The sequence below is a fragment of the Argopecten irradians genome, chromosome 7 (assembly GCF_041381155.1).
Source record: "Argopecten irradians isolate NY chromosome 7, Ai_NY, whole genome shotgun sequence".
Classification (NCBI taxonomy): Eukaryota; Metazoa; Mollusca; class Bivalvia; order Pectinida; family Pectinidae; genus Argopecten; species Argopecten irradians.
The window spans coordinates 43231725-43520082 of NC_091140.1; the positions used below are offsets into that span (position 1 = coordinate 43231725).

At 34.2% G+C, this 288358-nt stretch overlaps 11 protein-coding genes across 12 annotated transcripts in view; 3 read left to right on the forward strand and 8 right to left on the reverse strand.

Annotated features, from left to right (window-relative positions):
• Nucleotides 1-14873: 14873 nt before the first annotated feature.
• LOC138327246 (STAGA complex 65 subunit gamma-like) lies at nt 14874-30130 on the reverse strand. The gene is made up of 11 exons (XM_069273223.1): nt 29877-30130; nt 26457-26624; nt 25810-25930; nt 22014-22219; nt 21546-21655; nt 20801-20922; nt 19826-20010; nt 19248-19339; nt 18773-18884; nt 18312-18482; nt 14874-17930 (listed from the first exon to the last, which is right to left on the reverse strand). The coding sequence occupies exons 1-11, from the start codon at nt 29879-29881 to the stop codon at nt 17921-17923; spliced, it is 1302 nt and encodes a 433-aa protein (XP_069129324.1). The 5' UTR covers nt 29882-30130; the 3' UTR covers nt 14874-17920.
• A 103-nt stretch (nt 30131-30233) lies between these two features.
• On the forward strand, nt 30234-39032 carry LOC138328525 (tetratricopeptide repeat protein 29-like). Its single transcript, XM_069275368.1, has 10 exons — nt 30234-30365; nt 31318-31552; nt 31901-32124; nt 33208-33396; nt 34014-34229; nt 34769-34854; nt 35373-35464; nt 35985-36108; nt 36461-36695; nt 37051-39032. The coding sequence occupies exons 2-10, from the start codon at nt 31329-31331 to the stop codon at nt 37167-37169; spliced, it is 1509 nt and encodes a 502-aa protein (XP_069131469.1). The 5' UTR covers nt 30234-30365; nt 31318-31328; the 3' UTR covers nt 37170-39032.
• A 2245-nt stretch (nt 39033-41277) lies between these two features.
• On the reverse strand, nt 41278-45083 carry LOC138328526 (uncharacterized). Its single transcript, XM_069275369.1, has 3 exons — nt 44718-45083; nt 42601-42762; nt 41278-41812 (listed from the first exon to the last, which is right to left on the reverse strand). Exons 1-3 carry the CDS (start codon nt 45034-45036, stop codon nt 41592-41594), a joined length of 702 nt encoding a protein of 233 aa, XP_069131470.1. The 5' UTR covers nt 45037-45083; the 3' UTR covers nt 41278-41591.
• Nucleotides 45084-47767: 2684 nt separating this feature from the next.
• Nucleotides 47768-54946, reverse strand: LOC138326953 (asialoglycoprotein receptor 2-like). The gene is made up of 3 exons (XM_069272921.1): nt 54324-54946; nt 48690-48851; nt 47768-48423 (listed from the first exon to the last, which is right to left on the reverse strand). The coding sequence occupies exons 1-3, from the start codon at nt 54694-54696 to the stop codon at nt 48203-48205; spliced, it is 756 nt and encodes a 251-aa protein (XP_069129022.1). The 5' UTR covers nt 54697-54946; the 3' UTR covers nt 47768-48202.
• A 2513-nt stretch (nt 54947-57459) lies between these two features.
• On the reverse strand, nt 57460-105220 carry LOC138328527 (delta-like protein A). The gene is made up of 11 exons (XM_069275370.1): nt 104898-105220; nt 96531-96584; nt 85714-85767; nt 73069-73362; nt 66092-66152; nt 64747-65001; nt 62935-62995; nt 62030-62160; nt 61266-61429; nt 60556-60769; nt 57460-59938 (listed from the first exon to the last, which is right to left on the reverse strand). Exons 3-11 carry the CDS (start codon nt 85765-85767, stop codon nt 59361-59363), a joined length of 1812 nt encoding a protein of 603 aa, XP_069131471.1. The 5' UTR covers nt 96531-96584; nt 104898-105220; the 3' UTR covers nt 57460-59360.
• Nucleotides 105221-111732: 6512 nt separating this feature from the next.
• On the reverse strand, nt 111733-120435 carry LOC138328528 (uncharacterized). The gene is made up of 4 exons (XM_069275371.1): nt 120187-120435; nt 117197-117363; nt 115334-115557; nt 111733-114895 (listed from the first exon to the last, which is right to left on the reverse strand). Exons 1-4 carry the CDS (start codon nt 120356-120358, stop codon nt 114814-114816), a joined length of 645 nt encoding a protein of 214 aa, XP_069131472.1. The 5' UTR covers nt 120359-120435; the 3' UTR covers nt 111733-114813.
• A 5042-nt stretch (nt 120436-125477) lies between these two features.
• Nucleotides 125478-127533, forward strand: LOC138326954 (uncharacterized). The gene is made up of 3 exons (XM_069272923.1): nt 125478-126500; nt 126616-126863; nt 127085-127533. Exons 1-2 carry the CDS (start codon nt 125577-125579, stop codon nt 126829-126831), a joined length of 1140 nt encoding a protein of 379 aa, XP_069129024.1. The 5' UTR covers nt 125478-125576; the 3' UTR covers nt 126832-126863; nt 127085-127533.
• Nucleotides 127534-171503: 43970 nt separating this feature from the next.
• On the forward strand, nt 171504-222835 carry LOC138328530 (cyclic nucleotide-gated channel alpha-3-like). Its single transcript, XM_069275372.1, has 5 exons — nt 171504-172496; nt 181019-181263; nt 213408-213553; nt 216790-217001; nt 219885-222835. The coding sequence occupies exons 2-5, from the start codon at nt 181045-181047 to the stop codon at nt 221267-221269; spliced, it is 1962 nt and encodes a 653-aa protein (XP_069131473.1). The 5' UTR covers nt 171504-172496; nt 181019-181044; the 3' UTR covers nt 221270-222835.
• A 9583-nt stretch (nt 222836-232418) lies between these two features.
• LOC138326955 (uncharacterized) lies at nt 232419-241478 on the reverse strand. Its single transcript, XM_069272924.1, has 10 exons — nt 241298-241478; nt 240934-241061; nt 237686-237827; nt 237298-237403; nt 236810-237001; nt 235862-235971; nt 235364-235478; nt 234846-235086; nt 233645-233734; nt 232419-233119 (listed from the first exon to the last, which is right to left on the reverse strand). Exons 1-10 carry the CDS (start codon nt 241351-241353, stop codon nt 233001-233003), a joined length of 1299 nt encoding a protein of 432 aa, XP_069129025.1. The 5' UTR covers nt 241354-241478; the 3' UTR covers nt 232419-233000.
• A 6041-nt stretch (nt 241479-247519) lies between these two features.
• LOC138328531 (motile sperm domain-containing protein 2-like) lies at nt 247520-269014 on the reverse strand. 2 transcript variants are annotated; one of them, XM_069275373.1, is made up of 17 exons: nt 268927-269014; nt 268784-268838; nt 265915-266079; nt 265566-265652; nt 265024-265178; nt 264370-264430; nt 264003-264041; nt 263508-263632; nt 262785-262853; nt 261413-261433; nt 256673-256750; nt 255657-255745; nt 251202-251301; nt 250811-250907; nt 249799-249922; nt 248998-249091; nt 247520-248505 (listed from the first exon to the last, which is right to left on the reverse strand). In XM_069275373.1, the coding sequence occupies exons 1-17, from the start codon at nt 268957-268959 to the stop codon at nt 248344-248346; spliced, it is 1554 nt and encodes a 517-aa protein (XP_069131474.1). In that variant the 5' UTR covers nt 268960-269014; the 3' UTR covers nt 247520-248343. The 2 variants fall into 2 exon arrangements, with proteins under 2 accessions (XP_069131474.1, XP_069131475.1); XM_069275374.1 differs by lacking the exon at nt 261413-261433.
• Nucleotides 269015-278119: 9105 nt separating this feature from the next.
• LOC138328532 (fatty acid hydroxylase domain-containing protein 2-like) overlaps nt 278120-288358 on the reverse strand; it is a 15359-nt gene continuing 5120 nt past the window's right edge. Inside the window, exons 3-7 of the mRNA XM_069275376.1 lie at nt 282878-282981; nt 281710-281831; nt 280518-280723; nt 279707-279979; nt 278120-279207 (exon numbers count right to left, since the gene is read on the reverse strand). Of these exons, the coding sequence (XP_069131477.1) occupies nt 279048-279207; nt 279707-279979; nt 280518-280723; nt 281710-281831; nt 282878-282981 (865 nt within the window). The 3' untranslated portion in view covers nt 278120-279047. The remainder of the gene's footprint in view (nt 279208-279706; nt 279980-280517; nt 280724-281709; nt 281832-282877; nt 282982-288358) is intronic.

Consider the following 288358-nt stretch of genomic DNA (forward strand, 5'->3'; position numbering starts at 1 on the left):
GTTTAGTTTGTAAAGATAACTGACAGATTTTACTGATACATTTGACATATAGATCAGAGTTTGGCCAGATCACCTTTCGGCAGTCAAAGAAAATGCTAGCAGGACAAAGATATATTACATCTCAAATTCCATACCTATTTAAAAAGAACTGCAACTGTTATTTTATTTATCTAATTAAGGCAGAGGGAAATTTGATACTTGATTAAGGCCAAAATAGGTTTGAATCAAACTAAAATTGATACAATATGCATGTAACCTGAATAATTATTTCAAACATTGAAATGTCAATATAATATGTAAATATTCATTATGTCTATGATCCATGTCTATGATTTTTTTTATTATATTAATTTCAGATTATTTACATAATACTTTATTTGATCTAACTAGGGCGCTTTATACAAAATGTATACCCCTATAAGAACGTCTCTGCCTTTTACCACGAAAATTTCTAGGTTAAGATTTTGTGACATAAATTGGACCAGAAATAGTACACAAATTACCTGGTAATCAAGCTGTCCAACATGAGATATTGTACATGCAGACATATAAGCAATAATTTTTTTCTAATTCTAATTGTACAATGTACATGTACATACATATACCTAAATGTTTTCCAGACACAATCTCCTTTTTTTGTCAGTTTATGTCCTATTTAAGCAGTCAAGCAGGGTCAATCAAGATATTCCAGTTTTAAGAGGGTTAGGTGGAGAAAAGCCGCAGTACTCAAAAACCAGGGACCTACGGTCAATATAAGTTACCTGTTATACGTTGGATTCAAATTTTAAATCCATATAAGTGGATGGCTTGTGGTATATTTTTTGTGTATAATATTAGGCACCTTAACCACTCATCCACCACAGCCCCCAGGAACTTTTGTACTTTAATGGTAAAAAGTAATATTATAATCATTATACAGTACATTTACATCACTTACGACACTAACACATTTTTCAGCTAATTTGGTTTAATTGACTCTACACGATTAACCTCGTGATAACACCTTACATGTCGATGTTCACACAGTATCTTTGTCATATTGAACAGGCTAATTCTTTGTGATTTTCATTCCTTACAAACCAATCTGATAATTATTTCTTTCAAACTAAATCATCCGTAAATGAAAGATATTCAAATATCTTAAATACAGTGAAAGGAGTCGTCTTACATCCAGTTAAATTTCTGCAATCATGTAGAAATACACTTATCTAATATTCAGTATTTAAAAGGAAGGATTTCATACATGCTATTGCCCAATATTGAAACAATTGAACTTATCCCAGTAGAATTTTGTTGTGGGGTTAAATGGCTTATTAAACTTAACCACTGATGCACATACTCGAAATTTTGAACTTATATTACACCATTCAGGAGGCAAGCCTACTATACATGTAGAAACAGATTCAATAAATGTTTCAGAATTTTAAATCATGTTTTTTTTCTTCCTGTTTTACTAGCATATTTTAAAATTCAAATCTGAAGGTGATAACGTGTGGCTGTTTGATACCATAAGTATATTTTTGTTTCTGTTTATTTATAGATAGCCTTGTAGGGGTCCCAGTGAGCTGTGTAATTAAGGTTCCTTAAGAGTTCAATATTCCATCTCTAATACTCCATATCTTAGTTGCATGTTTGTCTTAAAACTCATACAGGACATTTGGGCTACATGTTAAATACTGAGTGTCATCTGAGCTGGGTTCTTTTTCTCGTGAAACTGTATATTGGGAAGATCAATAAAATTTCACATAAAACACTAATTTAACATATCGTATTTCACCCAATACGTAACCCCTGTCCCTATAAGAGCCACTCCCACTTCCCGAGGCCACAATTTCACTCGCCTATGAAATCTGTGTATGTTTCTCTATTTGATTTCTTTTGCAAATTGATTAATGGCTTAATTTAAGCAATAATTTTGTGAAAGGTTAGTCGAATCTTGGTCCTATTAAGCACCCTATCATTTCTCATTTTCAATTTTGAAGTAACTTGGGTGATTATTGGGACGAATACTGTATGGTCAATTTACAAAAGCATCCTCTTCCCCAGGTATTTGTATAAATGAACAACTGAAAATTTGATAAATGTATTGAGAAAACATCTGACAAGCAGAGTATCTCAATCTTTTGGCATTTGTCAATTTTATAGTCAATCTGTTTGTGTGAATGTTTTTTTGGCTCCCTGTAATATATGATAACTTAAAGGTAATTCAGGGGCCGCTTTTTAAACCAAGTGGTTTAGAGCTAGATGTCCCAACATGATTACTACAAGCCCTTAATTCACCTAGGTCGAAATTCAAATCCCATATGGGGCAGTTGCCAGACACCGAAAGAAGTTTGGTTATATTTTCTCCTGGAACTCCAACTTTACTCTCCTAAACCCGGTTTAAATGACCCTGACTTTGAATAGAATTTTAAACCAATTGACATATTATAAAAGGTAAATATGTACACCATTGTTGAACCTTACATCTCCTATAAACATTTTGGATGAAAAATTCTTAGTATGTAATAAAGATATTATCATGTCATTTCTAACTTAAATTGAATTAGATATCAAATGCTTTTCACCCAAAAAGATTGCCAGAAGTCATCAATAGCTTTTCAATACTAAACATTACTAGAAACTCACTCATTATTAATTTATGTAACCGTTGAATTGCAAATATTTGTGATTAAACGTTGATAAATTATACCTTTATTAGTTCCATGGAATTAGATGGCAGACACTTCGATGATTTATGTGAATTGTATTATACTACTGGGACAGATATCTGCTGTTGACCGTTGTAGGGGATATTGTGCAATAATCTAGAGCTATTTCTCGAAATGTAAATATTGATCGAGGTTTAAGAGCCTGACTTTGAACAGAAATGTCAAGTGTCTGACACTTAACTGCATGATACAATACGTCTGGGAATAAAAGTAAATGATTTAAAATTCTGATTCGTGATTTTACATAAGTCTGACAGGTCATAAATTATGCTTATCTCTCATTTATTTTGTGTGTACATTTAATCTTGTCTAAAAGGAATACCTTTGTAAAACAACACCTGTATGAAAGAGACACATGTAAATGACTTTACAAAAGGACCGAAAATGTCACCTGTATAAATCGAATATTCATGTGAATATAAAATTAACTTGTGTAAAGGGAGACACCTTCATCAACTAGAACTGTAAGCCAATGGCTAGCTTAAATACCCCCATCCAATTGCCTCTTAAATTATTTCAGACCAATTAGGCACCAAAATGATCCTCCATATTGTTTCCATTGTAACCGTTATTGAAGCAGATGATGTATCAAATTATAGACATTTCATGTGTTTTGTCATTTGACCAAGTTCAAAAACAAAATTGATCCAAATGCTATAAACTTGTTGCCCATTTTACAAAACCTGTGTACAATGATCTGGTTTAACAATGCATGGCAAACCAAAAATTTTGCATTGCAAAAACCGAACTGCATACACATCTACATATACATGTATATATATTCCTAAACATTACTTCCAAGTTTCACTGAATTTGTTTCAATAGTTAAGGAGGAGTTATCCAGGCATTTTTTAACAGACAGAAAGGCAGACAACTAGACAAACAGAAAAGTTCTGATTCCAGCTTAACCCCCCTCCTCCCAAACTTTTTCAGTGAAATGGTGAAGAAATACATATGACATCATAAACCATGATTGCAACTTAAAATCAACAGGTTACTTCTATGTTTTACTGTATTACAAACAGACAGAAAAATCATCAATTTAAATTACCATGAGTTCTGTTTAAATTTTATCATGACTACTTATACTAAACAAACAATAAGAGATATGCAGTACCATTGCAGTTAAAAAACTAAATTTAAATTTTATGCAAATGTATCAGTTACATATATTCTCACATATCAAACAGTTGGATTTTAAATCACGGTGATCTCTCCAATTTAAATTCAGAAAGGATTCAAACACGAACGATTGATACTCTATTTTACAATTAAACCAAATACAAACAGTTCAAGTGTGTGCCCTGGCCTTAAATCATTGTCTTAATTACCTCTTTGTAAAAGAAATGCAAACCAAGTTCTGCGGTTTCATAAAATAGGCTTTAGGATTTTGGCAGAAAACCCTAACAGGACACTCACAATTGTTGTTTAGATTTAAGTTATTTAGTTGATATTGGCATTAGTTATGTACAGACACAGTAAAGATATCCGACCAGTGCATTGTTTGTGTTTTTGTCCTATCGACATTTATACAATTATTTAAGGATGTGCCAAGTCTAGGTAGTGGAAAAAAGCCAGTTACCATAAAATAAAAAACTTAAGCTATGGCAAGTACAAAAGTACCTTCTAATTTATGCATGTTAGCTGTAAACTGAAGTAATCTAGAGGATATCTCAGACACATTAAACACTTAGCTCATAACTGACTGAACATGTTAGACACCTTAACCACTACGCTCATAACTGACTGGACATGTCAGACACCTTAACCACTTAGCTCATAACTGACTGGACATGTCAGACACCTTAACCACTTAGCTCATAACTGACTAGACATGTCAGACACCTTAACCACTTAGCTCATCACTGACTAGACGTGTCAGACACCTTAACCACTTAGCTCATAACTGACTGGACATGTCAGACACCTTAACCACTTAGCTCATAACTGACTGGACATGTCAGACACCTTAACCACTTAGCTCATAACTGACTGGACATGTCAGACACCTTAACCACTTAGCTCATAACTGACTAGACATGTCAGACACCTTAACCACTTAGCTCATAACTGACTGGACATGTCAGACACCTTAACCACTTAGCTCATAACTGACTAGACATGTCAGACACCTTAACCACTTAGCTCATAACTGACTAGACATGTCAGACACCTTAACCACTTAGCTCATAACTGACTGGACATGTCAGACACCTTAACCACTTAGCTTATTACAGACTAGACGTGTCAGACACCTTAACTACTTAGCTCATAACTGACTAGACATGTCAGACACCTTAACCACTTAGCTCATAACTGACTAGACATGTCAGACACCTTAACCACTTAGCTCATAACTGACTAGACATGTCAGACACCTTAACCACTTAGCTCATAACTGACTGGACATGTCAGACACCTTAACCACTTAGCTCATAACTGACTAGACATGTCAGACACCTTAACCACTTAGCTCATAACTGACTAGACGTGTCAGACACCTTAACCACTTAGCTCATAACTGACTGGACATGTCAGACATCTTAACCACTTAACTCATAACTGACTAGTCATGTCAGACACCTTAACCACTTAGCTCATTACTGACTAGACGTGTCAGACACCTTAACCACTTAGGTCATAACTGACTGGACATGTCAGACATCTTAACCACTTAGCTTATTACAGACTAGATGTGTCAGACACCTTAACCACTTAGCTCATAACTGACTGGACATGTCAGACACCTTAACCACTTAGGTCATAACTGACTGGACATGTCAGACACCTTAACCACTTAGCTTATTACAGACTAGACATGTCAGACATCTTAACCACTTAAACTCATAACTGACTGGACATGTCAGACACCTTAACCACTTAGCTCATAACTGATTAGACATGTCAGACACCTAATAACCACTTAGCTCATAACTGACTGGACATGTCAGACACCTTAACCACTTAGCTCATTACTGACAAGACATGTCAGACACCTTAACCACTTAGCTCATAACTGACTAGACATGTCAGACACCTTAACCACTTAGCTCATAACTGACTGGACATGTCAGACACCTTAACCACTTAGCTCATCACTGAATAGACATGTCAGACACCTTAACCACTAAGCTCATGGTCTAAATGAGGAGAAACATGTTAAGAAACATGTCAGACACCTCAACCACGTAGCTCATAGCTGACTAGACATGTCAGACACCTAATAACCACTTAGCTCATAACTGACTAGACGTGTCAGACACCTTAACCACTTAGCTCATAACTGACTAGACGTGTCAGACACCTTAACCACTTAGCTCATAACTGACTGGACATGTCAGACACCTTAACCACTTAGCTCATAACTGACTAGACATGTCAGACACCTTAACCACTTAGCTCATAACTGACTGGACATGTCAGACACCTTAACCATTTAGCTCATAACTGACTGGACATGTCAGACACCTTAACCACTTAGCTCATAACTGACTGGACATGTCAGACACCTTAACCACTTAGCTCATAACTGACTGGACATGTCAGACACCTTAACCACTTAGCTCATAACTGACTAGACGTGTCAGACACCTTAACCACTTAGCTCATAACTGACTAGACATGTCAGACACCTTAACCACTAAGCTCATAACTGACTGGACATGTCAGACACCTTAACCACTTAGCTCATAACTGACTAGACATGTCAGACACCTTAACCACTTAGCTCATAACTGACTATACATGTCAGACACTTTAACCACTAAGCTCATGGTCTAAATGTGAGGGGCTAGAGGATATGTCAGACACCTTAACCACTAAGCTCGTGGTCTAAATGAGGAGAAACATGTCAAGAAACATGTCAGACACCTTAACCACTTAGCCTATTATAGACTAGACGTGTCAGACATCTTAACCACTTAGCTCATAACTGACTGGACATGTCAGACACCTTAACCACTTAGCTCATAACTGACTGGACATGTCAGACACCTTAACCACTTAACTTATTACAGACTAGACGTGTCAGAAATCTTAACCACTTAGCTCATAACTGACTGGACATGTCAGACACCTTAACCACTTAGCCTATTATAGACTAGACGTGTCAGACATCTTAACCACTTAGCTCATAACTGACTGGACATGTCAGACACCTAATAACCACTTAGCTCATAACTGACTGGACATGTCAGACACCTTAACCACTTAGCTCATAACTGACTAGACATGTCAGACACCTTAACCACTAAGCTCATAACTGACTGGACATGTCAGACACCTTTTAGAACCACTTAGCTCATAACTGACTATACATGTCAGACACTTTAACCACTAAGCTCATGGTCTAAATGTGTGGGGCTAGAGGATATGTCAGACACCTTAACCACTAAGCTTGTGGTCTAAATGAGGAGAAACATGTCAAGAAACATGTCAGACACCTCAAGCACTTAGCCATCAGAGACCTTGTATCACAAGAGAGAGAAGCCCTTCAAACCTTAAAATAGAATTTCAAAATACCGGTAAAAGCTTACCCCAGTACATATGTCAGAGGGGTGAATTTTTCCTTTACAATTTGATTATCTTTGATATAATGAACTATAACCAAGGCCTTATATATATGCGTACATTAATCCCCGCCCCCAGTGCGAGTATATAGTATATATTGACCCAGGTACCCTAGGGAGATTTAGGTTATGTAAACATAGGAATATTCTTTGAAAAATAGAATTCATTAAATTTTGAGGATTTGGCATTTATTGAATGATGAATGACAAATTATCCAGAAAATATGATTAGTGTTTTTATTGTTAAATGGGGAAGCTAAAACATTTTTTTTCTCGTATTTTTATGCTTTTATTAGAATTTTTTTTTTTAATAAGGAAGCTAGCACTCCATAATAACTGTCTACATAAATGTACAGAAAATCAATTTCATGTATCATTTTAAATCATTGTTCGGAATATACTATTCAAATATTGAAACAAGGACAGATTGAACAAAATGGTTTAAAGTGTATGGTTTTTATTCTCCCGGTAAACATATTGAAATGTGTATGATGCATTATAGCTAGACTATTATAGACTGTGAAATACTTCATCCTTTTAAATGTTAATTTGTATTGTTAAAATGCATTTAAAGCTTCGGAATATCGATGTCTGGTGCCAGACAAAACGACAACATTATGCCTGGTATTGACGGAATGGTGTGACTGGCAGCATGCCCATCTCATGGACCTATATCTCTATTCTTTATTTACCAGTACCTATTGTATAAACAACTGGTATGTAAAAGTCCTGAAGATGGGGTTAAATAAAACACATCTATAAGTCCAGTACTAGCAGCAGAGAACTGAATGCCCAGGACTGAATCAATTAAAAATTATTGATTATCAAACTGTCCGTACAGAGCAGAACGCAAAATCAGAATATATCATTTATCATGGTTTTCATGCTTTTTTTGACATATATATGTATATCATATGATATGTTCATTTAAACTAGTGGGGGGGTGGTGTCCGAGTGGTTAAGATGTCCTGACATATTACCATAAGTCCTCCAAGGATGCAGGTTTGAATTTCATGTGGGGCAGTTGCCAGGTACTGACCACCATACTGACTGTTGGTCAGTTGTTTTGCTCCAGATACTCTGACTTTCCTCCATCCTCTGATCCTGGCTGTTAATAGGTTGTTAATCTTATATCAAACAAATACTGTAATGTCGGAGCTGCCATTTAGAAAGTTTTTTAACTCAACACACATATACAGCTGATTCTACTATACATTAATTTAATCAAACAAACAAGCAAACAAGATTCAACTGGAACAAACAAATTAAGCCAAAAAAATAACTATACACATGTAGTTCAAAGATACTACATATGATACCTTCAGCCTGTTGTGTTTAAGACAATTTAGTCACTACAGCCCATTTTAAAACCCTCATTTGAATCTGAGCTAATGTTAAAACAAACCTAGCTTTATAATCATCTGGTCACTGCTGTACGTACAGTTACATCGTTCCACATGTCTATATCAACTTATCTCACAAGCAATGAATATATGATACAATATTCTGATTCAAGCATTACAAATCTTAATAAATTAAGTTTAAGATCAAAATACCTTACTCTAGCCCATTAAAACCCCATAAATCCAACATTTAACCAGAACTTTCAGAAATGTTAATGAACCATTTTTATTGAATTGACTATATCCATATCAATAACCTGGTTATGAAAATAAATTAAAGAAAACATTCTGATCTCAAAATTTATCAAAACTCTACATTCCAATGATTATATGAACTAAAGAGTGATTTGAATAAAAAAATTCTTACTTTAGTTGGGAATTTATATGGTGACAACCATTTATTATTTACCATAAACATGTAAACATGTTTTTTAAAAACAGATAGCAACAAGAAACTATAAACCTTACCTGTGTCACTGTGTGGTCTTCTTGACTTGTCCTTCGAGACTTCATTCTGATCATTCAACTATTTTTTTTAAAGTTCTCTCACAAACATCTAAAAATAGAACACAATTAAAAGCTTTCAGATTTGACAACAAAGATTATAAACACATTTGATTCGCATGTAACATAGGATAAGTTAGGTGTGATTAAATGTACCTGTTCAGATAAGACGAGAAAATCAGAAAAGGAAACAAAATTACAATACAGAAGGACCAACTAATATCATGTCTAAATAGTTACATGGTATGTATATATCCTGGGTACATATAGCTAGATCAAGTATCATTAAAATTTAAAGCTAACTGATTCTTCTGACACCTGGTTGAGAATTTATATGTAATCATTGATATTTACTGAGGTCTGATTTGAATATATATGACCAATGACTCTTGACCGCCAGTTCATAAACTGGGATGAGGCTGCAGTAAGGTACTGACCACAGGTCAGTTTTTTATTCTTTAGGATCTTCAGCCTTTGACCACCAAAAACCCAGTACATGTACATTAAATAGTTTTTCTATACAAATAAAGATCTTAATCACCAAAAGGATTTATAAAACACCATTATTGTACACAAGATTTTTTCAAACTTAAATCTCTGGTTCTCCTTATGAATGATCCATCAGCAAAATGTGATAGTTAATTATAAATGTCCTTAAATTGTTACTGCTTAATGCATATGTTTGTCAGTATATTTTTTCTGAAACTCTGGCTTTCCTACAAAGCAACACCAAACCCTGCAGTAGTTCATTTCATTAACTTATTTCTCACAGCTTGTTGGGTGGTAGTTTTTTTCCCTGAAACTCTGGCTTTCCTATAACTCACTACCAAAAATTGGTAGTTCATTTTCTTAATCATTTTTACCTGATACATGGACAGATATTAATTGATAGCTGTAAGTCAGTGTTTTTTCCCTGGAACTCTGGCTTTTCCTACAATCCACCATTGGCAATTTTGAAAAAAAGGTCCAAAAATCATAATTACCTGTAGATTGCATACAACCCAGCACATGGGAAATTTAGTAGTTTTTTTTCTCTCCTGAATCAGGCTCTCCTCCTACAGTCCACTATCAAATCCAAGTTGTCCTAAAATGACCAATAACTGCCAATAGAACTCAAAGCACATACAGACTAAACGCAGATCTACCTCCGAGTCGATAAATACAATTATAACCTGTAACTATTGTACTCAAACTACAAAGACGTCGAAAAAATCAAATGTGATGGTAATGGCCGGCATCCTGTAATTTTCAACTGGTCCACATTGATTTCTCTTTGGTACCTACCTGTAAATGACGAAAAGGTTCTGTATTTGTGAAGGCGTTACGTATATATAGAATCTAGTTCCCTGATGAACAGGCTCTGTATTTGTCAGGCGTTATGAACAATCCAGTCCTCTGATGAAGGGTTTCTGTATTTGTGAAGTGTTACGTACACAGAGTCCATTTTTCTACATGTGATAGCTATTGTCTTCTACTTGTGGTGTTCAGCCAACATGAAAATCAACATAATGCACAGGACTGGTAAAAAATAAACAAAATGTTTATTGATAAGATGCCAGCTCTGTTAAGGAACCGATTGTTCCAAAATTTACGAAAAAATACTATGCGTAAATCCCTCGAGGAATTAATTTCACATTTCTGACGAAAAATGCTCTTAAAACAACATTTATCAGTGTCACCAGTTACATTAAGGTACAAGTTGGTTCCATCAAACTTGTATTTTAAATCCTTTGATTTTAAAGGTACACAATTGCTAAGTAATTGTGCCGAAATTTGCTTACAATGGAAAACCTCAGGAATTAATCCATCTCCGGTGAAAAATGGTCACAATTTTTCAGTGTCATAACTAAAATCCTGGCACGATTTGATACCATTAAAACACAAAGAATCATTTAATCCTTTGATTTTTGGTTCATCTGCTGATGCTGAGAAAACATTGAACGAAGTTAATGTCTCCTCATGGTTTGAAGGGAATAATGTTCAATTTATCAGAAATTCAGCCGTTACAGAACAAATTTAAAACATGTACATTCTCTATAGCACAAATCACATTTAAATCAATTCTTGAATGATTTTCAAATTTACATCCTGCCTGTCATTAAAATGCACAGGTATGTATTCCACACCTGATAATTAATAGGTAAACATAGGTCTGAACCTGCTCTTATGCATTAAAGGTAAAACGCTTGTGTCACCTCACCCTAGCTAAATATTTCTAAGTGATCACATTGCACGTTGATGAGATCGTAACTCAGTATATTAAACTCAGAAAATGTATATTAAAATAGAATTCTCACCTTTGACACCTGTAACGAGGGAATTGACAGGTAATGCGTTTACACAGGTGAGAGTCCTTGACAGTACTGCGTAGTTACTGTGATCTTCTGACATTAGATCATTGATGATTCAAAGATTCCAGACTTTTATAGGTACATTTTGTGAGAACACTGAATGATAGTACGTGTACTTTGATTTAAATACTCAAATCACGAACTCTCAGAAGCTTTCTTCAAACAGCTTATTATGTAGAAATTCTGCTGAATTGCACAATTTAATTATCAGTTTCTCATATATTTCTTTACAAGCTGCATGACAAACTGATCTGTTGAAACTAAAAGAAGAAACAATTATAAAGTACGTTTAGATTTTTTGAAACAGTACTTAAGCTAACCATACTTCAGTTATCTTCGGACTTTACAGAAAAGTTTATATTACTTTTCAAAGACTTTTTAGCTTATCAAAATACAATTTCACTATTCTTATTTCAATATAATTGGCATTTCTTTGTAAAATTAATTTCAAAATAATAAATGAAATATACATATATCTGAGTATATTTGATTTTCACTAAAATCAATTATTTCCACAAGAAAAGATAGAAATGTCTATCTAAAAAATTCACAGTTTTTACCCGTTAAGCTGACAAATACCGTGTGTATTGAATATAGTTTGTTTATAGATCAGTTGCCTATAGAACTTCTACCCCCAACATAGTTTGATCAATGGGGTATTTAAACTCCCCGACCACAGAAGCAGGAAGGCAGAATTTAAAGAGACCCAGACTGTGACAAGCATAAAAGGCCGTTATATTCCGAACAATATCAATATAATTATATCCATTCAAAGTAGTGCAACATAATTGAGTTCCTTATGTTAAACACTATCATGTGTATTTTCAACACTTTGATACCAATAAACCTAACCTGAATTGGATCCATTCATAGAAGAAATGTTCATGAAAAGACATCCCTTATTTAACTTACGGATGTAATGCTGTATTTTTTTTTAAATCAGTAATTAAATTGTCTCAAGTTTTAACCAAAATGGTGCTACAAAAATAGAATACAGTACATTTTTTTATTTCTTATTGGCATGCAATGACAACAAATAAAATTATGATTATAAAAACAATTTTAAAAGGAACCTTTTAGTTTGTTAAAATCAGTTAATCAACAAACTAACTTAGTAAAGTTTATTGATTGGAAAATCTACACATGCCCACAGTATAATCACATAGGAAGCTAAAAAATAACAAACCACAGTCCACAAATATAAAGTAATTTAAGTTTGAAGTTATCATTAGAAAGTATGAAATTAAGTCCAAATAGATTTACCATCAACCTGTAAGTTTTTAGAAATTGATGCTTAACACAAATTATTGTCAAACTAGAACTGGTAAACTAAAACAATAACCCCCTGCCCCACCCCAATTGTTTCCTCTTATTTTAGACCATGCCAACCAAATGTTCCTATAATATGACTAAGTTTGAATAAAATTGATCAAAAGGCTAATAAATTATTGTCCGTTTCACAACACCTGTGTATAGTGACCAGGTCACCATAGCAACCAAAAATATCATATTGAAAATAATGATTTGATAACAACTTCAATTTTCCAGTCTTCCTTACTGAAAATACAATAAAACAAGTGATAGTTTGTTCATGCTTTATTTGTAGAGAGTACATGTTCTATTTTGCACCATATGTCATTAAGACTTATTTCCCTTCACAAGATTCTGGCACTTATAAATCAAATAAAAGTTTCTGTGGACTCATTAACATGAACTATGGAGGCATGTATTATACTTTTTGGAATACAATAATAGTATCACAATTCATATTCCTGTGTGACTCTTTATTAGCTTTTGAAACAAATGTTTACTTGCCTCAATGGACATAATGGATATAACCAACCTAGAGAGTGAATACAATAGGACTTATGATTCATGTATTTGTATCAAGTGATATTCCCCCAAAACGTTTGTGTGGGTCTAGTATCTGAAGTGGTGATAGAACACAAGTCTTTGTAATCTTCCCACTGAAATGGCTTTAGCAATATCATCATTTGACGTCATTCCATCACCAATAGAAACAATAGTCCCACACAAACGTTACCAGATATCACATGTTATTTGAATTAGTCCCATTTTGCACATGATGTTTGTGGGTAAAGAAGCAGATTAGGGGTATAGGGGGCAGTTCCATCAATATCAGCATCAATTTTTTTTAATTTCAGTTTTTAAACTTCAGATCATCTATACTTGAAACGTAAGTTAAGGTAGACCGTCCCTTCTGGTTTCTTCTCAAGGATTTCGTTCATTTTTTGATATTTTAATTTAGGTATACCCTGATCACAAAAACTGCATAAATTTTTCTTAAGATACAATTATAATAATAACGGTCATTCATTTGTTACTACTGACAATTGAAGTTTTTCATTTTGGGTCCCCGTAAATCCATGTGTATTCCATCCGATTGTTTAGTGACTACATGTATGATGATTCTTGGATTTTACTTCATGCATGAATCTTCAAAATTATACTATATATACCAATTGTCACACCTTTAGATTGATACACTTCAAGTAAACACCCGGAAATGTTCCAGACGAAATACTTGCTTGAATGATGATATCAGAAGCCAGTTATACTAGATGGGTACGGAGAAATAAAATACATTTGCCGGGATCTGGTTAGCAATGTTACAAACGTATGACCTCACAGAAGGGACGGTCTACGTTAACTATTTTAGGATACTTAAACTTTTCAAATTTTGTGTGGTTTGTAGACAATTTGGTATATGCATGAAGTTTGTGCTAGCATAAAATCATAGATTGAATTTAAATACATACATTAGGTGGCTTTTGACATGAATACAACCATTCCTAATATCCTGCTATCCTCCAACCTTGTACATGTTTGTGAGAAAAGTAGATACTAGGTAATCCATAATTGTGCATCCTAGCTGAAGTCATGCTATCTGGTCTTTTACGCATTTGGTAATTAACCATGCTAGGATAAAGGGAGGTAATCCACAATTGTGCGACCTGGTCGAAGTCCTGTGCCGTTTTCATTTATTAGGAACAACCGGTTCGACCATTTGTTAAAGTCATTATTTCAAGTATAAATCGGCAGTTTTTTTATACAGGCCTGCCAGGGCTTTGTCAAAGCTCATCTGAAAACCCTATCAAATCACCAGGTCCGTCTTTAATTCATAAAACCGTATAATCGAAAACAGCCCTGTTATCTGGTTTTGTACACATTCCTTAATTATCCATTCTAGGATAAAGGGAGGTAATCCACTCTTCCATGTCCTGAATGAAGTCCTACCATCATTGACACAATTGCCAAATGCATTCGTTCTGAAAAGCGACTACTGGCGTACGCCGATCATGTGACCGGGCGGACGACCGGTCGATCTGGCAAAACAAATATAATCGGCGTATTCCATCATGGCGGACATTTCTTCAGAGCTTTAGGGACATTTTGCTTTTTTGCATCAAACATAATCAAAGACTGAATTTAAGTTGATCTAATAGATAACATGATATTCTAATTTGGTTAATATCATGTTATGGTAAACATTATTTACGCTAAACTTACCCTTAGCACGAGTAAGAAAAATACTTCTACGTATACGTTTACAACTTTTATATTAGACAAATTAAAAGCGATTAAATAGTCGACGCATGTGCGTGGTTGTCTCTGTTTCATAATAAATGAGTGATTGTTCTTCAGATAGTAATGGTAGCATAATGTGTATTTGGAAAAAAGCGATGTTGCCAATAAAAAATTAGCTTTCAAATATTCGTATTTTTCGATTCCGGGCCAAGAACTTTTAGAAATTCATAAATCATTAGAGTTTAATATTAATAAGATACCGTGACTGGATAATGTCATATGTTGTTTCGCCTTTTGGAAAATGAACAACCCCTCCATTCTCATTTTTTCTTCATCGTGCATGCTACTCTGTATAATATACACGTGTATGCTGATTTATTCCAAAAGAACAAATATAAGAAATTGCATCATACTGCATTAATCTCTTGTGTTGAAGTTTCTTATGAAATAGAAAACATATATATGGTGGCCTATTTCGGCCATGTCGCATTGTCGTTCCTCACAAAATCGCTCCGCGCGTTCCTGTTATAATGCACATTTGATATAATTTTTGTCGCTCCAAACACTGTCGCTCCATGCATTGTTGCAATGGGCCACACGCCAATCATTATTTGTTCTTACTAAAATTCAACAGATCGCTGAAGCACCGATTAGTAAAGCATGAGTTATCTTAATAAACTGGGTTTAAATTGATACCTTGGTGTGGCATTGTTGTAACTTTACTATTTTATTAATTTATTTCTTACTACATGTCACCAGTAGAATTTTTTTTCTCGTGACTTGACATAGGAATTAACAATGCCCGTACAATCATATTCTCAATTTGAACATTCTTTCTGAATTGTGTATTTACAATGTACATGTAGGTATAATACTACACACATATAAATCTATTTTCTTATGTTACACTCTGAATTACATGTGTTTGACGAAAACGATTCATTAGAACTTTAAAATGTGTTGTTTTCGAAATTGTAAAATCTCAGAATAAACCTTAAAAATCTGTTTTTATTGTTATTGATACACAGTCCAAGAGAAGTCCTTGAAATTTTATGTACTTTGAATAAAACATTCCATTTTTATATACATTAAATTTACAAATTTTATTATAATCAGGCAAGAATGTACATGCACAAGCATTTGGTTCTATAAAATCCATGATACCGTACGTATTACACTATGTAGAGAAAAAATATGTATAGAGCAAAACCTGGGCTATATATATATATCTAAGTCTATACATCACTGCACATTTCGATGCATTCGCTTCATAAATAGAGAATACATGGTTAGTATCTTACAATACAAGGTTTATTTTGGTGCGAGACTTAGGAAAGCCGAGATGACGAGGCTTTGCCGAGTCATCTCGGCTTTCCGTGTCGAGCACCAAAATAAAACTTGTATTGTAAGATACTAACCGTGTATTCTGTTTATCCTGCAACCATTATGGCATTCAAACCGAAAGCAAATTGACAGTTATTTACTTGGTTTTGCCCGAAGCGAGAAGCTTCCAGTAGATCTTTGATGCGGAGGTAAAGATTCATTCACTATGTACCGAATGAGAGTGTACTCCTGTTTACTGCCGTGGGAAATAAATAAGCGCATTCACAAATAGTATCCGTAATTTTATTCAGTATGATACATCGCTCAAACAAAATAAAAATACTCAAAAAAACCCAATAAATACCTATTAAAGAATTATTTTGCAATACATACCTTTGCCATGAGCCAAGAAAAAGACGACACCGCCATACGAGATTTTCGATAGCGTAAAAATGACGTCATTCCGGTGAATGTGACGTCACGTTTTAGCGGGACTGAATGACGTTCCATTCACCGGAAGGTTCTAGTTCTGGGTCAAGTTAGAAAAAGTTCCGTCAGATATGGAACAAATTCACGTGATCGTATTGACGGATAAAGCATTCGTATTGACGGATAAAGCACAAGTTTATCCGGCAGTAGTTATCGGTCAGTATGTGGGACAGTTGCAGGATAAATGTTTATCTACATACCTGTTTGTATCAAAAGAGGTTCCAATTCCTGACCGTTAATGAATACAACAAGAAAATCATGATGTTTGGAGAATTTATGTCTGAACGGAATGAGTTTTGCTTAACGAGAATTTCGTCAACAAATATCTAACATTTATTCCGCCATCTTGCGCCGGTATTAGCCGGTGATTCAAAACCGGCTGATCCGGCGTACGCCGGTCGCGCAACCGGCGCATTTTTTCTTTGAATCGAGTGACTTAGCCGCCGCCGGGTCGCCGGCGGGCGCCCGCTCTTGACGAATCGAGCAGGGGTATAGACACAATTGCCAAATGCAACCAATCTTAAAATGAAGGGAGGTAATCCACAGTCTTTTCCTTTTACACAACTTTTGTACACCAAATTTCTGTAGTTTGGCCTTGTACACAATGCGTAATACATCTCTTCATAGTTAAAATTCTCTAACACACCATATTGCACACAACAGATCTTCATTCTTCACATTGTAGTATAGAAGCCTTATACACAAGAGTCCTTCCTTCACTTTCTTTCTAATCTCTCGGCTTGTACAGATAAAGAATACATCTGCAATCTCCAGAAAGTGTCACATATACAAGTCTCCCGTTGATCCAGCAGCCTGAGAGTATACACTAAATGTTCACTTCCAAAGAAATCATACTTTCATGTCAGTCTTGTTTCCCTTCATGTATACCATTTACCAGTATACAGAAAAATATAAAGCTCAAAATAGTTTATATTAAATGTCTGCTCTGAGTCATTATGAACTTTGACCTGTGGATTGTCTGAATCCATATCATACTGTACTGTGTTTCCTTTAAACATCTGTTATTTCTTCCTGTTGTTGAAATCAAAATCACAAATAATTATAAACATTCCCTCTTGTTTGTGACTATAAATACAGAATTTCTACAGGGGCAGAGCTAGTGCTTTAATCAATACAAAAACACACAAAATAAAAATATTTTTGGTACTTACATTTATACACAAAGTTACATTAATAATATTCTTCAAAAATTTTGTTGAAAGTCAGAGCAATATTCAGTTGTTTTTTTTTTCTTTTTTTCTTTTTTCTTTTTGCTTTCTATTTTATAATTCTGATTTCCATCAATATGTCCTATGGACTGCAGTAAACTAACTTAAAATCAAATCACATACTAGCAGGTGTTAATTAGATAACAAAAATAGAAGTTGCTTAATCTACCATAAAGTTTCTCACCTTTTCTTAGGTTTACTTGGCCGTGAGGTGATCGATGGGGGAGACATGATATCAGAGCCAGGGATAGAGGCAGGGTCTGTTATACTGTCTCCCCCCTCACTAAGCTGTGCCGGTGTCCGAGGGGGCTTTACACTCCCAGGCTCATCAAACACATCAAAACTGAGACGTGAGCTGAAACAAGACAAGCATGAAATATTAGTAGGTAACAATAAATAAAATACTTCATTCGAAACAAACAACCAACCAATTTCTCAGACGGTAGAAACACACAGCCAATCAAAGATCTCAGCAGAACTATATATATCAATCAATTATATATATTATCTAAAAATTGCAACCAATCAGAGACCTAAGAAAAAACAGAACACCAATCAAAGACCTCAGGAGAGCAAATAACCAATTAAATGTTATCTAAAACTTTCAACCAATCAAAGATTTTAGCAGAAAGAAACAATACCTACCTGGTGCCACCTTCAGCCGTTTCTGATTTCACACTCTGCCATTTTGAATCCATCTCTGTTGTTAGTCCTCCTGTAGATTCATGCTCCACTGTTATCTCAAATCCACTCAGACCTAAAAAATAATACAGGTTTTAATTCAATAATTTAAATCCAAAAAAAATAACATGTTATAGGCGTTACGTTAAGATTCATAAAAGTCCAAATCACTAATGGTACAAATTCAGTTTAATGGTCTTTCAGACTATTCCACTCAAACATTTTTAGTCAATATTTCCGGGAAGAAAAGTAGTGTATTAAATATGAACAGTCTTTTAAGTATGAATGAGAGAAAACCTCTTTCTTAGAAGATTTACATGATTTCGTTTGGAAATGGACTCATTATCAACTTTTTTTTTCTTTTTTTTTTCAGTTTGTGATCTCCACTGAATCAATATGACACCGTTGAAACAAATGACCAATCATTACAGGCTCTCACCTTCCAGCTGCAGCAGCTGTTCCGCATCATTGATCTCGTCGTTCTCATCAAGGACAGGAAACTGAATCTCAGAGCACGGCTCTTCTTTTATCCTTTTGGGGAAAAGATGGTGAACAAAAAATTTTGAAGTAATTTTAAGAATTTGACTTGTGTTTTGAAAAACTGTCTCAATATTTCAGGAAATATCTTCTTTAATTTGACAGCATATTGGCAGTATGCTAGCAGCATGAAAATGCAGCATTCTTGCAGCATACCTGCAGGATGTGCTGCATTTTCATGCTGCTAGCAATCTGCCAATATGCTGTCAACATGCTTCTTGTCCATAAGGGATGATAATTATATGGTATGTAGCATGGTGGCAGCATGTTTTAAGTGTTTAAATTATGCTGCCAAGATGCTGCAGACTCATCCAGTATGCCAGGGGCATGGCAATTGATTCCTCTTATCTTATCTGTCAAAGACACCTACCAGCACACCCCGCCCAGTCACATTATACTGAAAATGGCCAGACCTGTCGTCCGACATTCTTAATACCAAACATTAAGAAGATGTGCAGATGACTTTTGATCATTTTTTACCTGATGACGGGAACAGTTTCCATCTTGATCATCGATGGTAGTTTCATCTTTTCGTACTCGGCGACAAGTTGTTGGCATGTCTGTTCCATGTTTTTCTGGTAGTTGATGATATGATTTTGATAGAAGCTGTGGAGAGTTGTCACACTGCCTATCCCTACCTGATGAAACACCTCCTCTACGACATCCTAAAATTGGAATAAGAAGAATCAAATATATACAACACCTTCTTCATACAACATATAGGAACACATCCTACAAAAGTCTAATGTAAATGATATTCAAGAAAAACAGTAGTGTATAGTAATTTAATCTGTATTTGCATAATAACAATCTGCACTGTCGGGTAGGTATTGATTGTAATGTCACCTGTTTGAGAGCGTAACATCATACGTTTTAGATAAACCGTGAATTGTGCTCACAAAATAATGACGTAACAATAGATATCTACCCGCAAGGGAGCTTACTCTGTAATATGCAAAGATGGAATTTCTGCTAATGCAATTTTGGTATCTTCATTAAATTTAGCATGTTTACAAATTTGCCAGAAATTTAGAAATTCAAGAGCAAGCACTCTTACTGACAACCATGCATTCATATACAAATTATTTATACAGTTTTTTATTAGTTTTATGAGTTTTTGTATTTTAAACAATAGTCAGTATTTGAATTCGCGAGTGAGTTCTCACGTGATATCCCTGAAAATTTGAATCTCATGAAAATAAAGTGGATAACCCTCTTCTGTTTACTAGCACAAATTAAACTATTACAAGAAACAAGAACTTATGTGTCTTGACATTCTACCAATAGTCGTAAGGGTTGTGTCAAGGCCTTTATGGAGCAGCTAGCTGCATACTGATATTGGCTTTAAGTCACTCATTTTCACAAGGAACTATAAACTTTCCTTCACTCCATCACCAAAATGAAGCACATCTAACTAAAGAAGATGTATAAACCATATGATAAAGTATTACTTACTGGGAATCCATTATATCCATGTAAAAGTCGGTTGTCCACTGCTGTACGCAGGTGTGTGGTCAACTGTTGGAAATATTCGTGCGTGATATCAGTCAGCGTCTCTAGGATTGACTCATTTGTACCTTAGATTAAAGAGAATTAATATTAGTCATCAAATTAAGTGCTGTGACATCCTTAAGTCAATAACCCCTGAAATTTCATAATGGAATGCCTAGTTTGTTATCTAGACGAGTCCAAAAGTGTTTTCAGGGATGAATGAGTTAAATCAAAGCTTTACCAAATTTGCACATATCAAAGCAATAAAATGAACTTCACAAGCTATCTTCAAATATATATATACATTGTTAGTGGGAAATGACAATTCAATTTCTGATTTTATGAAAAGATAACTCTGCTCTTCTATCTGAGTAAAGAAAATATATAATTCACATGCATTTAGAAATAACATACAGCATGCCCATGGTACCTGTTGTCAATCATTCCATCAATTCCGGCACATTACTCAACAGACTTGTGATGAAGGAAAGGAATAATATTTTTGTACACAACTGAATTTCCTTCTTTTTATTCATAATTATCAAACCTAGCTATAGAAAGAGCAGATTGAGATATCGCAACCCTCAAAAAAACATTTTGTTCGGTCAGCCAAAATCTTTCATACAGGTTGAGATCTCCCTTATATTTACGTTACCTGACAGACCAAAGTGGGCATTGTGGACACACAAAGAACATTCTACACACTTACTGTCATAGCCCGTGTGAGCACAAACAGCTGATACCGATCTCCTCAGCAGTTTTCTACATGCCAGATCATCAATATCTGGGGGTGGTTCACCTATACCCTTTACAAAGTCACTGAAATGTAAACAATACACACTAGCTCAAAGGTCAATCAAAACACAAAAGGCCAAAGATCAAACAATATTACAATTCAAAAGGTCAAAGATCAAACAATATTACACAAAAGATCAAGGTTCAATTAATACACAAAAGGTCAAGGTCAAACAATATACAAAAGGTCAAGGATCAAACAATACACAAAAGTTCAAGGGTCAATCAATACATAACCGTAGTCAATCAATATACAAAAAGTCAGGGCTAACACAATACACAAAAGGTCAAGGGTAAATCAATACATATAAGGTCTAGGTCAACCAATATACAAAAGGTCAGGGGTCAAATGATACACCAAAGGTCAAGGATCAAACAATACACAAAAGAGTCAAGAGCAAAGCTCCCATTTTTGGACCTCCGCAGCGTACTTTCCCTGGTCTTAGATCGGTCCTTCATAAAATATGGATTGTCCTCACATAAGTTTCCCCCATCTGAATCAGTTAAAACCCCTATAGACCAATTTTCATTGAAAATCGGGAGCCCGAGAGATCCTGAAAACAGGAAGTAGTGGGCCAGTGGTCCATTCTTGGAATACCAAATATTTATGAAAATGTTTTCATGTTGTTCGCGCATCAATTCAAAACCCCTATAGACGTCACCTCATCTTCATTGAGATCGGAGGTTGAAACCTTACAACAGGATTGTGGGGCCAGCGGCCATCTTGGGATACAAATAATCTTTTCAAAAATGTTGTTATGTTGTTCGGACATCAATTAACCCCTATAAAATCATTGAGATCGGAGACCGAAAACCTGAAAACAGGAATTGGGCCAGCTAAAATTAAGGAAAATTTGCCCTTTTGGGGCCCAACCCTCAGCCCCTAGGGGTCAAACCAGACTCATTTATATAAAATATGATTGTCCTTCCCCAATGATGTTTCACACCAAATATGGATGAAATTCACATCCAAGGATGAAGGAGGAGTAAGATTTTAAAGCTAAAATTAAGAAAATTTGCCCTTTTAAGGCCCTAACCCTCAGCCCCTAGGGGTCGAACCAGGCTCATTTATATAATATATGATTGTCCATGCCATAATGATGTTTCACACCAAATATGGATGAAATCCATCCAAGGAATGAAGGAGGAGTAGGATTTTAAAACTAAAATTAAGAAATTTGCACTTTTGGGGCCCACACCTCTCAGCCCCTAGGGGTCGGACCAGGCTCATTTATATAAAATATGATTGCCCATCCCAAATGATGTTTCACACTAAATATGGATGAAATCCATCCAAGGATGAGGAAAGAGTAGGATTTTAAATCTAAAATTAAAGAAAATTTGCCCTTTTGGGGCCCCACCCCTCAGCCCCTAGGGGTCGGACCAAGCTCATTTATATAAAATATGATTGTCCTTCCCCAATGATGTTTCACACCAAATATAGATGAAATCCATCCAAGGATGAGGAAAGAGTAGGGATTTAAAGCTAAAATTAAGAAAATTTGCCCTTTTGGGGCCCCGCCCCTCAGCCCCTAGGGGTCAGACCAGGCTCATTTATATAAAATATGATTGTCGGTCCCCAATGATGTTTCCACACTAAATATGGATGAAATCCATCCAAGGATGAAGGAGGAGTAGGATTTAAAAGCTTAAATTAAGAAAATTTGCCTTTTTGGAGCCCCCGCCCCTCTGCCCCTAGGGGTCGGACTTATCTCATTTACATAAAATATGATTGTCCTTCCCCGAATGATGTTTCACACTAAATATGGATGAAATCCATACCAAGGATGAGGAAAGAGTAGGATTTTAAAGCTAAAACTTAAGAAAATTTGCCCTTTTGGGGCCCACCCCTCAGCCCCTAGGGGTCAGGACCAAGCTCATTTATATAAAATATGATTGTCCTTCCCAATGATGTTTCACACCAAATATATAGATGAAATCCATCAAGGATGAAGGAGGAGTAGGATTTTTAAGCTAAAATTAAGAAAATTTGCCCTTTTGGGGCCCCACACCTCAGCCCCTAGGGGTCGGACTAGGCTCATTTATATAAAAATATGATTGTAGGGTCCCCAATGACGTTTCACACTAAATATGGATGAATTCCATCCAAGGATGATGGAGGAGTAGGATTTAAAAGCTTAAATTAAGAAAATATTTGCCCTTTTGGGGCCCCCCCACCCCCCTCTGCCCCTAGGGGTCGGACTTATCTCTCATTTATATAAAATTTGATTGTCCTTACCCCAAGGATGTTTCCACACCAAATATGGATGTAATTCACTCAAGGGTTTAGGAGGGAGTATGGCTTTTTGTATAAATAAGTTTTACGCACGACGCACGGCGGACGGTCGGAGGACGGCGCTCGGCGCACGGGCGCACGTACGACGGACGAAACACGATGACAATTAGGTCATCCCCACCAATTGACCTTCGGTCAGATGACCTAAAAAGTCAGGGCTAACACAATACACAAAAGGTCAAGGGTAAATCAATACATATAAGGTCTAGGTCAACCAATAGACAATTAGGTCAGGGGTAACATAATACACCAAAGGTCAAGATCAAAACAAATACACAAAAGAGTCAATCAAGGGCAGCTGTCAAAGCATTAATTTACAGTTTCAGCTCTGAATTAATTCTTCATTTAAATACTTATTAGCTAGATTTTTTTGAGAATTTTCCTATCACTTTGTTTGTTCTATTGCATTTGGCCTTTACATAAATGTAAAAACAAGCATATATACTCAATATGACCTTGCTAATTGAAATACTTTTTTGACAAAAATAAAACAACATATTTTTCTTTTTTTAATCTTCATGAATGTATTTACACCACATCTTACACCTGATTGACCTTACTCTATGTGTCATTTGGCATAAATGGTAATGGTCAATGTACCTTGGTGTTTCGCAAGTGTACATGTAATTTTGTTCATGGGCGGTGTGTGGTGGGTTTGCCCCCCAAATTTTCTTCACTCTCTACGTTTTTCTAAGAAACAATTAACGGATATCAAAAATCAAAGTAATTACATTACTGATGAGTAAGTATATTACAATCATACCGTTCTTACTGTTATTTTCCTTTTGTTATTATGATTATAACGGATGGCAGGAAGTTTATTGCACATTAGTGAAAACACAAATTGCTGATTAGTTAGTGTAAATTTAGAAATTATGGAAACTATATTCACAGTATTTTTATAAACATGGAACTATTCCCAGTTATTTTATCAACATAAAGTATAAAATAGGAACCAAGTAGAACTTAAGGCAGAATTGCAGAATAACTTGTATGTCAATTCAATTATCTTATACTAAAGGCAACTATATCTTGCAGTTATCTCCCTTTCACAACAAACTCTAAATCACGCAGTTATACTCCCTTATCAATAAACTCTACAGATCAGGTATAGTAGTATATATAGATCATCAACAAATAATCCAAAATGATAACGATGACAATAAGAAGAGATAGAATTTTAAACATTCTTAAACAATGGAAAAGAACATTCTATCACTTGGATGTTAGCTGTGGTATTAAAATGGGTTTGTCATGGTAATATATATGAAAAGGCCAAATAACAAGAAAAACTTTCTAGAGCAAACAAAAAAACAAAAAAACAACTATTATACATACAAAACTGCTTTCCTGTTGTTTGCTGGGACACTGGAAATAAGTTGTCGGATTTGAAATAATGGAACTATATCCAGTATATCTATAAATAGTTTATTTTAAAGTGTTCGATGCTGGAGTTGGAAAAAAAAAAGTTTATATCACAGTAGTTATATAATATATAAATAGAGCCATAAAAAATAAAATAAATTCAAAAGTAGACTTAAGGCAAAATTGCAGAAAACTTGTATGTCAATTTAATTACCTTATACTTTGTGATATATCTTGCAGTTATCTCCCTTTCAACAAACTCTATATCACGCAGTTATCTCCCTTACAATAAACTCTACTGATCAGTATAGTATTATAGATCATCAACAATAATCCAAAATGATAACGATGACAACAAGAGAGCTAGAATTTTACCATTCTTAAACAATGGAAGAACATTCTATCACTTGGATGATAGCTGTGGTATGGAATGGGTGTCATGATAATATATATGAAAAGGCCAAAATAAAAGAAATACTTTCTAGAGCAAAAAAAAAAAAAAAAATATTATACATACAACTGCTTCCTGTTGTTGCTGGACACTGGAAATAAGTTGTCGGAGTTTCTTGGCATGTTGGACCAGTCGGATGGTATGTAAAACGATGGGATCCATCTCAAACTTTTCACTTGGTAAGGGGCTGAAGCAATTAATAAGGTATTTAATCAAGTATCTATAAATAGTTTATTTTAAAGTGTTCGAGCTGGAGTTGGAAAAAAAAGATGCTTGGCAAAGTATAGGATAAGATGACAGTCGTTTGTAAAAAGTCAAAAATAGTTATGGAATTATATAATATATAATTATTTATAATTTAAAAGGAAATTGGAATAGGACCTACATATTGTATAGCCTTTTTATATACCAGTAGTTGTCATAATCATTACATAAGCTTACCAGGTATTGATAGATATGCAGATATAATAATAATACACAGGTACTTTCTACTCATTTACAGGACTGGCCTACTTTACCTATAGATAAGTCCTGTTTTCATGATTTTCCTGAGGGGGATGCCAAAATTTTGAGAGCTATAATTGCAATCCATCAAAATTAGAAAATTACTGTTCTGGATTCATGTACATTCTACACAACTTGCTGCTGCCATTTATAAAGCTGGAGTCATGCTAAGTAGATATTTGGTAATTAAAAATTAATGAAGTTCATACTCATTAGTGGGAGGGTGGTGCCTGCTGGACGGCTGGTGAAGTCTTGGACCTTCTACATCCATAGGACGAGGTTTTGTCATTTGTTCCCTCTCAATGGCCGCGATCCCAGAGTCTGTATCAGGAACACTGGGCAGCTCGCCCCAATATGTTGTGGATGTCATGTTGGCACTAAAAGAAAAAAATACTGAAGCTACAAATGTACATACAGTATATAATAAAATAAACTCTGATAATTATATCAAAGTCATTTCAGTTTTTTACATGAAACTAATATGAAGACAATTTACAAAAATAAAAATTAAAAACACTTCTGTGTTAAAGGGTGCTAACGCCGGAAACACATATATTATTTTATTTGGCTTAAGGATCATAATAAGACCTAAGATGGTTACTCCGTTTATTCATTTGATTGCTCTCCTCTGGACACTTTCGCTCACAATTTTATCCTGAAGTACTATTGAGTTCAAAATCTAAGATGCTTATTCCTTATTTGGATCAAGGATAACGCATTGAAAGGACATGACTCATGACAACTGCATTATAAGGGCGCAGCCATTCGTGCCCGAATGACTCGAAGTGCTAAGCACTTCTAAGATAACACATACATGAAAATATAAGAAAAAACACAATCTTCAAAATTCAATCCTACACTGACAGCTTCAGTTTGCAGCTGCCATTTTTCCCCACTTTAAAAAATCCCATCAGCGTGAATGCGATGCTTTGAAGTCAGCTCATTATATAATCAAGCGGTTCAAACGCTTTCATGATATGACGAACTAATCTTCATACGGCAGAAGCTCAGTGCTATTGCTCTTTATTTGCAAGCATTAAAGTGATAGCCACCTTCCAATATAATAAGCTGATTAAACAGTAATAGCTAAAAATTTTCTTCTCAAATGGGAGCTTTTATGGAGAAGGATAGAGTGTGAATATATGAAAAAAAATAAACAAAACAGATAATTCGGCTCCGCTATTTCTATCAATTGAACTTTTTAACATTGCATAATTAATGGTTACTAAAACATCTGGCTTTGCCCTTTAAAGGCCCACTACCTTTCCGAAACGGCTTTAATTTTTAAAATGGGAATGTAAAACAAGATCGATAATTTTGTAGAGTCGCAAAATTTATTAACTTACCATTAATACTACATTTATCATCACCTTCTGAACGATTTGATTAAAATAAATAAAATGTTTATTTTCATAACGCGGGTCGTATTATGTTTCCCGCTGTTGTCCTAAATACCGCGAGGTAGTTGACTATCACTGCGCCAGACAGCAAAACAGCTAATTAACTCTCCACTGTTTTCATATATTACGCAGGAAATCTTGCATATGTTTGGTGTCGTAACCTTATTTTAGGTCATCGGTATGTATTTTCTGATGTTATTAATGTTTTTTAAGAAACCTTTATATTTTGTTCCGGAAAGGTAATGGGCCTTTAAGGCCTTGCCTTCAGTCAGATTATATTACATCATGTATATAGTAATGCCTTTTGTGCTAATTCAACATTTACAAACTTGAAATCATGTACATGTATTTTACAAATACAAAAATGGTGCAAATATTTCAAATATTTTCTTATGTAAGCAAAGCATACCGCATAATACTTCATGAAGTAAAGAATTCCAACATACGAAACAGTACTTGGTACATTTGATTATTTCACAGGCGTCTGCATCTGGTTTTGGAAAAATAAAATATGTTCATATAGTAGGGCAAGGATTTATAAGTGAGAAGGATTCGTGACTGTCTCTTTACATAACAAATCACCACACGAGACGCCTATGAACCGGGAATAAAAACCATTTTTTCTCAACAAATACTTGTCTTATCGAGTCAAACGAAACACCAATGTAAAGTTTGATGTAGCTAAATAATTTCTTAGGGTTATATCGGTTGTTTGTTGTTGGGGTTGTTTGCTCGTCTAAAGGGAGATCTTTAAGAACGGTATGCATTCCGTATCTGTTTTTTGTACCTCTGCTTTCAGTGTTTTACTAAAATATCTTTGTGTTAGTTGGTTATTTGAGACCGACATTTGGTGTGAAGTTGTATGAATTTGTTGCGGAGTCTACGTAGAGAGTTTGTTATCTTTGGAAGTCTATGTTTGTATGTCAAGTGTTTTTGGGGTATGTTCTTTTCCACTGATTTGTGTAGTGTAGATTTGAATTTGTTCAATAATGAGTCTGCAGTTTCATTTGCTTGTTGCTCTTTAGTGATTCATGCATTTCATTTAAATCTTGTCTAATTTGTTCCCAGTTGGCTTTGTTGTAAATGTATATGTTTCTGGGTTCTTTTCTTGATCTATTGAGTCTGACATCAGCTTCTGTGTATACTATGTCATGATCGGCCTTGTCTATATGGGCGGTGTTGTTTCTGTTTTGTTTATAATTGACGGTGTTTGTAAATGTGAGATCAAGTAGGTGGTCACCTCTAGTGGTTTTGTTTGTAAAATTGTGTGAAAGAGCTGTCTGTCATAATGTCTAGTAAGTATTGGTGTTGTGCTTGATCTGCTTTGCCTGTGATTGTTTGGTTGTTCTGCCAGTTGATGTGGAGAAGGTTTAAGTCTGCACTGATAAATGCTATTGTATTGTTAATTTGGCCTAATCTGTTCATGGATATCTGTAGCTGTTGTAGTGATTGTCCTTTATCTGATGGTGGTCTGTAATATGCTCCAACTATAAAGTTGTGTGCATTAGCCATTGTGATGTTTGCCCAAACTGATCATTGTCGACCCAAAAGAAACATCAAAGCTAAGAATTACGAAAATCACATCATCACAAATATTATTGAAAAAAACGGCACACAACTGTGAGCAGTACAGTAATTCCTTCTTTGTGCGAACAGTCATTGACTGGAACCACTTAGTGGACAAGGTAGTATGTGCCCAAACATTGGAGGCTTTTAAACATGCCCTGTAAGATCCTCTCTCTACTGTTGTGTTAAAACCGGAAACGGGTTCTACAACGTATCATATATAGATATAGATTGTCTGTCTGTAGTTCCAGGAGTTGCTGTGATATATATTTGTTTATAATTGCTAAAAGTACCCCTCCGTGACTTTGTCCTTTCCTGTTTTGTTTCCTATCTTTTCTGTATACTCTGTACTCTGAAAATATATGATGTAGTGTTGCTATGCCATGTTTCTGTACCTATTACTATGTCTGGTTTTAGTGTGTGTAGGAGCTCGTCTAAGTCAGGTTTTTTATTTGAAATTGACTGGAAGTTGATGGTTGCTATTCTGATTGGTTTTATCAAACCAGAAGCAGACGCCTGTGATTATTTTGAATATTAAAATAATATTATAGAAGAGAGGTTTAAACATTCCATTCAGTGATACATCTGCATTCATCTCGTGTCCACTTTACCACATTTGATGTTGCACATGACATTAACATTCACTGTATGTGTTACCCGCACCTCATTCAAAAGTCTGCCAGGACTCACTACTGTACTGTAACGTTAACAATGTTATGTCAACTTATGTCAGGAACAGTTCCATTATTAAATATACACCTTCTTGGTTATGATCTCACAACTAATCAGCAATCAATCTTGAAATACAGGAATTTCTGAACATGAGACAACACTACACAAATTAAATCAGCCGCCTGCCCATGCTGTCAATCTGCAGTTATTTAACCGGAAGTTTACAGTGAAGTGCCCCTAGTCTCGGAGAAATAATATACAAAACCTACTAATTAAGCAAAGAAAATTTAACACTTTATTTTAAATATATGTAGTTAAGATAATATTTTGGGTGTTATTTGTGTATATATTATATTTCTACAAACTAATTTTGTTTAATTTGTTTACGTTTATTCACTGCGAGTCTGACGTTGGCCTAGCAACGAAAAACTTATGGCAGCCGTTGACTTGCCTTGTATATCGTCGACTCTTGTTTAGGAGGTAAAATGAACCTTATTTATGGATCAAATTTAGTAAATAAGAAATATATTTATATATACCGACATTTGCTTTCATTTATCTAGAGGTCTACATTAGATTTAGCACGGTTCTTGATAATGTGATCGAAATGAAATGGCATGATGTGGTCCAAAACATCAATGTGTTAACATATCAGATCATTCATGTGTGATTGTGATTCTGAAATGCAAGACTGCAAAATCTTAATAATGTTGAATTTTCATATTAATCAATGACATTGTTTGAAGGGATATTTCAGATTGTCATATAATCTATGCTCAATTGACAATTACAGCATGTACATGTATATATCCTAGACAAATCGGCCTCCATTTGCTTGTTTAGAAGTAGGCCTATTTTTAAGTGTTTTTTAGTGCATGTAGCGAACAGTAGGCCCGTTCTCCAGATCATATTTTAGAGTTTAACATCAATTTTATTATATGTTTAAACTGTAATGTATATATATGTGCACGCATAAGTCAGTCATAACATTGTTGTAATTTGATGTAGATATTAATAGGAGAAAAGTATACTTAGACTTACCTACTAATGGGACTAATTCTCGTACCACGTGATACCGGATAATGTGTTTGCAGAACTAGTATCTGCAGTGGTGATACGGAATGTAACTACATTTTTGTATTTGTAATCTTCCTGCTGAAATGACATTAGCACAGGGATATCATCTTTTCACATTATTTCAGATACAAAAGTCCCGCACAAAAGTTATCAGGCATCACATGGAACATATATTATTCCCATTGATCATGAACCACGTTGCCCCCTCCCAAGTATTTATACTTACAATGAGATCACAAATCGGTGAAAGATGGTCAATGTTGATCACCCCAGTCTAGCCACACAACAGTTATATATTTACCTAGAGATACAAAGATTGTTAAAATGTTTATTGAATGTTATTTCTCTATTTCAGTGAGGGCCACAATGGCGGCCACTCTGCCGCCGATCAACGGGTCTGCAGGGAGCAGAAAGGGGCAGAATGTACAACACCAACACTTTGTTCCTGCCCCACCTAAAGGCCCACCAAGTGGGAAAAAACTTAAACCTCTACGTAAAGTTCCTGGTTCACCTACAGACAGAGATTTATTTGTTAAACATGATATACTCCGACAACAACAGCCAGACCTGTCAAAAAGGCAAACAGCCAGGTAGGTTCAGAAATGCTATGGGATTGTAAATGTTGATTTACTGACATTCAATTTCTTAAAAAATACCTTCAGGTATTTGATTAAAGATGCAATATACAGGGATTTTTTAACAATAGTTACTCCTGTCTATTTGTATGCTGTGAATAAAAATCAATGTTGAATTTAGTTAAAGAATGAAAACTGCATATGGAGAACTAGTTTAGTTGTCATATATGTTTGATAAGGAAATCAAAAATTTGAAAAATGATAAAGAATGTTTACTTTCAATCATTGATAACCATTTATGTATTGTTAGAATATATGATCCTATCTAACAAAGTTTATGTATTCTTTTTTTTCTCATTTCAGTTACAGGAATTCATACAAGCATAATTTGTGTTTGGATATGCTTCAAGAAGGCTACCATAAGTCATTTAGTGAACTTTTTGCATTAATTAAAAAACAAGAGGAAGAACGCCTTGAAAGAGGCCCAGAATCCATTATGTGGTCAATGGCTATGTTAAAAGATCAACATTCAAAATTGGATATGTTAAAAACACATCTAACGAAAGCGGAAGATGCACACAGGAAAGGTAAACTTATATAAAAGATGGAATGAATATTACCGATATTTTCAATTTATTTCTTTGTTTTTCAAAGTTTCTCTTTTTTTCACATATACGTAGATATGCTTTATATTTGATTGATTTCCCTAGTGTAAACATTTCCTGTATGGAAAAAAGACCAATTGATACCCTCTTATATACTTTTAGGACAGACATTGGTTGTGGCCAAGTGGTCAAGGTGTAACAAATTATGCTATCAGCCTTCAACTCTGAGAAAAAATTAGGTTAATTTCAGAAAGACTAGATATTTGAAAACTATTCCAATTTTGGTGTGGTTTAAATTCATGAATATTACTTATCAAAACAAGACCATTATACCATAACAGTGATTTTTTTAAGGTACATTTGGCGCTGAATAAAGGCCCCTTCCCCAAAAGAGAAATTTTGCTGTTTTTTCCCAATTTTGTGTAAATATTTTCCCAAATAAAGTAAAACTCTCTATATTAAATATACATATTTCAAGATAAGTACTATGTTTGTAAATTTTCCCAATTGAAAAGGTACAGGCCCCTGAAATTATTGAGTATGAAAATCACTGCATAAAAATAAACACATAAATGACTCTGCAAGCTCTTTCCTATCCTAATCTCCAACCCATATACTTATTATACAGGTCTACGATCAACAGATGATATACATGCAGGTATATCTGCATATCTTGAGCTAATCATTACTGGCACACATACTTTTACTTCTCAATGTACATCAAAAGAAATAAATATTCATATATAGAGATGAGTTTTGATTATTATAGAGTTTATTGGCAAGGTTTGTGAGTAACATTAGTTTCTCATAAGGTACTTGTAATCCTGGTATCTTTTGTCTGAACTATGCAAATTTTATTCTCTCTCCTCTCTCTCTTTTATGTATTAACTCATTCCCCCCTAAAATTTCACAATGGACTGTTCTAGTCATTGAATTGGAACGGCCTAAACGCGTCTTTAGGGGTGAATGAGATAAAGACGATATAAAAGTACTGTTATTGTTGCCACAAATAATCTATGAAGCTTTCATGAAGACATATTGTTACTTATAAAACATGTATTACAGGTGACTTCGCGGAAGTTTACAGAAACAGATATGAATTAGCCCGCTACTTCCAATCAATGAGGGATGATAAATGGCTGGCAGATCATTTCTTCACAACATGTTTACAAACGAGTATGGAAGTCAAAGGTGACAGTGGGAAAATGCAAGCACAAGGTCACTACAATGTGGGAGTGGCACTAGAAGAAAATGGTAGGTGGCATATATCCATTTGTTTAATATCCACTCATGGACTAGTTATTTCATAATAATACTGAGAGTAGTTCAGGAGAAAACAAAACAGACTAGGGGTCAAATAAAATATCACCAAAAGGACAACTTGTTTGAATTATGGTTTTAAGGCACTCTTTTGTATCCAAAGAGTAGTGTCTAAATGGCAGCTCCGACTGTTTCAGCCTCCCGATAGCAATGAGAGATTGGCTTAATGTTAAAGGTCCAATAACCAGAGAGGATAATATACCGTACTATGAACCACTTGGAGTTTGGCTGCAGTATCAAAGTTGAATATAAAAGTGGATATACAGTGTATATATTTGTTCCTAGAAATTGTTTTGGGGAGAAAAATTACATATATCCACCAAATGTATTATTTTATTTTATCTTAATTTAGAACTTCTAAATTAAAACAAAAATCAATTATATTCAAATGTTGTATTTCTTTATCTATATTGATTCTTGAAGGTTGTCAAAAAATTTCTATAATTAGCCCTAAAGCAATAAAATATTTTATGCTTCGGTAGGGAAGATCAATATTCTATATTAAAATTGCTGTCAATAAACAGGTTCATGAATCTGTTATGTTCTTATAGGTGACAGTTACGAGGCAGTGGATCATTTCGAAGCGTACTATAAATTAGCTGTGGACCACAAAGAGTGGATTACAGCTGATGACGTTACGTTCCACACGGACGCTTGTTTCAATCTATGGAGAATATACACTGCCATTGGTCAGATCCTCGAACGCCAGGAAGAGTTAGAGAAGGCTTTGGATTTTCTTTCCAAGGCTCTCAAGATGTCCAAAGAAAGTGAGTATTACCAATGTCTTGTGGTGATGTACTGATCCTTAATTTGGTCTCCAACGTCCATGATATGAAGTATTTTGCATGTTTGTTGTAAAACCTGCCTTAAATTACCACCTCTGTATAATGACCCACTTGTTTTTAATTTATTATGACCTTGCTCTTGGGGTTATAAATGACAATTTCAGCACAATTAGACCTCATGTGTAGTAGAACACAGGGACCTGGCTTGTTTTTAACCAAAGAAATTACATCATGTAAAAAAAAATTTAAACGAGCCAGGTATATGTGTAGTAGACCATGCGAATATATAATTTTTTGTTTGTTCGTTGGGTGGTCATTATGATTAAACTAGCTGGTTTGACTTAAAATTAAAATTTTCTTTAAGTATACAGTGAAGATTTGATAGAAACATTATAAAATTCACACTCATACCATTACATATTGGATAAGTAGCTTAGAGTGTCATAATAAATAAAAGAAGTTGATTGTATTATTATAACAATTACAACAAATTGCATTTCTTGAAATCTTTCTGGTCACAGGTAATGACAAGACATTAGAAGGCCAAGCATCCTACACATTGGGGCTGACACATGAGAAATGTGGAGATGGAAAATCAGCACTTGTGGTAAGCTAAATTGTTCATGCAGTTATTTTGACAGAGAAATCTTCATCGAATGAGGTGATCTATTATTAGTTAATTATTTGTCTTATTCTTGGTTAATTAATTGTCTCTTTTAGACACCTAATTGATCACCCATAAGGCTGAAGATAGCAGTTATACATTCAGTTGTACTCATTATTGTGGGCGATTTTTTTGTAGTATGAATTATTAATTTGCAAAATATATTCATTCAAATTGCTTCAATTTAAATACATTGCAATGTCTATGTGACATGAATGAGTTGAAGCTGTAGCATCATCTAATCAAATTCATTGTCCCTTGTCATATTGTTGTAAAAATGTAAACCAAATGATCAAATCTCATTGATGAAGAGAAAAACGGAAAAAACACATTCCATATGCATATTGCATTGTTATTACATGTACCAGATAACTTCTTTGTAGTGATATCCAATAAATTATGTAATGTTGTGATATAACAAAATGAAATGATTAACAATAAATGTGAAATATTCGTCGCAGCACCTGAACAATTTCCTCGACATATGCAATCAGTCCGGTAACAGCGAGGGAATAGGAAAGGCATGCGATGCTATCTCAAAGGCGTACGCAAGGTATGTCGGATAGAATATAATCGTGATTTAAAGAAAAATCCTGTGGAAAAAATTTCAGATTTGCTGTCATTGAAAAAAAATTTCATACTCTAAGCAGAAAACTGATTTTTGAAGTAGATACCTTTAGCTTTAAAAAATCATGGCTGCATGAAAAATAATTAGCAATTTTTGTCCTATGAATATTTCTGATCATAAAGAAAAATTCTTTGGCTTTTATTTTGGGTTTGGTGCTTTGTCACTAAAATTTTTGTCCTATGAATATTTCTGATCATAATTATTTTTTCTGTGGCTTTTATTTTGGGTTTGGTGCTTTGTCACTAAAATTTTTGTCCTATGAATAATTCTGATCATAGTTTTTTTTTCTGTGGCTTTTATTTTGGGTTTGGTGCTTTGTCACCGCCAACCAGTTGGAATTTAAATTTTTTTTGGAAATGTGCCCACTAAAATATATATGATTATAGTATACCAGGTTCTACTGTGAAGTATTGATATTTTGCTGATTGGTATTTTATGTTTTTAGTCAGGGTAAACTAGAGGAGAGTATTGAATACCTAAGGAAGTTTGTGGAGGTGACAGAACAAAGCGGGGAGGAGATTGCCTACAGTCGGGCTTGTCATAACCTCGGAAATATCCTTAACTCACTGGTAAGTAATTATATGAACAAATGATTCTATGATTATGAATACATTATTTCATCAACTCATTCAACCCTAAAATTCTATAATGGACTGGTCTAGTCTTTGATCAAGAAGAGCCTAAATGTGTCATTGGGGTTGAATGAGTTAAAAAAGTAATTAAAAAATTGAATAATTTTAATTATTATAGTAAACCTAACACAATTTTTGTTTATGTCATTTAGGCTTCAACAAGGACAATTCTACTAAAATAAAGCCTGTGTATTGTGACACTTGCATAATTTAGCCACCCAATATATATCAGATTAGATAATTGATAAAAAGTTTTGAGGTATATACATATGTAAATATTTTGTTTCAGGGGCGCTATGACGAAGCTACAGATTATTTCAGCAAAGCTTACAATATCTCCCGTACATTGTCTGACAAAGAAGCCATCAGCACCAACCGTGTCCAGTTTGGTATCGCCATGGCCCATCGGATGTTGGGTGGTTTTAATGGTCACGTGGTACTGGAACACAGACCAGCCCTAGAGCGAATGATTGAATGGAAAAGTGCGAGAACGGATGACTTTGAAAAACCTTTCCCCGAACCAAGTAGGTCAACTCATAAAATGTTTTATATGCTTAATTGAAAATAATTCTCAAATGTAAATAGTGAGTATCCAGTATGTTTCCTGCATTTTAAATCAAGGGACCCCTGGGCTTTGATATATAGTGAATACCCAGTAACTTTCAAGCATTGTATAAAGCAAGGGGCCCTGTGCTTTATAATCACCCAAGTTATGAAATATTTCCATCAAAATATTTAGTTACATTTATTCAGCCACCTGTAATGCTAATAGGCCAGCCATTGCCCACTTGTTCTTGCTTTCAAACTCCTCCTCCCCCAGTCCCCATAGTGATTCTAATCAATTCCTCTCTAATGTCCTATATTGATTTCTTTGTACAGAAGAAGAGCCCCCAAAGGCTCCCACTCCAGCCCCTTCTGCACCTGTAGAGGAGGCCGAGTCAGCACCGGAAGAGAAAGAAAATACCATGACCGAGGATACAACCACTGTTGACAGTTGAATAAGTTTACCTACAACATTTACTCATTCACCCCTGAAGACACATTTAGAATCTTCTAAATCAAAGAATAGACCAGTCCATTAAGAAATCTCATGGGTGAATAAGTTAATCTAAATACCAGGGGTCTACTGGTCATGGAAGGTAGCTAAGAAAGAATGAAGGCATAGAAATACATTGATTACAGGGACTTAATTAATCTTGAATTCTCTCTGCATGCAATATATATGAATTACAGGAAATTCATGAAATTAATGACAAATGAATTTATTTTAAGGTGAGACAAAGTGGATTGTAAGAATTGGCAAGGAATGTGTATCAAATATGAAGAAGATTTTACTGAATACAGTAGAATCTTCAGTAGATTTAAGTTTAATAATTTGGAATTATCTCCCTTGTCTGGTTTCAAATATGTTCAAAGTTTTGAAGCTTATGGAGAATGCTATTCTCCAAATGTTTAATTAAATTAATTATTTGTTTTTAAGGATGTTTTCTAAGCTACCACATCTTTTATAGAGTTGCATGTAGGTCATGCAAATTACAAAATTCATGTATTTAATGTAAAGCACTTCTTGAAATATGAAATGCAGAAATCAGAAAATCATACTTGCTTGTTGAAAGTGTCAAATAATTGTTTTCTCATCTGTGATGAGAGAGAACTATTACAATGTCTGTTTTGTTTCAATAGTTAGATATATCATTTTAAATAAAACTGCTGTTAGAGATGATGCTGCTGAAACCTCAGTTTATATATATTTTCAGGAATAAGTATAGGTTTTTATGTGATTTTATCTATATTTTTATTGTGTGCATAAAATCTATGACCATTGGTAAAACCTATGAAATTTCAGTCATATGATCCATCATATTAATGTAAATGAATTATAAATATATATGAATATTAGTAAATTTTACAAGTGTACATTTTTATGAAAAAAATCATTTGAAGTGTTTTCAATTTTTGATTCATGAAATCAATTTTTCACAAAAACCTGTTGTTCGAACTTCATTAAACATAATGAGATTTTGTCTCTGATGGTTTTTTTATGTATTTATTTGAAGTCATGCCAAAGTTAGTTATTTTTCTTCCGTGAGCATGACAAACCTTATAACTGAAATCTGTATCTGACATTTCGGGTATGTGTAGCAAATTTTGTTATTTCCCCTAGTGCTGTTGTGTATCGCCTTAGTAATTCAAGTGCCTGTTCTTCAGTTAAAACCAGATATAGGTCTTGTATTTCTCAATGAATTAATAAAAATAAATAAATCAAAATGGAAATATTAAAAATTGACATAAACCAGTTTGAGAAAATAAATAACCCATATAAAAAAAAAAAAGAAAAAGAAAAAAATTAAGCCAAATTCTAAAAAGGTAAAAGAAAATATATTTGGATATCAAACAGTATTAAAAAAATAACAATCGTAATTTAGTGACATAAAAAAAAATAAGTTGTATTATTTATAAAAAAAAAAATTCGAATTTACAATATTAACCAAAACAATTAGTATAATCATTAATATATAACTTTTCAATCAACTAAATTAGGAAACTTTGATATGCATATTAAATTTCTTGATATTTCTCTATTTTCATTTATTCATTTGAGAATTGAGGGCCATCAATGTCAGTATTTAAGCTACCATAACTGTTAAAAACCCTGAAGCATTAAACATGTTTTTGTCATTTTTTATTTTCTGCAGTTTTATTTAAGGGGATATAAAGTCATTAAGCATCATTGTGATATTTCAATAATTATTTAAGAATACATACATTTTGTAAAATAAATGCTATGTATATTATAAAATCTTTTAAAATGTACATAAAATTATAAACGAAATAAAGGTACATATTGTACATAGAAAGTTTGCCTTGTCTATTTTTATTCCCAAATATGGGTCCAATCGCTATCTAACACTTACCTGGACCTAGCACTGTCACGTGTTTTGCCCCTGCCTGAACATGGTGAACACAAAATTGGTGAATGTCAGTCCCTCAACGGATCTCAACAAATACGCTTTTGTTTGATAACAAAGAAATACAATTTTGTAGCTACAATTCATATCAATTTAGACCCACCAGAGTATCCATTAAGCGTTTTTAGAAAGTCTTAAGGGTCTGGATAAAAAAAAAAGAAAAAAAAATCATAATCTACATAGTTACATTGTAATATCAATTACGAAGGTTTTTGGATTCTAGATCAAAGATCTATAAAAATGTTATTCCACATATATGGTATATATTTCGAGAATTTGACCTCTAAAACCGGTCTGTGGGCACTCTTGTGGGTCCAAATTAAAATAAACTAATTGATGGTGAATGTGTATGGTTACCTAAGTTGCCCAGGCTAAGGATAAGGAACTTGTTTGAAAACACTTCACTAGCGTTGTGGAGGGTTTAAAGTGAAAAGTTATGTCTTTTATAAAAGATTGTTCAGAAGAGTTATGTTTTGAAATATGCAGAAGCCAGATTACCGAAAAAATCTTGTGGAAGTTACGTCAGAACAGCACTAGAAAAGTTGAGTTTTCAAGGATACTTGAGGGAAGTGCATATATGCAACCCAACCGAATAGCTAGAAAGTGAGACCAAATGAAAATATTAAGATTACCAGTAAAGACGCCGCCGTCTAATTTGGACAAAAGAAAATACCAGTCATCTGTCCAGTTGTTCCACTAATGACAAATGAGGCAGCATTGTGTCTGAGAATCTGTATTTCCACAGAAGCAGAGGTTTATACCAATATTTCTCATCCAATTTATTGTTACGCCCCATTAACGAAGGTGCTGTATTAGGCAGACCACACCACTTATATGCCACCACAAATAAAACACCAAAAGTCTGTCGGAATACAATGAGCAATGGAACACACAATAGAAATTGAGAACGACTGTGGGAATATATCGAGTCGGCGAAAAAATGTAGATTCTTTGAGATCTTCACAGAATTTTATAATTCTTCCATCGTTACAAAAACAATTCCAATTACGAAGTTACATAATCATAACTGTTTCCGGACGACAAAACAGAAACCAAATTGGCCACATCACCAGGTAAAGAGGTGAATGGGAGTCCACATGACATCCGAAGGAAGAAAGTATATAGATTTGTGAAATACGAAGACCACGACCTAGTTGATATACTCGAGATCTAAATGAAGGCCCGTCAAGAGACTGGGGTATCTCTAGAATGCATTTTCCGTCACACTTTTTTCCATCGACTGGGCTCCTACACTAACAGCGACCGATCAAAGAGAGTAGAGACATATGACTCAATATACTAACCTGTCGCTATTACATCTGACACGACAGCTGGTCCCAATGGCAAACCACATCAAGATGAAATAAAGACCATGGAAATGATTATCTACTTCGTCTGACAAAGATCAGGTTACAAGAGGAAGCGTAAGCGAGAAAGGAGAGAAAATCTCTCACCCTGCAACATTATACCAATATTCGTCTCATTGGAACTAAGAGCTCATCTTATTCTGCAGTTCGCCCTTGGCGATAACATGTAATGAAGAGATGGATCCTCCCTAGTCCACTAAACCTGCCTATATTATTAGGCTTTTTTTTTTTTTCCTAATATATATTTCTAATATATAAAGATCTCCCCGTGCTTAGTTTTCGTCAACTTCCATCAGACGTTTGGTAACAACAAAAGAAAAGTTTTCTGAAAACTGATGCATTTATTACTACAGGCTGTAAGTAAAATAATAACCATCATTTGAAAAGACCGTTGTTGTATGAGCTTAATTATTTAGGTATTCACCGAGCTGTTCATTATTCCAGCTAGATTGCACTAAGCTTGGATATTCTTCATTGAATAGTCTTGGTCGTTGTTGATTGGATTCTACCATAGCATAGCAAAGCACTTGAGTATGTGACATCAGTTGTCACTAAAGGCAAAGGTGACAGGAGGACGAAGCAAAAAATAGGCTTACGATTTTACCTAAACGATATCGAGAGAGCCAACAACTTTGTTACACATCGAGAATATCCAGTGTATTTGTTTAACATCTACCTCACATCGTTTATGCATAACATCATGAATACACAATATCAAAAGGTTAGTGATTTTGTTCTTTAAGACTATCTTCGCCGTGGATTTTTATCAAATTGAACCTGAGTTGAACCTCATTATCTGGAAGTGAGATCAACAGGTTCCAGCAAAACGTCATCGAGATACCACTAGTATTTCCGAGTAATAAAAATTACATACTCTTAGTGCGTGTTTATACATGACACAAACATTGGGGTTACTTATGATTTTCTATAATAAATCGAGTTCGATATAAAGTTACTTGAATAAACATGCATATAGAACTACTAAAACAAATACCAGTTTACAAACGTCTCCATACTGAACAATTTTTGTAGTACACTGTGTCATTTATGCAAGATATAAAATACTGCACTGCATAGAGCATTGCTATGGAGAGAACACACTGATCTCACATAGGTACTCGTGTAAGGCACTATTACAATCCACAGCGTCCCATTGCCACGTCCCGGACGCGTCGACCGTCAAACACAGACCCGGACTCATGGACGCTACCATATTGATGTAATCGTCGGATATAAGAGCACCTGTTGTCCAAATCCATGTCCCTGATTGTTCGTAACCGCCGATGTGGTAAACATTACCGGTATCTGAAAGACAAAGAAAACATATCGATCTATCATTTAGTATTTAAAGGGGAAGCAAGTATAGTACTTTATGTGATTGTAGTACTTATTAATATTATGTATTTCTTTCGCTGGAAGAAAGCTTACATTAGCATGTTAATATTAAAAATACTACCAACTCTCAAATTGGAAGGCGACTGTATTTGGAATTCCACCAATGCTGATGGTTATTCATAAGCCCCTTGTAGCGTCGATAAAATTGAGTCATACTGAGAAGTCGAAAGTTGGGTATTATACCTTTGTTGTCATTTTAGATAGAAATGCATAACCCTCTGTTGAATCAATTAAAATTCTGTGTTTTGGATTAGATTTAGCAATACAGTAAACACTTATAAATGGGACCTTTTTATGAAAGACACCTATCTTTGAAGGACGGGCTCATCAACCCCATATGGTGCAAATTAATAATACCTAATTGACCTCTATATATTGGACACCTGTCAGTAATGGACAGATTTATCAACTTCATTTGGTTCATTTAACTATCTAATTTACACATTTTTAAAGGACACCTGTTTATAAAGGACAAACTCATCAACCTTATTTGGTGCAATTTAATACAAAATTGACCTCTATATAAAGGACACCTGTTTATAAAAGACAAACTTATCAAGTTCATTTGGTACAATTTACTTTATATAATTGACTTCCATATAAAGAACACCAATGTAAATTGCTTTGTCACTGTGGCATCCTTTATAGACAGATTTGACTGTATTGTGTTTGTTAAGTGTTGACATAAATACACTCACTCATTATTGACTTGTAGTAGTTGTGTCTGTCCAATGTCGAGGTGTGGAAGAGAAGACCGCCATCTTTCTGACACTGTTCATGAGCCGCCATCCAGCTAGCTGGGGTATTGTACATCTTTATACAATAGCTAAGGTAATATATGTAGTTACTGGGACACGTAACTGTAAAATAAGAGAACAAAAACTTATCATTTGCTAATTATACAACTCATGATTAAGTTGCAAACTTTATGTCTTCAATGAAATGTAAAGAAATAAATGTATTTTCAATACGATATTTTGCTTTCGAAATTTAAAATCATTAAAGAGAAAACCGATTCGAAATAAATTAAACCCCCCCCCCCCCAAAAAAAAAAAAAAAATAATAATAATATATATATATATCTTAGAGATATAAATACAGGGATATGCGACTCGAGAGCTCCAGAGGATTAAGCGTTCTCTAGTATATTTTACGCCAACCGCAATGCTAAATAGTTTTACTTTTAATGAAAATGTCATTCTTGAAAAAAAACATAATATAAATATATTGAATTACATGGTATAACGTCTTTTCAAATCTTTCTGGCTGATTTTTAGTTTAAAGTTATTCTAGTGATTTCGAAGAAATCCTCTTATGCTACTTGATATAATACTAAAGAAAAAAAGACAAAGTTGACAAGGGAAGCGAATAATTATTCGGTGTTTCCTGTCGATAATGAATGCCTTTTGGCCTTTCTGCTGGCCTAGTATCACCAGTGATCAATACAAAGGCCAATTTGTTATTAGGAAATGATGAAGCAATTCGATAATGCTTAACATAATGAAAATCTTACTGACCTTTCTGTTTGAAGGTTGTGTTTATAATTACTATCTTAACCACGCATGGTTGATTATCAGGACATGAATGATTTTTATAAGTTATTCCCATTTAATTAGAGTACATGGCCTTCGTAACACCCGTAAATACACAGTTATAATGATATTGTCCATCCGTTCTCCGTAGAGACGTCCTTGAACGGATCTGGATTCCTTCTCGGACAGCTCGGTAGTCAAGATAATTGAACTGTGATAATTTGTTGGTAAGTACACGCACCGATGGTCAGAATAACAAAAAATGGCAACGGCACACGTGATTATCACATGATTGTGACATCCCTTTGATGAACTATGTATTTGTTTTGAATTTTGAGTGAATTGAATTAGGAAAAATGGTTACCTTCACTCGATCACCAAATTGGCATACCAGTATGTATTTAACAAAGACACATCTTCTTCAATATTTAATTTAAAAAAAAATCGTGATAAATTATCATTGATATTAACCCAACTATAAAACAGTACTTTAGACAATTCTGCATTTTCACGATAATTTTCGTTAAGCAACGATAAATACCAATTTACTGCAGATGCCATAGCGCAATTCTAACCAGTTAACAGGTTTGTAATGATTTTCAGAGAAAGAAATATATTGCGATAAGATATTCAAGCAATGCAGTTGTAGAAACCACATGTTTGTGAAGATTGTATTAGATCTATAGTCATAATGCAATACAAAAAACATGACTAGTTATAATTTTAGCACGTGCGATGCATGTTTTCTGTTCTCGGCAGTAAAGATAAATGAATTAGAAGATAACAGAAGCAACAACGCAATGACACTCAAAAACGTTCATTTTGTAAAAAAAAAAAATTAAAAAAATAACACCAACATTAACATCATCTGCAATACGATTGTATTCAGAAATTGTTCTTTAACTTTCCAAAATAAGGAAAACAAAAGCGCTTAAGGTGATGTTAAAATGCCAAAATGGTTGTTTAAAGGTTGCAATAGTTATTTTCTAAAGGTCGCTTTTGATTATCAATAATTTATTTGTCTAAAAAATTATGAGGGATTGTAATTTATGCAAACTAGATGTTATATTTTATAGATTGTAGACAAAGCAAAAAAAAATATCTAACTCGCTAATTGAATTGATATTTATTGTTTTCGCAAAGAAAGAGTACAAAATATTGCTACCGATGTCACATGGTCGGTACCAACATCTCTGAAAACAAACTTTAGTCTTGACTGATAACGAAACGAGTGTAAACTATTTTACAATACATGCAATTACAACACATGGAATCGTACTTACAAAATGTTTTCTCGAAGTTTATTGCTCCTGGCTGAGGGGTGGGAGACTCCTGTCGCCATAACATGCGGTCAAATATTTGACATGTGCCTGTCGTGTTGTCAGTAATAAAAGACAAACATGTTCCCCTGCTGACACAGATACCTCCACACCATGTGTGTGATACTATATCAGTAAATGTCGCAATCAAACCATTGTTTGTGGAACTTTCTAAATTTCCGGACGTGGAAACTTTGGAGTGGAAAAACATAGACACATCTCCAGAATCACACAAGTTAAATGCACTGCTAAAGAAGAGTACAATATTCATCAACATCTCCATGTTGACAGACTTCGGTTTACAGGACTGAGCTTCTAAAGCACAAAGTAGATTTGCGAAGTTTTGACGAAACTCTTTATTTGTAGGCTTCCCTTTAAGCGGGTAGCATAGTCAGCAAGTTTCTGAGTGAAGGGTAAAGGTTGTTGCTGTTGTCGTCGTAATGATTATGCTAATTAAGTTATTCAGATGTAGCTAATTACAAGTGCAGGTAAATCAATTGATCACATTTCATCTGGATGAGATTTAATCACGTGAAGATTAATCTCATCACAATAAATATTATCGTTATTCAAAGCATGGCATTAGTTTGATTGATCAACAGAGACCTTTTATACTTATAAACATTTTATAGCTTTTAAATTAAAAACAAATTCCTATTTCATATAGCTAAACTATAATCCTGCCCTTTAAGCACTTCATGAATACGCAATATTCGAAATAGAAACGATCATATGGTTTGGCGATCAATTGCTACTTTATTTATGTGTTTTTCTAAAGTCAATCTAAGTCCTCTCAACATTTTATTTTAATTAAAATTACAAATAATAACAAATATAAAAAAAATCTCCATCGGTTGAAATTCGTGAAATATGTCATTTTTCAAAAAGAAACAGTTTAAAAAATAAGCATCGCCAAAGATACCATAATACATGCGGAGATATCATGGACTTTGAAATATGTTTTAAAATGATTTCATGAAGAGGAGAAGCAACATTATTGTTAAATATAGAATAGTACGGGTGTAATACTGGTTTCTACCACAATAGGCGGTGTTATTCAACTCTCAGGACATTGAATAAATACTGCAGCTTTTGATTAACAATTTGTTTATACAACACGTGGTATAAACTCTGTACGCATTCTGTTTGGCTGATACGGTGAACTTTGACCGAACTACCTATTTCTCAGTGGCACGTCATCATTGTCAACGTCATCAATAATCAAATGACGTCATTCTATGTTGTGATCGCCGCTTGACGTCCAAAACAGCTGTTGGAAAGCGTATGCGTCGTGGTCGTTGTATCAAAATACATGACGTTTTCATACATGTTAAATTGATCTTAAGTACTAATAATACATCTTGATGGACAATAATTTTGCTAATGAGTTACGTAAATTTAACGTGTATGAAACGAACTTGGTCTTGATTGTAATCATCTGGCGGGAAATAGACGATGCCGTGTCGTGCAAATGCTTTTAAATGTATACATGAAGTCCGACATTGAGTTTTATTTTCTGAAGCAACAATGAAGATTTGAACTCAATAAGACATTAAATGAGTATTATTTAGCCCTACAGATATTCCTATTTAGAAGAATTTGATATCGTTGGATTCTTTGTCAAACGATAACTTTTGAATACTAATTAGTGTCTTTTTGGAGGTTTTGCTGTTGAAAATATTACTACACCTTATTTGCATATTTCGGTAAATACACTTTATCGTATCCCTGTCGTATTTATAACGGCTAAAAATGAATATGATTGAGGTAAAAACAGGTCACACTACTCGTGGTTGTTGAATATTGAATTTATTCCACACTCGTAAGTAATTTTTTAAAAGTTACATGGCTACCCATGCAATACAGCCTCGTGACGTCATGGCGTCAACAAAAAATTTGCATGTATGGAGAATTGGTTTGCAGTCGCGGTTTTTTTTTTCGAACTGTTTTCAATATTGTGGGGTATTATAGTTGTTAAATTTATATAAAACGTTGAGGTATGAAAGAAAATACCCTTTCATATGAAGGTAGGATATCCTTCCCTCGGGATCACAGAATGTTGTAAAACGGTCGGCAAGCCTCCTCATGTTTCACATTTTGAAATCATCAGGTAGAACATCCCTATCGTTTATAACCACATAAGAAATGGTATTATATAATAGTATTGCAATGGAAATGATATATAGTATTGCAATAGAAATGATAACATAGTACAAAAAAAGAAACAGAAAGTAATATTTTTCGTTTTGTTGTTTATTCACTTAATTTTAAAGATCAACAATTACAACATTCAGCTAATAGAAAGAAATTACAATTTTTTCCATGTTTGAGAAATTTCACCGGTATTTTAAGCGAAAGCACAGTGGTATATACATGACATGGAAAGGAAAAGTTGATATATTTAACATACGTGTGATTTATACTTTGTGATAGGACAAATAAGTATAATATGCACAGGTATAGATTCTTAAGTAGAGAAAACAATTTATTAAGATACTATGCATTTTCTATCTGATAGTTATTTTTATGTTATTCAGTTCATGTAAATAAAGTTTATTAAGCAAGCACAAATTTTATCACATTAACCAGGGAGGCCTGAAGTTAGGTTCCGAGTTCCGAGTTCCATTTAAGCTAAACTCGGAAAAGATCGAAACAAAATTAAAGTGGATTTACCAATATTAATCCATTAAAAAGCCAACATGCAATATTTCTCATATATCTTAGGCATATAGAATGATTTTATCTATAATTATAGAAAATTTCCTTAAACGGAACTCGGAACTGGTTCCGAGTTCCGTTTTACATAAACAAAAATAGATGTTCTTTGGAATTACAAAAAAAAATGAAAAAGAAAAAATGACAAAACCCAAGAGAGAACATTTGTAATATGCTCAAATTGCATAAACTGAATTTTTTAAATTTTGTTTTAAAAAACAAAATTCTTAAACGGAAAATCCGTTTAGCTTAAACGGAACTCGGAACTCGAAACTCGGAACCAACTTCAGCCTCCCCATTAACCATGCATATATAGCCAGTACGATGATAAAGTATTTGTCAATACAACATGAAATACATTATGCGAGCTTTTTATGGATTTTTTTTTTAAATTAGTATCTCGCTAATCTAACATCACTGTATCCTATATTATTGTACGGTTACTAATTGTAATTGAAAGCTACATTGTGAATTAAATGTGTAAGAATTTTCAAAAATCTTTTCATAAAAAAAAACTGTAAAGACGTTGCACTTACCATTGAAAAATGATTTGAATAGAAAAAACACTAGCTAGTGGTGCAACTATATTTGGTTCATATACCTTGAAAAGTGAAATAATATTGCTAAGCTCACCGGTAGTGTCGTGAAAAAAACCACCTTCAAACTCTGAAGAATATAATATATAAAACATAAAATACAGAATCAATAGAAAATATCTCCTCAAGAATTAAGAGTTAGTTATTGGTTACTGTTATTTCACATACAGATCTTAAGAGATCTACATTACAGTCTATATCAGACCAAAGGAAGGCTCCACCAGTTTGTACTTTGAGACAGCCCCCTGTCGTTGGAGACGACCCCCAATTTGTGTATCCGCCTGACATTAAAGATCCATCAGGCCATATCCAATTTCCGTTTTCAAGGAATCCCCCAAGATGATAATCATAGTTTATATCTGAAATCAACACAATTAAAATCTGTTGAAAGTTACTTAAAAGTAGACAAAAACGACACCACCTACGACGTTTTTACCTGAACGACATCTACAGGTGGTCTGAGTACTTACGAAAATATTCTCAGGAAAATGTCATATTTGAATTTCAACAGATTATTTTGCAAAAAGCAAATGAACTTGGTATCAGGCAAACTCTATTTAATCCATCTCTAAAATATCTAATAGTCAATTATATAATTGGTTAAAAAAAGTCGTATATTCCTTACCAAATGCACCTTGCACAAATGTTTGTCTATCTGCGGTGGAAACATTGAAGAGGAATCCTCCTTCCTGTTGGCATGACGTCATCGCCTGTATCCACGTCATAGGTGTTGAGTATTCTTTGAAGCACATCCCGTTGTAGTCATAAAAACTAGAGGGACAGGATGCTGAAACGATTCATAAAATATATCTATTATGTACTAAAGCGAGCAAGACAACACACAGCGAAAACATTTGTAATATTTACCCATGATAAAGCTCGCGTTGGGTTGTGTTGTGTGTAGACAGCCAATGTACTATGAAAAATTACAGACAAATGACCAGTGCCTTGCGAATAAACCTTGTCAGTCTAGAATTAGCGACTTAAATTTGGAGGAATGTTGGTTGGAAATATTGACATCTTAAAGCTAATAGGGCAAGCTTAAGAAGTTGGGTTTTATAATTGCAGTATCAGAATATTGCAGTCGTTGGATTGCATAGTATTTTTTTGTTTACGAGTTGCTAAGATCAAGTACCAAATGTAGGAATATACTCAGGCAGATCAAAACAAGAATGTCTGTACTTCCTTGGGATGTAATAATTGGGAAATGTATCGATGCTTGAAATATGGTACTACATATTTTCTGATGCGACAGTTGACAGTTTATATCCCCAATCTGCCGTACGCACACGTTCTGGATAAAACCGTAGTGAGAAAAATACAGAATCAAGTCTTTAAAGTACGGCTTAAGGTTGGATTGATTGCCACTGAAAACGCTAACCGGATACGGGACGTGTCAACTCCATATCTATACCGTCTTTTTAATACCGTCTCATCAATAACATAATTATTTATAAAAAGATAATTTCTGATCAAGAATAATGATAGCGTATTTATATCTAAAAGATTTTCGATGTATCTACCGCAGTGATATTGTTTATGCTCAGCATGGGGTCTGTTTTTATTTATTTCTGTATTCCAAACACTAAGGAAAGATATATCTCTATTGATATTTACTTAAATCGTACACGGTTAATGGAATAAGCATTCCCACAGATATTAATGCATTATACGATCTAGGTCTTGGCGATTATTTCAGTAAGGTGTAATTGATCTCGTGAGGATTACCGTTGTAATTGTAGAGTCGGCCTTACAATATTTCCGGATAGAGAACCATATAAATGTGCGATTTACAGCTATCTCATTAATGGATTAAAATTGATGATATGAATAGTTATTACCCAATAATAAATGATCAGAAAAAATGTTTCCCATGTGCAACAAGTTCAACAAGGTTACCATAGAAATAATATGAAGCTATATTCTGATGCGACAGTTGACAGTTTATATCCCCAATCTGCCGTACGCGCAATCACTTTCTGGATAAAACCGTAGTGAGAAAAGCTTTAAAGTACGGCTTAAGGTTGGATTGATTGCCACTGAAAACGCTAACCGGATACGGGACGTGTCAACTCCATATATATACCGTCTTTTTAATACCGTCTCATCAATAACATAATTATTTATAAAAAGATAATTTCTGATCAAGAATAATGATAGCGTATTTATATCTAAAAGATTTTCGATGTATCTACCGCAGTGATATTGTTTATGCTCAGCATGGGGTCTGTTTTTATTTATTTCTGTATTCCAAACACTAAGGAAAGATATATCTCTATTGATATTTACTTAAATCGTACACGGTTAATGGAATAAGCATTCCCACAGATATTAATGCATTATACGATCTAGGTCTTGGCGATTATTTCAGTAAGATGTAATTGATCTAGTGAGGATTACCGTTGTAATTGTAGAGTCGGCCTAACAATATTTCCGGATAGAGAACCATATAAATGTGCGATTTACAGCTATCTCATTAATGGATTAAAATTGACGATATGAATAGTTATTACCCAATAATAAATGATCAGAAAAAAATGTTTCCCATGTGCAACAAGTTCAACAAGGTTACCATAGAAATAATATGAAGCTATATATTGTAGATTAGTTTTAAACGACATCAATTTATCAATTATTTTTCGTCAATTTAAAATTGGTATTTTGTGTGACTTGGATAAATTGAAGATTTGAATTACATGTATCACTATTGAAGAATAAATATATTACAACAACGATTTCTTAATAAGAAACATTTGACGTCAAAGTTATTGATATTTAATACTATCATTGTATAGTTATACAAGTGTTTAAAAATCTCATTAATTCAGTATGGAAATATGAAATCTCTTTGGTATTTTACTTTTTACTCTAAAGATTAATGGATTTTTTGTGATCGGTTGAAAAAGATAAAAAAAAAAAAATATGTCTATGTGTCCTTGTTTATCATGAGTTCAGTTTTGTAATTTAATATTTTTCAAACTTTCAAAATCTTATTGTATACGGATCTCGATACTTAAATACCTTCAGATATTGGAGTCATTCAAGGCGTCCAATAATTCGTTCGATAAAATAAACTTAAAGCTTAATAAAACATTATAGCAATTTAATCAATGATATGTAATCAAACATTATATTAGGAGAAACATATATTCAAACAGCATCTGTGTCAGAGTAAGTACAAGTGTCCGTATAAATGCTGTTTAAACCATATTTTAAAATTTAGAACGCATAATTCTGTTGTCAGTCAGTCGCGATCTCAGTTAATCCGCAGACCTAACTTACACAATTGTTTTTTCTCGATTGAAGACCCTGGATGGCCGATTGAAAATGTATTCCAACATTATTCTATCCTAAGCCCTCCTACTTGAGTTGCGAATTCACAATCACCTGCGGCAGTCGGAAACGCCAAATACTGGGTGGTAGTTATTTAAATGTACTGAAACTCTGGTTTTATCTACCTCCAAAAAATGTTCATGAAATGAGTCATTATTACTAATTTTACGAGCCTTGGCGACCAAAAATCAAAACTTCCTTCCAGACTTGTTTTATAAAATCTCCTTGAAATGGACATGAATGAACATAAAATGATACTTCTTATCACATAACTACTAGAACCTATATTTCGAAGAATTTCTACGTCAAAATGTCGCAGATATCTAGAAGAGGTCGCCGTTTTGTCACGAGGTCTTCAAGTCCTGACGTTTTGTCTTTTTTACTGAAGTTACAATCAAAGATTGATTTACACTGGTGACATATGCAAACATATTAAATGTTCTAAGTCACTGGATATTAAGCGGATTATATGCGTAAATAAAAAATATAAACCAAATGTTCTAAACTAATTGCATTTCTGTAAACTAATCCAGTCCCCATTAATTCCACAGTCATACTTTACGAACTACTGCACTATGCAGATGCAGTAATGCATACATGTAACTATGACGTTGTTTATCCTATCAATATCCAAATCGATTTTGTTTACGCATTAACGTTACAAGTTTTACGTTTCACTGCATCCATATTCTGAGATGAAGGATGTGTAATTTCAAGCCGGGACAGTTTTAAATTACAAATTAATTAGGAATATTTCCCGGTAATGGGTACGTCATTGATTTCAATAGACAGGTATTTAATTTGTACTGGAATAGCGTTGTCTGTTTTGCAGTTGATTGAGTTAGAACGATGCATTAAAAATGTATTATCTTAAAAGTTTAATGATAAATATCCGAACTATTAAATGGGCCGTTTCAAGTGAACTGGCCTAACCTCTCGAATTTTGTGCACTGGCTTATTCTAAAATATACTGAAATATTCTAGATGATTCATTATTTCAACATCTTTACTGTAATAAACGTATAATGAAATCGATGTGTGATGAGTACAGTTGTTTTATTATCAATAATTACATTTCTATTTACATGAATAGTCGTGACGTAGCACGTGAGTCTGACTCCACTTTTGGTGGACATATGATGACTCGATTCCAATCAGCTGTTCAATCAAATTCGTTGACGATGACGGGAGAGAAAAAAATATGGGTATTTTAGTAAAAAAAAATATGCAACTGCCGCGGGGAAAAAATAATATTCATTTACTTGAAAAACTGTAAATATAAGGAATAGATGTTTATTTTTGTTGAGGTTATGAGGGTATAATGATAATGGAGCACGTGTAAGCCGGGGTTGCATAATTTACACGTGCTCCATTATCATTATACCCTCATAACCTCAACAAAATAAACATCTATTCCTTAAATGAATGTACTTCATTATTCTTCCTACTCTTTTCTACATATTATTATATACATATGTATGTCTATTGAATAAGTGAATATGGGGATATATTTTACTTTTTGCGGGATGATTATAGGAAGATGTGGATGCAGCCATCTTTTTTTAATCGCAACAATAGTGTGCATTTGCCAATATTTGGTATGGGACATCTATGGAAAAATCAGATGTTTTACTTATTCTTCCTGGGCCAGGATCACTGTCTGCCGATCCAACAACTAAATTGAGTTTAGGCAAACTTCATTAATGCTTTTAGTTATTAATGTTGATTTTGGGCTCAAACTTGTCACAAGGAGTGGTCCAGGTTTGATTTGAACAATTGTTGTCAGAAATGTATCATCCCTTGACAGCTGAAACGTTCAGTATTCTACTGTACTTAGTTTCGCATTTTAATGTCCCAAAGCAACTTTCTTTCGCGTATAATTTTGCGATTTGAACTAATACGGTTTTGATGTACAGTGTATATATATATTTATATCATTTTTGCGGTGATTTATTTTCGCAATTTATGTTGTTTACAGTATTTTAAGCAGGTAATTTCGTCAATATAACTGGGCATGCTATACAATGTTAAATGTTTCTTGTCGCGAAATAACACTTAGGTATATTAGCATCGAATATTTTCAAGAATTTGAGAAATCGCTCTTATGTACTTTGGTTGCATAGTGAACTTTATAAAAATATTAATTATTTGTTACTGATGTATCAAAGATGTTGATAATGTATGAAAATTAAAAAAAGAAATCAAAATACCAGTAAATTATATCTAACGCGAATTGCGAAGGGGGTAAAGGTGAATGATTGAAGGATATTAAAGAATTCTTTGCATAAATACGAATTGTATAAAAACAAAAATGGCAAAATATCTATGAAAATAATGTAGTAATGATTATTGAAAGGAACAAAATAAACATATAAACTTTATAGATTAGTAAAAGCTAAAAACATAATGTAACAGGAAAAACATAATTAAACAGAAAAGACAGAAAAGCAATTGTCTTCAAATCAATCATTGATTGTGTTAAAACAATGCAGACTGGAATAATAAAACGTACGGAAAAAAAAGTGAGGGGAAGAAAAACGCAGTTTTAGCAAAATCGACACTATTGCTCTTTTTATAGTTTCATCTCACTGCATGTGATATCACTCGGGATATTGTCAGAGACAAAAACAAACGCACAGCATCCGGTCACATTTGATCTCAAAAACTTGTAAATCAACACAAAGATGAGTAAAAAAAATAATGCAAAGATATTCATAAACGTTCAGGAAAATAATACACCAATGACTTAAGAAGCAAGCGAAACAAAGGCAGAGGAACAAAGACCAAAGACCAGAAAACAAAATGCCAGGCAGAGGTAACAAAAAAAAAACCCAAACAAACACAACCAGCAAGCATGGAAATTCATAAACCCGATTGAAAAAAATAATTGTGTAAGATCTAGATGTCCTTATTTAACAGAACGTACCAATGTCCTTGCGGTAGTAGAGTGCAGAACTAGTTGGTTGTGGTGTGTGGAGTTTCCTCAGAATTCTGTCGAAAATCTGGCAGTTGATGGTGGGCGTTGTACCACTCACAATAAATCCCCAGCACCCAGGAGTGGTGAAGCACCTGATACTGCATTCAAGCTTGGATCTGGTTGTATGGTCTGCCAAGAGGCCAGAATTAGTACTGGAACCTTCAATTTCTTGGGTCACCTGGCTGTTTAACGTGAAGAAGTTTTGCAAACTCACTGCATTTGTTTTCCCAACCAAAACTATCCAGTATAAAGTAATGATCCATGATAATACCATTCCTCTTGTCTTGGGTTGTAAAATTGCACATGGTAACATCTTTGGCATGTTTCAAATTGCTGTTTGATTTCAAATTTTTCAAGTTTGGAACTATTGCAATATCTTGGCTAGATAAAACTGCCAAATGACATTCACTTAAGCTGCACTACCTGCAAAGATGCTGAAGGTCGTGTGCTTTTCTTAATTCTGAATTTACTCATGAATTTACCGAACTAATCTGAATTCATATCTTTCTTCAAACCTATCAGTAATACATGTCCATAATGAAGTTTAAACACCTGCAAATCATACCGAATGTCCGTTCTAGACTAAAATCTTTGGTGAGTGGATCAACTAGTTAGATAGGATATTTATGTTCAAAATGTAATAATTTCTATAGACTCAACAGGTTCCTTTCGAGGCGTTATCAATTACAGTATTAATTCAACGGAAAGTACTTTAGATCGAGCTATGGAAACCTTTTCAGTTCTAGTGTATTGGGGTATTCATATTATAAGTCTATTATGGTTCGTGATTGATCGCCACTCTACTATGCGATTGAATAAAAATTACCACTTCCGGTAAGAGATTGACTGAAATTGCTACTTCCGGCGATTACCGTATACAACACCTAAAACATTGAGTATGATATCGGACCAATAACAGGAATTGTGTGATAAGAATCAGAACTTTATTGTGGCGTAGAAAAGACTGGTTATCGTCTTAAAAGCTGACAAAACTAATTACCTGTTTCCAACTCAACGATGTAGAAACCTATCTTTAGTCAGTGCAAGGTTTTGCTTGCTTCTGTGACGTGTTTTCCTGTCACGGCGTCAGATTAAGGCGCCCGGACGATTGTAATAGACGTATGACGCATGATTCATATAAAAACAATTACAAAATTATCGTATTTAAGACAAAATTTATAACTTGATAAACTTCAATTTTGACTGTTTATTTTGTCTTCTTGTTTTAATTCACGTAAGCGACGGATGTGAGTGCATTACACTTAATACTGTAAATTGTTTCCAATTTAAATCACATGTATCTTCATTTTTGAAACTGAATCTCCGGAAGTAAATGACTGATGCCAAGTAATTTGTGTCTCGATTTACTGCCGTCACTGCATTGGTTTTCGTTGTGTCCTGTATCAGTATCGTGTCATTTATTTCTGAAGACAAATGTGTTTCACGTGATGTGCATGCATGCGTGTTTATTTTGGTTATATAATGCAGATGCAGTGTGCAAAGTTCTGTATGTGCATATTACGGATATATCTGCCATTGTAGGTATGTAATGATTTTGACGTTATGTTTTCATGGTTACGTCACATATTTTGAGAAAAAAGATGTGAGCTTCGCGCTCAAAATAATGACATCACAATGCACACCTACCCACAAGGGAGGAAACTCAGTAGTATGCAGAGACGGAGTAGACACAAGTGTTGTTGTTGTCTTTGTGCAATAGCAGGCTGTGAAAATGGATGTTTTGATATTTTCGAGTTTTTGTTTTCGCTAAGTAAGATATCCCATCCTCAATAAGTAGTCCGAGACTCGTTATTTGTTAGCACAGTCAGAATTGTCTATGAAAACCACTCAGTGGATGAGGTGAAAATTGCCAAGTGGTCTACGGGTCAAATTGTGTAATATATGATCATTTATGATAAAAAAGTGGTCATTATACTACACTAAATCATGGCGAAATCTATTAAATGCAATAAGACACTGACTTCCGGTATCGCGTGCGTAGTTGGAATCTGCGCATAGTGGATGTACACAGACTCTACACCCGACAAGGAAAATAATAGTCCGAGTACACTCGCACTAAAAATCAAGTAATTGATATATTTGTAATAAAGAATAAATTCACGGACAACATTAAAGACAGATTTTTGTACAGTGATGTTGCGGATGAACTTGGACTGCCTTAAGTGACTCCCTGTCTTATGTGACTTTTTTGTGATGGTCCCTTGGAAAGTCACATATGACAGTCTTGACTGTAGTCTAAGCAACAGAGGTGGTCGCTTAGTCAGGTATCACTGTATATTAAAGACAGAAAGTACCAATCTGCATGTCTGTGCTCTTACATGAACAAGTTATCAAAGGATATGTGTGTGGTTCTGTGGAGTATCGAGGTGGAACGGAAGTACTGGATTCATCATATAAAATATTCTTTAGAACTAATAACAAAAATCATCAGCATCAGTATCAAAAGTAACGATAAATTCATAATTCAATCTTGCTTGTAAGGAGCATTTTGATTGGCTCAAAAAGTTTGTTATTATCTCATATATAATGTCGTCGCTGTTTGTAACGCCGCCTCTGATTGGATTAAACAACGGCGTAATGATTTCATAGAAAGCGTCCATCAAGAAAACAAGATTTTTTAGGATGACATTGAATGATAGGATTAATGTTTACTCGTTTTTTTTACGTTATTGAGCTATAACACAAAATCAGAGTGTATTATTAGAATACTTGTTTGTTTGTTTAATTAAGAAAGTTCCTATTAATAGTCATGTAAGGACGGCCTCCCAAGTATAGTAGAACTCTTGTCTTTTTTATATTGATATATCTCTGAAGCAAGCTGCCGAAGACACCAAGCAACACACCGGTCACATTATACTGATAACGGGCAAACCAGTCGTTCTACTCCCTGTATGCTGAGTTTAATCGACTATGAAACATAAAACCCAAAAGTGAGGTGGTGTCAAGGGAGACATTAGAAAGAAGAAAGCGAGGTAGAGAGAAAGAAAATATAATATCTTTAATTAAGTCGCCTTTTACGATCATGCTATAGGGTAGCGGGTTAAATTCTAACGCCCTACCTGCAGGGCAGTATTTGGAATTCACTATGATTTAAGTGTTAAAGCTAAAATCAATCCTTCATTAAAGCAACAACCAACACAATTACACAATAAAACCAACAATTTTATGTACAAATATAAAAAAACAACAATTTGTTAACATTATAAATAAAACAATCATAATATTACGTCATAACATAACATTATGTATACTTAACACCTCGCTTTATTATCATGGTAAAAATTAGTAGCATTTTGTCAATATTAGCAATTTTACTATCATCTGGGCCTGGTTGTTCGAAAGGTGATTAGCTGATTCACGTGTTAAGCGAATTTCTAATATTAATTTTCTGCAAAATATGTAAAAATGAACAAGAAGGTAAAAAATTAAATACATGTACATCAGAATTTCATTTAAAAAATCGATTTTGTTTTACAAGAAATTATTTGGTCTTAATTTGAAAATTTTCGTTAAACTGCAATGGATTTAAGCATCATTTGAATAACTTGGTCCATAACTAACCTACCTTATTTTTGCATCGGACAGATTTTCGTGCATTTAGCGGGAGATGGCATTCCCCCACAAGCCTGAATCATAGATACATTGCCAGTAACTGCTGTTGTTGTTTTTGAAACTAAAATAAATAACATTGCTTTGAAAAGGTCGTAGCTGATGGAAACTAAGACTAAAATCTCGCAAAAATAGCTGTTTCACACTAAATTATGCTCGACATATGTTAGAAATGTTAATAATGGTACACATATAAGAGCTTCAGATATGTCTTAAATCGTTTAAATGACTGTAGAATAATAAAATCTCGGCAAGCATCGGGTTGACCCGCCAAAATCTTTCACTCGGGTGGAGATTAATAGAGTCTTACATGGGTCTGTAAAGTGGACGGGGATATCTCAACCCGAGTGAAAGATTTTGGCTGTTCAACCCGAAGCTTGCCGAGGATTGGCGGCCAAAATCTTTCACGAGGGTTGAGGTATCCTTGTCCACTTGACATACCCATGTATGTTTACTTTCTCCAATATTAAGAATTAATAAAATTAGGAATTATTTTTCAGTGCTGACAAGGTTTTGGAGAATATTATTGAGGAGTCATTTACTGTGCCAATGATAGCCCATTCATTCACCTTTGAACACTTTTATCGGCACTGGAATATGTAATTACTATATACGTACGTGTTACGCATTTCACGTAAATTCATCATTGCGCTTACATGTTCCAGGTCATTTTTGCGAACCAATACGTTTAGATTATAATTGATATGGATTTTTCATTTTATTTATGATCTGTAGTTATGCCACGTCACCAGATATTCGACACTATATCAAGCCTATCAAAGCGTTGTAAATAAAAATCAAATTGTCCCTAAGTATTCATCTCCAAAGACTTTTCCAACGTCACAGAAACATCTTGTCAGTACAATACAGGTATAATGTTTGTGCTAGGACACGGAATATTTTTGTCATATGTACTATCCTACTCTTCAAGATAAATCTGACCAGTGTCCCGACAGATTTACCGCGTCTGTGCCTCGTAACAAAATTACTCAAAATTTACGGTCTTGATAATGGTTACTAAATATAGATTCCTTCAGTGTATGACGCTCTAAGTTGAAATTTCCCTGCCTTATCTATGAATAAGTTTGAAAGATTTACATCATTAGTAATTTATATTCGCATAAGTATATAAATTATTTCATAATTGAATGTTATACTGTTGACATTTGTTATATGAAATATTTTATCGAAAACTCGGAATAGGTTATTCTTTCGTTCACATTATCATTCGTGACGCGTCAAATTATTTAATTCATATGATAAATGACATATTCCACAACCACTTATCACTTACATAGGATCGTCTTTGTCATGAATGAAGCATTGGTTATTAATTGTCATAAAATTAAAGTAGATTCACAGTATTTCCGACAGACAAAAATATATTACTATAAACGTAAGTGTCCGAAAAACAGAGTGATGATGCGTCACGCTGCTGTTTACTTGGCTCATATCTCGGTCTCTATCCCATAACGTTGGGTGTGTGGCCGACTGATCCGACTGAAGCAGAGGGACCTCACATAATTTCCCCTCGTAATGGGGGTCACATATACACTTGGTTGAATTCTCGAAATTTTTACAAACTCCTCCATTTTTACACACAATATTTTCACATAAATCCCGTTTTTGTTCACAATGTAATCCGGAATATCCTTCAATACAATCACATTTAAAGTCTGATGACGTTTCTTTACAAGATCCGCCATTTTGACAAAGATGATCGTCACATAGGTTAATGTTGTTCCGACAATCTGGGCCAGAATAATGGTCGCCGCACGCACATACCGGAAGTTTACTTGTACTTTCAAGAAAGCACGTGCCTCCGTTATAACATATGAAGTCATCGCACAGATCGACAATCTTATCACAGTTATCTCCCTTGTACCCTTCTTCACACACACAACTATAAGAAGCACTACTATTTACACATCTCCCTGAAAACAAAATCGATAAATTTAAAATCATGTCAAGATATATGATACAAGAACAATAAGTGATACCAGTGATAGCAGAAAACGAAATCTTCAATGCACTTTTAAATGAAGCTCATTATTTTTAAACTCGTGTATTAAATTGAATTAAGAATTAAGTCTTGTCAAGATATATGATACAAGAACAATAAGTGATACCAGTGATAGCAGAAAACGAAATCTTCAATGCTCTTTTTAAGCTCATTATTTTTAAACTCATGTATTAAATTGAATTAAGAATTAAGTCGAATTACCAGACAATAACATATTTTGTGTCAGAATGGACAAGAAAATGAATTACTGAATGCATGAATGAATGAAGCAACGAATGAATGAAGCAATCAATAAATCAATGTAACAATTAAACAATAATTGTTAATTTTTTATGGATTTTTTTCTTTTTTTTTTAAATGGGTAAATTGCTTTCATTGTTTTCTAAAATACAAGGTTCGTTAACTTACACAGATACGTGCAACTTCAATATGACTATTGCAATATTTTTTTGAAATTTTTAACACCACAACGTAGGACTTATTTCTATGGCAATATAGCTTATTGATAAGTTCACAAATTAAACTCACCGTTTTTACACGGAAAACTATCACATGGATTTATATATGTTTCACATCTTTTCCCTTTAAAAGACGCTACACAGTTGCATATCGCGATGGATTCTTTCATTATGCACGTGCCATTATTTTTGCACGTGACCTCCTCGCACGTGCTGACAGGAATTTCACATTTCTCTCCGTGGAATTCAGGTGGGCACGTGCATATCGGTCCATCATCACTGTTCTGTAAATTAAAATATCGAAGAAATTATGACATCGAATATGAAACATTTGAAGAAACATTTATAAGAGTAATTAAAAAAATAAACAAATAATAACAAAAAATATACAAAGAAGAAATCAAAATATAAAATAAAATCTTTACAAAAGTACGAGAATAACTTCATGTGCATCGAAGGAGAATGGAATCTTTTTCTCAAAGACACAATACAGATTGAATGTCAGCTATATTTAACATCTATTGATCAAATTCTTTACCTGAGGAATTATTTTGTAATTCTAATACCTTAAAACAAAATGATAAATGAAACATCAACAACATAACGTCAATGGCCTTACTCAATTGAATTCCAGTAGGATTATTCATGAAATTATCTTTGGACGTCCATAAAACTATCCCATGGTGTTCCAGCGTTACATGTATCAAAATGGTCATCAATAACCCTACAAACGCGTTATGCAATAAATTAATGATTAAGTAGGCAAAGTAATTAACCTACCTGGCAGTGTCCGCCGTGCGCACAGAAACCCTCATGACATAGAACACTTTCACAGTGATAGCCTGTAAAGTTATGCGGGCAACTACATGTGTAATTGTGAGCTAAGTCAAAGAGACATGTTCCTCCATTGAAACAAGGCTGAGTCTTCATGCAGTAGTTTGTATCTGAAATATACATAAACATCATCATAAAATGTTTATACATCATAACTTGTATAGTAACTTGCAGTGCTAGAAATGAACAATTAACTTTCTATTCTGTAGAAATAAACTTCTATATACCTTTGAAAACGTATACTGCGTTATTAGAAATTTGATAATTACACAAATCTCGTAACTTATACAACTCAGGAAAAAAAATGAAACATTTTGCGGAAAAAACATAACGCAAATATCAAGGCACCGATCCGTAAACCGACTCAATTTTGTGTTTTCTTTTCTAAATACTTAATTTTCCGCGCGATTTGATTTTACAATATTTAAGAGTCATAAGGTTCTACAGAACCTATATCTGATGTTTTTTCGCGTCATTCAATTTCGCGATTCAGAATAATACCTTTTACAATTTTGAAAATTAAATTTTTTACAAAACCTTTGTTTGACTTCATTTTGCCTTTTCTTTTCTGACACTTTTTCGCACTGTTTTACTTTTCGCGATTTTTATTCGCTAACGAAATTCGCCAAATTTAATCACAAGAGAACAGTAGTGTGTTTATAATATTTGAAGATGAATTAATGTGAAAAAGTAAAATGATTTGTACTTACCGATATTACAATATTCTCCCCGCCATCCGCTATGACAAATGCACTGAGACGGCTGTAAGCAATATCCATTGGCACATTTAGGATGGGTTAAACACTGGTCACATGACTCGCCAGTCCATCCCATGATGCATCTGTTTAAAACCACGAAAATATAAAAAAATAAAGTTTTAAATTGATCTGTGCCAGGGGTATCCCTTGTGTAAGGTTTTCATTGCTACAGGCAAACACCAACACATAAATCTGAGACTTTTCTGCTCTCTTACATAAAAGGGTTCCATATCAGAATTGAATACTCTTGACAAAGCTCTTTTGTCGTAAAATCGAAGTTCCAAGACAGTTTTCTCTAGTCTTATTTCACAGAGAGTGGCGAGTGACTTATCAGCTTTCGTAAAGCATACACCCTTTTTATCCAAAAATATCGTAATACACAGTTATCGTACAATTCGATAGGGATGAACAAGTCACAAGTGGTTCCACAGCAGCTGAACGTAACGGTTACGTATACGTTTACATTATATGGATCAAACAACAATCATGTTCAAAACAGAAGACTATAAAGTGATGATAGCATATATTTTACTAAACAGTGGATTAAATAATGGTATTTTTAATGCTGCAGACATGATTTTGTATCAAGAAAAAAAATATAATAGAACGTTTGAGGTGAATTGCTGAAGTCTCCTAAATTTAATAACTGAATTAAGAAATTTCAGACTTTACATGACTCTTACATTTCTAAAAGGCAATATATATATATGCAACTGATTTGAGCTGAATAACTGGAAACATCATTTCTCATTTTGAAGTTTTCATCTGGAATTGTACCTATCGAACTCTGAAGTTTATCACCAACATCATGATAATTATCAAGATCATCAGAAAATATCCCCGTATCTCTCGCTTACCTGCATGTAAAAGGTTCCTCGCATATCCCGTTTGTCCTATTACAAGAGTCTAGACACACGGCTGCAAATAAAACACGTATATTTTCATTTATTTTATGAGTACACAATTATCTACAGTTCAAATGGGATGCAAATGCGACATACAGTCAGCAAATGTCTTGATGTAGTGACGGAAAGAAGACAACTTCGACTTAGCAATAAATCAACGAGCCAAAAAATGTACGTTTTGTATGATGCCATAACACACATTTGATAACAAGCAAAATAAGACGAAATCGAAATTTAATTTTTCACTTTGATTAAAATTCAAATATGTATAAATCAGTATGACCACCAAAACACGCATATTGTGACTCAACGATCAGCAATGTTCCTAACATGCGTCAGAGGCAGTAGGATTTAGTTTTAGCGATTATTTTATTATAATTCATTTAACATCTTTGAATGGATTATTTAGGGAAATCATAAAATGATTTTTGAATTAGCTGAATTATGTGCAAAACTTGTTTACCTTGATGCAAACAATAATAGGACTAAACTATTGCAGCGGTACACTTCAAACTACGTATGTTCCCAAAGTAATAAGCTATTGCAGCAATAGTGTACAAACCATGGGTGTCTACATTTACAAGGAGATGGACATTTATTGCAGTCAAACAAATCGCAAAAACTGATGAACAGCGCACTCAACTACCAGCTTAGTCCAGCCAATCCCTTTATACACAGAGAGGTATATACGGTGTGGGCCGTCGACAACGCTACTATGTGTAGTGTTCTCAAGCCCATACAAATTAAAGGAAATTCCACGCCAGACACTCATTGTTTGGTCTACACAGTCGACTTGTTCGTGCAAACTTGACCCAACACATTGCTTCAAACAAATCTCAACCCTATCGCTCAATATCTAAACACAAGCGTACGTGCCGAGGCCACTGTCGCCACCACAAGGATGCATGATGTTGATATCGCTCATTAATTTAACAAAGGCATTAACATCGAGTACTTTTTGACCTTGTTAGGAAACTGACGGCTGTAGATTGTAACATGCAAATATTGCATATATCGGACGTCCCAATTGATATCAATAATTACAAACAAACGTATAGTACAGAAGTTAGCCCGACATCTACCTATGTGTTGGACGGGCAAAGTGGAGAACACTTTGATAGTGTATATTTAGTCCTTTTAAGACGGTACTACTGAACTCAGTGGTGAAAGGTAACACATTATACTTAAACAGGTGTCGATTGTATGAGCAATGAGTCCCGTAACACACATTTTTACCGACAATTTATTATCAACCCCAAATACATGTATTATTTCTTCCTAAATTTTTTTGGGGAGCAAAATGTGATTTTGTGTATGATTATATGTTTATTGAAATATACAAGTCCTCCATCTATTAATTGAGCTTGCCGAACATCAAAGTTGTTTTGTTGTCTTCGGAAGCTCATTTTGCTATTCAAAAAGTCAAAAAGTCCACAAATGATCTAAGATGTCCATTGGACGTACTGACACACACAAACTAGGTCAAAAACATCAGAAAAACCAAAAGTGAGACGTAAATTGATTTTGTACAATCTGTTTTCTCTCTATGGCAACCTTTGGGATATAGCGTCACTGACAATACTGGCTATAATGCATTGTATTAACGTGTCCCTTTTCAGTCTCCACAGATTACGCGGGAGTGCATACGTTCATACATTAGATTTTACAAATACAAACATACCTCATGCATGTTTGCATCTTGCATAAAAGGAAAGGTCACTTCCTGATCCCAAATCTTGATTATGCAAGCTTTCAATATCTTACCGCGTTGACATTGTTCACCCTCCCATCCTGGTAAACAGATTTTAGTGCCGTTTTCGTCACAGAGGTAATGGCCAAGATTGTCATTCCTAGGCCTACAAAGGGTGTTACATTCGGGTCCATAATAGTTCTCGTCACACAGGACCCGGAAGTTATAAAATAGGTCAACTGATTCGGAGACTTCCGTTTCCTTCCTCCAGAGGGTTGGAGGATGAGCTGTATCGATGACAACGGACCGTAAAATTCTTTGGGATGGATCTGTGGGATTTCAAATAAAAACATATTAGTGTTAAACATTGTATTTATTTTGTTCGTTTCAAAATGAAAAAAAGATACATTTATATTTAGGAGATAATATTCAGTTTTACCTCACTCTTGAAATAGTAAACTCAATTTGATATGTAGCAGAAAGTGTACTATATTCGTCTTTGCATATAACAGGGTTATCTGCCCTAGCGCGAAGAAATTTAATATTAACATAATGTGCTTGCGAGCGCGATGTCATATCTTTCAGTTAAAAGGCGTCAGCTTTGCTCAGAAATCAATGACGTCAAAACCGATATATTCCCGCAAGGGAGATAACACTGTCATATGCAAAGACGAAACATACCGATGATTATCATGAAATATGAACTCATCCCTATAGTAAGTTTCTTCACACCTTTCGTGTATACTTTGCAAGCCTTATCCAGCATCAAAGATTGCAGGATACTTTCCCAATTACATGTACATGTATTATGAAATCGATTTGGTTATGGAAGGCGTGTAAAATGCTTCAATAAAATAATAAAATTAATTTTATATGTATAAACGAATCACTACTATGATCATATACTTCTTCATTATATACTCTATATATTTTATTTTAAGGAGATACTTATTTTCGCATAATTTCACGGGATATCTTAAACGCGAATTCTAATGTTACGCATATAATTGTATACAACGTATATAAATGTATAAATACAAGATAGTTAATAAAAATATTTTTCGCGAATTTATCAATTGGCGAATATGCTGAAGAAACCAAGACATCGAAACAAGGTGGGTTACAGTACTTGTCTTTCACGTGCTGATGTGATGTACAATACTGCATAGTTGCTAATACTCGCGGAATTTAAATTTCGCTAAATTCGCCGATAATCCAAATTTGCGAAATTCAATATCTCGCGAAATTGATCATAGTTTTATATATCACTGCCTGTCGTGGGGATGCTAATTTAAAAGGTTTCAAAGATAGTTCGCAAAAAAAAAAAAAAAAAGCAAATCAGTTTCAAATCGCGATAATTTATACCTGTGGGGTTGAACAACTACACAATGCAGAACTAAAGGTGGATGAAAACAGTACCTGACAGTGTCCTGTTGTGGAAAGCGTCATGTAAAACATCTATCACCAAAGTAAAGGTTCCCTGAAATTCACGAAAGGACATTGTATAAATATATAGGGTCAATACAAGGTTAAATAAAGTTGTATTTCTTGTAATTTTCACCATCACAAACTCTCATAAAACATACAATGTGTGAATATGGATGCTTATATATGATGGTTCAGATCCATGAAAGCACCGATATACTATTGACATAGCGGTAAATGTCGCATGAAATATCACACGTTTTGAAAGAACCGCCACAGTCAACGCCATGTTTCAAACTTTCTGCGATACTCTTATAGATCGGAATCACGTGGTCAGTATAAGCAATACCCATATAGATCGGAATCGATCGGAACATTTTCGAGATATTTTAAATTTAAACGTGTACACGTTAAAAATCAATATTATAATTTAATTGTTTGATAACTTTGCGAATACGAACTTTACGAAATTCGGTAAATATCGAAAGTTTAAAACTAAGAGAGGCGGAGAAAAATATCTAGAACACTGTATAATACTTTTTCTATGCTAAAAACACAACAAGTCAAAACTTCAGGAAAATATACTCTCTTTAAATCTAGCTACTTGTATGGCAGGGTTGCGTAACTTTATTTTGCTAAAACATATTTTTATGTTTTGTTTTTTTAAATTACAATGGATAATATGTATCTGAAAACATGTTTTTAGGTATAAAATATGTGCCTGCTGTTTAATATAAAGTAAACCAGTCCAAACTAACTATAAAATTAATGACCTTCACAGTACATATGCAAAACAATGTCTGTCTGCACTTAATTAGGTCATCTAGACTGGCTAGTACATCATATCTTATCCTGATGTAGATAAAACTTCTAACATGTACGTATACGACATTACCACACGTGCGAGTGAGGGAATTCCCCTTGTCCAGATGTTGTGACACAGGCAATCTCGCCGGCCGGTATGTGATTGAGTAGATGTTAACTAAGATATGCCTAAGAACCTCAGCAATGCGACAATGGGCGGGTTATCAAAACTACGTCAATAGACGGCAGCCATTTCATTGATGAAAGGAACGAATGCATTCATCATTTTGTGGAAAAAAATACGAAAAAACTAATGACGTGAAAAAGAGATTTCATTGCTATGGTGTAGAGTGTGTGATTGCTTAACAAGAAATGAATGAATGGTTTGTAGATTTCTTGCCAATCAAACAGCTAACCAGATGCCCGGCATGCTCTCCAATGTTCTCCCATTCATATGTAATAGTCATTATACAAAGCGTTCTCCAGACTTTCTTACTCTGACATGTACTTGATATATGGAAAGTGAAAGTAGCCAGACAGTAAAGCATAACTTAGTGACATTTTAGCACATCAAAACAAACGGCTTATCTTCAACACTCGCACGGCCTGTCGAAAAGCCATGTTCGTATGTCGACAGAGTCTGCACGTGCAAAGCTCGTCCATACGTTTCTTTTATTATATATTACTCCCTGCTCCGTGTTTCCTTCAGAGACGTGCCAATAAAATGTTCTGTTTTACAGCCAAACCCGATGACCCGTTTAATGTCATTCATGCCTATCCGACTTGTCAGAATTAGAGGTGCATTTTGGTGCAAGTTGATCAGCGATAAGGCTTTTTGTGACACGTTGGTTGCACCTAAAAAAATTATCATATTTTAGAATGATACACAAAGTTTTATCAATGATAGCTAAGAAACATTTAAGTGTTCTGAAGGTTTATTTCTTTCAGAATTACACAGTGATATCAACTGAGAATTACATAAACAGAACAAGAACAGTTGACAATTTCATAAAACTTTTTGCGAAAATGTCTTTGCTCCAAGATAAATTATCACAACTAGTTAACAGTGATCTTCTAAAAGAATCTCAAAAGCAAAAATGTTAATAGAATAAATAATGATTAAAATATTATCTGTTAACACTTTATTACATAAAAAGTACTGTATTCGTCAAGTTTTTGTACATATATTTAACAGGAACTTAAAGCCCACCCAGTTTTTGAGATGGAGTGAAGTCTGGGTTTCCCTAGATACCCATCATCAGTAGGTATCTGTCTCATATGGAATAAACATTTAGAATATGAAACATATTGACGAATACTGCAAACCAAAATTTTTTCGCAAGCGATTTATTTTCGCGAATTTCGCATTTAGGGGGAATTAACGAAAATGAATTACTGCAAATTCAATCGCACAAACAAGCAATTTGATTTGTATAAGTTTTATAACTTGTTTCGCAATCGATGTAAAATATATAAAGTTGATATCAAGGGGACAATTCGGTCTAAGAGTACATTAAACCTTGCACATATTTCGGAAACAAACCAGTTCATTGGAACTTAGATTGGTTGTTTTTACTGTGATATGCCAGAAAAGTCCACGGTAGTCAAATGTACATGTGAAATGTTCAATCGCCATTACACATAGCCTTGTATGCCGAACCCTGACCCTTGCATGTGTAATAAAGATTTTTTTGTCTAGAACTACTCAAAACGCTCTTACAGTTGTGTTAACATTATTAGATGCATGTTCTTGTCTAAAAATAATTTCATCAACTCCTCAGTGGTTATATATTGCATTTGTTTAAGGTGTGTGACTTTGACTCGGGTAAGGTTACAACGTACATGTTGTACCTGCTTAATCGTATTGATCAACGATTTGGAATTTCAATGGTATTAATCAAAATACATGACAATGTTGTGGAATTTGTCACTACTTCTTGTCATATGCTTCATAAGGAATGAAGAACAATGCATTTATGTCATATTTTGCTTTGTGGTTATGTAACGAATTAGTCTCACTGAATTGTCCATTTAAACAAACAATTAATTTTCAAGTCAGACCTCTCGAAATTAAATCATCGCGAATTTGTGACTCATACCGAAAGCGCGAAATTTACTTAAAGCAATGAAAAGGCTAACAGTATGAGTCGGCAGTCTCTGACCATCATCCGATGTCACCTTACGTAAGTATTCAAAACGCGACTGCAATAATCTCCAGGACCAAAAATTGATTAAATATGTTATTAGAGTGATTTAGTGTTACTACATTAGTATTTTGTTCTAGATAATGTTGTTAAAGATGAGTGATGGGTTTCATATACATGCATGATTTATATTAGTATATATTAGAGTAACTATGATAGTTAAAAATTTCAATATGATTGATTTAATTAAGATGAGTACAAGCCATTGATACAATGTTTTGCGTAATTTCACGAGAAAGCTCTATTGCGAATCAAATGTATCGTAAAATAACCCGTGAAAATAACCAATATACATCATGTGTAAAATGCAGTATTTTTGGAAAAATTAATAATATTGATAAATAAAAAAGCATCAGTTTCGTTCAGCGCCTAAAACTTTCCATAACATACAATTCGAGTACAGGGGAATCCGTCATTATAAATTATCACGTCCAAATCATGTATTTAAATATATATAACAGACACTTGTTCAGTGTGGTTTTGTAGGTTACCAGCAGTGGGTCAGGGTTGTCGTCTGAGAAGCAAGTGCTGTCTGTTAAGAGAATAGACTTGTTCTAGTAGTTCTGTTATTTCATTACTTTTTCCTCTCTATCTCAGTTTTGATTTGACGATAGCTGGGGATTACGCAACGCTTCCTAGCGGTGTGTTTAGGCTACATAGTGAAAAACGCAATAAAATTTGAATTAGAAACATTTTAAAATTGAAGAAAAACCTAGAAACACAAGTTTAATCATAACAATGAAATTATATTACCAGATCTGTGTGTCATGTCTGCAATTTAAATGATTAGTCTATATGGCAGTGAAGCAGTGTGAAACATCAATCTCTCTTGTCATTCGGTTTTTGTGCGAAATAATTGCATTTCCACTGTTCATATATACAATTTAACAAAAATCGCAAAGGTGGTGAACTTTTTTGCCCTTTTACTATTACGTAAACGACAGTAAACTCGTTTTAATCAATTTAAAGATAAACCCAGCTTGTAGTGAATCTCTCTTAACCGTAGGTGGCCCGATATCCGTCTGATAACAATCTTTGTGGGTCTACTAATCAGATGTCTCGAGTCGCCATCATGTGCGGTTTACCTTGAATAGCTTTGCCACTGACTTAAATGATTATGAGTATCCCTTTTTATGACAAATCTACAGCTATTCAAGTGCCCTAGTATGCACAAGTTTTGCATAGGCGATGATCTGAAGTGGCATTAGGTCCCGACAATAAAATCTAGATATAAGTGAAGTAATTTGCACCATACCGACTTCTTCAGTAGTGGTTGAAACAACTGATTGGTAGACGAGATTTATAACTAGAGTTAAGGCAGTGCTTTAATATAGGGGATATGATTAGAACAATATGCTATTAAAGACATTAGGGACAAGGACAATATATATGATATAGGGATTATAGGTTAGGTTACTGTATAGCTGCTAATATTCGTGAGGGTTTTTATACGTGGATTAATCCAATTTTATGAAAATTAATCTATCAAGATTTTTCATAAATGTGGTTTTAGATATCAGAGCCTGCCATGTGAATGACGATAGCAAAAGGCTGTCAATATAATTCACGAAAATAAGCCCCCGCGAAAAAGTCCAAACAGTAAATTTTACACTCGCGAAACTTCACAACTACACAGTTATATGTTGATAAACAGATAAGGGGCTATGATCATAGTTACATGTACGTATGTCATATAGGGACTAGGTGTTAGATAAATATACTAAAAAGGGATCAGTGGCAATAGTACTAGTATCATCTGTGATATTGGGGATAGGTGTTACAGTACGGTAATATGCTAATGTAGGAATAAGGGAGTTAGAACCATCCGTTAAAAGAAAGGTTAGGGGTAAGGTTAATCACTTAATAGAAGGAGTAGGGGGTTGGGGCAATCCGTTAATAGAATGAGTAGGGGGTTAGGGCAATCCGTTAATAGAATGAGTAGGGGTTAGGACAATTCGTTAATAGAAAGATTAGGGGTTAGGATAATTCGTTAATAGGAGGGTTAGAGTTAGGGCAATTCGTTAATAGAAAAAATAGGGGTTTGGGCAATTCGTTAATAGAAAGACAAGGGGGTTAGTTCAATCCGTTAATAGGAGGATTAGGGGTTAGGGCTATTCGTTAATAGAAAGATTAGGGGTTAGGTCAATCCGTTTATAGAAGGATTATGGGTCAGGTTAGAAAGAGCGGAAGTTTTAACTTTACAGGTTGCGGGCGGATATCGTATAATCCACTCATGCAGAGAACTACATGAGAACAGTGGGTCTCTATCAAAACCGATAAAGTATTACGCGAGAGCACCTCCCTCAAATCAGGAAGCCATGGTGAACGTTTTAAAGTTTAATGAGAACGATGTTTTTTTCTAAAGTTGTTTAAAGTTCATAAAGGTAAGCAAAATCATAGTTCACATCATATCATAAAAATATTAGATTGGATGGCACTGAAAGACATATATGGCATTTAAATTAATTGTTTTTATTATCCTAACAAAATAAGTATATCTCCATCGGATGATTATCGTGAAAAATATACTCTTATTGTACTGTAGTATCTGTAACAAACGTTTCAACTAAAGAAAAACAATGAAATGTATCACGTTTCAACTAAAGAAATATGACACTTTTCTTATGATTGCAGAGTGTAATCGCAATGGTTATGCTTTACTCACATGAAAAAGAATAATTCATTATATAGGTTTTAATAGTTTTTATGAAAATATTGACTATATTGTTACCAGAAAGTGTAAATAACATGCGGACGATATAGTACGACGAAGTAGAGAATAGAAAGCGATGACTTTTGGTTAAAACTTTTGGTATTCATTATTGGTAATGGAAGGGGAAACACTATTACAAATGATAAAATTCCACTACGTAGTCTTAACAGCCCTAGAAACCATAACATCTTTTTGATAAAAATTTCAATTTGTATTTTCAGCAACAAGACTTGATTGAAATGTGGTTCAGGTGTTGATTACAAACCTCATTACAGATTTATTTACATTGGACAACCCTGCGGAAATAAAGTTATACACATTCAATTTCGAAACTTAATAAGAATCTAAATTACAACTGTATACAAACCCGAGAAACTGATATGTGTGGAATTATTCACACCATCCCAGATTGTGTATTACGATTCGGTTTACAGGCATTCCGGTATTACGGAATCTCCTAAAATAGATTCTGTTTTGTGTTTGATGAATACATGCGATGGGTATGTACGTTATCATCCTAACCAGGCCAGATGCCCACACATTAGGAACAGAACAGAAACGTACCTCAAATTGTTTATTTTTATATTAAACATTTTGTCCACTATCGATGGTAACAGTCAAACATATACTTCTACTGGACCATTTGTCAGTCATCAAAATTTGGTACATGTACCTATACAGTACAGACCAGTAACATTTGATAATAAATCAGGAATAATCATTTACCATTTATCAAGTCAGTGTAACACCATCTTAACCGAATCACAAGTCCATCAATATGATTTTGTTAAATGGAAAACTGAATTCGTTCCTAATCTGAAGAAATTTTGAATTCTCAATGCACTTTTCTCAAGATTATAACTTTTCTTCACAACTTAACATAACTGTCGAGATAAGTATGATGGGTATGGATTTGAGTGTAAGATTACAATGTCACATGTAGCAATAACATGCTGTTGTTTATATGAAACTCATAGTGTATCTTATGTTGTAGACAAATGGGCAATCTAATCTGGACGACAGATAGCGGAACAGCATGGTAGTATGTATATAGCGTTTATAGTATTGTAATTGATAAATGTTTCTAGTTATCAACTTGGAATAATGTTTTGATTTGTTGCTGGTTTTAAATTGTCTGAGAATGACTTCAAAATGACAAAACTAATATTTGGGTTCTTTTATTTTACATTATTGATTTTTATTTCTTTCCGAAAAAAAAAATAGAATGAAAATAAAACTTTTTGACTTACCGGCCAGCCGTAAGAAAACTGTATCTTTAGAGGGAAGTAATTTAGCACTGCCAGAGCTGTTTCATTTATAGTGTTACCACCAAGGACCGGTGTAAAGGTGTGTCCGAACGGACAGGAAGGGGTATCCGGAACATCTGTGATGTAATGAAGAAGACAAATGGAGAAGAACGTGCGACATTCCATTGTGCATGGAGGGCGTTCCTGGTAACCATCGCAACAGCGGCCATCTTCTTTCTGTCCTCGATAATTGTATATAGCCATGATTGACACTTGGAATATCCCCATACTAAGAGCCTGCAGGAAACAAAACATGAAAGTTGACGGTTTTTATACTAAACGTTTTAAAACGAAGTTGATGGTATCAAAGGATATTGTGTAATTACCGCGGGCCTAAAATAGAACATCAATGAATAATGTATACATGAAACATAATGGAACTGATAGAGACAAAGCTATGCTTCGAAATTCCTTGGTTAAAATGGCATTAAAGAAACTTCAAAGATAAAAATAAATTATTACATGCAGGTGTAAAATTTCGAAATCGCAAAGGGTTTGCTTCAGTATACAACAACGTAATATTATTACAATTTTGTAAATTCCTATTCAAAGTTATGGTCATTTGAAAGCGTTTTAAATTTCACAGGAAAAATCCATTGAATCAAAAAAGGAATTTACACGAGACATAATGGAACTAATTTCGACAAAGCATAAGATGGAATACCTGGGCTAAAATAGCATGTAAAGAAACATCAAAGATGATAATTAATTAGCTATTAGAAGCAGGGTTTTAAAATTTTTAAATATGTAAATAAGTTACATCTATATATATGTTCCCAGTCAATGTGATTGCAACATTTCTTGAATATTTTCATAGATTAAAGTGCTATTCGCAGTTATGATCATTTGAAGCCCCGCCAGATTTTTTTTAATGTATGAGAACATGGACATTCAGGAGAAATATATTGATACATGTCAGAATCGGACATGATTTTGATCCAGAGAAGGAAGTTAATCAGTACAATATTCTGGATCTAGCAGCTTGACGCACGTTTCATTTATGACATGCTAGGGACTTATTATGTCCATATGTCGGTTAAAGCCATCCGTTTGGAATGTTATGTTCAGACATAAGTCACCACAACATTTATCTTCCCGTTGGTGGATCAGAAAATTGTGCCGATATAATACAGACATTATCAAACCAATGATCCCCTTCCTTCCAACGAGTATAAACCAATGACCTATCATGTAACAGATTTAATCAATTACTGATACTGTTACAGATATCAAGTATATGAGTATATACAACGTACTGGTTACCGTGTCCTGTGTTAACCTAGTTATGGAATATGCATGTGCACCTGTCTTGTTTAAGTTGATCTTTATGTTGCTGAAATGTGTGGGAAAATTGTACTGTTGACATCATGATCTCATAGAAGGAAAACGATACGAAGTCAGACAAAGTCTTTATGTGCTCATTGATATGCCTTAGGATGGACCGTTGTGGCCGAGTGTTAAGTTGTGGCCGAGTGGTTAAGTGGCCGAGTGGTTAAGATGTCCCGACATATTACCACAAGCCCTCCACCTCTGGGATGCGGGTTCGAATCCCATGTGGGGCAGTTGCCAGGTACTGACCGCTGGTCGGTGGTTTTTCTCCAGGTACTCCGGCTTTCCCCCACCAACAAACCTGGCACGTCCTTACATGACCCTGGCTGTAAATAGGACGTAAAATAAACAAACCCGAAACCCAAACCCGTTGTGGCAGAATGGTTGACATATCCCAAAAAATTACCACAAGCCCTCCGCCTCTTAGTTTCGAGATCGATACCAATTGGGACAGTTGTCTGGTACTGACTGTAGGTCTGCGTTTTTTCTCCTTGTACTGCGATTTAACTCCTCTTAAAATGTCACGTCCATAAGAGACCTTGACTATTAAAAAATGTAAAACCAATACATGTCTTATGACTACGTTGGCATCATTCAGTTAAAGTTATTCTTAAAGCAAACTTGACCTACATATGTATGGCGGATTTCATCAACGAAACGATCGACGGTTACTCTCACGGAACGCTCATTTCTACCGGTCTATTGAGTCAAGTATTAATTTTTGTTTTGGGTTACAGCTAGCTATAGTCCGCTAAACCAGGGGTCGAAAGAGAACTTGCATAGGCATTGCATGATGTTCGATCCCTTTCCAATTTTATTATAATAAAATTGTGTTGAAAGAAGTGATTCGTATTGTTACGGTTTATCAGATTCATTCCACTCCTCACCCATGCTTTTCTCTTGAACTTAAGTATATCATATTAGTCATTGAGTCATTTGACTCATCAACCCTTATTTTCATTTGTTCTTAATCCGATAAAAAAATCATTGATAACCCACGCTCACACTTCTATTCTGAACACTTGTGCGAAGCGTAAAAAAGGCGTTAAGCAAGGGTACTTTTATCATTATTCAATCTGTATAACGAACATAGCATTTTTCATGAAAACAGCTCAACAAACATGACCGTCTGCAATGTTTCATCAGCAGCCCCAGAAATAGATCGAAAAGTATGTATCGTGTGGCAGAACCCCAACAAGGTTCCGCACAAATATACTTTTGTTACGCAATTATTGTTTTAATATCAAATTCGGTTGACGACTGGGATGTAACGCAGATGTTGATTGAAGGGCCGACTGAGTAATTGGCTGATGTATACGAGGTCATCCTACCGGTACGTTCTGTGTAGTATAGGCAACAGCGTGGTGTAAATTACTGTAAACCAACTTGTTTTCGCGTGCGATTTATTTTTCGCGAATTTCGTATTTAGAGATAATCGAGAAAATTGTTAACCGTAAATTCGAACCAAAAAAAATATAAGCTGCAATGTATTTTCAACAAATAAGTACAAGCGAAATCAAATCGCCGCGAGATTTAGTTTCCGCGTTTTCATATCTGAAAAAAAACTTATTCGCGTTAGTTTATTTTCGTGAGTCATATTGTTCCACACATGAATATAAGTTGGTTTACAGTGTAGCATACACACTTAAGCGAATAATTAGAAATACTGTGAAATAGTTCCTAAAATTGACATTGCAGTGTAAAAAACTGAAGAAATCGCCTTCTTTACAATTAAACGAGTATTCAAAATCTGAAATTAGCACTGCTGGAAAATTATCCTTTAAAGTAGGATGTGCTGTGCAAAGTATTGGAGAAAGTGTCTTAATGACATTCTAATTGGAAATGTTATAGGCTGGTATTAAGCTTGTTGAGTTATCATGAAAGAAAGTGTGGAAGCAATCAATGCAATTTGTTTTAAGTAAATTTGTGTGAGCCACGTGGCTAATCAATCAACTTTTGAGAGAATAAGCCATCTTACGTGAGTGCATGTGTAGTGAGTAGGCATTGGGAAGCCACACAGGTAGATACATAGTTATGAGTTATTATTTTATAATACACATTTTAATCCTGATGCATATTGCATGATTATAAATCAAAAACATCTAAATGAAATGCACTTCACATCATAAATTTGAACAAACTTTGTAAATGCGTCTAATTGAATATTTAATCACGCTATATCTCAAAGCTTTAAATCAATATAAAAGATTTTGCATAAAACAATTTTTTTAACTTCAAAATAGTCATTAAAGTTGAGATGCACATTTTTTCTTGATTTAATAGTTTTAAATGCTTATTATAACCTTATGAACCAAGTCTACTTCACCTTACATACCCCCTTTTTATTTTTTCTTGAAATGTAAATTTTTAAAAAGTTGAAATAATATAATTTAACGAAGTGCAAAATAACAATGATCTGCAGTTATAACAAGTATCGCTAAATACGTTAAGTTGATATTTCATACACTATCATTTTGCTGAGGTTGACATACGGTTATATGAACTTGAGAAAAATATTGACCGAGGTAAAAGTTATTATTAACGATACACTCTGTATCCTCCGATTGCATGATACAGATGTCGTGCCATCATCATCAAAGCATTCATCATAGCACACGGACCTTTGTTGAATGTTGATAAAGCCATTATCTTATAATAGACGCATATAATCTCTTCAACGATCGATTTTTTCGAGTTCAAATATTTTATTGCATAGATGCTCAACAAAAGCACCATTACTAGAGCTTTGTTGGAGAGAAAGGGACTAAAATAAAGAAAAGGTAAGATAATCCATATTTGGCAACCGTCATCCCACTTGTGAATTCAACTTGAAAACCAATATGTATCTGCATAAACTTTTATCTTTGCCTTATCTGGTAACATTTGCCTGTGTCATCCCAAACATGTATGGATAACGAATGCTATCAGAATTAATGGTTTATTTTGTACTTCATGAACTAATATTTAGAAATACATGCCAGTACTAATCATTAATCATCGTTCATAGTTAACACATGTTTTATCGTCTAAGTGTTGATTGAGAAATGACTTCTCACTTCTCACGTGTAAGTGCGCCGGCGCGTGAATCCCGCTCCAGTATGAGCATTCACACGTGCCGGTTCTACACAACAACTTGACCTAATTTCGGTCATGGGAACTAGGTGGTATTTTGTGAATGATATGAAGATCTTTTTATATAATATTTTTTACATTTACATATCATTATTAACTAGTACGTACAACTGTAGTATGCACGTGCATAAACACACACAATCAAATACCAGGTTCGAAGTAAGGGGGTCCAGATGTCCTAGGTCATGGGGAAGTTGTTATAATGCTTACTCTTATCACAGTTCACATTGGCAAAATAAACATACTTCAGCCTTTGAACGAAAAAGTGCAAATTTGAGAGACTGATATGTAAATATTTAAGATGTCGTGTCTAACGAAAGAAACAGAAAAAAATAATTTTAGAAGTTTTGAAAATGAAGTCTGAAGTACATGAAAATAAGACCGTGCCTGTCAGAGATAGCTTACGACTTGATAAGTTGTCTCACCCCAAAACAAATAATGAAAAAAAAACCTATCATAACATTCGTTTTTCCGGAGATTATTAGAGGAGACGTTCCGGATGTTAGTATATAGATACATCCTTGATCTTACAGAGTTTTTACATTGTACGGACGTCATACGTGAGACGTATAGTTCGTTTAATAATAAATCGATAAAAATTGGGAAAGGAAATGAAGATGGATGGCAGAAGTTTATTTTACGTGTATTAATCACTACGTTTTCTAACTCTTTTCTCCATTATCTTAATTAGTTTTGCGATTAAATACAAATTGAATGACATTTCTAGTTTTATTAATGATATCAAGACTGATGTAATACCATATGAAGAAAAGATTTTATCATCATACTGCATCCTAAGAGTTCTTTTACTTAAACGGAATGTAATTATCTGCACTGAAATATGGTGTATTATTCCCATAATAAACATTCGTCGCGGCTTTTGTAATTACATACGAATAATACAATGCAAAAGACACTATTAAAGTATCGTCGAAAAACCACTGCTAAATCCAATATGGCCAATGAGTAGCCATTTTGAATGTGGTTAATCCAAAATACGCAGCATCTCATGGATATCATAGATAACATGGGAAATCATCCTACAAACTCTGAGAGCAATAGTCTTCTTCCTACAATCATGATTGTACAACAAGTTTTTAAAAAAAACACGGACAGACAGATAGACAGACGGACAACCTGATTACAATAGGGCACCCGCATCTCGATTTACAAAGATACGGAGTGCGATATAACAATCAAAATGCATCTAGATCTGTATTTAGGAAATAAGAAAAAGAAAAAAAAACACATGTTATGTCAGTCAATTTAAAAAGATTTGGGAGTAAAAATAAATGAACAAAATATCGGCGAAAAAATATTCAACAGGATGAATAAACAAAACAAAAAATGTGAAATCGACAAGCAAATGTTGAAGTGGGTGTTATTATCCCATGCTTCAATCAATGTAGCCATTTTATATTAGATTTTACGACAATATCGTGTAAAGTCTGACCCGGTGCCACTTTTCATAAGCATCACCATACATCTTCATCATAGTTTTAGGAGAAAGAAGAGGAAACTGATACTTGTTACTATCGGTTCTCTTTATCACGTACGAGGGCACCCAAATTCCCAAAAGAAAATACAAGGTTTCTAACAAGCTGTTTTAATGAATCCCCCATCTTGGCAGATTGAATCAATACATAATACAGATACATCCTCCCGGAAACTCAAGTCTCTTCAAAATAGTCGGCGCCATTTTGATTTTTAATCTTAAGGTACGTTGAATATGTTTGCGCACAGCGTCCGTAGTGCAGCTTACACTTACATAATGATTGCTTATTCTTAAGAGTTCCGAGCCCACGGGCTGTAAAAATGACAACACTTTCTTATTAATTGAAAAACGATCGGGACTTGTTTATGTTGGCAAGAATAAGCATAAAGTTCAAAGTCTCGGCATTGCCTATCAAATTATGAAACCTTCGACTGCATTCCGACTGGTATTAACTTTCTTTTTGTCACATGGCTGACCTATTTTCTCCTTGTCATACGGCTTTGTTTTAAATAAGGTTAGAATTAATATCATATCACTATTTGTACGTTAAGTGTTCCTTTTGACGTCATGCAAACGATTATAATGTCCTTGTCGCCCTACATGAATTATTAATTTGTTTATGATTTTACAAGTAGAATATCAAATGATCAAATTAATTTAATAAACCACACATTACTAAGCTCCACTTATTCTAGATATTTTAGTTTTAAGTTTTGTGAGAATATGACATTTCTGAAAATTCAAGAGACAAAAAGGGCCCGCACCTCTTTAATACTATGGATACAACTTTTGTATATTACGCAGGTGTACATACTGCAATGAATAACTTCAGAGCAGACTATGTTATCTTGAACAGACCACCTCAGTAATCATATTACATTATCCCTGATCCGTGTCATAAATTATAAAACAAAGTTGACTATTGTCGGTTTGACATTAGACCCAATCATTATTTTCAACAAAGTTGGTAACAACGACCCCAGCCAATTACATCTTATTAAGTGTCTGAAACTTGTAGCATTCGATCGCGAGATACTTGTTAAAGAGAGTATCTTGAAAAAGCTAAATTTCAGTAAACTAGGCATCTTATCTATTGTCAGAACTAGTAATTATTCCGCTATTACAAGATTAACAACACGAACATACCACAGTCTCCCAAATCACACACACTAACTACACGGTATTTACAGCAGCATACTTCTGTGAGATAAGACTATAACATAGACAACAAGATTTCCGCTATCGCAAGGAGACACAGCACACACACACACTGCATTTAAACCGCATATTGCATACAGAGGAAGCTAATATTAAGTGCCCGAAAGAAAAATAAGCAATAGGTGAAACCAATGAATAATTATAATTTACTATATTTATCACAAACGACAATAATTAGCGATATAATCGGTATAGCGGAGCGCAATGCTATCAACCGTGAGTCCCCACAATGAAGGATATATGCTGTTGTTCTTCTTCAGCTTTTTCATTTTTATGAATCACAATTTAACAACCCATCCACATAATGAAGTGTTCTGCGCAATGTGTTACCAAGAAACGTATTTTTATATAATTAAGAGCGTATCATTGGATTGTGTAAATGTTTAGCTATTGAACTTTTTTAATCTCCATTAAAACATTGAAACACATGCGCATCCAGGAAATTTGAATGTACTTAGGTGTTCGGCTGTTTATATCAAAATGACGCTGAAAAAGGGCACGCCTTCAGCATGTCATTGAGTGAGACTGTTTTTCTCTATTTCTGTGTAATTTAATTGAAAATCACAAGATATTAAAAAAAATAAGTTTCTATAAATACTTCTACATCCTTTGAACGCTTTTAAACCCCACATGTGTATTAAGCTTTATCAAGGACAAAGATCCTATCAAAGCCAAGTGTAATTAAAGTTAATTTAGTAATTTACTGTTGTCTGTGGGTTTTTTTGGGTTTTTTTTTTAAATTACCGAAAATGTACGAAATTAAACGAAAGTCCAAACATTGAAAATCAACCTGAAAACTTAATCAAATGGGGAATTAATTAAGTCACAATCACATATCTACCCTAACAAATCCGACATGTGGGGCTTACTTCCGCTGTGTGAATTTGCCAGGATATGGATATTTAATCATGTAGACTTTTACACGTAACAGTGCTATCCTCATTCCGTTTTTCCTTTTTTCCAGTACTATAACAAAATGCTCATGATTGATAATTAGACGGTAAAGACATGTTTCAGCGCCTGAACGCGTCGAAATGTCGGAGGAATAATTCTTGCACATTTGGATCTCTAATTGTGATATAGTACAGTGTAAATAATTTCACATACCTGTGCGTCTTACATTTATTATCACAGATATTTATACGAAATGTGTTATCATCTTATCACAAGATTCAAATGGTTTACTTTTGAAAAAAAATGTATAACTCACCATATTTTTTCTTTTATTTGAATAATGATCATTATATAAATGCCATTTAAGTTTACATAGACTTTGAAATTTATTTAAATAGACTTAAGTGGCGATTCGTGTGTCTGGTTGTCTTCTTCAAGCAATAAAAAGTTACGCATGGAACAGTTGCTTGAAAGTAACTCTTTGAAAGTCGGTGATTTATGCCCGGTGTACTTATTTTCTCTTTCTCCCAGAACGAAAAACAATCACATCTTTAAATTAATTTAATCTTAAGAAAGGTGACAAAAATCAAGTTTATATAGACTTTGAAATTTATTTAAGTAGACTTGAGTTGCGATTCGGGTGTCTGACTGTCTTCTCAAGCAATTAAAAGTATACATGGAACAATTGCTTTTAAGTAACTCTTTGAAAGTCGGTGATTTATCCCCGGTGTACTTCTTTCCTCTTTCTCTCAAAATGAAAACCAATCACATCCATAAATTAATTTAATCTTTAAAAAGGTGACAGAAATCAATATAACCGAATTCGTCTATATACTTTTCACTTACTTATTTTAGTGTCTAATCTTTAAAAATAACCGTATTTATATTTTCCCATAAGGGATAGAAATACATTAAAATTACACATAACAATAGAAAAAGAAAATTTTTATTCCTGAGATTTAAATCATTTTTACCTTTTTCATGTTTTCTATAAATCTATAATATCAACTTAGGCCCACAGTTGATTCCTATCATTATCTTATAACCCAACGATTTAATACTGATACCATAAAGCGTACTTCTATGTGTTCAATATGTGTATCATTTCAAGCGAGTGTATATCGGTGTGTTGTCATAGATAATCTCCCATAAAAACTTAGACGACAAACCGATGGATCAGGAAGTTTGAAAATGAACAAAGCTAGTATCAATTATCAATTCGGTTTAATGGCTTTTGATGGACCAATGATTCCAGACCGTGTGATTCCACCGCTTGCTACACATTAGGTCAGATTTAAATCCCTAGTATGCCTACGTGTATTGTATTTCTTCCCGAGATGATTCTTTTGAAACGGTTGCTACAAGTAAATATGATCTTTCGATTAAAGAATACAAAATCTAACTTTAAATCCCCAAAAAAGATTCACATATCTTATCATTAGTATGTAACATTACAGTAAGATTATAGTATCTTTAAGGATGAATTGTTTTTAGTAAACGCGATCTTCCCGTTAGACAAGAAAGAACCCAGGCTTTTTAAATCTTCTGTAAAGATTTCCGACAACAGAACATGTATATGTTTCGTTATTAAGCTCATTCACGTGATTGTTTTTAAAGTATAATGTTTTGTAGTAAGACTATAGAAAAGGCACACAAGATCCTTAATAACGTTAACCTATGTACATTGTTGAGTATTCAGCTATGGTGATCCAGTGCTGAGACTACTTCAAGCCATTGAAGAGAAGTAGGAACACAAGCAATCCTGATATCATGTTCGGGAGGATAGGCAAGGTATTATTCCAACATGGACGTCTAATGAGACCACTTCTTTGTTCTGTGGTGTCAGATTACTTGGTTCCCAGGCTGAACCAACACACCAATAGTTTCTTTTTCCGAAACATGAAGCGAACAAATTCAGAACAAGATAGATTCTCACGCATGTAATTGCTATAGGAATTATATTTAGAGGCAGAAATTAAGATGAAAGATAAAGATATGTATATGAATACTCAATTGAGAAATATCACATTTCGTCGTGGTACTGCAGAGAATTAAATGTACAAATGGTCGAATGAATGGATTAAATTAATGAAAGAATGAATGCACTACCCTACGATTAATTGAATGAACTGATAATGGATGTTCAGATGGGTGGTGGATTGATGTAACTAACGAAAGAACGCGAACGTTGAATGCATGAATGAATGAATGAATGAATGGATAAATGAATAAACAAAAAAGGATTGCTTGAGTGAATAAATGAAATTTGTAGAATACCGAAAGGAAAGAACAAACGAACGAACGAATGAATAAAAGAAGAAATGAATGAACACAAATTAACGCATGTGTAAATGAAGAAATGGCTTTGAATGAATAAATGAATGAATGGACGAACAAACAAGCAAACAAACGAACGACTGAATGAATGAATGAATTACTGTAGTTATCTTGAAGGAAGTAGTAAAATATCATATAAATAGATTTTTAAGGCAACATAATACAGGCATATTTGTATCTGATATCACCCCACGACCAGTCTTAATTATCAAATCGAATGGTATCTTAAATAAAGTTTCTATCTATGAATGGTTGGATTATACCACACACTCTCCTATTCGACCCCCGGGCGATTTGTTCTAAGACTTTCGCATCTTTTATACATGATTTGACCATTTCCTTCGAAGGGAGAAGTTATCTTATTAAAAATTAGAGAAACCCATATAAAAAGCAATTAGGCATTGACTAACACACACGAAAAATTCATACATATTACAAAAGTTCTGAACTAGGTGTTCCAGAAGAATAAAAGTCTTTCCTTTCATCGAATAATGAAGTCTTTATAACGCGATTAAATCACAATTTTAAAAAAAACCAGGAATATGGTAGATATGTGAAATATCAGTCAATAAAAAGATTTGAATAACGGTATCAATAATACTTCACAATATTAAATCAAAGCATTAAAATAAAATGAATTCCGCATTAAATATATTTGATAGTTTGCCAAGCTTGTGACAGTTAATTTATATGTTATAGTCATATATATTATAGATCTATTTTGTCGTTATTTCGTTTCAAGATCTATAAAAAGGTAAACGATCAGCAAAATAAATAGGACTTATCCATCAGTAGAAATAATACACCATATCAACATTGAGGAAGACGCATTGAAAACTGTCACGAGCAATAGCATTATATATATCAAACCTATACAATGTAGATACCGGGGGAAAGTAGTATCAAGTATTAGTCTAGATTGAAACAGGTACGTAACACAATGGTTTGGGAATATACAGTTCTGTGATATATTTAATGGCAATCCTATTTTTGCGGTTTTTACATTAGCAGCGAACTAGAACCCGCTAAAAATACATTTTTCTGTGTAACGCTTATTCTTCAATGAACTTACTTTTTCGTAATCGATTTCATGCTATCATGTTATTGAACCAAAACAATAATGTATTCAGTACTATAACCCGATCTATAGGTATAAAGCAAGAATATTACCACACGTTGCAGAAGAGAAAGCGTTATATACTAAAATCAATATTACATACAAATTTAGACTAAATCTTGGTTAGGACACAGTTTTAAAGTTGGAACATGTTCCATATGTCCTAATATTCCGAGTAGTCCAGTAAATGTGGCTCCATTGAACTGTACGCTTTACGATATCTATAACAAGGTCTTCCGGCGAGCAAGAACAGAGAGTTATGAGAGTTAATGATACACTCGAACGAAGTAAGCTGCAAAATAATTTTTACTGGATATGAAAATACGAACGCAAGGAACTGGGAAACTTGTTGAATGTTAGTGACGTCGATGCACTTTAAAATTTAAACCTCATCCGCGATTTGTTTACATTAATTTTTTTTTCTTTTTGCAGTTTTCCGAACCCGCTTCCTAATGAGAACGTTGCGTGTTTGGGCTGGTTTCGTATCGATAATGATCGTTGATTCAACATTAACCAACATTGAGGAAGTTCTGCACAATCTCTTCCGTAAGTCAGCATTGAAGTGTAAATTGTATAAATTCTCGTGCACAAGCACGTGTATTTGTAGTAAAGTTTACTCTGAAGGTGGCCTCGATTGGTGCTAAACCATTTATCACACATGTGTCATAGATATTTGATTGCAAAAGCTGTCAACGATTAAAAGCTGACAAACTGCAACTGTCTTTATCGAAAAATCAAAAATTGCATTAAACAATCTCGCTTTGTCTTATAAACAATACATAACTTTATATTCACGACTCCAGCAGATGTGAACTTTTTATATTACTGGAATGTGGATATTATAGTAAATCTAAATACAAAAAATGATGAAATGGAACAAGTTTTATTTCTGGAGAATTTTGACGCCGAGAGAGGCGTGGGAGTTTAATGCCAGTGATAGCGTTTTGATGGGCGCTTTGAGAATTCATATATATAAATATCACAAAAATGTGGAGCTAGATCTTACAACTAATATATTCAATGGCAATGGTGTATGTTTGAGGAAATAAAACTAATGATCACTTACCTGTACTGCAAATGATATTACGAGTGTCAGTCCAGCTAAAGTCCTTCCCATCATCTGTGGAATATAGAACACAGAAGAAATTAACCCGACATCTTTAGTTAAAGCTGTTCACCACTTGATAACCGATAGACAAAATAGCCTATGTCGAGTACCGCCTTAAAGTATACAGCGACTGTCACGTGACTCCACGTTTTCTGTTTTAAACATTGGGATACTTTCATTCATCATGTGCTTCTCAATAAACGATTATCACATTGGATACTCGGCGCACGCCGCTGGAGTATAAAATTTGAATTACGTATGATCCCGTTCCGACACCCTTAAGACTCGCAGCTACGGTCCGACAAGCAGATAGACTTTGATAATCTTGTTTCCCGATAAGACTGGCTGTTGACAATTTAATATAATTACATGGAGGATCTGGAGGGGAGGGGAGGTTTTAAGTACGCTGTCCTGTAAACAATGACATTCAGTATGAATTAGGCTGGTAACTTATTTAACACACTGCCCTTGGTTTAGGATCAGGGAGGCTACAGTTTACAGTATTACCTCAACGCATAGCTCTTACATTTAAAGACTTCAACAGTCTGAAACCTTGATTTAAAGTAAAGTGATTTATAAATATTTAAATAATGTAATCACAAATCAATTAGTTTACTTATTTTATTGACTTAATGAAATTCACAAATATGATAATACAAATGAAGACGTGAAAACTTCGTAGATTATTGTAACCAGCTCTCTTTCGGGAGTTATTTATTTTCGCAGATTTCCGAAAGTAAATTCACGAAGGTTTATCTTCGCAAATTGATACCCTCCACAATTCTTGCACAATTCAATTGTAATTGTTGCATATCGATGAAGTGCAGGTTCAAGCAATAAAAGTTAAGGTATCTTTGTGACATTATGGTCTCTCTACGTGTGTTAAGAGCCTGGGAATATTATATATAACACATTTCGAGTTAACCAGGCGTTAACTAATTACAAGAAGTCATCGAAGCTATCACGAGACAATGAAGTGGGGTTCTTCAAATAGCACTTAAAACGAGAGGCAACACGAGGTCCACAACACACACACACACGCACACACACCTATTGTAGCACAAGTAACCGACTGGTGTCTCACAAAATCGGACTCGCAAGGTTTTTTGTTGTTTTTTTAACCTAGAAATGATGGCACAATTCTATCTAAATAGGATTGAACCACGGAAAATGAAATTAGTAATAGAAATTTTGAGAATTATGATTAAATTTTCCAATAGCCATTTAACGATGCCCTCTGCTGCTAGGTTATATGGTTGCCTGTAGTGATTGCGTATCTATGTTATGTTTACGCATCTCTTAATTATGGAGGGTTTGTGGGGATAGAAATACATTATATAAGTATAGTGTATTATAGTGAATTTTCGATAAACTTTCCTAATTAATAAAGCTATCCCCGTAAGTTATAGTATGAATGATACTTCAAAAGAGAGAAGCCCGTATAAACACATGAATGAATAGAACCATGCATTTCAGAAGAGTAAGCGTTATTTTCTCTATCAATGACACCTGTATTTAAATCTAGGTCAAATCCGAGTGTAATCCAAATATCAAATGAAAACAATAGTATTAATAATATTAATTGAAAGTACTTTTCAACGGTCAAAAATGTCAAAAGGATATCTTATAGGAAGCGATACATATCTATCAACTGAGACGACTCGTTAAGTCTGTTAGTTTGATATGGGGCGATATCACTTCTAATGTAAAATAAATGTAGTAAAATATGTAATTATCATGCCGATAAAATAATTCAATTGTAAGTTGTTCTTTTTTTTGCAAGAAAAAAATCACTATCGACAATATCTAATTAGAAGAGGTCATTACAGGTACATCACAAAGTCAGACAGTTGTTAATTGTCGATTTCGATCGACCATGCACAATCTGAAGTGGATTCCATAGACGTCGATGCTATATATTGCCTATTATAATCATAATAAAAATGTACATTCCACTTCGCACATATCCAGCCCCACTTAGGAATGGAGTGTGCACTACAAAAATTTCACTAGATAGGTAATTATAATGCTTTAAGTATGCATATCGAGATCGTCAAACATCGGGGGTTCATTTTTGCTCCTCTGAATCAGTTTAATGATGAAATGATTTATTGAGTACATATCATGAACAAATTCAAACTTAATTTACCGCATAGACGCAAATTTTATCTTCGACATTAGAGATATGAGAGTTATATAATTGAGTTGTCTAGATTTTCTTGATAAAATGGGGCAGATTAGCCTTATCGTTATCGTGATAAGTCCGACCCCCAAAACCACCTTGTCTATGCACGCGTAACTCACACGCGTTAGGGGCAAACGGCCGCACGAGATAGCATTCTATAGAAATCTGGTTATGACGTTACTTGTTTGTGGTTCTTGGACTTTTCACAAAATTTTGGAACTTAATTAATACGATTATTACATATCACCACTCACACTTTCAGATACACAGCTCTTACCTCCATCGCATAAGGAGGGGATAAAAAAACTACGAGACACTTAGCTACTTGTGTTTCTGCATCGTCTATGTAGCGCTGATATAATACTTCGGTATCCTACACTGCTCCCTCATCTACCAATTATAACATAACTATAGGACGTTGGAAACCTCCATCTTTATTTTTTTTCTTTTTGCTTTGAATTTACCGTTAAGCCTGTTATTTTCGCGAAGATGATATTTTCGCGATTTCGCGGGACATTGCTATGATTGCGAAAATTTGATCCGCGAAATATAACGAAATGGTTGAATCATTTACACCTTTGATAACCAGATTCGTGAAATTTTAAAAACGCTAAAATTTAATTTTCTAAGTTTTAGTTCGAATTGCGAAAATTTTAACCCCAGAAAATAACCGTCTACATTTGTAAACGGTATTTTCGCGTGCGTGAGAAATTGAGTTGGTTAACAGTTTATACTGATATACTTGATGCAGATTTCTGTCTCATTATCAGACACTACATCACTAGGTTCAATATTATGTATGTTCACTGATGCGAAGTAGTTGTACAATGAAGCGTGTCTAGTACTTTTTTCATGCTGTTAATTGAAATAAAAGCCTCACATAATGAAGGGTATTGAAGAGGTAATTTATAGTGTACATCTTACAAACGTTTCTAGAAACAAACGCTTTGGAATATCTTTGATGAGAAATTAGTTCAATACTGACCCATAAAACTGTATTTTCATGGGATATCGATATTAATAAAAAAAATAGTAAATCACCGACTTATATTTCCTCTTTTACCAGTGCAATATCTGTGTAGATATATATTTGAGAAGGCTTGTTCTGTGTACAAGGATAGAGTCAAATTTACCAGCACTAGGTTACCAGTATCAAGTGCTGGAAGGGCAAACTCATGCAATCCATCTAATTCTCGCATGGAATTGATTTTATCATATTACGCGGACAGTTAGAATTCGTGAAAATAAATTTCTACTAAAAAGCTTCATTTTCAAGTAAATCTGTGTATTTGAAAAATCAAATCGCCTTAAAAACATTTAGGTATAAAACACTTAATTAAGTCGACGAAAGTCATAAGTCGTTTTCCTTTATTTTTCTCAGAAACCTTAGTGATTAAATGTAACGTTTATATCACATCATGAATGGCCAAGAATACGTGCGTCATAACGGATTGCGTTATCGTGTGTAACTGCACATTTTTGAACGGTAACGTCCTTAACAGTAGCGTCACAGCGCGTGCCAGGTGTCGCTCCCTACCTCGTGTCTGATATAGACAAGAAATATTTCACAAGTATGTGAGAATTGCGGGTCCGAAATACTGTTAAGAAAGCTCCGAAACGGACACAAGTTCTGTTATTTTACTCATTTGTATTAATAATGGTTTATTTTTTGTCACGAAAGCTTCGATAAGGACACAAGTAAATTATTCGGTTATTCTATTGATTTTATAAATATTGCATCTTACTTTTGAAAACAAATCTACGTATTTAGCGTATTAAGGCATGAGCAATATCATTCGTATTACATTGCTTAGAAATCCTCTTCGAAACTATATATTTTATGGCAGGGGTACTCGTTAAAACATAGGACGCGTTTCCTTCCGAGGCTTCTGGTTACTTCTATACCACCTGTACTTTTCCATTTAGTACGACAGTACCTATATTTCTTAAAAGATGCCATTCTATAAAAGACCATGTATGATGAGATGATAAGATAAGAGATAAAACGCGAAAAAAGAGCGTCGATTTAACAATAAGGTTTTGTTATAATTGCTAAATCGTTGCTATAAAGAATCTCAGCCTTTTCTCGGAAAAGACCAAATAATTTACATTTAAATGAATGGCTCTCCAAAATTAATCGTGGAAATCTTGCATACTCTGCGAAGAATAGTTAACAAATAGTCGCCTATTACGATGCATAGTCAGATAATTTAGACACACTCAATGCTTCATCCCGCATTCCTCCGTATCAGCTACTGTTAATTCCAATTAAGCTCCAGTAACTGTACATAAACCAAATACTTGTTTCTAGTCCTAATCAGATGTAATATTTAATAGGACATGAACTGGATTTAATAGTGTGTGATAAAACAGACGACATTATCATCTGTTATCACGGAACACAATAAGGTTCAAAGATTAAACACATCTCAAGAGCTCCTAGTTATTGCATGGCAGGTTAATTTCTTTAAAAAAACTGCTGACTTTATTAGCTTTTGTTGATGGTTCCCAGATAATGTCAGTATTTAAACTACATCCATACTGATGTTATGTCTGTGAGGAAGCAACCAATTAAAAGTAGGTTAGTAAAATGACAATATCGAGCGAAAATCAAGTTATATGTAATCGTATGTCTTTTTTCTTTTATGTTTGCATAGAGGGGGGATAATGCAATGCGATGTCTGCAATAACATTAACGATAAGAGGAAAGAATGAAATGGAGCAATGGAAGTAAAATTGGAGTCTACACATGCAAATCAGATATATTATCAGAAGAAACGCAATCGGCGCTCTCAGACAAATCTTATCTGTCAAAAAGTGCTTAAACAGGTCAACGCCCTCATTATAGCATATGTGAGTATGTGCTTGATTTAAGATAATCGTGCATTTCCGTACAGCTTCCGATGATTTCCGATGTTTGCCGATTGACATGTTCATAAAAACGTCGGACATTTATAGTTGTAAACTTAAACTCAGCAACGTAAAACGTCAAACACATGAACCAATGAAAGTCAAAGGTGGCCATGGTAACAGTGGATTTCTGTGGTCTAGTGCGGGGGAGGAATTACGTCTAAACTTGTGATTACGTCACGGCTTGCAGCAGATGTTGAGGCAGTTGGGCATGGGTTGATTGGCGTTGTATAAACACAACTGTTCGTAGAACGTAAGCAAGAAAGCAGAAACGAGAATGACATGACGCCGTGTCCTTATCGGGACTGCAATATTGTTAACAACTGCATTGACATGTTATTATCAGTAAGCACAAGGCCATTATAATTTCGGAACCATTTAGCGTTACAGCTCTGGGTCAACAAACTCTGAAAAGTTTCCCATAATGTCAACGGCACATGGAAATTCCTTCAATAAGATTTTGGATACACACTTTTTCTGCATATGTATATGTGTATGTTCGCTTGCATGAGAGCGCGGAGTTTCAAAAAAATATTAAAGAAAAAATCAACAAAAAGCATACTTTGAAAAAATAATCTAAGGATTTTATATTTGATTATCTGACGGAACCCATACATTAACTTGGCATCTAATTCGATCCGATCAATGTTTGTTATTACACATTGACCCGGATGTGCATGTCTTGTGAAGTCAATGAAACAGAAAGCTCCACTGTCTATGACTTTTTGTTTTAATATTTTAAATGTGGTCTAGGAATTTATTATCATATGCATATTCAAGATATCTGTCGCGCTACTATAATTTTTAATGGTACATGTACGTCACTGTGCGTACAATGGTTTCACAATTGTTTTCTGGGTTGCAATAATTCCGAATTATTCCGGCATCCTTACATCTTTTTCTAAAGGGAATGTGCTTCAAGGCCTTTATAAAAGATGAGATAACGGTAGAATATTTCAGTCTAGATCGCCAAATCAAGGAAAATCCACCAGATGAATTACACTGGTGACAAATACTGCGAAATTATTACTAACCCTAAGCCAAACACATTAACCCATGTACTGCATATCAATTCTACTCTGGGAAACAGAATTACGATACATATGTTATGCATTATGCAGTTATAAACTTTTATTTTTTGATAAATAATTACAATATTCTGTATTGGAAACAACATATTGAGTGAATGAAAATGCAGATATTTGCAGTTTGGATGTCAACACACCTTATTGGAAAAATATTTCAACAGGGTTAGACATATCTTCATATTTGCTTATTACATTAAAATCTCTACTGAAACAATGCATCTAATAAAATTTGTATCAATTCAAATTTCAATTTCGAAATATCTTATTGACAAAAAATTGCGTGAATAGGATTAGTCATTAGGCATGTCCTATCATAGTCCTTTTCCATATGCATCATCTATCGTAGTAACTTATTCCATCTCTACTGAAGCATGACATCCATGGTTTGTATTAGAATGTTGCGTCAATAGAAATAGACTTCATGCATGGACAATTTTATCTAGATTTACTCTTGAAACTTGTTATACTTTTAGATCAATCACCTGACGTCATCACGCGGAAGACAATTATGTATCTGTAGACACAAAATACAAATACATAATAATGTAAACTGCATGTTTTTTCCGCGATTTAGTTTTTACCCGTTATTTCGTAAATTTAAATGTTTCACGAATATTTGTCAAAAAAAAATACAACAAAAAAAACAAACAAACAAACAAATAAAAAAAATAAAAAAAAACAACGTAATTACACAATTTAGATATCATTTACCAGTCTTCAATCCCGATTTGTTCGCGAATTTGTTGAAATTACCGAAAATGCGAAATATTGTACACGCGAATATTAAGTGTTTAACAGTATCCCTTACTCTGTCGCAGTCGCGTTGCTGTTGTCTCGTTCTCACCATTGTGTTCACGTAATCTCGCGTTATCTCCACCTCGTGTTATCGCGAGTGAGTGAGAATTAAAAAATATCATAATTTAAATCTACATTACTATAACGATTGTACGTTATTTAAAACCCTCGTGGATGTTTTATATACAAATAGATACATACCATACCACCACAACAAATTGCGCGTTACATTAATGGGTTTTCCAAGAAAGAGATGAATATGTTTGATACTATTTATTTCATCTCGGAAGCGCGCTTATCCAATACCACACCGTTTGTATAGCTCGTTCGGTCCGATAACCCTTTCAGTGATGACAGGTTGTGAGACAAGCCACAAAGATGTGTTTTATCCACCTCGATAACATTATCTATATAACGTACACTACCGAAATTGAAAGAATTAATGTTTTTCCGAAATTAATCTTTGATATAAATATCAATATATTTTATTTGTTTGTAATTTCAAATACTCTTCTCCCGACTTTGTATACCTTTTGGAAGGTTAAAAAATACTTTTTTCGCGGAAGATGACGGGAGCTGAGAGAAAAGATGACCCGGTGAATTTATCTTCAGTTCCGCTGGTCTTTATCAATAAAGCTGCGCAATTACTCGTTCGGGAGCGTCCGACATTGTACATGTCGTTTTCAGGATATATTGCCATTTTTTGCTGTCAAGATGGAAGAGTGATTACGGTCGTCTGTACAATGTTAGGCGGAGCAATGTCATTCACCGTAGAGCTATAATTCTCTTTTTTATTTGTTGTACTGTCTAGTTTGAAATCATCGTTTACTCATGCTATGTAGTATAACCACCGACTATCCACTGTATCTAAGTGTTCCGTTAACACATGTCGATGATAATTGTGTACTTTTCTTTTACATGGCTACCCGTGCAATACAAATCAACTTAATTTTAACGTTTTTTTCTTTTAAAAAATGCGGGTTTTACTATAAAGAATACTATAAAGCAACGTTCTAGTGAAGAGCGATTATAGAGTGACTTCCCCTGCAGTGTAATTCAATCGGTTTAATCAGAGATATTCCGATACGTTTGTTTTCGCGGAAAATTTGAATATTAAAACGTATCGGAATGCCTCTGACTAAACCCATTGAATGACATTGCAAGGGAAGTCACTCTAATCGCTCTTCACTAGAACGTTGCTTTCGATGTCACAAGTCAGAAAGCGCCGGTAATTTTGGATTAAAATATTGCGTTTGACTATATAGACATCGTTTATATGCATTTGCATGGTTTGTGTGTGATCATGGATTATCGGAGGACTGATGCGTGACTATGACACAGGGAAAAAAGGTATACTATTGCGAAAAAATTAACTTTAATCGGGGTGGGGGTAAAAAATCCAATATGGCGACTGTCGTCCCTTTCTCTGTTTTATAGTAAATATCCCGATTTTTTAATAATTTTTCAAATCCCATATTTTCCGAAAAAAATTCACATGACTGTCATATATACTCATCAGTCCATCCACCAAACACAAAAAATGTATGACAATATCCATTTTCATTGAGTTGGCCCCCTTGTATATAAATCATAATATTCAAGATATAGACAAACAAGCAACTCTGCCTGCGTCCATCAACTATATAACTACATTAGATATATAACTATATAACTAAAAATATCTTTTAGTTTGGAATAAATAGTTTGAGTTAATTTTCCAGTGTTTTTATGAAAAATCAACGGGTCTTTTAGAATGGACTTGCAAATACGATGTTATGTAAACAAGCTAATTTTTACGACGGTTGATATCGCGTTTTCATGTCTTACTTTAATTAATGGCGATGCTTCAATTTAGTGATTTTATCACTGTATATTAAAATCTACCGCTGTTTGAAATATTCTACCGACGATTTATTTTCACGATATTTTATTGCCGCAAAATGCTCAAAAAGCCATTGCATGCGAAAATGGGTAGGTCTACAGTACAACATGAACAGCTGCCTAAATTAATACGCACTTACCCGTGTATAAATCTTACAATGAGTAGCGATATTGTTTCATCAGCTTCGGCCATAGCCATATAGAATCGCCCTTGCATGTATGTTTGTATGGAATTAATACTATGTTCAGGATGCATTGCGAAATATATTGCCGCATACATAGATCTAGCAGTATGATCAATCTGTTCAAATGGTACTAGCAAAGCAGAATGCACTACCAGCGATAAAAAAACCTCTGCTTTGTCCAGTTGTAGAACAGGCCCTGATTAACAAAAAGCACTGACATTTAAGCCAAAGTTGTTTTTCTTATGTATTTCGCGAAATTGGGGTCATACGTTTAAGCCTTCCGAGAGGCAATCGATTTATTTTAAAGTTATAAATTGGAAAGTGTCAAGAAATCCATTTTGGAGAAGAGGCAAGACCACGTGCGAAATTTCATCGTCTTTTACTATCATGCAATGGGGCAGCAGGTACAACCTGCAGTACATGTGTGATGATAGAGGGCCACATGCATGTCTAACAAAGGTATAAGAGGGTCTTGCGTAAATGTGAGAGGTCTTACATGGCGCGAATAAAACATTGTACTATTTCATTTCATTTTCAAAAAGTATACGCGACCTTTACGGCGGTGAACCTACAAATATACCGGTAGCTTGTTTTCTTGTCCTATTTCTTTAGTTGCATAACACTGGCGCGCATCTTGGCGCTACAACAGGCCTATCTTTATCCTACGTAGCTGCCAGACCCCCAATCTGACCTCAAGTTTGAACTCCAGCGTTATTGTGACTGATACGAGAACAAACCCGTCATTTTCATCTGTTTTAAAGGTCAAGGTCGGCACACGTTAAAGTCATTACTTCGTGCCTGATAAATAATGACGTAATCTCGTCTAGATCATAACAACGCTTGATTGGGAAGACGAACATCTTGATGGTACGTAGCGGTGGCATCTGTGTAGTGTGCATCTAATGTTCATTTATCATTTTGTTCCGGATTCGTTTGATTTTATCGCAAAAATATCTAATAAATTCCATATGTTGATTACTCTGATATCATGTCGATTGTTTTACGTGTAAACCTACCAATAATTCGGTCATTTTCATGGATATGAGATTTCTCTAAGAAATATTAATTAGTTTGATGAAACACCATAATAAATAGTATATGTAAACTGTTGTTATGACATCCGAGTATCATACATGCTGCATACAGCTCGTGAATGTTGCGTCGTTTCCGGGACGTCATAGTTCTTATGTGAAGGTTATGCGGTGTTTATACGATGACATGCGTGACAGGCAAACCCCCAACACAACACATTGCATACAGGGGAGGTCATCCTTGCATGGTCACAGCTGTATTTTCACAGCTTTTAATTTCGCAAAATTCGATTTAATGAGAATTGATTGTTTTCTTTGCATTCAGATAAGTGGCAAATAATTTTCGCGATTTCATTCTGACCGTGAAATTCTAAAAAATAATATCGCACACAAAATGGAGTTGGTTTACAGAATAAATCAACCAAGCATACAGGTAGGTAATGATTTTCTTGTGTCTTCTTGTGATAGAGATTCTCTTCGACTTTAATGGAGCAAAAGACAAGGAGCAGCGCACCCCACTCATATGACGCGAAACCTTGTCAGTAATGTGAAAGAATAGACAGTGGCTGGCTGATGCAATTTATTGCTATTACCATTAAGAATACATACAACACAAAGTGTCAATTAATCAATGAACGATGAAATAAAATTTCCCTAAAATGACGTTTACCATTATGTTAATATAGTTTTTTTTGCTTACCTTTCAACATTTAAGCACCTTAGTCATGTTTCATTTGCTTTCCTTCCTTCTCACCTGAAAAAAACCCAAAGTATCACTTTTTATGATATGTTTCGATTCTTTAAATATTTAGAAATAAACTCATATTGCAATGTAATACGAATGCTATGCCTGAAAAGAAAATTGATTTTAAATATGTCGATTTTATTATTAGAAGAAGAAAGGTTTTCAATTCAAAATAATTGTAATGCAAACCGCTTTTGATGTGAACGACACTTTCCATATGGCTTAGCTGGAAGGGAAGTTTGACGTGAAACGCATGTTCTTCCGCTGTGTGTAACAATGAAACCAGATTATTGGGGAAGTTTCCGGAGTTAGATGGGGAGGGGGTCAGGGGGCGAGGCAATGCTTTAGACATCTCAATCCAGTTGTTCAAAAGAAATCAACACGATGTTACGAAACAGAAAAAGTATGAAATGCAATAGTGTTGGTGCCAAGTCGAGTCAGAGATTTGGAGATGCATACGTCTTCTTTCTTGAACAACAGGGACTTCATGTAAACATTTCCACAGTTATTGGATGTGAACAACTTGTATTGGTAAGATCACGCTAGAAAATAATTGTGGAAAACAACAGCAATGGTATGAAATAGAAAATACGAAATGATACTAGAATATGGGTTAGGTAGCTTCTGTGTAAATTTGCCAAAGTTGGAACATAAACTGTGTGTTCTTTTATCGGCTGTGTACCCACGTGTTTTGATTTTCCGATATGGCGCCGCCCATATGATACAGTACATTTCGATTATAAAAATGTCTTTCCTCTTAGATATAAAAGTAATACATTGAAATACAATATCAATAAAATTTCATGTTAAATGAATATTTTCAGTCTTATTTTTACCAATGAAAACATTTGAAAACCATTTTCATTCGCTATCTTGGATCCAAGTGGTAAATGTACGCTTCTAAAAACTGATCATTTGTGCAGGTTCTGTATACAACATTTGTGCAGGTTCTGTATACAACAAATTCGTATCACAACTGGCACGAATCCGTTAATGAACGCACGACAAAGATGCGCATTCCATAGTCAGTCATGAAACAAAATGGCGTGACCGGAAGTTAAGATTTTAATGTCGTCTGTCATCACTATGATTACAAACGACCTCCAGTTCAAGTAACCTTGACGGATCCGTGACAAATCTGTGATTTATTATCCGGACATATCCAGACGATAACACGGTATGTTGCTGCAGATTGAGCTTAGCATTATCGTTTACACTATAATCTATCAGAATTCCACAATAGGATAAAGTCTTACAACTGACCAGTCAGACATCATGTACGAAGTCTAATGCATTCATATGCAGAGGTGAAGATTTTTTTAATAAAGTTGACGTGATTGTTTTTTATGTCGAGTGATTTTGAAAACGAAATTCAGAAATATAGCTTATATTCAGTTGGACACCATTCTATTTACAATTTAAAATAAAAAAAAAATATCAACTTCAGAATTCCAATATTTCGGTCCTAATACCACAAAAACCTCTCTGTTAAAGTCCAAATCTACTACCTAAGTGTTTAGATAGCCAATCAGAAATAACAATATTAACTGTTACACCGGCTTTTAATTGGCTAAGTAAAGCATATGTATAAAACTGTTTTAGAATTTATGACAATGAAAGAAAACCAATCTAACTTTGTACGTCCTCACTGTTTGAAATAAAGAATCACATGACAGAGCAACTATGAACATTTGGTTATGTTTTACCGGACATTTTCTGTATCTTTGCTTGCTGACCACGACCTCTATTGGTCCAAAAATACCGCTGACATAAACTGACCATTACCTACAACAAGCAATGCTCCTAACACTAGGTCAAACATGTGGTGAAGATATCAACAAACTAATTGTTTTGAGATGTCTGAAGGCGCTCGGTCTCAGGACACGCGAACCTAATCGGCAATAACTGACCACTAATTATTCTTGTACGGCAATCAGACTTTGAAGAAACTTGAGAGAAGTTCACAAGTTTTCGGCTGCACTTCAGTGCACGTGGCGCGCGCCAGTAATTAGGTTCTATCTTTGTAGCGGTTCTGGTCTGCACTTCCGTTAGAAATAGCGTCTCTTATGATTCAACATGTGTTTTGTGTTGAGAAGGTCCGTGATATTTAAATAATGGTACCCAAACAATCTCAAGGAACTTCCAATGAGTAACATTCTGCATTGACGCAAGTGCACGTATAGTTTTTGAATCCATGCAAAGAACATCAAAAGTATACAAAAAATGAGATGTAAATTACAATGATTTTATAATGTGATGAAAGCAAGCAGTAGTGATTCGACTTTTATAGGTAAATCGTTAAAGCCAATTAATTACACTGACAAAACTTTGTTCTTACGAATAGTCAATTTCGAATAGACGAAAGCGGCAGTGATTATTTGAAATTGTTTAATATCGCATGTGTTCTGTTTTACTGTAGGTAAACCTGACACACGGTCAATACGCTGTGATAAATAGCAAGGTTTCTAACACAAAGATGGTAATGCTTCTTAATCAGTTGTGAAATATACAGGAATGCCTTCTAATATTACGTCTGTTAATGCTCAATATTGCTAGCAGCTTCTTCCACATAACGACTATCAGATTTTCTTCCGTTGGATTCTTACGTGGATAAACAATTACGTAAATAAACAAATAAACGAACGAATGAAGGAAGGAAGGAAGGAAGGAATGAATGAATGAACGAGCAAATGATATAATGAAATGATTATTGAACGAATTAATAAATGAATAATGAATGAAAAAATGAATTAATTTATTAATGAAAGGTGAAATAAATAAATGAATGAATTGATGAGTTGACGAATAAATGAATGAATTGATGAGTTGACGAATGAATGAATGAATTGATGAGTTGACGAATGAATGAATGAATGAATGAATGATTGAATGAATGAATGAATGAATGAATGAATGAAAAAATTCACGAACGAACGAACAAACGAACAAATAATGAATGAATGAATGAATGAATGAATGAATGAATGAATGAATGAATGAATGAATGAAAAAATTAACGAACAAACGAACAAATGAATGAATGAATGAATGAATTGACAAACGAACAAACAAATAAAAGAAAACAATATGAAAGCTCACTAATCAATTCTAACATACAAACTTAATCCGCGAATTTGTAAAATAAAGTCTAATTTTATGTTCCTTGCATGATTTAGAGGTAGATGATACGTTATACGGGTTTGATTCTAAACGTGCCGACAGGTGGAACTTTTGTTCGCTGAAACACGACACCTGTATTACACCGGTTTTCGTACACCTGTCGTTTCAAGTTGACTTGGTTATTAAAATACGTAATGTTTCTGGCACCATTATCAATTAAGGCAGTTTCATATCAAATGCTAACTTTGGATATTGAATTATATTTGGTCTCATTTAATTCTGTACACAATTTTAACACATATCCAAACACGTTATAATAATATACGTTTATTTACAATTTTGTCGCCTTAAATAAAGGCATACGTCACATGTATATAACACCGTGATGCTCTTTAAGGTATGATGATTATACAAGCCATAATCCAAACTGCAAGTAAGAACTTCGCTAGCCAAACGGAATCAATAGTTTTGTGAATGCATTTGTCTTTCAAAAGGTGGATAGCAAACTTGTGTAAAGCATATCGTATTGAATACATTAGGCTAGCCAATTTGAATAATTTAATCTAAATTACTGTTAAATCATTAATGGTTATTATTATTATTTCGTTCCCATTGTCTGCTTTACATTAAAGTTTGATAGTCTATTTAAATTGAAACAAGCAGTTGTTTTAGTTATTCTATAATAAATCAATTTACTTGTTCTTTTAAACACAGCTTTAAACAACTTTGTTACGTTACAATCTGTATTGTAACGTAAACATTGATGTAAATTGTCAGATGTATTACATTTGACCATTTACATCAATGTTTCATAGTCCATCAATGGTACACTGTAACAAACTTTTCGCACTTAACAGAAACTCTGATAGAGTTGTCGTTCCTTGAATTCATTGACTATAAAGAACGACAACTCTTGAAAGCTATGGGCCAATATCGGGAACCTTCGGCACTTTCCCGAAAGTTTTTCTCGTTTACGGAAAGTGCCGAAGGTCCCCGATTGGGTATATGGGTCTGTCAAACATCCAAAGTGTTGTAAATCTCTATCTAGAAATTGTCTAAAAAACACAAAACAGACAAGGTTTATCAACCTTAACACTCTCAACGCTCTCACTTCACGACGTTTGTGTATGTTAACGGACTGACCGAAGAAAATATTTATAAACAAATCTGACATACAAAAGAGTGTGGTTGAAATACATAATATAAGACTGATATCGCCTCTTTCACGCGTACTGTCAGCGATAAACTGAACAGTTTACCCCCTCCCCTCCTCCACCATTTCCCTCTGCAAACAAAGGATACAGAAATTGAAACCTTTGGATTATTGAAATGCATGTAATAAGATTTTTTTCATAGAAAATCGTTATTATGGAATTACTCGAATCTAGTCTACAAGAGATGTGAACCTAATGTTTAAAAATCTTTCTTTTAAAAGCTGAATAATAAAGCTTGCAGGGGAAAAAGTCCATCACAGATCGACAAATGTTTTATATCGTTTTGTTGACTTTCAAAAACTGGCATTCTGATGTATATACTTACGAATTTCAACAGATGTACGTATAATCTGACAGTATCCAATCGAATTCAAATTCCTCAAATTTCTTGAGGATAGATGTAAAATGAAATTTTAAACACTTTTACTCAAAAAAAAAAGTTATTCTATCTTTAAAAAAAATTGTAATATTATTTGAAAAATGCCAGTTATTAAGTGTGAAGTGATGATCTCAGACGTTTGTAAAAATGTGTAGATATGGAACGCTCGATTGTCCTGATAGAGGGTTTCTATAGAAAATTTTCGTCGCCCTCATTCTCCATACTCCAGGGGTTACTTCACTGTCGTAATGTCCACCTTGAACTATCTCATAGTAAAACTAAAGGCAACTGAAAATTGTCATAGACAATTTGGCGGGCTTTTCACTATATTTAGTTTACAATACCGTCCAGTAGATTATCTTCAAATAACATAATTGCATGAAAGCTGTAAAACCAACGATAAGTTAGTTATGACCATTTAAACAATTTATTTATGATATGTGTATTTGACCCCCGTGAACTTGAATATGGGTCAAGGTCATTCCTAGTATCTGACTTTATAGCCCATCCCCTGGACATCTTATATATGAAATATTAAGATCCTAGACCTTACAGAACTTCAGGAGAAAAGTTTTAAAGTTTATTGTTAAAAACAGGACCTTTAACATTTGACCCTAACCGAAAACCGGAAGTTGCCATTTTTTGTAATAACATGTAGATAGAAAAAGTTTACGCTTAAGATTATATGCAAATAATATTATTGGGTGAAATCTGTGAAAAGAACTGTTAGTGAGTTATAAGCATTTTTAAATTTTAAGACATGATGTCATAGCGGCCATTTTGTTTTTTTAATGAAGATGAAAATCATATTAAACGTTAGAGAACATCAGAGGGGTCTTTTCTATAGCAATTGCAGACTATATTAGTCATTCAGTTCGACAATATATAATGTTAAACATTTTGACGGGAATTCAGCAAAGATCAAAGGATTGTGGCATACAGCATTAACCGGAAGTGCTATCGAAAAATAAAAGACACCAAATTCATCAGAATGACATTCTGCATCGACATGTAAAACGAAATTTTGCAAAATCAAAAAAAAATAAAAATCCGTGAACTTTGACCCCATAGCGAACTTTCTTGTTTGACCTTTGACCTAGTTGCTGTAATTGAATAAAAGTTAGTCTTTTATACGATCTACATAAAACATCAAAAATATTTGCTGTATCTTAAACGGTTTTTTAGTTATGGCTGTTATAAACTTTTTAGGTATGACGTCATGATGGCTATCTTGGATTTTTGACCAACTTAAAAATGTTGCGGTCACCCCTTCAACTCATGCCATACAATATAACAATAAGGCCATTGGCATAGCTCTTACCATTTTGAAGATCTTTTGGACACAAAAAAAAGTGTAGAAGAATAATAAAAAACAGAACAAAAACAATAGGTCTTTTCACCACACATGGTGAAAAGCCCTAATTAGGGAGAGAAAAAAACAACTGACCAACAACAGATCTACAAAGGTTCCCTTTGAAGATTACAGAGAGAGCGACACTCAAGTTTAAAACCACATCTTTTGGTATACTTATTAAGGAGAAATATACCTGTTCATCTATTGTCACACACAAAATCTACAGCTTTGCTAAATTTCACTTCAATTAAAGATGAAGCAATTAAATTTCTAAGCCTCAAAATGATACGTTAGGATATACGTTATACTGTGAATATTATCCAATAATATTAGACGTGGATATTGAGAAATTTTTGATCGGCATTTAGTCATGACGTAATGATAAAAAGTATCCCCTCGTGCTATACCACTAACATTGTAGGAGAAGGTTGAAGATGTGCTTTGCGTTTGTATTTTATTACTTGATTTAGTCTACATATATACTGTGCATGATTGCCAAGACCCTATGTAGATCGCCAGACAACACTCACGACTGTCTAAGGTCGATAAAACCTACCGATAATTTGACAGTAGCCAGATCCCCTAGTTATTTCATAAATGCACTCTTTGACCGACTGTGTATATTCTACTGACATCATTACAACTACCAATACAGTGCAGCTAACAACGGGAAAGACTAAACGAACATTTTATGAAATACTTATTGAATAAATTCCCTTCGCGCTAAAATAGAACAGAAAGTAAACCCAAACCTAACTTGTAAATAATGGATTTTACTGTTTAATTTCTTAGTTATATTAAGAAAAAAAAACTTTATGAGTTTACCTGAACATACTTTTAATGAATACCTACCTAATTGAACCATTTTGCATATTTTTTGCTTTATTTGTATGAATGATTAACGTAGTAGAATCTTGCACTGTTTACGTTATTTAATCCCCCTCCCCCCCCTCCAAAAAAAAAAGAAAGAAAAAAAAAAAAAAAAAAACGTGGCCCAGGAATTTTGCGATTTTCGTTTTAACGAAAAAATTCAATTTTTATTAAAAGTGATACATTGATACATGGATTAGCAGAAGATTGCATATAATTTACCCATTATAATTCTTTTTCCTGAGTTTTAAATTCATATCGATTTACCACAAAATAGCGAAAAAACTGTTTATATACGTTTTGCGCATTTCATACGAATTCCATGTCAGTCGTATTTCGTTCCAGTTGTCCTAAATACTTTCAATTGAATCAAGGTAATGAGATATATGCGAAACACAAACACCTGCACAATTTCTGATGACGTCATAATAAGCTGCGTAAATTATGAAACTATATATATGGAGAAGTGCATTTCTATGTAAATAAATCCCCAGGTGCATATATTTGTAATGGTATCCATTGTTGTGGAAACTTGAATTGTAATTGAACTCTATTTGGCGTTTTTAACATGGAAAGCGATAAGCCACAGGTGCAGCCCCTGATAAACCGCGCATTGTTGAATTAAAGACCAGCACACCTGTTAATGCTCTATATATAGGTAGTTGTTTTGTTCTGTGATATACATTTTAATTACTGAATTAAAATGCATTAAATTGCAAATCTCAAATTATTGATAAACTGGTCAGGTAACCGTCAAACGTGGACAAGAAAATGGAATACTTTGAACAGAAACGTTCTGCAGGTTACACATTTGTATTCAATTTTAATTTAATAAACATGTTTTAATAACTTCTGTAAAACACTAACGGTATAGAAAAATAAAACGTTATTGTTATTGTTTATTCGTCACGTTCGTTGTATGGTTATGCTATTGACTTCCAAATTATAATAAGCGCATAATAAAGTATATTGTATTACAAAGCTAAAACATCAACCTTATATTTCTGTGAAATTAATATAATTGTAGATTGAGTAACTATGTGTGTTTTATTATCAGAAAAGTACAATGTTTTTGGGTGGTTTTATTTTTCAAAATATTTAGAAAATGACTAAAACGGCAAGCGCAAGATGAATATTTGACACCTTCTACGTGAAGACCAAGGACGTAGATGGCGAAGACAGACAGATAGATATACGAATAAAGCTGTCAAGACCTTCAGAATTAATCGGACAGGCAACTGCATGCAGAAAGTCTTTATTTTTCTGTCTGTATATTTAGCACATAAATCTCTCTCTTAAAGACTCCCCACAGCTTTTACCGCCCAATGATAATAAACAAGTCATCAAAAATGATATACATTTGTGTGTGTATGTTATATACTTACCAAAAACACGAGTGTTACACGAGATTCCGATAATTCGCCTCCACGCCCAAAAGCAAGTCGACGAGTAAAGTGTACAATACATCACAGCCATACAACTTCTCAAATTCTTTTACCCATAAACCAGACGCGCGTGACCAGCACGCGATGTTTTTTTCCATAATTAAAACCGACAGAGATATCATTTTCCACCATTAATAGTAGCGTTACAATGTGCAAAAATCTTCATAAACCGAGAAAGGAAAGGCTTCACAGCTGCTAAACGTTTCCCGTGTTCCCATTGGTCAATATCCGGATGAAATCTGCATGACGTGTCCGGGTAGGATATTGTTTGATACCTGGTTTCAAGCGTTGAAATGACTGACGATTTAATAAAACATTGAGCTGACCTTGATCTTCTTGCATTTGCATATCAACGGAGAGAAGGGAAGAAAAAAAGGAATGAAAAAGAATCCGAACAATGGATTAATGCAGTCGGCTATCATTCGTTGATGATTAATAAAACAAATCTAGAGAACTCAGGAAGCTGTTTATTGTCAAGTAATCTGTAGCCAGATGTAAATATCTGTCATGGCTCCGCCTGAAGGAATGACGGGAATGTGCACAGAGGAAGGGTATTTCTGATGTACAATGGGATGATTTTAGAACACTATTGTTTCAGGGTTCAAATGTAAGCGCGTGCTGCTAGGAAAGTTTTGTCTTAATTAAGAAAGACTCATGGCTTAGTACGCTAAGAAATTGTTCAAATACCAAACCAAATCGTCATTTTGCGTGTAGAAAAAAATCTTATTATATAGTTTCTTCAGACACCGTACCTAATGTGCACATATGAAAAGTGCTTTTTCAAAGTGCGCACTTAATTACTGTCTTTGAGCATAAATTGCGTAATGAATATTCCATGTTGAAACTTTTAAATATGATTGCGTTCAAATGTACATGGACATTCTAATTCATGTGCCGACTCCCAATACGTAATAACGTAAGTTTTTGCGAACAATTTATCAACATACATTATCATAATAACAATGGACGAGAAATATGCAACAAATGAATAAACTAACTCTGTTTAAATTGGCGTTTGGGAGTCTCATGATCTTCCCTCAATTATATCAATTATTTCTCGGTAACAAGTTTAAAATAATACATAATATAATTTAAGTGTTGATAAGTGACGTCGGATCGTTATTATATGATTTTAATATAGTTCGTATCTTATGAACCTATGATCACTCGAAAACTCGTGTTTTAGAACGTGAAATTCCTAACAAGATGTTATAATTCTACTTCCGGTAGACGGGACTTTTAATTTGTTTACCAACTGCATCAACATGGCATTGATTTCCGCAAAACAGGAAAGGTTCATCGACAAACAGAGAATCGCTATCACAGACACCGGTAGTTCTTCTTTACAAGGTGTCTAGCCACAACACCAGATCTTATTAAAAATAAATGTATGGATGTGCTGGTTTTATGTACATCGTTACACAATAAAACCATTGTTTTTAGGCTTGGCCGGAGGTAGGAGTGAACGCTGGAGAAAGGGAGAGGAGGGGCGTATTTGTTAGTGTTAGCCACAGGGACCCGAGAAATAGTTAAACATGTATTTGGACCCATCCTGTAGCGTTTTTATGAAGGAACGTATTAATGGTAGCTTAAAATTACATTTCATGTACTTTTCATTCTAACAAACTGTTATAAATTATAAATGTAATGCTTCAAATCCATAAATTCAGATAGAGGGAAGAAATAGCATGTATTTGAAAAGCGGCAACTGATCAACGTCACGCAAAACTTTCGGATAATATCGGAAATCCGAGTTGCATCACGTGACCAACATCGGCATTACCCGTATCTGAATAGATCGGAACAGTTAGGAGACTTCCAAGCTATTTTAAACGTGTATACGAGAAAAATCAACATGTTAATCTAATATTAAACTTTGCGAATACTAACTTCACAAATGTAGGTAATATGGAAAGTGTAAAAGTCAGAGAGGCGAAGAAACATATGTAGAAGATATCGGTTGAAAAATTTGAAAAGAGACAATAAAGCTTTATTAAATGGAGAGAGTTTCGCAAATGAAACCATTTACATCTTTATTTATCTTACTAAGACGTTTTGATTTCAGTAGGTTAAAAAGCATTATTTTCCTAGTATCAAAGACATTTGCTGATTTAATGAAATAGGAACGGTACTTTATATTGGGTTAACTCGACTTCACAAATAATCCCAATTGCTACTTTTTACAAAAGTAACTTACAAGTGTGAAATAAATTCCAAATCCAACCACCATTCGCTGTGTAACCTCTATATCTTCAATATCTACAATGATCTGAAAGTGGAATAACATGACGTATTGCGGTGTAAATTCGACATAGGAAAGGTCGTGTCCAAATACAAACAAACTACAACCAATATCCATGTCCCTGTGATAGCATTGACATCAATTTTGAGTCACGTGATTTCTAATTCGACGGGAACAAAGATGTAGTGTTAAATAAATTTTTGATCTTAGCAGACCAAGACTCGGTCAGCGTCTGCTTCACTCTCGCAATGTTTGGCCAAACATTTTGTTCGAAGCTTGACCAAGAATTTCTGAAGGCACATCGTCAGTCAGTATTGGAACATTGCACATACTGATTTCAGCAAATACACTCAAGCGAATAAAGACAGAGTCAAATTTCACATGGAATAAACTAAGAATATTCATACTTTTCGACATTCTCAATTTTCAAGGAGTTACTATCACTGTCGTTAAATCCACTATCGGAACGTTTCCTTGCAAAATTGAAGACTCTGTGTGCGACCACATAATGGAAGGTAGTTTGGTATTGAATGACCGTACACTGTGAGTGACTTTAAAGTTGGGCGACGCTGTCTCTGTAATCTTCAAAGCCTCTACGGGCCTGTGATTGGTAATTATTCCAGTGGTAGATAAAACAGCAGTGATATTAACCCCTGGAACACCGATGAAAACCCACTCACATATGTTCAGACTATGACCCCTAAGACGATCGCATGGAGTAATATTCATGTGATGGACAGGGGTGTGTGGTCCGTAAATATAAGTCTTACATCATTCAAAACCATGTAATATTACATATATTGACTAGAATGTCAACATTTCCCATATTGACGTTGTGGTAATACCTAATTTCGTCTGCTAGAGCTTTGCCAATCCATGAATTAAACTATGACATTATTTTTGCCTCGCGCAAGCGCAATGCGTCACAGGTCACACTTAAAAAATGCTACAGTACGATTATACTTTTACAGTGATAAGGTATGACACAGCACCGGTCTGCTTGAACATACCGCGGTCTCCCAAAATACAAAGCGCAATCAGCCAAACGCAAAATATTTAACTTACATACATTCTCCGTTGAATTATTTCAAACTCCAAAATAATAATATAAGTATATTATTATATTAAAAGAGTTTGGAATAATGAAAAAAATGCAAAATGTAGATATATTAATAATTAAGTTATTGATGTAGTTAGGGATAAAAAAAAAACTGCTTTCCCTTCTACTAAAAATGTATTTAAGTGTACTCCGATATTGAATTTTCAGACAAGAGACGACAGAGTTACCTCCCCTGCGTTCAATTCAGTCTGACATAGACATGTTCACGTACATAATATTATGCATGTACCTGTATTACCGCTTTTATCGTTATTGTATTATCAACATAAAAAAATATATATTTATATATAATTTGAATCAAATATGCTACTGTAAAAGACACAAATGGAGAAACATATGACTCAGATCTCGTCTTAGATTACCATTGATGACCATTTGTATCCCACCAAACCCTCAATCCAGAATCCTTAATGCATTTAACTTAACTATCAATTTTCTTTCCTTTTCTTACAGATATACCAAAGAAAATTATATACAAATAGTCGTTACGTTAATCAAGGGGCCATAACAATTAAGTTTATAATTCCTACATACATGTATGTCCACAGGGACTTGTAACAGAGATAGCCTATTTGTATTTGCAATGGGAAAATATCACCAGAAAGTGAAATGAATGCATACAAAATTTGTTACAAGGGAATATGAGTGCTTTTGACCTAGATTTTACTGGACAGGCAAAACGACATCGGTGATATCTGACTGCATTTTCCACGTTCATAGTGAAATAAAGGTATGTTAATATATTATTTCGTGTCTGAAGTTGTGTTTTCCATGTCGAAAATTTATTTAAGAATATATTGGTATTAAATATGTACATATTTATCAATGTTTGAAGGAATACGGGCGATTTTTGTAGAGGCAGGTGTACCTCTTCCAAGCGAGCCGTTGGTTCCCTTGTCCTTTTATATAGTATATAGTACACATGTATACACAGCAGACTTTCTCACAACCTACGTTACAAGTCCCTGTGGACATATGTCTGATATCCCAGAGAAGAAATACCGATGGACAAATACTTAAAGCGGCAGATGAAAGTAGAAATAAACAGCTACGCGGCCATATACCACCAAAGATATTAACAGGCAGGTGTAATTCACTCGCTCTCAAAACATTTGACATTTTATCATTTTTCTCTAAATATTATTTATAAATGTATTAGCATTAGGCAATCCCGATAGTGTACGTACGGTCTATAAGCAAGAGTTGCATCCCTTCGACAATAATGTTTCCGACGTATGGTACAACTTACCCTGTGCCTCCAATCCTGTATATTGTGTCCCTTTCCTTCTACCCTCTACACTATGCCCCTACCCCATATCCTGTACACTGTACTCGCTACTCCTACCCACTGCCCCCTACCATGTATGTACCCTCTACCCTGTACCCTCCACACCCCAATCTACCCTGCCCCCTCTACCCTCTACCCTATACCATGTATGTACCCTGTACCTCTAACCTCACCGTCTACCCTGTACCCTGCACATCCCCATCTACCCTGCCCCTCTACCCTCTACCCTATACCATGTATGTACCCTGTACCTCTACCCTCACCGTCTACCCTGTACCCTCCACATCCCCATCTACCCTGTCCCCTCTACCCTATTCCCTCTAACCCTGCCGTGTCTATCCTCTTCTCTGCTTCCTACCGCCACCACTGTACACTGGTCTCTCTCCCCATACCCTGTAACCTCTTCTCCATACCCCTCCCTCTATCCCCTACCCCCACCACTGTACACTGGTCTCTCTCCCCATACCCTGTAACCTCTTCTCCATACCCCTACCCTCTATCCTCTACCCCCACCACTGTACACTGGTCTCTCTCCCCATACCATGTAACCTCTTCTCCATATCCCTACCCTCTATCCCCTACCCCCACCACTGTACACTATTCTCTCTCCCCATACCCTGTAACCTCTTCTCCATACCCCTCCCTCTATCCCCAGATACATCCTCGATACTCCAGGGGTTCCGATCACCTGCGACCTCTACACCCCTGAACTATATCATAGTAAAACTGGGGGCAACAGAACAGAAGAGGTAATTTAGTCATTTGATGTACATCAGATAAGCCGTATAACGGAACACTGTCGTGGACTGTGTGACTTTGATGTTAGGTGTCGCTCTCTCTGTAGTCTTCAAAGGAAATATTTGCTGGCCTGTGATTGGTTAAATGTTTTTCGCTGAGGTGCCTTCAATTTTACTATGAGATAGTCCAGAGGTGTAGAGATCGTAAGTGATCGGAACCCCTGGAGTATCGAGGATGTACCGTACGCTATGTGACGAGTATGTTGTCCTGTTTCATAAGCGTGACATACTTTTCAAGTGTGTAACATTTTATCATTGAAGTATTTGATTCTTACGAAATTTCACATCTCTCTGCTCCATTGTACTTTGCTACCCTCTCCCCTCGTTCCTGTCCTTCATACCCTGTACCCCGATATTTCATTGACTAGATTTAAATTATTAATATTTCGTTATCATGTCGTTGTTAATTATATTCTGTTGTCCTGCCTTGTTAAAATAGACAGAACGACATTTTTGTTCTATGGACAACGAACTATAAATGTTTGCAAATCATATGATATTTTGGAAACTATTCAATTCGGATTCAAGAAAAAATCGGCAGAAATTGTTCCCCTTCCTTCGTAAGAGAAAAACATGCCACAGTCCCTTTAATTCAATTCATTAATATAACCAGTATATCCTATATGTATTCTACAAGATGTGTAATATGTGCTGTTCTATATTGTTAATGCTGCTTACATGTATATGTACTGTTTATATATTCTCTACGCTACTGTTTGTATGTTTACGAGAATAAAATTTGTTTACAATTGTGTTTAGTCATCTGTATCGGTCTGTGACGATACATATATATAGGGATTAGTACCATGTAACCGGAAGGGGGGTAACTGTACATCAGATAATTGATCTTGTAAATATACTCATAGCATAGTGAAATCAGATTAACCTCCCATGTGTTTTTCAGAAAATAAAAATGAAATCAATTGAAATTTCGATGTTGTACATTCAATAAAACATCAAATTAATTTCTAAATGAAGCAATCCAATTATAAAATCTTTTCATACAAATGGTTAAAAATAAGTTTGTTATAGAAACGTAAGAGTTTAGAGAGGGAGAGAAAATGGGGTAGAAAGAGAGAGAAAACGGGAGAGGAAGGGTAACGGACTAAAGGGCTAAACTAACTTCCCTTCTGTTGTCGAACACAAAGCCTTCAGTTATGACATGGCATATTCCAGAGGTTTATATTACGACAGTGATTGTAACCCCTGGAATATCAAGGATGAGGTGAAAGAGTTAGCGATAGTAATTGATGATAGCTTCATTTTGGCACAGCTGATTCCTGAGTTATGAAAACATCCCGAAAAATAAGACAAGTTTAATGTTTTTTTCATTTTATTCTTTTTATTTCTATGTTTTATACACACCAACATCTGGTGAAGGCCATTCTCCGAGAGATAGGTGTCTTAAAATGTTAATTCACAAGACGTTCTATATCATATGTACAAGTATTGCTTAAATATCACAAATATCAATTATCTGTACAATATATACACATTCATTGTTGAATTATTAAAGCTGCTTTCACATTCGATAAATCGAATAAATCTTGTGCGTTTCTATATAATACAAAATGATATTTACACCGTTTATGAATAATTTCAAGTTTGATAAATTGTACAACTGTAATGTTTTAAAACAGGCAAACACAGTCATGGGAAACATAACAGAATATTAGCAGTTGGAAAACTTCAGTGTAAAACAAAATTCGCTTTCTATAACATAACCTTTGTATTCTTAGATATATTCATTTTTTTCTATATTCAACATACATGTAGTACACAAACTATTTGAAAAAAAATGTAATTTGTTTTAGATACATGTAATTAGAGAATATAGATCCTCAATTAATGTAGAATTTCGCTTCTTTAGATTGAAAAATAAGGCTTAAATTTAAATAGGTCTTATTTTATGGAGCATAAAAACATATTAAATTTAAATAACATAAACAATCTAATTCAACTTAGTCTTTAATATAATGCATTAGAGGTCTTTAATAAAATGCATTAGATGCATTAAAACGTGATTTTTTTACATGCAAAATTACAAAATGATATACAAATGAGCTCTTTGTACAGGGTATGAAATGTATACCTCGTTGTTATAAAGCATAATATTGATTTTATTAAAACATAAAATGCAATTTTATCAAAATACTGAAATAAGATATTTTGTAAAGTAGTCTTGGAGTTATGACGTCACGATGTTCATATCACAAATAACGAATTTTGAAAATAAGAATGTAATATAATGACGTCATTTAAGAACAATTTATCGGAAGAGGGATCTGATCGGTAGACTTCAATATTTCTCTATTGCGAAACTCTGTTTCCAAATATCACCCATAAGAATTCGCTGATTTGAAAACTTACACATGAAACTAATAGATAGAGTTTAAAATATTCGTGTTGAGATGTTTTGCTCCTCTAAATGGGTTGCAAATGCACTCTATATCTAAGAAAGTTGGTGGCCACTTTTCGTCCTTGGCACCTAGTTACCACTATGTATAATTAGTGTCTGCTTTTATACTCATCTATTCCAACACTGGTCACCAGGTGGTATAAAAGAAAAAATGGTTCCAACTTCTTTTGAAACAATAACGACGAAAAAAATGTTAGAGTTTTCTTTATCTCATCCATAATTGTACCAGAACTATTGAGAGTTATCGCTACTTCGAAACAGTTTAATCATTTGTTACAACACAGAATTGTTGCCTTATAAAAATTCTCTTTTTTTAACTTTATTTAAGTTTAGATGAAATGTATATACAAACATGACTTTGTGATAATTAATAACACTGTAACAATGCGCAATGAAATTGTTGACCACAACTTTAATTCATTGTCTGACAATATGTACTCCTTTCACTGCACTAGAGATGTAGATATTGTGATTTTTGACAGTATTGGGCACTTATTTGACTTTGTAAAATTAAAACATTAGCACTGCAAGGTAGCTTTTGGTCGTGAATAACATATAAAAAGTCCTTCTTGATTGATTCTTGAATAAAAAAAAACATACCAAAGATTCAATAAAAAGTCCTTCTTGATTCGTGAATAAAAAAACATACCAAAGATTCAATAAAAAGTCCTTCTTGATTCGTAAATAAAAAATATACCAAATATTCAATAAAAAGTCCTTCTTGATTCGTGAATAAAAAACATACCAAAGATTCAATAAAAAGTCCTTCTTGATTCGTGAATAAAAAATATACCAAAGATTCAATAAAAAGTCCTTCTTGATTCGTGAATAAAAAATATACCAAAGATTCAATAAAAAGTCCTTCTTGATTCGTGAATAAAAAATATACCAAAGATTCAATAAAAAGTCCTTCTTGATTCGTGAATAAAAAATATACCAAAGATTCAATAAAAAGTCCCTCTTGATTTTTGAATAAAATAAACACACCAAAGATTCAACAATGAGATAATTGAGGTAGCGGATTTGGATACATTGTAAATATTTAGTGGCCTTGAAATTTTAATTCAATATGTTTAAACAAAAATTCAATTGATTTTATTCAGTAGAAACGACATAATGTATAATGTGCATATCTTACGGCATAAACGATGACGTACGAATCAGAAGTGAAGACGTTGTGCGAATGTAACACTAGGATTGTGTCCGAAGAGAAGACACTGGATGAAGTGATACATGTTCACACACCGAAGATATTCCAAAGAAACATGATCGGAGTCAAAATACTTCAAATAAGTACTATGTATCTCAGTTTAAAGTTTTGGAAACCATCTTTCACTTGGCACTTTTGCTACCATGTGTCCAATATGTACTAATCAGTGATTTGGCGTCCTCGTAGCTGCCTATTTGATACCACACCACTAAACTATGCTGGACTAATACCAACATTTTAAACAACACTTATTCCGATGTGTTGTTTTATTTCTGTTTTCTAGCTTATTATTTATCATAGAATCTACACTTATTCCGTCGTGACGTATGGTTTTGTCCGGCTTATTGCTGAAACGCAAGTCATTCTGGCATTTTGTATCATGTCCGTGCGGTGCCTACAGCTAGAACAACAGTTATTCCGCCAAGTTGCTTCATGACGATTGTCCAGCTTAGTATCAATTCATGTCGATTGCTCGGCTTTCGGTTGGGAAAATGAACACTTACTCCGATGTATTGTTTTAAGGCGATTATTCAACTGAAACAACACGATTCCGGTATATTGTTTCATTTTCGTTATCCAACTTACTGTTGAAATAACACTTATTCCAGAGTGTCCGTTGTCCAGCTTATTGGTGAAAGTTATTCCGGCATGTTGTATATATAATTATGTCCTAGTGTGTCCAACAGTCGAATCAACAGTTATGGTGGCATGCCATAGCGTGTCGTTGTAACAAGACAGTTGGTCGAGAACATTCTCAGGTTTCGTATATACAATAATAATTTACTTATGAATAGGTGACAAAGGTATATCATTATCCTGCATTCCACAAAACTCTCGTATTTCTTGTAATTCTTCAGCAGCTCTGAAACAAAGGAAACCTTCGTAAGAAAACCCAATTGACCTCTTATCATCTTGTACAACTAGCATTCATAAATATGTTATAATTGAATCCTGATATGAATAATCGATGATCGATGGCAAATCATTGAAATCATACCTAAATCAGCATTCTATTTAAGATAGCATTGCATAGTATTACTTACCTATATATTAAGTGGGCTTTTTTCTTCTTTGCCCTACTTTAGGTTAAAACAATAGAAAGCCTAATATATAGGCAAGCTGAGAAGACTAGCAAAGCTTGTTGAGCAAATCATACATATTCTCATGAATTTGATGATAATATATAACAACGAAATGACTCCTACAATTAGTATTCTATGTCTTACTGGATAAAAATAATATAAAAGAGCAGTAATCCACTAGTTTACCTGGATCTACAACGATTCCTTTGAAAACTGACCTTAACATTTCTGATATATCTCGACTGTCATAGAGCAGCATAAATGCTAACTGGTTGGTTTGAAATATTTCACAGAAATGCAGACGAGATATCCCTCGATAACAACGAGACAATGCATTTGTCATGATAGTCAAACTGTCCGCACAAGTGACCGAGTTCTGGACATACAACGACAGCAGCATCCTATTTAGGCAAAGATGAACGGACTCAATCCATCGTTGACCCTGTGAAATAAATGAAACAAAAGTTAGGTATGTATTTCGTGATGCAAAGATTCTTTCTCTATGAAAAAGACATTGTTATTGACATCATTCGTTTTCGTGAAAAATAACGACATTGTCAAAAAACGCAAAAATACTCTTTAAAAGAAGTGATTAATCTATAAAAAAATTGCTCAAATGAGAAAAGAAGTAAAATTCATTGGAATTGTGAAAATTGAAATTGCAAGCTTAGGGAAGCATGAAAAATGTTACAAAATGACTATTATCATATGCGAATTTCTTTGCTACACAACACTTTACGCGAATCACAATGAGCAATATACAATATGTTTATTGTTTTAAGGGTATAGTTACTAAATAAATAACAAAACGTATTGTTTGTTTCAATTATTTTCTATTGTTGATTTTGATGAGCTTGGTAAGAACAAGATACAAGAAAGTCAGAAAAATAAAGCTCCAAAAGCTAAGGTAACAATTCACTCAAGAATTGCGGAAGTTTTCCAATGGGCGCAAACCTGCAGTAATTTGACCTCATTTAATCTTCTACAAATTTCCACGAAATGACGCAAAGAACATTAGTACGTTGTTTTGATTTTTTTTTATTCAATATGATCTCAATCTAGCCAGTTATGCTAATATCAATGTGAAGTATAATGTTTCAAAGATGTTCAGATGTTCTATTTTGTTATTATTCCCAAGATAAAACAATTTTACTTTTACTTTGTAAGTAAATATAAGTTACACTTATAAAGATAAATCAATAATAAAATAAAAACCATAATTCACCAATATGAAAATATGAATAATTATATCTGGAAACTATAATAACCCCATGAAAGGTGACAGACTGGACTTTTGTGTGTGTTTTTTTTATAGTACGAGTGACTACATCAAAGACGAAATAATATATCCACGGTTTTGTGGCGTGTATAAATTAGTGAGATTAACTGATAGAAGTTTACTAGGCCCATCTGTGGCCTTATTCACTGGGTTGGGCATCCGGAAGATACAACATAGGAAGTGTTTAAGGCTAGATATATATGTAGGAACGACCTTCTACTCTCATATCCTCTCAAATACTCGTTTATTATCTCCGTACACTTAGTATACAATCACGGTTATTTCGTTCATTTGAAACTCGTTTATTATCAGCGCATGCTTATCATTTACAGCTGAAACTGATTTACTATCACCGTAAATTTAGTATTTACAGGTGCAACTCGTTAACTCAAACTTTTTTAAATCGCATGTTTAATACGATTTGATTGTTCCTATTTAGACTTTAAAGATGCTTTTGGTGCATGCACAATCATGTATTCTATGTGAGTTTATTTTTGTCTCAGTTACTTATTTATATATATATATATATATATATTACTTTAAAGCTACAGAGTAATATTTAAACAAGGGTGCCAATAACAGATCACGGTGTAATGTTTATATTAAAATAGCCGGTGCATATTTTTTGTTTCTTCAATAGAGTATCACGTAATTAAAACAATCATGCCTTCTGCAATCGCAAACCACTGAAATCATCTTCATGTTTGGAAAAAAGATTTAATCAAATGAAGAAAAAAACAACCTAAAAATGAAAAACTAGAAATATTACTAAATATAAAAAGATATTGATAATACAACTTACTTGTAAGTCAAAGTTACCGTAGTTTTGTGGACGAAAGAAACTCTCGCAGAAGTTACGCTCGGGGTTGGCAGCAAAACCACATCTCCCACAAGGAAATCGTTCTTCGTAGCAGTCGAAAAATTCACAGGATCCTATATCAGCCTTCCGCTCACATTCTGTGTCTCGATCTGAATAAAACATTTATGAACTATTAATCATGTAAATTATTTTGAATAGAGACTTTCGTGTTGAAGATGATCCACCGCCAACAGAACATAAACGATACATTTAAACAATATTGGGACTAATTCGTGTACCACGTGATACCCGATGACGTTTGTGCAGCACTAGTATCTCCAGTGGTGATGGGACGTAACTTTTTGTTATCTTCCCGATGAAATGACGTTAGCGCGGGAAATCTTTTAACGTCATTTCATCACCAATAAAAACATTAGTCCCGCACAAACGCTAACGGGTATCAGGTGGTACATGCAATATTCTTATTGGTATTTACTCATGTAAACGTGTATCTGGTAAACACAGATATTTTGGGTAATCAAATCATTACAAAACATATCATCCTTGATTTTTCCGTGGGTTACTATCACTGTAGCATATGCATATTATCTATCTAGTGCAGGGCATTTGCGCAGGAAATAAGTATCTTTATCTTAAGTTATCATACGAACGAACGAAACTTAATGTGCAAATTGGCGTTGTTTCTACAAAGTGTTAACTACTGTGTTTGTCACTCAGCTAACAGAGTATGGTTCTTTGGCTCAGTCGGTAGCAACTTGTCGGTAGAGCCGTAGATTTTCACACCAGATACCCCGTTTCGCTTCCTGGTCGGGACACGCGACAGGAATGTGTATTTCCCCTGGTCTTCTACTGTGTATATAATATAAGTTTTTACGGAATGAAACAAAGACGAGACAAATTTCTTTTCATTTTCTTATTGTTTTCTTTTTGTAGAGCAAATATCAATGCTTCTTGATTATTTCTTGCATTTCATGTATGATGTATATTCCTTTCTTATCATACCATTTAGAAAATTCAGATGACAACCCGTCTCGTGCGCGCCATTCACAATTAGTAGATAGGATTAAAAAAGAACCAAGGTACTATAAACCATATATGCAGATACACGAATAGCACATGTATGAAACCACAATATAGTCAAACAGGTTAACTAAGATATAAAGACTAACATTTTTGAAAATTCTAAAATTCGCAGAGGTGGGTCATATTTACATTTGACATTATATAAATTGAGCGATTTTGCCATTATGTAAAGGTCATATGATCACGAAGAATATATTGTATAATAAGTCACACAGAATGTCGAATAACTATAAATGTTTGACTGACTAATTCACTGTAGCTTTTCTGGTCTTCCTTTAATTGACGCTCGATTTCGTTGGTTGGTGGATTAGATATCGTTCTATTAACAGCAAGGATTATGTAAGAATGACCTCCCTTGTATGCAAAATGTTGCGTGTGTTAAGTGTGTCGAGTTGTGATCCTTTATATTAGTGGAACTCTTGTACTTTTAATAGTGCTATCTCACTGAAACATTTCTGCAGATACACGAAAAAAGTGACAACGGGCACACCAGTCGTCCCAATCCCTTTATACATAGCGCTAATCAGGAGCAGTTACTATCATTTTTATAGACTAGTGTGTCTCAGCCAGGAGACAGATCCCAAAACCTTCCTCACAACAGCGAACGCTCAACTGAAGGCCAAAAGTGAAGCCGAGTGAAGGAAGACGTTAGGAAGAACAAAGTAAGTTTGGAAGAGGGAAAACTTTGAAATCAGGAAGTCATTAGTAAAAGAGGTGGCGTCTAAAATCTATATTTTAAAACATTTCAACACAGTTACAAATGCATGATTTTAAAGTAGGAAATGGCACATGGAGTGTATTAGATTTTAGAAGAAACCAAGAACTATTGAGTTGTTAAAAGACATATTTGGTTTTTTGATCGCGTTCAACTTCTTTGTACTACTCTTGTCTACTGTGCATTATGATTTAACATGCGACCTAAATAACAAATAAATGTTTTTACATTAAACGGTTGATGCAATTTTCTTTAAATTGAAACTTATATAATACCATTTTGAGGGGAATTTGAACCGTATCAGTCATAAAAGTAATGCAATACGGTAAAGAGCTTGATGTCTATGTTGTGTTTTTCCAGAATATCAAATTCTGTCATTTTCCTTGGAATTGCAAGTACAATAGACAACAACTGCAGAACTACCTATCATGTGGAGACCATGCAGTGTAAATGTAGGTGAAATATACACCTAACATAAATATGCATCAATGTGAAAGCAACCAACCTCATCACATATCTTTTAAAATGGACACAATTAAAGAATATTTCACAATGACTTTTAAATTGGTATCAGAAACATTCATTAGTATGAAATCCAATGGTAAGTTATTATGCCATTCGCCATGATAACATAGTTAACTTAAAATGATAATCTCGTTAGAAAAAAACCTTCTTGAATTCCTTTTTATGTATTCTTAGTTATTTTGATGAAAATTACTAGGTAGTTTCAAAGTAATATATGACAACATTTAGCAAATCAAAAATAAAGTTTTGCAGTGTTTTTCCACTGCATTCCTTATCTAGTTGGTAAGTGCTGATTATAAACAAATCAATATCGATCACAATTAAAAAGAAAAAAAAAATATTCAAAGGTGCATCAGATGCATAATTGCAAAACGCCGAAATATTCTTTCCAAACAGCCGTCCTCAAGAGGAAGACACTATCAAATTCAAACAGAAAAATGTTTCTCCTTTTACGACAAAATGAGAGAGACATTTGTACTGCTGAAATGTTCTGCTAAAGAGGAATTTCTAAATTCATCTGATATTTAAAAAATGAACCAAACAATATTAAAGTAGCTTTGCATATTTTTTTTTTTTTTCAAATATATTATTTTGATATTCTCGTGAATGCATTTGCATGACCATGGGATACTATACTTGAGCAACCTACCTCTGGCCGGTAGAGATGAATCATTTGTACAGCGAAGATAGTTTGAAAATCCTCTTATTCCGAATCCAAAGTCTATGAGCAGTGAAAAGCACAGACACACTACACAATATTTCATGTTTTTCGAAATGCATGGAAGATCTTCATTGAAATTCTTTGCAGAAACAGGGCACATTTGTCGTAAAACATCAAATATGTTTAACCTGTTCAGTGTGATGGTGGTCTAACAATGGCCGGATGTGTTCACTCTAGTCATACGTCACTTAGTAAACTTGTATAAATATATAAACATGTCTTATGAGAAGACGCTCTGTACCCTCAACGCATGCATATCGTCTTTGGGTCAGAACTTTTTGCTGGCGATTTTTAATCATTGAATAATATTTACTTCTATAAACATAGTTGGGTGCTTCAGCCCAATCTCTTCCAGTGTTTATTTGAAGAAGTTGCAAGACTAGGTAGAAATTTCAACAAAGGTAAAGCGCACGTGCGTGACCCGCACGTGAGAATGGTAACATGCATTGTACGTTGCACACGTGGTTTGAACAGAACTATGTATGATTTATGCTCGTTTTGGTACCCAAATAAGTAAGATTTTCCAGTAAGTATAATGGTTACATATCGTTGTAGCTTCAGTTGAAATGATAACCGTCATAAACATGTATAAATTATGAAAATGTGGAAAGTTTATCAATATTGGCCGTTTTTGTTAAATATTCACTGAGAGACCACAGAGCGCATACACGAACAATCTAGATATTTTTCCTAATTGTATCTATCTAAATAAGTTAGTACCTACATCCTCACAGCAAATATTAAGTTTGTTCAAGAATGCGCTCTATTGTTACTTAAACAATAACTGTCAAGTATAGGCAATTAATGAATATCTGGTAGCCGCCCTTTTATTAAATGGCGGCCTCAGAAGCATCCACCATCCAATGACTTAAATGATCTATTAGCCATTGTTTTGTACCCTTACAGACAACACAATTGTTATTTGAATCTTCTTTTTGCATTTGTCTACCAGCCATTTACTGTATAAGCTCATCTCTTTGTACCCCTAGACACATGCCAGCATAAAAAGAAACTTATATTTGTGTCCCAAGAAGCGTCCTTAATGATACTGGGTCGGAATTACCAAAACCAAACGCTTAAACAACACGTTTTGTTGAAAAATTGTATTTTGATATATGATAACATTTTGTCTATTGTCCTCAGATTTTAACAATATCGCCACTCGGTCGGCCCTTCTCCAAACACTTTTTGGGTATACGTCACAAAAATAACTTGTCCCTCTTGTTTACATTGTTTGAATGACATCCGATTGTCCATTCAGACTGACCACTTCCTACTAATGACCACTTCCGTTTGCTACTACTGACGATATCCGTCCACAACTTCCGGTCATTCATTGTCCGGAATCTATAGTAAGAGAAAGTCAGATATATACATCTTCATAAACGTGTGTGATTCAAGAGAGAAGCGGGAATTTCAAGAAGAGACTGTCAATGGTTCGATCAGTATCTGGCATTAGAGCATGTTATTTATAATATAGCAGACACATATATATAGAAACTATGCATGACCATTTTGACAACGTAGAAAATCTGTAACCTAAATTCGTGTTTTTCGGCTCATAATCTTGCAATCGAGACATGTAGATACAGATGTAATTATAGAAATAATGAAAGGAATAACAGATTATGTAGAAACTGTAGACTCCCCGAAGTAGAAGCTCAATATCCTTTTTTTTTATTTATTTATCCAAAATTTTCGGATATTAATAACTATTTTTGACGGGTAAAGCCATCTGTTTACAAAGTTATTGAATTGCTTGTATTGGACATCTAATTGAAAAAAAAAAAAAAAAAAACAAAAAAAAACCAGTAGACCCATTTAATCAAACAAAGAATAAAATGAATTGATATCACATCTTTTTCAGACCGAGGGTGCAGATATCAGCCAGAGATATGATATTGGGTTAGCTGGATGATATGACGTGTGATAAATATTCTAAATCTCTCCTAAATACTCATTAATATCTTCTTTTTTTTAAATCGTACATTGTATAAAAATATGTTATTGAACAGAGGATTCACTTTTCATTTAATGAATATGCTGCTGATTTCAGTTTAGTGTGTATTGAATCATATAAAGGAAGACTGAATTATTTTTAATGATAGAACTAATACTGACATTATAAAGAAAAGATATTATAACTTAAATTCAAAAGATAAGAATGGAGGATGTAGCAAATTGTTAAACTATACAAGAATATCTTAGCTTTTAAAGGTCGCATGTTTCGGGAAACAAACGTTCTTCGGACAATTTACGGCACTCAACAAATCTAAGGTCGAATAAAACAGAAACAATAAAACAAAACAAAAATCGACTGACTTATGACCAATCACCCCTTGAAATTGATAATGAACTGCTCTGGTCTTGAAAATAGAAGAGTTCAAAGATGTCTGCAGGGATGTCAAAAGTCACACAAAACTAATTTTAATAATAGCATAAAGAAAAAAATATTCTTGGCTGCAAGATATGCCAGAGAATCAACTATATAGTGTATTGTTATAACATTGGAAAGGTTTGAAAGTCATTTGCAATAATTCAGGAATTTATGACATGGGGTCAGAGGATTTCCACAAAGAGGGGGTCAATTTAACTACGGTTTTTATGGAAAAACGTTGGTACATTATTTGATTAAAGCCCGATGAAGGAGATTCTTCTTCCCCAGTATTCTATGATTTTACGAATTCTCTGGTATTTCTACAATTTGTGAAATCCGTAAACTCTTTAAAACGTAAGCAGTTGTTTTAGCTGACAGATCGAAATTGCACCACAACTGCTGAGGTTACCTCCCCTTCATCGAGACACTTTTTTAATTTTGACACAAATTATGACGTAGATGAAAGTGCAGATTTCCTGTATATTTAGATCGATATTGGCGTCATTTGAGGTCGAGTGGTACACGTGGAGTGTTTAAATTGATAGACAAAATGTGGCGGGAAATGACGATATCCGAGATATTTTTAAGGAGTGCAAATTAGACAAGGAAATATTTCATTCGAAGATTAATGCGTGTATACTGAATGACTTACATGTATACTGTGTAAGATGTTAAATTATACAATATCGTCTCTGTTCGCAACAGTTATTGGAAATTAATTATGTGCAAAAATACGAATGGCATGCTGATTTCTTTTAGGAATAGGGAGTTTTCTTCAATTCTGATAATTGTGTATAGTCCGATCCATCCGCGATACTCCAGGGGTTACTATTACTGACGCGGGTATAACGACCGTAATCCGTGGAATATCGCGGATGAGAACAACCAAGAAATAGAAATTGAAAATAAATAACGATAAAATCAAATTATATAAAGATGAAATAAAGTAATATAACGGTAACACCAAATAAAACAATGCTAGATGTAAATCAAATACATGTATATATACAAACGTACATGTACATTTTTTTTGTATATCACAAAATCAAATAATGATGAAATTGATTGATATAATGATCAAATCAATAAAACCATGAGAATTTAAAATTAAATAATGGTAGAAGCAAATAATATATTGGTAAAAAATCAAATATTGATAACATGATACCACATAATGATAAGATAAAATCATATAATGATAAAACCATAAAATATTATAAAGACACAAATTCATATAGTATATTTGAACCAAACAAGACAGCCATGGCGTTCCATATCATTTTATACTGAAGCAATTAACACATTCATCTAATGGGTAAATGTTATAACATATAACCATTTTAAAATGTTTTGAATAAATATCTGAATTCTGAAATAATATTTTAAGACAGGATTTGCACTTATGAAATTCCAACCGTACATCTCATTCTATTACCCTATTATTTCATTATAATATAGTTTCAACTTTCATCCGACGCTTTAGTGTCTTGCAGAACTAAAATAGCAGGAAGTGTAAGCGGGGTTTGTTTTTGTTGGCCATACAAAATTATCATTGGGGTTTCCTATTCTCGGCAACGTTTTGTTTGTTTTGCTTTGTTTGTTTATTTTAACGTCCTATTAACAACTGTATGCGATATGTTGCGTAACAACTGTATGCGATATGTTGCGTGTATGTTGTGAGAGATGCGTGTTTTGGGAGACTGCGGTATATTCATAGAAGAGCTAGGGTAAACTTATGTCAAGTTTCAAGTTTTTTTATTTTCCAAATGCAATGCAGCATATAGGTTTAACCGATACATAAATACATAATACAATGATCATTGTTATGTTTCAAGATGGCGGAGGATAATTCCGATATACTTCATAACAAATTAAACAAAGTGACTAATACATGAGTATGATATACTACGCCAGATTAATGAGAATTTTCCTTTTTTTTCTGTTGCCTTCATCATATATTTCCCCAACAAATTTAAGCTTTTTACATTTTTAGATGAAAATAACATAATTGATTTATATACACTTGGGTGTTTGTGGTAATAAGTTTTTATAAACTTTTTACGTAACTCAGAATAAGCAGGACATAGTAATACAAAATACATTTCATCTTCTACATCATTTTTGTCACAAACAGAACAAAGTCTATCGCCTCTGGGAACGGCGTTATAACGGCCAGCTTCAATATGCAGAGAGTGGGCTTGCATGCGATATTTACTCAACATTTGTTTAGTTTTAGAATTCAAAGGTTTCTTTAAATAAAATTGAATTTCAAAGTTATCAACAAGATGTTTATAAATTTCACATTTAGAAGACACGTCAAATGCGCAACGCAGTTCCTGAATAAATCTATCATGCAAGCGCTGATATTGAATACAATTCCAAAAAGTGTTTTTCATTTTCTACATTCTGAGCAATCCAAATATTGTTGAAACCACATCTACCTAAATCATTTTTTTACATCATACAACCAATTAAATTTCTAATTAGGCTTTTTTATAATGACTACAATCGGTATAATTATGTACGGAATGAGCGCAAGATTACCGCCTTGTTGCCAGATTTTCGTTTATTACGTAAAATCACATCAATTTATTATCTCACCGGGCACACAAGATAAAATACTATTAAATTTCAATATATTTCGTACATTAATCTTATGTTAGTATATGGGACTAAATCCACAGAAAAACAACTTCTTGATATTTATTGTAAACATGCCAAAAAGAAAATATGAATGGCTTCTAATGACATTCGTTTTGCATGGACTGTGGGAAATAGACAATTAGCCTACATACACGTAATAAATATTATGACGCCATAGTTAAAGACACCATGACGTCATACTTATTGTTTTGATTGCATTTCGGGATCGCCCAACTCTAGCCTAGCTACGAGCCTTTATTAACACTTTTTTCTTTTATCTGCGTACAAATCAACCAATATGGGCTGCAAGTTTACTAAAGTTAGAAATCCGAGGTCACGAGATGAAGACGAGAAAATGTCGGAGATTATCAGCAAGAGTTCAAGTTTCACAGACTCTAAGAAAGATCTGGAATGTCACATTTCACCAGCTACGAGAGACATTGTAGAAAAGTGTCACCAAGCTCTGTCCGCGGCAACTCTGACGGACGATGACGTGATAAGTCTAACCATGTACCCACCAACTTCCATGGACGAATATTCGGATGTACAGAGCATGGACCTCGAAAGTGAAATGGACACCCTATATCATCGTGAGGATTCAGATGATTTAAGGCAAGATGGACTCGGGAGCGAATGTTCATCGATAACAGGAAAAGGTCGGGGTTCCATTACCCTCTCATCAAAAATGTACAACTTCTTCCGAGGGGGAATGCGGAGCAAACAAAACAGCCAAGACGAAGCGTCAAGAGATATTGACACCGCGACAGGATATGAAGATGATGTGTCATCGAGTGGATGGGAAAGATCGCCAACCCCTACACGCCAAGACATGAAGAAAAACATCCTTCAGAGAACAAACAGTAGGCTATGTGACTTGTCACAGATGGTAGCCTCTAAGCGAGGGATCCGTGAGTATGAAGCTCTAGCATTGATTCACGACATTATGGATAAAAGTGAGACGTCTGATCTCGACATAGAAGACGATGGAAGGTCTTCTTCCTCCTCATCCAGCAGTGAGGATTCCATTTGTCCCCCTCAGCGCAACTTCCGGGTTTTAGCCAGACCCAATGCCGCAAGAGGAACCAGGACCATCGCCAACGCGACTCAAGATCTGGCGGATATGGCCAACCGTATCGTAGAATTTGAAGCAGAAGTCGAGAACCTTATTGACAAGCATGCAGTGGCTACCAGAGATTACCGAAACAGGCAACTTCGACCACTGGTAAGTATTGTTTACAGCCATTCAAATTACGTGATAAATACTAATACAGATATTTATAGGCTCCTTGTGTAGTATCAAAATTAAATTCTTATTACGGAACATTGTTTGTCCTCAGGGAGCACGTGGGCCCCGTCTGCCGTCCTTCAGCCTCCAGTTCCAGGAAGCGAACACGAGTTCCGGTGCCGCCATGGAAAACGGAAGTAGGTACAGCAAACATTTTGCCAATGCCGTGACCCGTCCTCAACTGACAGTTCAGGGACTCTCAACAACAGATGACCGACTTGTACAGTGGATGGTCAGTCAGCAGAGGAGGGACTCCGAACGGCGGTAAAGTGAGGGACTCCGAACGACAGTAAAGTGGAGGTAAGAAATGTTAATGATGCACGATAAAACAAGTCAAGAACTCAACAAAGTCATATACAGGCGGGGGAGTTTCATACAAAACAATCTCTTTGCGTCAATTGGAGATATTGAATATCTTTCACAAATGAATCGGTTACAACTATCACTTGTTTGAATACTTGAATATTTTATTATAGCATCAATGATTCCATGGATACTTATGTAAGTTTATTTTATTTCAGGATAAGGAGGAAAACATGTAGACAATCATGGGGTCATGTTATGGACGATGAAGCATTTTGCAGTATCAGTGAAGAACAGGAAAAATATCCATATATTGAAGCGCATATACAAGTCAAATACAGGGGGGAAAATGTCTGATATCTTGGATACATACATGTATATGTATGTACTCATGTGGTCATTATTTACATACTGCAACGTCCAGTGCATACACTTTAGAAAGCATGGCATAATCTAATTTAGTCTTTTCCGAAGACTGTCAATTATGTGGCTAGATTCATCAGAGACGATGATCAAATTAGTAGCGTTAATTAATACTTGTGTCGTATTTGTTATCTTGAATTAACGAATAATTATTAGTACCTATGGTAGCTCATTTGACCATTCTGTGTAATGTACATACACGTGTAATGAATTGTCAATCTGCATTCGGTGGGCTTCGTTCGTTTAAACCCATTTTGTTTGAATGTTTTAAAAGATATCAATAAAATTGTCTTAAACAAAACAAAAAGAGTTATGGTTATTCGTCAATCTTTTTTCTCAATTCATCTTTCACCTCTTATTTCTGTTATCAGACGTAAAATAAACAAACCTTTTACAAAAATATTGAAATAAAACAAATACACATCAAAATATATACAGTTAAACACTAAAATAACCAATTTTCATATCCCTGTGACTAGAGTAACTAATTCTCAGGTCCCTGTGACTGTTTTTTCTGAACCCGAAGCCAACAAGACCATTGTCACATAGTGACTGAAACTCTAGTAGAAACACTTCAAATACCAATTTACCTGCAGCGCTTCTCTTGTTTGCTCGGATTCAAATGTCAGCAATTGTCTCTCCTTGCTTGACTTATTTTTTTTTAAATAAATTAAAAGTTCAAATTTCTGTAGATTCTGGAACGATCGATCTTTTTTGGTCACAAATGAGTACAGGAAGCTCGGGAGCCGGGATACAGTTCACGGTGATATATGATTAAAACGATGAGATATTCACGTGAGATTTAAATTGGAATGATTAAGTTTCATTCAAATAGAACTGGCACAAATCTAGGACAATAAAAACTCAGTCAGCTATCAGGGTTGAAGATGCTCTAGCGCCGACAGAGCATGGCGATACTCAACTTTTAACAGTAATCGATGTTCAATCATGTGTACATCTGTGTCTAATTAACACAAAAATACATATCTAATAATATCTTTTGTGTTGGTGCATGCGCAATAAGTACTTCGTTCCATATAGGGCTTAGTGTCATTTTTTTTCCTGGTGAAACTTATTATTTCTAATATTTTTATTTTGAAGTAAAATTAAAAACGCAGTCTTTCCATTAATGATAATGCATTAGTGTCAAATAGTGTAGAAACATACTTATTCATCTGTTACTATTTTAAATAGAGAAAAAACACCACTTGTAAAACAATTTAAATATGAACTGCAAAAAGGAATAAGTTATGCTGTGTTTAAGATGAAGCTTTATATTCATCCGAGAGCCTATCTTAGCGTGTGATCATGACGGAATTCTAAAGTAATGAGTTAACAGACAACAAAAACGTAGTTATTTAAGATTCTTTCGTATACTGACGAAAACTTTTTATAAAGTCTGAGATAATCTTATGAAAATAATTTACCCACAGTACAAAGGGTAGCCCACATCATTCTTGTCTCGGCCAAAAGGTCGTGTGCGTAAGCGTCTTTTTCAGTAATTCTTAGGTGTGCGCTAAGGTGACGTCATGTGGTCCTCTCTTTTTGACGTTTTCAAAAGGAGATATATACTGTTTTGTTTACAAGAAAGAATCTTACACTTTTAAAAATCAATTTGAAAATTGAGGTTTTCTGAGCAAGCATTCGTTTTTATTATGTTTTTTTTTCTCATTTTTTTGTTTGTTTGTTTGATTCTTGTTTTTTGCTGCTTGTTTCTTTTAGAACAGTGATATTTATTTCAAATCGTTCACATAAACATAAATTTATTGTAATGACGCTTAAATATAACGCAATTACAAAATCTGGTTATATGTATTACGATTTTAATTTCATCGAATTCTTTATGCAGAACAAAGGAATACTGAAACATCCAAAAATCCAAAAAAACTATACAGTCATTCACAGTTCGCAACATATTGCACACATGGGAGGCCGTTTTTAAATTACCCTGACTATTAATAGTACGTTACACCCAATAAACAGAATCAATCCAACTTCCGGAAATAAAATGTCTTCAAATATTACACCACGCCATCGTAAGAAATTTTGATATACGGGTTGTACACAAATTCATTACTAAGACAAAAATATACATTGTCTATCACTTAAAAACCTTCGCAAACGGTATGCTTCTATTTACCCCGGTATACAAAGCGAAGTGGAGCGTACAGCTAAATGCTTGTTGTGGATGATTTAAGAAACAAATTGGCGCCATTTTATGAGATCGCCTACCGTAACTGATGCGGGTAGCAAAAAAAATTACGGATTTGGTCAATTTTGAACCTGGATGATTTGATTAGTTGCATTTGAAGTGCATGTGTACTCTTGTTACAGAAAGCGTGTCATTTGAGAACAGACCACCATTAGGTGAGTTTTATTGGGTTTTTTATCTGTTGTATTTATTTTCATTTAAGCTATTTTCGGAAATGAATTTAAAATTAGTATTAGATACGAGCATTGTATGTATGCAATTGATCGTTTTATTTTCTTTTAAGTTTAAATTAGGTATTCGGCATTTTTGTTACTTATTCTTGTTGATTTGTTTGCTGTTCGGAGAGTAAAAGTTTTATATCACATTTCCTCTCGGTCTGTAGGCCGCACATAAACGATTTCTGTGGTCGTAATTTCTTTGTTCTCAAAGTTTAGACATTGGTTAACACTGGTCATCTTTTTCTCTTGTTGAATTTTGAGTTGATCTAGGAACAACATGTCCTGTTATTCTGATCAAAACCGTCTGGACTTGAATATTGCTAGAAAGGAAGAATAGAAGCCATGAACAGTAAAAAATGTCATTGGATTGCAGGTCTGAAAGACGACTATTGTTGGCGTTGATCATTAGTACGTGTTTTTATCAAATACTGCTCTTATAAAGACCATGATATGTCACAATAACGTCACAGAAGAAAACCATCGCAAAAGTAAACGCTTAATTTAGAACTCTGAATCTTCGGCAAAGGAGCAAGTCTTCAGCTCAGAACCGTCGGAAACGCAAAGTCTACAAAAGGGCAAAGTACTCAAAGCACACCCAGAAAAGTTCGCAAAAGAAAATAACACGCTTAAACTTGTAACTTTCATTGAAGAGACTTCAGCTGAATTCAGAAGTTAGACCTTCTTTTAAGGAACAAACACATATCTCAGAACTCAGAACACACAAAAAAAGTTAAATGAATCAACACTTGAATAAAAAAAAACTAATAATTTACACAACGGGGAAAATATATTAGTATATAAAATGTAACTCTTAAGGCCAAGAAGCAAACGCTTGAATTTTAGACCTTCACAAAGGGACAATGATAATTAATTTTGTAACCAAAAGGACAGCGTCACGGAAGAGTAGAGAAAGTTAACATTTTCAGAAACTTTCAACTGAAAATATACCAAAGTCAAATTGTGACTATTCGCCTGAAGCTCATAAAGACATTCTGTGAATTGATCGTCATTCTAAAAATTAACATAATCATACTGCGAGCACGCGGCTCTGCCATTTAACTATTATGTATATCGTTGTCGGTCTATATTAGTCTAGTTTGCATGTCCATTTACTATCTAAATGATTGGAAATCGGTCCCATTGTCAGTAAGCTAAAACTGGAAATAAGTATTCAAGTCTGGGAGGTCAGCGATAGTCCGCCGGAAGCTTAGCATTTGATGCCGTAAAGACCATAAAAGATCCGCGTGGGATGTTTGTTAAATGGTATTATCTACACGAATATTGGTTTGTATTGACAAACAAGAGAAATTTACATTTTGACATGTGTCCGGTCGATGTACGTTAATTCCGTTGACCACTGGTCGCTATATATAATGTCCAGTTGCCGTGTGTTAAGTTAACGGGGGATTGACATCTATCGACTATAGGCATAAAACTAGTCCTATTAATGGTAACAGACCTATTTAAATGTTCTTACAATGAAATGAATATTCACATGTATGAATTTGGAAACAGACCTATGTTTCATAAAAATGTACCTCTTTTCACATTTATTATTAACAGAAAGATTTTTTTAAATGAAACATGCTCCTTTTTAAACATCACAATATATTCAATATACATTGAACAAACTCTCCTAAGTAGAGTAACCCACGTTCAAGAGATCGCATATCAGATAAGTTGAAATTAAAAAAAAAATTCTCATAAGATGACTGCAAGCTCATTTGCGCCTCATTTTTATTTTCCGCAATATTTTTTTTTTTTTCTGTGAACTTTGCTTTAATACCTTTATCAAGTGATCTGAAGTTAGAGTAATTGAATTATTTATATGTTTTTCTGAACCATTTAAACTCCTGATCGATATAAAATGGTTGATTAATTTGTTAATAAATGTCTTCCTAACCTATTTGATTTGTTCGCGTTCGGTGTAATGTTAAGGTGTTTTGTTCGGTGTCCCTGACAGTATGCTTCAGTGTGATAGCACTATAAAAACGGTAAGAATTCCACTATCACAAGAAGACACAACACGAACATACTGCAGTCTCCCAATACACACCTGCGACATATTGCATTTAGGTCTGGTTATCCTTCAATGACTCTAGCTGTTTGAAAGGGCGTTACGTCTGATTAGCAACTATCATCACTTACATGTAATGATTATATCGAAACTATGAAAAATGTACCATATATATCAATTATTGACCTTTGTTAACCAAAGTGGTACGATTATTATTTTAAATTCTACAAGGGCGATTTATTGTATTATTTTTACAATATAACACCATATGAACCGAAGCAAAGGTCCTTAATTTTTATATAAATATGTAATTTCTTCAAATAAGGCGTTGGTTAAAGAACGGCACTCTGAAGAATGCATTGTTTGTTCAATGAAGGCCACAAAGAAAGATTAACTCGGTGTTTCTAAAAATGGAAAACCCGAGTTAATATGGTATCTATTGAACGTCACGTGGTCGTGTATTAGCCAATGAAAATAATTGAAAATGAGAGCATGTCCTTGTACAATGTACATTGTATATATTAGCTCACAACTACTACCGCACATAAATACATGCCAACTAAAACTTCTACACCTGGTCACATAAAATGTTTCAATATTCAAAAACCTCTCCCATGCAATGCATTATCTGACAGTTTCACGTGCAGCATATCTGACAGTTTCACGTGCAGTAACACGTGCTGAAATATCTAAAAAGAATCCCTCGACACTTAATAATATATGATGATGACGTCATGACTAAACCCTACAACATTTAACTCATAAAGCAATGTTGTTGTCGACAGTAAACTCACTTCAATGCTTCGTGTAGGAAATCCAATATTACTATAGCCTGATTTGCAATCACCTGTGGATGGACGGTTGCCATGGTAACATAAAGCCACAGGTAAAATGTGTCCATTTCATCAGTACAGCAAGAGCATGTATCGTACACGACAATCTGATACAACCAAGTTGTTTTATTATTGTTTTGGCTGCTGAAAGAAAATATTCTCAGTATTTGAATGTGTTTTCCAATCACCGTGTTAAGTAATGTAAAATTTAAAATACCTTGATAGGCTCTCCTAGGTATAACACAAACCATCATATACCGGAATTGTTTTTTTTTTATTTTGGTGAGCTAAAATTTTCGCAAATTGTCACATTCAAACGGTATAGCCCAGCGATGGTTCAGTGATTGATCAAATGTTCATTACAAATAGGTTTCGTGCCCCAATCTCTTTAATGACGCAAAAGAATCTATCAAAATTAAGATACGTGTATATCGACATATATTTAGATATTTGTTTATATTTATACATTGTTTGGATCCATCTTGGTATCGATGACGTCATACTAACGTGAATTACCGGTAAGTGACGGACTAGCCGCAAGTCGTGAGGTTCTTTGATAGGTTAATTAGCCAGACAGATGACGCGACAAACAGCCGTTATTTGCAGCGGTTGCCAGGCACGCTCACGTTTATTGATTATATACACGTATAACACGAGGTAAAACGATAATACCTAGATAAAATATTTGTTTTTCTTCAAGTTAATGAGTTGGCCAAATATCTACAGTAATCAACGTATAAAATGCACTTGAAATCAATAAGGAACCAGTACATTCATATGTTGTATCTTGAAATGAGACACACGGAATAAGAGTCAATATTTAATTGCTGTCATTTCTATGTTTTAAAATGGTATTTTTCCATTTTTTTTATTATTTTTTTTTATAATTATACTTTCTCTCAAACTATTTATAATAAAGGAAATATATGCGCTTTTCAATCTCGTGCACCAAACATTATTCCGATTAATCGTCAATTATGCAGGCATAGAAAATGAGACTTGCAAAATAAGGTAGTTTAAAAGTAAAACGCCAAAAATGAAATCTATGAGTGTTGCGATGATCCAAATTTTTCCCGACTCTTCCGGTGACACATGCTTCACAAGAGCAGGCGTCTTCGACATCAACGTGAAGTGATTGTCTGCATATATGATAGTTTGAACGAAAAGCAATCCTTATAAATTTGTATTTACATCCCTGTTCTGGTTTCAGACAGAATAAGGATGGTAACGGTCGCTGTGGTTGCTCGGCCAAATTGACTGCTTATCCGCCAATGTTTCTGCAAAAAGACTAAGTAATTTGGAGGAGAACAGGTTTAGATGTAAATATATAAATCTTAGGTCAAATCTTGTCCTGGGTTTATACTGGAATCGCATGTTCAATTTAAAAGACACAAAAGACGCCGTACTACACATCTAAAACAACAATTTTAGCCGAACTCGTTAGGTCCATCGTAATAAATTCCATAAAGTTGCATTCCTAAATATGTACATTTTTTGTATTTCTCAATTTCTCTTTTAAAAATCAATCTTTAACACAGTAAAAAACGTCCTTTGGTATAACAAGAGTCCCAATAGCCTTGATGGTCATCTTAGCAATAGTCGTATAGGATATTGATTAGATAGGGTGTCATATGGTAGCCATCTTCGATTCGGGATCAACCAGAGATGTAATAACACTTTGATCATTTCAGGCAAGTTTCAGCCAAATTGGACAGGTAGAGCTTGAGAAGAAGTTCAAAATGTGTTTTCGAGTTGGCGACTCTGACGGCCATCTAGGATTTCGGATCGACCCGAAAAATAAAAATAAAATCATTTGATTGGGACTGTATCAAGATCATTTCATGCAGGTTTCAGCCAAATCGCACTGTTAGAACTTCAGAAAAAGTTTAAAATGTGTTTTCAAGATGACGGCTGTGGCGGCCATCTCGAATTTCGGATTGACCCGAAAAATAGCAACACCTCGTCGGGACCATTTCAAGATCAACTCTTGTAAGTTTCAGCTAAATCGCACTGGTAGTTCAAAATGTGAAAAGTTTTCTCATGGCGAACGGCGCGCGTAGACGGACAAAGCATGATGACTTAAAGGTCATCCTGACCCTTCAGGTCAGATAACCTAAAAATTGAATGTGCAATCACTGCGGCAGAGGGTGTTCGAACGCTCTAGTAATGAACATCATTTAACTTTTCAGACAACCTTGTTACCATTGGTTCGTACATATTTAAATATGTAGGAAGTTAAAGCAAATTTGACTTTTGTCTGACCAAAAGATTATAAAAGACACTGTGTTCAGATTGAAAGAATTTGCAATGTTCTTGGTGTCTCTTCTAAAATCTTTATATAAATTAAATTCATATGATCTTGGAACGAATTCATTGAAAATTTTGTTGATTTGAAATCATCTTGACAGTTGCATCTATTCCTCACAAATTGCAAGATTTGCTCTCGTTTTATATTGATGTCATTTTAAATTTTTAACTATAGATTCTCGTTTCAAAGGAAAAAGCAATATATATCATATAAAATCAATAATTCTTTGAAATGTCTGTGTCATGTCATAAGTATATCAATTATCATGAAAATGTGAAAATTCATGACTATGTGAAATATCATGCATCTGTGAAATGTCAGAAATCTTTGAAATGTCACAAATCTGTGCCATGTCATGAATATGTGAAATGTCAGAAATCTGCTACATGCCTGGAATCTGTGACACGCAATGATTCGACCAACATAGGATTCCGAGGCAGAATGGTACTTATAAAGTAAAGTATCTCTTGTTCCTGGAAAATGTACTCGTTAATCCAGGCGTTCGACAGAAGATAATTAACAGTGAGAGAGATGTGCGTGGGAGAGCGGAATAATCCATGGCGGATTATAATAAGGACATGAATATGGAAGATAGTCAATGTTTTCAATATGAGCCTGATCCAAGGGCTGCAAACCTGCACTTGGTGACCTTTATGACCGATTTCAAAGCAGCTCCACTTTAAATACTAGTACTGTTTCCGATCTCCAACATAAATATAAAATATGCATATTACAGTAAGAATATCAACATCGATGGGTTTTTTTCTTGCTTTTTACTGTCTTTTGACAATTGCTCTGGGTTTTTTTTCTATGAATAATATAATGTAAGTTATGTGTTGTCCGAATTTCAGCAGTAGGAGAATTTTTATAGTGTATCTGCAAAGACTATATTTTAGTTTTTGCGTCTGGGAAGTGATATACATCAGTAGTTAAGATTATGAAATCTATGGAAAATAGAACTGAAACTCTAAAACGTCTGAAAAAAAATAACATGTCATAGGCGTTTTGGGCAATCCGTGTATTAGGCGAGAGTTGCGAGTTTGAATCAAATGTTGGGCAATTGTCACTTGGTACTGGCCGCTGGTCGGTGGGTTTACTTAAGGTTCTATGACTTCCCCTACCTTAAATTACCCTAGCGGTCTATAGGAATTTAAATTAAGCAAGTCAGAACACTATGCGACATTCAGTAGAAGCGAAGCCCTGAATTGAGAATCACTATACACTCTTTGAAAGCGGGTCATAAACAGGAACCAAGATTCAAAAACAGATCAAGAACATGGCATTAACAATTTATCCATCTTGTGAAGAATCATGTCAAGATTTACTCATGTACGTTTCAGCTAAATCGCACTGTTAGTTCAAAATGTGAAAAGTTTACTCACGGCGACAGCGCGCGACGACGGACGAAGCATGATCACTTATAGGTCATCCTGACCCTTCAGGTCAGATAACCTAAAAATTGAATGTGCTATCACTGCGGCAAAGGGTGTTCGAACGCTCTAGTAATGAACATCATTTAACTTTTCAGAGAACCTTGATACCATTGGTTCGTATATATTTTAATATGTAGGAAGTTAAAGCAAATTTGACTTTTGTCTGACCAAAAGATTATAAAAGACACTGTGTTCAGATTGAAAGAATTTGCAATGTTCTTGGTGTCTCTTCTAAAATCTTTATATAAATTAAATTCATATGATCTTGGAACGAATTCATTGAAAATTTTGTTGATTAGAAATCATCTTTACAGTTGCATCTATTCCTCACAAGATTTGCTCTCGTTTTATATTGATGTCATTTTAAATTTTTAACTATAGATTCTCGTTTCAAAGGAAAAAGCAATATATATCATATAAAATCAATAATTCTTTGAAATGTCTGTGTCATGTCATAAGTATATCAATTATCATGAAAATGTGAAAATTCATGACTATGTGAAGTATCATGCATCTGTGAAATGTCGGAAATCTTTGAAATGTCACAAATCTGTGCCATGTCATGAATGTGTGAAATGTCAGAAATCTGCTACATGCCTGGAATCTATGACACGCAATGATTCGACCAACATAGGATTCCGAGGCAGAATGGTACTTATAAAGTAAAGTATCTCTTGTTCCTGGAAAATGTACTCGTTAATCCAGGCGTTCGACAGAAGATAATTAACAGTGAGAGAGATGTGTGTGGGAGAGCGGAATAATCCATGGCGGATTATAATAAGGACATGAATATGGAAGATAGTCAATACTTTCATTATGAGCTTGATCCAAGGGTTGCAAACTTGCAATTCATTGGTGACCTTTATGACCGAATTCAAAGCAGCTCCACTTTAAATACTAGTACCGTTTCCGATCTCCAAAATAAATATAAAATATGCATATTACAGTAAGAATATCAACATCGATAGGTGTTTTTTTTTTTTTTTTTTTTTTTTTTTTTTGCTTTTTACTGTCTTTAGACAATTGCTCTGGGTTTTTTTCTATGAATAATATAATGTAAATTATGTGTTGTCCGAGTTTCAGCAGTAGGAGAATTGTTATAGTGTATCTGCAAAGACTATATTTTAGTTATTTCGTCTGGGAAGTGATATACATCAGTAGTTAAGATTATGAAATCTATGGAAAATAGAACTGAAACTCTAAAACGTTTGAAAAAAAGCCTAACATGTCATAGGCGTTTTGGGCAATCCGTGTATTAGGCGAGAGTTGCGAGTTTCAATCCAATGTTGGGCAATTGTCACTTGGTACTGGCCGCTGGTCGGTGGGTTTACTTAAGGTTCTATGACTTCCCCTACCTTATTACCCTAGCTGTCTACAGGAATTTAAACTAAGCAAGTCAGAACACTATGCAACATTCAGTAGAAGCGAAGCCCTGAATTGAGAACCACTATGCACTCTTTGAAAGCGGGTCATAAACAGAAACCTACATTCAAAAACAGATCAAGAATACGTATTAACAATTTATCCATCTTGTGAAGAATCGACCTTGCCTTGTGAATTTTTTAAATTTCAAAGAGTTGGACATCTATTGATCGGCCTTTTTGGATCTATTTTTGGACAAGGGCAAAGACAAATTTTGTTCATCTAAGAGTGATTTAAACATTAGCGATTGTCAAAGATAGAAACGAGGTTCATTTTCGAATACTTTTTTTTATTTGTATCTTTATATATTCGATTTGCAAAATGCCAAGATTTGTTGTGTTGCAGAGATGTAATGAAGAAAGCAGTATATATAAATGCTATGTACACATGATATATCAATTTAATCACACATGCTTACAAATATAAAAAGAAAATTCCTATAAGATCATTTGAATTTATAGTATGTAAACCAAGCAAATCTAACAATCGTATATTAGACTTTGATCACAAAAATCGGTTTTTGTATTTCGCTTTTATTCCAAGGAAAGTATTTGTAATGACAAAACCTCAAAGTGTTCGAGCTTTAGATTGTTTTGTTTGTATGTTTTATTAGGTTTAACGCCCCATTTATAGTCAGGAACTTTTGAGGGCGATCTTCCATGTGTGGAAAGTGTAGCGGTGAATGAATATCTTATGTTTTGGGAGGCGGCGTATATTCGTATAGTGTCTTGTACTAGTGGACCTTTAGCCCTCTTAAAGGTATAATGCTCTCTCAATTGCATATCGAGTTTATCTCATATTTTTAAGAGATAGGCTGTTTCATCGGTTGTATTAGTCATCATTAGGCTGCCTGAAATACTTTTAGGTTAATATTTTGGATCTGTTAATATCCCATATCAGTTCAGGTTCGGATGGAATTTTAAATAGACCAATCAAAAATTACTACTTTCACATTTCATGTCATAGTATGCAAGACCTTTTTGGAATCTTTAAAATAGCCATTTGGCTGAAAAACATATATAAATGTATATGCACAATGTGACGAATTGTCGATTTCAGTAGCTTTAAATAGGTAGAGAAAAAATATACAGTGTCATCCGAATGGGATTTTCCGTGAAAAACTCGAAATTAGTCGCTCACGTAATTACAAGTTTTATTAGTATAAGTTATGTAAGTTTTTCAACTTCTTTTCGTTAACGCAGTTATAATAGGGACCTGTATTTTAATCAGATTGGATCGGTGTAAACATCAACACCCTTTAACAAGAACATGTTGCCGACTGTTAAAACGTTCATTTGTACATCAAGGCATGTCCTGGTTTATGCATCAATTACTTTCCACTCAATCTATTAACTTGTTCATTATTAAGGATTTCCTCCAGAGTTTCTTTATCCTTAACGATGTCGATGTCAAATCAATATTGGTAGATCAACAGATATCACATGGTCAATATTCAATGAGGTTCTTGCCTCACAGGTGAAAAATACAGGATAGCCTTAGACGTAATACAGCAAACTGGGCGAAAACGAAACTTGGTTAATTTATTCTAAACGAATAACATACTACAGAGTCTGCTAGACCTGTCTGTATCATTTGGCTTTCCCCTAATATACAACGTACGTAAGCAAACTTAGCGGATTACACACAAAAATGTACTACCCAAAACTGCTCTATCTAATCTGTTCGTTTTGAAAATATGATTCAAGTTATTACTTTTAAAAAAATTGAATCATCGGTTTGTAATACTTCAATTTAGTGTTAATCGATTTTAATTTGAATTATCACTTTGTAATCATGTAATTTATTTTTCAGTTTTTGTTTAGCATGGATATTCACTTTGAACATCAGATAATCAAAAACTCACTAAATTAAATGCTTAAAATATGTTATCTAACATCGTTTGTGATTGGCTGATACGCAAAACAATGCCCGAAATAGCGATATCTTGGGGAAATGATTCTCTGAATGAATTTCAAGATAAGATTCAATTATAAGGATTACCTTCAATAAACTTAATATAATGAAGTTTTCACACAAACATCATGGTGATCTCTCATTACAAACTGCTTTGTAGTTTATTCAGAGGACATTCTGATATCATTTTATATTTCACCACACCAGAAAAATATTTCAATGTTGACTTTTAGTAGTCATTGCTCGTATCTTTTTCAGAAAACAAATGCAGCATAAATATCAAACCCAATTCAGTGTTGCTTGATTCTGAATCCTTTGGTCTCCGAAGAGCCTTGTTCTTCCTTTATCGCCAAATATGCAGAGCTCAAGACCGCCCGGAGGCTATACAAATTGCATTGGAAAACGCTATTATGTTTCGTCTTTGAATAATATAAAGCGATATCTATGACTTTAGAACAAGCCAGTTATCTTTTGTAGTTATTTCAAAATATTTTGCAAAACAAATTTTCAAAGTTAGAGAGAGATAAGCCATATCAATTTGTTAGCTCACAAAGGCCATGTCGTTAGAAATATAATCTTGTACCTACTTCAAACCCGTTAGATATTTACTGATTTTCGTGACGTCTTTGCACGAATTATATAATATTTCTTCGTATGGTTTATATCTATTGTTTCTTTAGAGACCACCAATGATTTAACATTATGTACAGTCACGATTCCCGGGGCTTTGCTGTCAATTAGAAAAACCTAAAGAGCAAATGTTACATCAAAGAAACGTACTAATGTCGGTAATAACTGATTACTTTTGAGAAAAGCTGCGGAAGAAAATGAACGAAATTAAAAGAATGCGTGTAATGATATACAACAAAAGAGAAAAGCATCCTACCCGCACTTCTAAGTCAATATATTTTTTTGTTTTGTTTTTACTTTACCTTGGGAGGGAAGTGATGCTTATACTGTCACTAAAGTACTAGTTGGTCAAAATAACTTCTAAATGTGGTTAGTTGGCTGCATCAACGTCTTATGTAAATTTATGAAAACCTCGCTACGTCTGAGAAGTGCCGGTCCTGAATGTCTGTATGTTTTGGAAGACAGCAGTTTGTTCATGTTGTGATTTTTGTAATAGTGAAACTCATGAGCATGTCAAAGTGCTATCTCAATGAAGCATGTCGCCGAGGACATCGGACAATGAGAACTACATGGTCATATTTTACTGAGAAAAGCCAAGCCAGTCGTCCATGTTTGTAGACATAGAATCGGTAGATGTACTTTTTTTGTATTTTTCTCATTTCTTGTATTCATCTCAATACGTTTTGTATCTCCGTAGTTTCATTTGAAGCACACATTTCATATGACCACTGTATACATAATTCAAACTAGTTTTACAAAACTTTCAAAAATTACTTACAGTTTGCAACGTGTACATGTATGTATCGAATGACAAATGATAAGATTATTATCTTATGAAGTATCTTTTAATGGTTGTTAAGTTCATCAACATTTCCGGATGATTAATTTTGTTCGACATTTCTGTCTATACATTAACACGTGTTGGTGAATTAAACCATATATAAAAAGCAATGGAAAATACGTCAATTAAAAATTAAATAAAAATCTTCCATTGTATCTGCTTTCATTATGGATTAATTATCCAAGTTCAAGTCTGCAGCTACTGCTTGTGAGTTTTAGATAAGAAATCATTTTATTTATTGTTTGTATATGCTTTTATGTCGTATTCATAACCTATTTTTTCTGCTCTGTGACACGTGATGTTTTTTATATACAAAAAACCCGTCATGTTTAGCCCAAGATCATTCAGAAAACAAACCACTTACGATCAACTGCGCGGGTGCAACGGTTTATATTGTGTCGTGAATAATTCTACCGATGATTGTGTTCTCATTTTGGTCAGAGTTATCTCCCTTTGTTTCACAACAAAGGGGAGTAACTCTGGTATATCAGAATAGTATGTCCCATACTCGACTATAACCGGAACAAGGACGTAAAGCCCTATACTAATATAGCTACGATAACTTTTATCTATGTGTGCGGTTACCGGAGTAAATGATAACAACAAATTCACAAAGCCAACACTAATGCGATCTGTCTATTTGATGTCAATTAAGAGAAATAGATGCAAACTCAATGACGAATGAATCCCCACTAAGCAGTATAGTGAACAGTTGGATTACTTCACTTTGCTCTGATAATTTGCACAGCCTAGGTGGGCTTAGGTGTATTCCAAATTTTTGTTTCTCTCACATTCTTGTTTGTTTGCTGTTGTTGATTAAGTCCATGAGGAACCCAGGATTTTACTAAATTCAATTTTGAATTTTGCGAATTTTGGGAATGGTTGTAAGGCGTAAAAAATGTCACCACGTATATCTTTCCAATATCGGTACAAATATCATCGATGTGCCATTGTTTACACTGGCTATAGCGATAGTGAAAGTATTCTGTAGACTAAATGTCTTTCGCGGATACTAAATTTCATGATTTTAATACATTTTGCAATTTAAATAAATTTCGCGATTTAAGTAATTTTTGCGATTTAGATAATTTTTGTAATTTAAATAAATTTTGCGATTTTTTTAAATTTTGCGATTTTCTTTTCAAAATATTTTCGCAGAAATTAAGTTTCCCGGAATTAAAATGAATTGTGAAAGATTTCTCTAAGAAATCAATTCGCGGGGATAATTTTTTCCGCAAATTTACCTTGATAGCGAAATTCCGAAATTAAATCACACGCGAAAGAAAACTTGTTTACAGTTACCACTGGAGTATTGAGAATGAGGCAAGTAGAATGAGTTTTAACGATAAAATTAAATTGTCGTAGAAAGCTGTAAGCACGAAAACTCAACATTAGATCGAAACGGGAAATATGTTTGCAGCATGCATTTGCGTTTATGTTGATTAACACGTTCAGTCATTATTTCACTTGTGTTGCTTACATAGAATAGCCTAATGGAGGAGCTTTATATTATTTTGCTCTTTGACACATTTTTTTTAATTCCTAATTCCTCTCGCCGAACTAATCATGGTTCTCGGCTTCGGGTATTTGCTAAAGGAATGTAAACAAAGGTCGGATAACTTTACTGCTTGTGAACACGATTAGCGTGCAGATTTTCATCTTCTGAGTAATTTCCATTGATTTTCAGGAAAACGTTCCACGAAATCTTGTCGCAAAATCTATGGAATAATGACTGTATATGTGTAAAGCGTATTTGAGACTAGGATAAGGTTGTGTGTAACTTACGGAGTCGGACAACTCCTTGGCGGACCATTAGGTTGGCTTGCAACACACAACTGACATTAAGTATACATCACTAACGTTCCGGTTTTCGATAATATCGGGTTCGTGTATGTAAGTTATAAATAATTTCCTCTCTCTCTAGAATGGTCGTTCAGAAATCTAAACGCGAGGGGAACATATTTGATGAACATATATCCTAGCTGCCGACACAATAATATAAGTCGTTACGATAATAAATGAAAAAATAGAGTGTAAAAATCAACATTTTGCTGACAAGGTAATGTAACCATAGAAACGAGTTCCTGGGATTGTGAGTTGTGTTTGACCGCCAATCAAGGAAGATTAAACCGGCATGAAGGGTTAATCAAAATCAATGTTCTCTTCATTAAACGTCAATATTTTCATAATTGTAGATAGGGTAATTTAGCGACTAACGAGGATAAAAAATTTCCGCTCGGTGATTATCTAGGGTATATAAGAGGTAAACTGGGGTCACTAAGGTATAAACTCTATTTTGGGTTAAAACCTGTCAACTGTCCTATTAGGGATGAAAGGGTAAAGTTAAGGATTTGGTTTGTTTGCTGATTTTATTTACGTCCATTACATGTAACAGCCAGGTAACTTAAGGACAGTCTCCCATGTATGCGGTGTGTTATACGTGTTAAGTGAGTGCGTGATTCAGGAGGATACGGTATTTTTGTGTTGTAACTTCTTGTAATATTGGAAATCCTGTCCTTGTTATAGTGATACCTCACTGAAGCATGTCACACAAGACACAGAGCTAGCACACCCCACCCGATCATATTTTACTGACCACAAATAAACTAGTTGCCTATTACTTTTATGCTGGAGCAGAAACTCCCAATTTTATAGACTATAGTGTGTGCCAACCAGGGGCAATTGCTTGGTTCACGACCAAACGTATGGCGATATCAAGGGAGGCGAGAGGAAGAAAAACTTCAGTTAGGAAGACGGATGGTACGATCCCAAATTCAGTCGCCTTTTACAATTGTGCGATGGGACAGCAGGTACAAATGGTACAATTCTAACACGCTACCTGCTGGACAGGATCTAAAGAGGTAGACTTTCGAGTATAAAGGCATAAACAGGCGACCGTGTCGTTTTCATAATGTCTTAAATAGAGAAAATACTTTTGATAAAAGTTAAGGTAGACCGTCCCTTCTGGTTTCCTCTGATGGATTTTAGGTATACCCTGATCACAAAAACCGCATAAAAATCATATGTCATCGCGTTAATTTTTCTTCCAGGGTTGCTTAAAATATGTACAAATGACTTAACAATCCGGATTTTAAGGATTTTTAAATAAATAATATTTCCTCCCTGTAGCATCCCTTAACATATAAATAATATGTTCATACCTTCAGTAGTGTTATAGAATTCATAACTATATCAAATAAGCTGGGTTTCCCACAATAAAACGAAATATCGTTATTTTAAAAATTAAGTCCGGACCCAATTTTAGTGAAAAATTGCATCAAAATAGTCATGTTTTCTTTTTTTCTGAAAAAATCGATTTTTTAGAATTTCCATGAAGATTGGCTTATTTGAAATACGAAAAGCCAATAAAAAGTATACCTCACCGCATTATTTTTCAAATTATGACCACGATTTGCTTCCTAATACCCCCTAGATTTTGACCTGATTTTGACCTGAAAATAGGCGAATCCGTAGCACTTTTTAACGTTTTATGTTATTCATTTACCCTTGTTAGTTTTTACCGATTGGCACACCTTTAGATTGATACACTTCAAGTAAACACTCGAAAAGGTTCTAAACGAAATATTTGCTCGAATGCCGATTTCAGGACCGAGTTGTAATAGATGGGTACGGAGAAATAAAATACGTTTGCCGGGATTCGGATAGCGACGTAGCAAACTTATGACGTCACAGAAGGGACGGTCTACGTTAATTTCGAAACTTCTTGTGCCCTGTATAAATACGTACATGTAAGCTAACAAATCTGTTTCGGTGATTTCATCAGATGTTGGTTCTTAATTTGCATTTTACAGAGTTATATGCCCTTGATGGTAGGCATTGATTGTGACGTCATCAGTAATACGTACCACGTAATACATTTTGAGACTGTGGAACAGCATAATGACTTCACAATAAATACCTACCCTCAAAGGAAGTAAATATGTAATATGCAAAGACGAAATAACGAACAAAATAATCTCGAAAAACGCGAAGTCGCTACAAAATGCATTTTACATTACATTTGTACATATCGGTTACTCTTCATGCATATACGCCAGAAAATAAACGTAAAACACGGCGATCCCAAAAGCGTGTAGGTGTCATAGCATGTTTGGCGTGCTTTAACCAATATCCGCTTTTAGTTTGTTCCCCAATCCTCTAAATTCACTGTAAAAAATCCTATTGTTACGTGTTACTTAATAATACTGACAAACCTAGCCCGTATACGATTTTATCTGTTCATCTAGTATACAAAATACCCATCACTTTATCTATGATATACATTTTATAAGGTGATTTGGGACCAAACACGTCAAAATGTTGACGAACCTTCGCAATAATGGGATCGGCATATTTTTATATTACACTGTAGTGATAAACAGATTTTACAAACACATTTAGTAAACTTTTTCATGTCATTAAACAGCAAAATGTATAAAAATGTTAAGAATTTAATGTTGAGATATGTTTTATGAAGTATTGGCCTCCCATCTCATTTTATATCTTAACTGTGAGATAACTGATTCTAAAGTGCCTTCTCAAATTTGTTTACATCAAATAATAAATTAAAAAATAAAACGAAAATGATTGCATGTTAAAATTATATGTGGTTCCAAAAAAAATACGCAAAAGTTAAGCACACACGGAACATGAAGAAATGTGCATTATATATCAAAGGCTTCAAAGCTTTGATAAATCGTTTGTATAATTATTTAAAAACCAAATAAATTATTCCAGATATACTTTTGATAATGTGTTTTACTTTCAAGACATATTTTGAAGTTTGTCTACGGAATTATCAAACCAATTTTCGTTTAAACACACTCCGCTTTTGTCAGTCATGATAAAACTTTGTTCCACTTTCACACGCCTGCTTTCCCAATGTAGTGATGATTGATGATCTGTGAGCGATGATATTACGAAATGTTTGAGGATCGACAACACAGAATAAAAATCAATCAAGTGACCCAGTCAAAAGAACGTTTGTTCCACTTGTGATTGACAGAACTAGGTCAGACGTACTTTCTTTTAAAATGACGGAATTCAGATAAACAGTCAATAAATTTGATTACTTGTCATTTTTCCATCAATCGCACAGTGAACAACTTTCTTGGCTGTCTCACGCAATTAGGGTCATCCAAATTACATTTGTTCAAACTTGATTCAAGTATAATGATTCAATTATGGTTGTCAGCATGCAAACAAATGTGTGTATATGACTTCTGACCGACGGACAGCTTATCATACCAATCGCTGGCCTCGTACGTATGGCGACTGGTCTATGGTCACACCAATCTACATAGAAATGTATTGTATGATTGCTATGGATTTCTGCGGTTTTGTAAAGGAGTGACCTCTGTCGATATCCTGTTCAATAAAATCTAATTAATCCACGTACCGATCACGTGGTATTGGTGATCTGCCATCGTTACTGCTTGGTTTTAAGCAGGTTGTTTCTCTGTTGTTATGGTAACGTTTCTAGCTGTATTGAGGCAATCGGAATATTGTTATTCTCTCAGCAAACGCGGAGTTATGGCTCAACAAGCATGAGCGAAACGTTACAGATTTGAAATTTCTCAAGTATGATTATATCTCTATGTGATTCAGTAGATGGAATTAGTAATACATTTGGTTATTGAATTCTTCGTCCAAAAACGAAACATGATTCTCTGGATATTAAAAGGTAAGTGGGGCAGAATAGCTGTTGTGAAACAATGCTATATATGTAATTGTCGCCTCTATCATTTTTCTCTGTATTGCACTGAACGCTTTACACAGGGAAATTGAAATTCCTTTTTTGACAATTTATTTTGGTTAAAAATAGACTTAGGTTTTAGTTGAACTTAAACTCGAATCTATTTCAGCTTTACAATGAGTAAAAAGTTACAGAAACAATATCTCTTTCAAAGGTTATGTTATTATTCTAGCAAGAACTTAATCCATTGAGGCTCTCTGATATCTATTTTAATACTAGCGATACCTGATTAATGTCTCGATTCTTGACATGAATATGGTCATAAATTGTAAATGTAATATATTTATATTCTATTTCTGTTTCATGTTTTATTTCATAGTGTCTATGCTGATAAATAGAGAATACATGTTCAGTGTCTTAAATTTAAGCTGTATTTCCAACGTAGCGAGCCTTTGGCGAGTCACTTTTGTCTTTCTGTTCCGAACCAAAATACAGCTTATATTTTAAGACATTGACCATGTATTCTTTTTATCCTGCAACATCAGCAAAAATATACATGTGATTTTTTTTTATATTTAGCAGTGTTACATTTATTAATCTGTTCAACAAACATGTCCGACTTTCAAATAGGGGATAAACCATTAGAAGGTCAATGAAATCGGCGCATGTGAAAAAATACAGTTTATTTTGTCAGTGCCGAATACACCAAAATTATATGCAGTAGGTGTATTCCGAAAATGCAAATGCTGGTTCAGGACAAATCCTTTCATTTTCATTTAACTTGAAAATAACAACGAAATAAGCACCATAGGTGACATTTATTGATAACCATGAAGAAATTAAAAAAAAAACCAACATTACGACATCAAATCGAATCGTTTTTCACTACACTAAAAATTTATTTGGAAACAACATAAACTAAAATTATGACAATCAGCCCTAGTGGAATTGTAAAATTCCGCCACAATATGTCTGTTATGTGGATAGAATATTTCCTCACCAATGCATATGCAACTGTCCTAGAATGTGAGGAACTGATACTTCAGACATCTGTTCATGATTGTTATTTCACTTCATAGGAGATTAATATTTTGATCACATAACGGTTAATGGTATTGAATCTCTCATTGAATTGGAGGAGCGAGTACTCAACACACTAACAGTCACCTGTCTTTTTAAGCGCGACCATTCAATGGAAATTGAAAAGAGGTCTCTTAATAGAGAGTGGTATCTTCGTTGAGAGTGGTCTCTTAATAGAGAGTGGTATCTTAATAGAGAGTGGTCTCTTAATAGAGAGTGGTCTCTTAATAGAGAGTGGTATCTTCGTAGAGAGTGGTCTCTTAATAGAGAGTGGTATCTTCGTAGAGAGTGGTCTCTTAATAGAGAGTGGTCTCTTAATAGAGAGTGGTCTCTTAATAGAGAGTGGTCTCTTAATAGAGAGTGGTCTCTTAATAGAGAGTGGTCTCTTAATAGAGAGTGGTATCTTCGTAGAGAGTGGTATCTTAATAGAGAGTGGTCTCTTTATAGAGACTGGTCTCTTAATAGAGAGGGGTCTCTATTTCTTTTCAAGTTGTCTTTTATATTCAATATTTTCCAGATTAGAAATAACAATAAATCAGTACCGTAACATGACTCCATAACGAATGACGCGTGTGGGTGGTTCTTATATTTTCAGTCTAATACAGTTTAATTTATCCACACATTTTATGATTGAAAAAAAACGAGAAGAAAACACCCACAAAAACCCAAGAAACTGTTGATCTAAGTTTTTCATGTTATATAATTTACAAACTCGTTATATTTTCAACGATATAATGAATTTTGATATGATTATATTTAGTTTTCTTCTTTAAACTTATAAACTTCTGTCAATTTTCTCGATCATATTAGCATATACTTCATATTTTTTATATGAGACGTACCGTGTTCGACAAATAAGCGGCAATGGCGACTGAAAAAATAGGACAAGATTGAGGCTAATCTTATGGAGACGGGATCGACTGCGGTGCACTGTATACCTAACTTCTAGTAAGCGGTAGCGGCTTCTGTAGACAAATCTAGCGTCTGCTACTAAAAGTATGAATTCCCCACTTAACGCATGGAGGTGATTAAATGACATTCGTTTACGTCTACTCTTAGACCTCTGTGTAGAATATCTGTCAATATCACCATCTAGGCAATGTCTATTTCATAATGTGTTTGTTTTTCTCAAATTGATTTTCAATTTCAAGAAACCATGAAATAAGAATCGCGCAAAGCTTTCTTTTTGAAAGCTGTGAAATAAAGAAGTAAATAAAAGTGGATGTTGTTGTCATTACGTGTTAACAGATATTTCAGAGAAAACACGATATTGGTTGTGCTTATTTAAAATGTATGGGATATGCAGTTGCATAATAGTTCCAGGGTGGCCTATCTTAAACTCATGACCTCGGTACGTGGTCCTCAGGTGCGGCAACTGGTCAAAAACATTAAGCTCCCGGACGCGGTGCCGTGTTGGGAGGGCTATTGGTCAAATATCAGAAACCTTAACCTCTTGACCTTGGTGGTCCCAAAAAGAGGTTCTATCGATCAAATCTCAAAAACCTAAACGAGATTCGTCCAAATGATCTAGAAAGGAGTGCTACTGGTCAATTATTAGAAACATCAACCTTTTAACCATGGTGCCAAGAGAGGATGGCTAGAAAGTCAGACATCTTAATCATACCAAACAAGACATCTTAATCATACCAAACAACCAAGACGTCTATGCCATATGATGATTTAGTGGTCGCCGCTAAAAGTTTTGTTGTAATATTTTGCGGTTTGCTGATTAGCTTTCACAACAGGGGACTCTAAAAAGAACAGCTTGATACTGTATGGGGGACAGATTAGTTATGATGAATGGAACAGTTGTGTATTGTGCGGGGTGCTGATTGGTTATCACAGCAGGGGGCTCTCAATAAAATAGTTGTATGTTGTGCGGGATGCTAATTAGTTATCATAACAGGGGGCTCTCAATAAAATAGTTGTATATTGTGCGGGATGCTGATTGATATCACAACAGGGGGTTCTAAATGGAATAGTTGGATATTGTGCGGGGTGCAGATTAGTTATCACAACAGGGGGCTCTAAATAAAATAGTTGTATATTGTGCGGGATGCTGATTGATATCACAACAGGGGGTTCTAAATGGAATAGTTGGATATTGTGCGGGGTGCAGATTAGTTATCACAACAGGGGGCTCTAAATAGAATAGTTGTATATTGTGCGGGATGCTGATTGGATATCAAAACAGGGGGCTCTAAATAGCACAGTTGGATATTGTGCGGGGTGCTGATTGGATATCACAACAGGGGGCTCTAAATGGAGTAGCTGGATATTGTGCACGGTGTGATTCGATATCACAACAGGGGGCTCTAAATTGAACAGTTGGATATTGTGCGGGGTGCTGATTGGATATCACAACAAGGGGCTCTAAATGGAATACATTTTATGTAGCTGGATATTGTGTGCGGTGCTGAATGGATATCACAACAGGGGGCTCTAAATGGAATAGTTATATATTGTGCCGGATGCTGATTGGTTATCACAACAGGGGGCTCTAAATAGAATAGTTGTATATTGTGCGGGGTGCATATTAGTAATCGCAACCGGGGGATCTAAATGGAACAGTTGGATATTGTGCAGGGTGCTGATTAGTTATCATAACAGGGGATTATAGATACAACAGTTGTCATATATCGTGCGGGATGTTGATCAGTTATCACCAAAGGGGGCTCTAATGGAATTGTTTGATAATGTGCGGGGTGCTGATTGGATATCACAACAGGGGTCTCTAAATGGAACAATCTTTACATTTTATGATACATGTTATAGTATATTGATCAGTCATCACTGTATCGCTACACTGGTCGTGTATCCTCGTGTGGCCATATTTACAGGTCTTATCAGTTTAAATCAATGTTGCTCTCAACATTCAAATTGTTAATTCAAGTATACTACAAACCCTTACTTTCGCGTGCGATTATTTCGGATAATTGGGAGAAAGGTGCATATATATCTATATATATATCGCGAAAGCGTTTCAAACATATATAAGTAATTTAATTGGCATCAAAAAAATATTATAGTGAAAGCGCGAAATAGTGCCGCGAAAATGAGCTGATTTAAAGTAAAGAAACATAAGGCAATAAGAAATTTATGAAATTATCGTTAGCATGAAAAATACAAACCTTTCTGTTACATGAAAATGTATTTTGAATATATATATTTAGAGTTTATCATCCAAAAATTTTTGTATGCTCGACGGAAACATCAAATATCGAATTGACGGATCGCCAGCTGTAAATCAAACCGCCCTTGACTTTGCATTTTGTATTGTGAATGCTACGATGTTTGCTCCGACATTGAATAGGTATACGTACGCTTTTAGGCACAAGGCGTGACAGTACACGTATTACACCTGACGATCGGTCAATACTCAGACCTTGCTAACAACTATTAATCAGGTCATTAGTTGTTTACACATAATTCTATCACGTCACTCTTCATATACTATATTGATTAGGAGTTCAAACATCGTGATAGCATAATTTGTGTCTCGTAGTCGTAATCACTTAATGGGCGTCACGAGTTATCCTCCAACACACGTTGTGATCTATCAAGAGTTACCTCCCTCACTGAGGGAGTAAGCAAAGGGAAGTAACTGACATATCTGAATGCCAACACATAACTCCAATAAATTACTGTATATGCGTTTTTATTCGCGAAGTATTGAATTTCGCGATTTCCGTGATAAAGTTAATTTCTACCAATTCAAATATCCGCGATTGGAGAACGGTGACCGTGTGATGCAATCTCGTTCGAATTTTCTCCGGTTACTTTGGCTTTCTTTCCACCTTCAATACCTGGTGTGTCATTCAGTGACCCTTACAGTCTAAAACAACAAATGTCTTCACTGACAAAATAAAATTAGGAAATTGTGGAAATTGAAATAAAGAAGTGGCACTTTCACTAAATGGGCTAGTAACTGGTGAAAACAAATCATCTGTAATTTCACTGACAAAATAAAACTTTGAAATCGAAATCAATAAGTGGAACGTTCACCTTGCGCATGATTAAAAGGTTTGCAAAATCGATAACTTTTTTATAGATTAAAATAGATTCTGCTACATTGAGTTTGTGTCAAATAGATAAATCCTTTTAATCTGAGCTTAATACCCCAGAAAAAGAATTAAAATCTTTAAGAGATCTATTTTGCTTATTGATTTTTGAAAGCCTCGATGCAATCCATCGTTGATGGGTAACGGCTGTGACAAAAGAAACACAGAGGAGAATTGTATCGCTAGATCATCGTCAATGGTATTATACCTATCAGCAAATCTAGGTCATTTGAGGACACGTTTACCTTACTGGAACTGTCAAAGACATGTCTAGTCTCATGCCATTCGAAGTTAGCATTTCATGGCGCTTTAAATCGAGATAGTGTGTTTTTCGGTTTACGAAATTATAAACCTGATTAGCCTGTTGAAACAGGTCTTGTATTGGTATTTAGGTTAAATTCCATATACAAATGTATCACCCTATCAGAATATCATGTGGTGAAAAATTGACATTAATGTTTCATGGAATTATATTATATATTTTTGGATTAAGATTAAATTTTTAAATGCAGCTTTATCCAACAATGCACAATTTAATCCCAAAATTATTGCACAATTGTCATTTTTGTTTCAATTTCCAAAAACAAAAAACAAAAAAGATTTTTACAAAATGTCATTACATTACGCAAAGACTGACCAAGTCCTCTTCCGCTCAGTTTGTCGTTCAATAAGCGGTTGATGCATAATAATTAACATTCCTAGTGTTGGATTGTAGGCTTATATAAATTACCTTTTAAAATACGTTCGAAAAGCGGTTGCAAGAAAATTACACAAAAACATATCGCCTCTCTTGCTTGCTTCATCATACGTTGCACGAAACGGACCGTGACTAGTGCTGTATTTGTGATATCTGTTCCACTACAATATCATGACACTTGAAGACTTAGACGTTGAGATGGTGGGTGTCTCGGTTTAGTGTTCACTGCATTAGTTATGGATATGTGATTAAATTTGATACAATGTCCACTATAGTATCATGACATTTTCAAACTTAGACCTCGGCAGGCCGTCTCTCATACCACTCTTCGTTGTACTATACATGCCATAGGCAACTACATGTAAAAAGCGGTGCTTTTTGTTGGTATTAGTGTCGACCATTTATATTTAATTCCCTAGCAATAATATGGTTTTGAAACTTTGAAATGATATTTTCTGCGCTCGTATCATCAAGCAAATTGCTAAAGGCCGTTTAAAACGGCGTTGTTAGCTATAATAACTTACTGTAGAGTTGCTTATATTTGCGGGGTTTTAAATTTCGCAAAATTCGCGGATTCATTAAATTTCGCGGAATTGAGTGCCTCGCAAAACTTTTCACAAATTATGGTTCATTCTCTCTAACACTGTCAGTAAGTGACCTTTCCAAAGCCTACAGAATCACTCGCAAATGTTTTCCGCGAATAATCTCCTAACAATAAATCGCGAAATTGTACACCCAAGAAATTTAAAAATTGTACAGTAATACATTTCCATATACCAAGCTATTGCATTATCATTGCACTGCGCTGAAATGTCGATCTGATGTCTATTGCAGCCGGTATAGTTCATTATCATAATCGCCATAACGCTTGAAACGACTGATTGTGATATCTCGTGTTAAACAAATATGTGTGCATACATATCCAAGCCCTTGGCTTCTGTTTACAATTGGATCTAAAGCCCTTATCTGCTTCTCGTTGTGTTCATAGTATTATCCCAGCATATTGACAGTGCTGTACATTAGCAGAACGCTTTATCATGTCGTGGTGTAGAAGCGCTATCGCTGTGTTTTTATTTGTAACGGTGTTGACGTTCTGCTGTATTTTGTCTCTGGATTAACACGACTTGAGTTGTCAATGAAGCAGAAAAAGAGACACTGTTAGGGAAGTGTATTTCTATTTTAAATTTTGCTGACCTTGTTCATACCAAAAGATAGAAGCAACTCTTTATCAAAATCCAAAATTTATGTTACATTCTCATTGCTATTGTATTTTTCAAGATTTTGTTATAAAGTTGATGCTATTATCAGCGTACACGTACAAATGTAGCTATATTAGTTTACCGTGTATAACGATTGTGTAATAAATTTGATAACTTATCTTATTTCACTTATGTACGGAACTCTGCTTCCTTATGATGTGAATGTCCTGTTTCATAAGCGTGACATCCTTTTCAAGTGTTTTACATTTTATCATTGTAGTATTTGATTCTTACGAAATTTCACATTTCTCTGCTCCATTGTACTTTGCTGTGCGGCCGCTGTATGGCCTATATCTCTTGTCGACCTTACCTAACCTATTTTTGGCCTGTTTGGTTTATCGTTTAACTGTACTCCTCTCGTATTTTATTTCTTGCCCTATTGTAACTCTATGGTATCTGTTTTCTTGTCCGACTTTCTTTACTAATTACCGTAAATTTGTTTTCTAGCATAATTGTACCTCCTACTTTTCTTTACTCAATTCTTTGTCTGCCTAACTTTATAATTGATTTCTGTACAAATGTACCACTGAACATTGTGTTTGAATTCTTGTTTTACTGTCTTGCACAACAGGATTTTGTTTTTTGTTTTTTATTGTTTTTTTTTGTTATGTTTTGTTTAATCTAATCAGATTCTGGCAGCACTCCAAATTTAATTCTTGCCTAAATGTACATTCTGTTTGATTTCTTTTTTCACTTTCTTGCTTAACGGGATATGTTGTCTTGTATAATTGTACCGCTGTTTTGATCTATTCACTTTCTTGCCAAACTGTAGATTTGATTTCTTGCCTAAATTTCTACGCTATATGTTTGATTTCAAACGTCTAACCTTTTTGCCTAACTGTACTTTTTTTCATTTCCGGAAAAAAACTACAATGTAATACGTTCCATTATTGTATTATGCCTGTCAGTCTTTTGGGCGCTATGTTTGTTGACGGTGGAAATGTAGACAGCCTTCGATAACGCGAATAGTCAATCCTCTACATACAAGAGGCTATTTGATATCTTCAATACTTACATGATTTCGGACCAGTGTTGAATTAGTTTTTTTCCTGACTCCTACCGTCATTTACAAGCATCCCTACAAATTAGGACCTGTCATTCGTGGAAACGTTTCTATGGCAATCTATCTTCCTCTCTATAGCGCGCGATAAAAGGACGCCGTGAGAATGTAATACCGCGAATCGTTTATCAGACATATCAGATAGCCAAACTGACCAGCACCAGTTTAGGCGAAGGTGGAGCCATATTTGCTCATTAATGAAAACACCCACATGATGCCAACCAGTATCAAAGGGTTTTGGGTTACAGTGTTAATCGATCTCATGTGTCATGGTTGAATTGCGTTTTCGGGTAGTATTTAAATAAAAAATGATAATGATAAAGTGGCGTTTTATCTCATACAATGCGATATATATATATATATATATTGTTTATAACTTTGAATTGCGTTTCTTGGCAGCATTGAAATGAAAAATTATAACAAAAAAATCTAATTCTTTATTTCATACAATGTGATCCGGTTTGCCTTAGACATTTTTACTGTTCAGTGTTACAAGCATAAATTACTTTTTATTACCGCACATAACTTTAAAAAGACATTATTTATAACTCGGTCTATGATTGGTTGAAACAATAGCAGACTTATTTTAAAGGTGAAAATTGTTCGCCAATAAAATCAATACATACTGAAATTGCAATATTTGCCAAATTTATTAAACGATATTTCATGTCGAAGAAGAAAACCACAACGCAAACAAATACATTTCATCATAAGTCACAGCAAAGTCTGTTATGAGTTGACTCCGTTTTATATATGAATGCTCATAGAAGTCCAAATGTCCTGGTTCATATATCCAATAGATGACGTTTCTATTGTTAGCATGATACGAAAAGAAGGTTGGATGTGGATGAAAAGAGGGAACTGATTTTCTGAATGATTTCTCGCTACATTCGAGGTCTATCTCGCTCGAGGTGTATGCATATATCACATTGCATTAGAAGATGACTTCAATAAGTTGGACAACTTGTGCCCGATCCCATTGTACATATGTGATACAAATGAAGTATGTTTAGATAAAAGTCTGAAAAATGAAAGCTATAGGAGATATCTAGCGGCGATCATTCTAATTTAAATAACACGCAATAACAGTAAGATACAGTATTGGACACCATAACCACTGCCTCACTGCAACAAGTAACTATAATGTATGGATTAACATCTTCTTAAACTATTCTGATTTTTTATATATTCTTATTTTTAATTCAAAATTTCAAATGTTTATTTCCATTCGAAACTCTTCATTAGTCATATATCTCCTTTTGTAATCGTTTTACCAGCCAGATTCAAAACTACACTTGCATACTTTATCAATGAAATTCACGATCTAGTAAGTCAACTTCTTTTTCGAAATCGACAAAACGATGTATTTTTTCAATAGACGTTTGACACTTTCACTGTCCACGATTGTTTATTTCTTCTCACGTATATATCACGTGATTTACTGGTGTTCCATAATTAAATTTACATACTAACGATTTCCAGTGATTTAATTCAAAGGCGACCCACTTTTTATACCCATAGACAGAACGTCTTTTCGGGTCTTGTTCTCTTTACGTCGGTTGCTAATGAAATTGTCGACAATTTTTCTTACAACGCTAACATCAGCTAATCAATTGGCATAGTCTTTCAATGAGCCAATAGCGAGTTTTTAGTCCTGTGAGCCGTGTACCAACTTATCACCACTATCTTACAACACGTTTCTCTGTCAATTTGTTCAATGGCAGGCACTTTGATACGGCAAAGCTGTGGGAACGACTTGTTCCCTTGTCCTGTTACATATGTACAAGCATGAAATTGTCTAAGCTTCCCACTAACGCTGTCGCTGGTGGGACTTCAATGGATCTACGTCAATGGCATGGCCGCTCACGTATTAGCATTGACAAAAGGCTCTTCGATTTAATTACTATGCTAATAGGTTATAGAAACAGTATGTACATTATACATACTCATTAACTGGACAAAGAAAAGTTTTTAGTTAAAATTCAAATACTGTAACTATATATGTTTGATGCATAAAACCGAATATCTTATTATTTTCGAATGAAAAAAAATCGTGGTTTGTCTAAAAAGTAGATTTTTTTTCCATTCTGGCTATTCGAACATATATGATTAAGCCATAACTTAATATTTCATAACTGAAATTTTTGCGAACATTTGCGAAAATATGATCACCGAAAAATACCCGGCTATACGGTACATATTCAAATCAAAGGTGACTGGTAGATATCAATGATATTATTTTATATATTATGAGACAGTGCATTTTGACCTTCAACAAGAGATTTGATGACGATCAACCGACTAAGCCTCCATTTATTGGTATATGTACTATATTATAAAGTACCCGATTCCGTATGAGTAGCAAAGTCGAGCACTGCTTGGGGGAGTTGCCTAATAATGAACGTATCTTTGCTGGTTTTCCACTGAAAACTCCGGCTGTTAGCCGTTAACAGGACTTTAGGACTAATACTTATCTCATTATTGTAGCTAAAAAGACTGCCAGGCAGATAATTTGTCGTCATTGATAGGCCGGGTATTCCGGTTACGTATACTCAATCTATTTAGGATCAACCCAAACTCAAGGAATGTAACTCAATGCCTTACATTGATTTAATTATTGAGAATGTAGCAACAAAAAATAAATGTTAAATTTGAAATAACACCTATTAATGTACGCTCTTTATTAATTAATTAATTAAATTAGTTTTTTATACGCCAGTACGGCACCATCAGTTAGAATAAAAAGACAAGGAAAATATATGCTTTAGAGAAATTTTAAATGGTTTGCTCATATAAATACTATGTTTACATTACAATGTAATTATACATGTATATCAAATTTACTTTGAAGCACAGCTGCAATATTGATATGGGCTTATAACGTGCTTTAACATTGTAAACGCAATGAAATGGAAAGTAATATTCGAGCTCATGTTGATTAGGATCGCGTTAGGCTATTGATTGTTTTAAACTGTATACATGGTGATTAAATTTAATACCTATCCGTTGTTTTGAAATAGATTGCATCTCTGTTTGTCATCATGGGAGTATACTAACATTCGGATCGCATTTTGGAGTCTAGCAAAACTTCAGCATTTCATCTATAGACTTTCGTGCAGGTCTGCCTCTGCACAGAATTTATATTTTGGCTCTATGTTACTATTGTGGAATAAAACGGACAAATCGAATAAAAATATTTGAATGTAACATTCTTCTTTAAGCAAAATTCGGTTAATACTTGATGTGAATGGAAACAATCATTCGGCCAGTCAGTAGTCGGCCGTATTTTTTAAAATGTTCGAGAAAAATTTTTTTATGGCACGTCTATGGCGGTTACTGTTTCTATTGATTGCGAGAAGTTTCTTTCAGCATGTCTGTAACGCTAGGAGTTTCATCCCGCCAGTCTGTAACGACTACTTCTCGAAGCCTCACAGATAGTCAGATGCCACCTGAAGTCTTACAAACACACTATATAAGCGTTGTCCTTACCCTGTCATAGCTGTCTTTTAATAGAGTTTTATGTATAGTATATGTCCGTTAGACAGACAGGGACATTTCACGGATGTCTGTGGTGGGCGTGGCTAACTAAGTGCAAAAAGGTTGAAGTTCATGGATTGTTTATTTTCATTATATTCGCGATTTCACTGAATTCCATGAACTCTAAACAAGTGAGAGATATTCAGAAATATTTATTGCGGTTCCCAGGAACAACGGTATCTTAGATATTCATAAATTATAGGAATCGATGTGCCGCGAAATTTGACCCCCGCGGATATGCCAAGTATATAAAACAGCAAAATACCGACCTCGCGAAATCCAAGCGCTAAACAGTAGTTCAATACATAAAATACGGAAAGTGTTTTGTTTGTTTGGATATTTGCCTAGTGTAGAAGGTACATGAATTTGGAAAACGGAATAGCCAGCGAAATAAAACATCACCTCTAATGGGTTTCGAAATCTAATAAGAGTAAGAATAAAGTTTTAGTCAATTACACGACAATAAAAATACCTCAGAATGTTCAAGTTGTACTATAAACCGACATATCTTCGCGTTTTCATAAGAGAAATTTCACGGTGAATTAATTTCGTGATCTATACTTCTATGCTTCTACTTTACCTGTACTTACAAAATTTTCGCAAGGATTCATTTATGCGGTTTCTAACTACCCACGAAATACGCTAAATGTGATCGAAGGCATAATCAAGTTTGTTTACAGTATAAATCATCATAGACACTTAACCACAGCCAACACAAAACAGCGGTGGTGGAGCTGCCAAGGTGTCTGACATTCTACAGATAGTCATCACCTTTTGCTCGCAAGATTAATCCTGCTTGATGCAGGTGCAAAACATTGACGGAAGTCGGTGTTTTTTGTTCACGTATTTGCGGTTTCCTTCACCATTCCATTCCTTAAATATTGGCTGGAAAGCTTCAACTTAACAAATTAACGCCTTCTAAATTGCGAAGAAATGTTTTGTTCAGTTAAAAGTTCTTTCAAGAACTTTCATGACGTCATATTTGACGATCAATAACATTTTACAGAAAACAATAGTTTCTCGACAGGAAAGATAGTTTAACATTTAAATGACATTATATTCTAAAATGAGGATGATTTCGTAAAAATGTCCTAAATTGTTGGGTTGTTTATTATATAAATGCAAATCTTAGAATGCTGAAATTGAATTAACAGATACTATTTTGGACGTGCGATCAATATACCACTAAAATTTCGCTGTTGTGGTCCTAATTATCTTTTGTGTCTTTTATGTCTCCCATCTTCCTGATAGTTAAGTGAAAACGGTAACTAATATAGTCAAATAATATTACATTAATGACAGCTTGGCGTGCGTGGACAAAATATGTTATCAATGTTTGGATATCAAAGACAGCTTTAGTAGCTATTAATAAAAGTAGGTTTTGTCGTTAAAAATATCTTTGCAAGCCATTCTTGACTACACCATTATCACGAAATGTCTCATTTCAGTAATTTGAGTTGCTTGTATTTGTGTACAGTGCTAAATGTAGGATTTTTATTCTCTTGAAAGCATTCGTTCTTTTATTTTATTACATTATGGACATCCGTCAATCGGAACTCCTCGGATGTAGACTATGACAATATACATAAATTATACAAGGAGTTCCGACTGTCACTCCGTCAGTAAAGGGAAGTAACTCTCACAAATAGGAACGTGATGATTGACAAGTCAACAAAGCTGTCATACAACCAACTCATTTTTGAGACAATCTATTCTCGCGTTTTCGTGGATACTTGCATTATCACCGCGATTTGATTTCCCCATTTACACCTTTCAAGCTCAGTTGTATGTTAAATGGCAACTTTATCAAGGTGATTTCCGTCTTTGCATATCACAGAGTTACCTGCCCTTGGAGTAGATATTGATTGTGAAGTCATGTGAGAAAACGACTTGAGTTTCGCTGACAAAACAATGACGTCATAATTGGTGCATAGTCGCAAGGGAGATCACTCTGTATTATGTTAAAACCGTAAAAGGAACTTCACTAAGTCTTCTATTCATAATGAATAAAAAGAAATTAATTGCACTACTATGGTAAAAAGAATATGTAAATAAAGATTATAGGTACATTTCATGGCATTTCTTGATGGTTTCTACTTTGCTTCGCACATGCAATAAAAAAACAACAACAAAAACAACACAAACATGAAGAGACATCTTCAATCAGGACGCTGACGATATACATGTATCCCGATCTGAAACAATAGTAACTAAACACTAAGAGTGTTTTTGAGTTCCTGTCTCCATAATCGTTTAGCGGTTTTCCTATATCATTCATCAGTATGTATGATTTCGAGAAAGCTATTTCTTGTCACAAACACCTGCTATTTGAAAACGTGGGCGCGGACCACACAAAGCTATTATAATGATTGGTAAAATGTTCAATCAAAGCTCCATGGTTTTACTGTGGCATTGTGTATAATAGACTGTTTACACCTTCAGAATGAGTTATTTACACAAAATGTGATGAACTTGTTATTTTATTGAATTATTTAGTGGGTAATTTTTACAGTAGTAAAAAGCAATATCAAAAATCAAAGAAAAGTTCGTAAGGTTTTTAATGAAATACTGTAGAGTTGATCTTGTTCGCGGAAGATTTTCGCCATATTCGGGATAAAGTTAATTTCCGAACCCGTTAATTAACTTGAAATAATAAAATGTAAGATAAATAGTATACCTTATTTCTTTTAGAAATCAATTTCTTTTAGAAATCAACAAATGTCCGAACATTTCTCATCTCGAATGATACAGGAGATTGCGAAATTGTCTCTTGGTTTTTAATGATAAACTCGATAAGTAAAATGTGGACTAAAAATTCGCGGATACAATATTTCACGTTATTGTTATTTCAAACACATCTGCGAATAAATAAATTCGCCATAAATGCCTCTAACAGACAAATGTGCATCCATGTAAAAAATTATTAAAGAAACGTTTGAATTAGCGTTTGATTTAACGTTTGAATTAGCGTTTGAATTGTATGTTTCGAAATTACGCGAAAATTGTATATCGCGAAAAATGTTTCGAATGCTCCATTGTTGAATAAATGTTGTGAGCACCTCGCCAACACACGTTGAACTTAACACCTCGGACTGCCTATTGAACGTATTGGTCATATATATGCGTGTTCATGTTTTGATCAAGTGTAATGGATAGGGATCGATGCCTGTAAATGAAAAATGACTGTAGGATATAGTGGTCAATTTATATTTACGTAAAGGGTCAAGTGGGAGTCCCAGCGATACAATAGGGTGATTTGTATGGTCAATGAATACGGTTATCAGAAGTGGCGGTCAGGGATTTGGCCGGAGTGATGAGTGTTGTTATGGTTGTCGTTTTCTTGACCAATTTTTTGTTAATGGTGGCTATTTCTGCGTTATATATCAGGGCTAAATATGCTTTTATCGGTCGAGTTAGCAAGATCTGTCACGCATGATCATTTTAGGCTTGACAAAAAGTGTTGGGTTTTTTTCAGGGATTTTATTTACACGCTTTACCTAAGATTATTTAAAGAAAAAATATATCAAAATTGCCAACTCTGGGCATTATGCTTAAAATTCTTTAAAACAATTTGCTTAGAGTGTCAGTATCGGCATATGGAGTAGACGTTTGATCATCTGGAGCTTATGGATCTGATAACAAGTTAAATGTCTAAATGCTTTCAGAACCTACATTTAATTGTGTATGGATTCGAACTGTAGACTTCTGTAATCAAATAATGTTGGATATGTATTTTTTATGAACATGTTAAAATATATTTTCGAAAAACTTTTTTATCGTACTGGGTCAATCCGATGGGATTTTATCAACGGAAGAAGCCTAACTATAACGTGGTCTAGAAACCAACGACCTTTTTATAGACTGAATATCAGGTATATTAGGTAAAGTTTAAAAATAAAATAATTTTCTAATTTCATTATTACTGAAAATTGTCAAACATAATCCACACTTTATGTGTTTTGTATAAAATCTTGGGCATTAGGTTCTCACTAAAACATAATTTACTGGACGAGATATCACAATTAGTATCATAATACTGGTATCGCTATTCTGGTCGACTAATGACTATTTGAGCAGTGGGTGGGGTATCTTATCATCCAATCGGTTTGCATCACGACCAAGTTAATACGAATATTATTACCCTGTTGTCTTCGTACTGACCGAGAGATATGCATTAAACGTCTCCGGTTAATGCTGCGATATATCAGTTACGACCAAATGTGTTCACATGACGCAAGTTCTTTTACCCGAATCAAGAAATTAAATTGGAATCCAGGATATTGTAAAAATTATTATCATTCAGACAGATTGTATATTGACCTTTGAGGTGCTTATCTATTTTGTCCAGAAACTCGTCCATATTTCAAATCCCATTGTACATGACATCGATCACAAAATTTTCCTTCGACTAATTATCTTTGTATGTATTTATGGTTTATTTATATTTATTTTAAATATAACGTGTCCCTTTAAGAAGATTGGATTCATCAATAATTCACAAGACAAATTAATTAAGAATATGACAGTTGCCCGAAGGAGTCTGTCAAATCATACCTTGGTACTCATTACATAAAGAGAGTTATAGATCTATCGTGTCATTGCTGGATATACATTGTCTCTTGATTAAGTAGATTTCGTTCAATGTCTGAAAATATGATATTTGATATATAATTCAGTACTTTGAATGACCTCTTACTTACTGGACCACATCCAAATGTTGTCAATATTGATTGACTATACACTATATCTTCAATACAGTGCTTTTTTTTAACCAAATAAGTTTGTGAGAATTTACACAGACTAACAAGGCCAATACACATGTAGTGTTTCACAAGAAATGTGCGAGGGGCATTCTTTTCTGATTTGGAAGTTTCGAGTACAACTACTTGGTAGAAATACCCGTTTGCCTAGGGAACATTGATTTTTGTAACATCGTTGTTCTTAAAAATAAACCCCAAAAAATAATGTTCTCATTTTTTTTATTTGTGTGTGGTGTTTTGTTTTATGTTTTTGATTTTGTTTTTGTTTTTTAATACGTTGTTAAATAAGTGTCCGTTCTTCTTATTCATTTCAAGAAATGGAAACTGTGTAAACTGAATTCAATGTTTTACAGTACTCACGAATACTTCATCTGTTGTCATTCACACTAAATAATATCCTTAAATAAATATGAATTTACTTTAGACAGTTATTTCCTTAGATTATTTATAACGACAGCTGAAAATCAAACTCACGCTTAACAACCCCTGATCTTATGTTTGATTGAACCACCATATACGTAAGTAAGCAAACATAGATTAGCTAATCCAGTTGGCCCTGTTTCATTATATCGAGGGCCGTGGTGCTGCTTACACTAAGCTTTAGCTTAGACGTGTAAATGTACGTCTATATTTAGTGTTGTAAAATCTTCACAAAAACACGGCTATATTTTTTAATTTCAGAACCTCCTTCCTCACATAAGCAGAACAGAACCATTTCAAAAACAGACCCCGATTTCTCGATAAAAATTCGGGGCAAAAACCAGTTCAAGTCATTATTTTTCAAATTTAAGTTGATGTTTTTAGTTTTTACACATCATGCCTGGGTTCATGTTCAGAACCACGGAACATGTTTATTTAACTGTTTAGTCATACATCTACAAAACCAGTACTCAGACTCATTTATTTTTTGGAATTAAAAAATATTCCCAGACATATCAAGCAACGGAATGAAATCATTTACGAGAGCAGGTGCTTATAATTATCTAATTATAGACCTCGGACACTTGGATGGGTGATCTGTCACTTTTAACATTAGATTCAAGACCAGAGTGGTGTCTGTCCTATATCACCCCAGATTACGGTTGCAGTATCTACGAAAACTTGACCTACATTTTCCGAAAAATCAATCCTAACTTGTAATAGTGCGAGCTTAATATAGGTTAATCCAGCATCATTTTTATATATGAAATATTTCATTTCAAATATCTAACAAATGATACCGCTCCGAAATAATTCTACTCCCACTCAAATAAAACGTTTGATTTGTAATCTTGCTTTGCTCTACAAACTAGAGTTTTGTACAAATGGAATATTTTTACCAACAACTGTAGACTGTAGTCGCCGTAAGCATTATCTATAGAATGGCACAAGTCGGGGTGAAACGGCCGCAAATACAATTTACACGGATATGAAATATCTGGGGTTTGAATAGTATGTAATACTGAGTTATCTAATTTGTAAACACATCGTACAATTGTAGGATAAAATTTTCAATTTTCTCGGTTACAAATTTCACACATTGTTCTCAACAGTTGTAGTTTGTTTCAACTCCAATAGTGGCATGGTTATTGGTTTTGTGTTTCATTTGGTTTGTATTTACAGAGCTGAAAGCAACTACAGTGTCTTCTTTTACGTTTCGTGTTTATTGCATCAAACGTTTTTTTCAGCAGCTATGATTTTATTTGTAAGTGTAATTCTAAGAGTAAGTCGGAGTATCAGAGGAAAAACATCAACCTGCCTTCAGTATTTCGCATGGTTGCTTTAGGAAGACGTTGAAAAATGAGTTTTTCAGACACATTAGCCACTCGCCACCAAGTTTTACTTTTTTCTTTTGGAAAAAAGAGAAAAAAACTAGACCAGTCAAAACTACTTTGATTATTAATACAATAGGGCTTTCTTATTTGGATCTATACTATTAATTTTGTCAAATTGTCAAACTAGGGGATATTATACTATATATGAAACAGAATTAAGGAAATGTATCAGTGAAATATGATGCCGTGTTCCCGCCTTCAAATAAATATATTTAGAAGATTCAGTTTACTTGGCATCAAACTCTTCTTTGTCAGTCTTATAATATACAATAAAATGCTTGTTCAATATAAAAATATCATTCTGTTATAATTATCGGATAAAACATTAGTAATTTAAGTTGGTAATCAACCAGAGACACGCATTAAAGATTTGTTTTTGTATTTGGCCAACGTAGAATGGACAATCCCCAAAACAATTACGTGTGGAGACAGCCCCGTATCATCCCATTGATCCGGTCCTCTTTGAATAAGTTCCGGTCGAAAAAATCCGACATTTTATCTACTATTTCTGGAAAAGATTTTTTTTTTTCAAGTCGACAAGAAATCGATGGATTTGATTAAGAGAAGTAACGGTAAATTATTGCGGTGAATTAACGTAGCCTGATTCAATCGACAGTTTCCATGGAATCGACCGGGTACTGGCTCGGGCTATTAGCTAAGTAGAGGAATCCTTCCGGTGCCCCGCAGCAAAAACAGGTAGATTAATTATTGATGTAAAATAAACAACAGTTTTTTTTGTTCATTTGATGTAATCGGAAAATTTCCATAGCAACAGTGATAATGAAATGATGTCATGGCATGATTAATGCGGAACAGCGATAAAGCTAGCTGTTATTGCGTCTAATTTTTTTACATCTTACCCATCTCGGGTATCGAGTTTAATGCATGTTTTGGGGTAACTGTCTGAAAAGACCGAAGGGCGATGATTTTTCTCCGGAAAATCCAGTTTTACTCGTTACATGGTACGTCCTTAAATAACAAAAGCCATTTCTAATAAATACCACTCAAATAAATTTTATCTATTATGCGTAATGCAATGAATACCATTAGCTTTTTACCGATCAACTAGTAAATCCAGATTCTACCTTAATACCAAGTGGTCCATACATCGAACAAACCTGTAATGGGAAGGATGATATGTATCTGGTCTTGATAGACAGGAACGAAACCACTTATGTGGTATGTTCGCGTTACCAGTATTGTGAATTAGCAAGTGTATATGAATATATACATAGTTATTAGAATACTGTATCAATACTTTATCTGCAATGACAGCCCATCATTAGACAACGTTCACCAAGGCTGCTTACTCTATACAGATTCCTGACATTCGAATTAACCCTGTCATTGATTGGTCAATCTGATGTCCTTCACGATTGAGCCATCCCTCATACTGACCCCAGGACAATCAAGATAGCACGTCTATTTTTAACCCATCACTAAGCAACTTCAGTCCATGAAAATACACTCTAAGCTTATTTAATACATGTAATTATTGTGAAAGTCTTTGAGCAGTCGCGATCGGTTCTACACACAATTCATATGCAGTTCAGTAGTCCTACCAATTTAATATTTTCTCCAAACTGATTCCAAGGCAGTAACTATTCCAGCTCCATTTTCAGTCACACTTCCCCATTTTGCTGAGCAAAGAGTTGCATTTTTGCTTTTTTTGTTCTACAAACAATTCATTTCGGTTCCCGAAAGCAATACTAGGGCTTGTTTGAAAGCATCTAGCAAAATCATGTCATGGTTTCTGGAAATTTTCATAGAAGAAAGAAAATGAGAGGCGATATGGTTGCTTATTCAGTTGAATATATTTTGTAAAGGTTATAGAGCATATCTTGAAATGCAATCGTATGTTCTTATAAAGATGTTTGTACCTTTATTTTCGACCTTCCCGATACTCTCAAATGCCATAAAGTCAAAAAGGTCCTTTCGAACTGTATCTGGTGTGCTTTCGCAAACCAAACGATGTGCTAATTGCCGATAATGTAATAATGTAAATATGATGCATTGTACTATATATTTATAACGTTTGGGCGACTAGGGTCTTTCCCCAATCATGTAATCCAAACTGTTAACTATCATGTTTCGAATAAATAAGTTGTTAATTAGCGCTTGAAGATTGTGTGTTTTCACCAACCAAGGCTTACAATCAGCTTACTTCTCCTCGCCATTGGCCGATATCCACAGCGACCAAGCCGACATTTTGAGAAATCGTAAATACTTTTGTCATGGTGCTGTAGCCAACGTTTCTTAAATCCCGCCGTTCTATTTTTTTTCACACATCCAATCAGAAAAGGAATAGCCGGATTGTACGGGTTGTGACCTTTGATAAGCGTTAATGAAGAGTACACCAATTCAATTCGCCCTCTCTCTTCGAACAGAGAACCCAAATGTAGTGGAGTTTTGACACTATGATTTCCGAGGGAACGTTCAAACCCTACTAGATGTAACTCAAGTTTACTTTTCTGCTACTGGATGTAAATTTCAAAGTTCCGATCACTCACTATCTTTACGCCTACGGACTATATCATATTAAAACTGCAGGAAGGCAGCTCAGAGAAAAAGTCTTAACTTAACCAATTTCTGGCCAGCAAAAAAGACATTTGAATACTCCATTTAGAGTGACGCCAAATACAGCCACGCAGCCAGCCACAGTAAGTGTGCGGTTATATACGCCTCTTTTGATGTGCATCAAATGACTAAAAATACCCGTTCTGTTGTCTCCAGTTTTACTATGAGATAGTCCAAGAGTGTAGACATCGAAGGTGATCGGTACCCCTGGAGTATCGAGAACTTATTCGCGGATGAAAACACAGCTGCTTCGCAATCTGGCTGAACTGGTTATTTGGTGTATAGTTATGATTAAATCATTATTTTTTTTATCTTTCGCGGATATATTTTTCGTGATCTTACCAATGTCCCGCAAAAACGTGAAAATAACATCCCAACCGGCTTAACGGTATGTATTACTGCGCTTTCCCTGACAGATAAAGACAACAAATAAAATTCAAAAATACCTATAAAGCCGATATTGCTTTTTCAACAATAATCAATGTCTTTTAGGTATGTGGTCACAATTACTTTTGGTGTCAAAATTTTGTGAAAGAAATTTATGAAATTCATTTGAACCCACGAAAATCTTGTTGCAAGAGTATTTGGTGCTTCTTATTTTGATTTAATATTTGCTTGCCTTAGGTATTGGGGCCGCGGTGGCCGAGTGGTTAAGATGTCCCGACATATTACCACAAGCCCTCCACCTCTGGGATGCGGGTTCGAATCCCATGTGGGGCAGTTGCCAGGTACTGACCGCTGGTCGGTGGTTTTTCTCCGGGTACTCCGGCTTTCCTCCACCAACAAACCTGGCACGTCCTTACATGACCCTGGCTGTTAATAGGACGTAAAAATAAAATAAACCAAAGCCTTAGGTACCGCAACATGACATGCTTGTGATTGTTTTTAAGGAAGTACACGCATTTCAAGCGTTCATAAAATAAACTGAATATAGATAGTCTCACAGCGACTTTGGAATTGATCTCCGCTTTAGGTTTCTCCACTTTGACATATTTTATTCCAAATCTTGCTTACGGGAACTAATTGTTATGAAATGTTCATTCTTTCTTTCTTTCTTTTCTTTCATTATTGTTAATCTTGCCATCCTACAGCAAAACATTCTTTTGTCAAAATATTGATTAATTATATTTACTGAGATATGGTTATCATATCGTGATAGCGATGTGACATATGATCTCTTTACTTTCAATAACGGCATTGATTTTGTCCTTGACTTCTGCCCACTATAGCATAGACTAGTTCATGGTAATGGATATGCATGTTTTACCGAAGTAAATTCACTAGAGTATACCATTTTCAATCGATATTAATAACGACCTTGCCCCTGACCGTGGCTGGCGCATGCAAGAGCGCTTTTAGTTGATTAATTTCGATTTTGAATGAAATCGGAGTGAAAATGAGGTCCCTTAAGCGCTTGAAAAATGTAAACATGTAACTTCAAGTGCAACACGGTTTTTTCCACCGATATTTTGTCGTTTGATGATTTCTATCAACGGAAGTGGCGACAACGCTTCCATCAAGCCGCAACTGTGAATTTTGATTGACCGAAACTTGATATCTTGTAAAACGATTTAGGAAACTCTCACGGTATTTATTAGAAACGGAAGTCAGATTTGTGTTTGACCATAAATATACACCTATATAGCAAACCTGATCAGATGATATCTAATTTTTGACCAATCAGAGAAAATATCCATTCGGTTACCATGGTAACCGAACGGATGCAAAAGGTGGTTTCATGTTAGAATATTATTGTAAAACATTTATGAAAAGTACAAAAATTCGTTAGAAATCCGAGCAAAAAAAATTTATTTTCAAATTTATTTAACTTATTACGACTAAGATAAAATTTGGTCAAGATATATGTGAGGCGTATATTGTTATTGTTTTTCATCTATCTATTACAGTTTCAATCATTTTCTTCATTCAAAGCCATTGTACTTCTGTCATATTTTTCCTCTCTAAATGCCAATTACATTTCGTTAGCATCCCAGTCACATGTTTTCTCGTTCTGATCGAAGACAATAAAATTGATGGACAGGTTGGATAATGGAAATACGATTTTGAGCGCGGTCAGATCGTACTTGGTTTGTGTACTGTAAGCAATCACAGACCACCGCTACTATTTCAACACCACCGACATCTTAGGCCCTGCTTGTCGGTGAATGTCAACAAGTCTGTCAATACTGGCGCGATATCAAGAAGGACTATATTCATACAGCGACACATCAAATAATAACTAATAACATCAAAACCGGACAGGCCGCGAAAAGCATCTCTTTCTCACTCAATACTCCCCCATATATCCGTGACACCAGATTGAACGATTTCGGTGCGTAAAGGTTCTTTGCATAGTCATAGAGCACAAGGAAAAGTGGGTTTCCTCTACACTGTTATATTTTACAGTTTAGAAATAGTCCATAGCCATTTCATTTTTATTATTTTTATCATTATTATTATTATTATTGATTTCCTTCTTCCATTGTTGTGTATATCAATAATACTTCATTGACATCGGTAGGTACGATGGCTGTTTGTGCGTTCACATAACATTTTTTCTCAATGTAGAACTAATAAAAATCATTTCATCTGGATATTAAATAGCGGTAACATGTCCACTGTATTAAGGCCGATTTTACTGAAGAAGCAAACTTCTAGATTATTAATTACCATCATCCGAAAAGGACTTCAATCATCGATTTTTTTTTTCTATAAAGCTACATCCACTAACATAGAATGTGAAAAAACCAGCTGCATGCTTCATCACTTTTTGTTTCGTTAAAATGCTGTCGGTTTAATCCCGAAAATAATTCTGGAGACATATTACACGCCTCGCGCCTTCAGATTCCTTGATAATCAATAAGGAAATATCAACAGATTTCGGTTTGCTTGCATAACAAATTACCGTGTGTTTCACGACTTCATCAGTTATCCATCTTCATTAGTTTGAGATGTTCTTTAATAGCTTCTGAGCTATCCCATTCGATAGCGTTGGTTAAATTGAAGACGAACACACCAATTCAATCACCATGATCGTTGACCACAGTATGACGTCTCCACTGTGTTGAAATAGCTCAGGAGATCAAATCAAAAATACTTCTGATATGTTTTATACTTGATGAATTTGTTGTCGTCTTGTTGTTGGACGATTTCTGTTTTTATTGATTTGTTGATGTTGTTTTTCTTTATTTTTAATTAGTTATTGGGATGATTTTTATGAGGGATAATTTCGCGTTTTCATGATCATTATTAGTAGGGTTTTATTCCATATAGCTAGGTCTGCAGATCCTCAAAACACCACGCACTCAAAACAAATACATTACAATAAAAAGCAAAACAAAAAAAAAAAAAAAACGAAGAAAAAACAAACAAACAATAAACGTGCAGAACATTATCAGAGCCCATACAGACTTTCAGTATTAAGCTTAAATCCTCCACTCACATGAATTTCTATATTTGCAGTTACATATAACATGTTGTTATATAAATCAATAATTATCTGCATGATATAAGTTATATCTTACTACATTAACATACATACACAAGACTTTAACAGGTTTCTGTTTATCTGTAGTGGTGTTTGACGCTTCCAATAAGAACATCTGTTTCTCCTTGTGTCACTGCGCTCTTAAACTTAACATTAACGATTAATGCTATTGATCCTTATTGTAGCATCTGTGTAGATGACTATCCACGCGTGCTTAAAGTGTGACAATGATATTCAGTTACCTAGTATAGCAATTAACGGGCTGTAATGCAACTCAAAGACATCGTATTAACACACGTTGTTATGCGTTTTATTCCTTTTATAAAGACACCCGAAATAAAACGCGGAGATAAAATTTTCCAGATATTCAATTAGCGTTGTGTCGTTAAACATTCGAGTTTTAACGTACTTGAACATATCAAATGTACTCGTAAAGCGGATGGCGTCGCCACGCGCTCGCGAGCGTTGCTCTCAGCTTCGTGTGTGTGTTATAATTATCTACACTATCAGACAGAAGCTCGTCAAGGTAAATACATCCATTTAATCTATATACTTGTGCGTACCGCGGATCACGTGACAGGTGACATAAGCCAACTGAGTTTAATATTGAATTGATCGGGAGATATGACATGTCCAAGAATCTGTCACAGTAGATTGTCAGTCTACTAGTGTCGCTAAGACCTGATGGATGGTCTGTAGTAGAGTACTAACGCGGCGAGACGAAAACACTAAAGCCATGGGTCCACAGTCTTCTGAGCTCCACAGATGAATAACTTGCCCTGTCGATATAACATTTGATTCTCGAAGAATGGTTTCATGAATATTCATTAGTCGTTGGATATTTCCCAATCTTGGACAGCACACAAAATCGTATAATTGTTGCTGATGAATTCATTTCTCTTGACATCAGATTTATCACGAGCTGATTAATATCACGAGTTATTTCCATGGTGATATTGTGTTTTTAGTAGTAAACTTGAGCTCCAACGTCGCCATATTCTGAGTCGCCATAGCAACATGTGTCCTAGGAAAGTCTTCAGAGAGAACTGTTTAGTACGTGTCACCGTGGATCTAATCGTTAGCTTTATCTTTGAACAGGAGGATTACAACACTAACTAAAATAATATTTAATCTGGAAAAAAAATCCTAGAAAAGAAAATATAGCAAAAAAGTATAAAATGGATTAACGCTAATCTATGGTTTACATGGAAAGAGTTAGTAAGCCTAAGATAGTGTTTACAATCGGATGTTTGTGAGAGTATTGAATGAAACAGGTGATGCTAGTTCTTATGTTATATGGTGTGTACTTTGGGATGTAACAGTAAAACAACACAATCTGCGGCTATAAATGGGTGAGTATCATGTTAGTGGGTATTTTAAACCGGTTTAGTAAGACGTGTTTTTTCAGTAATCAAATATCTTCCAAACTTCAAAAAAAAAAAAAAAACTAAAACAAACAAACGAACAAAAATAAAAACAATGATATATTTGTGGTACTGTACATAGTATTCAAACTTATATTGTTATTGAAAATGATGAATCGGCAAAAACCTGTCTAGTGATAACTTCTCGCACTATTTTACGTTTATACCTTGCATTTTATTGTCTGAATTGAAAGGTATAGTTCTTAAAAACTAAATTGAAGTGAATAACTGAGAAAAAAACTTCACATGATTAAGACTAGGTAAGGAATATGAAGCAAAAAATCATATCATCTATCAGTTTTATTGTTTTCTTAACAAAATCCCCCTCTCTTTTTCCCTTTTTAATAATTTTTTGAGTGTATTTCAAGTTGTTGATGATTTTGAAATCATTCGAATTAATTCAGCTTAACTATCTGATATATCGTGGCACTTACTTTCAAATTTGTTCGATCCCAAGTACACTGATATGTTTAGGCTCATACCGTTCTAAGACGCAACTGTTACATATTTATTTTGGCTTGAATGGGGGTTTCAATTTCTTTGACCTGATGTGTTTTTATACTTTTCCTTTGATTTTTGAACAATATATCAAATATTACTTCAAAATATAGTACAGAAATGATGTAAAAGTAAATGAAAATATATAATACCATTCTTCCTGATAAATAAGTGACGTCATCCAAATTCGATGAGGTCAATAGTTGTTACACTCAGATAGTGGGTGTTACCATTGGTCGATATATTATGAGGGACACATATACTCTTTAAAGTAAAGTGTGAATTAACATATACGTATTTACCATTATGATCACGTTCACTTACATTATCGCTAGCCGGATCGATACGAACGGTCACCTTGCTAACAACGCCTATGTCCTACGCGTGACACGACTAATATACGACCGAAATGGTCCAACCTGCTAATTGGTGACGCTGTTCGCTGCTCCTTGTTTCCGGGGGTCATCGGGAGCCAGATTAATTATCCAATTGAGATGTCGTTAATTTAGTCATTACACGCGATCTCTGAAATCCTTGTTCCTAATTCTATGTTGATGAAACAGAGAAGTAATGCGAGAGACCTTTATCAGTTCTTTGTTGAATCCGCTCCATAGCTCCACCAGCATTCGCAGAAATTATCTTTCCATGAACGATTGTTATTATTTCCATGTCTAGATTAGAACATCCACGTCCAATAATTATTTACTTACAATATATCTATAATTAGTGAATATTTTTTTAATGACGTCTTCGATAATTAAGGCTGACGAACTAGTCTAAATGTTTCTATATTTTTTTGTTATCTAACGTTAGATATGTTGACCATTTCTCTTAGTTTCTGTTAGTTATAATCTGTGTCTCATTTTTTAATTGTTATATTATTGTAAGAATTTTACTAAAATACATATGTTCAAACACTTATCATTGATCGTTTTATATTGCAATTTTAAATGAGATTTAAAAAACGGTATAACATTTGTGTTCAAGTTAAAAAAAGGGTTTCTTTCAAACGGATTGCAGATCTATGCCACATGTATATTGGACATCCATCCTGGGGAAGCTGGTGACCATGTTTCATTGAGTGCAACTAGTGACCTAACTAGAAAAAAAATAAACTTTTTATTTTGATTTGAGTTAATATGTATTTTGACTGACCTTTGACTAAAAGCATGACAAAAATGACAGGAAATATATACAAAAATCCAAAAATGAAAAAAAAAAAAATTGAATGTCGCCGAGAATTCCTCAGTAATACCTATAAGAGTTGTCAATATTATTATATTCACAAACGAGTTGGTTGGTACATGGATTCCGTATATGTAATTACGTATAATCACGTATTGAGAATGTCACGAACCTTTCGAATGTTAGTGTTTCTTCTAACGTTAATTGTCTCGTTGTGTAATCTATTACGCTGTGTGGGAGGAGTGTACCGTCGTCTTACAAGCATGGTGTCGCCAGCTTGATTCTGCTTTAGGAATTAAAGCTGAGCGTTCACAAATCATACACACAGCTTCCCCTTTATCTATACATTTTGTTTATTTTACCGAACACGAACTCTTTTCCAACTCTTCTTCGCGAGGGACATATTAGCATTCTTATTTCAACGAAAACATTTTTTTTTTGTTTTGGCTAAAGAAGAGACAGAAATAAACCATGGTAATTTAGATCTCTGACTTAAGTTCCAAATATTCATTGGCGATTTGTCTTGCAAAATTGGAAAAAAATGGAACCGGATGTCCATATAACATTGTCGCAAAACGTGACTAGCCTTAAGTTCGTTCTACTTCCATATGGTTTTAGTAGAACGTTCAACTGTTGGAAAATCATTTTAGGGTTCTTCCTGAATTTACAGATTTTATGCAAAAGTCTGTCAGAGACTTGTCTGATGAAATCTAGATTCATGAACAAGCGTAATAAGTCACCAACAGATCTTGTTATGCTGTTTTTTAAATGATCTTGTTTTATATTCCAAATAAAGAGACACATCTCCGTTGTCGCTTTCCACATTTCTCGTGCGACAGAACACACATTTTCATTCGATTAAACATTTCGCCCATGAAGAACAAAATGACGTTGTCGTTTGTTGGCGTGATGAATTCATAGGTAAAGAAGTCACTCAATAAATTTGGAATAATGAAGAGATGATTTTTAGTAAATTGAACAATATGAATTATTTTAAATAGAAGTTTGTAAGTCATGGACATATAACACAGAAATCTGAGTATGCTCTCACCATCTTGGTTTAATTAGAATATGCTCAAAAGTTTTTGTTATGTCTTCATAACACACTCTTGGAAACCGCGTGTCTAAACTCCACTACCCTCCGTTTAACATAGTGTAGGCTGATTACGTCGGTAACCGACGATACCATAACATAACATATCTAATCAAGTAAATCCATATACAGCATTATCTGATAACGTCATTGCAGTAGTACAAGAGACCGTTACTGTGACAAATCATAATATTGCGCTTTGCTACCAGTCAATCAAACGTAACACTTGAATCAGTGCTCTATATATGTCATTTACTAATGATCTCCAGCGCGTGCGGAAAGTGCAGCACGTCATACATGTAGGCACGTGACCGAGATTTCTGAGCAAACTATTTGTCAATAAACTTTCGATTTTCTTGAGGCCCAAATGAAAATGACATTTATGTTTCTTCCAATTCAGAAAATGTATTTTGTAAGATATAAAACCACTTTGAATGGAAATAATAATAAAAATGGGTGTGGGCTTAAACTGGAAACATTATTTTGCCTATGACGAATCCTACGACACCGTACAATAGCTGACTACATATTCGGCAATATATAACAAGTAACGGGCTTGTCAATATGACAATATGGCAGCTGTTTGTCGGTTAAAAATGCCAAGTAACCGATTTCTCCATAAATCATTAACATGGCGAAATCCAAAACCATTTCATAACTTATAACTAAACTCTAATAGGATATCGTGTTTATCGGTTTCTCAAAAAGAGGAATTTTTGTTTTGTCTGGTTGTCTATATAGAACGGATGCATTTAGTTATAAAAATAATTCCATTTACTGATTTTAAATAAGTTTTATCTATGAACAAATATCTATAAGGCTATATGTATATGTAACTAGTAATATTTTTGAAAACTTTAATTGGTCATTCGAGCTGACAAAATATTTTCTTGTTTGAACGGTTTAAAGACAATTTTAATCTTTAATTGCTTCGTTGGACTTTAAAATTATCGAGAAGAAAACGTTTTGCCTATGTTTTCGAACTACAAATCTCAGTTTGTCACCTTGTAAGTCATGTAGGAATTATGCATAAGATATACAAGAAAAGCGAATCCAATAACAATATAATGGTTACGTAATTGAAACCGATTCAATTAAACCGCAATACACTATTGTTTTATCGTGCAATGACTATTGGGAATAGCTGTAAAGGGTTTTATAGTGCAAATGGCAAGAAGTTAGCACAAATAAACTGAATTTCTTAAATAAAATGCTATAATCTGAAAATAAATAGGGCAAAAACTTATAATTCCAGAGAGGACTTGCATGTAACTATTAAAAATGATGAAAATACGGTTTATCATCTTCCCTCATTTAGAGGATGCGGCAAACTCACTTATGGTGCAGACATAATCATGTAATGCATATTTTCTAAAAGTTATATACAGAAAAATGAGAAAGGGAATCCAATTGTTTTATTATTTTATTTTAGTTTTGATATTATTATTGTTAGTCGACTAACAACACTTTTTCACTGAAAGGAAATATCTGAAATGTGCTACGCTTTTGTTTTTGCACGTATGAACGTGAAGTGAACGTAGAGTTTATATTTGTAAACAACGTCAACGAAATTCTGATATGATCGTATCATCGGTTGGACAATAGCCAATAAACTGGAACCAGACCTCTTGATGTCCTCATACACAAGATGATATCAAAAGATGTGGTTTTAGGACTTTAACGTCTAAAAATGGCGAATCAAGATCAAACATCAGCATCAGACATCTGCTTCGCCATTCTGGACTATCAGGGCGCCATCCAATCATACGTTTTAACCGTTGGCGCCCAATATAGCTTCTAAAGAACTCCAAAGACCAGAAAAATTATTGATACCATTTTCAAAAAGCAAAACACGTACTATAGACCTATCATGCTGCTATTTGCCGTCAAGGAACGTATTTTTGCGAAAAACAATTTAGCAATAGTAGAACACAATGATGAACTCGCTCATTCACAAGATTTGCGAAATTAACATGATACAGAAAATGCTATAAGCGCATTACATTTTAGCGCAAATTGTATTGCGCAATAGCGCTACAATTCACAGTATTACAGTGTATTTCGATTAGGTTTTGCGACTTTTGTTAGTTTTGGAATACCCGATTTTTCTTCATCACCATAACCTGGCTTGTGTTTGAATGGACAAAGATGTAATGCGAGAGAACATGATAAACTAGAAAACTACCAAATATGGAGCTAATGACATACGGTAAATTACTTAATTTCACGAGCACAATTTTTGGAGTAAATTTGCGTTAGACCTCAAGTGTGATTTTTTTATTCCGAATACTTGTATGAATTGTATATATGAATGCACGATTGTTAGTAAGAACCCCCATCAGAAACATATATTATTATGTGTATATGTTATTGTCCTTATTCACGAATATTTGTTTTTGCGAATCATTCACCTTCAATTGAAATATCAATATAAATAGTTTATATAATTTATATAATTTAATCAACCAAACACCACTTTCTGGCATTTCAGGGAAACTTCCATTTGTAAGAAATGTATATATCAATTCTTTGCAGTAAAAGTCACATTCAAAAAAACCTAATGTCATTTCTCAAATTAGTTTTCAGCGTTGTAATCGACTTGTAGCAGACAGTCTCAAGAGCGCATTTCAAAAATTCTTTGAAACTATTGTACCCTTTTTTAACATGCATGACGAGAAAAGTGGTGTTATATAAAAAATATCTGATACTCTTTAACGTTGTCGATATTGGTTGGGTTGAGGTACAAAACGTAAGACAAGTACACTGGCTATATTCAACTGCACTAACTCTATCTGTATTAAGGTAGCAATAAAAACACCAAATAAAACAATGATGAAATCGATTGTGATAATGGTAATGATTGCGACAAATTAAATTTTAAAATTAACATTCGAATTAAGTTTAGAATTGTAAAGTTTTGTTGGGCAGCGTCTATCGAGATAATAACAGAATGTGAAGTGCGTGATTATAAAACTTTAATTCTCATTGACGTGCTATATTTAAAAACAATGTTAAGTTCGAGAGTTTGAAGTTTTTATTTTGTCACTGTCTTTTTATATTTGAACACAAATGTTTGGTAGTCAAGATTAAGATCATTAAGTTTTGTTTGATGCTGAAATCATCACGGTTTGATTGAGCCTGACATTGAAAATACAAAACCATCTTCTTATGTCAGATTTCATAGATACCATAATATATACCATAGATAAATCATGTCTATTGCAGTGCTGAGAGCACTGGTTTAGCCTGGTAAGCACTGACTACCGCGCAGCCAGTCGACGCTTTGCTCTCTCGACCCAAGAATATATCGTTAATTATCAGACAACTGAAGATAAATTGACCCGATATTGATTTTTCCTCTTTAATGTTGCCAAAGTAAAAATAAGAGCATATATGGATATACCGTGTAAAAATTTTACTTTACTGTCGCCGGCGACAGGATGATACAATGATTGACATCAATAATTAAAACCCGTCTATTAACCTCTAATAACAACTGTATCAGAAGGCTATGCGAGCAAGTCGAAGGTATCTTGTCTATAAACACACGTCTCTGGTTATCGGGGAGAATTTGTTATCCAAACAGTCTCTAGGGTCCTTAGACTACGCTTCTTCGACAAAACACGGCTACTCAATCGCGAAAAATCACTGCTCCCTCGGGAGATTCGATTCCGGTTCCGTTCGAAGCTATCGAACCGTTACTATGGTGGTGATGGAAACAATAAGAGGTTGGCGAACTTTTGCATTGTCTGGACTGTCAGAAGGAATTCTATCTACGTGAACTGCATTTGCAATGATGTAGTTTTGTTTACATGTCATGCTAGCGGAATTTATTAGGATTCAATTTCAATGCGAGGCTCTGAACAAATTTTTCAAATCTAGTATAATATACTCTCTCGTGCGTACAACAGACAAAATGTTATCACTTTCATTTTCAGTTTGTCCTTTATCTAATAAAGAATTTGATAATGACGACTGGAAATTGCGCGCAATATACAATTAGAAAGTAAGTCTTCCGATAAAGACGAAGTAAATAGACACCCTTTTCTAATATTTTTTTTCATTTGCCTTGGTTGATGAAAGTATCTTGTATAGAACAACGATATACAAATTATTTTTGTTCTTTTCTTTCCTTTTTTTCAATTAGAATTGAAACCGTAGAAAGGTTGACGTAGCAATGCTTCATTTTGTTTACAACAAAATAAAATGTCAGCGTTCGTTAAAATGCTGTTTGTTCTGACAAAGAACTTCTTCAAAGGGCACAATCAATTCACTACCGCAATACACGTGTTTGTGTCGCAACATTTAGAAAGGCCAGTCCTATATGTTTTTATAACAAAGGACAATGATATCGTCACAAACTTTATTTATCGAAGTCTCACAGTATTTAGATGCATTTGTACTTTAAACCAACCATTCTTCTTGGTTATTGAATTTCACAATTTCTATTTCAAAATAAGTTCAACAAGAAGAACATTCACTGATTCAAAAATTGAATGAAATATTTTATCATTATAAATAATGTAGATATTGATTCACCGCGATAAACTTTCGAGAATTTATTTGGATCGCGAAATTTGCAAAAGTTAATCGCATGCGATTGAAAGTTAAGTTATAGTATTTAAATAAAGACTGGTTTATCAAGAGCATGTTTAAAGTTTTTGTGAAGTGTGGTTTTGTATTCCTATTCCATATTACATTATATAAGGTTTTGGTTATTTCTGTAGACTTCAGATTTGGAATAACAACTCGAGTGTCATTAAATTTTCCCTAGTACCAATAAATGACATTCCTTTTCCTTTAATGACAGATCTTTATCGGGTGTGTGAGGATTCATCCTTTAATATCAAACAGGTGTCTTGTTTCAATGGATGTTGACCTGTTCCTTTGCAAGGAAAGGTTTTACTCGTACCAGTTTGATTTACTCTCCGGCGAACTGTTGCCGAACATTGCGTCGTTTTCTATCCAGCGAAATTTTATATAGCCAGGCTTCAGAAAAATGCAGTAGATACCAACTTGGAAAAGTGTGAAGTTGAAGACATGCAAGCATTTTGTTTCTCGAACTAAAATCATAGTTGTTCAGTATTTCTTTACGTCCAATGTCGTTTGCTAGGTATAATTCAAAATTAACTTGGATTTTACCTATATTAGCCTACATGAGATATGGCAAATATCGTCGATGAAACAAACAGTATTACAAACAGAATTTCCAATACCAAGAAATGCAACGTATGTTGATTATATGTAGTTTATGTAAGCGAGGCCTTCTGACTATTCTTGTTTGTAAGAAAACCAGAATATATGTATGTGAGTACATGTATGTGCGAGTAGGAGCGTGTATGTGGTGTAAGTGGTATGAATGCTGTGTGCTGCCTTTATTTATACCAACAGCTCAATTATGTTTATTGATTAATTATGATCACTAATATTACTTAGGAAATTTTGAAAGGACCTATGAGATTTTTTATAATAATGAGTGATTATGAAAATGAGGATGAGTTATATTGAGTGTAGTCGATTTTGATTCCATATATGTTTATTTGTTCGGTTACTTCTTATTTCTATTGAATTGCTTTACGTAATTTTCAACTATTCCCTTTAAATCCGTTATTTTTTAGACTTTTGAATTATGTCTTTCGTGTCCAATCTAAATTGTTTTTCTTCTTTTTTGCAGATGAAAACTAAAGAGTGTACGTAGGCATGGCGACGTCACCAACAACTAGTAAACCCCCAGATAAAGTAAACCACTCTAAGTCATTTGACGATGAGGTTGAGGTTATAGAAAATGGCGGACTAAGTCCGCAGTTGTCACTTAGAACTGACGATGATACATGTTCGGAAATCATACGAATCGAACAACAAAGTTATGACGAACCACAACAAGTGTCAGCACTAGAGCGGATAGCTCGCACATTACAAGTAAGTGATAATTTATATTACCTCAATATAAACACAGAAAACACGTGCATGTCACGTGCTTTACACGTGACGTCATCTTGAAACATATTGTTTCCATGTTCAGGAAGGGATCCATGGTAGCTTTTCGTCAAAGTCCTTTTTTTGTATCTTGTAGAACTGCAAATATAGGTGCATAATATTCAATAGCAATATTCTATTTCGAATTGCAGGCAAATGCAGCATTCCAATTGAATCTCTACAATTAATTTATAATTGAAATTTCATAGGTTAAAACGAGGAATTTTTAAACTGCATGATAACAATAATATTCCCAGATGCAGTAGATTTCATATGTTTTCTCTTATAATACTAGTATGTTTTCAAAGTTTTTTTACCAATTTTAAACTTTGACGTATTCTCAATGGACGGGTCTTTAGTCCAAACCCTAATATAAGCTGATAAACGCGATGCTTAAATCGTCACACGAGCTGTACTTGTCTCCGAAAACAATATAAAATTCGATGGATTATTTAAAGAGAATATTATCGAGACTACAGAAGTATAAATAACAAACTATATATATAAACGTTATATTTTCTATAAAGATGTGTATTGGAATAAAACACAGTATTTTGACGTCAAATAAACCGTAATGTTATATTCTTGAGCTGCCTCCCACGAGCCGATTGCAACTTGAAAGGTCAGAGTGATATCGCCTCATTTATCAGGGATAGAATAGCCTTGGTACAGATGAGAGAGTCTACTGAATTGCTTCCAATAATTTGTTCACACGATAATGGGTATTGTTGTTTTTGTTATGATAAATGTCAAATAAATTGAATTCATAATCACATCACCAAATACAATGTCATTCTGAGCATCTTCACGTAAATGGCTACGAATGCTCAAATGCGCGGTGGTTTTTTTTATTTCAAAACAATATTATTTTACTAAATTCAAAAAATTTACATAGTTGAAGTAGTAGGCAAAAACTATATACGGTCTCTCTATATGATAACACGCAGTTCTGTTTTATAACAATGTTATTAAAAACCTATTATACAGGCATATTTACACTTGATATGATCTTTGAATTAACGTTTTATATTTAAGTCTAAAGTATTGACATTTGTCATTTATGTAATAGAGTGCAGAATTTTATATAAACATCAAGGAGTCGAACTTGAGACCTCTGAGTTACTAGTCTGACGCTCACCCGATCAAGCTAAAGAGAAGTTCTCTCTGTGCCTTTTATTTAACAGGATTACATATATACTACTGAAAGCACACCAATACACTATTACAATATAGTAAAGTGCTTATTGGGAATGAACAACATGGCTTGTGTTGTATTAAACACTAAAATGCTAATGGCAATATTTATTTAATTTTCATTTAATTTTCATTGGGAATAAGGATTTAAATATTAATTTAACCGCACTTAAAATGCTCTTTGAGGTACTTATGAAATTGCATCAATTGCAAAGCGTTTGAATAACGCAGATTAACGTGACACCAGTATGACACAACTCTGTTATCTAATGCATTATATTATATGTTTATTTCTTGATCCATCCAATCATAAAACCAAATGTTAACCGAACATAAAATGCAGACGCTATGTATAAAACGCATTTAATACCGCTGCCAGAAGGGTCTTTATATAAAATGATTGATTTTGGAGTTAGATTACCAAAACGGGGGTCTTTTCATTTGTCTGCGATTGATAGAATGTACATTTACTAAATCATGTTACCCCCAATGGGACGTGTCGGTCTCTCGGAACTGAACCCATTTGTGGAGAAGGTTGTCTATTGTCACCACATCGGAATGTGAGATGGGTATGGTGCACTCTACGAGTGGTCACTGTCTGCTGCAATGTATTAGACATGGATCCCCATGTAGAGTTATGTGATTATGTTACGTATATCATTTGTTGACTGGTTCGCCCATTGCTTTGCGAAAATGGATAGGATTTTGGTGTCTAAGTGCATTGGGGGTCATTTGGTCGTAATAAATCCAAAACCCTTAGTTGTAATTTTAACGAAAGCTATCGCTCTCGCTTAAAAGAACATTGCTTTTGCCCTATATGTTTCATAAGTTCTGTGGCTAAAATAAAATTCTTTTCAAACAGTAAAAAACAATCTTCTTTTCTTTTGTAATATACATACGCGTGAGTTACGTAAATGACAATAATGTTTGGAAGGTAATGAAGAAAACAAACGTCGAAGGGTTTGGTAATTTCCAGTCCTGACATTGATTTGGAAACAATCTCATGAATTTCCAATTGAAATATAATCTGAAACAATTTGATAAACTATATAAACTACACCAAAACAATATTACCTGAAAGTGATCAAATGACCAAGGGCTTAACATGTAACTTAACTCATGATCAAATTCTTCTCAAGTTCAAGTCAAAATTTCCGGTAGCTAATTTCCCATGTGTATCAAATAAAATAAATATGAAAGCATAATTTTAATTTGATCAAGTTTAATTTTGGATACATGATTAATATAGAAATCGTGCAAATATCACATTGTATATTCAAATAAAGATATCAAAAAGCACGAAGTAACAAGGGAACCTTGTCAAGAGCCTTTATACCTCAATTATATTGCAATCACCCATGAACCATTCATGCCATTGAATAGGCAGAGTTCATGCGTATCCATGGGTAAATAGGTTACAACATAAATTACCATTGATGTTGATTACGCAAATATAGGCGGGGCTGTATTGCCTTTTCAGATGTAGTAAGCTTGAGATTAGCTACTCTGCTTAAAGGCAGTATATCAGAACTCTGTAGCCATAGCTGTCTAGAGGATTATCAGTAAAATTCTAGTGTTACACTGTTAGTGATAACTGTAACTCAACATAAACACTATTCATTATGTATATGCAGGAAGGCAGTAGATTTAGATTTATAGTTTTGAGCATCGAACATTCCGAGAAATACAAGGCGGTTTAGAATAGGCCATTGTGACAATGACAATACTAAGTATAAGAAAAAGTAAAAAAAAAAATCTTTCATATTTAAATCGATTTCAGTCAGGAACAACCTCATCAATTTCAATAGAATTTCAAGTTTTATACCGAACCAATTTTTCTGGTACGAAACAGCATTGCAAACTCCATCTTGTCGTTTTCCGTTTTCATCTCCATAGCAACCAAATATGATGTATTAGTATTTTCAGAAGATAAGCAAGAACTGACAAGGGATTGCTTGACGTAGCAGATGCTCTTTCGAAACAACCGTTCTCTCGGCTATATTACGTTACGTATTCGATCTGCTTGGGTTTTTTTTAGAATCTCCTTTCACCGCTTTATGTTACTGTTTTCACATAAAAATGTAGAGTATTTTGATGCTCAAAACTCCACCAGGATATTCTTTTATTTGCATATTATTTCAAATATACTGAGGCTATATTTAATTTGACAAATGCAATTTCCAACAAAAAAATCTCCTTGTGGAGTGTTTCATATAAAGATCACGTGCCTAAACTGAAAAGCACGTGAATTCGAAGGACATGCGACCGACCAATTTTTTTAAACATAAACGCTAGACCATCACTATGCTTTGTACTGTTTTAAACAAATTTTAAGGCGAAGCAACAAATCTGATGATAAGTTAACGGAAGTCTAGCACGGATGATGAGGAAGGAATACCATTGGGATTCTGATATCTCGACTATTTACTTGTCAATTACTGACAACAGTAATGTAACAAATATAATCAATTTCGAAAAAACCTGAACGTAATGTTCTCAAAGGAACTCGCTAGCTAGCTTCCTCTATCAAAACGTATTTTCCCATAATAAATCACATCTAACATAAAAATCAATTCCTTCTCCTTGGTGAATATTCAATTGTCACTTTCGCCGGGAAAACATGACGTGAGGAATTAGTTAAAGGGATAATCACATGCATCTCAGATCACGTTTCAAAGCTGCAATATTGTTCCTGTAGTTGTAATCACATCTCAGATTATGTCATACTGCATAGCCGGCTATTTTCACGAGTCAAAATTTACGCGATTTTGACTTTAAAAATTCGAAAATGCAATTGAAGATAATCAAAATTTTCCGATTTGACTTGAAGAGTATATATATAATACAACCAAATTTTACTGTTTCGGTGATCAAAATTTTTTTAACCATGTGTCGAAGACCTGACGAAATTGCCTATCGTGAGTTATTGTACCCAAGTATAAAGTTCTTTTGATCACTACCCACCCAGGATGAGCCAAGTTAAGTGAATGGTTATGGTGTCTATTTTTCCTCTGATCTGTTAACTTTCGGCCATTTTTAATATCAGTAATATTGTTATCAGGAACGTAGTGCAAGCCGAAGGATTTTTGTTGTTGTTTGTTTGTAGTCGAAGGTTTTTTTTTTTTTTTTTTTTTTTTTTTTTTTTGGGGGGGGGTTAGTTTTTTGTGTGTGGGTTTTTTGTGTTATTTTTTCTCTTTTTTTGTGAGACCGTCAAAGAACATGCATACTTTAAGGACAAAAAATTGTACCCACCCATTCCCACTTGATAGTTGTCATTTAAACACCTAGGAATTAAGTCGAAACTATCCTTGTCCGACAAGGAACTAATTTAATTACTGTGCCTGATTTGATTGTGCTATATTGATCCGCATCGGATATTTTTCTGTGTCTTAATCTCGATTAATTAGATTCTACACTTAAGGACCTCTCTTCGCTATTTCTAACTTTAATGAGGGGAGGGGGGCTTGGGAGTCAGTAAATCTACTTTTAAATAACAAATTAATATTCATTTTACCCGAGTCAGGAAACATAGTTCTTCATGTTTATTTTTCGCATAATTAATTGGTAATTAATTCGGTTGTAATTTGATTTTTTTGTTTTTAAAGGAAAGATTTCTTGAAAATATCTCATCACGTAATTGAAATTATTCAACTTGCGAATTTTGCCCCTAATTCTTTTGTTATGTTTTTCTTTTTGTAAAGTCTCAATAGTGACAGCCTTTGATTATGTGATATCTTGTTGTTAGATTTCAAGCGCATTTCCTTAAATGCACTAAAGTATATTTATTTGAAAACTGACTTAAAATGCTCAAAAGTGTTGCAATATTAAATTGGTCTATATATTTGAAATGTTGAATTGTTTACACTATGCAATTGTTTGCACAGGTATCATAAAGCATCTTAAGAGCTTCGAGTAAGATATATATCTGTATATTGTCGACAATTAGTTGAAACCAGAACGAGGTTTATATAGTATAAAGGTTTTTAATGCTTCTTTTGCAAATTCAGCACAAAACATTATCATGTGCTAGCAAGTCACGCTATTATATCACGTGACCAGCGCGTGCGTGTTATTAAATAACAGTGAACCACTGGTGTCAGAAGTCTGGGCCATACTACTGTGAATGACCAGTTGGTTTTTGTTTACATCATATTTCGATTTAGAACAGAGAGATTAATCTCAAGATTGCAAAACTCTTTGGCGCAACATGTATACTGTTACACAACCTCTCGTCTGCTGTTTTGTATTGATAACTCCATCGATTTTCAGAAAACCATGGACCAAGAAGATGATTAATTTTGTTGGCTATTTATTCTCAAAAGGAAAAGAGATGAGTAGTGGTTTGCCTCACTAATAACCACTCCCTCAGAACAGAAATGAAGCTAGCAATCAAATTATCAGCGACTTTGTACGCTTTCAATTTCATTTTGAATGTTTGATCTTTTACTAAGTTGCCTGTTTCTAACAAAGTTATGTCATCAGCTCCAACGGTTTGCGTCTAACAATATGGGTCACGGTAATTATTGGTTCCCTCACATTCTCATAAGTGTATATTACAAATGTATGAGCTTTTACAATGAGCCCTTCCCCTCCCTCTATGTCCCGGGGGCCGAGTGATTTTTGCTCCCTCTCATTCTCAGTTATGTATATCATGAGATTCTACTATGAGTTTTTACTCTCTGGGTTATAGTGGTCGAGTGATCATAGACCCCTTTCATTCTCAGATTTGTATGTCGGGATGTTCTAGGAATGCAAAATTTGACATTCGACCTTTTAGTATACGATGATATACCGATATTTAGAACTTTGTAAAAATGAAATATTTTGATGATACTTCTTATTCTAACAGCACCATTCACATGGAATCCATATGATATTTTTTCATATTTGTAAGCTTGCTAATCCGGCTGATATTTGTCCAAAGCTTTATCGTTTAATAAAAAGCTAACTTTTAGTAGTATAGGATAATTTGAATACTGACTAGTGGTCGGGGCCTGGCATAGTCTTATTGAACCGAGTTCTCCCTATTTGAGCACTTGTTTGAATATCAAGCACTTATATCAACCATTGTAATTTTTCGCTAACGGTACAAACAACAGACATCTGGTGCAGCAATGTAAATAAAAAAACTTGTACTTTTAATTCTCACACGTGATGTTCTAATACCGCTGGCACGATAATAATATTACCTAAGTATTGACACATCATAACATTAAACACGTTTCTAGTTCAGTCACTCGATATCAAACATCATTTTATGGAGAAACCTTCTGTGCAATAGGAGTTAGCAAACACACAGGGCGCCTTATAGTTTGCAGGTGTGCACATTTGAATTGTAGTATTTTAGATTATGGTGAAGTGGAAATCGATAATACCACTAGTTATGTGATGAAAGCGACTATTTGGGGTAATAAAATTGGCAACATGTTGTTTTCTAATATTGCTGCTTGAGTTAACCTGTCAACGGATTTTGCGTGTTAACAGTGTTTGATATGCAGACGGTATTACTGAAGAAAGATGTATTTACATATCAGGCTAAAATGTTTAAAAGAGTTTTTTTTTAATTTAATTTTGCCACATTTTTAAACATAAATGCCTATGGGAGGTTTGTTAAAATCACTAATATCGATATCTTGTAAAATCGTGATGAACAATCGATACTGTAGTATTGAATGGCGGAGACAAAATTGAACAAAATTGCTAATATAAAAATAAGGCAACGTGACTTGGTATATCAGAGTGAACAGACTCCGATATCTCAAAAAAAAGTTCTTACTTAAGTCAAAACTTAATTTTTTACCTTTTATAACTTATATGAATATTTTTGACTTAAGTTAGTTTTTGACTTAAGTTTGTTTAGAGAAATCGGGGCAAGATCTCGTGTATTTCTTAGTGAATAGGCTAGATTGGTGACTGAGATTGTTGCATTAACATTGTCTATAAAGATTACTTTTAACAATAAACTTTTATCGAGAATCTAGATATCTCGATTAAAAAAAAATTAGAATTAAAAGTAATCTTTGTAGACACCAATTCAAGCACGGAAAGTAAAAATCTGAATGTTTTAGCTGAATAAAAATGAAATTAATACGAAAATCTTTAATACCAGATCACTGCTAAAACAAATATTTACAAAATATTTAGATGTTGTCGAATTATAAATCGGTAAAACTTGTCTTAGCGAATACCTTTGTATAACGACAGCCTGCACAATAAGAGTACTTTCTAATGGTCACATTTGTAACGGCATTTGACCTTTTTTGAAGACTAATGAACAATAGAGTGTATTTTTGAGTGGTCTTGAGTGGTCTGTATAGACAGAATAAATTAGTATATTTGTACATTCCAGTGAGATTGCACTATAAATTCAGCATTGATGTCTTCCTATTTCAGAGAGACACCATTATACTGTAATCACGTAAAAAGCACACAAATTCCTCAAACGCATGGATAATCAACTTAAAACGATTTTCTATATTTGTTCAGTCCTACGTCATGGACTGAGGGACAATAATGTGATTATTGGTCATTATTTTGCCTTATTTAATTTTATTATGAATAACCATATTCTTCATGGAAGAGATATGTTGACATTCAATAGCTAGGCAATTTACGTAATAGAATAAATTCACCATCCATGTGTTATTAAATTGTACACTGATGCGATATATTTCCTATTCGCTTTGTCTATTGAGGAATTCGATTACATGCTTCGAAATGTATTTATGTAAGCTTTATATTCATTTTTTTCTGTTATTATTTTGTCGTTTAGCTTTCAATCGTCAAAAGGCTATTAAAAAAAATATTTTTAAAAAAAATCGTATTTAGTATTAATGTAATTGTAGTTCTGGAGGGTAAAGGTCAAGCTATGTAGTAATCCCAGAAAATCAACTATCATACATCATACTAGCTATTCTATGACGTCCATCGCTTACAACTTCGACTCAGGAAAAAACAAAGTAATAACGACGACATTGGGACTAATGTATACAAGCAAATTCTGGCATAATACTTTTGATATTTACTATACATCTGTTCCATAATTACCAGCGAAATTCATCATGAAAAAATCACCTCTGTTGATTAAGTTACATCTGAAATTACACTTTCATAGTGCTTTACTTTATAAGAAGTATATCTGTATGTATAACTATCGACTTGTTTACAGCAGGCAGTATACTGTAAGTAACCGTCGTCTGTACAACTTACCAATGTAAACTGCATGTCTTCCAAAGACGTCGGCGCCACGCCAGCTAAGCCAATTGGATTATACGACAAGATTTCCTAATTTACCAGCAAATTTCTGATAGAAACGAATAGCTTTCCTATGGAAATCGTTAGAATCTAGAGATTTCCTTCCACAAGAAAGTGGTTGTTTTCCTGTAGACGGTATCCCCATTGGATATTTATCAAACCGTAAGCTGCTTGCCCTTGATCGCCAAAATCACGTGACGGCGTAGAACATGGAAAGATGTATATCATTGAAGTATATAGCGTTATGTGTTTATGTTCGTTTTAAGTTTGTTGGTTTTTTTTTCTACTTGTTACACAGTTATGACATGTATTCTACTTCCATGGGGGGTTTTATTAAGTGATTTATAAATATTTCCGATGCAAGTGTTGTAGCACTCACGGCGTTGGGGTTCGCATTGATTACTCGTCTTTATCTCATGTTTAAATAGTATCTCAACATTTTAAATCAACCGGCCTTGACAGAAAAAATAAATTGCTGCATGATGTATTCTCTTTTTCACTCGGTCACGAAACAGGTAAACAATTCATTTTATCAACTTCTACTCTAAAGTAAATACAAACCAATACAATTTTTAATTCTGTTTTTTCCATAATCTTGACAAATTTATTAAAGCAAATTTTAAAGGATATTATTTTCACCAACCGACAACGAGTGAAAATTAAAGTCTTTTTACAATTGCATATGCAGTATACTTTATAAAACCATAAATATTGGTATGTACTTTAATTGTCTTAGTTTGATGTGTCTGGACTATGAATGTGTACTTTAGGAGTACGTGTAACCATATTGGACAATATGAATAAATGGGAGCTACAATAAAATGTATAACGAAAAGTGCCGTATGGACGCTATCGACAGGGCAGTCCCATATCACATCCCGACATCCCCTGATGGCGCCAGCGATGTTTATTCAATCTCGACAGATTTACAATCAACTGTTATTTCTGCCTATTAAGACAGGTTTGGTGCATAAACACAATGATTTCACTCATCAATGCGCTCAGTTACACACCAACTTCCGATCACAATTTGTATCCTATTAAGCCAATCTCCCTCCGGACACTCTAGCAGAGAACAGCAGGAGGGGTTTGCAACAATCATACAATATTGGCCGCAGTAAAAGACGACAGCCGATACTGCCGAGGGAAATACCGCTCAATTACAACCTGATATACAAACAAAACAAAAAACAACCGATCGATACCATCCGGCTAATGGCCGGTAGCCTGAAGCGTGTTAGGATCTCATTTCCTTGATTCTGACAAATCTGCTTGCGACATTTGATCTGTGTGTCTGCCGACCTGTTAGGATCCTAACTTCAACAGTTCGATATCAGTACTAATGTTGGCTTTTCCGGACTCTGACTTTAGAAGTTACTTTTCGCTTCGGCTTATTCCATGTCTGAAATTGGGTTTACCCATTTTAAGTGAACAGTCGGGCAAGGATGACTAAAGTCGGTAAAAATGGTGTGAATGTATCAGTATAATCTGTCTGCGTACGTAGAAATTAATTTAAAGTATACGAATGCTAAAACGTCCTCCCGGCTGACTATGTCCGTGGTTACATTTCCACGCAGCCTCGCTTTCAATGCTTTCAACTTTTCAATGGTCAGAACTGGGAAACGTAAGCAGAACTTGACCGTTGTATGATTATGTGAGAACTTTTGGAAGGCCAATGAACGCATTTAGCCTGGTTTTCTTTGCCCGACTATTCACTTTAATGCCTTTTCAACTATAGAATAATTCGAAATTTACTGACTTCGCCGTGTTTTTCTGATTTCTAGGACAATGATATATGGTCATGAAAATACAAAAAAACGAAAAGGAAAAAAAGGGGTTTGGAAGCAATGGACACAGTTTTTTCAGAAGTATTAGTCCCCGTTTAATTTATTGATATTTTGTATACCTAACATCACTGTTCGTAGGAATCAGAGGAAGTCACAGGTCTTACATTTGACGCATAAATTGTTGAGCGTCGAGTTAAGTTGGAATAAATAAGGAAAGAACGTTCTTTTAAGGAAAAGGCGCAACAGTTATTTTTGATCTTGGCATCCAAATGGCTAGTGTCGATACTCTCGTGAGAAAAATCAAAGGTTAATTTTGTCAGTGAATTGTCAGCGAAAATTTCATCACTGAAATCTCTATGCTTAATATTATGATTACAAAGGGCAACCATTAATATTATAGGGAATAGTGCCCATGTGTTCCGGAAGAGCAAACGTTCACAAGTTTATCTACGACCCTTGTCGTACAAACCAAGGTCAAATCCGAATAAACCTACAATCTCAAAAGAGACACTGAATCGTAAACATTTTTATTATCCATTAGAGTTGGCTGCATGCTAAGTTTTGATTGTTTTTATTGCTATGGGACACTTCGATTTCTTTTTGACCACCTCTGTGTGCGTGAGTGGAGATATATATATTGTACTTTTTACATATCAGTTTAGTAAAATACCAGTTTGCCTACATAGCAGTCTATGCTAACCTGATACAGACGACACTTGTGATAATATTGATTCCCCAGTTCTACGTTTTCGGTCTGCGGCTAAATTCGACATTTGATATATTGAGTTTTCGAGATAAGCTTAAAAGAGGAAGGGACAAAACATGAAACTTTATCAGTAAACGACAAAATGGCAACAAAATGAAAAAAATGTTTGTTTTCTAAAACCTTGTGCACCATGTAAATATCTGTTGCATCTTAAAATGAGAAGTGAGTTAAGCAAGTTGATATCACCTTTCCAAATATTTGACATGATTTGCGGTCCTCTGCGATTAGTTACCTGCTTCTGGTCATAGGTCATTGTTTTTGTCTCTATGGGACATTTTAGCTTGAGAATAAGAAAAGAAGCATATCTTATATGTGAATACCAAATCTGGTTCCATGAAGGAAAATGTAGACAGAGAAAAACCAGGTAGATTTCTATTATGATTCCATTTAATTCCAAAAAGCGAAGCATATGTCAATATATCGTATTGCATATCATGCCACCTACGCCCATTAAACTTGCACAAAGTCCTGTTTTTGGTAAAGATAACCAGTTTCCTTTGTCTTAAATATGAGACAGGGCAACAAATGTTTTGTTTGAAGACACTCCCGGGTCAGGAAACCTATAACTGTGATTTTAAAGATGTTTTACTGTCAGAAAATTTTCAATCAATTTACACAACCACATCTGCTTGCTCAAGCAAATGAAAGAATGATATATGCAATATCTACTTTTTATTTATTTAAATCACAGTAAATGGACGAGAGACTTTGGCTTTATTTCAAATTTTGATTTTTCCAATTTCCTTCCTTTAAAACGATCTGTAGCGGTAATGATAGCTCCGCGAAAAGCGGAACAGCTGTTTGTCACTGACTTCGTTATTGATTTTGTCTGTTCCGTATACGAGTTTAATTTTAAAATGTTCCTATATCATCTCTATTGAAGGTTACTCTCAAAATAGTCTCTATAATAACATGCGTTTGCGTAAGATGAGGATTGGGGAAAAATTCACAACTACAAAATGGCAATAAGTACCTACAAAGAAATGCAAATTACAAGCTGTAATCCAGAATTAATTTTCAATTTTTTTTAAGAATATGCTTTGTACGTTACTTTAAAATGGTCTCAATAATGCTTGTAGCTTACGTTGGAATGAAGAAATGTGTTATGAAAAAACACCACTTGGAAAGGCACTGGTACAGACACAAGTTAATGCGAACATTGGGTGTAGTTAATTTAATCGAAATATGCCACTTAGGACTGACAAAATCAATATTTCACAATGGATATCAATACAAAAAATAAGAAAAGATCATCTGCGCTCCGGAGGAATAAGCGTTTTTCTCTATCTACTGTATTCGTCAACGTCATAGAAGTCTACTAAGCAAGTCAAGGTTTCGACAAGTATTATTTACAAAAAAAAGTGGAACTCGATCATTTAACACATTATGTGGGTTTTTTTTTTTTTTTTTTTTTCATTATGAATTACTTTGAGTTTTCGTTAGGTAGCCTTTTAGTTTAAACAAAAAACGTAAACCAGGTTTTTTTTCTTGACCTCCAAACTTTGCGATATCATATTTCAAAATAAGTTCGCGACGATAACTATTCGTTGACTTAAAAATTTGAATGGGATTTAATATCAATATAAGTGATGTTGACATTAATTCGCAGAGATAAGCATTCGCGAAATCCACATGAATCACGAAATTTGCGGAAAAGTAAATCGGACACGAAAGAAAATTGGACTCCATATATTATGACATAAGCATTAATCGGACAGTACCGCATAGACGCACTTTTCACGCCGTGGTTCACGCCGCTAAAATTCCTTCTCGCGTAAATAAGTCCGTTTACAGTAAGTAAGATAATGACAATGTCTTTAGGAGTTGCTTAGTTCTCTTTAGACAAAATTCATGAAATGGCTCTGCACTAAATAAGGTCAAGCCTATCTCTGGTACCACGGGTTAAGTAAACACTGGCGCAAGCCATTACAACATACGGGCGTCTGTTGCCAGAACGATTACGGAGTGAAAGCGCGGTTAATTCTGAAAGAAGCCATTTACAATGTAAGGAATTATCATTTAACCCTCCCTGGAGCACCACGTAATTGGCCCTATCCTATCTGATAGGCAGACCTGATAAATTGTCCAGTACAGTACATCAATAAGCTATGGAAACGATTCCAGGAGTTCTGGTGCTGGTGGTCGTTAGAGTCGGGAGGGATGCAGATATATGTACGCTGTAGAGAAACTCTATAGTGTTGGATGTGATAGAGTGTCAGATTATGGTTGTAGCTTTCCATTTAGTGTGCTCTTACTGGGCTTGTTTCGTCAAGATACAGATTGGGGCCATGAGAGAATATTAAAGGTCAAATTCAGCGAGAGAGAAACAAAAAATATTGTGTCTCGATAATCAAAGTGAATAAGTACTCTCTGTAGTAAATATCAAACGATATGGAAAAATAATATATTTCATTTTGATATGTCAAAGGTTGAACTTAAGTTGTAAGTTATGAATCATTCGAACAAGTTCGTTTTTTTTAATTTACAATGTATAAATTTCCCTCTAACGACAACTAAATAACTATTTTTTTTTTTCGCTATGAAAATGCAATAGAACTTCTTACAGATCGATGTACAGTCTATTTAACGTACATACAGCTGAATCAACATCCGCAACAGTTTACCAAAGAACAGACACATAAATCTCCTTATGGATTATGATTATCTATGTTCTTTCGTGCACCCCCTATACAAGTTTCCCTTTTACATTATACTACACTGGACTATTTTAAGGCTTATGTATCTGTTGTACCTTCTCATTCAATATAACTTTTTTGAGAGAAATTCTCTCAACACAATTTTCACAAATTTCTAGATTTAGCTCTTCGCTCCAATTGTATTATCTAGCACAATGGTGTGGTCTATGTTAATTATATAAAGCACACAAAAATATTCATGCAGTTTTATTCGCAATTCTTAAATCTTATAACAATGCTTATGTTTAGGTTGAAGAATCCGTATATATACTGAAATTTTTGTATTGCTGTTTTCTTATACCAAACGTTTTCTCCAATATCCAGACCAAGTCCTCGTGTTATTAGGTCTATTTTGAAGACTTATATATTTTTACTACTACTTGCTATGTAGTTTGGTATAATTCAACAGAGTTCGGCATGGCACACCATTTTCCTACCCAGGGTCGTTGTAGACATTTCCTGGTTGCAAGTTGACTATACTTATCACATTAAGTTGATAAATGATACATAGAGTCCATAGATTGTTCCTCTGAGAAAAGTCTGGTCATTTATTGTACACTCGCCAGACAAGTAAAGGGACAGACTTTAGACCTATACTCGCTAGGATACGAAACAAGCGTCAGAGGTTTATCCGCGAGATTAATGGGCACTTCAGATCACGTGAAAGTACTGTGGCAAAATTGTGGAATAAATATTGCTGATGGACAAGCACTACAAATGGAGATTACGTGAGTGCAATAAAGGTCAAATAAAGGCCATCCAATAGAAACGAGGTCATGTAAATAGAGAATACAGTTAAGTTCTTTGACAAGATTCTCTATTTTTCATAAACGACCTAATTTTTTTGGTAATGGTATAAGTATTGATACTTTACTAATATCGCTTTTGTTCTGTCACGTAGGCCGGTGCGAATAAATCGTCACGTTGATCTATAAATGTAGCAATGTCCAAACATCCCTCGTTTTGATATATACAAAGCAGTGTTAGGTTGCGAAAAATCTCAAATGAAATAGTTACTGTATGTCATGAAATATTGGTGGGTACTTTTCTAACACTAAACTATTTCAGGGATAGAATTTTTTACGGTTAGTATTTGTAACAGTAATACATAAAATTAATTCCATTGATCTAAATCTGTGATTTCATGCAGAACATCCGGCTGACCCTTGACTTTTAGCAGTTTCAGAAGTCAAATAGCCATTTCTCAGAAATCTGAAGTCAAACCATAAGACAAAAAAGCTCCAAATCAAAGAATCAAATCTTGTTTTGGGGAGTCAAAACCATACTCTCAGGGGCTTACTGGATGCCCTGGTCATAACAACGAGGAAAAATCAACCCAACAATGATTTCATGCAGTACTTTGTTGATTATCCGTCAATTTCTGACTTCACGGTTTCGTATATACTATGACGTCACAATTGATTTTTGTCAGTATCACAGCTAATTAAAACGTCCCTGTTCGTACTACACGTGGAAGGGGAAATCATTGGTAAGTATGTGCATTGTGTTAAACCGTACCATCCGGATAAATCAGGAATGGTATCAACTCTCGTGGTACTAACGTATTGTGGATATAAAATGTATGAAGAAGATATAAAGTTTGGTTCTTGTCGCTGTTTGGCTTTCCCCTTTGTCCAATGTCGCATTTAGTATTATATTATTAGTTTGGAACTCTTTTGTATCAAATGTTAAGAATAGTGTCTTTTTGACCAAAGTGTGACTATTTTATGAAAAATTATTGCAGATATTTTTTGTTCAGCTGTTTTTATTGCAAGCATGAAATTTTCAAATGCAGTACGTTTTTATAGTGTAAGTCCTGTTGCATTATTTTCTGGGTTCAAAGTATAAAACTTTGCAATTGTGTCATGATTTACGGGGCTCTGTATAAAATGTGTTCGGCTAGAAGCTTAATGCTAGCGGTAGAGCGTGATATACTTTAAGCTCTCTGTCATTGCATGGCCTCATATAATACGATAATCGCGATAAAGTTCAGGTAAATTCTTAGTAACGTTTTAACAAATCATTATTCTTAAATATATGTGTTGATACCGTTACACCTAGGAGACCTACTCATTTGAACTCGAGCTAAATTGGTGTTTTTGCTTTTGGTTTAACGATCAACGGTTAATTTTAACGGTCGTAATGTGATTTAATTCGAGACGGCGAGTCTCAAATGTCGTCGTATAAAGCCGTCCCTGCTTTAAACTTCCAAAGGCAACATGTACTTGAAAACTGTTAGAGACGCCGTCTGAAGATTAGGCACTAGCTGTGGTGGTGATGTGTGGCCGACCTACGTCTGTCTAAGTAGATGACAGATGGACGTTTTATTGCACGCTTGTTACGGAAGACTTCCAAGAAGTGGCGCGACAGTGAAGTGACATTAGCGCTGCCATTAAACGCAGCCATTAAATACTCAGTCTCATGTATAAAGTCAACAACTAATTCATTTCTGGTAAATACGCTCGCCATGTAAAGTGATTCAAAGTTCAATGGAGAACGTTACACTCAATACAGGCTTACACCTAGGAATTTCTATTTATTTTGCTCCGTGATTGAATGCTGTGTCAAGTTAGGTATATGGTATAAACCTTTCAAGCGTATCATTGAATTCATTGAACGTTGTATGGTATAAACTTTTAAGCGTTTCATTGAACGTTATATGGCATAAACCGTCCAGGCGTTTCTTTGAACGTTACACATGGTATACACCTTCCAAGCGTTTCATTGAACCCTGTATGGTACAAACTTTTTAAGCATGGCATTCAACGTTAAATGGTATAAGCTTTTCAAGCGTTTCACTGAATTTGAATATGGTATAAATCTTTCATTGAACTCCATATGATAAAAACTCTTTTAAGCGGCGTTTCACTGAACGTTAAGCAGATCGATGATGAATATCTATACTATTTTTCTCTGGTGACAGCAATTTAAAGGTGCTCCACCGCTGACAAATGGTATTTTTTCACTTTCAAAAACAGGAGCAGACGATTTAGTATTTTTCTTCAGTTACAAAAGTTACTTACTTTACACCATTACCATCATTGAAAAGTTTGAGCTTCTAATTTTACTTCAAGTTAAAAATATGAAAAATAATTAATTGCATCCCGAAAAAAATCCGTGGCACTATATCCTATATGGAATGAAGTACTGATTGCGCATGCACCAAAGCGAAAGAAATTATGTAATATTGTTGTTTGTGTCAATTAGACATATATATACACGATTAAACACCAATTATTGTTCAAATGATGAGTTTCATTTATGCTCTGTCGGCGGTTGAGCATCTTTAAAGTGCTTTAATAAAGTTTTACCGCCACTCTTTCCTAACTGGATGACCTCATTTACTGCATTTCGGGAACGAAATATTTATTTCGAAAGGAAACGTCACTGAAACGTTTTCATTATCCTCAAGAATTTACGAGACAACTCTTATTCTTTTATAGTGCTATAACACAACGCGGAACATAGTTTCGACTTTGAAATGTACCGTAAAATGCAAGCAACATAAGGTTTGTAGAGCTTTTACGACAGGCATGCCATACCATTCTACACTCTAGGGTATGGAACGCCATAGCTGCCTTAAGACTAGATGTTTTATTGCATCACGTCACCATGTTATAGCATCGTGTCACCATATCATAGCATCGTGTCACCATGTTATAGCATCGTGTCACCATATCACGGCATCGTGTCACCATGTTATAGCATGATGTCACCGTGTTATTGCATCACGTCCCCATGTTATAGCATCGTGTCACCATATCATAGCATCGTGTCACCATGTTATAGCATGATGTCACCGTATTATTGCATCATGTCACCATGTTATAGCATCGTGTCACCATGTTATAGCATCGTGTCACCATATCATAGCATCGTGTCACCATGTTATAGCATGATGTCATCGTATTATTGCATCATGTCACCATGGTATAGCATCGTGTCACCGCGTTATAGCATCGTGTCACCATATTATAGCATGATGTCACCGTGTTATTGCATCATGTCACGATGTTATAGCATCGTGTCACCATATTATTGCATCGTGTCACCATGTTATAGCATGATGTCACCGTGTTATTGCATCATGTCACGATGTTATAGCATCGTGTCACCATGTTATAGCATCGTGTCACCATATTATTGCATCGTGTCACCATGTTATAGCATCGTGTCACCATATTATTGCATCGTGTCACCAAGTTATAGCATCGTGTCACCGCGTTATTGCATCGTGTCGCCAAGTTATTAAGACGTTTTCTATTAAGACTACTCGGAATGCATTTGGATTTTACCTTACAGTCAAGCACAAAGACGATCCAGATCACCTGCTAGGCCCAATCGGAACACCTCGCCTATTTTTTGACAAACTGTTTTGAGATCCGCAGGACAACGGCCAAATTACCTACTACCTGTAGGACTACATGTATACATGTATCACAGGGGGTTACCTCCCTTGTAAAACAAAAAGCCTTATTCTTGTCCATTTCATAGCTCTACATTTTTTCTACATGTGCATTGTAGATCTACATGTAAGTAAATTAATGACAAGAACAACTTCCCTGTTATACTATCTAAATTTGTGTTTTAGAAGGTGTGTATGTGATATATTTATTTAAAGCAACACGAATGCTTGAACAAGAATCATCAGAAGATTTTTTTTTTTAGCTGTGATTTTTTTCAGAGAAATTCATCCAACGATAACCTTTTAAGAATTAGTTAAGGCCGGATACATATGATACATGTCGTTGTGTATACACCGGTAAGTTTTTGTTTATATAGTAAGAAAACTATATAGACGTTTATATCTAATTTGGCTTCAGTCCGTGATTTTGGTTGCGCGGCATCATCAGTTCAATCAATATATCATAGGAAATGTATTCTACAGAAAATAATTTATAAATACAATGTATATATACATAAATATATACAATTAAGGAAACATTATCGTAAATATTACAAACGCCTCTTCTAATTATAGGTGAGGGTAGGTACCAGTTAGGTGACTTACCGGACTGATAGATTGAATTTTTATTGATTTAATTGGCTTATAGATATAATAATATGCATTTTTATTGGTCAAACTTTCACTCCAAAATTCTATCTTTGAAGAACTTTCCTTTGTCTGTGGGCAGTTCACAGAGAGAAGAGTGAAGATATAAGATTCATGTTATAAAACGTTCACTTTCAACAAAATTGTTGATGTCATTAAAACCAAGGACGTATATTTATAAATCCTTGTTAAAACATACGGTCCATTATCGCTGTCTAAAATACCTATAAGTACAGTATCGCATTGCTAGAATTTAAAGAATGATAGAGACGCTACAATGTAATTAGTTACCACTTAATGCTTAGGTTTGTGTGACTAAAAAGACTAAACCGGTCACTGTGTACAAATACAAAAACTTGAGCGGGACGTGTGGCAGAACGAACTTGTAAAAAAGAAAGAAACAAACAAAAACTTAAAACATCCCTCAAGCAAAAAGGTTATTTTATGTGTTAAAGACGCACAAGGTCAATTGCATTTTTAAAAGGATTTTACAAATATACCTTTCTTATTTTGCAAGAACAGTGACAGTGGCGTAGGAAGATGAAACGTAATGGGGGAAGGTAGGGAAAGGCCCTCAATATTTTGTAACCCCCCAAGCGCCCCGCACCCACATGCATACTTTATAAATTTTTTCATATATCATTACATATAATCCTTGTACACATCTATAGACAGTAGCGTCGCTAACAGGAAATTAATGAATACACAAAGTAGCGTGCGAGCGCCAAAGTCTCGAGATTTTGAATGTTTGGGGGTCTGGGGGTATCCCCCGGAGAAAATATTAAGATTCAGAATGACTGAGATGAGTTTTAAGATGTATTTTGATGATTTTGGAGCGCTGAAGGCGCGAGATTTTGTTGTTTGGAAGGTCGAGGGGTCTCCGAAAAAATATTACGATTTAGAATGGCTGAGATGAGTTTTACGATGATTTTGCGAGCGCCGAAGGTTCGAGATTTTGTTGTTTGTGGGGTCCAGGGTGTCCCTCGGGAAAAAAATATTACGATTTAGAATGACTGAGATGAGTTTTACAATGTATTTTGTTGATCTAAAAGCGTTCCTAACACGGTAATTTTTCGATTTAAAGTACCTGCATTTAGAAATGATAATTGTGAATGTCGTCATACCATTATGCAACCCTGCTCGATCTGAACATGTACATGTATACCAAATTCACACCATCGGCACATTGTTGTGTATCTCAAAAAAAAATAATGAATTAATTGTCTTGCTAAAACATATAAACAAACGAATCTTTCAAGAAACATTTTTATAACACTATAATCTCTTGATGGACATTTTAGTCTAGTTTGTGTATATCTAGTTATCATTATTACAAGGTTTGAACATTACATGCTTGAAAGTTTTGGGAAACACGCCGCGCAGCGGAAAATTTTCTAAAAATGAAGTACGAAAAATGTGCAGGATGACACTTTTTTTCTTTCAATGTGCATTCAATGTGCATTTTTTAGAACATCACATTTGGCGTAAATGGGGGGACATGTTTGCAATGTCGCCCCCGCCTCCTACGCCCCTGAGTGTTAATGACTGTATCTGTACAGATTGAAGAACTAAAATGCCGCGGTATCACAAGAAATTTGAAGACAACAACTATCGGACATCAGTTTCATAATAGAGATACGCAATTAAAAAACCCACTTTATATTTGACCCATATTTTCCACATTTTCTCTATCTACTGACTGCAAGGAAGGATTTTTTAGAGAGACGTGCGAAATTTTGGCCTAACTTGTTCACTTGATACCTTCGAATCAGCCAAAATGTGATAAATATATTTATGCTTATAATTATTACTACAGAAGCAATAAAAATCAATTCTAGACATTAAGATAAATTAAGTATTTTAAGACAATTATATGAAAAAAAGAAAGATGAAAAACACGATAACCATTAATTGATCGTTTTACTTTCTATTGTTTTATTTACATGTACATGTACTTTCATACCACAATACTTTGAACTATTCAACGTACATTGTAAACAGTTGAAATATTAATAAACAACAAAGCCGTAATATGTTTCATGGATTTTAATAGAAACAGAACCGTTGTGTATAATCTTTTCACTGGGACCTTTTAAACTAAGCACTTCTGTTTGACTGTACACCGCCAAAAATAGAGCGACTGTATCATAATAAAAAAGAGACACCTTTTCAAAGATACGAAACTATTAGGAAACAGAATATATATTCGCTACCTATTTCATTAGTCATTAAAAAAGTCATTTGAAAATTGTCATTTTGTAGCTGTAGATCTAACCATAGATCTAATCATACCTACCAAACGTCCTCCCGCCAAACAACACTGAAGATAATTTCCGGCTAGCAGATGGTGATCGGGATCGTCTTTTCGCTTGACTGTAAGGTAAAATCCAAATGCATTCCGAGTAGTCTTAATAGAAAACGTCTTAATAACTTGGCGACACGATGCTATGACACGGTGACACGATGCAATAATACGGTGACATAATGCTATTACAGGACGACACGATGCAATAACTCTGTGACACGATGCTATGACATGGTGACACGATGCTATAACATGGTGACACGATGCAATAATATGGTGACACGATGCTATAACATGGGGACGTGATGCAATAAAACGGCGACATCAACTATTATATGGTGACACGATGCCATGATATGGTGACACGATGCTATAACATGGTGACACGATGCAATAACACGGTGACATCATGCTATAACATGGTGTCACGATGCTATAACATGGTGACACGATGCTATTATATGGTGAGACGATGTTATAACATGGTGACACGATATTATAACATGGTGACACGATGTTATAACATGGTGACACGATGCTATGATATGGTGACACGATGTTATAACATGGTGACACGATGTTATAACATGGTGACACGATGTTATAACATGGTGACACGATGTTATAACATGGTGACACGATGCTATGACATGTTGACACGATGCTATGACATGTTGACACGATGCTATAACATGGTGACACGATGCTATAACATGGTGACGTGATGCAATTAAACATCTAGTCTTAAGGCAGCTATGGCGTTCCATAATGTGACCTCTTACACCAGTAAAACAATTGACAAAAGGCAGCAAAAGAGGAAGTGATTTTTATCCCCGCCTGACTTGAATTTATGTTCCATAACAACAAAACCGCTATGTGACCTCTTGACTTTATGTAAAATATTGTAATAAGCAAATCGGTATTTGAAATGGTTACACGATCCGGATTTGACCCAGATACGTATCGCTGACGATGAAGCAGACGGTATTATTTTGCGGTATTATAATATATACACACAGCAAACCAAAGGAAACACATTTGTGCCATATTGATGGTCTTGAGAAAATGTTTCAATATTTTTGTTTTACTTAACTTTAATCTATCTCCACGCAAAAAGCACAAAAAACCCACAAAAAACAAATTACTTAAAAATTAATGTTTTGTTAATTTTTTTTCCAAAGATTTTTTTTTTTTCAAAGAGTGATCACTGAGACTTATTTATAAGCAAAATTACTAAAGAAAATATACTTTAAACCAAATCATTAATAAATTTACTCTAAATGTGATTTGTAAATAATACTTATACACAGTGTTGTTATTGGTTTTTTTGGGGTTTTTTTTCGACATAATGTTCTGATATTTATAATGGTGCCTGTTATTATATCAACTATTGTATTCTCGTAAGATTTGCTCTTGTTGAAAAGGTTTTTAGCTAGGGTTTGGGTTTACTATTTTATCGACATTCATCTTATGCCCTTTAACGGTGTAAAAGTCTAATATTTGTTTAAGTACCTTAGCCACTGTATAGAGGAAATCAATTCCCTCGTAGTACGGGTGTAATATCTATCTAATCCGTTACGTTACATTACTGTATTGTCTTAATCTATTTATAGGGAAATACCAGACAATGGAATGCAATTAGCGATAACTTGTTCAGAAACTCTTATTTCTGTAGATATTTTGAATATCTTCGAAGAGACAATTATTCATTCTTTACCCAGCCGATATGATAGATATTTGAAATTCGTAAGGGAGCAAATCTATATTTTGTTCGTTTAGAGATTGGATAATTATATCAAAAGCCAACAAAGTGCGTTGAAAGAACCAACCAAGAAGGGTTAAATTGAAAATAAAATAGTAATCGAAATACTTTTCACTATATTTACTGCATGATAAACGAACGTGGTTATATGAGGGTCTTGATATTAATAATTAAAATTCGATCTTCTCCCTTTTTATTATAATTATTTTTTTATTACTATTTATTTTTTTGTCTTATCATTGACTCATATTTGATCACGTATGGTAGTTCAGTAAAGTATATAACACATATGATTTGTCCATGCACCTTTCTAATGTACGCGTCGGTTGTGTTTTTATTCAGCAATATTCGTTCATTAATTGCTTTGACACCCTACGACCCTTTGTGTCACATAAGTGCAATCTTTCTGTATACATGAGCAGGGACTTTTTCGTTGGCCGGTAAACAGCGCTATTATCCCTCTGCTAACACTTATTGAGCTAATGACCTCCCTCCCATTACACGCCCTACACGACCAGATTACAGATGTCCGGTAGCCCTTGTCGTGCACATCAACTTATTACGATACCAAACTGCCTCGGGCTTTTTCCTGATCAAATTAACTCCGGACGTCATCCATTTGCCATCTAATTCATTGTTATGGTAACGGACAAATAGAGGTATTGTACACACAATCCTTAACGTTAGGCCTGATATATGTCTCATGAGGAAAGGCACGCTGCTTATTACAATATATAATTTCCATATGTAGTGAAACATGCCTTAGTGACCACCTCTGTATAAAGGCCACATGCTTATCAATATTACTCTCCTTATCCTAAATGGTCATTTATAGCATAACTTGAATTTTGATTGTACATTGTATTTCTACGTGACAATTTGTTTATCAAAACAAGTAAGAAAATTAATTCAATTAACACATTTTTTATTGTAGCTTATTTCGATCAGACTATAAATATTTTGCGTGTGTTGAAGAAAACAAAAACGAAAAATGTTTATTTTGCATTTATGTTTTGTGGCGATGACAATTTATTGTAATGTAAGGGCAAAAGAACAAACTCTATATAATCTTAAATCCATGGATTTTAGTTTAGGTTATAAGAAATTAAATAACCGATATGAAGTTACATACATAGGTATAGTATATTATTTTTAATTGTCGGGAAAAGATATGTAAAAAGAACTGTAAACTAGGTCAACTCGAAATTAAGATTTATTCATCTCTTGTGTTTGAAGCAGGTAAAATCTTATTTCGTCCATGTATTACAGATTTTTGTATTTCGTATCTGTGCAATATAATAACATTTTCGACAACATGCGTTGTGACGCAATATGGATGATTTCAAGCCATATATAGCATTACTTGTATATATAACAACCGTATTGGTCATTTGAAAACTTTTGTGCTTCTGAAATAATTCTTCTGTTATCCGAAAAAATATTTGTCAGCAGTATGTTAGAACAACTGATGTTCTTAGAATGGATTACCTGCCTTAGTACCAATTCTCTCCGCTAGGCTGCGCTCATAGATATTGTATTTTCGGAGCGAAGCCTACCGAAACGTGACACTGTAATAAGGCAATGACACAAAGTTATAGATTGTGAAAAACAAAACCATATTTTCGTTACGCCTGTCTCTGTTTTGTCCGAATCAAACGCTCTAAAAAAGCCGTTTAAGGACCATAAAGAGACAGTTTCTTCGCCGTGTCTGGCTATAGATGTTCAGCTAACGTTGCCAGACATCATTGAAATATTCCCAATTCCCGATACCAAAGCAGTTGTTTGACATTTTCATCAAACCAGGGGATAGTTAATGACTCCTACAATGTAGAAGCTTGTTTTTTTTGTTTGTTTTTTTTTTTTGAGGACGCTACAAATTAACTGTTTCAAACAACAGTCCCTTTACTATATACATCGTTGTATTTTTTATCTTATTTTTTTAATTCTTATTTTCTAAAACATTTTTTTCCCAATGATATTTAGAAAACTTGATATTAGAGCGATAATCTCCAGACAAAGCTATCAATTTTATGGCTGTGAATTGTGAAAATAATTAGAAATTGAATAATAGTTGTTTGACATGAAAAATAAAAAAAATCCCGCCACAAAAAGGAGACGTTTACAGGACAGTAATCCACTTTATTTTCGCATAAACAATATTTCGAATTTTAGTCATTTTCATTATATTTACAAATACATAAATTTGCGATCAAGTTGTCTGACAGACATTCGTTCATTCATATAAACATTTAAAACGCTTCTTTGCGAAAATCTCTTTCTCTCTCTCCCTATCTCTCTCTTTCTATCTATCACTCTCTCACACACACACACACACACACACACACACACACACACACATTCGCGAATGTTTGTATCTCGCGTAAATAATGCTGTTCCATATGCCTGGTGCACGTGAGCAAGAGATTGTTAACGTTGTTTGTTTACCAGCAGTGTGTTATGAGTGACATCGCGTGACAGTCTTGCGTCTTGGAAAGATATTAATTCCAGAGACTTTGAAGCCATTTTTGATGGACTGATCTAGAAGCTATCAAACGGTTTATGTACTTAGGTTCAAACAAGGGTAGAACGCTTTTACTGCTTGTCTGATCAATGATACGGGGTCTCAGGGAGATAATTAATTCTTAATTAGTCTCTCGTCATTTACATAATCTTACACAACACATGCACAGGGAGGTTTTGATAAAAATACACATAAACGTAGGATTATACAGGGGGATCTTACATGAGTGGCAATGTGATATGAAATCATCAAACGAGTCAAACGAGTTCAATAATTCGATATGCTACAAACCTTTAGGCGAGTGGCATATCAAATCATTTCACGAGTTTGATAATTTTCTTATCACATAGGCACGAGTGTAAGATTCTATTTATCACATAACTTTTATAAATAGAAATAAGACTACTTTAACTTTAAGTTTCGTCTCTAAAAAACAGTAGAAATCTGACTCTGATATGATGTTTCCGTCTACTGAGACAATCATGAGGCGTCATATCAAGATTATGACGTCAAAACTACAGGTGACGTCATAATAGTGTTATTACACATGTTTCTTACGATATTTATGACATGGCCGTATGACTGGGCTGGACGGGCCAGTTATGTGTGATAAGTCTGATTTAAAACAATTCAGATTAAGAAGAAAAAAGAATAATGTTCAAATCACAAAACTCATGTGTAAATGATACACAAACATTGATTTTTTTTATATATAATAAGAAAATGTTAACTAAAATGCATGTTCATGTTTAGTATATATAAACATATATAAAGAATATTCCATGAGCAATTAGAAGCAAAATCCCTGTCCCCTCTTGATGGAATATACAAGAAGGCATATCATTGCTGATTTGTATACCTCATATCACTAATCCGCATAATCACCGTAAATAAGGATATTTTGGCGAAGGGAAATTTTTGCGCTTTTGCATCAAAATAGAGTGGTTAAATTTTAGCGTGTTTAAATTTGGCCATCAATACAGGTAACCAACACTGTTGGGTACATGGTGAGCCGTTAATAAGTAAATGTTGATGCTTTGCTGTTATAGCAGATTCATCAGTAGATTTGCTTCGTAAGCTTGCCAAAATTCATGATATCTTTATTAATTCGTTACCGAGATATACATTGCTCAAAAACACTGAGGATCTGTGATGTTATTGAAGATAGTGTACTCTTATGAAGACAATGCATGATAACAATATAACACAATGTAAACGAATATAACATTATATGTATGCCCAAGCATATTACCACAAGTCCTTCTCGCCTCTTTGTCGCGAGTTCGAAACCCATGTGGAGAAGCTATTAGGTCCAAATAGTCGGGTCGAATACCCCCACCTTCCTAAAGCTAGCTAGCATATCCTTTAACTGCAACACTTGTGAGTATGATATTAAACAATACAACTTTGTCCAGGTCCTTCAATAATTGGTTTTTGTATCAAAGATCTTGATCATTTTTTATTTAACTCACTTCCTCCGCTAAGAATCTAATGCGAAAGCTCTGGGTTTTCTGTCTAACGCTAAGTCGATCGAGCTCTCTAGAAGTAGGTAAAGTACTAACACAACACTCTCAATAGTTGTTTTTGTCTGTGATATTAACACCACAAGTTACGAGCGGAAAACACGAAATCTTCCATGATTAAATGACAATGTTGTAAGTCAATTTCTAGGAAATTCACACCAAACAAAAGCCCATGGGGCAAACTACCATCTGCAAATACGGTTAGAACAGGGAATTATCTAACATGTCCTCAGTAATGAGTTTCAAGGGTTTGCATAACAATCGTCAATAGCAACGCTAACAGTGGTATCTGGGGAAATGGTTGACGGTGTTTCAGTAAGATGAATTAAGCAGAATTCAATTTAGTACATATTCATTTTATCGTGGTACTGTATTGTAGGCTAGCGTTCCATGTTACCGTATGCTATCGTGATGTGCAGTCGTTCATCTCGTTGACATATAGTTATAATCTAGAATGTGTGATGCTCACGTGATTTCAGAGTAATCTGCTCAGTATATATATCAGTAACTTTCCTGAACATTAGATCAGTGAAATAAATTTTCTGATTGACAATAATTGTGATTAAGAAATATTTATTTATTAGTAACGTTTCTTGCCATTAGATTCATCTATAGTTCAGTGAAATACATTTTCATTAGATTTTTGACGAAAATGTGATTGAGGACTATTTATGTATGAATATGAATGTTGTATAAAGCTAGTAATATACTTTGAGTATCTGTTGGTGTCTGATTTTGAAATATCCTTAAATGTTTATCGAAATCTCACAACAGACTCTGTTATGGCACATGCCGAGATTCTCCAAGCGTACGATTTAGAGGAGAATATCACAATGGACAGATTTTGTTTTGTGTTACACTTACGAATCACTAAGGAACAAGAAAAGAACAAAAGTTGCATACATTCCTCTATTAGCTTTCTGTAATTGGCTAAATGGTCGATATTCATTGGATTTGTCATGATACCGATATTCTTTCATGACCCAATCTGTTGCTAGTGAATTAACACTGTACCATTGTTTCATATCAATGCACGTAAAATGGTTTACCACAAAATAAATCTTAACCATTTTCCTTGAAAATATTGTGAAAATAAAGACGTGTTCGATTCTTCAATTCTTTTTCGTAGTATTTTTATTTCCGTTTTGTTTATCCAAGTAGAATATTAATCATAAACGCCTAAATCAAAATAAATAAATGTATCTGCAGAAAATTCGACCTTCTGAAGTCCATTTAGAATAAATTAGGTCTCTCAGTGATTTAAAATGTACTTAAGATGCAAGTTATACGACTCAGCAAATCTCTTCTTTATTCTGTTCATTCCGATTGTCGTCTGCAAATCATGCAGTTTGAAAGCCGCGCAGTGAAGCAACTGACAACGCATTCCCTTATGCAAGTTTTAATTCAATCCCAAACATCTGTTGATAATGCGGTTCCGTACTGATATCATTTTAAATGGAACAAATAATTGTTTCATTGTGGCACTTTATCAAATGCGATTTCCGAATATAATACCTTAAGAGTTTTTATAGAGTTTTACTAATTTTCCTGATCTAACAGATTGTGGTCGCACCAAGATTCCAGGAAGCCTAAGTTGCTCTGTTCTTGACACTAGACCTCGAGCTGAAATGGATTACTTCCTTTGATAATGACTTTGTAATTAAAGGTTTTACATGAATTGCTAAGAGAAGTATCTTTAATCAGTCATCATTTGTATTCTGGAAGAGGGGCACTTTGCCGAGTGATGAAGGTGTCTGATTTCTTCCACTGACCTTTTACCTTTGACATCCGAGTTGAGAGTTCGAGGCCACGAAGAACAGTTACAAAGGACATAACAATCCATTAAATAGTCATAGCTGTTAGTAAAACGTAAAAGCAAGCAAAATAGCATATCAATGTCTTTCATATCATCTCCCCTGAAGACTGGTAATTGACTGATCGCCAACTGTCAATCAAATCACAGAGCTACCGCACGTGACTTTGCCTTTTGGACTGTGTATGTTACTATTTTTGAGTAAACTTTTTTTGTGAATTTCAACAAGATAGAGATTTCGGCTGTGTGTCTGAATTACAGCTAAGTTATCAACGTGCTCCAACTGTTTGTTTATCTCCGATTCGAACAGAATACTGATTTTGAGGTGTCGAGAATTTCAGCAAATTAGAGTTTACGACTTTGTTTTTCGAAATACAGCTGAGTTATTAATTACATTGGGCTCCTGTTTGCAAAGATGCATAATAATTGGTCATTAAAATTAAACGTGGAGCATTCCGGTCTTTTACCAGAACTAGGATTGACGGGTTTGCACTTAAGTGGTTATTTATCAATCCCGAGGAAGTTGTTTTGTCGCACGTGTTTCAGGAATTAGGTGAAATCAGTTCCCCTCAATTGATGTTTATTAGATGCCATTTGTGAATGGTGTTTTGGCTTCTAACTTCCTCAGTTCCATTTATATTGTCTGTCGCATATCATAATATCAAAATACGTCGTTATATTTGCATGTCTGTTCTCGTATTTTAACACCCATTTCTTAGTCCTATTTTATCTAAGCATTGTTATAAGCGTTTTTCTTAATTTAATCAAGGTATGAAATAAAATATTTGCATACTTTGAGAATCCGCGAAGCAAACATTTTTTCATAATCGACGAAATTTAAAACATTGACATAAATGCTCATATATATTTATATATTAATTTGATAAAATACAACACGTTTAAATGCATTTTTCTATTGGTTTTGCAAGGGATTATTTTTCCAAATCAATACGCCACGTCAATGTTTTTAATGTAATGTCATGATAACGTGGGATTGTCGAGCTATTCTCGGATTATTTTTCATATTGTATGAACAATCAGAAAGCCATATTTTGTATGAAAGCAAAGAAATATTAATTATCAACGTATAACGCCATCTATAGCAAAAATAGTGTATGGGACATGTGTTAGAAGTGGAGAATTGTTGATAAAACGTTGTAAGTAAATCTCATAAATTTTATTTTCTTTAATGTTCAAATATTACATTCAGTATCATTACTGTGATATAACCATTGGTCAACAGTAATCATTTGTTGTATATTTAGGAAAAGGGTATAAAGGTTAATGTTACAAATGATCCAATGCATTTGTTTATAAAAGAATTACGGAAAGTATGTTTAAATCAAACTGCAATTCGAGACTACATAATGCATGTAAAGTGTACTCAAAGCTAACCCTTCCCAAACACCAGGTCAAATTGATAATGGCATGTGTTGGATTTTTCCTCTGTTTTCTAAGTATTTGGCATAATATTCTATTTAATGAAAATGTGTTTTTTTAAACTGTTGAAATTTTATCAAAAATAAGACTACGCTAAAAGGTACTAAAATCAGTATCCAATATGATATCTGTATTGGAGACTTACACATTCGGCATCATTACATCGAAGGAATATTAAATTGAAATGACTCAAAATAACGCTAGCGGCATATTAAGATTAGTGAATATTCGACAGCAATATCAGAATTTTTCTCCCTCTTTGTTTGATATTGACTGTATAATATATATATACACAAATGGCATTTTGTCCGCACAATATCAATACCAGTAGTGTAGCCTTCAATGTAAACACTTATGCTGTCGGTGTCCAGGGCTTGAAACAACACAGCCCAGACGGGCTAAGATTATACATGGGACATATCTACATTCATTGTCAACGGTTCGTTCTGATTTGCGTCCAACCAAAGCTAATTTGTCCCGACCCAAGGGACCATTTGTCATAGACTCCAGACAAAATAGCAAAGATCAATAGACGAGAAAGTTTTATTGACAAACTCCGATATGTTCTTATGTTGTAACCAGAACCGAGATAATATTCCTTATTTTCAAAATGGAAGGACAATAGAATTATGTGGAGAGATAAGCAGATAAAAAACACTCATGGCGACGAGCATATCCACAGATAAAGTAATATTTACTTAACAATAGACACATTATATTAATATAAAACTATTACCATTTGAAATTCTCTCTGGTAGCAACACGAGCATATCTGCTACTGTTGCTGGATCCTTTATCTACCACTCCTGTTGTTTATCTTACGTGATTTTCAGCCTCAGCATCCAAGTTTTTGTGCATGTTTTTAGATTTGCATGACTGATGATGTAGACCATATGTACCGTCACGTTTCCCAATTCAACAATTTGGTTCCCAGATGTCTGCAAACGTTAACAGAATTTTCCTTTTTTAATATTCATTTCATATTTATTAATTAATTTAGGTTTAGGTTTTCCTTTTTGATGACTTGCAAACCACACCAGTTAGTCAAATAACGAAATTAAATTTAGCGCTCTATTCATTTCTCGCTGATATGTTGATGAAGATCAGAAAAGTGATCATATCTCCGCGTTTTGGTTTTCGGACGAAGTTCGATGAACTTCCACAAATAGATCAAGGACGATACACTTGATAGATTCGGCATTGACGCGCTTCTTACAGATCAAATATTTGGGGTAATGGCATATCTTATCAGTATCGAACGTGCTAGGCCTACTCTTCACAATCCAATAGTTGTTATCAAAACTGATCCTTTTAAAATACCATACTTAGTCCGACACCACGTCGTTAACAATGTGCAATTGCGCACGCATTTTGTAAATATTGTTTGTTGACGAACAGAATAAATCATCAGATAATGTACATTATTGGATTTTTCATCCTTAATTATTACTGGTCTTTTAAAGTCATATAATTAATGTTCTCTTTGTTTCTGGCTTTCTGTTTGGCCTATTCATTTTTTTCATTCCACGATGAAAAAAAAATCGAGAATGGCGCGGAACCCCGACGTTATCGTGACGTCACAATAGAAACATTGGCGTTGCGTATTGATTTGGAAAAAATAATCCATTGAAAAAAAATCAATGGAATCATAAGTGGATTCACACAGTTTGCAAACAAAATTTCTTTCATACCCCGATGAAATTAAAAAAATGGTGAATTCAATTATTAAATAATCCTTATCAATGAAGTGTATACCGTAAACGGTCTTATTTTAGAAGTGGTTTTATCTTAGCTTTTTTTTAGCTTTTTTTAACGGCATTTCTGGTATTAAACCATCGAATTGCGCCAATATATATAAGCGCTAATAAATACTAATTTACAGTTTTTTGAGTTGGTGCTAAATTTTGAATGCTGATAATTTGTACGTGTAAAGTATATACGGTTGAGTTCAATACATTTTCCTTCTATTCTAGGTGATAAAGTCGTGGGCATCAGGAAGATGGCGATCTCGGACCTTACCGCAACGACCGGACTCCTTTCTGGAGAGGGTGGCCATGGGTGGACAGGACACAAAAGTTGGTCATGGAGATAGGAAGGCACGGAAGATCTCAGACATCAGGTGAGTACAGGTGTAGGTGAATCGGAGACAGCCAACAGCTTAGTTCTCTAAGGCTAAAATTCTTCCTTTTGTGTCAGGTCAGCACGGGTGGGAACGCAATTAGTCAACCAATAGAGTTAGATTCCGTCTGTTTTCGTATAGTGCGATTCTTGATACGTTTGGCTACTTGGGGTCTGACCCAATGCCATAAGACGAAACTTATTTGTCTGTATCTTTGGTCTCAGGTGAGTAAGTTTTTGCAATCGTGGGTCTGACAGCAAGTCATCAATCACAAAAATATTGTGTTAATATTAGGTGGAAATGACAGTTGTGTTGTGAGGTACACTTTATCCTCACAACTAATATTCTGTGTTACTGTTTTTAACAGCTATATTTGACTCAGTATTCAGTTTTAAAAATGGACATCTGATCCTTTCCGTCACAGCATTTAAAGCAGAATGAGTTAAGATCAGTGTAAAGATTTGATGAAGCATATTCTTTTTACTTCTTTTATTCTTGTTATCTTTTACTTTCTTCATTACATGATTGTCGACAAGTTCTTCAGCATCGACTTATCGTTAAAGTTTATACTCAAAAAACGCTGAAAAAGCATAACCGTCTCAAGAATGTTTAAAAAACAATCATAGTTTTTTCTTGAAGCTAATGGATCAATTAGTAGGAAAAAACCAACCCTTTCATAAAAAATTCCTTAAAGTATTGTTTTGTGATAAGGTTATGTTTATGTTGACTTATAATGGATTCGTTATGTTGATAAACATAGGAAATGTTATTTTTTTCTTTCGACCGCTTCGGAAATAATGCCCCTAGGTTGGAATATAAATCTCTTTGTCAGTGACGTAGTCTGGTGAGATCATGTAAGACCAGTTCTTGTTGGTCTGGTTTGCTGACAATCAGCTCGGAAATTGAATGTAAAGAATTGGGTCGCTCTCGGAAAATTGATTAACAACGCTGATGAAACAGCGCTTGACCTTGACGGCATGGTGACACATTTCACGATGTCGGTTGGTTCCTCTTATTGTGTGAATAGTATTGTGTAATTTAGCACATGAAACCAAAGAGGTGTCAGTACACATACTAAGGGGGCTTGTCAACACGATATCTCACGTACTCGGAGAAATTTCGATTAAACGACATCTCGTCATCATGTCGCACACTACTTATTGCCATGCGTGTACAATCCTTTTTCATTAGGGATTTTCCGGGTGTTTCAGACACAAAGACACATGTTTGTCTACTTTTAACATTTTTTGACATAATTTTTAAGGGCATTTCGTCACCATTTATCAGATAGGAATATTGTGACGCCAATATTCATTAACTCAGATACATTCTCACACCATGTGATATTGAAAAAATATAGTATCTGATATCACAATCCCCCAAAACCCCGACGCGTATCACTTTCAACATATCACAAGGGTTAGGAGGATATCAGGCCATTAAAAGTTTAACCACAACCAAAGCTGAAGGGATATTTATGACTGCTAATAAATACAAGACCGATTCGATAGGAGTTTGATAAGAAGCAGAAACGTTATTTCGGCATCGTGAATGACTGATGTATGTGTCATGTATTAGGCATACAATGATATCACAATACCAGTACATTCATGAAAACACTAAAGTACAATTGTTTTATTGAAACACAATAGATTTCTAACATTGTATCAACAGATTCACTAAATAATATACAGGCTAAAGGATCATATTTTTGTATTGTATTTTTTGAAAAAAAGTTCTCGTTTGAGATTCTGTATTAACCCATATTTGACCTAGATTCCATTGATCCACCAAAGAGTCGGGCTCATTACTATACACGATTCTCTTTCGTTTAAATTTTCCCACGTTAGTCCAATTTGACTTTAGTATGCAGTTTAAAATCATATTGGCAATTATTACTCACTCTCTGAATGAATATATCACCGACGGTTCAGGGAAAACATTGTTGGATCACATGCAAGGTCATCAGCCTGTTCAAAGAGCCACGTTTGTAAAGCATGCATACTACATTGGCGTTGCGTGTTCTCCTGTTTGGTATAAAGTTACGCTGTACTGACGTCACGGCATTTGCCACAAACATCTTATGTATAGTTTAAACGGTATATGTAATAGGACAGGGAATTCTAGAATGGGAATACATATAGTATTTCAGATCTAATTCCGTCTTTCATTGATTGTTCTCTGGGAAAATATTCTTCTAAATTGCATTTGTCTGCATCTTCTCAACCATCTATAAAGACCACTGGAATCCAATATGGCACTGCTCGAACATTAATCTCTAAGTAACAGACACAAATTTTGCCTTTTGAACGAGTCTGATTAAACGGAGGCTATCCTTTCTGTGATATATTAACACTTAAGGAAAACATTTGTCTGCAAATCCTTTTTTGGCTTTAGCGGTATATATAGTTTATCTAGGGTTACAAGAATGTACAAACATGCATTACAATTATACAGTGCCCGTATGTTAATGGCCTCTGACGTTATACCACTAGCCTTTCACATCGGGATAGTGGGTTCAAGGCCTACGTGATTCGTCTGATACTAGATGTTTCTTGATGACTTTATCACGGGAACTACCGTTTTTTTCTCAATTCAAGCATTATCCAAAAAATAAAGTCGTTAAACGGACATAAAATATATAAAGATATAAGGATTGTCATCATTAAGCATCAAGAAAAGAGGAGAAATTTCAAATTTATTAAAGGCATGAGTGTTTCAATAATTTGACTATCGTCGGTTACCCACGTTTATCAGCCTACGATCTGATATTAACGGCGCGTAGTGTTATTTAGACATTGGGTTTCCGAGAGTATAATTTGACATGGTATTGCCTATCATTTTTTTCTATGAAAACCAAACATGTAATTTTTACCTTTGTTCACTGGTTTATCATTCTCGTTAATAAACCAATTCATAAGATTGTCAATCAATCTTCATCATTCACCAAATACCCCCAATACAAATCTAGGCCACGGCGATACTCGCCATACAAATATAGGTCACGAATTTCATGATGAACTTGGTCAGTTGTGCTATGAAAAGTTAATGTTTATGTCACTTGTAAAAATTACATGAGGTAGGATATCTAGTATCGTTATTTTTATTTATTCATTTATTTACTCATTTCATTATTCATTTATTTTTTTATTTATTTTATCGTTATTTTTATTTATTCATTTATTTACTCATTTCATTATTCATTTATTTTTATTTATTTATTTATTTGATTTTAGGTACTGGAAGGGATTTGTGGTGGATCCGTCTCAGCGTTTCTACTACCGATGGCTTTTCGTCATCTCCATATCTGTCCTCTATAATGTCATCTTCATCATCGCACGGTCGGTGTTTTGGGAGTTACAGAAGAGTTATCTGTCCCTGTGGCTCGCTCTCGACTACCTCAGTGACGCATTGTATATCATCGATATGGGTATCTCCTTCCGAACAGGTGAGTCTAAAGAGTAATTCAGATACGCTCTAGATCATTCCGAACAGATGATTCTCGGAATTCTCTTTCGAAGCAAGAGCACAAAATATCAATAAAACCTAGTTATTTGTTGGTTTTTGCTTCAGGTTCTCCGGTTTTCTCTTAGTTCTTAAATCTGACACATCCTTAAATGATTGATTTGGATATTAATAGGACGCACAGCAAAAAAGCAAGCAAACAAAATAATTTTCGGAATATTTCTTTCATTACTAAATATTCTACTCTGTGAATATCGTATATATCTAAATCACCATAGCATATGATTTACTATTATTAGAGAAAGCGTTAGCAAAAAAAAAAAAGTATAAGTATTCACAGTGTCTTGATTTTCAATGATGTTTGTGAACTATTTTAACATATTTAAAATCACGTTCCGGAAGACTAAGCGTAATCTGCTTCACAAACAAATTAACTCGTATTGACAAAAGTAATATTCCGGTGACACCCGGGCTTTATTTGTATGCCTCTTTTTTTCGTTGTCACCGCCTGCTTTCGATATCCAACGAAATAGGCATATATATGTATTTTGGGTGTCACCTTAATATTACCTTTGTCAATACGAATTTCTATGCTAATGATAGTAATAAGTAATTTTATAATCTGCCTGGAAAACAACGAAATATCTAATACAGGAGAAAATCAGGTGATGCGTATGTTAATTACGATTTCTATGGTAACGGAACACATAAAATCAATATAACAGCATTATCTTTCTGTAATGGGTATATAATACAAACGATGGTATCAATTTCATGTGGATGATAGATCCATGGGGTTCAACTCAAACAATAAATGGTATTTTATACAATGTATTATGTTTATATTTAGATGTACATTTCTCCAGTTTAAATAAGAACCGACTGCTTCAAGCTAATTTACCAAACATTAAAAGTATATTGGTAATGCTACAGTTCATTACATGATTAGACAACAAAGAATAACAAAGGAATCCTTATTAACTATTAAAGTTTTAAGAGGAATGATTAAATAAATAAATGTAATAATTGTAATTTATATAGTGACGAAATGCCGTTCATTCGTTATTGATACGAAGGATCACAACTTCATATATGCAGTTATATTGTTGCATGACTGTGGCAGTATATTTCAGTGGGGCAGCACTATAAAATATTCAAGCATTTGCTCTATTGATAGGGGAAACAATTCTACACTCAGGTAACACATTGCATGTAGGGGATACCATCCTTACGTTGACCATATCTGTTAATAGGCTGTTAAAGATGTTCCAGCGCCAACGAATGATATTTTTCTCTATTAAAACAGTTAAAGATGTTCCAGCGCCAACGAATGATATTTTTCTCTATTAAAACAGTTGCATATTAGTATTTGTCGTCTGTTACAAAAGTAACTTTCTTTGCCCCATTACCACCATTGAAAAGTTTGAACTTCCTATTTTAATTCAAGATAAAAATCTTTGAAATAATCAATTGTGAACACATATCAATGACGCTATGCCCTATATGGAATTTAATACTGATTGTGCATTCACCAAAAGCAAAATAATCTGTATGTGTTTGCTACCAAATGAAACTAGCATAATCACACGGTTTGGCAGCTCTGGTGCGAAGAAAAGTTTACAATCATTGGATTTTATAGCTTAGATTTATTGTTCTACAAGACTGGGAACATAAATGTGTTCAAAATCGAGTTATACTTCCCATGAGACAAATAAGACAAGCGATTTATCATTCTGTACATTCTGAGATGTATTGTGAAATTTCTTATGCTTAAAGGATAATACTGTGTACAAAGGGCATTCAAACATCAAACTTAGACAACGAATTCAAGTATTTGCGTATCCACACAACAGTCATTTTACGTCCAAAGTTGAGTCTCGTAAGGTAGTAAAGACTAGCCAATTCTGTAATACTTATGTATAAGATCTAGCCTGCGGAATAAATAGCTGTAAGAATGGTTTCTTGAACTATGAGGTTTTTTTAAGCTTTGTTTTCCATTATGAACTAATACTTTGATTTAAAAATGATATACGAGAAAGAGTTTGAGATAGTGAAGAATTATCTTTGAAAGATTAGTACATGCTTTTGTCATACTATATTCAATTTAAACTGATAGTAAATGTGTTTGTAAGGATTTTGAGGTATTTGCATAAATTTTCTGTTTTATGTTGTGAGGAAAAGCTCACTGTATTGCTCACTGTATTTGTTGTGTCGAATATTTTGATAGTGTTGGTTCAAATACAGTAAATAAAAACTAATTATTGCTATATTTGTTCTTTAACAAGCATCCATCTAGATATCATTTATATTCGGGAACATTTTTTATCTTCTTTTTTTTAATAAAAAAATAACATTTTGAATTAATGTCCCAGACATCTTATACATCTGATGGCTGCCAAGGTGAGAACCTTGGGGTTAGCCTTCACTAATGTAAACAAAACCTATCTTTTTACAAACAACTCAAACGTCAAGCGGTATAATCCTGGTCAATGAAGATATACGAAGCCTTACGTATTTTATAACTAATCATTCAGGTCATGAAACACTTTTGAAAGATCCAGGTCATTTCAGGAAAACGTATATTTCATACATTTAAATAGTATCTATTTTCTGTATAGTGTATTAACTTTGATTAGGAATAATATTCATTTAGCAAGTTCGAGATGACGATGAATGATTGTGTTGTATTTGGTTTCGGGTTTTTGGACACAGAAGTCAACACACGTGGTTACTTTATTCTAATGCCCCATAATCTGTGACGTATTGCACATTACACAAACACCGCTATAGTGTGTACCATATAATCACTATAGTTTGTTTCATAGAGCTATGACTAACACTACAGAATGTTCTCTTGATATTTCAGGTTACCTGGAGGAAGGACTTCTTGTCCGGGACGCTACAAAGCTGAGGAAACATTACATGACCTCAACGATGTTTAAGACGGATATCCTTAGCATAATACCAACAGACCTGTTCTACTTTTTAATTGGACTCGATAAACCGGAACTCCGGTTTAATCGAATCATTCGATTTAACCGTCTCCTTGAGTTCTTTGACAGGACGGCTACAAGGACTAGCTTTACGAACATGATCAGGATCCTAAATCTGGTGCTTTATATCCTCATCATTATCCATTGGAATGCCTGTATATATTTTGCCATCAGTAACTCCATCGGATTCGGATCAGATTTATGGGTTTATCCAAATGTTTCCGATCCAAAATTTCAACCTTTGACCCGGAAGTATATCTATAGCTTTTACTGGTCAACCTTAACCCTAACAACGATTGGAGAGACCCCAGTTCCGGAAAAGGACGAAGAGTATCTATTTGTTGTCGTCGACTTTCTCATCGGTGTCCTCATCTTCGCTACCATTGTTGGTAACGTTGGTAGCATGATTACAAACATGAACGCCGCACGTGCAGAATTCCAAGGCAAAATGGACGGAGTTAAGCAATATATGGAATTCCGTAAAGTGTCGAAAGAACTCGAACAGCGAGTGATTAAATGGTTCGATTATTTGTGGACAAATAAAAAATCATTAAATGAGGAAGAAGTACTAGCAACACTTCCAGATAAACTTAAAGCGGAAATAGCAATACATGTGCATTTAGATACGTTAAAGCGCGTGGCGCTGTTCCAGGATTGTGAACCTGGTCTACTTGTGGAGCTTGTGCTTAAGCTCAAATTACAGGTGTTCAGTCCAAGTGATTATATATGCAGAAAAGGTGACATTGGTAAAGAAATGTATATAGTAAAACGAGGGCAATTAGGCGTAGTTTCAGACGACGGGAAAACTATCTTTGCCACTCTCAGAGAAGGAAGTGTCTTTGGTGAGATTAGCATATTGAATATTGCTGGCAATAAAAATGGAAATCGTCGTACAGCAAATATAAAGAGCACAGGCTACAGTGATCTGTTTTGTCTTTCTAAAGACGACTTATGGGAGGTCCTTACCCAATATCCGGATGCAAGAAAAATCTTAATCGATAAAGGTAAGAAAATCTTAAGAAAAGACAATCTCTTAGACGAAGAGTTGATGAAAAAGGTCGAAGCGCAGCAAGAAACGACCGAGCAAAAACTTGACAGGATAGACTCTAACCTGGACACGTTACAAACAAGGTTTGCCAGACTTCTTGCCGATTTTAATAGTACTCAACAAAAACTAAAACAACGAATCACGAGACTTGAGAAGGGAATGGTTAAGGATTCTGACGCCATTTCCAATCTTTCTTTTCTGGATTCATGATGGATGAGGCAAATATCCCATTCATTATGTGGTTATCTAAAACTGTGATCACTACATATGTCTATCAACATCGACTAAAACCACTTTTACAACAAAACCGTGGTCGATACGTATTCCGGCTCGGCCATTGTAAACAATAGGTCGAAGTTTAATCCATCTTACAAAGTCATTCCCCTTTCGTTCATTAATCAAATCTCATGATTTACCCGAAGGCGATCACGTCTTTGTTTGGAATGACCGATTAGCGGAGTCATTAATAAGGAACAAGAATAATGGATGCATGGTTTTCAATATCATTGGCATAAGCCTGGAAGTGACGTGACCGGAAGTGGGCGTTTCAAATATTGCTTAGTATATGCCAATAATGTCTTGTTTTTAATATAGAACCGTCCATTGAGATTATATTTAAATGTCATTACGCAGGTTTCTTGTTTATTTATATATGTAAATAATCGTCTGTATTGTCTATATAATTATATGAGGAAGATTTTCAGTCATAATTCAGTATTTGAAGGGTACAATTTTGTTACCATTGTTAAGGGATAAAATTCGTTATTTTCTAAAAATAGGTTACAACGGGAAGGGTACCTCTTAACAGAAATATTGCATTAAAGTAATTACAACTTTTTTAACAACAAGTTTTTAAATTATCAGTGAAATGCGGTTATCATGTTTTTCTCAAACAAACAAAAAAATCATAACAGCAAACTAAATGTACATGTATATCTGTTTCGGCATCAAACCTTAGTGATGCTGCAATTACGCTAACAACGACGTAATTGATGTTTATTTGAATGAGTTCTTAACTAAATCAAAATACCGAACTAATTGTTTTATGATATGAGATATATTGAATTCACTATTATTATACTGCACTTTGATTTTAGCTTCTGATTCACATCTATTTGAACAAAATCATGAGCACTCTATTAAGAAAGAATTACCGCTATTTTGACCATGGCTGTAAGCAAAAGAACGCAACATCCCCCAACGTTTTGTACCTGGGATAGCTGGAAAGATATATGATTGACCAATTAGAATTCTTACCTTTGTCACCTTTATATAGCGGACCAGTGTCATCTCCTTTGTCATACATTATCAAAACTGGAGTATTGAAATTGATATGGAATCATAACATATGAAAATCTGGCTTATATCTTCAGAATTTTATTAAGAACAATTCTCAACTCAACAGTAATTTATTATATAGGATTGTTAAAAAAACGCGAAACTAAACTGATCACTGTTATGAAAATGATGAGACAAATGAAACACAAATGAACCATTAAAACGTAAAATATTACACCATTATATACGATGTAACCATGTTAATATTTGAACAGTAACCGACGAAATTATAGAATATATTTATAACCAATATATCGTTCATGGTAGAATTCAGGATTTTGTAAATATATTGATTAAGACGACGTATGCATATACATAAAGTGCACTGTTTCCATGGTTACCAAAATATTATAGTTATTGTAAGAGTCATGGTGATTGGTTTAAGGAATGAATGACCTGTATGAATGTGAGATTATCATGAAATGTTAGAATATCGATGGCCCAATATAATTAAAATTAGACTCGTAATTCCGGTCCATCAGTATGGTTTACGTTATACTCCAAATGTATATAACCATAACGTCGTAGTGGATAGGAATTACAAGTCTATTTTTAATTAGATTGGTCGATGACATTTTTTTTTTTTTTTTGGGTTTTTTTGTATATTTGACGATATATTTGATCTGGTTCGTTATACAAAGCACTTATGTTTGTTTCAAAAACATATCCATAATGTCCCAATCAAATTTTCAAGAGTAAATTATTCCACATGCAACCATGCAATCCTTGTAAATATTTTCTCTTTGTTATTTTTAATTTAATTTTTGTCTATTGTTGAAACACTTGTTCACGTGGGGGAATGTCATCATCTGTTGAGTTTGAATTATACCATATTTGAGGCGTCAATATATAGAATTAAATATTGATCGTGGTATAAGGAAAACATTTAAAATAACTTTAATATATGACAATCTGATATGAAAAAGAGTATTGTATTATATAACAAACAATTTTTCTTTCTTCCGATTGAAGTATAACCACCAGTAAGCTCATTATGTACAGGGACGCTCTCTTCCATCAATTTACTTCTTATTTTTGTTTCCTTTACTTTTGATTCTAGATCTGTTCATAAAAATCGTTTTGCCAACAGGAAACTGTTTAACTACAAACGTATAGTTTTCTTAGATGAGTTCGTCATTTAAAATGCCATAGTTTCCTACCATGGTTAATATACATATAGTTTGATTTTTATCTTTAACAATGAGCATTTAATGTTATACAATTTATACATTACATTCGCGTGTGAGTAAATTTTGCGTATTTCGCGAGCGATAGAAAATCGCTAATATCAATCGTCTCGACAATGTTTAAAATATAACCATATGACTCTCAAAACATTGAATTCCGCGAAAAGATAGTTAGACTTGAAAACGCGAAAATAGGTCACCGCGAAAATAGGTCACCGCAAATTAAGTCAAGACGAAGATAGGTCACCGCGAAATTAAATCTCAGTATACAGTGAAAAGACTACAGTGATATTTTGTAAACAAAATGACTTCCATTGTCTTTATGCGCAAATAAATGTTAAGTTGTTAATATTTCCTTTGAATATTGCATTGTAAAGATTAAATAATTGTTTGTTATAACATGACCAACAATAGGAAGTATATGGCCTAAGTATGTACAGTAACATTGTTTTGAGATTCAGGAAATATTAAAGGATGGATAAGGAATCAGGCAGTAGGAAATGTGATTTACACATACAATTAGGTAAAAGCCAATGAAAGGAAGATGCAATGCCTATGTTGACAGTACTTTTTAAGCTAAAACGTTTGGTGTTTACTAATTATATGAAAATCCACGACTGTGAAAGACTCATATCGCTTCTGTTATGATGGATAAACTAGTGCAATTATATCATATACAATGTAGATGTATAAACCGGATATAATATTAATTGAGTTTTTCGTTCATTGAGCAAAACCATCAGCCATTGTGCTATTTAACAAAACCATTTAAAATTAACGTCATTAATTATACCATAAAATGGCTTATCAATATAAATGAACCTACCTTCTAATATATTACAACCATTAAGTACCTCTTTATTGCATATTTCCTTTAAGAATACCATGTCAAAAATGTTAATTGGGAATTCGACCACAGCTGTTGACACAAAAAAAAACTAATTTTCATATACAAATTTGATCACCTGAACGAATGAGATAAACTGCGAATACAACGCAATTGATTTATATGCATATCTAAACATCTTCGATGACTTTCTATTGGTTTTGGAGATTAGAAACATGTTTCACTCAAACAACGATCCAAATACACGGCTTAATCCTGAGGCAATCGCAGTGGATTATGACGCCAAATACTTATGGCATGATAACTATAACTATTACTTTAGAAATGATATTTCTCTAACGCCAACTGGTGCATACTCTCTATTCAGACTAACTTTAAAGTTAATTAATGATTAACTTTAATATATATACTCTTATGTTATATATCCATACCATAAAAAACAATTATTCAAATCAATCATGATAATTAACTTTAGATATTATATTTCTTATTCATTTTAGGACTCATCATTACACCGTTGTTTCAGCCAATCAGAAGCGACGTTACAAACGGCAATGCCATGTTGTCCTTTATGGGCGGATAGAATAAATAATTAAGCCAATGAAAATGCTCGTTACAAAGCAAAATTGAATTATAAACTTGTGTAAAAACTTATGGTAGTCTGTCTTCACACTTCAATGAACTTTAAGCCGCACAAAATGTAAATACATATAAATCATTGTTGTCACGTCTTACATGCATTAGAGTGAAAAAATATTGGGTAACCTACTTAAACAGGCATCCATATGTAGATTACACACAAATGAATGTCAAAATATGACAACTAATCCTTCAGTATATGGTTTCATGACTTTGGATCAATAAGGTAAAGTTACACTACAGTACAAATATGTATGAATGATGGTTACATGTATACATATGTATGTGTGAAATGGTGAATGTCGATACTAGTATGTTGAGATTGTAATTGAAGAATAAAGCGAAGAGCAGCATTGTTTTCAAACGAGACTCAGTAGAGAAACGTCCATATATATAATAGACTGGTTTTCTCCCTTAATTCTATTTTCTCCGCCAGATGGCGGATGCTGAGGAGAGGACCGGCTAAGCTACATTTAGAATAGTATGTATATGCCTCTGGAACAAAAGGCAAAACTGATTTCAAGCATGTAGAAGAGAGATATCTTATTGATCGAATTTTCCTTTAATATTTTTTACGAAATAATGAAATTATTCACCAAGGAATTGATCCTTCCAGCACTGAGATGATATGTTGTACTGATTATCCATTCAGAGGTTATCTGGGAGCACGCACATAACAAAAATAGTAAAAAAAATAGTAAGTGAGAGAAAAGCACAAAGGAGATAGATGCACTTACGATATTGTAAATACGTATCTTTAAAAATTACACAATGTATTGAGTATCTCATACAGTGATACAAAATTTGAGGATGTTATATATTTCGTTGAAAAAAAATAAAATTATTGAAGCAACCACTGTTTTGGGTTTTTTTCAAGAACGAATACCTACCGATTGAACATTAGAGATACAAGTACAACAAATGAAGTGATGTGATCATCACAAAATTTTCAGAGATTTCAGACACAAAAAGTACGAGAGAACGGGGTGTTTCGAATGAGGAAGCGTTTTTTGCTTTATCAACGAAGCATACCATACACATCTAGGTCACGGCGACACCCACCATACAAATATATATCACGGAGACATCTGCCATACAAATCTAGGTCACAGCGACACCCGATACAAGTACAATATACAAAGTAATTTTGATTTACCCATCATGAGAGATTGGTACTTGTCATTTTCTGTTTTGAATAGAATACCACATTTGCTTCTGAAATTGACAGTACATAAACGAGGCACACAGTAAGACATAAAACCTAAAATTATGTTTGGTAGTTTGCCAAACATATTTTTATTTATTTTTTATATTTACATCTACAATGTACTGCTTACATAATTAGTATAATGTGTACGAGCCGACAAACCAGGAAGTCAGACGACACATATTTAGAGTGTTACCAGTAACGTGACATCTTTGACATTCCCTTTAAACATAGTAAAAAATCGGTAACCGGTATTTTGCATCGGGTTAAAAATGTTGTAACTAATGTTTATAAAGTAGCATAAAGGTCAAAATTATCTACCAGTTAAAAGTAGCAGAGGTGTCAATTCCTTCTCAGAGGGCTAGGCTGATAATTAGTTATTATTTCCCAATTTGTAGGTTGCATGCATTTTCATTGTTGTTAGCATTGTGGTCTTTGTTTCTTTGGCGTAATCCCGAAGGGAATGTATGTGATATCGATGTACCGATTCATCGTTAGCGGGTGTTCAGATAAGAAAGCGAAGGAAACTACACACATCCATATACATACATACATGTATTTTATAGCATTAACATTAAGCAGAATTAACACAAACTAAACTAGCAGAAGGTATCATCATTAATTTAATCCCCTGAATACCATGGTTGTCTAATGTCAATGGAATAAAACATGTAAATTAGTGTAACTTACCATTCACTTACCTTGGATATTGCACATTATCAGTGTGAGGGCAGGCTTAATACAGGAAATGCCCGTCTCAGAACTAATCGCCTTGCACAATATAATCTGCAATGGTTATTTGTGTTAAGAAAATTATTTTCGTCAAAAGAGACAGTGAAACTGCCCTCCGTTATTCAGCAATGAATAAACTTTATGTTGTTTGTTTTCGTTGGGAAGGTAGCGTTTTTGTGCGTTTCTTCACAAAAAAAATGGAGAAAACCCCAATATTTAAGGAATAGATGTTTATTTGTTGAGGTTATGAGGGTATAATGATAATGGAGCACGTGTAAATTATAAGCCGGGGTTACATAATTTACACGTGCTCCATTATCATTATACCCTCATAACCTCAACAAAATAAACATCTATTCCTTGTATTTACAGTTTTTTAAGTAAATGAATATTATCAATTCCCGCGACAGTTGGATATTTTTTATTAAAATACATATATTTTTTCTCTCCCGTCATCGTCAACAAATTCGATTGAACAGCTGATCTAAATCTAGTCATTCATATGTTCCCGCCGAAAGTGGGGTCATGGTCCCACGTTGCTACGCCATCAACTATTCACGTAACAATAGAATCGTCGCGCGTGTTGTGCTAACATTATACACTGATAATGATAATACTAGAAAGCATGGTTATTGTGTCCATGTCAGTGCAAACTGTAAATATTAAAGATTATTTAATAGGTGTATTAGGTTAATTATGTGAATTAGAAACATCAACATAACAATAGATTCAGTAAATGTGATTTTGTAGGACTTAATATTTAGCGTGTCTCAAATTCTACTAATCATCTTCGTGAATTAAAGGACGGCATATCTCAACACTGACCATGGGCAGATGTTTCTCCAGCAAATCCAGCTTCCCTCAATAGGGAGAACGAACTTGAGACATCATCAAACGACGGTCAAAACAACTAGGCAAATAATAAACCACAAAGAAAGCCAAAGTAAGGTGGTGTTACCGAAAAATGCAAAAACCTTCAACAATAAACCCTGGTGTAGGACTTAAATTGTGGAGATTGAAAGTGGTAAAGGACCCAGACGTACTGTAAGTCAATCCTAACCTGCATTCACACATACTAGATGGATTTATTACAGGGAAACACACTGGATGTTAAAAAATCGGTCGAATTCGCTGAGATATGTTTATCTACAGTGTCAACCAGTAGAAAGCACAAGAGACATCACGTTTAGTGTACATTTCTGAATTTATCGATTTGATCATTCCACAACACTTTTAGTTTATATCAAGTTTTTAAAAGCATGCATTTTAGCAACTTCCTTCAAAACCAACCTATCTTAAGAGACAAATAAAATAGCATGGTTGTTTCGGTCTGAAGCCATAACATTTCAGGCCATGACCTTTCATTTCAACACGATAATTCGTTTATGGTCATTCTAAAAGATAAGCACCGTATTTTTTCTGCCTTGAAAATAAACTTCAGGCTTCCGAGTACTTTGAAGAAAGTCCAATAAAACCTTTAAAGCCGGCTGGCTTGTTGCTATCAAAGAATTGTTGTGTGTAAGAGCGTGGTTGTTACTTTTAACGCCAAAGAGCCTGGCTCCAACGAGACTATACTCTTGGTCCGCGAAAAAGGTCATTAATGGGGACAAAGTATACAAAAATAACAGAGACTTTATGAAATATCTGCGTCATAACTGGGCTTAGTTTCAAAAACGTTCCTTGACTTTAAGGAATTTCTTGACTTCAAAGTATTCATAGCAAAGCATGACATGAGGTAAGGGGAAAATCTGAAGTTAAGGAGGCTTTTTTAAACCCTGTAAGGCTTTCCTATGGAGAATGTTGAGATAAAGGACTCATTAAATTTAAGAAATTACCTTGAAACTGGACTCAACAACAAACACCAATGAAAGGGACATAATTTTCGCGATCATAGCAATGTGCTGCGAAATTGCGAAAATATCATCCACTCGAAAATAAATGGCTATATTGTTTATTGAGTGGAAATTACCCACCACATCCACTTTCAACAGACCTCGAAAATTTTAGAGATACTGTTACTCAACGCATCTTCGCGGTGACGTAATTTCGCATTTATAACCCATGCCAATATTTCACACGGAGAATCCTTTTTTATTCAAAGTTATATGGATCTACTTTTCCTGTTCCTGACATATTTTCGTGGCGTTAATTTTTAACTGTTTCTATTTGTTGCTTGCCAAACATATAGTTTACAGGGATATATTTGAAGAGGTGACTAAGTTACTGTAAAATGACCATTTACATGAGGGATATTTTCTCTATTTCGCAAAGGATTTATTAGCGCTAAAATTTTCTGTACACTATGTTTATATATGAAATAATACAGGGAAACGGTATTTTTCGAGTGTCCTTGATGGCAAGAAACCCATATCGTGTTTTTTTATCATTCGTTACTTACTTCAATCGAATGAATATTAGCGATAAAGCAGTTTTGGTTTCTTTGAGGTCCCTATTCAACCATAACAACTACATGTACATTACCCAGTTTAATGTCTAAGATTTTATCATTATACTAGGATAAATCAGAAAGAGGTAGTTGAGTTATCATGATTTGATTTCACCTGGGATTTGTAATGCACAACACAACGACGATACAACTATTGCTTCCAACCATCTCTTTGAAGGTTTATATTGTTACGGAAGTTACACTGTAATTGTCTGCGATATTTTTAGTTTTGTGAACTCCTTCACAGACAAAAGTCACACAACCGCATTCCCCGTGTCTTAGAAACGTGACCAGTGTCGTGCGGAGATGATGCTGACGTGTCCCATAGCACAAATGATATTTACGTATGGTGTCGATTTCAACGCATTTCTTTTTTTAATTCAGGACCTATATGGCTTTGATTAGTTCATAAAACAGCAATAATGAATTTATCGATTATGTGATGATGCATTATCACACTCAAACATATCTTAGTAACCACTTCCGTATAAATATAGCCTGCTAACAGACCACTTTATTGTACTAAGTCGTCAAGAATTAAACATAATTGATGTATTTAGACCACTTGGCTAAAAAGCTGTCTTTGTTCCATAAATGATCTCTATAGATAGATATTGAATACATATGTATCCAAGAGATTCTTGATCAGGATTATATAACCATATTTGTGAGGTGTCTTCAAGTACTGTAACCTCAATCATATGTCTTATAGATGACGTTTTTTCTCTGTATATGATATTGATCAAAGATATCTGGAAATTTCGCCAACGCATGCTTTTAAGTCGATACCCACAGTTGATTCAGGATATGTCGTTTAATAGACACTAAATGAGCAGCAAGAATGAAAAGTGTATCGCTACACTGACAGTAAAGTGGTTGTAAATATGGATTATGTGCTTATCCATACACAATGTAAATACTATGTCATTTATAACGGGTTGACAGGCTTTTCTTTGTCTAGCTATGACAGATTAATAAAGAAATCACCCAGGGACAAGTCAATTAAAATGGCTATTGATTGTAGTTGACAAGAAGAAGACGGGGCGTGCCACGTTGCACATGATTACGTTTCTGTTAGCAAATCATGTCCTTGAAACTCTTTGATGAGACAATTCATTTTAGAGCACTCATTCAAGTGTCACCTTGCATTTGAGCGCTCCCTGCATCACGTATCAATTCATCCTTAGGCAAGTTATCATCCTATTGCGCTAGGTTTTGTTGCAAATAGTGTAAATAGTGATATGGTCGCCTTCTAACTGTATTTGCGGTATTTTTCCTTTAACTCAGTCGGTAAAGTGACGAACCAGCAAGTCCGGGGTCGCGGGTTCGAGTCTGCCTTGCGATACACTACTCTCGCTGTGTTAAACTACGATAATTAAGGCTCAGAACTATAAACAGTTATATAAATTGATAACATTAATGGGATTAGATATTTCTGAAATGACTGCCTTTGTGAATAATTCGGGGCGAAAAGACGAAAAGACGAAATGGCACAAATCAGTTAACGTAGCAATGCGATAATCGTTTTGGTTTTTCGGTAGGCAAATTTAAATCACCACAGTCCATAAGTCATGAACAAAAACCAAAACATCAAAGTGTAAGACACTATCTGCGTCAATGTGATGTACCTACACCGACAATGAGTCATTGAAAAACATGTCGCTGTCCTTTGTTAATCCTGAGATACCATCGATCCATCGCACGTCATTAGAAACAGTCACGTGACTCACTATTCCGTTGATCTTTCAAGTCCCCATGTTTCCTGGCCTTAATGGAACATCCCTGCTTACAAGTCTACAAATGTCTTTTGAAGTCTAGATTTCCCTTTCTGTTGCAACGTTAAGGGATGAAGTATCAATTTATTTCAAATCCTGTGCGCACAGAATTCTCTTTGAATTTGAATAAACCTTTTAAAGCTTTCTGCAGCGGTATTTAACTTTTGTGGAGATAGTTTAGAATTAACCGCTTCAGTAATAGACTGTATTTTTTTACGATTGGCGAATGTTTAAAAGCAAATTAAAGAACGTTTCCTAACAGCTAAACATACATAAATCAATAATTCGTTAATGATTTGAGTTGTTATGCATGCACAGGTCTATGAACCTGTGGTAAAATGTTTTCTAATAACAAAGCAGAGTTGTAACTCGATAAATAACCGATAAACCCTTTGGAATGATTGACAACAGTGCTTAAAATTACATAATATTTATTCATTGATTTAACACATCTTGATAATTGTATATCATTACAATAAAAGATCATGATACGAAGTTAAAATAATACTAAAATATCAAAATTTATAATTAACAATCGTTGATGCCGCTTATTTGATTGGCATCAGAGAAAGCATGCTCAATCCACGTGATTTCCAAGGCAATTAAACTAAACATTCAAGCGTTTCTCGTTCAAATCTACTTGACATCATCACAACAGGCCTTTCCTAGTGTTCTTTCCTTTGTAAGATATCAAATGTCTCGTTTAAAATGCAATAAAAGCATCACAACAAGAAATAATTACAAAGAATTATAATTAAACATTATGTCACAGTCTGATCTATGATTACAATTGGCATTTCAATGCCTTCTATCAAATCAAGGACATATGCACTCAATCCAAAAATCGACTAAAAATGATACCTTTCTTCTTTTTATAAAAAAAGCCTCGTGCAAGTCTTTGACTCTTCATGTGCTCCACGCAAAAGCCGAGTATTTCAACGGAAACAATATAATACAAAATAATCTTATTAATTAATATCATAAGCTTTGACATATAATACTTTCTCTGTCTGAAAACACGCTTACATATATAATTGTTTTTTCAGAAAATGTGTTTGCTTTTATTTCCTCAGACTGTTTTCTATTCTAAGCCATAAGGTTTCTCCTATCAGGAGATTATGTAGCATCAACAATGATTTCACATGCACCAAATGTCAGTATTGAACTTCCATTCATATTTCCTCCATTCATCCTCTTGTCCTACTTTCATGATACAAAACTTCCACTGGTTGAATTAATGAATGCACCAGATATAGCCACTTTCTTAGGGCAGATGACCCGTGTTTTGCTTTGAGACGTGTTTCGAATATATTTCCGTCCAGTCTACAGCAAACACTTCTTGCAGTGTGCTTAAACATTTCTTATGTCGCTGCCATTGTGTATGCGCTAGCATGATACCACAGTTTTCCATTTTGCAGTATCAATATATCTGTATAAACATTGCTTCTGTTCATGCCATGTTGGCCCTGTATCTTCGTAACCGACTTAACAACAGCGTGGCATTAACACGTTTCAATGATACGACATCTTTTGGTCCATACATGTTCTTATCTGAGGCTTACAGTTACACATTGCATCTCTTCAAAAACCGCATTTATCTCCATTCCATTAATTGAAACCAGGATTCCATTTACTTATTTCCATCAACCATTTTGTCCTTCTTTAATCATCAGTTGTTTGTTTTGTTTTTGTTTTAGATCATATTCCATTGATCGTAAAAAAGACAGTAGATTAAAATCTTATTTGACTGCCTTTATCATTCGAATTGACTTAGTTCGTTGGTTTTATAAAGAAGAATCCCCATCGTTTGGCTCCGAGTTTCATTCGTCTATGATACCCAAACCCGACGTTAATTTCATCCATCATGGCAGTCTGTTTGATATTCATGCCTGAAAATCAACAGAAAATATAGACTATACAATGTATATTATAAATTATCAACTTATTTATTATTTACATGTATTTATTTCATCGGTGTAATAATTTGTAGAAAATCAACAGTAAGTATTTTGATAAAGATATTCCACAGAAAATAAAACTGAAATCCTTTCAGCATATCAATGACTATAGATTAGCTGATTGGTTGATGAGTTAGGCTTAACGTCCTATTAACAGCTTATGTCATTCAATGACGATCTCCCCTGCATGCAATGGGTTGTGCATGTGAATGTTGTCTGTACGTTTTGGGGAGCTGTGGTATGTTCCTATTGAGTATACATGTAACAGTGGGACTCTTGCCCTTATAAAAACACACCATCGATCGTTTAAAACCCGGAAGAGACATCCTAAGATGAATTGAATTGGAAGTGACTACATCTTTAGTAAATGAATTATTGCTATTAGCTAGAGGATTAGTCAGAATGGCTAAACAGAACAGATTAGGCGTTTTCATACTTATACCTAGAGGTACGTACCTGATCGAGTATCTATGAAACCAGGTGTCTTTTTCTCAGCAATTTTTGTCACTCTTACGGAAGTCTTCCTTACAAGGCGACTGGATATGCCTGCAATATAACAGGACAAAAATGTTTAAAATATTTTGACATCTTTTTCTTTTTTTTATGATGAAAGCGACATAATAAAATCTTATGAAAATACAATGTGTATTAAAGTATAGTAAAGTATTAAAATGCTATAGTAAAATTGCGTTAAATGCTATCTTTGCTGGTTACCTAGTCTTATTATCTGATCATATTTGTTCAAAGATGGAAAGGGAATCACAGTATAACAACAATTTTCAAATCGAAGTAAATTAATTTTATCAATTAATAATTAATAAATTTAATCAAATTTGACAAAATCTTATAGAACCCGGGGTATTTTATTGTTTACTTTCTTGCCATTTTACAGAAATATATAAAGAAAAGGTTATGCAGCAAATAATAAATTACATTTATGCTAATCAAGCGATTGAGCTTCTTAACAACCGGTCCCTGATTACCGACACTAAAAAACGTATAACATGCACATCTGTAGTGCACTAGTTGTGAAATACCAAGACTATAGTAAGCTAGTTATTTTCCGTAAGATTTAATTTTGCTGGTTTCGAAGCGGATTAGAAATCGCAAAATTGTATGGCAAAGAAATTTTTGAACGCAAACCCAGTAGAATCATATAGTCCAATATCGTGAAAATTTGAAAACTAATAAGGCATAAAAACTGTTTAAAAGTGAATAGTTGAGCAAAGAAAACCAGTCTGAATGCGTTCATTGGCTTTCCAAAAGTTCTTACATATCAAAACGAAGGTCAAGTTCTGCCAACGTTGTCCAGTTTTGACCATTGAAAGTATGAAAAATTTAGCACAGTGTTAAAAATAAATTTGTCTAACTCTTTGAAAGCGAGGCCGCGTGGAAATATCAACACGGACATAGCCAGCTGGGAGGACGTTTTAGAATTCCTATAGATTAAATTTTGCGCATGCAGAGCGATTTTGAGGGGAAATGTTATTTTTCTATCTTATAAGAAATTATACTAGATATATTAACACTATTTATACCGACTTTAGCATTACTTTGCCTGACTTTTTCTTAATTGCATTATTGCGTAATTGCATTGATAAATCTTAGTCTAAATACTATAATGATTACATATCACTTCGTCGACTCAGTAACGTACCCATTCTAACTCTGTATGCTTCATCCCCAGGACAGGAGCGAAGCACCTTGCATATGTCTCCGCGACATAGTAACTGTGACGTCTTCACTTCCTCGTTTTGGTTGTTGGATTTGTTGACATCATCAGTGGCGGAATCAGGGTCATTTCCGACAGACTCGCTGGCGCTTGATGACAAGTTGGCAGAACTTCCAGATTCGCTTGCTACATCTTCCAAAGCAAGGTCTGCATTGGAATTGGGTTCCTAAGGAAAAATTGAAATAACTATTAGTTATCCTACATTTTCAGCACTTATATGATTATTATTTAAATTGTCATCATTGTATACGTAACTGGCAACTATTGTTTTTAAAAAGAACATACTTTATGTTCGCCTAAATCTACTGCAATTGTGTCAAAATTGCTGCTGATTTTATGTTACATAAATGTACTTTCTTTAAGAATGTACGAACTAGACTATGCTTAGTAGTTATGTGTATATACTTATATGGAGCAGAACCGGATGTTAAAAAGTAACTTACCAAATGGGCAATGGAGGTGGTTTTCATTACATAAATATCTGAACAGAGATCCACCAGTCTATTCGACATCAACCGGATGTTCATGTGTCGGATTAACTCGACCGCTTTTTTTCGACTGTAAATGAAAAACAATGTAGTACATATTGGTGCCGTCTTTATTTTAATTAAGGGTTTCCCTAACCTTAATAGAACACAAAACGCATACATCATATACCTTGTAAATGAAAAAGTTTTATCTAAATGGAGTTAACAGATATAAGACAAAATTATAAAAACAACAAATTTCTTGGGAGCGCTTTCATCCATCTGTGAGCTCTCTGATTTCGAATTTTTCGCACTCGAAGAAATTCGTCGATTTGATAAACGAAAATATATTTAAACTTTCAGTTCTTTGATCTAACGTTATGCTTAGTAAGCGCTCAGTACTTTCAGTACTTTGACCACTTACAATTTAATAGTACTAAGCGCCAAAGTACTTTCAGTACTTTGATTACTTACAGCGTACTATCTCGTATCTTGCTGATGGTGTCATACATGTAGTCCTCCATGCCATATTGAAGACGGTTATGGATCTTATCTGCGACAACACGTTCTAAATCTTTGCTGGTCTAGATTTAAAAAAAATCAAAACAACAAAAAATAGATAAATAAATAAATAAGTAAATAAATAATATTTTCCATCTAAACATCGAATGTTCACTTTTACTCGTTAAATCACATACAGCAACATTGCCCGTTGTCAGTATAATGTGACCGGGTGGGGTTTGTTGCTTGGTGTCTTCGGCGGCATGCTTCAGTGATATAGCACTATAAAAAGGACAACAGTTCCACTATACAAGAAGACACAACATGAATATACCGCAGTCTCCCAAAACATGCACCTCGCACAACATACACGCAACACACCGCATACATGGTAGGCCGTCCTTACATGACCATAGCTGTTTATAGGATGTTAATTAAACAAACAAACAAACAAACTATAGGGACATTTTAAAACGACAAAAAAATAAATAGAGAAATAGAAGAAAGAAAAAATACAAAGAAAGTCACTTTCCATAATGTGGGGCTAAACCTTCTCTGTTAATTAACATAGATTTACGCAGAGAACCATGTATTGGTGTGATGTTTAAACTTCGTCTTAATGCATAAATATAGATGTTCTGGCGTAATAGTTTTTATTAATTATATTTTAGTTATTGGTTTGAAAACATGGTGGACCTTAAAATGTATAATATGTAACTTAAATAAATTACCAAAGAAAACAAATCTAAGTTTCAGAGCAATGAGCGTTTGCAAACTTAAATAGTTACCAAAGAACACAAAACTTAACTATAGAGCAATGAGAATCTGCAAGCTAAATAATTTACCAAAAGAAAACAAAACTAAGCTTTAGAACAATGGAAGTCAAGTGTAAGTAAATATAACAGTCATGAAAATACTTACTTGTCGTATTTGAGTTCTGATTTCCATCTCTTGCTCGGCCGTGGCGCGACATGCATTTTTGGCTCGGATTAAATCTTTCGTTACATAGTCCCTTCTCATCTGTAGGAAAAGCAGCATCGTTTTCTTCATAGGGCCCGAATTGTGGAGTTGGTAAATTATATGGGCCAACTTGTTCTGGTGTTTTGTTGTCTCCTGCAATGTCAACAAAATTGTCATTGATATTTTTTTCGCAATTCAATAACCCCAACAAGACGAGTATTTGTATTTGGGTTTTTTTTATAATAAGGCCGTTTTTTTTTGTTTTTTTTTGGGGGGGAGGGGGAGGGGGGGTATTTCTTTATTTTGTGTTTCTCGATTTTAAGAAACATATAAGGCAAATGGAAATTAACAAGCTGTTAAGCTATTTGATAGCAAATCGTCATTCTTTTATAAAAAGGTGCAATTTTACTGTGAGAAATCGAATTAAGGATGAAAGTTATAGTACCTACCCGTCTATACTTCTCAAAGTCAGCCATGACTTTCTTGTGTTTCTGAATCAGCTGTTGCAAGCTTTTCTCCTGATCCCCTAGTTCTTTTAATAATAATTTGTCAAATCTGAAACGAATGTAAAATAAATCTTCACACCATATGCTTTCTGTGCTGATAAACTCTTATACAATCGGGAACGTTCGGCACTTTCTGTAAACGAGATCCCGATTGATATGTATATTGATGCAGTTCAATGAGTACGTGAAATCAAAGAGGATAAAAAAGGCGAACATTCCTTTTGACTTTATTCAAATCACATATGCATTGCTATACGTATACATACATATAGCAGTCCCTCTATGAATGTATAAAAGTGGTGTCATTTTAAGCATCATATGATTGACTTACGTCACGGTTGGTTGAAGAGCTTTCTTTTGTGCTGCTGTCAAGTTGAGCAGTTTTTTATGCCTTGATTGGCAACACCCATGGGATCCGTCCTCTAACACTATCAATATAACGTTCTGAAGGACGTCCAACAGACCGTCAAAATCTAAAACAAACAAAAACAATTCACAAAATAAACAACAAACAACCCGTCAATCAATGTACCACAAATTTACACAAATTTAGTTTGGACCCCCCCTTAATTAACGTCCATTCGACAAATAATGTCCAAAGAGTACGGTTTCTCTGTATGCAAAGTAATTGCAGATGCGTTCTGGGAGACTTATGAAGTTATTGCAGATGTGTTCTGGGCGACTGTGATGAAGTTATTGTAGATGTGTTCTGGGAGACCGTGATGAAGTTATTGCAGATGTGTTCCGGGAGACTCACGAAGTTATTGCAGATGTGTTCTGGTCGACCGTAATGAAGTTATTGCAGATCTGTTCTGGGAGACTCATAAAGTTGCTGCAGATGTGTTCTGGGAGACTCACGAAGTTATTGCGATGTATTCTGGGCGACTGTGATGAAGTTATAGCAGATGTGTTTGGGAGACTGTGATGAAGTTATTGCAGATGTGTTTTTGGAGACTGTGATGAAGTTAATGCAGATTTCTTTGGGAGACTCATGAAGTTATAGCAGATGTGTTCTAAGAGACTCATGAAGTTATTGCAGTTGTGTTCTGGGAGACTCATGGAGTTATTGCAGATGTGTTTTTGGAGACTGTGATGTAGTTATAGCAGATGTGTTCTAAGAGACTCATGAAGTTATTGCAGATGTGTTCTGGGAGACTCATGGAGTTATTGCAGATGTGTTTTTGGAGACTGTGATGAAATTATAGCAGATGTGTTCTAAGAGACTCATTAAGTTATAACAGATGTGTTTTGGAGACTGTGATGAAGTTATAGCAGATGTGTTCTGGGAGACACATGAAGTTATTGCAGATGTGTATTTTGGAGACTGTGATGAAGTTATAGCAGATGTGTTCTGGAAGACTATGATGAAGTTATAGCAGATGTGTTCTGGAAGACTGTGATGAAGTTATAGCAGATGTGTTCTAAGAGACTCATGACGTTATTGCAGATGTGTTCTGGGAGACTCATGGAGTTATTGCAGATGTGTTTTTGGAGACTGTGATGAAGTTATAGCAGATGTGTTCTGGGAGACTCATGAAGTTATTGCAGATGTGTTTTTGGAGACTGTGATGAAGTTATAGCAGATTTGTTCTGGGAGACTTATGAAGTTATTTCAGATGTGTATTTTGGAGACTGTGATGAAGTTATAGCAGATTTTTTCTGGGAGACTCATGAAGTTATTGCAAATGTGTTTTTGGAGACTGTGATGAAGCTAAAGCAGATTTGTTCTGGGAGACTGGGATGAGGTTATAGCAGGGTGTTTTTTTTTTTTTTTTTTTTTTTTTTTTTTTTTGAGACGCCTGAACTTATAGCAGATGTGTTTTTGGAGTCTGTGATGAAGTTATTGCAGATGGTTTTGGAGACTAATGAAGTTATTGCAGATATGTTCTGGGAGACTGTGATGAAATTATTGCAGATGTGATTTTGGAGACTGTGATGAAGTTATTGCAGATGTGTTCTGGGAGACTGTGATGAAGTTATAGCAGATGTGTTCTGGGAGACACATGAAGTTATTGCAGATGTGTTTTTGGAGACTGTGATGAAGTTATAGCAGATTTGTTTTGGGAGACTCATGAAGTTATTGCAGATTGGTTTTTGGAGACTGTGATGAAGTTATAGCAGATTTGTTCTGGGAGACTGGGATGAAATTATAGCAGATTTTTTTTTTTTTTTTTATTATTATTTTTTTTTTTGAGACTCATGAACTTATAGCAGATGTGTTCAGAGAGACTGATGAAGTTATTGCAGATGTGTTTTTGAAGACTGTGATGAAGTTATTGCAGATGTGTTTGGAGACTCATGAAGTTATTGCAGATGTGTTCTGGGGGACTGTGATGAAGTTATTGCATATGTGTTCTGGGAGACACATTAAGTTATTGCAGATGTGTTTTTGGAAACTGTGATGAAGTTATAGCAGATTTGTTCTGGGAGACTCATGAAATTATTGCAGATGTGTTTTTGGAGACTGTGATGAAGTTATAGCAGATTTGTTCTGGGAGACTGTGATGAAGTTATTGCAGATTGTTTTTAGGAGACTGTGATGAAGTTATAGCAGATTTTTTCTGGGAGACTGTGATGAAATTATGGCAGATGTGTTCTGGGAGACACATGAAGTTATTGCAGGTGTGTTTTTGGATACTGTGATGAAGTTATTGCAGATTAGTTCTGGGAGACTGTGATGAAGTTATAGCAGATGTGTTCTGGGAGACACATAAAGTTATTGCAGATGTGCTTTTGGAGACTGTAATGAAGTTATTGCAGATGTGTTCTGAGAGACTCATGAAGTTATGGCAGATGTGTTTTGGAGACTCATGAAGTTATTGCATATGTGTTCTGGGAGACTGTGATGAAGTTATTGCAGGTGTGTTTTGGAAACTGTGATGAAGTTATTGCAGATGTGTTCTGGGAGACTGTGATGAAGTTATTGCAGATGTGCTTTGGAAACTGTGATGAAGTTATAGCAGATTTGTTCTGGGAGACTGATATAGCTATTGCAGATGAGTTGAAAGAGGAAAAAAAGTCGCGTGTTACGTATCATGAAATAGAGGAGCAAGTACATGTATGATGTACGATTACAACGCCCAAATTGCTGGACAGATCAAACGTTGTGGAAATAACGGACTACAAAACATTAAACAAATAATCAAAGTATATCATACGCCAAGCATACAACACTTACAAATAAACATAAAAAACAGACAGTCAGATGCAAGCCGTCAAAGTCCGCAAAATTTGATAATCCGTCATAATATTCTGCATGCATCAAGCTAAATATGAAAATCAATGCGACCAGATGCACTGGTACCGTGAGCATACTATTACATATCTAAATAAACTTAATAGCTAAGCAATAAACTATTAAAGTTAGTAATGGAGAGTTTCACAAGTACCGACGATTTAAAAAGTGGATATTTCAACATCCTAAAAGATGTGAATCTGTTCAAACCGAAAAATAGATAAAGCTCAATACATGGCGTAGTTGGATGTTGTCCCTGCTTGCTTCGCATTCACAATAACACTAAAAAAATATTGCAAACGGTCCTAAGATGTCGTTTAGATTATTTAATTTAAAGATCTTACCAGTTTTTGTAGAATTCAGTTCAATCATAATTTTCCGGCAGACGGACACTTTAGATATATTCTGGACACATGTCCGTCCCTCCTCTGTTACCGATATTGCCTTCGCCATATCTGTAAATCTGTCGATGCTGAAAAACAAAGTTTTGAATGAGACATTTATCTGTTTCTAATCTCCGTAACGTCATATTCAAATCATCTGCTGGATCGGATCATTTTTAATGTTTTATAATTTATTGCAAGTCAACTGGGTCTTTGAGTTCACCGATTTATGGGGAGAGGCGTTTAACTACATAATTAATAGGGATGGAAAACGCTACAAACTCCTTGTATTGTTGATGGATAAAATATCAAATACAGTACTTACGTGGTGGTGACGAGGCTCGCGATTTTCTGAGTATTTGGTATAGGTATATCCTCCATTTTTCTTAATATTTGCCGATTTTTCTATTGCAGTTGAAGAGTCCTAGTGTTGTGTCTACTGCAGACTTGACTAGAAGCAGTATCTAGGGCGAGATAATCGACGACGTAACAATAGCATTGACGTCATAATAGCATGCGAAAAGAGCGCCCTCTAAAGGAAACTTTCAAAAGTGATCGCCCTTGTTTGTGGTTGAAAACTTGAAACGACGCCGTTCAGATTATTATCTATATCTTTTACGAGCGTAGATGGGGTCAGTTTCATCAACATTCTTTAATTAGCTTTTAGGAACCCTTTAGTTTTCCATAAGAAAGCATTGCAGAAGTAAGGAAGGTTCCTTAATTTAGTATCTGAGCATTGACGGTATTGCGAATACTAGTATTGCGCAACAAGTTATACCTTATTTGGAAGTAGATAATTGCAGTTAACGGTTATCTCTCGGGTTGTTTATTTTCGCTAAATTTGCTTTTTCTAGAATTTCTAAAAAATATTCAGAATTTAATTGACGTACCTAAGAACAATAGCTCAAAGAACAATTATAGGAATCGGTGAATATGCTCCGTATGGGAAAATGCGAAATATTGACACCTCGAATTAATACGCTTTCGATTATAAATCTTTTCTATGAAACCCATGAAGAAATTAAGACGTGCTATTTTGTGATTTTTGTGGTATGTATATGATAAAGGAGAAAAAAAATCTAGGTGCTTTTTTTTTATCTAAAATCCGAAAAATCGTTCCTTAGCTCGACCCTCCAAGAGAATCGGGCTTATGGAATCACGTTGGCGTCGGCGTCGGGTAAAGTTCCGGTGCAAAACGTATTTTTTTTTTTTTAAATGTTATCCGTAGAAACTGACATTGTTTTTCTGTATTAGTGAAGGTTACACGACGGGCATTTGCAGTCTAAAAATAATCTGACAGCATGAGTTGGTGATCATATGAGATCAGAGAATTTTATCAAGACATAAATTATAATAACTTTACAAAATGCGTGTGTCTGTGAGTTTGTAAACGTGTTATGCTGAGTGTGGATAATCATTTTTAAAGGATAAAACATAGGATTCAGAGCGACCCAGTAGGTCAAATTTGTTACGGTTTTAGTGCAATTTGTACTGCAATGTTTATTTTCCGTTTAAGTATTGTCATAACTTTTCATTGATTTTATTTATTGATATATTCTAACTTTTGGCCGTCCTCAATACTCCGTAAGTGATCGGAAGCCCTGGAGTATCGAGGATAGCTTTTAGAAAACTGTATACTCTTTCAGCTCATTATTTTTCTATCATTTTCTCCGCTGTGTAACAGTTAAAAATTCTAAAAATACATCAAATTTGTACACTAAAAGGATATTATGAACTTCGCTAGCCAATTGTTCTCTTGGGTTCAGTACTGAATACCCTTGACTAGCGAAGTTGGGAAAATACTGTAGTTTTTTACCCAACACTGTACAGGAAACGATGAGTTCTTCACTGAATTATGGTCAATGTAGGTATAAGGAATCAATTTAAACAAAAAAGATGTGCAGGATTTTAAGAAATTCAAGATTCCCATTGGGTCATTTGAAATGTACTTTCGTTATCAGTAGTAAGCTTAGTTAGTCTTGCTTAATTGTTGGTTATCAGAAAGCCATTTTTGCAATGTTGTGTAAAAAATTAAGTGGATAGAATCTCTTTCAAGACAGTTTCAAATATGGACAAAAACGAAGTCGCTTTAATTGACTTACCTATCAAACTATTTCAAAAGGCCTTCATATCAAAATGTGATAATGCTCAATATTACAGAACCATGCAAGTATCTACAGTATTTCGTTTGTCGAACTAATCGTATGGTCCCGACCATTGACACGTACATGGTTTGTTATAATAGTGTTTTTTTTCTCCAAACTTTGACTTGAATAGTATACCCCATATTTCTCAAACTATTTACCGGGTCCTTTGCAGTTCGAGCTAAGGAAGTTTTGGTGTATATTAATTTTGACGCGCTTTTTAAAGATATATCTCCTTTGTGAGAGTCATGTTATGTATTTGCACAAAGTGTTCCAAGAGTAATATCGTTTGCCTTTTCGTCTCCAAACAGTGAAAGTGTTCTAATTACTGTATGATCATTTTAACATTCGCGCCATGTCCTTCAAAATATCATTTGTCTAGCTGAATACACCTTTGAAGGCGACCGATCCATTCTTGAACACATATATGGGATAGAAATCTAACTCTTAAAGCAAGTCTTTGATTTTTTAAACATTTTGTAGAACATCGCTTCCAAGATCGTGGGTTGTCGCTCGGCTATTGGTTGTCAATATTCGATTGGAACATTTTAATTTTGGTTTAAAGATGCTGCTCCACCGCTGACAAATGGTATTTTTTCACTATTAAAAACAGGAGCAGACGATTTAGTATTTTTCTTCAGTTACAAAAGTTACCTCCTTTACACCATTACCACCAATGAAAAGTTTGAGCTTCTAATTTTACTTCTAGTTAAAAATATGAAAAATAGTTAATTGCATCCCGAAAAAAATCCGTACCACTATATCCTATATGAAATGAACTACTGAATGCGCATGTACCAAAGGCAAAATAAATTATTTTATATTATTTTTTGTGTTTATTAGACATATATATACACAATTAAACACCAATTATTGTTCAAATGATGAATATCATTTTTGGTCTGTCGGCGGTGGAGCATCTTTAAAAAAAAAATCTCAGCAGTATCTGAATTGTTGAGGTTTTTGTTTATTTTATTTGTGTTGCATTTTCATATGTGTGTTTGCATTTGCGTGTATCTTAATTGGTTTGATACACATTCATTATTTCTACCAAATGACACTCTCTCAGACTAAATTAAATGAGAATTAAGTATCCGATATTCAATCAACAGACATCCACTCCCAGGGTTAAAATCCAAGGCTTTCTTGAGGTATTGACAGTAGTTTTGTGGCTTTTCTACCAATACCCAAGGTTCCTACTAGCTCCAAATTATAGCATGCCCTTACACGTCTATACAACAGTTAGGACACAAATTATAACAATTTAGCTATTGTATACGTTAGTAGAATAAGAAGTCAAATATTCATTTAGGTAACTAATCTCCATAAAATGAGGTATGGCACAGTGGCAAATGACATAACTCCGGTCCAACGTTTTTGTTCTTTTTTTTCTTCTGAATTTCCAAATCTTGAATCCTAAATTATCATGATTCGTTCAAGTGAAGATCTTTACAATCCCACTTTGGCGAACACTTATTTAAGAATGAAATTCCATTCCCAGGCGACTGAAGAGACAACAACAAAGAATATGACTGATAAATGTATATATATATGTATTTCATTCAGTTTTCATTTGCTATCTCAACAAATACAAATAATTAATTTATCACTCAATCAAATAAATAAAGGCAAGTGTATTGAAAAACAGCAGGAATATTGCTAAACATCGATATTCAAATCACAAAAATAAAATTACCATTCTATTCACCGTCTTCTTATATAACATACATATACTGTAGTCACCCCACTGAGCACATAGGATGGTTAATTTTTTTTGAAAAATGAAGGGACGCTCAATAGGACTAAATCGGGGCTATATCAAAAAGTTATTACACAGAGTAAGCCATTAATCAATTGATTTCAAAAGAAATCTTCACGGTTTTCATAGTTTCAATATGTATTTATGTCGATGTAAATGAAATTGAGACCTAAAAAGGGGCAAGGACCCTTATAGTGACGGGATCTCTTATCAGGTGGTTTAGGGTTTAAACGTACCTTCACAATAAATCGTCTAAGGGAACAAGTTCTTATTGGGGAGAGAATACGGTAACAGCGAATATTCTCCACTTCAGTAGTATGTGCTTTGCCTATTCTGTTATAGGACTGTCGACGCATAAAGATTGAGCGAACACAGAATACATGCGTTAAACAGTAAAAACATTTTAAGCAATGGAAGTAGAAAGTGGGGAGATATTCAAATACTGGGACCCTACAGGCCACAGTTTCGCCAAATTCCTGAATTAAAATTCTCCATAGGAGAGCATTATAATAGAAGTTAAGGACAGTTAACATTAAGCTAACTTTAGACATGTTCCTCAACTTCAGAAATGAATATTTTAAATTTAGTGAAACTGAGGCTAGCATAATCACCATTTCCATTTTTTCTAATTAAAATTACTCAATTTAGGAGTCTATAATACACCTGGATTTAAAACACTTTGTATTTTATTTTACAGTGGCATGTATCTTTTCTGTATGAAAAAAAAAATATTTTCATTTTCACCTGACACAAAAAAATAGCACTTGACAAAAGTATATTTGTATTAAATCTAAACTATCATTTTGACCTAATTTACGCTTAAGAGACAATTCAAAACTTTAGATTGAAAAAAAATATATCTTTGGGTATAGTGAGAGATAATTAGTCCTAATTCACACATCCTAAAAATGATTACCAATCTATCGAAGCCCCTGAGATAGAACACAAAATTTGATTATCTGATATAATAACACATATGGTGGGATTTAATTAATATGTACCAAATAAAACAGAGTGTTGTCATGTTTCTGCAGCAAAGTCTTTAAAACCTTGTAACATACATTAATGTTATAAAATATGCATAGATAAGTATAGAATTTCACATTTCATCAATAAAATTAATATCTGATAATCAGGAAGTATACAGCAAACAAATCCTTCAAATGTTTTTTTCAACAAACAAATTCCCAAAGATAGACCCTACTTAAATCATAATAATTTTAAATATCAAAGAAGTAGAATGTTCCAATAATGACTCAGGCTCTCTGGTCTTGTCTGGAGGAACTTTGGACTCTCTTTACATACCCTGGTATGTCCTTAAATGGTCATAACTTTTAAAAGGCAGAAAAACAAATCAAATTTTAAGTCAAAACTTAAGCTTTTCTCCTTATGTATCTTAAAATGTTGGACGTAAGTTTGTTTCAAGATATTGGAGCCTGGTACTTTATTATCGGTAGAATTGATAATTTGATGAAATCATTTCAATGATGGTGACCATTTAATAAAGATAAGGCAAAATTGACTCCATTTCTATCACAAATACAGATGATTCTGATACTGTATAACGTGAAATGATTGTTGTGGACAAACTATTATTGTTTTCGTGGTTGCTTTGGATTTCGTGAACTACAAATATCAAAACAACAAAGTATATCACACTCTTATTGGCCAGCAGTGAATATTTGTAACCAGGAAATACTTTAAGATCTCCAAACCAAAACAGGAAGTATACCCACAAACATTTCATGTCCTACTACAAGTTCGAGAGTACAAATGGTAGTGAAGGTATATCGAGTATTCTAGCTATCGAAAACATTCTGTAACTGTACATGTCACACATTTTTAGGCCACATATCAACACTTAACTATGTTATTTGACCTTGACATATCTGAACAGGTCAGTTCTGCAAAGAATATTGTTCAGAAAAATAAGCAGTTTTGCACAAACCGGATATATTTAATTGGTATTGAAGAAATACAAAAATTGAATAATTATAAGTGATAGCATTTCATGTTCTGAATATGTAAATCACATGAAAATCTCTACCATAAAATGGTACAAACCCCTCAGGGATATGCTGTATGCAAATATCACAGATAATGCCTTAACACATACAACAAATAAATTATTGAATTTCAGCAAATATGATGTGACACCATGACCTGGATTAAGATTCAACAAATTAGCAACATATATACACAGGGACTAATATCTGTACAAATGCCGTCAAATCACTTTATCTCAAGATTCTGATTAAAGATCTTGCAAAACTCAACCTTTATCAAGTTTTGACAGTACAATCTCTATTCCAAATACGTAGTAAGAATACCACAATATATATCTATGGTCCATTGACTTTGAGATATGGAGATTTAACTGCTTATTGTATAACCATCATTATAATGGTCAATCCATGGTAAATCTATGACCACAAGAAACAATGTGAAGAAAAAAAAACAATTAAACAAATATCTTTCATCAATACATCAATTTTGAGATACCAAAACCGCGCAAGTGTAGCATGATTTACCGTTTATCAGACTCACCTTCTGGTGGTATTATCGGAAGGTAAGACTAACTGACGGTAAATCATGCTACACCTACATCGTTTCGGTATTGTAAAACCCCTGTATTAAAAAACAACACTGAAATGTTTCAGTGACAAAATAATACAATACTGTAATTCAAACACAACCTTCAACAAATCATCACAACATGTTATAGCATAACAAAACTATGTATTTCATTTCACTTTACCTTGTAAAACCACATATTTGAGTCATGACTTAATTTTGTTTTTCATACCAAGCAACGTATTCCGAGAAATTTTGTGATTTGAAGGGGATGTCACTTTTATCAAAACTTCTTCAAATAATTGGTAGCAATATTTTCTGTTTGTGATGAGGCCACTCTAGAATTATCTTTGAGGGCAAGAATGAGATATACCACTTACAATGAAATAGATTAATTGGTGGGATGAATTCATTTTGTATTCCACGTTTTGATCAGCGGTGGTGAAGTGGTAAAGTGCCTTTTATTCTTCTCATATATACAAGTTAAAAGAAAATCGTCCAATACATCATGGCATAGGAATAAAGACTTTTTTATCTATTGCTTCTAATCCATTAAAATATTTTTTTGTAGTAATTAAAAAGAAATCTCATACATGTAAAATACAATACAATATCATCCAAACCTATGAACACATTCATATATGCAATCTACCTTGGTAGCACATTGGTCTAAAACTGTAGACATCCATATACACATGTAATGCGAAAGTTTGATTGTAACATATCAACCTCAATTAATTATAAATCAAAAATAAAATTGCATCATACATCTTTCAATTTTAATTTTAAATGATATTCAAATATAATTTGCCACATGTTCACATACACAAGAGATACATGGAGTAAAAGTTCTATGAGGGAAGCACCAGTTTGATTCTCAAGTAAAACACAGCCTCACCAAGCAGAACCTGGACATGTACTGTAGCTGGTGTCCGGCGAGGACCAGAAATGGAGGAAGAGTACGACAAACAACAAAATCATGATGACCACTTGGAGTGCCCCAAGAGCCTTCAGCATTGTCTGTGTACGCTTGGTACTCTCCATCAGGGTGTCAACCTGGAAAATTTTACATTGCATTTTAACATATATCTTTTTCAAATTTTATTTCGTCTTCAATTTATTTTCAAATCACATTGGAATGAAATTTGTACAAATCCGAGCATAGTTCCATTTCTGATATATTCATACACCAACTAAAAAGTTTATTGAAAAATAACCTACGATTAGCTTTGTTAGTTTATTGAGTCCAACTTCAGTTGAAAGATAAATACGGTATTCATAATTTAAATTGGAATGATATTTTGACAACGGTTTATAATTCCGCAATTTAAACAAATATGGTTCTATTCTAACTTTGCCGTTTGCATTTTCACAGTAGTTATTTTTTATGATTTCCAATCGCCTATGAAATACACAAAGTTTTATTGCATACGAAAAAAGGTTGGTTCACTGATTATTTACCAATAATCATAAGTATACCAATGCTGTAACTTTCATTTATTATTTGAGAACCAGAGGTAAACCTTCAGTACAAAATTTCCTACCTACCTTTTCTGAAAGTGTTTGTACATTATTCTCCGAACTAGACACAACTCCAGAACTCTGCCCTGCTGAAGACTTTGTCGACTGTATACACCTCAACCTCCAAACCAAGAAATTTCATATTAAATTTTTGGTCACCTCTGTGTAGGACAATTTGAAGATATTTTGCAAAAGAACAATCAAGCTTTGGCAGCCAAGTTTAACTTTCCAACATTCTACCAATTGCTGTAGGACTTTCGTTCGCATGTTCTGTGCCAACGTTCATGATTGGTTGCTAGCTTTTTTATTTTCTTTTTTAATATACCTTAACACCAAAATCTTTTATTTCTAATTCAAAAACCAGAATGTTAAAAATAAATTTAGTATCCACGTATCTGATTTAAAGATGCTCCACCGCCGACAGAACGTAAATGATATTAATCATTTGAACAAAAATTTGAGTTTAATCGTGTAGATATATGCCTAATTAGCACAAAAATCACATGAAATAATTTATTTCGCCTTTTGTGCATGTGCAATCATTACTTCATTCTATGTAGGATATAGTGCCACGGATTTTTTTCGGGATGCAATTAATTATTTTTCATATTTTTAACTTTAAGTAAAATTAGAAGCTCACACTTTTCAATGGTGGTAATGGTGTAAAGTAAGTAACTTTTGTAACTGAAGAAAATCACTAAATCGTCTGTTCCTGTTTTTGAGAGTAAAAAAATACCATTTGTCTGCGGTGGAGCATCTTTAACAGCTTTGTTAGACAAGGGGAGACTACTCTGATTGCTGTAGGAGTACTGGTATATAATGAATTACTTGTGTTCCATGATGTTTTCCTTTGGTATGGTCTTCCACAACTCGGCCAGGTTTTCCTGTGAATCGGTCGTCACTTCCATAGCCATCACAAGAAATCTGTCCTTGGATATGGTGTTCTCATAGCCTTGTAGTAGAGAAAATTTTTGAAATATTCTTATAGCCTTGTAAAGTGTTCAAAACTGCTAACATTAATGGAGCAATAAGTTAACACAGTGGCCTATACCTAATCGCAAAATGGTTATTCAAATAATTTGGTTATTTCCATAAAATTCTGCTGTCCCGATTTTTTTCTTCTTTATCTTTGTTTTTCAACTCTGTGTATTTGCATCAACTTTACATGACCTCCAATTATTTGGATGAAATATCTGAGAAATTATAAAAATAAAATTGAATATTTCTCAATTTTGCCATTTTTTCCCCCAGCAAAATTGGCCTATATATGTTTCAATATACTTCACTTTTACTAGAAATCACAACCCTGTTAGAATTAAAACAAAGAATTATCAAGCAAGACAACTAATCTTCATTTAAAGAACATGCAGAAATAAGTATTGTTAATTAAGGAATAGATGTGAAGCCGGGTTACATAAAATTTACACGGGCTCCATTATCATTATACCCTCATAACCTCAACAAAATAAACCCCTATTCCTTATATTTACAGTTTTTCAAGTAAATGAATATTATTTTTCCTGCGGCAGTTGCATATTTTTTTATTCATATACCAATATATTTTTCTCTCCCGTCATCGTCAACAAATTCAATTGAACAGCTGATTGGAATCAAGTCATTCATATGTTCCCGCCAAAAGTGGGGTCATGACCCACCGTTGCCATGCCATCGACTATTCACATAACAATAGAATCGCCGCATGTGTTGTGCTATCATTATACACTGATAATGATAATACTAGAAAGCATGGTTATTGAGTCCATATCAGTGCAAACTGTAAATATAAATATATGTGTAAACTGTATAACATTATAGACAGTTTGGTTTTAATCTTTCTCACCTTGTTGAAGGTAAATGAAAACTTCCACAGTAGTTCCTGGCTTGGCCACACCAAAACATGGTCGCACCTTATACTTCTCTGGAGAGGTTGTCTTTACCTAGCCAAGCAGAAAAAAATAAAGTCTGAATAGTATTGACATTGACCAAAGAAGGACTTTCTAATACATGTACCATTTAATAGATGGATATATTTAAAAAGATGCAAAAAATACAAACATGTAGTCTATTTTTTACCGATCTATTCTATTTTTAGGTATCTTTCTATTTGCTTTGCTAGGCTTGCTTTCGACAATTTTAAAATTTCACTTTCAGATTCAAATTTGGCTTGGCATGAAAGACAAACTTAGTGGTAGCTGTTTTCGAATAATCATACAGGTTTAATGTGTACTCACCTTGAATGCTATAGGATAAGGCAGTGTGTTTTTCAGTGATATTGTGTCATAGGCATCTTTTCCACTGTCATCAATAATGAATTCTAGCTCCTCGGCAGGACTGAAAGGAAGGGGAGACAACTCATATTTAGAACCTATTAAAGAGACAATTCACTCAGGCTAAATAACCAAGAACTTTAACATAACCAAGAAGCCAAATATAGCATAAATGTATTGTTCTACATTTCTTATGAAACATATAACGTAAAACATTGACAAATTCCTCAACATTAATTGTTAAGTATTTTAAGTAATATCATTGAAATATCAAATCATTGATCAATATGATTAAGCAGGTAAAATATGGACGCTGTACCCATACCCGAGCCAAAGTCACGCACGTTAAACAAGTGAACTATATAACCACTGAGAAGGTGATAAAATGATTTTTAGGCAAGATAATTACCTAATAAGGTAAACACAATACTGTCAGAGTGATTTGAGCATTTCTAGACAAAAGTTGTATTACTCTATGAGCAAGGGACAGGGTTCGGCATACAAGAAGTTTGACCACAGTGTGTAATGGCGGACAGCGAGCAAGTTTGAACATTTCACACACATGTCACCACCATGGGCTTTTCATGCATATCACAGTAAAACCGACTGGTCTAATTTCCTTTAGAACTGGGGGGTTTTTCCCGATATATGTACAAATTTTAATGTTTTCTTAGACTGAATTGTCCCTTTAACTACCGGGTATTCTAATTGTTGGAAGGATTTCCTTGAGAATTGTGACAGGGGAAAACAATTCAAAACACAATTAGAAGAGCTTGAGAAACAAATACAATCTTCATATTTTTAAATGGTTTTTAACACACCTGTATTTCGTATAATACTGCAGGTGGAAAGAAAAATGTTGAAATTATCAGTCCTCAAAAGAATGTTGCTTTCAATGTTTTTGGGCTTTATAATGATAGAAGCTGATTAACCTATAACCTATATAAAATTTAGAAACATAGTACTGAACATAATTAATTGCAGGTTAAGTTCATTGCATCAAAATATGTGTGAATAATGCAGTATTAAATTTTGGTAATTTTTGTCTTTGCATATTACAGAGTTAACTCCCTTGAGGGTAGGTATTAAGGTAATTGTTATGTCATTATTCACATTGTTTTCTCCTAAAAAGTATGATGTTATGCTCACAAACACATGACGTCACAATCAATACCTATCGGCAAGGGCAGATAACTCTGTAATATGCAAATAAAGAACAAGAAGTAGCAAATCAATACCCAATACATGTATGAAATTCCTGAATATCCATTAAAACCAATAGGAGGTGTTTACATCCTTTTATTTTTGGGACATATCTACAATCTTCATTTTTTATTTTTTTCCTTTTTGCATCATATATAAGAACTCAATATTTGACTGACCATAACTTATCGCAGTGTTTTTATTTTTTTCCTTTTTGCATCATATATAAGAACTCAATATTTGACTGACCATAACTTATCGCAGTGTTTTTATTTTTTTCCTTTTTGCATCATATATAAGAACTCAATATTTGACTGACCATAACTTATCGCAGTGTTTTTATTTTTTTCCTTTTTGCATCATATATAAGAACTCAATATTTGACTGACCATAACTTATCGCAGTGTTTTTATTTTTTTCCTTTTTGCATCATATATAAGAACTCAATATTTGACTGACCATATAACTTATCGCAGTGTTTTTATTTTTTTCCTTTTTGCATCATATATAAGAACTCAATATTTGACTGACCATAACTTATCGCAGTGTTTTTATTTTTTTCCTTTTAGCATCATATATAAGAACTCAATATTTGACTGACCATAACTTATCCCAGTGTTTTTATTTTTTTCCTTTTTTGCATCATATATAAGAACTCAATATTTGACTGACCATAACTTATCGCAGTGTTTTTATTTTTTTCCTTTTTGCATCATATATAAGAACTCAATATTTGACTGACCATAACTTATCGCAGTGTTTTTATTTTTTTCCTTTTAGCATCATATATAAGAACTCAATATTTGACTGACCATAACTTATCGCAGTGTTTTTATTTTTTTCCTTTTTGCATCATATATAAGAACTCAATATTTGACTGACCATAACTTATCGCAGTGTTTTTATTTTTTTCCTTTTTGCATCATATATAAGAACTCAATGTTTGACTGACCATAACTTATCGCAGTGTTTTTATTTTTTTCCTTTTTGCATCATATATAAGAACTCAGTATTTGACTGACCATAACTTATCGCAGTGTTTTTATTTTTTTCCTTTTTGCATCATATATAAGAACTCAATATTTGACTGACCATAACTTATCGCAGTGTTTTTTTTTTTTCCTTTTTGCATCATATATAAGAACTCAATGTTTGACTGACCATAACTTATCGCAGTGTTTTTATTTTTTTCCTTTTAGCATCATATATAAGAACTCAATATTTGACTGACCATGACTTATCGCAGTGTTTTTATTTTTTTCCTTTTAGCATCATATATAAGAACTCAATATTTGACTGACCATAACTTATCGCAGTGTTTTTTTTTTTTTCCTTTTTGCATCATATATAAGAACTCAATGTTTGACTGACCATAACTTATCGCAGTGTTTTTATTTTTTTCCTTTTTGCATCATATATAAGAACTCAATATTTGACTGACCATAACTTATCGCAGTGTTTTTTTTTTTTCCTTTTTGCATCATATATAAGAACTCAATGTTTGACTGACCATAACTTATCGCAGTGTTTTTATTTTTTTCCTTTTAGCATCATATATAAGAACTCAATATTTGACTGACCATGACTTATCGCAGTGTTTTTTTTTTTTTCCTTTTTGCATCATATATAAGAACTCAATGTTTGACTGACCATAACTTATCGCAGTGTTTTTATTTTTTTCCTTTTTGCATCATATATAAGAACTCAATGTTTGACTGACCATGACTTATCGCAGTGTTTTTATTTTTTTCCTTTTAGCATCATATATAAGAACTCAATATTTGACTGACCATGACTTATCGCAGTGTTTTTTTTTTTTTTTCCTTTTTGCATCATATATAAGAACTCAATGTTTGACTGACCATAACTTATCGCAGTGTTTTTATTTTTTTCCTTTTTGCATCATATATAAGAACTCAATGTTTGACTGACCATGACTTATCGCAGTGTTTTTATTTTTTTCCTTTTAGCATCATATATAAGAACTCAATATTTGACTGACCATGACTTATCGCAGTGTTTTTTTTTTTTTTTCCTTTTTGCATCATATATAAGAACTCAATATTTGACTGACCATAACTTATCGCAGTGTTTTTATTTTTTTCCTTTTTGCATCATATATAAGAACTCAATATTTGACTGACCATAACTTATCGCAGTGTTTTTATTTTTTTCCTTTTTGCATCATATATAAGAACTCAATATTTGACTGACCATAACTTATCGCAGTGTTTTTATTTTTTTCCTTTTTGCATCATATATAAAAACTCAATATTTGACTGACCATAACTTATCGCAGTGTTCCTATCTTAACAGTCATCTACACAAACGAGAGATCCCAGAGGGATCTTGGCGCCCACCAAAGAATGATCTATGTCTGACAATGGAAAGATGGATCTTTTCTCTGCTTTTCAAACTTTTTCAAACATACTACATACAAAATTTGAGACAGATCGCTTCAGTACTTTCTGAGATATAGCAGTAAAAAACTTCAACTAGCAAAATCCAAGATGGCTCCTTGATGGCCATCTTGTTGATCGATCAATCCCAAATCACAATATGCCTAACTAGGGCCCTAGGGGAACCTACATATGAAATTTGAGACAGATCCCTTCAGTACTTTTTGAGAAATAGTGATAACAAACTTTAACTATCAAAATCGAAAATGGCTGCCTGGCGGCCATCTTGTTGACTGATCGGTCCAAAAATGCAATATGCACAACTAGGGCCCTAGGGGAACCAACATATGAAATTTGAGAAAGATCCCTTCATTACTTTCTGAGAAATAGCGATAACAAACTTTAACTATCAAAATCCAAGATGGCTGCCTGGCGGCCATTTTGTTGACCAAATGGTCCAAAAATGCAATATGCACAACAATGGCCCAAAGGGAACCTACATATGAAATTTGAGACAGATCATTTCTGTACTTTCTGAGAAATAGCAATAACAAACTTCAACTATCAAAATCCAAGATGGCTGCCTGGCGGCCATCTTGTTGACCGATTGATCCCAAAATGCAATATGCACAACTAGGGCCCTAGGGGGACCTACATATGAAATTTGAGGCAGATCTCTTTCGTACTTTCTGAGAAATAGCGATAACAAAAATTGTTAACGGACGGACGACGGACCACGGACCACGGACAAAAAGCGATTTGAATAGCCCACCATCTGATGATGGTGGGCTAAAAACTGATGTATCAGTATATCTACCTAATGGTCAGTAGTCTGCCAATGAAGGAATTATCAGCCCCTGGTTCCATCTTTGTTGTCGTCCCACGTATACCTATTCTCCTCGAAGCCTGCAAAATAAAATTAATATAAATTAAAAATATATATGTCTATGTACCTGTGTCTTGTCTTTATCTATTCAATATGATCTTCATTTTATTCCTGTTTGAGGTATATTTCCTGTTTATCAAGATGCCAAAAATAGACAATTAGCAGGCATTTTGAAGTGTTATATGCTATATATGATAAATTTCAACTTCCTGTTTGAAAGAATGTATCTCAGTTCTTACACAAAGCCTATATATATAGCTATGGAAATACCCAACTGCAAGTCATTCTGAACTCAGATTAACATTTACGATTTGTTTTAACTCTTTCACCCCTATGTAACGTTAGTAGACTCTACCATCCATTGATCTGGATGGGTCCATTATGGACTACAGTGGTGAAAAGGTTAAACATTGTACAGACCCAGAAAAAAGTATTCACATTGCTTGATCTGTTTACTATATATCATACAGCAGGCATCACTCCAGTGGTTGCCAACGTCGCATTTTGCAGAAAAAAATATTTCAAAGGCTGTAAAGCTATGTCTTTGGCAATTTTTTAGGCAACAAAAAAGAATCACCCATTCAAAAATTTTCTTTAAAAACAGCCATGTGTTTATCCATGTCATTTGTTTTACAGCATTTTGATAAAGTTTTAATAAAAAAATAAATTTCAACAATTTTTAAATAGATGTATATGATTATGAACAGGACATAATAAGAAAATAATAAAGTCTGAAAAACTTACATACAAAAAGATATTATTGCACTATGTACATTTGAACATTTTATACATCAATCATAATATGTACAGGAATGAAAGTATTAGATTCTTATCAAACATAACCAAAACATTGATGATTGGGAAAATGTTTTCAAGACACATGCTTTTTTTTCCAAAATACTAATACTGAACTAAGCTATTTAATGTGACAGACACAATTAACTTACACTTTTGCCATGTGGTGATTGGAAGGAATCGGGAGACCTGTCTCCATCCGAGGATTTAGTGGACTCTGCAAAGGTCACCTACAACATGTATTTTGATACCAATTAATTATGTTTTCACTACATAACCAATATAAGCTGTCTAGTACTGTATTTCACAGCAAATAACTCCCCCTCCTCATTTTCCCCATTTACCGCAAGCTGGATTGAATAATTGGAATAATTATTAAGATCACAAAATGATGTGCATCAGTTCTGGGTTTTTTTTATCTCTTTTATCACCTAGAAAACAAGTCTGTATGTTGGATGATAATTTTTTATCTAATTAATCAGGAATCAGTGAATAATTCACCAACATATGAATAATTCTTCTGTGATGTCAAAAAGGAAGGGGAATAACTCTTTCATGAATGATTCAAAATACTGAAATCCATAGTTCTATAACTATATAATCAAAATAATTTTAAATGATTCTTTTATATTTCCATATTTTCATAATGCTTATTATATTACACTATATATGTTGTATATGAACATGTATTATATTTCAAAAAAGTATGTATCAAAGGGATCATAAGAAAGGATCTAGCTTTTACATTTAGTGAATGTTACTAAAATAAGACTGAACATTGAAATGTATTTAAAATTCGTTCAAATTCAGTTTCAGGACTAAAAATGTAGCGATATTATAAATACACACACACAATGAGATTGAATAATTAATATCATGTTGCATATCATAGCAAGGTTTGCCCTGAGTGTACCATACATGGGAGGGGGGTTCCTCAGATATAATGGGTTCCTCCTTATAATTTGAATGGAATTTCAGAGAAAAAGTGGAGTCCTTATCCCTTTTCTGTACTTAAAAAGGATATGAGGATGGCATTTACACAATTCCTGCTTAATATTAATCATTCATTGTAATTGAATTTGTTAACACAGGAGCATGTGGTCAACTAGATGGAAATAATAGTATTTTTAACATAGACAAAATAATTATATATATAACCACTGAAAATATCAGGAACTTTCTACCGTCTACCTTAACCTTGTGGCTATAGCCTAGGACAACAACATCTTTAGTGTATAAATAGAATTATATATAATTATATAGGCTAGTACTATAGTCCTGAAAAGAACCAGTGACTTATTATATTGCAATCACACATTGTAAGTTTTTTAACCATAACAGAGATACTAGGCCAAACTGATAATATAAAATATAAAGTATAAGTTGAGAGCTAGGTAGTACACAGTTTGTGCACACACATCATAACAGATGTGTGTAAATAATCAATAAAGTTTAGCTGGCTGCCTATAGGCACAGAAACAAGATTCCTGAGCCAGCCTGAACATCCCTGGGGACCTCAGCAGCAGCAACAAAATCAATGTATTAAAACATTGATGGAGCCATGCTGTATATAATACAGCACTCAGATGCATATCCTGTTTCAAAACACAATATTTATCTGATACATCATCAAATGTTGGAAATGCAGCTGTTTAAATAGTGGTGCGTTTTTATATCCTGCAAAATTAATGTACCAGTCTGTACAGATATAATACATTTTACTAATTGTGACTCAAAAATACTATACAAATAATTTTGTTATTTATTAACTAAACTATAGTCTGGTTTGCACATTAATTTCAATAAACTATCCAATCATAGATAAGATGCATAGAAATATGTATGACTAGAAGTAATTTCGCCACAAAATAGCATCTTGTCATAACATTCCTACCTCCTCTGCATCAGCCATCTTGTTTCCATGTATCAATAAATGACAATGGTAAGGGGAGGTAATCCATTTATTATTGTGTTTTGTAATACAAGGGGGGTAACTCTGTTTACACTTATTCTTCTATCAGGAAATATTACAAGGATAAACCAGGAAAATTTAATGTATAATTTGATTATTTTTTGTCTAACAACTGAGGACTTTCAAATAACTATTTTACAAACTTCCTTGATAAAACCAGAAATAAAAGTATTTTTTACTTCTTATTTCTTTATATGCAATTTACCTTGGTTTAAAAAAGTAAAGCAATAACTGCCAAAGGAATAAAGTTTTCAACATGAAGACAAAATCAAACTTAACACTGAATTTAGAAGAAAATGTTTCTCAGCAGATTTCCAATTCTAAGACAATATAAAACAATGCAATGGGAGATAACTCATTCTAACTAATTCCAATTTGTGATCTGAATACACACATATTGTAACATAAAATTTAAAAAAAAAATCATCAAAAAAAATTTGCAACAGAAATAAAAATTTTCTGTAGCCATTATTTATTTGAATGTTGTTTCATTTAATTTTGGCAAATTTTAACAAATGCCCACCTTTTATACCAATACCTGATGAGATGAGATACCAATACTGTGTACAGTGTCTTTTATACACACAAAAATAAATTCCTCTTGTAGCCTAAGCTACTTAAGGCTATCTGTATACAGTAGAACCTAATTTGTAGCTATTAAATTCCATTTCATGCAAATCCAAGTCCCACATGAATTCAACATCCAACTGATATGACGTCATAGCAACCATGACGTCATGAATCAATTATGACATCATCAACATTATTACATCACAGTATGACGACATCAATATGGTATAGGACATTTTCATGCAAGTTTTCTATGTCTTTTAATCTAAATTATTTGGGTTCTTCACACCTGTCAAGGGTCAAGTGTTAGCAAATAGCGAAACTAAAAATCTCATGAGCCCAGTTTCATGAACATTTCTTAACTTCAGGGAATTCCTCATCTTAAAATTTCCCAGAGGAAAGCATTATAGAAAGTCAGGAAAATGCTTAAATTAACAAGCCTTCCTTGAAATGTAGTGCTTTTCTATGGAGAATTTTATTTTAAGGAACTTTACTTAAAGTTAAAGAATGTTAGTGAAACGGGGCCCAGGTTATTGACTTTGGAAAACTGATGGAGATTACATGTTCATGTGTGATGTACCATCGAGAATGTGTATGATTTCAACATCTTAGGACATTGCACCTCCATCCCCACGAATGATGTTTACCATACCTTACCATACCAAAACATACACATTGGTAGAAATATCTTAATATGCCAGTAAGAATCTCTCGTTGTTTTATTCTTTTATTATTATCTATATAATTCACAACCTGCAATATTTAGTGAAATATTTAAAAAAAAAAAATAGAAATTAAACAGATACAGAATAATCTTTTTTTGTAAATCTTTTCCAACAAGTGGAAGAAAACTGGTGATTAGTAAAAATTTTAAAACCCTGTGCATGTCATCTTTTAAAAAATTTATGCTTGAATTTTCTGAAAGCTTTTATAAAAAAATACCTAATATTACTGTCTGACATGATTTTTTTCATTGGGATATCTTTAAAAAATGACCCTGTATCAATACATAATATATTGATTTGATAAATGATAAATTCATTGTGAAAGCAGTAATTTCTAACTATCTAGGGAGTTTTCTCTGGTTATATAAATTATGTGTAGTAGAAAACAAAGTTTGATTCCGAATAAAGTTCAAATTACAAGCACTTTTGCCTTTATTTGAACGACCAACTTGATGACATCATTGTGCTTTATTCCGTCTTTGCATATTACAGAGTTAGCTCCCTTGCGGGTAGGTATCGATTGTTACGTCATTGTTTTGTCAGCACAATTCACGTCGTTTTCTCAGAAAAGTATGACGTTACGCTCGCAAACACATGACGCCACAATCAATACCTACCCGCAAGTGCAGATAACTCTGTAATATGCAAAATTCGGAATATTCAGTGTATTGTGGTGCCACTCAAAAGTGCATATATGTGGTGTGCAGATCACAGATCGTGTGTCTGTAGGACATAGAAGGACGTCTTTGTGGGTTGTGTCAGTCTGTGGACTCCAGCCGTGCACTGTGAATGTACTCCAGCTTATATGTTCTTTTCCCCCTTAGTTTGTATTGGCTAATACAATTTCGAATTCTTTTCTGCTACATAAAAGACCTTTTATACAGAATATAAATTAAAATCATTACAATTAATTGTTTCATTAGTAAATATCTCATGGATTACATGTAATGATTACCAGAGCAGTATGTATAGTAGTCTCTGATAAATTTCACTCTACAATTAATTAGTTATAAACACTGCAAAAAGAGTACCACAAAAACTTGATAAGTCAAGTACAGATTCCTGTAATAATTAAATTAGTACAATCCATTAAGTGTCTGAACTCTCTTGTACACAGTTGAATGTAATGATTCAGAAATTAATGTAATTATTTTTCAAAATTCAATTAATAAATACTGCGATATTCAACAAATGCCCTGAAGAGCAGGTACCCCTGAGTCTGTGGTACAATGGGACTAATTCATGCACCAGGTACGTGATACCCCATAAGGTTTGTGCAGTTCTAGTACATATATCTCAAGTGGTGATGGGACATAACTCTCTGTAATCTTCCCACCTAAATGAGGTAAGCGAAAGATATAAACTTATTACTACCACATGACCTCCACCTCTGGGCTACAAGTTCAAATCCAATTTGAGGCAGTTGCTAGGTATTGACCTCTGGTCGGTGGTTTTTCTCTGGGTACTCCAGCTTTCCTCCACCAACAAACCTTGCCCGTTGAACCAATAATAAAACCACCCTGACAATATCCCACAAAAACTTTATCAGGTATCACATGGTATGTGAATTAGTCCTATTGGAGTAATAACAGGAGTTTGGAGCGTAATATAGACACAAGCCTTACCTTATGTTGTAACTGAGGAATCTACCAAACATTATACATATAGTGATCAAACAATACATGTATTAATTAGATTTGTCAACGACTTTCAGAATAAATGCCAAATTTTGATCTCTTAAATAAAAGGCTTTACCTGTATTAATTATTAAATTTGTCCATTAGTTTCAGAATACCAAATTTTGATGTCACAAACTACTTGTATGCTTTACTTGTAGGGAGATAAGTTGATACTGTAAAGTTAAACTAATTTTCATATGACAAAATTTTACAAATTTCTGCCAGCAAGAAGAATTGTCAAACTTGAATCATCAAGAAATTATTTTAACTACAAATCCAATTGAGCAATTTAGCTGTAAATCATAAATTAAATTGCTTTAAAGGTGGCATAAAGTCGCTGCAAAATTTAGTTGGCATACAATATGCCATTACAAGGTCTGTATTAAATTTAAATATAAGTTGAAGATTGAAGAGGAAACAGTATAGTAGTTAGGTGTGTAACATTCAATAACAGGTAAAGACTAAGAGCATCTTATATAAATCTGTTTTGTGGACGGAGATATCACAACCTGTGTGTTTCAACAGTTCTGCTAATTTTTCAGCAAGAGACTTTCAGAGTGATAAAGAGCCAAATTAAGCCACAACGAACGAAATATTTTCAGCTACATACCAAATGCAAAAATTATCACAACCTCTGTGCTTCAAATTACAGTTAAGCTGATCATCTATCAGCAAAAGGCTAGGAAAGTGTTTATAAGCCAAATTAAGGCACAACAAATAAAATATCTTTGTCTACATAACAGATGCAAGAAAGATTTTTGTGACAGTTCATCATGCTATCTACAATGATCTATGAAAAATGTGTCCATATTTAAAGATGCTCCACCTCTGCCAAATGGTATTTTTTCACTTTCAAAAACAGGAGCAGACGATTTAGTAGTTTTCTTCAGTTACAAAAGTTACTTACTTTGTACCATTACCACCGTTGAAAAAATTGAGCTTCTAATTTTACTTCAAGTCAAAAATATGAAAAATAATTATTTGCATCCCAAAAAAATTCCGTGGCACTATATCCTATATGGAATGATGTACTGATTGCGCATGCACCAAAGGAAAATAAATTATTTTTTTTATTATTTTTTGTGTTAATTAGACATATATATACACAATTAAACACCAATTATTGTTCAAATGATGAATATCATTTATGCTCTGTCGGCGGTGGAGCATGTTTAATAAAAACTATCAGTATCAAGTGAAGTATGGGAGAAAAATGCAACAGTTTTTCTCTGTTACAAAGTATGCAAGAAATATCTCAAATAAATCACTACAGGCAAAAATACAAAAATAAAATATTTTTAAAGAGAATGTTACTTACCCTTTTCCTTGATTTGTTTTCCTCCTCTGCCCTTTCATCTGGTGGGACATATTTAAACTGGAACTTGTCCTAGAAAGGAAATCCAAATATTTAGTCCCCTTTAGTAGAAAACAAAATTCACCACAAACATATGAGGTGAAAAGAACCCAAGTGATTCTCAATATCTCCAGTCCTATTGCAATTATATTAGTTGTACTATTGTTTAATTTACAGTTTCAACATCTGACTTTGTAATCTTGACAGGACATATAAAGCCCTTTTGCAATAATCCAGACTTTGAAAGTCCAGAAAACTCAAAATCCAGATGGAAATGCCAGGAAACAAATTTTGTTATTAACTAAGTACCCAGACTGAATTCCACTAGTTTGGGCTGAAGTTGATTAACTGATTGATGGGGGCTTAACCTCCTTGTTACGGTTATAACCGAGCCTAGGGCACCTTTGCGCTGAAGATGCAAATATCCAGAATATCAAGGCTCAAGTTTATGGGAAGATCGGTTATCACGAGAATTTTTTTTAAAAATATTTTAGCACGATTGCTGCCATTAAATGACTTCAAAAAGTCTAAGGCATTACTGCTTATTAACTGTATCTGTTTACAATGTTTTATGAATCAATTCTTGTATTTGGCATGTCCCCGGTCTGTTTTCAAAATATTACCAAACCATGAGGGAGATAACTCCGCCATATGCAAAGACGAATTAAATCAAAAAGATATACTTACTGTGCCACCCATGTGCTCCATTAACTGGTCTTTGTTGATGTACTCCTGAATGTCACTCTTCCCCACAAACTTGATTTTCCCTATTGCCTGTGGACTTAGCCAGGCTTTGATGATCTTCCAGGCAGCTGGAATATGAGAACTGAGTTCGTGAACAACCAAAATCATTGTGAAAATCTATATCAAAATATATAGCTTAGGTGTTGACACTAAAATAATTATGATAAGCTATTAATGGCTTATTGAATTGGTATTTTTTAATCATCAAAATTAAAGTTTCATTTAATTTCTACTAAGTAATCATATAACAATTGGAAGAAGCAATTTCCGTGTAGCAAAACTTCAATAGAATTTAAACGTAATTGCTATTTCATGTTCAATAACAAAATTCTATTATGATTGAAGTATTTTAAAGTATAATGTGACATGTAAAATATCTTAATTAATATGAAGTAAAAAATAATCCTCCTTAAATTGTTTCAAAAAGAGATACTTTACCATTGAACAGCCAGGGCATTTCAAAGATCAGCATGTACCCTGAAATTATAATGAAGTTATGTCGGAGTTCTTTGTACCAAATTTTTTCAAAATCTGTTAAGTAGTTTTGGAGAAGTTCACCGGGTAAAGTTGTGTCTATAGACAGACGGGGGGTATAAAAAAATCAAACTAAAATTGTATCTCTATAAATGATATAAGAATAGACAGATTGGACCACAACAAAACAAAATTTGCATTAAAACTTCGTATTCTTAAAGGAGAATCGCCATATTTTCAGCAGTTCATAATTAAAGACATTTGAGAACGACCTGATGAGATCTCAAAGAAAAAAGTCCTGTATTAATTTTTAATCATTACATTTACTTACCTAAAAATGTAGGGTAGTAAATTTTGAAGCAGGTGATGAGAAACTTAATCAATTCCATATCCTACAAACAATATATCATAGTCTATTGTATGTAATCTGTACAGGGCATAAAGGACCATGGGACATTATGTGTCAGTATGTGGTTGATACTACTATACATACACCTAGCCCTATCACCTGTACATGCATGGTATGAAAAAAGTCCCTAAATTAAATGTTTAATTATTGTTTATTATCAATTATCAATATTCATTCCAATTTCTCATAAGATTATACGTGGAAGCCAAACAATTAAAGGAGAAAGTTACACATTTTGACTTTTTCTTTAACTTGATGACCTTGAACTTTAGTTTAAATCTGACAATTCTGATACCCCCCACTTTCCTGTTGTTTGTTTTCTTTAAATTTGCTTTATATGCCAAAGAAATATCTAATAATAAGTAAAGTGTGAAACAAAAAATGAATAAAGTAAATAATTTTGTCAATGTGCTTTAATTGTGATCAATTTCCCATCCAGCAGATAACTTTATCTCGTCATCAATTTTCAAAGGATAAAATAGTATGTATTCATGAATAATTTCATTATGAATCACTCTTAAAATAAGAATGTGGTACTGTTTCAGGAAAGATGAGCAAATTCTATTATGAACTTACCAAGTTTGATAGACCTGCTTCGGCCATATCAAATAAGACCACAAGTTCTTGAGTTGGGTCTTCTTTGTACTCATGCTCTAAATGGTAAGCTATGAACTTCTTCACACCGGGGAGCTTTTCTGAATCTTTCTTGTGATGTTTTACTCTTACAATCACTAGAAAAAAAGAATTTATGCTTACAAACACATGACATCACCATCAATACCTACCTGCAAGGGTAGATAACTCTGTAATTTGCAAATACAGAATATATTTCAAAACATTTGTGCTTGCTAAGAGAGATAACTCTAATTAGAAAGATTGCAGAGATTTTTAGTGCAAACAGAAGGATGTCTAGCTGCAATTTTTATGTGAAAAGATAATTTACTGTAAACGCAACTAATTTCCATGTGCAATTTTCATTTTTGTGTATTCTGTGGTTCGTTAGTGAAAGATTCAGCTACAGGTTCAAGTTCAGAAATTAAGTCGCTGTGAAACTTAGTTTACAGTGTAAGGTATACATACATTGTATCAATTTTTATACACTGTGTTAAAAAACTTACAAATTTTTCTACCATCCTTGTCATGGTTGTGGTAAAAAAGTCCTCCCACCTCATATATCCATCTGTCAAATGTTGTCTCTTTTAAGTCTGAAACATATACATATTAACTTATTTAATTTATATAACATTTTAAAAATATAATTTAAAATATTCATTAAGACTCCAATCTTAGCCATCACATGAGTAACATGTTCCTTTTTCATAAATCTGATGAAAGATGGAATGGAAATATTGGAACATTTTTGCAAAGTAAGAATTAATCAGGCAAAAATCAAAAGGTATAGATTTTTTTCTCTCTTATAATTATCCTGCGTCAGTGTTGATATTTGCTATAATTTTTGGACCTTACCATTTACTTCTGTTTCTTTCCTCCATTTCAATGTCTCATGAAGTCTATTTGCTGCATCTTCCAAAGTTTCCCATGATCTAATAAACTGGCTAACATATAAGTCATTTGATGCCACGTTGTCAACATCTCTCTGATCATAAAGATTCTTCTGAAGAAATTCTGTCACTACAATAAAATAAGAGGCTTTAGCATCACCTGGGTTTCTTTTAAATTATTTTTTTTTCTGAAAGTTGAACTTTTTAAAAGTCATATAGATACCAGTAAGTGTATCTGGTCTGCAGCTGTACCCAACCCACGATCAGCTCAAGCAAAATTTGGTTTAGTTATATATGATACAGCATCTTAGATACTCCAGGGGTTATTATCACTGACGTTATATCCACCCCTGGACTATCTCATACTAAATTTGAGGGCAGTCCAGAAGAAAAAAAATATGACCAATCACAGTCCTGCAAAGTCTTCCTTTGAAGACTACAGAGAGAAAAACACCAAATTGCAACTTAAACGCCACACAGTCATGCAACCACTGTAATAGATTCTAGGACATCAAAGGAATAAATTGCCTGTTTTGTTCCCTCCAAGTTTACTATGAGATAGTTCAGAAGTGTATATATCATGACAGTTATTAAGTAAGTCCTGGAGTATGGAGGATATGTACAGTACAGTTGGTGGTAGACTAAATGTTACACATTGTGCACACGGTGTGAACTACGCGGATTCACACAGTTTGCAAACAAATTTGTTTTTTCATACCCCGATAAAATTAAAAAATAGTGACATCAATGCTTAAGTATCTAGATTAATTTTGAGCATAATATATACATGTATTATTGGTAAATGCATGGTTGTGACAGACATGCTTGATTTACACATTGTACAGCTCCCGTCAGCTCCACTACACGGCTGCCTGTCATGACAATAATTGCGTTAGCATTACTAATTTTTCCAGCTAGTTTTTACCTCATCCCATTAATCTACCCTCAGGATACCCAGACTCTCCAACATGCATGCACATGTATCTAATAAGAATGGTATTTATGTGTTTCAAATTCAAAAACCTATATGATTTTTAAAAGGTAAAGTGTTTGTTTTTCTTAACAAACTTCCATTGAAACAATATTTAAAAATCACATGTACAAAGATAATACTGCCCCATTCTCATAAAGCCATGCAAACACAGAAGGCAACAATTCTGCCCTCTGGCTATCTATCGATGGTCACATTGAGGCACCTGTACAGCTGGATACATGGCTTACCAAACTGAAGAGTTTAAGGTACCGTCACGTAATCGTTTCTGAGTACTATTGGCTTACCTGTCTGTTTGACAAGTTATAATTATTGGACCATGACGCAATATACGGTCAAGATAACTTGTGGGGTTGGGATCATAAACATATTGTGTTTACCGGTAATTAAGAATCAAAACAAGCTGAATTGGGTACTTGTAGGTAGCTAGAGACTAGCCACCAATACGTGGAAGACATCACATAGTTTGAAGTGGATTTAATTCTGCATGGTCGGTTATAGATGTGAAGTTTTTAATAAATGATATGTAATTAAGTTATTTTCACATACACTACGCTTAGAACTAAAATAGCAAAGAAAAATAATATACAAGTGTATATATATTTTAATGAAAGACGATCTAGAAGGGTATCGCTAGATAACTGATTGATATGCATTAAATCTTTTTATTAAAAAGTGAAGTATTACCGGGTATATGATTACTAATAGTTTATTATGAAAAATAAAGTGTCTCAAAAGCACAATAATACTGGTTTTTGCTGCAATTCAAATTTGTTTTTGACTTGTTAAAATGCTTGTATTTCATGTAAATGATATATATATTCAATGCAGTCTACCAATAAACATTGACTTTTGAAAACATAATATATTTTAGATATGAAATGGAAACTACTGATATAAAATCAAATAGACATATACATAAAATAAATATAAATCAATCTTTATTACTTTTGCAGCGAAAAGGTTTTATTTATGTAGCAGATATTTATTTACAAAGAAAAATAAAGTATAGTTATATATAATGTTCACTTAATTGTAGATATTGTAATTAAAAAAAATAAACACTTAAAAAATTATAATTATGTATAGAGCTATTTCAATTTTCCCCCGATCCCTGTTTGTAACACATCACCTTGTCTGTCTAGGCCTGAATGTACATGGACACCATGTCCATCCGTAGTGGACACTGTGGTCACACGTAGTGCACTCTGTGACCACCAGTAGTCTAAATCTTGTGCACTTCGTGTCTGCCTGTAGCCTAAACGTAGTGCACTCTGTGTGCACAAGAGTGTAACCTTTAGTCTACTACCAACTGTATTTATAATTAAAATCTGCCACATTTCTCTGCCGCTTTTTATTCATTTGTATGTGTTCTTCAATTCCCTAGCCAAAGTAATGAACCCCTACAATTTTGCTGAGTATAATGTTGAAGCTGTAAACTATTTTTATTTTTTTTTTAATGTCAACCTACCAACCTACATCTGTACTCTACGTATACCTAATCTAGAGATATTGGGACAGGATAGGTTAGAGAAAACTGATATCTTTTTAAGGACGACATAGTTTCCTTTTTTTATATATTGTTTTTTTTTTAATTATTTATTTATTTACTTATTTATTTACATATATTTTTGTTAATTCGATCGGATGGAATTCACCATAATATATCTGTTGTTTCAACCAAAAAACACACACCAGAGGGATCCCTCCATAATTCTAATTAGATACATTAACAAAACAGCCACAATAGATTTGACCAAGGTAAAAAAATGTTCAAACAAAGAATAGGAAAACAGCTGGAAAAGGACAAAACTGGAAAAAGCTGAAAAAATCAGATTTTTACCTTTGTACTTGTCGTAGAATACTTTTCGAAGTTTCCCGGCGTTTGATGAACGACCCTAAAATGAGAAAAAAATGTGTTAACTCGTTAGTATGACAAAAGATGACAATCGAATCTGAAGTTGTAAATTAGGGAGGAAAGTTTACTTTTTGAGAATCTTTGGCATCACCGTCCGCCATGTTGTATCGTCTGCTGACTTCCGCTTCGCTTGTTGCGCCACCTCCCGGTCAGTAAAGGCTAGTAATTAACTTCTCATTTATGGATGGCGCGTAACATTCAAAGACCTGCCTTTTGTTGTAGCAAAACATTTAAAAATGTTTGGGCTGAAAATTGTGTATTTATATTTTTTGCAGATGTGTCTACAAAAAAACAATTTTGGGATATTTCGTTCTACTTAAAGTCTTACAGTAGAATCTACACCATACATGTATTTGGGAAACTTATTTTGATCACATAACGTTAAATCATTAAATGGACCGTCCAGCCATGTCATAAATATCGTCAGACACATGTCACATTGTGTAATAATTCTTTTTTTTTTAATTTTTAATTTTCGAACATTTTACACAGTATATATAAATGGACACTAACACACAAACACTTGCATATGCACTCATTCACAATACTTAAGAACATCAAATTGTACGTTATGAGACATTCATAAAAACATATATTAACCATTAATAGCAAACCATAACGCACATATATGCATGCTCTCACTCTCTCTCTCTTTCTCTCTCACACAATTTATAGATATAGATATCACCCCCCCCCCCCCCCCCCCCCCCCCCTTGAGTGTTAGCAGTAGCTATCTTGGCAGTGCTATCTCTCTGCTATCCTGTATCTCCTTCTGTCTTGACCTCTCTATCGACCTTATCGGGCAATGCAAAGCTCCTGGAAATCGCTAATTATAGCATCGGCTTTGTGTCCCGAAACTTCTCTAAGGTCCTGTCTAAGTCCAGACCAGAACTTGTTATGCAATCTCCTATTCCTCTCCCCCGGCAAAATGGACGAGTCTGCACGAGTCAAAATAAACCCTCCAATCTAAAAGCCCATTCCGTAACAGATTCTTCGGGAGACTGATGAGCTGAACAAAAACTTTCCAATAATGTCTCTTGCATGTCGACAACGCCGTATAAACTGCGTAACTTAACAATGATTTGGTTCGATGTTACTGGCGTTGTCGACCCTGTTACACTTACACATACACTATATTATAGTTTAAATATATTATATTAAATAAAACAAATAATGAAAAATTATTCTGAAGAGTCGTTGTGCTGATCAGCTATATAATTTTTGGTTTGTTTAGTTTTACGTCCTATTAACAGCCAGGGTCATGTAAGGACGTGCCAGGTTTGTTGGTGGAGGAAAGCCGGAGTACCCGGAGAAAAACCACCGGTCAGCGGTCAGTACCTGGCAACTGCCCCACATGGGATTCGAACCCGCATCCCAGAGGTAGAGGGCTCGTGGTAATATGTCGGGACATCTTAACCACTCGGCCACCGCGGCCCCTCAGCTATATAAATCCTAACAAAAGATAAAAAGAAAATTAAAGTAAGTTAGCAGTAGTAAAAGACTAAGTAAAAGGCTAGGGTAAAGGTATATACTTAAAGGTCCAATAAAGGTTTCCATTTCCTCCAGCCTATTTCAAATTGCCTTTTAACATGGTCACTTTGACTAAAAAACATATATTTTTGAACTAAAAAATTATCCTTAATTATATTAATAAGAGCATTGATATTTAAGGAGTTGCTAAGACATCTGGTTTTATAAATGTAATGTTTCATAATTAATTCAAAATTTCATTGTCAACAGAGCTTCAATTTTGTAAAACTATTCCAAAAAGAAATGAATCTTTATTATATGCAAAGGGAATAAACAATAAATCTAATAAAGTTTCAAAATTTTGAAGCAGAGTTTGCACCTCTTTGCATTCCCATAGGCAATGTTTAATTGTCTCCCTTTCTATATTACATAAAGTACACATAGGACTAGGATTTATTCCTATCTTATGAAGGAAGGTATTAGTAACTAATATATGATGAATAATTCTGACTTGAAACCATATCAATTTGGAATTTTTTGTTACCTTAAATGGAAGAGTATATATTTTTAACCACATTTCTGTATCAAAATTAAAGCTCAAATTCCATTTTCTAGTACCTTTTGGAGTTGTTGATGGAGTTATGATAAACCTATAGAAGTCTTTCACACCCTTTTTGCTTTTAAAGAAAATTTCTAATAATTGTGGTATAAAAGGGTATGAAAGTTTCTCTGGTTTTATTTCGAGATTTCTTAAATAGCGCTTTATTGACAATATTAGTCCATGGTATTGTAAAAAATTAGTAACAATTCCAAATTTTTGTATAAATTCGTCAAAAGAAAGAAAAGTAAAATTGTCAGAATTTTTCATCAAATCATTTAAAATTAAAATACCTGACCTAAACCAATTGGGGTAAAAAACAAATTTATTATCAACTTTAATATCATTGTTGTACCAGAGAGGTGTTTTGAGGATACACTCTTGTCTATTTAGCCTCATATCTTCAGAATAATTTAATTTATCCCATGCTTTAAAGACATCTTTCCAAAATTGATTACGACATCTGGATATACACAATTTTACATAATCCTTCCCACAATTATATATCTTATTTAAATCTAGAGTTGACTTGAGGATCAGATACCATTTGCCTGAAGACGAGAATAATCTTCTAACCCATCCTAACTTTAATGAATGGATGAAAGCATACAAGTCAATCATCGTAAGCCCACCATCTGCATAATTTTGAATCATAACGTCTGATTTGATCTTATGGCATTTATCATTCCACAAAAAATCGAATAATAAAGAATTTATTGTAGCTAAATATTTTTCTGGTGGGTTTGGTAAGGTTATAAATAGATAGTTAAGTTGCGAGATCAATAAAGATTTAATAACACTGATTTTCCCAATTGGAGTCAAGCTCCTCCTCTTCCAAGCAGTAAGAAGTGACTTGAGTTTTACATTTTTTTTGTCAAAATTCATTTTTGGTATCTGATCTAAATCAACAGAAAAACTCAGATATAGACTCATTAAGAGACCTCTCTGACCCATCTAGTATTAAACCAGTGTCATCTGCATATTGCACGTTCAAAATTGGTACATTATCTACATCAATGCCTTTAATATGATTATTATTTCTAATTCTTGCAGCTAGCACTTCTGCACATATAATAAAAATGTAGGGAGCTATTGGATCTCCTTGACGACAACCTCTTTCTATACTGATACGTTCCGATAAATTCCCCCCTTGATTAATTGAAGAATATACATTATTGTTAAATAATTTTAACCACTTTCTTATTTCTGGTCCAAAGTTAAAATAGTTAAAAACATTTGTGTAATAATTCAATATTGATTGTTACGAGCATTTTCATTGGCTTTAAACTTTACTTTATCAGCCCATGAAGGAAAAAATGGCGTCGCCGTTTGTAACGTCGCTTCTGATTGGCTGAGATGACGGCGTAATGATTTCATAGACAAAAGAGTCCCAAAATGAATTTTGAATATTGAAGAGATTATCTTTAGTAAATTGAATTATAAGGATTATTTGAAAAGATTTTTTATGTTATGGAGATATAACACAAAAATCTGAGTGTACTCTCATCATAAACCGCGAAGAAAGCGGTTTATTTAGAGTACCCCAGATTTTTGTGTTATATCTCCATAACATAAAAAAATCTATTCAAGTTAATCCTTAAATAACACTATTATGACTTCAAATGTAGTTTTGACGTCATGATCTATAACATGACGTCTCATGATTTTCGAAGTAGACGGAAACGTCACATCCGAGTCGGATTTCTACTCTTTTCTTAGACAAAATTTTAAGTTTTACCACATGAGTTTGACGTTCTGTCAATAATATATAGTGAAAATATATATTTTAAAAAAATTTCCTGTATACTAGTGTTTTCATATAGCATATAGGGGTATTTTTCATATATATTTTTACTGTATATTATTGACAGAATGTCAAACTTCTGTGGTTTTACTTCTATTTCTAATAATAAAAGTTAACTTATGTGATAAATAGAATTACGCCCGTGACTATGTGATGAGTGGGGAGGGGTTTGATGTAAGGGAGGCAATTTTGTTATTAAAGTTCCAAATTTTTCAATAAATACATAAATTACATGATATTTTTGGACTGTCACAATTCTTCATGTCTATGCATTCAACGTACATTACCCAAACTAAATCTATATTATATGGTGGTATATGTTTCTGCCATGGATTTGCCGACTTACGACTTAATGATGTCGACATAATTAAGGCATTATGTCGACATCAGATAGGAAGATGTCGACATAAACAGAAGAATATGTCGACTTATCACATGTACCTGCCCACACAATGATTCCAAGATAATTATGTAGAAAGTCGGTAACTCGGCGATTAATCGTGTTTATGCTCGGGTGTGACACCGACTTGTCAGTTATTGATGTCCACATCTAAACTAAAATATGTCGACATATGGTCTTGAAAGTGGAAATCAAAGGCCACTCTTTCATGACGCACTGTGTATATGCAGCAACGTACTGATCGGTTGACAAAGAGGAATTCCTTTACTGAACGGATATATAAGAGAAGACTCGTTTACCAATCCATTGAGCAAGGAACCCAGTTGGGAAGGTACATTTTCGGAAGTCTGATGTGTGCACGTCCCGAGGAGACCACAGTTTAGATACCTAAGAATTCTGATATACCGTAATCTGTGACATGTTCATAAAGACTAGAACCGTGTCTCAAACTTTTTTTTACTTGTACTCTGGTAGTAGTTCTAACAAGACGTCGCAAGTGAAACGGAGGTACTTCCTTCCTGACTTCTTGATAGGATTATGAAATTCAATCAGATTGACTGAAATTGCCCACAGAAGCAGAAATATGTCCGTGAGGTCTCTATCTTTAGATGAGGAAATTCTACATGCTTGTTGAAAGCAATCAGGTGGATGATGGGACTTTAAGCTCCAGACTTCTTCCGGACCAGTGGAACGAATATATGTACCAGACCTGCTATGCTTTCCGGCATTATCTGTCTTTACATATTTTTGAGCCACAATGTTGTAGCTACAGGATCAGAAATATTCTGGAGTACAAACCAGGTGCACATCCAACCAGAGGAACCTCTTCGACCGAACATTTACCGAGTATATTCATTCCTGTCTACCTTCTTCGAGGCAAGAGGTTTTTTATCCCCTGAAAGAAAATTGGCTCGACAAACAGAGAGGAGGATCGTAGCTCACAAAAACCCTAAATAATCTCTCCGATACCACGTACTGATGGGGGCCTGACTGCCCTAAATGATCTCCTTTGAAAGAGGAAGGAAGAAAGACGACCAGTCAAAGGAAGGTCATGTAAAGGCACGTTCAGACCTCCCAGATATTGGAACACGGGTCTGAACAGTCTGGAGCCATCTGGTATGGAAGGAAGAAGCCAGTCAGGAATTCTACTTTCTCTTTCGAAAAGAGGTTTCTTCCCCTTATACTCTTGAAGATTGTCTTCCCAAGCAGCACGATGCTTGGATTATGCTAGATGCTTGATATTAGGTCCAGCCTCCAACGCAATAGATCCAGAAACATATGAAGAATCAGAAACACTATAGATCTGTTTCGTCAAACGAAGACCAGAGGCCACATTATCCTCTCTCAGATCGTTCTGTACATCGGAGAAGACACTACTGGACAGAGCAGGTCTACTAAAATGGTCAATAATCGTGATAGGAAAGGCTCGCTCACCTGCATATCCTACATAAAATTGAGTAACGACGAGCAAGCATCACATTAGCGAGCACTGAACAGGGCTAAGGTAAGTCTTTCCTTCATATCTTTGCTCTCCTCATCCGAAAACCGGCTCTCTGAGAGTCCTGAAATATCACTTGATCTTCAAACCTTTTGATTACCATACCAGCAAAATAAATCCCTTGACTCCAGCTTGTCTGGATGTGTGGCTAACTTCCCATCATGGATGTCATACTCAAAAGGTTTCACCTATGATACATCTGGCCCCAGGATCATGGTACAGTCCAAAAACTGACTTAAGTTTAGACTAAGCCAATCAAAGATGACATTACAAAATGTTACATAATTAATGATTGGCTAAGTCTTAACTTAAGTTTCAAGATTGTTTCATGATCCTGGATCCAGAAACCACGAATTCCAGGAATCCAAGTGGCATAGATTATTTTAACAGTCTATAAAATTTTCATCTGCCATATAGGCATGAGCTCAAAGGTGGTCAAAACTTCAGCCAACAATAGTGCCTCCAGACTGGGTTCCATCATTGTGTGGAACAGACTATAGAGCTCATTCAGATTGTTTTGTAGACAGACACACAGGACAAAATAAGATTTGAACAGCACATTGTTTATTGACGTTTAGCACAATGCTTTAGCATAACCAACAAAATATGAACCTTAATTACACAAAATACTTCATGCAAAGCTAAATTTCAACAGACAAGTCTACGTACTCTAAACTTAGACAATCCATTCCTTTAAGGGGAAAATACACTGTAAGAAAAAGATGTGTATACATATATATACATGTACACTGAAAATTATTTATTTTTTGCAGCGACTTGTTTTTATAACTGACATTTTTTTTGTTTCAATTTAATTTCGGGATTTAATTTGCAGTCATTCAATAAGTTTTATTATCATCGGTTATTGATAAACTTTCATGAATTATGATCACTTGCAAAATAAGCTTTACAAAATATCTCAAAAATATATTGGTTTATTCTAATATGGTCACACTAGTGTTTCAGGATATGACAACCCACATAATTTCATATTTATCTGTATAATGTGTTGATCTTTGTTGATCTGTTTGCATTCTAAGTCATTGTCATCGAAGTATCCATTCGGTAGCCAATACGATTAGGGTTGTAAATACTTGACATGGTTTGTACAGAAATTTGGATAAAAAACCAAGGACTTTTTAAGGACTCTTCAGAGACTTTTTTGTCATTTTCAAGGCCCCGTTGAAGTCAAACTTAGATTAAATCAATGCGAAACTCAAATATGCTGTCGGCTACAATTTCTGGAACAACTGCTGAATAGATCATTTACCATAACTGATGATTATGAATGAAGTTTTGGGATGTGAACGAGAACAGTCACATTCGCTCACAACAAGTTTGTTCATGTCCACTTTATGATAAAATAGAGTTTATAAGGAAGAATCAAAATGTCACTTCTAGAACAAATTTATTTTTCAAGGACTTTTCAAGGCAGTTTGGTGAATTTCAAGGACTTTTTAAGGCCAATTTTTTATTTAAGGTTTTTCAAGGCCAACATAGATATGTCTACAATTCAGAACACCTTTTGGGTTTTTAAATTATGCTTATTGGTTCAAGGGTTATTAACAAATCTATTTTTCAAGTAAACAAGTGCACTATTCAATGACTGGATATATAATTCCTAGAGACCTTCCAATTGCATTGCTATTTGCCTAAGTTCCTTTATACAGTATTTACATTAAGATAATACATGTCTATTAACACAGATTCTACTCACAGGGACCTGGCACTATATTTTTAAACTAACAGTATACATATATATATATTATAGTATCAATATATATATATGTATACTATTGGTTAAAAATTTTTGTGCCAGGTCCCTGTGATTGTACTTTGACTCTTTATAAGCACCGGAATGTAATTTAACCAATTTCCACAAATTAAATGTAGTATTATTGGTAATAAGGGAGTATCACTTCTTTTACCGTATATCCACCCAAAAAGCACCCATCCCCTTATATTGAAACCTTTATTTCACCTACCTACACCTAATTAAACACTATAAACATGAATCTGATTTCTTTTGAAAATTTATTTATGGCTTATATTGTGTAATGATTTTATGAAAGGTAATCCAAATATGGTTCTGTTAAGTGCCTCATAATTGGTATTCATTTTCAAAGCATCCTGGGCGCTTATAGGGTCAAATACAGCAACAAGATTTCCAATCTCATTCCTAGATATTGGTATCTGTTTTATCAAATATCACTTTGAAATTGTAAATTCACTAAACTCTAAATACATGATAAAATACTGCAAGTATATACTGTACACGTAACATAGACTTTTGACTTTACAAGGAAAGTGCTATTCAGTTAGCCAGAATAGACAGGGATCCACTTAAGGCAAGGACTGGTTTTGACATGTTACACTATAATGTTTGGTAATCCCATTTTAGCATATTAAGTGCTGAATTTGAAATTTCTTACAACTGAATTATAGCTGCACTTATGATACTTTCTTCACAGGATGTTATGTACAAAGTAGACAGCTAATTCAATTTGTGACAGGTTTTTGTTGTTGTTGAAAAACTCTACACAGTACATTTGTACATACAAAACATGTATTTTACATTAACAGTGTAGCACTTTTCTCATTAGAAATATGATAGCACTAATGAAACCCAAAAACAGCCTAGCTTGATAATGATAATTTCGTGTGAAGATATTTCTGTGGGTTTTTTTTTCTTTTTCTTTTTTTTTTTTCATTTGTGAATAAAGACATGGTTCTGAATGATAAGTAAATCAAAACTCAATACCCAGATTTTTTTATCAATTTATGTGTACAATGTATTATCAAAAAATAAATGTTCTTATTTCAAGTGAAAATTGTGATTTTTTTTACACCTGAAAATTGTGATTTTTTTTACACCTGAAAATAATCCACTTACCTATATGGTATTACATGTTTTCATCATTGCCCATACTTGTTCAAAATGGATTTTACAAAAAAATCTATTTGTGGTGAAGAAAGCATTTTTGACAGAATAATTATGCCTAAATTAACACTTGTATGAGTATAATATTACACACTCACATTACCATTGAACATACATTTACAGTTCTATATACAACATTGACAAATACAATGTGAATCTAAATTAAATTGAAAGACTCAAAAATCACCTGAAGTCTAAATATAGACTTACAAAATAAATGTAAAGTACCTTTTTTAATGCTCACTTTATCATGTTTGCAACACAAGAAAGATATTAGGCAACATTTTGTATAACACTATATACTTAATTATTCTTTCTAGGGAATGTAGTACTACACGGCTTTATTTATTCAAAGATGCTCCATCGCTGACAAAAGTTACTTACTTTACACCATTACACCCATTGAAAAGTTTGACCTTCTAATTTTACTTTAAAATGAAAATATTAAAAATAATTAATTACCACCCGAAAAAAATTCCATGGCACTATGTCCTATATGGAATAATGTACTGATTGTGCATGTACCAAAAGCAAAACAAATCATCTGATGTTATTTTTTCTGTTAATTAAGACATAAATATACACGATTAAACACCAATTATTGTTCAAATGATAAGTATTGTTTATGCTCTGTCGGCGATGGAGCATCTTTAACAGATACACAATAAAATTTAGACATATTCGCCAATACTTATGCAATAAAAATATTATAGATATAAAATAATGTATGTATCAATTAATATCACGTAAAAACCAGATCCATAAATCCAAAATAAGCCTGCAATGCTCAGCTCCATCCTTTAATGCATAATGATAGGCATTAACTTGTTCACCCCTGAAGACACATTTAGACTCTTCTAAATCAAAGATTAGACCAGTCCATTATGAAATTTCAGGGGTGAATCTGATTTTTTCCCCCTATTTGTTCCCCTTTGATATCAAATGCTTTTGACTAAATTAGGTCAGAGTTTGTTCACCTACTCAAGAAAATAGGAATTTATGAGAGACATTCATTAACAATTATATAAACTTATTTCTTTTCCAGTCCCTGTGTGGCTATATTGAAGAAAAAATCCCAAATTTGGCTAAATATGCATCACTTATCAAATGTATATATTGGAGTTTCTGAATTAATAAGATTATAATCAGATCAATTCTTCATGACTAGTGATACATTGATACATGTATCTCAAGGCCCCGTTCAACTAGCAGCTCTTAGTTGTTATGGAATTTATTCATTTAACACCAACCATTCAGATCTTAAAAACACAGTCATTTCTATGCAAAAATATATATCTTCCCTTCGAAAGGGTGTTTTTGATCAAAATTGGTTAAAATTTGTTTAGTATTTCATGACAAGAAGCAAATAAAAGAAACAATGATGAAGGACGGAGAGCAGACCGACAATAGTCACATGCCATAAGCTTTGGGGTCTACAGACAACTTAAGCTATAAATATTGTGATGAGTTCCGTAGAGTTATTTCCCCTTGACGTTGGCAGGGTTAGGGAACTGCTGTGACATGGGCACTGCGCTCAGAGACAGGATGTGACGTTTGTATGCGATGTGCTCACGGAACTGGTTGTCGGTACCATGAAGACGATCAAGGACTCCCAAGACGCCATAGTTCTGTGTGAATCTAGTTAAAACAAACAATAAGAGATATATCGACTAATAAATATATTCTTTTTACACAGAAAGCATACACAGTAGGTACTACATCGGAGAATATGTAAAGTAAAAAAAAGTTTTTGGTTAAGCATGGAAAGAGATAACCTATCTCCCAATGAAGGGCCACTACCTTTCCAAAACGGCTTTTAATTTTTAGCATGGTAATGTAAGACGAGATCAATAATTTTGTAGAGTCGCAAAAAAATAATAACTTACCGTTGATACAACACTCATCATCATATTCTGAATCAATTCTCTGGTGAGGGTAGTTCGGTGAAGTGATAGTACATATGAATAGACTTGACAACAACCCCCTTACCTTTTCTCTTAAGGAAACTTTTAACATTTAATCTTAGAAGTTTTAGTATTAAGACTTAGTTTAAGTGGTGAAAGTTGTGGAAAGTAATAAGTTAGAAATTACCCCCACCAACCCCCATTTCACATCCCTAAAATATACTCTTGCTTACTTTAAGTGGTGAAAGTCGTGGGCCTCCGGTGAGGGTAGTCCTGGGAAGTGGTAGCCGCTGTGAGACACAGTGGTAGACCAGAGGGCGAGGGCAAACCACATCCAGGCAGTCGCCACATGGGAGCCAGTAATGACAGGGCCGAGGGCGATCGGGGCGAGGTTACTTAAACAGTGCTCCACAGGGTGGGCATACAGGGCGATGATACCGATAGGGGCAGTCCACTCATGGTGACGCTTGTGGATGAAGCGGTACAGCTTTGGGTGATGGAAGAGCCTGAAGGAAGAAATAAATATGATATTTTTACATCTGCAGGTAAGTTATTATAAGTAACCAAAAGGGCTCTGTTGCAACTTTTATTCATAACTTTTCCATTCATTTAATTACACTATGACTGTAAGTCTGGTAAACTATTATTTATTTGTCAATATGGCAACAAATAAGTCTGTTTGGTTTATTTTCGTTTTACAGCTATGTCCTAATACTACAGCCGTTGTCAATTATAGGCTTGTCAGGTTTAGTAGGTACAGGTTTCCAAGAGAAAACTGTTAACCTACAATCAGTACCTGGTAAACTGCCTTACAAAGGTTATGTAAGAACTCGTAACACAGAAGCTGAAGACTTGAGTGTATTACACTTATCAGCAGCCAAAATTTTCAAAAAAATTATTGTACACCAGGCTCCAATTTCTTGAAACAAAAGTGCAGACTTAAGTCAAAAGTTTTTCTCCTTATGTAACTAATAATGTGAAATTTTATTACTTCAGTTTGTTTCGAGAAGTCGGGGCCAGTAGCTGTAGGGATTCAATTCTTACCTGTGAGTGTAGTAGAAGCCCACTTCCTCTACCAGAGAGAAGATAATGAGCTCAAAAATAACCCAGGTAAAGGACGGCAGACCTCCGTGGAACTGACACCCCCGCCAAATCATGAGATGTGTGAAAGTGTAGGAGAATGGTATCCCGACTATGATCTGGTTGAACAGTACCTGGTTCACAGCTTTCAGAAGCTTCTTCCTATCAACCTATAGTATTGGTTGTAAGCATAAAACATTCATTGAGATACATTATCAATAGTATAATTAATTCAGAAACATTGATACTACGATTAGTTTACAGTAATAAATAATGTTATTAATTCAGAAAAATATATTAAATTTGGAACATAAATAATGTAACTAATTCAGAAACATAAATAATATATTTAATTCAGAAACATGAATAATGCATTTAATTCAGAAACATAAATAATGTAATTAATTCAGAAACATAAATAATGTTATTAATTTAGAAACAAAAATAATGTAACTAATTCAGAAACATAAATAATATGATTAATCCAGAAACATAAATATTATTATTAATTCAGAAACATAAGTAATTGAAATAATTTAGAAAATTGAATATTTTAAATAATTCAGAAAAACAAATAATGTAATTCAAAACTATAAATATTGTAATTAATTAATTGAGAAATAGTATTATGTAATTAATTGAGAAATAATGTAACGTAATTAATTGAGCAATAATGTAATGTAATTAATTGAGAAATAATGTAATGTAATTAAGTGAGAAATAATGTAATTAATTGTGAAATAATGTAATGTAATTAATTGAGAAATAATGTAATTAATTGTGAAGAATGTACTGTAATTAATTGAGAAATAATATAATGTAATTGAGAAATAATACAATGTAATAATTGAGAAATAACAATGTAATTGTTTTATAACTTGACACACATATTAATCCTGTAATTGACATTATTGAAATAAATCTACAACAGAGAAAAAAGCTTTTACATTGAAGCTGTTTTTACGAATGATGCAAAACAAAAAGCATCTGTATATGGTCAGTGTCTTAAAAACATGAAATATATGCTTTGTTTTTTACTCTTGATAAAAAAATGAATAAAAAGTGACTCATCATCTTGCCAACTTAAATTTGAAGACATGCACTGACCATGCATTCTCTTATAACTGAATTATGATTTTGATGTAAATATACTAACAGGGACATTTTGGTCCTCCTGTATCTTGTACTTAAGGAGAAAAGCTGGCCAGCCGGTTGTGTCCAGTATCAGCAGCAAGATGTTCCCAGCCCAGAACACCACGAACGTAAATATGGTAGTCCCTGAAAAATATAAGAAAAATGTTAATGAATGTTATGCCTAAAGTGTTAAAAAATGCAGTCAGATATTTCTCATGCAATAATTTTTATCCATGGCTACCATATTCCAATAGAATTACCAATAGTATATTTTATCCCATCGAGGGTGAGACAGGGAATTATCTTACCCCAGACAGGGATATCTACAGTTTTTCAAGACAAGCTACACAAGATCTTTGCACATGCTCAACAATGGTATGACGTCATGACAACACCATCATTACGTCGCGGTTATAGTACTATAACGTCACGACAACCATGAAATTACGTCACAAAGATGGCGAAAATGGCGATTCATTGAGGTCACATCATCCGCGCTTGCATAAGTGACACTTTATTACAGACACAAAGTGGTGCACAGGGTAAGAGAAAAAGTTTTGGGTGAGACAAGAGATCTCAACTCACGGGATAAGATTCACTCGGCACAGCCTCGTGTTTGACAACTTAAGAATCTTACCCCTCGGGTTGAGATTCTCCTGTCTCACCCCAAAGGGGTTGAAAGATTCTATTAATCTTAACATGAAGGGTCAGACTTATAAATTTGCTGAGTGTTGAACCACTAAAGAATCTTAAAAAGAGAAATTTAAGTAATTATGTATTTAAAATTATAATGTTTTTGTTTATCAAAAGCACTGATCTGCACATGTCAATATTCATGGCGTTAATATCACTGTTGTTATATATCCACCCCTACATGTATGTCATAGCAAATCTGAAGGCTCTGTGTGCGCCAACAGATGAGCAGTTATCCATAGTTTGGTCCACTGATGAACATCTAAAAAATCAAAAACGTTACACTCTGGTTGACTGTGTGGCTTTGAAGTTTGGCGTTGCTCTCTGTAATCTTTAAAGGAAATCTTTGCAAGCCTATAACTGTATTGCCATTTTTTCTCCTGAACTACATATGCATGCTTCCAGTATGAAATAGTCGAGGGGTGGATATGACTACAATGATAGAAACCCCTTGATGTATCAAGGATGTGAAGGGCATTATTGACTATAAATGTTACCTAGCGTTCCCAGCCATATATTGTCATCCCCAAAGAGGTCATAGATGGAGTTCCAGATACCCTGCCAGAAATGTCCCGAAGCTCCCCACACATTGTGGAGGTGCCTGTTAAAAACAAAACAGTGGTTATTCATAGTCGGTCTACATTTTCAACATTCACACATTACACAAGATATGAAGACAAGTCACTCAGCAGTAATTTTTAAAGCTTTGCAGACCAGCTTTTTTACAGAAGTAAGTCATTAACAAGAGGCCCATGGGCCTTAACGGTCACCTGAGTTAGAATATATAATGAAACAAATAATAAAACAAATTAAAGACATATAAACACTATATGCTGGGCCTTGAAGTTGGTCAGTGATTTATAAATTTGACCTTTTTAGACTATGAAGAGTATTTGCTTCCATCAAACCTGTGAACTTAGAGGTATTTTTTTAAATTTTAATCAATTTGACCCTGTTTGGTCCTGCCCCTCTGGTCCCCCAGGGGGTCATCGAGGACGGATATGGATGTTAAAATGCTATATCTTAGGCTAATAATTCTAATCAAGTTTGACTAATTTCCTACGAAAATTGGGCAAATAATGTTCACAAATATGTTTTTCCTTATAAACTAAAGTAAACTTGACCCCTCCCCAGGGGGTAACGTAAGACCCCAAGGTCATATAATTCACAGTTTTTTATAAAACACCTGAAGACCTTTCCATCTATAATTATTTGATTCTACTACAGTGGAACCTCCCGAAACCGATCATGATCTGTTCATATAATTTCGGTCGGTTTAGAGAGGGTTCGGTTTGGAGAAGTGAACCGAATACCGATCATTACGATCCGAATTTAATCGATCGGAAGTCGTTTTTAAACTAATGTACCGCATGTATGGCTAGTGTTCGTTAAAACCGACCGATATTAATTGTTAATGTAAATGTTACCACAAAAGAGAGAATCATACGTTTAAAAGGAATGGATTACAACAATCTTGACTTTGTTACCGCTTATAAACGTAGTTTAGTTAGTTAGTTGCGTGAATGTTCTTGGGGATGTTCTCGTCTGCACTAACCTACAGTTTACATACGGCCGATCGCTTCCGGTTACGTCAAGAATCAAATTATATGGTCTAAGTACACGATGATCAGTCGATGCCGGTCATTATATGACATAGTCGTTTTCTAAAACAATACATGGCTTCGGCTTCTTCATACAGATAATTTACGTTATCCGACGACTACATAAGTAAATAAACAAGAGGCCCATGGGCCTTAACGGTCACCTGTGTTCAGATACAGAATGAAACAAAGACATGCATATAAACGCTATATATTTGCCCATCAGGCCCTTGAAGTCAGTCAGTGATTTTATAAATTTGACTTTTTAATCTATGAAGATTATTTGGTTCCATCAAATCTGTGAAATCAGAAGAAAGATTTTTGAAATGTTATCCATTTTGACCCCTTTTGGCCCCACCCCTCTGGCCCCTGGGGGTCGGCCAGGACCAATATGGATATGATGTTAAAATGCTATCTCAGACTAATAATTCTAACCCAGTTTGACTAATTTCCTAAGAAAAATAGGCAAATAATGTTCATAAATGTGTTTTTCTATATAAACTAAAGTAAACTTGACCCCCTCCCCAGAGGGAAACATGGGACCCCAGGGCCATGAAATTCACAATTTTTGTAAAGGACTTTAAGACCTTTCAATCTATGCAGAGTATTTGATTCTACCAGTTCGAGAATTTCAGAAGAAGATTTTTGAAGTTTTAGCCTATTTGACCCGTTTTGGCCCCGCCCCTAAGGCCCCTTGGGATCAGTCATAGAAAATTTGGTAATAAGATTCAATGGTCATCACATAGGGATAATTCTGACTACAATTGACTAATTTCCTATTATAATGACTAAATAATGCTCAAAAATGTCTTTTCCCTTTATAAACTACAGTAAACTTACCCCCCTCCCCAGGGGGAAACCTGAGACCCAAGGGTCATATAAATCACAATTTTCATAAAACACCTTAAGACCTGCCTTTTTTATGACGAGTATTTGATTCTACCATTTCCAGTATTTAAGAAGAAGATTTTTAAAGTTTTAGCCTATTTGCCCCTTTTGGCCCCGCCCCTCTGCCCCGAGGGGGTTGACCAGGACCAATATAGATATGATATTAAAATGTTATCTCAGGCTAATAATTCTAAACAAGTTTGACTCATTTCCTATGAAAATTGAGCAAAAAATGCTCATAAATGTGTTTTCCCTATATAAACTATAGTAAACTTGACCCCCTCCCCAGGGGGAAAACGTGATGGGTCATATAATTCACAATTTTCATAAAACACCTTAAGACCTGTCCATCTAAGAAGAGTATTTGGTTCTACCATTTCCAGTATTTAAGAAGAAAATTTTTAAAGTTTTAGCCTATTTGCCCCTTTTGGCCCCGCCCCTCTGCCCGAGGGGGTTGACCAGGACCAATATAGATATGATATTAAAATGTTATCTCAGGCTAATAATTCTAAACAAGTTCGACTCATTTCCTATGAAAATTGAGCAAAAAATGCTCATAAATGTGTTTTCCCTATATAAACTATAGTAAACTTGACCCCCTCCCCAGGGGGGAAACGTGATGGGTCATATAATTCACAATTTTCATAAAACACCTTAAGACCTGTCCATCTAAGAAGAGTATTTGGTTCTACCATTTCCAGTATTTAAGAAGAAAATTTTTAAAGTTTTAGCCTATTTGCCCCTTTTGGCCCCGCCCCTCTGCCCGAGGGGGTTGACCAGGACCAATATAGATATGATATTAAAATGTTATCTCAGGCTAATAATTCTAAACAAGTTCGACTCATTTCCTATGAAAATTGAGCAAAAAATGCTCATAAATGTGTTTTCCCTAGTAAACTTGACCCCCTCCCCAGGGGGAAACGTGAGACCCCAGGGTCATATAATTCACAATTTTTGTAAAGGACCTCAAGACCTTTCCATCTATGAGTATGTGATTCTACCATTTCCAGGATTTCAGAAGAAGATTTTTGTAGTTATAGCCTATTTGACCCCTTTTGACCCCACCCCTAAGGCCCCTGGGGGTCAGTTATGGAAAATTGGTTAATAGGATTCAATGGCCATCTCATACGGATAATTCTGACAATATTTGACTCATTTCCTATTACAAATGATCAAATAATACTCAAAAATGTGTTTTCCCTATATAAACTATAGTAAACTTAACCCCCTCCCCAGGGGGAAACCTGAGACCCCAGGGTCATATAATTCACAATTTTTGTAAAGGACCTCAAGACCTTTCCATCTACGAAGAGTATGTGATTCTACCATTTCCAGGATTTCAGAAGAAGATTTTTGAAGTTATAGCCTATTTGACCCCTTTTGACCCCGCCCCTAAGGCCACTGGGGGTCAGTTATGGAAAATTGGTTAATAGGATTCAATGGCCATCTCATACGGATAATTCTGACAATATTTGACTCATTTCCTATTACAAATGATCAAATAATACTCAAAAATGTGTTTTCCCTATATAAACTATAGTAAACTTAACCCCCTCCCCAGGGGGAAACCTGAGACCCCAGGGTCATATAATTCACAATTTTCGTAAAGGACCTCAAGACCTTTCCATCTACGAAGAGTATGTGATTCTACCATTTCCAGGATTTCAGAAGAAGATTTTTGAAGTTATAGCCTATTTGACCCCTTTTGACCCCGCCCCTAAGGCCACTGGGGGTCAGTTATGGAAAATTGGTTAATAGGATTCAATGGCCATCTCATACGGATAATTCTGACAATATTTGACTCATTTCCTATTACAAATGATCAAATAATACTCAAAAATGTGTTTTCCCTATATAAACTATAGTAAACTTAACCCCCTCCCCAGGGGGAAACCTGAGATCCCAGGGTCATATAATTCACAATTTTTGTAAAGGACCTTAGGACCTTTCTATCTATGAAGAGTTTTTAATTCCATCACATCTGTGAGTGGAGAAGAAGATTTTTGAAATTTTAGTCAATTTTACCCCTTTTAGCCCCTCCCATAGCTCCCTGGGGGGTGGGGACCATATAATTCACAATTTTGATTGGCCTTATGCCTTAGAAGGTTTGTGCAAAATTTCATTGAAATTGCTTCAGCAGTTTTGGAGAAGAAGTTGAAAATGTAAATTGTTTACTGACATACGACGGACGACCGGACAGAACGGACGACGCACGACGCACGACGGACGACAAATAAAACGACGACTGACGGACAAAAGGCGATTAGAATAGGTCACTTGAGACTTCGTCTCAGGTGACCTAAAAATTGCAGGTTTTCTCATCTAAATTTCTTATATGCAAAATACATAAATTTATCAGTTTTGTTTAATTTCTTAAAAACAAAACATATAAATTGTTTTGTTAAATTGTACTATAATTTAAGCAATTTAATTATAAACACTTGGCTTTTTCAAATAATATTTCATTAGATTTTTTGACATAAACTAGCATAAAATGACATTATATTTAAAAGAAAATTAAATTTGTGGTGAATCATGTACACATTTCATTTTCTTGTGTGAAACATTTTGTTTTCTTCCACTTCCAATAAAATTGAAAAATAAAGTATAAAGAAAAAAACCAACACTCATCTTGTTTCAAATAGTTTCAGTAAACAAAAGTGCAGACTTAAAGATGCTCCACCGTCGTCAGAGCATAGATGATATTCATCATTTGAACAATAACTGGTGTTTAATCGTGTATATGTATGTCTAATTAACACAAAAAATAATATAGAGTAATTTATTTCGCCTTTAGTGCATGGGCAATCAGTACTTCATTCCATATAGGATATAGTGTCACAGAATTTTTTCGGGATGCAATTAATTATATTTCATGTTTTTAACTTGAAGTAAAATTAGAAGCTCAAACTTTTCAAATGTGGTAATGGTGTAAATAAGTAACTTTTGTAACTGAAGAAAAATACTAAATCGTCTACTTCTGTTTTTTATAGTGAAAAAATACCATTTGTCAGCGGTAGAGCATCTTTAAGTTTTGACTTAAGTCTGTAATTTTGTTTCAAGAAATCAAAGCCTTGTCTAGTAGCAAAAGCAACCAATAATGAAATATGAGGATGGCTCAGGCAACAGAATAATGACTTCAAAAAGAACATCTTGACAATGTTTCATGATAATTTGTCAATACATGTATAAGCTAAACTGTGGACAGTAGAACAAATGAAAGCACAGAAAGACAGAATGAATACTAACTTAAGAGAGGGATACCAATCCCCAGAAACTTTGCTAAGCAGGTTTGAAAAATCTTAACATTTCAATAACATATCAATACTGTGGAAGATCACTACAGTTTATGTAACTGAATCATCCAGAAGGTGTTTTACTTAACTTTAACATGATGTCTTTGGCTAGAGGTCGTTCTATGAAAACTTAATGTAAGAATCTAAAATATCTGTATACCCTACTTCTATCATTAACATTTATTTAAAGATG

Coding starts and splice junctions, on each gene's coding strand:
- LOC138328530 (XM_069275372.1), top strand. CDS start 181,045: ATGGCGACGTCACCAACAACTAGTAAACCCCCAGATAAAGTAAACCAC. Junction 213,554..216,789: donor CGGAAGATCTCAGACATCAG/GTGAGTACAGGT, acceptor ATTTGATTTTAG/GTACTGGAAGGGATTTGTGG. Junction 217,002..219,884: donor GGGTATCTCCTTCCGAACAG/GTGAGTCTAAAG, acceptor TTGATATTTCAG/GTTACCTGGAGGAAGGACTT.
- LOC138327246 (XM_069273223.1), bottom strand. Junction 22,220..25,809: donor AGCAACAACAGGAAGCAGTT/GTATGTATAATA, acceptor TGGTATTCCAAG/AATGGACCACTGGCCCACTA. Junction 19,340..19,825: donor GAAACTGTTCCCGTCATCAG/GTAAAAAATGAT, acceptor TTTCCCCAAAAG/GATAAAAGAAGAGCCGTGCT.
- LOC138326954 (XM_069272923.1), top strand. CDS start 125,577: ATGGGCTGCAAGTTTACTAAAGTTAGAAATCCGAGGTCACGAGATGAA. Junction 126,501..126,615: donor ACAGGCAACTTCGACCACTG/GTAAGTATTGTT, acceptor GTTTGTCCTCAG/GGAGCACGTGGGCCCCGTCT.
- LOC138328528 (XM_069275371.1), bottom strand. CDS start 120,358: ATGTGCCCTGTTTCTGCAAAGAATTTCAATGAAGATCTTCCATGCATT. Junction 117,364..120,186: donor TTCATCTCTACCGGCCAGAG/GTAGGTTGCTCA, acceptor TGTTTTATTCAG/ATCGAGACACAGAATGTGAG. Junction 115,558..117,196: donor ACGGTAACTTTGACTTACAA/GTAAGTTGTATT, acceptor TTTATTTCACAG/GGTCAACGATGGATTGAGTC.
- LOC138326953 (XM_069272921.1), bottom strand. CDS start 54,696: ATGCCAAAGATGTTACCATGTGCAATTTTACAACCCAAGACAAGAGGA. Junction 48,852..54,323: donor CTACTACCGCAAGGACATTG/GTACGTTCTGTT, acceptor GAATCGTTTCAG/CATCCTGTCCCTCTAGTTTT. Junction 48,424..48,689: donor ATTTGTGCAAGGTGCATTTG/GTAAGGAATATA, acceptor TGTTGATTTCAG/ATATAAACTATGATTATCAT.
- LOC138328527 (XM_069275370.1), bottom strand. CDS start 85,767: ATGATGGGAAGGACTTTAGCTGGACTGACACTCGTAATATCATTTGCA. Junction 66,153..73,068: donor AGTTTTCTTACGGCTGGCCG/GTAAGTCAAAAA, acceptor CGTGAATTTCAG/GGAACCTTTACTTTGGTGAT. Junction 62,161..62,934: donor GAGGAACCTTTTACATGCAG/GTAAGCGAGAGA, acceptor GGTTTTAAACAG/ATGCATCATGGGATGGACTG.
- LOC138328531 (XM_069275373.1), bottom strand. CDS start 268,959: ATGGCGGACGGTGATGCCAAAGATTCTCAAAAA. Junction 262,854..263,507: donor TGGAGCACATGGGTGGCACA/GTAAGTATATCT, acceptor TTTCCTTTCTAG/GACAAGTTCCAGTTTAAATA. Junction 255,746..256,672: donor AATCACCACATGGCAAAAGT/GTAAGTTAATTG, acceptor TTTATTTTGCAG/GCTTCGAGGAGAATAGGTAT.
- LOC138328525 (XM_069275368.1), top strand. CDS start 31,329: ATGGCGGCCACTCTGCCGCCGATCAACGGGTCTGCAGGGAGCAGAAAG. Junction 32,125..33,207: donor GGAAGATGCACACAGGAAAG/GTAAACTTATAT, acceptor CATGTATTACAG/GTGACTTCGCGGAAGTTTAC. Junction 34,230..34,768: donor TCTCAAGATGTCCAAAGAAA/GTGAGTATTACC, acceptor TTCTGGTCACAG/GTAATGACAAGACATTAGAA.
- LOC138328526 (XM_069275369.1), bottom strand. CDS start 45,036: ATGGAGATGTTGATGAATATTGTACTCTTCTTTAGCAGTGCATTTAAC. Junction 42,763..44,717: donor AAACTTCGAGAAAACATTTT/GTAAGTACGATT, acceptor CTTATTTTACAG/TTACGTGTCCCAGTAACTAC. Junction 41,813..42,600: donor CTACTACAAGTCAATAATGA/GTGAGTGTATTT, acceptor TTTGTCTTTCAG/ATACCGGTAATGTTTACCAC.
- LOC138326955 (XM_069272924.1), bottom strand. CDS start 241,353: ATGGAGGATATACCTATACCAAATACTCAGAAAATCGCGAGCCTCGTC. Junction 235,972..236,809: donor TCAGAACTCAAATACGACAA/GTAAGTATTTTC, acceptor TTTTAAATCTAG/ACCAGCAAAGATTTAGAACG. Junction 233,735..234,845: donor AGCATACAGAGTTAGAATGG/GTACGTTACTGA, acceptor GTTATATTGCAG/GCATATCCAGTCGCCTTGTA.